A 221693-nucleotide genomic window follows, 5' to 3' on the forward strand; every position below is an offset into this window, starting at 1 on the left:
GGGCTAACTTTGCAGTGAGAACATACCCGTTAACAGCTCATAGAGTAGAATGCATTTCAGTGGTCAGGGCATTTAGGGTCTGCATCTACAAGTTATTGAGCAGTCTGGCCTGATCTCGGAAAGCACTTTAACATGTGAGTAGTCTCGGAGATGATGGGACTGACTTACGTGGATGAAGCATGTGCTTGAGTGCTTTGCTGGATTGAGCCAGAACGGTCAGCACTTTGCAGGATTGAGTCCACTCTTCCAAACATTTACTATAGAACATGTGATAGTTTGCAAAAATTTCTGTGTAAAACGTATGATTTTATGGAACTGCTGTACCATTGAATGCCTCAGTGTATAGTGAATTAGCTATTTGCTCACAGGGTTTATGTCATGTAGCTCCCAACCAAGTCTATACAGGTGAACAAGAAATCATTAACCTGAATGGTCTTCCATTCAGGTTGGAAGCAACCTAGAACAATGAGATGTATGCAAGTTGTCTGCAGGGTTTGGTGTTGGCACAATGGAAAACCCACAGCAGAAGCAAAGAAACAAGGTGTTAGAATAGCTTTTAAAAACACAGGCTCTGAGTGATTCAGGAACCACAAAGGGACATACGCTGAGTTGGGGAACCTTTTGAGCACCAGACCTGAACCAGCTAATGGGAGCTTGCTGCAGGAGTCAAAAGAGACTCCCTGATCAGGAAGACAAAACGGAGCTAGAGGAGTGGGATCCAGGAGACCTGGGACCCCTGAAAGCACTGATCAAAACCCAAAGAAGAATGCTCAGGAGTGGTGAGGACTCTGAGCCGGGAATTGCAAGCAGGTGTTTATTTTGCCTAGAATTTTGTATCTCTTCTGATTTGTCTTTGAGTAAAGTGGTTTAGGAATTCCTCTATAAAGTCTGTTTGTTACTTGTTTCAAACTATAAACCAGTGTACCTTTGAGGATGGAGCTTGGGAAGAATGCTCTTAAGTTATGCGGGAGGGTTCTGCATTGGTCTTGGGACCTAGGGCAGCTGGCCCATAGGATCATATTCCACAGAAGTGGCATAAGACAGAAAATCAGTGCCCTAGAGGCCAGGACCAGAGACTGGCTGGAGCCTGCCCAAATGCAAGAGAGTTTAGAAGCACACAGATCCAGCATGCAGGTCCAAACCCAGTAGGCTGGTGAGTGTCTGCACAGGGGAACTCAATCAGGACTCTGACAGAGAAAATAGGGTTACTCATGTTAATAAAAACCACTATGAAGACTGACTGTAAAGTGCTTTGGGGATTAAAGGTACTATATAAATTATCCACAAAGGGTCACACTTTTAATCGCAGGTGCCTAAAATGTGCTTATGGACACTTATGCATATGGTGTCCATATACGCTTAAGTTATATCTGCAAATTGTGTTCATGCCCTACTGCTGACATTTGAAAAGATGTCTTAATGCAGTTGCCTAAATAATGTCTGTTGAATATGTTCACACACACCATGCCAGCAAATTTGCATAAAGGTTCTGTAGGCACAGTGGATGTGTGAGAAAATTTGGTTGATACAGCAAAGGTGTCTGCATATGGAAATTTGGCCCAAAATACACTGAGAAACTAATCCTTACAGCTGGGTAACCTTAATGTAACTGCCTCTTGTCAAATGCTGCTGGCACACATCAATCAACAGAAAAGAAAAAGGAAGCTTGATTGGGCTGTGAGAATGGATGCAGTAAAGAAAAGGAACCCTTCTAATGAGGAAAGGGTAACCTTGCAGAATTTGAAGTGTTAGAGGTTTTGTGAATGTCTCAGACTATATTTTGATTCTTATTAGTACAAATTCAAAGCTTCTCCAGTAAATTTAAACCCATACCTTCCTCCAAGGGAAATATAATTTAAGACAATGTAGCTAAAAGGAGCCCACCCTATGGGGGGCACAGGGGGTAGAAACCAAATCTAGGTTGATATTAAAAAAAAAGGCATTTGCACTGCTTTGCACATCAGCGTGCTTTATCGAGAGTAATTAATTATCCCCCCACCATGGGAAAGGTGTATTATCCCCACTTCGTTCAAAGAGGGAAACTGAGGCAAAATTTGCATAACATGAACGAAGCCTCCACGGGGGCTTTGCAGAAGCCCATGGCCCTGCCCAGGCAGGCACTTGGTGAAATGCGGCCTCAGGGACGGACCGGTGACAGCCGCTACTCCTCGTTGTCACGACACCCTGTGTTTCTGCACGTGCTGGCAGGTAACACCTTGGACGGGTCAGGCGGGAGGCGAGCCCTAGGCGGCCTCTCTCAGTCCCCGGCCCCCAGGCCAGGTGTAGCGAGCAGATGGGGGACATCGATCGAGGAAGGGCCGGGCCCTCTGCGCCCACCCGTTCTAGTCTGTGGGCTGGACCCCCCCTTGCCCTGCGCTGGTGTAGGATACTGCCCCGCGTAGTAATGTGCTACTTCTGGTGTACTGAGCATGCTCAGTTCATCTGCTGAAGCCACTGCGCTTCATCCTGCCCTTATTACCTATAAGATTCTGCGGACTGCTTTTGACAGGGATTAAAAAGTGGCAAAGGGGACGAATCGGAGCAGGGGGTTGGCCAGGGTCTGAGCAGGGGGTGGAAATTTACTGGTCAGGGGGGTCAAGCAGCTGGAGGCAGCATTAGGAGAGGGGCTAAATGGCAAAATCAGGGATGAGGGGGGAGGAGGAGGAGTTAAGCCCAGGAGTGAGGCCCTGGCAGAGGGTTTCAGAGGGCAAAACCCAGCACAGGCAGGGGCAGAAGGGATAGCAGTTAGCCCAGTGGGATTGAGACACCAGTGTTTGCAAAAATGGTGGGGGGGAAAAGGGGCTTTTTTATTTTCCCCTCTCACAGACAGCACCTCTCAGCACGGGCTTACCAGGGCTGGGTTCTTAAAGGTACAGGCACCCCAATCCTAGTTAAAAGAAAAGGAGTACTTGTGGCACCTTAGAGACTAACCAATTTATTTGAGCATAAGCTTTCGTGAGCTACAGCTCACTTCATCGGATGCATACTGTGGAAAGTATAGAAGATCTTTTTATACACACAAAGCATGAAAAAATGGGTGTTTACCACTACAAAAGGTTTTCTCTCCCCCCACCCCATTCTCCTGCTGGTAATAGCTTATCTAAAGTGATCAATCTCCTTACATCCAATCCTACTTAATTCAGCTCCTCTTTTCTGATCTAATCTACTGAGGCTATGTCTACACTACAAAGTTCAAAGCGCTGCCGCGGGTGCCAGTGCTCCTGGTAATCCACCTTGACGAGGGGATTAACTCCGAGCACTGGGAGCCAAGCCTGTCTACACTAGCGCTTTAAAGTGCTCAAACTTGCTGCGCTCAGGTGTGTGTATGTGTGATTTTTCACACCCCTAAGCCAGCAAATTAGAGCGCTTTAACTTGCCAGTGTAGATAATCCCTAAGATTTAATTCAGTGAAACATTTTACATATATCCCCTCGGAAACAAAGAATCCCTTATCACTGTATCTGAATGTATAGAGCAGTGGTTCTCAAAGCCGGACCGCTACTTGTTCAGGGAAAGCCAGCACACCCATTGGCCTGGAGCGGCAAACCACGGCCAGTGGGGGCTGCAATCGGCTGAACCTGCGGATGCGGCAGGTAAACAAACCGGTCCGGCGTGCCAGAGGCTTTCCCTGAACAAGCGGCGGACCGGCTTTGAGAACCACTGGTATAGAGTCTCCGAGCAGTTTCCCAGGTTGTCTGATCTGCTGGGATTCCCTGAATTCCGTGAAATTTTAATTCTAATTTTTTCTTTTCATTTTTAGAGCAGATGTTTATTCTGTTGGATCATCTGACTTCCACTCTGACTGAACTTCTGGCCTATTGTCAAAACTTTGTTTTGAGTCAATCCACCAATGGGGATTGCATTTTTGTAACTGTTATTTTGCCTCTCAGTCTAGCCCTTAGTGTTTTTCCGTCTGCCATTGTGTACAACTTGATTCTTAAATATTCAATAAAGGCAGTATACTATCTCCTATAATGTCTTTCTCCCTGGAAAAAAAATCTATTGTAATTTTTGCAGAAAATTAGAACTGCTATCGTGGGTCAGACCAATAGTCCGCCTAATCTAGTATCCTGTCTTGTGACAGTGGCCAATGTCAGGTGCTTCTAAGGGAATGATCAGACCAGGTAATGACACATTGAACCATCCCATTGTCCACTCCCAGCATCTGACAGTCAAAGGACGGTTTAAGGACATGCAGAGCATGGGCCTGCATCCCTTGATTATCTTGGCTAATAGCCAATGTACTTATCCTGAGGGACTGATCTAATTCTTTGTTCAACCCATTCATAGTTTTGCCTTTCAAAATATAATGAACACACATCTACAACTCCAAGATACCTTTATAACCACAAGAATTCTAAAATCATGAGTTATACACCCTCGAGTCAAGAAATTTTAATAAATAAATATTTTTTTTATGTGTCTCTTTGTTCCTGAGCCTGTAGGGTGCAGTAAGGCCAGTTCCAATGCCTTGACCCTAAACACCTGAATGAATCTTAGTCTACCCTCATACTCCCAAACATTTAATATACCTAAGGCCATATCTACACTTTAAGTGTGGGTTAACTCAAGTTATGTCAGCACAGAGTCACTACGGTTACTATGTCACTTGTGTGCATGCCCCCTGGACTCCTTGTCTCAGCAGTCAGGGTACTCACCAAAAGCACTTGTATAGATTCAGAGTGAGGTGCACCACGAATAGATATCCTACTGTCCACCCACTGTATTTTGGGAAGCTTTGGTTTGGCAGCATATGCTGGGTACTAAACAGGTCAGACTGGGGTGGTTGTGGCCATGGGATCCAACTTCTTATAACGCATTGTTAACCATCCACTAATTTTATTTGTATCCCATACATAAACGTATACATAATGTTTACACCTTTTTTTCTAAACCTACTAACCTGCCTGGCCCTCCTCACTGTCTGCCATCTCACACAGAATCATGGAGCTTGCATGGCTCTGCACTACTGTCATGAGCATTTGCACCCAAAGGTGCATGCTCCTTTACTATTTGCAGATCAGCAAACATACATGTGGGGTGTGACATTATACTCTACATTCTTTATGCAAATATGCTTTTGATACAGATACGACATAGCTAATATATACTTTATGCAAGGTGGCTGATGTGGGGTAGTTTCATCACATTGCAGTGTTACAGGTAGCACATCCCTATAGTTTGCAGTTTTGTGTGTGTGTGAAAATGCTATCTGCAAGACTGTGCTACCTGCAGCTGCAACAGGTCCAACTTTGCTTAAAAAAGGCCATCTGATTTAGCTAATTCCTACAAATAGCAGTCTCCCATACCAGCAGTGTCAGAAACTGCTGTCTGTAGGAATTAACTTCATCACGTTGCAGTGTTACAGGTAGCACATCCCTATACTTTGCAGTTTCATACATGGGGGGGGGGGGGGAGAGGAAGTGGTGGTTGGTGTGTGTGTGAATGCTATCTGTAGGACCATGCTACCTGCAGCAGTGACAGGTCCTACTTTGCTAAGAAAGGTATTTCAAGCAGTCTCACATGTAAAACCAACCTGATAGCTTTCTTTAACAGTGTAACAAGCCTACAAGCGGTAGATGTGGTATATCTTGCCTTTAGTAAGGCCTTTGATACTGTCTCCCATGACCTTCTCATAAACAAACTATGGAAATGAAACCTAGATGGAACTAAAATAAAATGGGCATAAGGAGTGGGGCTCTCCAGGGGTCAGTTCTGGATACGTTTCTATTCAAAATCTTAATGATTGAGATAATGGCATAGAAGGTACACTTATAAAGTTTGTGAAAATTTAAGGTCTAGAAAACATGACCTATGAGGGAAGACTGAAACATGGTAACAGTTTTCAAGTATGTACAAATAAAGTAGCATCTTTTTACAAAAGCTGTTTCTTACAATCTACACGTACCCCTCACGGCTACAGGGAGCACGTTTCTACACATAGCAATTTCACATACACGACAGTGCAAGACACGGCCATCGATAGGCATTTGCGACATCGGGTAGCAGTTTACTACAACAGCAGTTTCTTACAATCCACACGGTTCGAGAAGCGGTATCCTGCACTGCACCTGCCAGCGAGCCCCGTGGCCTGTCGGCTGAACTGCTCACCTCAGCCCGCGCCCGCGCGGCTCAACGGCCCTTGCCGCTGAGGCGCGCTCCCCGCTCAGGGTCCCTGCGCCTCTCCGATCCCCCGCACCCGCTGCGGCTCCATCCCTGCCGCAGCCACCTCTACCCTGCCCCGCGCGCCCTTGGGCCGCTCAGAGCCTCGCCCATGTCCCCGCCCACTCCCTCTGCTCAGGTCTGACCTCACGCTCCGGTCTTTCACAGCCCCGCCCTCTGATGTCTCCCTCCCCTCAGGACTCTCGCGAGATTATGTTAAAGCGGCCGGCCTCCGCGCCCCTTCTCCGGCTCTTTCCCCCTAGGCGGGTGAGCGAGTGCGGCGCGGCGGCGGCCGGGTCGGCCGCGGTGCTCTATGGGATAGTGGTGGATAGAGGCTCTCCTCGGTTCGGAGCGCTAGGGCCAGCCAGGAGCGGGGCATGAAGATGGCGGACGCCAAACAGAAGCGGAACGAGCAGCTGAAGCGCTGGCTCGGCTCCGAGACCGACCTGGAGCCGCCCGTGGTCAAGCGCAAAAAGACCAAGGTGAAGTTCGATGACGGCGCCGTCTTCCTGGCTGCCTGCTCCAGCGGGGACACGGACGAGGTGCTGCGGCTGCTGGAGCGGGGCGCCGACATCAACTACGCCAATGTGGACGGGCTCACCGCACTGCACCAGGTCCGTGCGGGGCCTGGCTCGGCCTGGGCGGGGGGGAACTGGGGCTGGGCCTGGCCGCGCGGGGGCGGGAGGGGCCCGGTGGTCGGGGCCCGGTGGTCGGGGGCGTGGGGACGTGCTGCCAAGCCTGACTCCAGCTCTCTGCAGCGGGGTCTGTCCCGAGCCGATGGATCGGCCCTGCGGAGGCTGCTCTTCCTCGTTTTCCCTAGTCTCTGGGATCGGCCCTACTCCACTGTCTGGGGTGGCGGCTAAACCTTTTCCTCCCCTGACTGGGGTGATCCGGGGCCCTCTCTGCCTTCCTTCCCCCGGGGACGGTGTCGGTGGGACCCCCCGGCTATGGATAGCATGGAGGGTGTCGCTGAGAAAGCTGGGTCCGCCGGGGCCCTGCCCGCTGTGTGTCCAGGGAGGAGAGATGGCGCCCCGGAGTCGGGGGAGGTGAAGGGCAGATCCCGGAAAGGGGGTGGTGTTGGCAGGTAAGGATGGTGGGATGAGAAACAGGGTCACTCCCATGTTTGCTGTTATCGGGAGAGAGTTCCTGCCGCCCCGACCCCTCCAATTTTTCTGCACTTAAGGGGATTAAATCTGCTTTTTGTGAAGGCGGATCATTTATTTTTCTCTGGTTTCTAGGGGGAAACTAGTGTTTTGTTCTTAATATAGAAACGTTTGTCGATAGGAGACAGGCTTCTTTCTTTATTGATGGTTTCTGCCGCAGTGTGAAAGCCCTACTCTTAGGTTAGCAGTGTTTTTACAGGATATTTTTCCTGCGGTGGGAGGTTGTAAGAAGGGATTGCTTTGTCCATGGTTTTTGAACTGAGATCTAACTTTCCATTCCATTCCCCCCACCCTTAATGAAAGTGGCCGTGAACTTTCCTCAAAATGGATGCTTTGTGCATGTTAAAGTTTTATAGCAATCTGATTGGAATCTGAAAATGTTAGCCAAATAAGGAAAGGCAGTGGCAATCCAGAGATAATGTGGGTTTGCCTGAATAGTTTTCGTTTCTGCAACAGACCAAAAACCATAGCAGCATATTAAATTCACTAAACTAAATTCAGAAAAGAAAGAACAATCTCTTTGATAGATTAATGTTTTGTTTTGAAAATTGTACCTCAGTAGTTCCAGAAAGACTTAGTAATTATGAGCTCTAGTTCGATCAGGTAAAAAAATCTTTCCAAAATAGCGCAGTGAGGGAATTCAGAGCAGTGTTGTGACCGTGTTCTCTTTCTAAACAGAAACTGGTGACTTTAGTATGTGGTAAACCTCTTGATAGTGAAATAAGTATGAGGAATGCCCCATTATTTATTGTAATAGCTAACAATAAATGGATTGCTAAGAACTGGATTTTATACTTTTAACTCTTACTGTAATGTAAGGTGTATATAATAGCTTTACTGTTTCCTGTACAAAAGTTGTCACCTGCCCTTTCATTGTATTATTAGCCTTGACAGAATTGGTAATGTTGTTATTAGAATATTGATAAGATTGGTTATATTGTTAATATATAAACAAGTTCTTTCAGGTCCAGAATGTATAGAACTTTTAATGGTGGGAACAAAAGAAGTGTTGTTTTTTATAGTTATTGGTAGAACAACAAATTAAGACTAAGGTTTCCGTTTTTTGGCCATTCTGAGAAGCCTTTTTAAAAAGCAGGTGAGGAGGAGTCTCTCTGACAACTTTATGATATTGTAGTGCAACATTTTTAGCATTTATTAATGTCATCGTTGCCTCTGTGCTGCCAGACTTTCACCCCTCCTTAATTTGCAAGCTGACCACAGATAGTGGGAGATCAAGATAGCTGCAGGTTTTTGGTTTTTTGCTTAAACTTCTGTTGGAGTAGTTGATACTCTAGTGTTCCTACTATGGGATAACTAAAAATGGCTTTGGGAGGCTTCTGTCGACAAACATCTAGTTGAAAAGCAAATTGGGAGATTTAACTGTGACTTGATTGTATATTCTCCCAACCCCTCAGGGAATGTATTGGTTGCAGTGTCCCTTTAATTGACACACAGTCTTTAGTGTAGCCAAACTTCTTTGTTGTTCATGCATTTGAGACAAAATAGAAAATACTGTACATCTTATTTATCATAGATGGGTCTACTCTAAATGAGAGCTGTTGTGGTATGAAGTAAGGCCAGATGTACCGTAGGGAAACTTCTCAAAAGTTTAGCACTTTGCTAATGCCATTGTGACTTCACCAGTGTCGGTAATGTTGAAAGCCCTATTATAGACAGGATTTTCCATGGTTACCATCATTTTTAAGCACTATATCAATTTAGACCTGCTCATCCATGTGAAACAAGAATACCTGCATGATATCTAAAATGAAGTGATTTATCCCCATTTTTGGACCGCTTTCTTCCCCCGGTTCTCATCCATTTATTCCACATCACCTGCGTTCTCCTGTCTTGAGTCGCCCACCATGAGTTAGGTTTTAGTGCACTAGAGCAGGAGCATAAACTACATTTTTGTAATATTTTCTTGTAGACACAAGGCAGTATAGGAAAAAGGGATAAGCAGCACTTTCCTTCAAAACGTTGGTGGCAGTTCCTCAACACATTCAGCCGTGAACACATGGGGTAGCTTCAGTTTCAGGGTATATGTACAGTGCAGCTAGAGGTGTAATTTCCAGCTCAGGTGTATGCATGCTAGGTTTGATCAAACTATTGAGCTAAAAATAACAGTTTAGCTGTACAGCACAAGCTAGCTGCCTGAGAACAATCCTGTTGGAGTCTCTAAGTAAGTACTTGGGCAGGTAGATTGCTGCTACCACGGTGGCTAACCTGCTCTTATAGCATACTAGCTGGATCAAAGTTAATGCATATGTGTCTACCCATAGAATTCCAACTTCAGCATAGACGTAGCCTCAGTTTCCACTGTGGCAACAAGTTGTGCTACCAGCCAAACCACTGTGCCATTCATTAGGCAATCTGTTCCAATATTAAGGCTCAAAAGCTATTTGGGTGGAGTAATAAAATTTGTAGGATGAACTAGGCAGGGTTTTTGTCCCTCTTCCTGTATAACAAAACAAATTCTTACTGTGCTTCTTATTCAGTATGCATTCTAAAGGCCAATGTGTACTGCAGACATTTATTTCTGAGATGGAAAGTCTGAGTGCTTCTCTTCCCCCATACTGCCTACACATTTTAATTCTACAGTGATTTGACACTAATTGCTGATTTCATTTTATATTTTGCTGCGCAGAAGTAGGCATGGTGCATGTTAAGTGCACTTCTTTTTTAAAGGGATGCAACATATTAAACTACGTTTTGTCACATTTACCACCTATATTCCAAGTAGTATTTAAGCTTCCTATTTGCAAATCAGTACAGAAAAATATTTTTGTTTTGTAATCTAGGTTAGAATAGATTATCATAATGGTCCCTTCTGGTTTTAACATCTTTGAATTTGAATCTTATTTTCTGCCTTTGACAGGGCTGTGCATAGTTGGTTTCCATGTTTTTTGGGTTGGGGCTTCCTAATCCAAAATGTTCCATTAACTCAATGGAAGTTGTAAAAGACAGAGTCTCTGAATAATGCATTTTTTCTGTATAACTGTCATGTGCATAGATGTAACGCTGGGATTGTAGGGGTTAACTTTTTCTTGTGATGTGTCCTTCCAGGTAATTCAGCAGGACTTAAGAGAAGAATAGAATCAGGAGGCGAAATGTGATGTCATGTAATACTTGCTAGCATTTAGTCTCTGGGGTGGGGAAGAAATTGCCTGTGCATGACTGGTCTATAAGAGCCTCCATGTTGTCACTTATTTAAAAAAAAATTAGAAATTCTTAGTACAGGCTAACTCTGAGAACAGACTTACTGACATGAGCAACATACAAACATGGTTTTTGTTTATGTTGGGTATATGAGTCGTCTTGTGCACTGGGTTTTATGGAATGATTATTGTAAAAAAAGACTGTCAAATTATTTTAAAACTTGTTGACCAGCAGATCTAAATTGCATAGTATGTATATTCACATCTTGAAGTGAAGACTTCAGTTTTGTAGTTCTTATTAGTGGTGGGTTTTTTTAATCTATAATACGCTCTTCTATAGGCTCATCCCTAAGATATTGGAGTGCTTTGTGAACAGTCATTTGTCTTCCTACACCTGAGAGCTATGGGGAAGTATTGACACAATTTTGCTGCATAACTGGTGATCAAGCTGATGTGGGAATATAACACTAGCTATTTGAATTGAACCCTTGATATTTATCGTGCAGATTGACTTCATTGCCTTACTATCTATTAAACTCTTCTTCCTAACAAAATCTGCTGTGTAGTCTGAAGAAGAGTTCTGTGTAGCTCGAAAGCTTGTACGGTATCTCTCACCAACAGAAGTGGGTCCAATAAAGGTGTTGCGTCACCCACTCTGTAGCTAGAACATAGTTTTCATGTGGGGGAACTGATTTTAAGAATATCTTAATGCTGTTGTCTTGGTATCATATAGCACTGGCTCAGCAGTGGCTAACAACACTATAACCACAGATCATTCATTATAGAACTGTACAGTGGTCTGGTTTTGGCTGACAAAGGGCAAACTTGGAGATGACAGTACATGCCATGTATGCAAGTTATTGTTATCTTAATATTTACTAATCGCAGAGGTAGTTGCTTTGACATAAGTTAACTGCCTCCCTTTTCTTTCAAAGAGATCCAGTTATTGCTTATTTATCGCAAACGTATATACTTGATCACTCATGCTGACATGGGCTTTAGTACTGGTTGTCATTAAATATCTTGGGTAATAGCCTTATCCCCTTCTAGAGCCCTTACACCTGGTTAAAGGGCTAGAGTGGTGTAAAAGGATGATTAAAAACCAGTGATTGAGCTGTAGATGGAGCCCACTGGCATAAAAACAAGGAAAGACAACTGTAAGGCTGTCTTCTGAGGACCCCCTTGTAAGCCCTGGGATAGGAAGTTACCAGACACAACATATAGCATGGCAGCCCGGTAGCCAGGGGTAGATTGCTGTAATCTAAGCTCCTATGGCCATCTACACTACGATAGGAGCTGCAGAGCAATTTAGGATCAAGATGATGCAAAAATGGCTCAAAGCCACCTTAGCACCCAACCCCCACTCCCTGAGCTGCGACTTCAATGGTGTTGGTCTTACTGGAGGACAGAGTCTTGCCCCATTTGCAGAAACGAATTAGTTTTACATTAGATATAAAAATTTGCACAAAAATCTTGAAATCCATACGTCAGAATTTGTACTTGGTTTACTGTGAAACTGATACCTTCCATCTCATTGCATGGGGGGGAAATCATTCTTGTTTCTGATAACACTGTACGCTTAGAGGTAAGGATTTAAAAAAATCCTTTATTGGTCATTATTCTGCTTTTTTCCTTTTTGCATGTGTCTCAGTGTGGACAACAGAAGTGGGGAAATCAGTTTCACTTCTAGGTTCTTAATGTTGCACTGTCTGACTTCAGATGTTTGTTTTAAAAAATTACTATAACGTAAAGAAATGAGTGGAAACGCTTCTGCTGGCCATAGATTCTGTAAAACGTGTTCATTTCCAGGAAATGAGAATTGAATAGCATAATACTTCAGTGTGACTAAGCTAATAACTATTTTAAGGTAACTCTTAATTTCCTGATTTCTGTGCTTAATTTTGCAACCTTAATATTGCATTAATAAAGGCCTGTCTAATTTCCGTCCTCTCTAAAGAAATAGTGGTGGTGGAGGAAGAGATAAAGTATATGAAGTGTTGGGTACATCATGTGCCCCTTCATACTACATGATAACTGAGGACATCTTTAGTACTTAGCCTACATATAAGAAAAATTCTATTAAGCATATGACTGCATACAAATTTTTGTAGAGTGCAATAATTGTAAATGTTATACCTCTCCAAACTTGGCTTAACAGCCTTGTGCATACTGAGGATTAACTATATGCCAGGTTTGAACCCAACCTCTCTTTTTTGAGTTGTATGTAAAGGCATCACATTGTCTCTGCTAAGTGTCCTCTTTTAAATGCACAAATATAATAATTGAACTGAATTCTAGCATATAGGCTGAGACGAAGCTTGGGGAAACTCCCATCTTAATAATTACTGGCAATGACATGAGTAGAAACATCTCAAACTTATTTATAGTATCTGTAATGTAGCATTTGAAGAATACGTTTATAAGATAGTCACATAGGTTTCATAACAAATTCAAAATATTGGCAATAACTACAGCCAGTATAATTTTTTTATTTTGTAAAATAAGTTACTGTTTAATGACCATGTCTTCTAGTTGTAAACTTTACCCTGGAATTAAATATTCTTGAGTCAGTACACTGATGCATTTACAGACTTCATTGGCACAATGAAATGTGTAGATTAAATGCCATGCGTGTTCTGACATACGGTACGCTTGATTTTTTTAAAATTTTTTTCTTTTGTAACCTACTTTTGTGTAGTAAAAGGAATGTTACATAAACCACTCATCACGATAGGTCGTTTGGGAACCACTGCATGTGAACAGATTCAGGTTGAGGAAGTTAATTGCTGATCTAGGCAGATGTCTGTGCTACAGCTGCAGTACTGCAGTTAAACTGCTGTACTGTAGACCAGTGGTTCTCAACCTGTGGCCCGTGGGCCACTTACGGCCTAATCAGCACATGGCTGCAGCCATGTGACATCCTCAGAGCAATACACGTAGTGTGTATATATAGTGTGGATGCGGCTCCCATAACACTTGGGATCTGCATATGTGGCCAACAGTGGTAAATAGGTTGAGAACTACTGGTATAGACACTTGCTACACTGAGAGAAGGGTTTTTTCCCATCACTCCAGTAAATCCATACCCTTGAGGCAGGAGCTAGGTCAATGGAAGAATTCTTCTGTCAAACTAGCTGTGTCTACAATGGGGGTTAGGTCACCCTAACTATGTTGCACAGGGTGTGAAATTTTTCATAGCCCTGAGCAGTGTACCTAGGTTGACCTAATTTTTAGGTGGTGGAGTAGACTAAGCCTAGGTGTCACTGTAGCTTTTGAACATAAATTGTAACTATTTCACTTCTATTTATTGAAATGGTATAATTCAGATTGTATTGTGAGCTCCAGGGTGGGGCAGATCCTCGGATAATTGCTATTGGAACCATGACTTCAATAGATCATCCTTAAGTTGAGTATCTGTGCCGATGTCTTCTGTGTACACACTATGGGCATAACTGGAAATAATACAAGCTTTTGAATGGTTAGTTTTGTGTTGTTTTGGTGGCCTTATAATGTCTATTCCAGTTAATAGGAGATGCTTACTGATATAAGTAATTTGAGGACTACAAAAGAGAGAGACTACATGACATTCAGTAACATTTACCTGATTATATTTTATTGTTCTGACCAAATCCTTCAAAGGATGAATTACAAAAGAGCAAGCACTTGCCCCTTAATTGTCTCTTGTTCAGTTTAATTTCCCTTCTGAGATGAAAACTAAGATTTTTAGCCATTAAGTACATCACAATTAAGAATTCACCACTTGGCATGCATTGAGTAGTGCAAAATTTCATACTGCATGTAAAAGTCGTTATTCTTATTAGTTTTCTTTGTTGATCTAATTGGAATAGAGCTGCAAGTCTGTATGGCTAGCTGTAAGCAGTGCATGTTCAGATGCTATCAGATGGGTGGAGACATTCCAAGCTGTCATGCTTGCTGTGTGCATTCCTGAAATGAGTCAATGGAAACCTTGGCATAGGAGTGGAGGCATTCCTCAGCTGTCACCTTTCTAGTAGTCTGTTAAAGTGCATTGTGATATGTCAGTAAGAAAAAGATTATCATGTATTTACAACAAACAAAATGTTTAGTCATGCATTGTCTCTGGAGTTTTAAACCTAGATTTTAAATCAGGTATAGTAAGTTTTGTCAAACTGCCACCTACGAAAGTGGTGTGTTAATGGCTTTTGAGGCATCACTAACTACTGTACAAAACAGTTCATCTTGTCTTCCCCTTTAAATTTACTGATGCAGAATTTTAGAAATGTTTTCAAATATGAGTGGTGGCATTCATTTCTCCATTACTGTCATACACCTTCTTAGAGTGTATTAGGAATATAAGGCTAATGGGGGGCATTTAAAATAATAAAATGTAATTGATCTTCAATAAATACAGGGATTTTAATAAATAGGCTGAGGCACTACAGACAAAATAATCACACAAAGGCCCAGTTTGGCATTGCACCTGCTTATGGTGACTCTGGATTTTCTCCACAAGAATGCTAGTTATTGCTTTTGACATTTAATCACTAATAAGAACTGTGCAGCTCTATTTGTTGTCAGACAAAAACCTGTCACTCTTAATCAAAATTGGCTGGTTCCAAATTATTTTAATACTAATACTTACATTTGTAACATGTAGAATGTTCTAGGTAGTGCTTTCCAAATTCATAAGAGGAGACCATCTAAAAACACAAGCTTACCATAGGGGCAAACATGAAGGGTAGAGGGAAGGAATGCAGCATTCAAGCAAACTAATTAATTTGGCACATGACTTTTTTTATAAAAATGTCCATGCATAAACATAGAAACTCTTTGTATCCCTTATTCACTATTATATTTTTTCTGTAAAATATCATCTCATCTTTCTCCCCAAGACTACCCTAAGTAATAAATAAATAAAATTTCTAGCTTCCCTCTATCTAGGACCTATCTCATTAGTCACTGCAGATGGGGGAGCACTGCCAGTTAACAGCTAAATAATGTGCACAAAATTCTAGTAGTGTGGCTCTGCAAGATCTTGATTTATGGGAGAGGGGGGTCATGGTAGGAGCCCTTGAGGCCAACCTGTCAGCCACTCTCCCTTATTGTGTGGAATGGTTCTAATTTCTGGGTTTTGTGTTATGAAGTTCTAGACGTGTATACAATACAAAGTCTTTTTTGTTGTCCCCTCCTCTCTCTCTCGCCCCCCCCTCCCCCAATTTAGCTGGGCTACTGTAGCTTTGTTTCTTTTGATTGCCAGTTCACCATTCCTTTGCTTGATAGTGTGAACCAGGATGGATAAACATTTTTTTTTTTAAAAGAAGTGGTTTTAGTTTTGTTTTATGTTGCTAGTTCTTCCCACCTGATAGTTTTGAATTACTGTGTCATGTACTTGTTTTGTTAGTAGAACTTCAAATTTTGTTCTCAGTTTCACTCTGATAATGCACATCTGTGCTGAGAGACTAGCTCAGAGCCTGTGAGAACACAAGCTTGAACATAAAATTGATGGGCATATATTCCATTCTGTATTTGCAAGCAGCACCACCTTCTGATAAATTATTAATGGAGACTTTAAAGTGGCTTATATGGGACTCTATTTATAAAGAATTAAAGGAGGCTGATATAATTAATGCAAATCAGCGTGGGTTTACGGAAAATGGATCCTGTCAAACTAACTTTATTTTTTAGTGAGATTACAGGATTGATAATGGTAATGTACTTAGACTTCTGGTGTTTGACTTATTACCAGATAACATTTTCAATTAAAGAACTAGAACAATATAAAATTGATACGGTATGTTATATGGATTAAAACTGATAGGTCTCAGAATATAATTATAAATGGGGAATCATCATTGATTGGGTATGTTTCTAGTGGGGTCCTGCAGGGTTTGGTTCTTAGCCCTATGCTATTTAACATTTTTATTAATGACCTGCAAGAAAACATAAAATCATCACTGAAAGTTTGCAGAAGACCCATACGTTGGGGGAATGGTAAATAGTGAAGAGGATAGGTCACTGATTAAGAGCGATCTGGATCGCTTGGCAAGCTGGGCTCAAGAAAATAATACGCATTTTAATACACCTAAATGCATATACGTCTAGGAGTAATATTTCCAGGATGGTGGACACGATCCTTAGAAGTGGTGACTCTGAAAAAGATTTGGGAATCATGATGCTAAACGTGAGCTCCCAGCACAACGCTGTGGCCAGAAGGGTTAATATGACCCTTGGATGCATAAACAGTGGAGTCTTGAGTAAAATAGAGAGGTTATTTTATCACTGTATTTGGCACTGCTGTTGGAAGATTGTGTCCAGTTCTGATGTCCACAATTGAAGAAGCACATCAATAAATTGGAGAGGGATGGTTCAGAGAAGAGTTACAAGAATGATTAAAAGAATGGAAAATGTGCCTCGTAGAGGTAGATCCAAGGAGCTCAAGCTATTTAGCTTAACAAAGAAGTTTTAAAGGGGTAATTTGATCAGTCTATTAGGAGCTGCTTGGGGGAACAAATATTTGATAATGGGCTCTTCAGCGTAGTAGACAAAGCTATAACATGATCAAAGGACTGGAAGTTCAAGCTAGTTAAATTCAGACTGGAAATAAGGTGTACATTTTTAAGAGTAATTTACCATTGGAACAATTTACCAATTTAATCGTGTTGGATTCTTTATCTTTAGACACTTTAAAATCAAGATTGGATGTTTTTCTAAAAGATCGGTTCTGGGAATTATTTTGAGGGAAATTCTATGGCCTGTGTTGTACAGAAGGTCAGACTAGATGATCACAATTTTCCCTTCTGACCCTGGAGTTTGTGAACCTGTTGAATTTCTGAAAAGCTTCACGAAAGCTTATGCTCAAATAAATTTGTTAGTCTCTAAGGTGCCACAAGTATTCCTTTTCTTTTTGCAGATACAGACTAACACAGCTGCTACTCTGAAACCTGAAAGAAAGCTGAAATTCTTTGACTAGGCTATATTTCTCCATCAGTTTGTAGTTTTCATGGGCCATGTGCGTCTTGTAGTTTTTTAAAATCATACCCATAGGTGCTTAAAATGTAGACTTAGGATCCTTGTTTTGAAAACTTTGGCCTATGTATTTACAAAAAATAAGTTTGTGATAATTTTGTCAGTGTATCGAAAGTCTAAACTTTCAGTCTTGTTTTGAGATGAGATTTTTATGCCACGAAAGTTTTAATAAATACAACTTTACAGTGTTGTAAACATGCACATGCTTAGCTTTACTCACATGAATAGTCACTGAAATCATACTATTCTATTATTATGAACTACTTTACATAACTGCGTTAGTGTTTCCAGGACCAAGACCTTAACTTTATGTATCTTGTCTTTAGCATTTTTGTAAAATTTGAGACCTTACCAGAAGGGTCAGTTAAAAAGTCTCAGCATTTAATTAAACTTTAAGTTTACATTAACACATTTTCAAATGAGTGTTACTAACCTACAGTTGACTTTAAATGTAAATTGCTTTGGTCTAAAAATCACTCTGTACTGGTGCTTTATGACTTGATGGTGCCTAACCTTCATAAAAAGCTCAGCTGAGGATAAGTGGTAGACTCATGTCTTGTGCCATCCTCCTCTTGGGTTTTAGTCCAGGTAAAGAGTGAAGTTTGTAATTGTATTAATTATGGCTAGAGGCCTCCCCAGTCAATATCAGATGGAATTAAAAAAACAAGTTATATAAAACTGCAAATTATTAGAAATTTTACATTCTCACTTTGTCTAACCTGTGAAACTTTTTGTGCACTTTATTATAAGGGCCCTAAGTGATTAAAGCTACTTTGAATAGAGTGTAATTTGTCTCCAACTCCATGGAAAACAGTTTAACACTTTCTATTTTCTTGGCTCTCAAGAATAGCATAGGAGAGAGGGTGTGCTGCACTAATACTGTGGCTGTCAGTGAGTTTCTGTATGCAGTTCCCTTATTAGTGTGGACAAGGGGTGTTTAATACTGATACCGGCACGTCACTTTATATACTGGAGACCTAACTTACATATTAAGGGAAATTTATTTTTATTTGACTGCAGGAAGTTACAGTAAGATATTCTTACTGGTGTTTTGGTAACTTGACTAAGATGCAGGAGGCCTAGTATTACTATTTAGTTTCTACTGTTAGTTTGGGAAGAGACATTTAATTAATGTCTTAAAAAAGAGGTGCTGTATGACTATTTTCTCTCTACCACTAACCCTCCAATACTTAATTTCACTTAGTATATGAATTAAAACAGCAAATAATTGCTCCTTTTTTGCTACTTGTAGCATGCCATGTCATCCTCACCCCCAGTCTATTTCAAACTTTAGCACCTTTCTCAACTATGTGAACAATTCTGAAGTCCTGGTTTATGCACAAACAAGATCTAGCATTTAGCACTGAAGATTTAAAAACAACCTCTTTGGACAAAAGCAGTTTTTTTAAAAAAAACTCACCAGAACTGAACATATTTGAATCTTTATTAGGGTTGTGAACCTTCCCAGATTGGCCAGGAGTCTCCCGGAATCAGCCTCAATCTCTCGGTGACTATTAAAGACAATCCGGGAGATTTTAATAGGGCAAAGTCTGGTCAGTGGCACAGCAGGGTTAAGGCAGGCTCCCTACCTGCTCTGACTCTGCAGGATTCCCGGAAGTGACTGGCACGTCCCTCTGGCTCCTAGGCATAGGGACGGCCAGGTGGCCTCTGCGCGCCGCCCCTGCCCCGAGCGCTGACTCTGCAGCTCCAAATGGCCAGGAACCGTGGCCAGTGGGAGCTGTGGGGGTGGTGCCTGCAGGCAGGGGCAGCGCTCAGTCGCCTGGCTGCCCCTGAGCCTAGGAACTGGACATGCTGGTTGCTTCCGGGAGCCGCCCTAGGTAAGCGCTGCCTGGCCGGAGCCTGAACCCCTCGCCCCCTCCTGCACTCCAGCCCTGAACCCCCTGCTGCACCCAGACTCCCTCCCAGAGCCCGCATCCCGGACTTCCTCCTGCACAACTCCCTGCCCCAGACCCAGCCTGGAGCCCCCTCCCACACTCCGAACCCCTCCATCCTAGCCCAGAGCCTGCCTCCCCTCCCTCACCCCCACCCCCTGTCCCAGTCCAGTGAAAGTGAGTGAGGGTGTAGGAGAGCAAGCGATGGAGTGAGCGGGGGCATGGCCTTGGAGAAGGGGTGGGGCCTCATGGGCTCGGATGGGGCAGGGGTGTTTGGGTTTGTGTGATTAAACAGTTGGCCAATCCTAATTACTGGTACCTCCTAGCTGGAGGCCAGTACAAAAAATAGGCCAGGATGAATCTTGCTGTTAACCCCTATATGTCCCTCTGCTTGCTGGGTAATTGCAACACTGGACTCCTCACCAGAAAAGTTAATTTTGATCCTGCTATGGTATTTCAAAATATTTTGGTCTTGTAAGTGTTTAAAATGAAACACTTTCTCTGGCTGCAGTGCAGGGAGGGTGATAATCTTACAAATACTCCCCAAATTTCTATTAGTGTATAGTACTGTGCAATAAATACTTAACTTTTAACTTATTAGACTAGCTAGTGGGGGGAGGAGGTGGAAGGGGGGCAAATTTAGGTAAGAGGGAGCTTCAGTTGGGGTCCAGAAGCAGTGCCTTTCTGAGAAGCCAAGTCCTTGACAACTCCCAGCTTGCTTGTAAATAAAGTTGCAGGTACTGTAGTCAATGGCTCTTGCATGGGCTCTCAATTCTTTATATTATCCTCTTGCCAGTATCTCTTAAATTTCAAATTATATTTCCCCAATAACTGTTGCAAAGAAGGAGCTTTCTGTCTCTTTGCTGCTTGCAACCTTTTTTGGAGTATGCTTATTCCATGAATGACTCTAGTGATTGTCTTTGCTTATAGCTTTTTGTAACAGTATCGTGAAACTAACAATTCTTGACTATTTCTCTGCTACGGAGTTCTGAATGGCTAGTTTTACAACATCTTAATTTCAAGATGCTGCTGTTGGGGAATACCATTTGATGCAGCAGAACCATTGGACCTGCTTGCTGACTCAGAAAGATAACACAGCATTGGTTTGTATTCAGTTAATTTAGAAGTAGTAGAGGGACTAGAAAACTAGCCCATCTAAAGGTGCTTAAATTCTGCAGAAATCAATAGCTTTGGGCTCTCACAATTTGTCAGCTGACTCAGGCTCCTCGGGTTGCGGGGCTGTTCCATTGCTGTGTAGGCTTCTGGGCTCAGGTTGGAGCCTGGGCTCTAGGACCCTGTGAGGTGAGAGGGTCACAGAGCCATCTGTATAGCAATGAAACATGCATGCAGCTGGAGCCCTGTGAGCCCAAGTCCGCTAGCATGGGCCAGCCATGGATGTCAACCTGCTGTGAAGACACTCTTAGGTGCTCCCAATTCTCCTCCTCCTCCTTCCCTGCACATGTTCCAGAATAGTAGTACCTACGTGCCAAATAGAACTTTTTGTTCTCCGGTTTCCCCAGCTCTTCAGCTGCAGAGGAGAAATAGTTTTACCTTTTTTGACTGGGTGGTGGTGGGGGGGAGGGGGGGATTGCATGTGAGGCAGTGAGAAGTGACCAAGTTCCTCTTTGTTTTTCCCCTTTTCACTATCCCTTTCTTTCATCATCCAGCCCTCCACCCATGATCTAGCTTTACTACTGTTGCTCAGAATTTTTCTAGTAGGCCTATACTGCTGCTACTCATAGCTTTTTCTTTTGCAGTAAATGAGTAATTTGATCTACGTGTTTCATTATTTCCCCCCAGAGACCACACCTACTGTAAAGATACAGATACAATTCTTTCTCAGCACTCTGAGCAGCAAAAGTGAAACTTCCAACAACTTCTACCCATGCATCTTAGAGCTGTGAAACTAACGAGAATCTTTAAATTACTCTGCTGTTCTTCCGAAAGGGAGGTAACTGTTATCAAACTGAGATCATAATTTCCTGCAGTGCAATTGTAATGATCTTCTAATAAGGTGAGTTACAAACAGTGAAGTCTAGATTTGTGGCTAAACTGCAGTACTTGGCGTGAGAGAATCTGGGTTCTATTCCTCCTTCTGTAGATGTTATGTTAACTCTGCTTGTTCCCTATCTCTTAATGGTGAAAACACTTGCATGAAAGGTTTTCATGTATTTGCAGTAGAAGTTTGGCCTTAATTCATAAATGTGTGGAAGTCACTGTTTCTGTAATATCCTTAAGAGTTAAAAATGAAAGCCTCTTTAAAAGAAAAAAAACCCTTTTAATTAGCCAAGTTTATGAATAAATTTCAGACACTTGAGCTTGAGGTGTCACAAACTGTAATTATAATGACAAAAATTATTATTATGGCAGGGTAACCCAGGAATGGATCCTTAAATACAAGTCTTACAAAATCATTAAAATACTATCCTACATGCAGTTTGCCCACCTTTTTTTTAAATGAGGGGAAGTATGGACTACCAGTGAAACCCTGGCTCCCGGGAAGTCTGAAATCAATGGAAGTCTTGTCTGTTGACTTTAAGGGAGTCAGGGTTTCACTCTAAATCTTACCCCTCAAATTACTCTGGGTGGGTAAAACATTGCAAGGCCGAAGTACATCCTACAACGTTGTTCTTGATTTCTGAAATTGGACTTTGTATTTGAATAGCTTGAGAAGTCCTTACTTAAACAATAACATCTTCTAACTTTCAGCAAAGACTTGATTTCTAAAGCCCCATTAAATGAGTCTAAACTTTTGCTCCTGACCCCTTAAAGGGCAAAATTGTAAATTGTGCTAACGTAGTAATCCTCCACCTTGTGTTTCAGAGGTTCAGGGGAAAAAGATGCCTTATTGGCCTGCAAGTCAGATGTATTCTCTTCTCCTGCCTTTTCATTAGAGTGTCAAAAGGTCTCAACTGGCTGAATGGGAGTGTGGCTGATCCTTCAAATATCCACTGGATGATATCTTAACGTTGATTTTAAGCATCATTTGCAGCAGTCAATTTTGTGGCAGCACAGCACACTTTTCAGTCAGGACTGCATGCAGTAATAGCTTCTAGCAGAACAGTCCTATGAAATCTTTACTATTACGACCAAAAAAACCCCCAGCAAGAATCTTGTGAAGTTTCTATTTCTTCAGAAAAATGTACAACTTGGAACAACTTTACTAACCTGTACTAAAAAGTCAGTTTAGTTTGGAAGGACAAGCTGTAGTCTACTCCATGCATCAACAAAATGGCCATCAGAGTTCTGATCACTGAAGATTTGCTAATGAAGAGATGTGCTATGTAGAGAACAAGAATGCATTTTGTCTTTTGAGATAAGTTGATGGTTTGGTTTGGCAGCTAGTTTTCAAGTCCAAACAGTCTTTATGCAAAAGTGATATCTACATCACTGAGTAAATATGGAACATCAAGATAGCACTCCTCATCGTGATACATCAGCCTACATCCATCCTGTATCCAGATCTATATTTTTATTACTCATTAGTAAGGCTACTTTTATGTCACGGAGGTCATGGAAGTCACGGAATCTGTGACTTCCAGAGACCTCCGGGACATTCTCTGCTTCAGCCCCAGTGGCCGCGAGACTCTGGAGCTGGCAGCCAGCAGGGCCCTGGCGGGGTTCCAGCCACAGGCAACAGCCTCAGATGGAGGGGCTCCTTGGGCGAGCAGCTGGGGAGATATGGTCATCCTGCAGCTCCCAGCTACCACGGTGGCAGGTGAAACCATGGAGCTGCCGCAGCAAAAGTCAGACAGGTCACGGCTTCCTTCAGTTTTTGTTTATTGCCCATTACCTGCCCATGACTTTTACTAAAATTAGCCATGGCAAAATCTTAGCCTTACTCATTAGCCAGTTATTCCCACCCCACCCCCCCTGCTTTCTCAGAGCCTCCCACTTTCTACCCAGGATTATGGACTTTCTTTCTAGGGGAGAATACAATCCAGCTGTAGCCATTTGGTCACATGGAAACCTGTTGTTACAGCAGGCTGCTATATTCTCCAGCTTCAGATTTTCTTGCTTCACAGCAGGGCAGGAATGGTAGCAGTACTGATATAATACCTAGGTGCATGTAGAATTTTATGTCCTCATTTTCCTTACTGAACTGTAAGCAGGGCAGATTGTGGATCAAGATCTGCCCTTTAATGGGACAATATTGTGGCTCTTTGGACTGACTGGATAAGATCCCTATGGGTGACTAAAAGTCACTTTTGATTTTCTGTCTGGAGCTCTCCTCTGTCTTGCAGCAGAAAGGTGCAGCCACATATGAGCAAGTTACTATGTGAGCAGATTCTCTGGGATGAGAAAAACCACAGTTAGGGATTCTGTTTTGGAGGGGGGCATAGAATGGCAGCTGGGGAACATCAGTTAAATCTCAATTTCAGAAGTGAAAAAAGCTTTGCTGTACATTTAAATGACTGTTAATACAAAATACCGGAGTCATAAGGTACAATAACTGAAGTGTTTTAAAAATTGAATTGCTGCTATGAAGAATGGGGGCACCTTTCTTAAGAACAGGTGACTTGTCATTTCAGGGCTTGAAAATCTTATGAAATACCTAGTACTCATCAAAAATGTGGTGGCTAAGGCAAAAGCAAAAATGTGGTGGCTAAGGCAAAAGGTGGCTAAGGCAAAGGCTAAGGCAAAAGCTAAGGCAAAAGGAAGATTCTGGGGGACATCCTGATTAAGGTTCAGTTCTGCAGAAACTCTGTCTTCAGAACAAGATGTTATCTAGTTGTCTGGAGTTGTTTTTGTTGTAGCCATGCTAAGGATTTCAAAGACTTTCCTAAATAAGCCACCAAAAGCACTTCTGCAGAATGTGTTGCACAGCCTAACATTTTCAACATAAGTAAATTGGGCATGAGCGTGGATGGGAAATTAAATTCTGTAGGAACTAATGGTGTGGACTCCTCAGCCCCCAGAAGAACTTGTTCAAAATATTGTATTTCAATTTAAAATGTATGTAAATTTTGGTAGCTGATGTTAAAATCTTAACTCTTACAAAATTAAAACTTTTTTTGAGCCAAATTTAAGCTGAGTTTTTTTTATACTTTATGTAATGTCAGGAATAAACATGAGGCTTAAATTCTGCTGTTGGGTATATCCACTTGGTTCCTAGTAAACCTGGTGGAAGCCCCACATCCAAGTAGAAAGTATAGCTCTAAATCAGTGTGTGTTTATAACTGTTGTGACTTGTTTGTATTACAGTAGAAAATTAAGGCCCCATTGTACAATGTACACACATAGCAAGAGACTGTCCCTACCTTGAAGCACTACACTATAAATAGACAAGAGACAAGTAGTAGGGGGTGGAGGAAGGAAAGAGGCACATAGAAATGAAATGACTTTACTAAGGAGACACCACAGGTCAGTGGCAAAGCTGGTAGGAGAACCTAGACCTTGTGAGTCTAGTAAAGCACCATAACCAGTGAACCATGCTATACTTCTAACTACTAAAGAGAGATCTCTCTCTTAACTACTGTAGAAATTCAGTATTTTTTTTTTTGTGCTTTGTTTATGCCTCCATTCAGCCAATGACTCAAGAAAATCTGCCACCCCACACTGGAACCCATATGGGGGTATCATGAAACAATTACAAGGCATACTCAATGGGGACTTATCAGATGCAAGTTCTCCACAGACCAGGGCACACCAACTTCAAATGGCACAAGACTCTGCCATAACAACAGACACACATTCTGCAGACCTATCTACAGTGCTACGATGATCAGTGCTCCCCAACACACCTTCCTAGATCCATGGCTCCAACATATGCCTGTCACAATATGGGGTGTATCTCCTACAGTGCACCAAATGCCCCAATAACTATGTGGGTGAAACCAGACAATCACTGTGTTCTCAGATGAACTCTCACAGAAAAATAAGACAAAAACGCAATACTACCTGTGAGCAAACACTTATCACAAAATGATCACTCCATATCTGACCTCTCAGTCCTTGTCCTCAAAGGAAATCTGAACAACACCTTCCAAAGGTGAGCCTGGGATTTTAAATCATAACTTTGCTATATGCTAAAAATCATGATCTTAATAAAGACACTGGATTCATGGCTTATTACAACAGTCTGTAACCCACTAATCCTCTCTTTTGGCCTGACTCTTGGAGCTGTGGAGGTATTAATGGGCTACTTCACCTTGAATGGTCTCTTAGAATTTGTTAACTGCTTATGCTAAACCTTCCACCTTGTATTTAGCTGTGACACTGAGTACCTTTCCTGAACCTGAAAAAGAGCTCTGTGTAGCTCAAAAGCTGCTTTCACCATCAGAAATTGATAAACTAAAATATATTACATCACCTACCTTGTGTCTCAAGAAAATTTTGACAGCTGCTAGCTTTTCATGGCTCTTTAGTTCCTAGCAGAGAACTTAAAATGTGAAGGCATAAATTATGCCTTCAGAACTTCCACTTCTTCAACTTCCTACTTTAGACAGGTGATTGAGTGTGAAGAATAGAAGAATCTGTTCCTGTAAAGCCAAGCAAATGTTAATTTTTTAAAATTTAGTATAATTGTGGAATACAGATCATCCTTGCTGAACTCTGGAGATCCCAATTGAACTGTGTTCTCATCTGGTTTGGTATTGGAGTCATTCAGGTTTATTGGTCACAGACTATTAGGAGCTGGTTTCTAAAGACATTGAACCTAAAATTGTTCCAGGTCTTGAACCTATCAACTAAAGGTGCCAATGACCTGTGATTCAGATGACAGAACTTAAACTTGGGTCCAGTGTTACAAAACATTGTTTGAAAGTAGTTGAACTGAATATTGTGCTGTCTACTTCTTTAAATCACAAAAAGCAATAGTCTCAGGGAAGAAATTGTAACCATCTATAGCAAGTTTTTACATGATATTTCAATCCTCCAATAAACAAAGCCAAAGCCAGCTTAGAAGATGATACTGAGTGAGGGGTAAGCTGTTTTCTTCTAGCTTACATATGTCAGAGTAAGGTAATAATTATATGCTTAGCCCATTGGAAAGGAGTAATCTGAGAATAAATGGGATCAGAGAAAGATGTGCATCTCCCAGGTCTTCGGAGTGTGGGTGTGGGGGAAACAATAGTAAAAATGGGAAGGCAAACAAGATCAAAAGGCTTTCAGAATTGCTCTGTCAGTTCACTTAGGCCCAGTGCTAAAAATTTAATTTGCTGCCTAAAATAGATGTCATAATCACCAGTTTGGTAACTAATTCACTCATTCATAAGACAAGGTCCTGCCTGAATTACCCACCAGTTAGTGAGTGAAATGTATTGCAATGTGCTGAAATTGACACAATTGAAGACTTAAGAGTCCTCTGCCTACTTTTTCCTTTGCTGTTCTCTTTGGGCATATAATCTGAGGTGGTCTAATCAAAACTGAGGACCCCAAGTCATGCTTCACAAGTTTTTCTTAGTTGTCTTTGTCTCTGGTTTCTTTTGTGCCTTGACAAGTAATGCTATTGCAAGGGGCACTTACCATCAGGTTGTTCAGCTTGAACATGTTTTTCATGACGTGAGCCACATTGTGAGAGACTGTAGACTGTTCCAGGAGCTCCTGGATAGAGCAGTATTCAAGACAAAGGATGAGAAGAGGACATTGGTGTCCTCCATACAGTACAAATGACTTGCAACAAAGTGTCAGTAGCTTCTTTACTTCCTCATACTGCTCATCAACCAGTATCCACAGATGCTGGGTCGAAGAGCTAAATCTGTGATCTTTCACTTCTAACTCTGTAAAGAGTGCTCAACTCCTTTCACTGTATATCAGAGGAGCTGGAACCTTTTCAAGGAAAGGGGAAGTGGGGTGGAAGGAGAAAGGACACAGCAGCAGCCACTTTCAGCTTCCATCCCAATGGGCTGTTACTTCTTAAACAGCAGTGGCTATTCCATGGAGTTTTATAGCTAGTCCATTGACTTTATGCATGGAAGTACCCTTAGATAGATGGAGTATGATCTCTCTCAGATCATCTTTGCTTATGAAGAACTGTTTGAACTGAACCTGGAAGCCTGTGCAGGAAGAGGAAGTCACTGTAGTTGGAGACTTAGTAGAATATGCTCCTTGCTACCCATTAAGCAGAGCAGACCTATTTTTTGCAGATACAGCTTCTGAGTGGTCTTCAGGAATACCACCCCTTCACCCAAGTGAATCGGTAAGCTAGTCTGGCTTTTGAAGTACTCATTACCCAAGTATTTCTGCATTTATCCAGGCCTGTCATTAAGTTTGTCTCCTCTGCAGGTCCAAGAGGCAGGCCCAGCCCTGACAGCCACAGAGGGCTTAGCTCCTCTTTTGGGGAAAATATCCCAGTTATGTTCCAGCTTTAGGAGAATCTACATTCTGACCTTCAAAAGATTAAAAAAGGTGGTGTCACCTTTTGCTTCTCTGTGCTGTATGAAGACCTAGAAATTTAGTTTTTCCAAAAATATTCCCTTTGCTTGATAGTTTACATTAGACCTATGGTTTTCAACCTGTGGTCTGTGGACCCTTGGGGGTCCACAGACTGTGTTTTCCAAAGGGGTCTGCATCTCAATGTGAAATATTTTTAAGGGTCTGCAAATGAAAAAGGTTGAAAACCATTGTATTAGACATACCCAAGTCTTGTTTTGCTGGAAAACCTGCTAGACTAGGGGTGGGCCAACTTTTTCGCCTGAGCGCCGCATCTGGGTAGGGAAATTGCATGCAGGTAGGGCTGGGGTGGGGGATTGGGGTGCGGGAAGGAGTGCAGGGTGTGGGAGGGGGGTGCAGTGTGCAGGAAGGGGCTCAGGGCAAAGGGTTGGGGCAGGGGAGGGGTGCAGAGTGTACGAGGGGGCTCAGTGCAGGGGGTTGGGGTACAGGATGGGTGGGGGTGTGTGGTCGGGGGCTCAGGGCAGGGGGTTGGGGTGCAGGAGCGTTGCGGCAGGGGGCTCATGGCAGGGAGTTGGGGTGCAGGCAAGTTGTTGCAGGGGGTTGGCATGCAGGCAGGGAGTTGAGGTGTGGGCTGTGGCCTGGTGCCTCTTACCTGGAGCGGCTCCAGGGTGGCAGCGGCACGCACCAGGGCAGGCTCCCCGTTCCTGGCCAATGGGAGCTGTGGGGGGAGGTACCCACAGGTGAGGGTAGCGCATGGAGCCCTATACCACCTCCCCCAGGGGCCACAGGGATGTGGTGTCGGCTGCTTCAGGAGCAGTGCTGGCCCGCAGCACCACAGGAGTGCTAATCCCGCGGGCCATAGTTTGCCAACCCCTGTGGTAGACATCTCTCAGCACATTTAACATAGGCGCTTATACGTTAGTTGCAAGGCAATAACATTGCATTTTTAATATTCTGGTGAAAGTCTTTATTAAAGTTAAGTATTAGAATGAGACAAGCTTGACAGCTGACTTGAAGAAAAGTCTCTTCCCCTCCAATCACTCAGACTGATAGGAACTTGCAGTTCCAAATGCCTAAGGCCTTTGGATCAGAATGGTGAAGCCATTGGTCTCTTCTTGCATTTTTCACAGTGTTTTGGATATCATGGGAAAGGCATAGAGAAGAGCTATTGGCCAACAGTGGAACAGTATATTTATTAAGTTCTCCCACGCTGCATTGAATTCCATGGATGAAAAAAAAAAAGTGGTGGGTTCTCTCATCTATTTGCTAAAAGTTGTTCCACATCAGTAACTCAAGTTCTTGCATCACAATGGAGTATGAACTCAGAGATGCTATTCAGAAGTGTCTGCCAGTTGCCTGCTCAGCTAACCTATCTCTACTCGTTTGCTTTTACACATGACTTGAACCAAAGACAGATTTCTCTACCACCCCCCAAGACAAGTTTTGTTGTACAGCATCAGCCTCCTCACTAACCTGCTTTTCATAAGTAAGCTATTTTGTTGATCACCATTGTAGTCATAGGTTGAGTACAGAACAGGAAGAGAATGAAATATGGCTGATGGTACAATCTTGAGTTCCTTCTTCCTCTTCTAGCCGACAAACCTGATAATTCAGATATCTATCTCAAATCTGCTAGCTTGCAAAGAAAGTTGTGACAGTTGATTGCATCAAGTTGTGGAAAAATTGTGTAAGTAAAGTTATGAATACAGGACAACCAAATTCAGTTGTCAGTTTTAGGAGTCATGAACACTTGAGCATTAGCATGTTTTTAGCACAAACAGGTTTAGTCAAAGTTTTATACAAGACTAAGTACTGAAAAAACAAACAAGTAAAACAAAGTATTTCTTCACACAATGCACAGTCAACCTGTGGAACTCTTTACCAGAGGATGTTGTGAAGGCTGAGACTATAACAAGGTTCAAAAAAGAACTAGATAAATTCATGGGGAATAGGTCCATCAATGGCTATTAGCTAGTATGGGCCGGGATGGTGTCCCTAGCCTCTGTTTCCAGAAGCTGGGCATGGGAGACAGGATGGATCACCTGATGATTACCTGTTGTGTTCATTCCCTCTGGGGCACCTGGCATTGGCCACTGTTGGAAGACAGGATACTGGGCTAGATGGACCTTTGGTCTGACCCAGTATGGCCGTTCTTGTGTTCTTATGTTAATACTTAGCCATACCAGCAGGTCTTCACTGACACCAGCACTGCATGACTGCACTATCTGAGAAGTACTGTGAGACCCATGCTTTCCTATCAGTTCTGAATTAACTCTGTTAAGAACTCCCACACGGTTTGTCATCCCCATGAATTGGATGGTTTGAAGAGACAAGTTGACTTTTCTGGAGTCACTAGAGAAACATTTAATCATTTCAGCTGTAACTGCAGGATCTTTATGCCTTTGATCTTGAAGGGACATCAGGTGTGATGCTTCTATTAAGTCTGTTTCATAGGCTAGAGCAGGGGTGGGCAAACCTTTTGGCCTGAGGGCCACATCTGAGTGGGGAAATTGCATGCTGGGGTTGGGGTGGGGGAGGGAGTGTGGTGTGCAGGGAGGGGCTCAGGGCAAGGGGTTGGGGCAGAGGAGGGGTGCGGGGTGTACAAGAGAGCTCAGGGAAGGGAGTTGGGGTGCGGGAGGGGGCTCAGGGAGTGGTGCAGGGAGGGGTGCGGAGTACGGCAGGGGGCTCAGGACAGAGGGTTGGGGTGCAGGAGGGGTGTGGGGTGTGGCAGAGGGTTGGGATGCAAGCAGGGGGCTCAGGACAGGGAGTTGGAGTGCAGGAGGGGTGCGGGTTCGGGCCTGGCGCTGCTTACCTGGAGCAGCTCTGGGGTGACAGCGGCGTGCGCCAGGGCAGGCTCCCTGCCTGCCCTGTCCCCGCCCGCGCTCTGCTCTGCTCCACTCCAGGAAGTGGTTGGCACCATGTCCCTGTGGCCCCGGGGAGTTGGGGGCCAGAGGGCTGAGCGCACTGCCCTCTCCTGTGGGTACCTCCCCCAAAGCTCCCATTGGCTGAGGTTCCCCGTTCCCAGCCAATGGGAGCTTTGGGTGAGGTACCCATAGGCAAAAGCAGCGTGTGGAGCCCCCTGCCCTCCCAGGGGCTGCAGGGATGTGGTGCCGGCCGCTTCTCGGAGCGGAATAGGGCCCACAGCGCCACGGGGGTTGCAATCCTGCAGACCGCATCCAAAGCTCTGACCAGCTGGATCCAGGCTGTAGTTTGCCCACCCCTGGGCTAGAGTCAGCTGTGTGTTCTTAGAGTTCATAAAGTAACAGCTGGGGACTAGAGGCAATTGGTTCTCAGTGAAGGGCCTTTTGCTCAGACACCTGCTGGACCAGAGGAGAAGCAAAACTTCAGGGCTCAGTGTCAGCAAAATCTATGTTTTTTTTTTGCGTTTGCCTGAGAAACATTTGAGGGTTATGGTGATTGCAGGAAATGTATAAAGTTCTGTTGTAGTTGAGGCTGATGTAAAGTCTGTATGCTCCATGCTTTAAAAACTATGGACTTTTGGTTGTTTGTTTTCTTAAACAGAATTCTGCATTTTTGGCTATGGAAGCCACAATTTTTGCTGCAGAGAGGTGTCTGACACTGTTTTCCTTCTTCCTGTCCTGTCAGGACCTGGCTGAACTCTTTGTTCTCCAGGTTACAAAGGAGAGTTGATTGGATTTCAGAGTAACAGCCGTGTTAGTCTGTATTCGCAAAAAGAAAAGGAGTACTTGTGGCACCTTAGAGACTAACCAATTTATTTGAGCATGAACTTTCGTGAATTATAACATTCATAAACCAGTCGGAGAACACTTCAATCTCTCTGGTCACGCAATCACAGACATGAAGGTCGCTATCTTAAAACAAAAAAAACTTCAAATCCAGACTCCAGCGAGAAACTGCTGAATTGGAATTCATTTGCAAATTGGATACTATTAATTTAGGCTTAAATAGAGACTGGGAGTGGCTAAGTCATTATGCAAGGTAGCCTATTTCCCCTTGTTTTTTCTTACCCACCCACCCCCAGATGTTCTGGTTTAACTTGGATTTAAACTTGGAGAGTGGTCAGTTTAGATGAGCTATTACCAGCAGGAGAGTGAGTTTGTGTGTGTATGGGGGTGTGGGGGGTGTGAGAAAACCTGGATTTGTGCTGGAAATGGCCCACCTTGATTATCATGCACATTGTAGGGAGAGTGGTCACTTTGGATGAGCTATTACCAGCAGGATAGTGAGTTTGTGTGTGTGGTTTTTGGGAGAGGGGTGAGGGGGTGAGAGAACCTGGATTTGTGCAGGAAATGGCCCAACTGGATTATCATGCACATTGTGTAAAGAGTTGTCACTTTGGATGGGCTATCACCAGCAGGAGAGTGAATTTGTGTGTGTGGGGGGTGGAGGGTGAGAAAATCTGGATTTATGCTGGAAATGGCCCAACCTGATGATCACTTTAGATAAGCTATTACCAGCAGGACAGTGGGGTGGGAGGAGGTATTGTTTCATATTCTCTGTGTTTATATAAAGTCTGCTGCAGTTTCCACGGTATGCATCCGATGAAGTGAGCTGTAGCTCACGAAAGCTCATGCTCAAATAAATTGGTTAGTCTCTAAGGTGCCACAAGTACTCCTTTTCTTTTTGATTGGATTTGTATCTCATACTCCCCATCTGTCCATAAAAGGATAGAAGTGAACCGCAGAGGGACCTTTCTTTTTTCATCTTGCCCAGAGCACTCTCAGCATCTCTTGTTCATCAGTACTATCCTGGGTTTTCGAAAGCTTGTGATTTTTCATTGAGCTGCTACAAGCCCCATCTTTCCAGGCTGAACCTGAGCTGGTTTGGTTGGTTAAACGCTGACAAATTTTCACTAATAGTTGCTGACAAACATATGAGAATGGGCATATCTTTAAAAATCTATTTGGGAAGAACAGACTAGCCAGCTTCAGTAACTCATTTGCCTATCTGAGACCCATCCCTTTTCTGGGCAAAGCTAGACACAAGCCACCAGGGTCATTTCAAATTCTTTCCTTTCCAAGAAGCAGCATGTGGCAGACATTGGTTCCTGGATAGGGCAAATGAGGGAGAGTAGCAGTAGGAATGGAGGAGGAGGGAACCCATTCAAAATGGGCCTGTATAGGACTGGGAATCCCTACAATTAGAGAATTTGGTTTGCAGTTTCTCTGTTTCTTTGCAAAGAATCAATGTTATGTTTGCAACTCTTGTATTCTGGCTTTTTAAACAAACGATAAATTAAAATTGCTGCAGAATGTCCATTATGGCAGGGTGTTCAAAGGGCAGCTTCTGAGTCCCATGAGCGCTTGATATTAAGGCCCAGTGTGTTACGCAGAAAAGGCATTTGCTTCCAGTTGCCACAAGTCAGTTTAAGATCTTATTCTACACTGGGGGACATGCAGCCATGTCTGTGGGGGTGAGTAGGTGCCTCAGAAGGGGACTCAAACGGATTTTTTAAAACAATGTAAAGAATAGCTTGCAAGAATAGATGCATGCTCAGTGTAGGAACTTTCTGAAGGTAATGCATTTCCCTGGATGTGGAAATTCTAAGGGATTCTCTGAACAGTTCTTTCAGGAATTGTGCTCATGAGTGCAGGTGCTTAAAAAGGAAGGCTTCTTTCTTCAATCTTTTTTTTTCTCCCCTCTCTCCTCCTCGTCCCACCCCTTAAAGCCATTTTATCTCTGCTGTCCTGTGGCAGAGCTCTTTTAGATAGGAGGAAACCCTTTTCTGATGCACTTGAAGAGATTCGCAGCTGTGGGTGTCTGATGTCTTGGAGGGCTTATGTTCCATCAGAGCTTAGGATCCCTTTAGGGCAGGTGCCTCTTTCACAAGGCATTGCTTGCTTTTCTTCAATGTTTTTTCTTGTTCTCTGCTCCCTACCTTCTTCCTCCTCCCTCCCCTTTCAAAAATTTATATCCAGGTAAGCCACTTGAGTAGCAGGAGTTTCTATCCCTAGGCAAGAAAAGGGGAGGTGTGCAGTCATTTTTCTGCTTTATCCTATCATACACGAGGTCTGTCATCTATTACAATAGCACCAGATGCCCCAATATGATTGGCGCCCTGATTATGCTAGGCACTATACAAACCTGTGAGGATGTCGTTCCTATTCTGCAGAGTTTCCAAAAGAAGACCTTGCAGCAGTTGGAGAGAGACATAAAATTGCAATTATTTTCCTAACTATTTCTACTTTCCTCCGACTAGTAATTGGCTGACTTCTGATGGGATCATGTCATGTGAGTCATCTAAACTTCTGTGTACAGACCCCCAGAAATTGATAGGAACCTTATAAATATTAAAATCTATAAATTGTGGAGCACTGTGACATCTGCCAGCATTTCTGCTGTCCGGCAGTTGGATCAGTTGAATCTTTGCACAAAAAACTTGTCAGAACCTATGAAATGTAGAATTGTGCTGACAGACTTTTTATTTAACATTTTGAGCAAAATAATGGATGAAATATGCTAACAAACTAGCACATCTTTTCTGTTAACCACTGTAAACAGTGAATTGTTTCTGGAAGGTGAATTAACCCAATAACCCCTGCTTTAATGGATCTTACCTTTTTCTTTCTGAGGCACCGCAGTATGGTATGAAAACTCCAGGGTGGTGTGGGGGTGTCTGTGTGTGGCTCAGGGCTTCAGCTACAAGGCATTAAAGGAACAAAACGTGAAAAGTCTTACTGTTCAATTAAGTTTTATTTGTAACAGAGCACAGTAGAAAGGAAGCTATTTAAGATCTACACAGCCTCCCTATAAATCCAGTAGATAATGATCCCTATTTAAAGAACTGTGGCTACAATGCATTGATTATTATCCTCTGAATTAAAGTGTATAGGAATGTAAAGTTACTATCATTGCATATAGTTTTATGGAAAACAAAGCTACCATTTAAGTTGGGATCCTTATTCCTGTTTTGAAAAAATAGGTAGTATACTTTAATTATAGGATAAACAGATGGCCATAACTTTTTTGCTGAAACAAAAAATTGAAAAGTATTAAAAGAAAAGCAGTTTTTAATCTCCTTGTACCCATGGTCCTTTAAAACGTAGAAGTTCTAAACATACTTGGAGTGAAGGCATCCAATAAAAACAAACCTCTCTCTAGTAATGGAAAAAATTACTCAATACAAGGCAAGAGTAGAAGCTAGCAGAAAGGCAGTTAAACGATCTTATGCTTAACACAGTTATGAGAATTAAGCATTTTATGACTTGCTCTCATGCATGTTGGCTGAAGACAATTCCATTCTATTGGCTTCCTCTCCACACAAACACCTGAGCACGTTTTATCTTGGCATTGTATAATTTTACACAAACAATATAAAGTTCTGGTACTTGCCAATTTTGCAAAGTGATGGGTTTTAGCTTTTATAAGTACTTGGAGAATTTATCAGTTGGTTTTTATTTTCAAAACTCCTTACAAAATTTAAGTGGAAAATTGAATTATAAGAATCATAGAACTGGAAGGGATCTCGAGAGGCAGGACTAAGTGTTATCTAGACCACCCCGACAGGTGTTTGTCCAACCTGCTCTTAAAAATTCCCAATGATGGAGATTCCACAATCTCCATAGGCAATTTATTCCAGTGCTTAACCACTCTGACTGTGAAGTTTTTCCTAATGTCCAAAAGATTATCTAATGAACAACAAAATCACTTTTAGAATAGATGTCCTGTTGTGTTTTAGAACATTGCCACCTGCAAAAAAAAAAAGATTTATCTGACACTAACAAGCTCTCTAAATGGCATTATTTCTCTGGTTTCTGGCTATATTTTGGCATGGGGGAGAGGGTTCTGACAACATTAATACACACACAAGGGACTGTGACTAATAATCTTAGGGCTTGTCTACATGGCAGTTTAGTGCGTGCAAGCCAGGGTGTCAAAGTACAGTGCTCTAGCTTGCCATACACTGTCTCGCCATGTGGACCCTCCTACTACACACGAAAAATTCCATAGTGCACTTTGACATACTCCTATTTCAAAGTGCACTATGGAACTTTTAGTGTACGGTAGCAGGGTCCATGCGGCCAGCTAGTGCACTGTAGATTGACTGTGGCTTACATGCACTAAATTGCCATGTAGACAGTTCTTAGTCTTCAGATTTCAGTAGTTTAAGATATGCAGATGAGCTATATGTTTTAATCTAAATGAATGAATAAACAAAAGTTGGGATAGAATAAAGTTGGGATAGAATAAAACCGGTCCTGGGGCCGGTTTTGTTCAATATCTTCATAAATGATCTGGAGGATGGTGTGGATTGCACTCTCAGCAAATTTGCGGATGATACTAAACTGGGAGGAGTGGTAGATACGCTGGAGGGGAGGGATAGGATACAGAAGGACCTAGACAAATTGGAGGATTGGGCCAAAAGAAATCTGATGAGGTTCAATAAGGATAAGTGCAGGGTCCTGCACTTAGGACGGAAGAACCCAATGCACAGCTACAGACTAGGGACCGAATGGCTAGGCAGCAGTTCTGCGGAAAAGGACCTAGGGGTGACAGTGGACGAGAAGCTGGATATGAGTCAGCAGTGTGCCCTTGTTGCCAAGAAGGCCAATGGCATTTTGGGATGTATAAGTAGGGGCATAGCGAGCAGATCGAGGGACGTGATCGTTCCCCTCTATTCGACATTGGTGAGGCCTCATCTGGAGTACTGTGTCCAGTTTTGGGCCCCACACTTCAAGAAGGATGTGGATAAATTGGAGAGAGTCCAGCGAAGGGCAACAAAAATGATTAGGGGTCTGGAACACATGAGTTATGAGGAGAGGCTGAGGGAGCTGGGATTGTTTAGCCTGCAGAAGAGAAGAATGAGGGGGGATTTGATAGCTGCTTTCAACTACCTGAAAGGGGGTTCCAAAGAGGATGGCTCTAGACTGTTCTCAATGGTATCAGATGACAGAACGAGGAGTAATGGTCTCAAGCTGCAGTGGGGGAGGTTTAGATTGGATATTAGGAAAAACTTTTTCACTATGAGGGTGGTGAAACACTGGAATGCGTTACCTAGGGAGGTGGTAGAATCTCCTTCCTTAGAGGTTTTTAAGGTCAGGCTTGACAAAGCCCTGGCTGGGATGATTTAACTGGGAATTGGTCCTGCTTTGAGCAGGGGGTTGGACTAGATGACCTTCTGGGGTCCCTTCCAACCCTTATATTCTATGATTCTATGAAAGAATACACTAGTGTCTTGGTGTGTGACAGCAGGGTAGAACTGTGACTTGTTATAAAATTTGACTGTACATTCCAAATCTTCAGTTTAAGACTTCAGAATAAATTACCTTACTACATACAAAAGCTTGTGCAGTTTTTTTTTTGCATGGTACTCTGTTAAATATTCACGACAAACTTAGATGCGTAACACCTTGCATAAAACTATATTTAAAACATTTTTTTAGTTAGCTTAATGGAAAGCACTAACTTTGCTTCCACTTATGTTGAAAACAAAATAGTCAATTCCACTTGTAGACTTTTCTGCCTTTGATCAGGTGTCTCAGGTGTCGGGGGTGTGGGGGCGTGGTTGTTCCAAACAGGGGCCATGACTTCAGGAGAGCGTATATAGGGATGTTCCACTGAGTTGAGGCCAAGACTAGTGAACTATTTGTGAGGATTTTGTTTTTCTATAGGTTTCTCTTCTACATTTTAAAATATTTTATTTACTTGAATAATGAGGTTCTTTTTCCTTGACTGCCTATAAAATTCCAGCTGGTCTGTACTTTCTAGGTTGACCTTGTTTTGTGCTAGTGTGGACAAAAATGAACTGTAACTAAACAACTAAAATTTCTCATGGTTTAGCAAGTTAAACCATAGCCATAGATTATTCAACACTTTTCCGGCAGCCAATCCATGTGGCGATTGCAATGCCAGGAATTGTCTTGTGAGGTAGGATTACTGACCTCCATTGCAATGTGAGGAGCATCTTTAAAAGTATTAGGATAAAATTTTTAGAAACCCTTCATTTTGTTAGAACACACTAATCAGGATCTTAAACTGAGGATTGGGGACTCACTCTTTCCCCCTCCCCCTTTCCCATGTGCCTCAGCTTTCATTGCTCACATGTGCTTACTTACTCTCTGTGGGTAGTTGCTCTCTAAATATATTTGTTAAAGAACCATGCCATAACACTAATCTAGAATGGTAACCCCCATGCCTTAAATGGACTCTTTAAATAAACACACATTCTGGCTCACGTCTTCTCATCCAGGGTCTGACTGTTAGGCAGAGAAGCTTGAGGAATCCAACAGTGATCAGTATTTGTTCAGGAACTAGTCTAGGTGGGGATTAAAACTGACTGAAGCTTTTTTTGAGCTTCTGTTTAAGATGCCACTGATCACAAACTAACACAAGAACAAGTGGACCTCAGACCACCAGAAATAAAAAGCAAATAAAAAATTTGATAACATACATGTCTATGTAGAGCGTGTGTGTGGATATATATCTCTGAGGCCAAGAATTTGGATTGTGTATAGGTGTTTTTCCTGCTGGCCACAGTACAACAGGAAGCTCCGTGGTGGTAGAAGAGAGCCCTCCACACCAGAGATTCTCAACCTTTTTTCTTTCTGAGCTGTCCTGTGTCGGGGGGGTGTGTGTGTGTGTGTGTTTGTGTCCCGCCCTGGTGCTACAACAACTGTTTTTCTGCATATAATAGGGAAATTGCCTAGGGCCCCATGCCAAAGGTCACCCCACGAAGCTACATTGCTCAGGCTTCAGCACCATGCGGTGGTGATTCAGCTTTGCGCTCTGGGCCTCAGCAAGACTAATGCTGGCCCTGCTTGGACATCCCCCTGAAACCTGGTTGAGGCCCCCTAGGGGACCCTGGACCCCTGATTAAGAACTGCAGCTCTACACAAAGCACAATTGTCCATTTTGAGTACGGGCTGGGATCAATTTCAGAGTGTTAGGGAAAACTGTTAAAGTATATGTAGGCCACTGATGTCAAACCTGGGCCTTATGGTCTGGCTCTGGGCTGCTTTATGTACTTGTGACCTGCATGGCAAATTCAGATTCTGCAGAACCGTAATTCTCACTTAGTGTTTTAGTCCTCAAGGTTAGCCCTTCCAATTGTAAACAGTTTTAAACTAATTAAATGTTATCTTTAATTTGCACACAGCCTGAATCAATGACTGAGTCCTTGTCTAAGTACACAAGTTGAACCAGTTTTAACTAAAATCAGCTAGCTAAAGCAGTGCAAACCTCTGTGTATGCTTTAATCCTTTTATACCAGGCTTGCATCCAATTTAAAGTAAAGTAGATATAAGTTAATTTTATATTCAGTAGTATTTTGTTAATGCAGACATAAGGTTAACTGGTACTGTCTCATCTCCTTTCAAAAAAGTGGCTAAACTTAAGACTCTTAACAGCCAGGAAATGTAGAGGTAATGTTGTCTCCCACACAACCTTAATTCTGCCCATGTGGAGATGGCAGTAGGCATCTGAACATAGACGAGATCTGTGCTCAGCATGTTGCTCCTAATTTGACAGTTGCTCTATCCCTCAATATGTTGCAGCTAGTATTTATTTGGGAAGTGCTTGCAGTTGGTTAGTATGTTTTACTCTTGCCTTCTGAAGCTGATGTTCCATCAGGGCTGTCAGTAAGAAAAGAAAACAAGCATTTCACCGTTCAGAACAACCCCTTGCATATTCTTGGTATCCACCAGAATTCAACATCTGCACTGGCATTAACATAGTCACAATGGTATGGACATGATGCCTGTCCTCTGCTGTACTGTTGTACTGGTGAGTACTAGCAGTGTGATGTCACACACCACTTTGTGTAGTAAAGAGTAGCCAAAGACGATATCTCAGAGGGAGTCCTCAAAACAGGATGAAAGTGGTGAGAAACTATGGAGTTTCTTGACTAAAAATAATGGTTGGATTTAGCTAGTGGTATCAGCTAGGCCATACCGAAACGCCTTTCTTTACTAGTCAAGGTGAGACCTTAAAAGTTCCCATACACTGATCGTTGCTCTCCTAACCCTTGAAGGGCACAGTCCTATAATTTTGCACACATAGGTTGCACTCAGAATGTGGGGTGGGGAGATGTTCCCTTATGTGTGTATACTTCCTTGTCTTTAGAGGCTTAGGTTTAGCCTCTCTTTGTTGTGGAAGGACATGAAACAGTGGTGAACAGGCTTGTTTTTACCTAAAATGCAGTTAATTCCCTACCACCACCCTTTTGCGATGGTAATGAAGTGACATAAATGGCACAGCAGGACTTCTTGGTCACTCACTGCCATACTGCTACAGATCTGTCATTGTTGTGGCCTCTTCATGTCCCTGGTGGATCAGCCGGAGTTCTGGAAAAGAGGCAAAATGGTAGTCATGGAACTGTGAGGAGTTTGTGTACCAGCTGGAGGCAACAAAGGGAAGAGAGTCCCAGACTTGCTATGCTGCCATCAGAAGTGTCGAGCAAGGATGGGCAGCTTTAAGGTGGTAGAAGGCCACAAACTCCAAACTACCCCTTGGTGAGTCATACTTAATTAAGACAGAGCCAGGTCACTGAAGCGTGCCGTCTTTTAGTAAAGCTGCTGCTGCCTCATACTGCTCTTCTCAGTTTGGCTCTGCTTCCCCATTAACACAAGGTCCAAGTCTGTGCCATGCCACCCAGTTCCAGTTACTACCTGCCAACTGGCTTATTGTTTGGGAGCTGAGAGCCAATCTGATTCTGGCCATGTTCCCCCAGAACAGAGTGAGAGCAAGGCACAACTTCACCAATGGGGAGGAGGTAACCAGAGCTGGGTGGTGTGGGTTGGAGCTGGAGCCTCTATCAATGGGGAGGCTGGTGCATGGGCTCCCCATGTATCAGTCTGTGTCTATGGTGGAGCAGCAGAAACCCATGAATTGGGTTGCAGTGCCACTCAGATTTGGCCCAGCCTTCCCCTCCATCTTGCCGGTAAGGAAGGAGCTTTGCCATAACACCACCCATCTCTGGTTAGTGCCTGCCCATGGCCAAGATAGGTTGGGTTAGCTATAATCAGGTTGGCTGTGGGTGCTGGAAGCCAATGGGAAGGCAATAAGCAGAGCCAGGTAGCATAGGGCAAAGTCCCTCTGCTGTGTGAGTGATGGAGAGATGGTTGGACGTAGGGGTGCCAGGTGTCCGGTTTTCGACCTGAACGCCCGGTCGAAAAGGCATCCTGGTAGCTCTAGTCAGCACCGCTGACCGGGCTCTTAAAAGTCTGGTCAGCAGCGCAGCGGGGCTAAGGCTGACTCTCTTTCTGCAATCATAAAGTTGGCAACCCTAGTTGGACTGATGAGTGGCATTGCGATGCATGTAATCCTGTTCCAAGTTCCAGGTTCCATTCCTGTCTGTACCCCCCATGATTTCTCTCACTTTAAACACTGTGTGGTGCTCAAATTTTAACTGGGCCTGAGAGCTAATTGTGTGGGCTGTGGTCCACCCATGGCTACCCTCCTGTTCAGCTCCTGTCCCCAGAATATTTTCATCAGCTACCTATGGACAGGCTGAATAAAATACATCCGGCCTGCTAGATCATTTCCAGGTCACCAGTTGCCCATCCCTGGTTTCGGGGGTAGAAGCCCTGCACTCTCATGTATGACACAGGAAGTTCAGATGTAAAATGGCCTATTTATCACAATGGGCTGTTTTCAGCTGAATGAATGCTCCATGGAGATGACTCTAGACAGAAACAGTAGCTCTGACCAGTACAAACTTCCCTACTGATCTCATCTCAGTCCGTGTAGTCTGTGTTCCTCTTCTTCTCCCAGTCTCTCTGTACTGCGTGATTTATGTGTTGAACATGTCCTCACTCTAGTTTGTTTTGTGGGCCTGTGCCATGCACCAGTTATACCTGTTCTCATTCCTTAGGGTACTTCTGCTTGCCTGTGGCATGCAATACACATGCCTGTTCCTGGCACAGACCCGGTCAATCTTTGGACCTAGTCTAACCTCACAGGAGTTTGAGTCTTTCTGAATACAGAACCAAGTGTTCAAGTTAGGACTCTCTTGCTGGTACCTCTGCTGTCATTTTCAGTGTGTGATCAGGTGCCTCCCATACCAACATATAAGGGTTTATATCTCAGGCACAGTATTATTTGCTAACCTATCCCAGAGTCGGACTAAGATGAAATTGGAGTATGCTTCTGAGGTGCTGAACTTTGCTAAAATTTTGTACACCCCTTACACTTCCAAAATCAAGTCCATTGCAGGTCCAGACATCAAGCAGGAGACATGTTTAGAGTGCTGATGTTAATGGAGTGGGTACAGGACCCAAGTCTCCCCCAGAGTAGATTCAAACACATGGTATTAGTTCCTTCAAGTTACCAAGTGAGGGTGCTGCTCAGTTTGCTCAAAGGGGTTGCTAAAAAAAAAACCAATAGCTCACAGAGGTGCTAAAGTCCTTATAGTGTAATACCTTCTGAAACGTTGGGTTGCTGAACTGTTTCTTGGTGCTGTTAAATAGTTTAAACTCAGGGGTAGTCCAGTGAGATAACATTTGAAAATTGGAGACAGCTTCTGCTTTCCCCCAACTCTACAAAATTACCCACATCTAAACATTTTTAAAGCATGTCACTTTTTGGGGGTCATTTTGGTCAAAAAGTTCCTATTATGCAAAAAAGCCTATCCCAGTTCCTGATGTGGTGTACCAATTTTCAAGGGGATGTGGCTTTTTGAATTTTACTGCACTTTGAAATTTGCCTTTGTACAAAAATGTAGCTGTAGTCTTTCCCTTGCCCTAAGGCAACGGTTTTCAAATGGTGGGTCATGTCTCCCAAATGGGTCATGACTCTGTTTTAATGGGGTCACTAGGGCAGACAGCCCCAGCCAGGAGCCCTATGGGTGGCAGGGGGCTGAAGCCCGGAGCTCCCAGTTGGGCTGAAGCCCCGAACTCCTCACCTAGTGGGGATGAAGCTCATACCTTGAGCAGGCCTGAAGCCCTGAGCCCCACACCCAGTGGGGCTGAAGGTAAGAGGGTCTCAATTTTTTCTAAGGGCGGGGGGGAGAAAGTGTAATGATTTTTTTAAAGCCCAAATGGGATCAACAGCATAAAAAGTTTGTGCTAAGGGCTTGTCTACATACGAACTTGCACTCCAAATGCTGTTTGGAGACAATTATCTCTTTAAAACTGGTTATTATACCCAAAATAAACCAGTGTAAGGCAGGCTACCAGTTTAAAATCAAACTTGAGTTAAACTGGTGGAACATTGTATAGACCACGGGCTCAACGGATTTCCTGCATACATGCTAGTTTTTCTTGCTCAGATAAGCATATGATCTTCCCTGTTGATCCTGAATGAGTCTTAATTTTTGAATTATTAGGTTTTGAAGATGAATTTTGGTGCTGGAGACTGGATGAGCTCTGAGGTTGTCCATAGATATGGGTCATATGTTAATACTGCTTTACAGTGGGCAAAAAGATTGTAAGAACAGACACATTTTTTAAAAAGTCATGGGGGTGGGTGGGTGTCAGCTAGCTGGCCCAAAACTTGAACCACAAATTGTATTTTGTCACTCAACTAACTCAGCAGTTTTCAAGACTATCTGGGTATGATGTGGATTTCAGAGCACTTGGAAAAATTGGCTCTTAAACAGAAAGCTCTCTTCCAGTTTAACTACAGAAATTGCTACTGCTCCCCTGTAATGAGCCTGGTATGAAGAGCTTAAAGCAAACCCTTGTGAGGTTCTTCGGTTCACTAAATTGATTTTTTTAGACATGCCTGTGCAACTGCTGTGTAGAGAGGGCCTTATGTGTGTAAAAACACTACAGTCTAGTGTAGACAAGGTGATATACTACCTTTAATGTGTTAAACTGATAAAGCCTGGGGGAGCTAAGGAAGTCCCTTGCCTTACTGGCTGGCTATGGGTTTCAAACTCATGGGAGACAGCTCCTTTGAGGCCTAAAAGATCAACCAGCTTTTCTGGAAGCCTACTTCCCTCCCTTATCACTTGTTTTTTCCTAATTAATTAAATCTAGAGGACTATCCTTCCAAGATTTACAGTTTTGCCAGGTGTTGGAGTGGTGCTCATTTTGTTCGCTGTCCCCAGGACAGACTACTAAATCCCCAACCTGTCTTGTCAGTGTATGCGGTTTATAAAACCTATTACAGTTAAAATATATAATCAAATAGGGAAGAAAAAATCCCCCCTTCTATAAGAAAAAAAAATATAGAAGGGAGAATTAAATTTTCATGCTTCAGGACATGAGTTAGCCAGTATCAGCTGTTAAAGTTTGATGTAGGTATATTATTTAATTATGGAATTTCCTGTACCTTCTACTGAAGCATCTGGCAATGGTCACTATTGAAGGAAGGATTCTTGGTCTAAATCAATAGGCCAGTTACTTGGAACCCTATTGGATGTCCTTCTAATAGTATGCCCCTTTAAACAAATCCCGACTTTTTGCCACTTGATCATTACCTTAACTGTGGTTGATAGAGCTGTCAGATATACAAACAGTTTAGGCATTAGAATAACTTAAGTACCTCTCGTGCCTTGCATTTAGTTCCTTCCCTCAGTTTTTTATTAATTCACTAAAGTGAGAAATACCCAGACTTAACAAAACTTCAGTGTTTTGTCTCTGAGATTACTCTAACTTTCAGAACATTATCATCATCATGAAGATGTGGTGATGAAGCAATAAGTGTTGTCCAGGAATCTCATCTTAAGCATTGCAATATAGAATTCTCCAGGTCAGTAGTTAACAGTTAGTGGTTTTTGCATGTTAGAAATTTGATTTACATTTCATAGAAAATTAGTGAAGGAGGTGAAAGTACTCTGACTGGTGACAAGGATGCACTGTGTACTTGATGGTGTGGTGTAGTCACTACCTCAAATTTTTCAGTTGTCCTGAAATGGGTGAATGGATCAGCGACTAAGGAAACATTTTTATCTAACTCTAAAATACTTTAGCAAGCAACTTGGATGTACCTACATGTGTCTCAGAAACAGCGGCTGTTCAGGATGAATAGCTGAAGGCATTGGTAATTGGTTGGCGGTGGGGGTGGGGTTAATAGTTAAAATTCAGCCTGTGATAGTGTTAATTAAAGTATGTTTGCCCAGATGCAAAACAAATTGGTACCAGTCTGACTTCCACTGAACAGGTGCCCACAGATATCTCTAGTACTTCCTTTTCTCAGAAATGTAGTTCATTTAAATTGAAATCCACAAAGCCCTTGCACCACATCAGTTGTCAGCTTTTCTCTCCCAGCCCTCAGGAAGACCTGGGAGAATAAATAAACCTTGAAGAGTAAACTGAGGGCTTGTTTACATGGTGTGGCACCATGATCTAGTGGGGTGTGATTTATAAAGTGCTGTAATGAGTTGGGTTCTAACTGCCCCTTGTAGATCATGATGGAATGCTTCATAAATCGCAGTGTTCTAGAGCAGTGCTACTCAAAGTGGTGTTCCGCGGACTAGCGCCGGTCCGCGAGCCGTTGGCTGCCGGTCTGCGCACACATTGGAAAAAAGATTTGCTGGTCCCTCACATCAGATAGCTTGAGAAGCACCGCTCTAGAGGGCGCTTTGCTGCACCATGTAGATAAGCCTTCAGAGATATTTTGCACCAGTAGGGGGACTAGACCTCAAAGTAGAGAACTATTTCCTGAAAATGCCCTGCCTTTCATCCTCCTCATGTAGGAGGATATCTCAAGCACTCAACTGATCACAAATGCCTGAACATTACATTGGTTGCTTTAATGGGGAGAAGGGAAACCAGATATTAGCTTTAACTTTTTTACATTTCACCCAGAAACCAACTTGAAACTATTGCAGACTAGAGACTGCAGATGGTGGATGTTCTTTGTGTGAACTATTTAAGTGGACAGCCACCTTCAGTAACAGTGAGGTTTTTTATAGGGAGTAGCTCTGTATAGGTTGCATTACACTTTATTTTTTTAAAATCCCACTAGTAGTAGCAGCAGTGGTGAGAGTCTTACTATGGACTAACTTACTGGCATTTTAATAACTCTGTTTTCTAACCCTGGTCAAACATTGTTTAAGTGGTCCATTAATTTAAAACACTGGCCATATGGAGCCCTATATACACTAGCATTCTGATCCTTGAATGTCTTTTAGAAAAATAAGTCAAATATAGTCAGGGCTGCAGAATGTATTGCAATCATTGTCTTGATGTGATAAGGCATGGCTCACTGAGATACGCATCTAAAAGAGATGGTTGTGACCTCTGACAAGTGAGGAAAGGAAGGAAGGCTTGGGGGCGGGAGGAGAATCACAGATTAAACACAATTCCCAGATAGTGAATCCTGGTCGCATATGACAGGTGTACGCCTCCAGATGGAGTTCATGTCAGCTTCCTGTTCCTCCCTTCCCCATTTATTAGAAACCATTTTAATTTTCCTAGGGGACTGTAGAACTAAGGAGAGTCGCATGCATTTGTAGGCTGAGTGCATTGCATACACTGAGGCTTCTTGCATTTTTCCATTCCCTCCCTCCTCCCCACCCAAGCTCCCCATGTTTCCCTCTTTCAGAAAGACCCCTTTCTGCTCCCCCAACTCCTTCCCTCATTCCAGGGGTTCTGTGTGTCTCGCCCATACCACTGTGGCAGAGGCTGTGTGGCACACCCATACCCCCATTTTCCCATACCAGGGTCCAGCATTATCTCCACTCATGGCAGGATCTCTGTGATCCCTTCCTTCCAGGTCCCTGTTTCCATGCCCATCCACCCTTCCATTCAGTTTCCCCTCCTTGGTGGTCTCTGACATCATGGGTGCCTTCATCACCCAGTTCCCTCCACATCCCTGCTTTGCCCACCACCCTTTCATTTCTCTGGTCATGGCTGTTTCCCCCCCCTCCCTTTTTGGGTCTTAATTTCTCCCCATTACAATCCTCACCCTGTAATGCTCTTATTTGTTAGAGTCCAGGTTGTAGGCAGTCTCCCCACACAGCAAGATAAGCTGCTGCCCATGGTATGGGTGGGTAGGGCCCTAATTTTCCTGTGAATCAGGTTTTTCTAGTGTTCCAGTTTGCATCAAAATCAATAGGGTTGTGCCCCATTGATGCCCAACACATCCTCTGAAATTTCAGAATTGATTGGTTGTGGTGGTCAGAAGTTATCCATTAGACAAAAAAAATGCCATTGAGTGTTCATCATCACTTTGCCTATTACAGTACTGTTAGACCTATATCTTCTTCCTTCGCTTTCTTGTTTGTTTTATAAGTAGACTCTCCACACTTCTTGTGTTGTATTTGTATTTGAAAGGGTTGTTTTTTGTTAGATGGTATGAGCTCTGGAAGTGTGAGGACTTTGCATAAATAAAAATCACCTATATAATTTATAAAATTAGTTAAAGCCGGGCAGAGCTAACATTACTGTCCTTGAAAGTCTGAATTTCTAAATGGCTTCTGAAAATATTCTTCAAGTACCTCTGTATTGTACTAACTATGTAATATGTAAACTAAAGTCAATGCATGGATCTGATTTGTTTAAGCATTTTCTGTGGGAATCCCAGAGCCTTATATGGTCAACTTGCTTTGTAGCATTTCAGTGAAACCAAGGCAGCCATCCAAAAAAACAAAAAAAAACAAAACCAAAAAAAAAACAACCCCCCCCCCCCAAAAAAACCAAACCCAAAACCAACCCTGCTGGCTTTAGCTTTGTCTATATAATACCCTTTTTCTTGGCCTCTTCAGTAGCACAGTAGCTAAATTACTAAAACTTAAAATGCAGCAGAAGCCTATGTAGCTAGTGGAAGAAATTCCTTTTGTGGCAGTGGTTACATACCGGAGATTTAATGTTATTTTAATAAAGCATTGTAGCACATTGATTATATAACTTTGTTGCAGAATGGACTTAAGCTACAATATAGGCTGGCATGCCTTCAACCATGCATGGTATAAATTACTGGCTGATCCTGTAGGTATTTTAAACAAAGTTTAGGCTGCAGAAGTCAACATCTTTGAATTTCCATTACAGTACAAGACAGTACTTTCTCTGTGCATTTGACCTATTGTATTAAAACAGTTTAAATAGCTCTTATATGGAGGGTTATTTTAATAGGAAAACTCTAAAAGGGGCTAATATCGGGGTTGTTTTTCATTAACTGAATTTGTAAATGTTACTCAGAAAGAGAACATAAAATTACCTTACAGCTCTTGTTGTCCCCCACAAATCCTCCCTTCACACAAACCTGCTTCTTAAGAGATCAGTCGTAAATGGACAGTGCTGGAGCTTTGGTGCTTTGTTTAGAAAACTATCTAAAAGGTTAAGCATTGGCAGAAAACATGTTAGCTCATAATACTTCATAAGTCCTCTTATGCAGGAAGGATATGCACCACTATCTTTTTACAAGTGATTTGGATCTTATACCTATTTACTACTAGTATCTTCAGTTATAGTGAAGAAATTTTGCTGCTTGTAGGGGCTCTCAGATTCCAGAAACTTAATTGCTTCTCCTTTGCTTAATTAGGTAGCTCAAGCAGTTGACTGAGAAGAGTTTGACAGCTCTCCTCAGCTAGCATCCTTCCTCACTACCAGTCTCTTTTCTACCTTTGTAGGATCAGACATTTCAATTTGCCATTTGGTGGCTCAAGATGATTTCCTCAGAGGAGGCAAATAAGTCAGAACTCCTTGGGTAGAGAGGGCATGGTATGAAGTGTATAGGCCTTGCCATGCACTTCCTGCCATCTGGGCCTTTTTCCCCTTTAGAGCAGAGAGATCAACTGAAGTCTTTCTTTCATTGGGGGGAAGAGGGATGAGCCGTGGTCAGTAGTAAAACCTGCCAGGAGGCTGAGATCAGTCACCTGAGGTGAGGGGACCAGAAGTTGCTGTGCTTTCCCCAGCTGGACTTGTACACCCTGTGGCTCTTAAATTCGACCTTTTAAAAGACCAAGGAAAAAGGAGTAATTTTTTTTTAAACATTTAATGGGGTCTCCTTGGACAGGTCTGTGGACTTCCCAGGGAGAGAGGTGTCCTAGCAATTGCAGCTGCTCTTGCCTATCTGAGTTTGATTGGAAGGGAGCAGCAAGGAAATGTCTGGTTTGCTGGCTCTGCATTCTCCATGTTCCCACCTGGGGAGAGGATTTTAGGATTTATCTGAAGGCTCCTTTGCAGGGCTCAAGTCTTATGTGGCTCAAAGGAAGGGGAGTGCTCTATAAAGAGGAGCTTTGATCCAAGGGAATGGACCAAGACCTGGACGCCACCCGCTGCTGCTCAGGAATATATTGAGGCTTTTAAATCATTAGTGTGATGCAGCATAATCTAGCCTAATCCTGTCTGAGACAGATAAACAAGGTTTCTACCCTTCAGGTAAAAGAGAATTGTTTAACTCAATACAAGTCTGATGTGTGCTGCTTAGAGTACTTAGGGCTCCAACCTGCAATTTGTCACCGTCCCTCTGGGTCATAGGATTCAGTTGGCAGGTAAACACTTTTGAAATGTTTATAGATTATCAGTGAAGTATTTAGCTCACATCCCTACGAGAGAGATTCCTGGTGGAATTCTGTGCCCAAAAAAATAAAATTCTGCATATTTTATTTATCAAAATAACACAATATAATCACGCCTGTTTCAATTATTTTGGTAATTTTATTTCAAAATACCTGTCAGCAAGTATGACTGTACCAGTACAGAAAAAAAAGATTCAGGAAATGTTTTTTGACAAATAGATTCCTCACTAGGCATATTAATATGAAACTTTGAGTAATAATTTAAACTACAAAATAAAGCATATTTCCTGCACCCTTCTGAAGCTGTGCAAAGGCTTAGAGAAGTCAGAGGAGATGAGGAAGAGGGAGGTAATGGCTGGGAAGGAACCTGGGAGTGAACCTGGAGGATTGTTGGGTGTGGGTGGAAGATGTATAAAACAGGTTTTTTGTGTGGGGCAGGAGGGACTGTTTGGAAGTCGGGGAGCCTCCCACATGCTGACCCCTAACCTCTCCCATTCAGTCAGGCACATCTGCCTGCATCCCCATGTGGATCCCCTGCACCCCCTACTCCGTGCCCTATCCCCATGTGTCCCTGCATTCCCATTCAGCTCCTGCCCCAGTCTGTGTGCTCCCCGCTAGTCTTTCTGAACCCCAGTCTGTCTGCACCCATTTTCCATGCCTTCTAATTTGGCCCTGCAGGCAGGGCACTGTGAAAAATGCAGACAGCTCCTCTCTGTTCTGGTGCCACAGCAGCTCCAGGTGGACAAAAGGCGTAACTGCAGTGCCTCTCTGGCAGAATGTATTTTCTGCAGAGAAAAAAAAATTGCGTGGTACATGAATTCTCCATGTGCACAGTGGTGCAGAATTCCCCCAGGAGTAGACAGAGGGCAGGGTTCCAGCTTCTCTGAAATAGCCATTGCTTTAAAATAAAATAAAATCTAGCTGTTAGCATATTTAATCAGTAGAACTCAAATTGCTTTAAAAGGAAATCAGTATCACTATCCCCATTTCATAGATAGGAAAACTGAGACATGGGGGGAGGGAGAAAGGGAGTGACTTGCCTAAGGTCACCCAACAGGTCAGCTTTAGATGTTGTGTTTTGACATGGATGATTTTGCCCAGTTACCACCCTTCTATTTACCCTTTTTCTGGGGAGGATTGTGGTAAAACGACTTTTAGCATTTCTTGAGTCTGACAGATTTCTTGGACCCCATCTAGTTTGTCTTTAGACCTGTTTATGGTACAAATACAGCATTGGTCTAGTTGATCTAAGTGATCTCTGAGTGAGGAAAAAGGACAAATAGGAATTTCCCATGCTGTTTCAGCTGCCTTTGTTACTATTGACCACTAGGTTTTGTTGACACAGCTTGAAACTCCTTTCTTGTGTCTCTCAAGTCTTTCTAAATTGGAAAGGTTTTTTTAAATAACTTTAGTTTTTCTGGCACAAACTCCTTTGTGTCCACATAAAAGGATTTTTTAATTTATCTGTCATCTTATTGCACTTTAATCCACTTTGGAAGTGACACACATTGGTGTATGGTTTGTGTGGATGTATCCTGTCTTGAATTAATTGTACTGCTTCAGGCATTCCTACCACTGCTCTCATCTTGACAGAATGTCACATCTTCATTTTAAATACTGGCACACATCCAGATATGTCCCTTTGTGAATCCTGCAAGCTCACATATCCACATTGCAGCTGCCTGCAGAGGTGCACATGCAATTAATAACCTGCTTAAATGAATTACAAGTCTGTTTTTTTAAAAAAAATTATTGAGGAACAGCTCCCACTAATAAAATCCATTCCTAATAAAATCATTACACAAAGTGTATTTACTTCATTTATTTCCTTGGTTACCTTACCTTCATTTTTCTCCACTATATTCTGATCTCGGAGTAGGAGCACAACAATTCCCTAATCATTTGAGGCGTTTTGCAGAGACTGTTCATAAAGTTCCTCTAGTTTCTCTACCTCAGCCTCTGAGCCCACAGTGAGGCTCTCTCCCTTGCTCTCAGATGTTGTTCAAAACACAGCAAGCAACTATAACACAAGGCAGAGCTTTGTCAGAAGCATCCAGCCTCATCATGGTCCACCTTCCTTGTGGTGGGTGCAGTATCTTTTTATGTGGTGGAAATTACCTGTAATTTTTAGAAACTCTGATTTACTACTGGCTTCATGAGACCTTCAGCATCTTCAAAGAATCAAATCAGGGTAGTACATTGGATCCATATATATTCAAGATCCTGCACTACCAAACAGGTAAATGGTGTCTTTCATGTAGAGGCCACCTCTTCTGCCCTTCTGTCCTTCCTAAACAGGTTCCCAAACATGCATATTGTCCCACTAGATTTCCTTAATGTTAATCAATTTTTTTCCTCCTCAATGAGAATTTGTGTTGTGTAGAGAGAGCTCAATTTCATCCTCCTCTGTCACCACAATTACCATCTCCTCATAGCAGTATTTGTGCACCATTGTAGTGGCTGTGCTTGTAGCTGGCATCCAGCTCATCCAAAGCCATCTGGATGTGACTGCCAGTATATCTGGAGTGTCCTGTTTGTATTAATGATTCAGAGACACATCACTCAGTGTTCCCTCCATGCTGCCTGGCAGCAGTTTTGATGATTCAGTACCATTTTCAAACCTGATGAACTATTGAATACCTGGAAAGGAATCATGAGAGTTTATTATTTTGAGCCCAAGTCCCATAATTCCAATATATTCCATAGGTATCCCACAATGTGTTGTGAGAAGAAATCCCAGAATGCGTAGGGTCTAGTAGCAGGACGTTGCACGATGGAATGCTGTGCAGTTATTATGAAAAAGGGCAGAGCTTTGTGGATGAAGTGATTCACGTGGAAAGTAACTTAAGCCACCATAAACAAAGTGGTATGGCCACACTGTTTCAGTATAGTTCTATTGGTATAGTTATGGCAGAAAGGAAAACTTGCCTGTTTAGACAAGGCTTGAGGCACAACCCCGTCCTTCCCCCTTACCCCTAGCACCCAAAAAAAGATTCCAGTGTTCGTGCTTCTGCAGAGCTTTTGAAGTGGGGATTGGCAGATAGTCTCTCACAGAGTGCTTCAGGGTTCTATTGTAAGTGTGCATGGTTGGCTGGTGGATGCCAATAGGAATGGGTGAAGGTTCTGCTCTCTCTCTCATTTCAGACTTGTCTAGGAGACAGTCTTGACATTTTCCAGTGTCAACTAAAGACTGCAATCTAGATGAAAGTTGGCTGAAGGAGGGAAACAAATGATCCTGACTGGCTAGAAGAAAATATATAGAAGAGACTGCAGAGTTGATAATCTGTTCCCTCTAGTTGAGGTTGCTTAATAAATTGAACAATCTGGATATCTTGTTGAATGCAGCCAGGGATAAGGAGGATCAAGTTGCGTCTGTGGCCAAAAGTGGTTTTTCTAGGTTATATAAAACACATCTGTGTACATGGACTGCTAGAGACAGAGGTGGACTTCTGAGGGTAATCATATTTATGGGCTGGAAGGAAGTTTAATGTTGTATGGGAAATTAAGGGTGGTTTTTTTTTATAACTTATGACAAGACATCTAGAGCCTTGGGTAGGCACCTCTTCTATTTGTATAAGCATAAATAATAGCTACTGCTCCTTTCTGATTTTCTCTCCACCATTATTTATTCGCCTGTCACTGTTGGATAGCTGTAGCGTATTCTTTGGGAAGTTACTCTCAAAGGTAGTTTGTGTGCTAGCTGAAATTGCCAGTGTGGCTACTTCTTGGTTTAACATCTGAGTGACACCAACACTGCGTGGCCTGTGATGACTTCCATTTTATTTTTGGATGCAATTCAAAAGTTTTTGTCTTGACCTGTAAAGGTCTCTCTGATTTAAGTCATGGCAACCTTAGACTGTCTCTTCCTCATGTAGTACCATGTCCCTTGTAATTAGTTGAGGTTCTTTTGTTAACATTGTTTCCTCCTCTGAATTAAACAGGAGAGAGGGCTTCTCTCAGGGTGTCTAGAATGAGATGCTCTCTACAAACCTTGAAAGCATAGAAATAAGAATTGAAGGGGGAAAAGCCTCATTTGTTGCTGCCTTTTATACCTCCTTCAGTGTTGGCAGCAGCTCACTGTGCTGCTACATAAGGTATTCTCTTCCTCCTCCAACAGATGCTGATGTAATAGGCAGTCTACCTTCATCAAGTAGATATTGCTGCTGATACATTTATGATTTTAAGATATGATATTGCTACCCATCTGTGGATGACAACATAGTCAGATGTGCTGTTTTATTTGGTACAGGAATGTAAGTTAACCAGTTAAAGCTTTGTGTTGTAGAGCTGAATTTGAAGTTGGCAAACATTTTGCTTTTTGGTATCTGTTCAGATTGAAGTGAATGCCTTATGGAATCTTGCAGTGGTACTAAAAGTATGCAAGGCTATCAAGTGGCACTGAAAGCTGTAGACTTCCCCATAAGTTCTTATTTCCATGGCGTTAAGACTTGTGCTGGATTGGAGGTGTGTCTTGCTGCATCCATAACTGTCATTAAACTACATTTTTGTACTATATTACTGCGGCTTTTGCCTGAGGAGGTTGTGAAAGGAAGGAGGAAGATAGGAATCCTATAACTAATACCTGCTAGTATGTAAAATTTATGTAGCTGGTATATTGTAAAGCATTGATGTATTTGGATCAACTTGTGTTATAAATTTTGGGAGAAAATGTCTGATTCATGAAGATCATATTTCTATTAAAAATTGTGCTCTTTCCCCAAATGCTCTGATGTGCTTTTACTGAGAATTTCAATACTGATCATAACACAGCCAGATGCTGAGAAACAGTACTTAGTGTTCAGAGACAGTACATCTTGGCTTAGCCTATGATGAGTCACTAGAAAATCACCATGCACTTGGCAGCCTGTTCTTATAAGATGCTTAAACTAAATAAACAGTGTAAATAAAAATCAATGATTTTTAAAAAATAAAAATAATTTGATTTTAATTTTTTTGTTTAAAAAAATAAACATATATTAAAAGTTTAAACCATGGTAACCTATGTTAAGGCCAAAACTTATTATAAAGTATTAAAATTTAAATTAAAAAAAAACAAGTAATACTTGTTTGCTGCTGAAATTTTAGAGAGCTAAACCACCTTTCTTTGTTTAATAAGAGACACAAGATGGGTGACAGTCTCTTATTGGACCAACTTCTTTTGGCTAAATAGAGAAGTTTTCGAGTACACAGACCTCTTCTGCAGGTTCGTATTCATTTTTTAATAAATCCGTTTTTAAATGTAAAACACAGTATGGTACTTTCCCACTTACATATCCAGGACACTTAAGGTAATTTTATTTAACTAATGTAAAAACAAATTTTAAATTTTTGTACATTTTTAATCGAATTCCAACTTCCATCCAAAGGAAGCTTGACAGAAAATCACAAGTGCTTAAAAAAAGAGTAAGAAAATGAGTGAAGCATTTCTAACATATCAATATGTAAAAATTAAGAATCTGAATAAAAGTATGTTAGACTATATAATTGCTTACATTATTTCTATACAAATTAACTTATCCTTCTTCTTGAAAGAAAATACCAAATTTAGTTTAAAGGCTGTATTTAGTTTCAGATTTTAATGGCTGCCAATTAATGAGAATGAACCTTCCTTTAGGAAAATAACTTTAAAGTACAAATGCAAAACAAGGTTAAAATTGATTTAAATCAATGTTTCCTGCTTGCTGATTTAAATCATGATTAAAATTGGCAATTTTAAATCTTAAAATTTAAATCAATCCACCCTGTAAATTACTGATAGTACTGACTTGTATTTCCCATGAAGATAGGACTTTAGTTGAAAAAGTAACATCTAAGGAGAGAGGTGGCACAGACACAATTTCTCAACTACAAAATTAAAATATCTTTACCCTTTCCTTATCCCCTTCTTACCACAGTTCAGGTCTATGGAAACAATACACTTGAATGGACAGTTTCACGAACTGCAAATGATAGTTAATTTGATAATAAACAATATGTATTTGAGCAATGATAATGCTGGATTATTTTGGATAAACTCTACCATTTTATCGTTGGCTAGATTACTTCGGTTACTTCAGTATAAACAGAATAACTTCTGTTTTGTTTTTGTTTTTTTCACTTTGTTATTTCATACTAAAACATTACAGGGGTGATTAAAGGATGACTAAAATCACTTTGCTTTTTAGCCAAGTTCCTTACAATCTTATCCAAACTATTACATAAAAATTGCTTAAGTGATTAATAAACTTAACTCAAACTCAAGTTTTCTTTCATTGAAAGTCTCTGAAACTTGGTCTAAAAACATTTTATATAAAGATTTGTGTATTTATTAAAGATGTATACTATATTGAATTTGGAGCTCTGTTCTGAAAAGGGGCATTATATATTTAATTAGTGTTTTTAGTTTTTTTAGCCCTTTTCAAATGACCCATCTTAAGCTTTGCAGGAACTTGCTTCCTGTTGCACCTCTAGTTTAAGCAAGGAGCTATATCTAAATTAGAATTCAGATCAGCCTCTCCATAATCTCTTTCCCTTTCGTCTACAGCATAAGTAAAAAGCTATCGGTTTGTAGCTGTCAGAAACAATTCTCTAAATTGGTAGTAGATTGCATCTTGCACTTCTGCTTTTCAATAAGTTCCAAGGCCAGAAAGGACCATTGTGATCCTGTGTAACACAAGCCATAGAACATCCCCAAAATAATTCCTAGAGCACATCTTTTAGAAAAACATACAATCTAGATTTAAAAATTTCTAATGATGGATAGTCCTCTATGATCCTTGGTAAACTGTTCGAATGGTTGGTTACTTTCACTATCAAAAATATAAGCCTTATTTTCAGTATGAACTTGTCCAGCTTCAACTTTCAGCCATTGGATCACGTTATGCCTTTCCAACTAGTTTGAAGAGTCCATTATTAAATATTTCTTCCCCTAGTAGATAGACACTAATCAAGTCACCCCTTCTCCTTCTCTTTGTTAAATTAAGTTGATCGAGCTCTTTGTGTCTGTCACTTGTGACAAAGTTCCTCCTCTGTCTTGGTGGGTCCTGCACTTATTGGTGGATTTGCTCACCCCAGAGATTCATGGCAGCCCTCAGTTTGGCCACTTTTGCTAGTGGCTCAAACCTGCCACTTAGCTAGCCTCATCACTGGCCGGCATGGGGAAAGAGAGGAGAACAATCACCGCAGTCTCTGCTGACCCACCTAGTGGGTGGGGGAATAGCCCAGGGATCTTCCCCTCTGGGACCCACAGTCCAGGTTACCTCCTCTTGTATCAAATAGGAAGTTGAGGGGGAAGGGGGGAACCTGGGCTTGCCCTCTACTCCGGGTTCCAGCCCTGAGCCCTTTGGATCACAGCTGTCTACAGTGTTTCCTGTAACAATGGCGTGACAGCTACAACTCCCTGGTTTACTTCCCCATGGCCTCCTGCCAACGCCGCCTTTATCCTCGCCGCAGGACCTTCCTCCTGATGACACTTGTACTCCTCAGTCCTCCAGCAGTACGCCTTCTCACTCTTAGCTCCTTGTGCGCCTCTTGCGCCCAGCTCCTCGCATGCACCTCACCAACTGAAGTGAGGTCCTTTTTAAACCAGGTGCCCTGATTAGCCTGCCTGTCCTAACTGATTCTAGTAGCTTCTTAATTGGCTCCAGGTGTCCTAATTAGCCTGCCTCCCATAATTGGTTCGAGCAACTTCCTGATTGTTCTGGAACAGCCCATTATCTTACTCAGCGAAAAGGGGCCTGCTTAATCTGGGGCTAATGTATCTACCTTCTGTCACTCTCCTGTAGCTCTCTGGCCTGACTCTCACACACTATAATGCAGGTTTGCTATCCATTAATCATTCTCGTGGTTCTTCACTGAATCCTCTCCAGTTTATCAACATCCTTCTTGAATTGTGGACTCTAGAAGTCAACACGATATTCCAGCAGCAGTTGCACCCGTGCCAAATACAGAGGTAAAATAACCTCTGTATTCCTACTTGAGATTCCACAGTTTATGCAGCCAAGGATTATATTAACCCTTTTGGCTACAGTATTGCACAGGAGCTCATGTTTAGCTGATTATCCACCACAACCCAAAAATCTTTTTCAGAGTTACTGCTTCCTAAGATAGTCCATACATACAGGACAGGGGACTATATTAATTGTTCCTGATGTATATATTTACATTTAGCTTTATTAGAACGCACATTGTTTGCTTATGCCCAAGCAAGCCAGATCTTTCTGTATTAGTGTCCTGTCCTCTTCATTGTTTATCACTCCCTCAGTTTTTATCTGCAAATGTTACCAATAATTTTCTTTTCTTCTTCTGGATGATTTTTTTTTTTAAAAAAAAAAAGCTAGCCGGTAGGGCCAAGAACCGATCCCTGCAGGACCCCACTAGAAAACTACCTTCTTGATGGTGATTATCCTTTTACAATTACATTTTGAGACCTATCTGTAACCCATCTTTTAATCCATGTAATTTGTGCCATATTAATTTTATCATTCTAGCTTTTTTATCAGAATGTCATGCAGTACAAAGTCAGCACCTTACAGTAGTCCAAGTATGACACATCAGCACTGTTACCATTATCAACCAAACTTTTAATCACAATAAAAAAAATGTTGACAGGATCTGTTTTCCATAAACCCATGTCCAATGGCATTAATCATATCCTTTGAGTCCCATATCAGCCACACCATTATCTCACCCAGGTTCGTGTCATACCGTTAGGCCTATAATTACTGAATCTTCCCGTTTACCCTTTTTAATTTGTGGCACAATATCAGCTTATTTTCAGTCTTCTAAAATTTCCCCAATGTTCCAAGACTGGTTGAAAATCATCATTACTGATTTGACAAGCTCTTCAGCCAGTTTTTAAAATTCTTGGTTATGGATCTGCTGAGATCCTCCTGAGACGCTAGTGGAATGAAAAGAGTATTATCGACATTATCATGTGACTACATCTGTTTTTTCCCAAATACTGCATTATTATTGATAATTCTGTCACTTCCATGTAGTAACAATTCACTACTATTGTCTGGATTCTTTTTGTTCCTAATGTACTTAAAAACTCCTTATTGTCTTTTTCTCTGCTGGTCTTAGATCTTTTTTCCTTGTGTCCCTTTGCATCCCTTATCAGTTTTCTGCAATTCTTAGCCTCTATTTATATTCATTAATATAGTATTCCCCTTTCCATCTGTTATATATATATTTTAATTTTTTATAGTTGCCTTCACTTCCCCTGTGAACTAGATTTTTTTTTTTAAACCAATATGATCATCTTCCTCGATAGTGGACTACTTTATCTAAATAGTTCTTAAACAATTCCTAATTATCATTCACGTCTTTATTACATTCTTTTTCCCAGGTATGTGAAATTGGCCTTTTTAAATCACTGCACATATATATTACTTGTTTGCACATTGTTAATGTGATCCAGTCATGATCACTTGTACCTAAGCTACCAGTTCTGTGATCAATTCCTCTTTGTGTGTCAAGATCAGTCTAATACAGAATTTCCCACTGCTGGATTTTTGAGTTAGGAAATTTATCATCTAAAATTTGAAATTCCAAGGATGTTTTAGTATGGACTGCATGAGACCTACAGCATAGGTCACGCCAGTTGAAGTTTCACACGATGCAGCTTTTTTCCCTATATGTTGTAGAGAGATGCTTAAGTAGCTGTTCGTTATGCTGTTCCCTAGTGTGATTTTGGTGGTCTGTAACAGACGCTCACTAATACCCATCTTGTGCTTTAGCTGTTAAGACATTGGTACATAAGCGTTCCAGAAAATTTTCTTCCAAGTTATCAGTGACGTGGAATCTGCCATTTTTGACAGTGCCACTCTTCTACCCCTTTTGCCCCATCAATCCTTCCTAAATAGGTTATAACTGTTGATTTTGACTTTCCAGTCATGGGGATCATCCCACCAGGTTTCAGTAACACCAACTGGATTAAAGTTAAAATCATAATGAGCAATTCCAATTCCTCTTGTTTGTTATCCAGCCTCCTAGCATTGGCGGATAGCGGGGTTCCCAGACTTGGTTCACAGCTTGTTCAGGATAAGCTCGTGGTGGGCTGCGAGGCGCTTTGTTTACCTGAGCATCTGCAGGTACAGCCACTCCCAGCTCCCAGTGGCCACAGCGACAGGTAAGATAAGAGCCAATGGGAACCTCGGGAAGTGGTGGCCTGGCCCGTGCCGCCTCCCGCACCTCCCATGGGTCAGGAATGGCGAACCGCAGCCACTAGTTGCTGCAACTGGCCATGCCTGCAGACGCTCTGGTAAATGATGTCTTGCAGCCCGCCAGGGGCTTACACTGAACAAGCTGCAAACCAATTTTGGGACCCTCTGGCCTATAGGCAATTAAAGAACTTTTTCTCATGTCCTGTGGTTTCTTTATTAATTTTTGTTCTCAGTGTCTTGATTCTGTGCTAAATGAATGCTCCTATCTCTTTTTATTCTCCCCTTTTGTTATTAGTTTAAAGTGTTCCTGACTATTCTATCCAGTCTGTGCCCAGGACACATGCCAAACAAAAAGCATCAATTTGACTCTAGCCACTTCAACATTCTACTGTTGCTTCAAATTCCAGAATTAATTGTTGTGGTACAACTCTAGAGGAAAGTGATATTATGGCGAGGCACTGGCCTGAGATTGGGAGATATGGTTTCACTTCTTGGTTCCACAATCTATGGCAGGCTTTAGACAAGTCACTAGAACTCTGCCTTTACTTCTGTATCTCAATGGGGTGTTGAGGATAAATCTATTTGGTGGATACTTAGATGGTGTGGTAGTGATGGTGGAAATACCTAGTTATGCATTTTCCAAAAGCAGTGTGTGTTGATTTTCTTTAGCTCTAATGTTTTTTGTACACTTGATTCTGCTTTCTTCTTTTTGAATAAATTTCTATAGGTAAGAGCAGTGTGTTGACTTTCGGTGAGCACACTTTTCTATGTTGGGTATTTATGGGGGCTACTCAGTTGTTTCTAGGCCAGCGGTCGGCACCCTTTCAGAAGTGGTGTGCCGAGTCTTCATTTATTCACTTTAAGGTTTTGCGTGCCAGTAATACATTTTAATGTTTTTTAGAAGGTCTCTCTCTATAAGTCTACTTATTATATAACTAAACTATTGTCGTATGTGAAGTAAACAAGGTTTTCAAAATGTTTCAGAAGCTTCATTTAAAATTAAATTAAAATGCTGATTGTACGCCGCCAGCCCGCTGGCAGCCTGGGGTTCTGTTCACTGTTCCGGCAGCAGGCTGAGCGGGGCCTGCGGCCAGGACCATGGTTGGCAAGGGGCTGGCGGCCAGAACCACAGACAAGCAGCGGGCTGAGCAGGGCTGGCAGCTGGGACCCCAGACCAGCAGTGGGCTGAGCGGCTCAGCCCACTGCCGCTCTGGGGTTCCATCTGCCAGCTCCTGCCAGCCAGGGTCCCAGCTGCCGGCCCTGCTCAGCCTGCTGCCGGTCTGGGATCCCGGCCCTGCCCATATAAAGTGGGTACCTACCTTCTCCCTGGTTCTAGCTCATTCTCTTCCCCTCTCTCTCTCTCTCTCTCTCTCTCTCTCTCTCTCTCTCTCTCTCTCTGCACTGAGCTGAGGGTGGGAGTGCACTGAGCACAGGGCTGGGGGTGAAGGAGCAGGCTGGGGGTTGGGGTGTAGGGTCTGGCCACGAACTAGAATGGGGGGGGGGGGGCTCAGGGTTGGGGCAGGAGGTTTGGGTGTGGCGTGCTTACCTGGGCAGCTCCCATTTGGTGTGAGGGGTGCAAGTAGGCATGTGGGGGGGGGGTGCAGGAGCTCCTGTTCGGTGCGAGAGGTGGGGGTGAGAATGTGGGGGGTGCAAGAGTCAGGGCAGGGGGCGAGATGTGTGTGAGGAGGGTGCAGGAGTCAGGGCATGGGGTGTGGGGGGGTGCTGGAGTAAAGGCTGGGGTTGTGGTGGGGTGCAGGGATCAGGGCAGGAGGCTGGGGTGTGAGGGGGGTGCAGCAGTCAAGGCTGGGGGTGTGTGAAGGGGGTGCAGGAGTCAGGGCATGGGGGGCTGGGGGTGTGGGCTGGGGTCGTGGGGGTGCTCCCAGCCCCCTGCCCAGAGTGGTTCACGGCAGGGGCTGGAGGGGATATGCCCTGATTCCATCCCTCTTCTCCAAGGCCCCGTCCCTCTTCTCCGCCTCCTCCCTGAACAGCGCTGGGCTGCGTCCCTCTTCTCTGCCTCCTCCCTGAGCAGCGCTGCTCTGCTTCTCCCCCTCCCTTGCAAGGGCCATCAGATTGGTGGCAGCAGGGAGAGGAGGAGGGGCAGGAACCCAGCATGGCGGGGAAGGGTGGACCTTGCCTTCCTGGCAGCAACAACCAGCAGGACCAAGCTTCTTCACGCTGTCCCTGCGGTGGGGGGGCAGAGTGGAGAAGAGTGGGCTAGGGTGGGCAGGAGTTTTAGTGGCACACTGCTGCCTGCCGGGGTCCTGGCCTGGGTTCAGCAGTGGGCTGAGAGGGGGCTGGCGGCTGGGACCCGGCAGGCAGCAGTGTGCCATTAAATATATGCTTGCGTGCCGTCTTTGGCATATGTGCCATAGGTTGCCGACCCCTGATCTAGGCAATATGCATGTGGGGTGTCTTTTGGAATCGCACACTTTCCCCTACCTCCTGGTTTTACTTTATGGAGATACTTCTCCCATCAAGTGAAAGACTTGCTGCTTCTGTTGGCTAGGGAGAGTTGCTGGAGAGGAATGCAAATATCCCAGTAGGTAGTGACAAGAGATTCTCCTACCATTGACTAAGGACTACTAGTATGCTCCCTGCATGTTTATAAAATGATCTGACAATTCCAGTCAGTTTTGCCTTGTTTCTATCCTGTACTTCAAGGGAAGTGCAGGATTCCTTGCAGAAGAGCTTTCAGCCTGTTTGGAGATGACAGGCGGAGGGGCTGAGATGGGGAAAGAAGTGGCAAGAATCCTGACAAGTGTTAGAAAATTATACCCCTGATCTACACAGACACTTTTATTAATACTTGGTACTCTGTGGTGACTTTTCTGAAGCTATCTGTGTGTTCTGTAGATGAATGATTAATGTGGTTTAAGATTCATAAGTCAGCAGTCTGTATGCTTCAGGATACCAGCATCTGTGGTTTGTGACAGATGAGCACCTTTGGTTTGTGAACCTGTTTTCTTGACTGTAGCTCTCCCAACAGTGGGACTGTGTATGTATATGTGCCAAAAAATTGAATGAATTAAGTATGGCTAACTTCTGATGGAGTAGTTTACTTAGCCTGTCCTGAGGTTAGACCTAGGCCTGAGCACATTTTTGTGTCAACTCAAGCTTCCCACCTCAAAATATAAAACGTTGTGGGTTGGACATCCATATTTTATCATGAGAACTAATCCGTGCTTGTGGATACATTAATATAATAGCTGTGAGAGTCAAGACATGGTTCCTTATGTCACTAGATTGCACTGTTAAATCACTTTTGTAGTTTTTCAGTGAAATTAAATTTCTGTTGAACCAGTCACAATCTAGTAATCCATCCTGTATATCTATCATATCCCTACATATTTCAGGTGAAGTATGATGGGAGAGCACACTTTTGTACATTTGTACTGAGCTTAGTATATGACCCATCATTGCTGCTACTAGGACACAGGCCAGAATGACAGTGAAACTACCTCTGAGATGACCATGCCTAAATACTGGGATGTGGCTTAACACCGGTAGACTGGGTGCTAAAACAAGATAACAGTTTTCAGCAAAGTGTAAAACTAGAACCAAAACTTGTCATATCTAACATATACAGAAATGTCTTTGGGGAACAAAGCAATCCATGGATTTCAATTAGCCTTAGTATGCTGTCAGATTCGTACATTGATTCGGCCACAATCTCTGGTATGCATGTCTTACACTGAGCTCAAGTTCCTAGGCCACACTGGCATTGTGACCAGGCTATCCTGGAATGCCTTGTTTTAGATGATAAAACTGCTTACTTTACTCTCTCCGAATGAACAGGTCTTGCTTTAATATGAAATAATACTGAGGCTCCTGCAAAATCTATGAACACAATACTCCTAAGGGGTTTAATTTCACAGGTTTGAGGTTGAGCTGCTCTATTGAGAGCCCTGGTGAGGGCTGCTTGGTAGCATCCTTGCTTCCAACGTACTTGGCTTGAGTTACTGAGGAGTTGTCTACACAATGGGGGCTATAGCAGGGTAGTTTCGGCCCTGTATCTATGCTGGCATAACCCCATAGTGTAGATGCAACCTACAGTGATGGAAGGGGGATTTTTTTTGTTGTTACTAAAGGGAACATCACCTCCCCAAGAGGCAGTAGCAGTAGCTACCCGCATTTACACCAGGGCTTAGGTGAACAAAGCTACATTGCTCAGAGGTGGGGATTTTTCACACCCCTGAGCAAAGTAGTTATGTCAACCTACATTTTTAAGGGTAGATTCCAGGCTTGAGATAAGGGAGAACAGGTAATTTAATTGCTCTTGTACATCCTAGTCTAAAACCCCTTGCTTGTAATTGGGTGTTTTCCCCATATCTATTTTTCAATCTAAGAACGCTGATTTTTCTAAATTATTTATTTCCTTCTTTTCTATGGTGGATTAAATAATTTTGTGGGGGCTAACCCTTTTAACATATTTTTTAGATTTCTTCTGTTTTTTTGTTTTTGTCCAAAGTGAATGACTGTTACACTTTTTTATAATCTGAAAACATTTAATGTGATGGTTTCATCTAGTAAAAAATTTCTGTCAGACCTGCAGTTTACTTCAAAATGTTAAAGTGGGGAAGTCTAAATACTTTGTGGGAGGCTTTGAAACACACTTGGAAACTTCTTTCTTGTTTTACATATTTTGATTGGGCAGCTTTGGGTTGACTTATACATAATACACATCGTTTTTAATGATTTTTTTATTAGGGAAGAAGAAGCCAGATTGAGTCATACTAGGGACCTGATCCTGCTTTCCTTGCCCACTTAGTGACTTCACTGAGTGTTTTGATGTGCAAGGAACAAAGAATTGTACCTTATATAAGCTTGTAACAAGACTGAAACGTGCAGACTTCCAATTACACACATTTGTGGCAAAATATCTACCCCTCAGATTAAAATCCTGGCAAATCTACGTACTTAATTTACATATGAGATTACAGTAAAAAAAGAAACCTGACAAACGCTAAATCTAGTTCTAATATTCAAGTTACAGCTGTCATAACATCTTGTCACATTGTTCATATGTAGAAATTAAGTTGCAGTCTTAACTATAACATTACATACTGCAAATCTAAAACTTTAATACTTGAAAATTACTGCCTAATACTGCATGTCAATAGGGTAAAGTTATAGTTGCTCTGGGAACAATGATTTGGAATATCTTGACCTTTTAAGTTCGTTCTTGTTCTGTTTAGCTTTTTAACATCAAATATCTTTAATTTTGATTTTTTTTCCCCTGTAAACTACCTGTAGCATTGTACTCTTAACAGTTTAGTTCAGATATTGAGGTTGTAGCTTGAATTGCTTTTCAGACTACAAGACTTTGGATAGGTTGCCACGTTGATGGCATTGATTGTGCAGAAGTACTTGACGCTTTCAAACCATGGCACATCTAGTGAGTAGCTGACCTTCTCTGGAGGGACAGCCTTGATTCATTCCATGCCACCAAAAGCCATAGAGTACATGACAAATTGGCTGTCAACCTTTAATGTTGCTTTTCAAGTTGCTATACAAAAGAAATTCAGATATTTAATGTCAGTTTCCAAGGGCTGCAAGTTTACCTGTTGCTCTCCTTAGCTTTAGAAAAAGATTATGAATTAAATTGTACACGATGCATTTTTTTGTGATTACAGATATGGTACAAGAAGGGAAACCTCTTTAGAGAAGTTTGTGGGTGTTGTGTCTACCAATTTGTTAAAATAGGACTGTTAAACTATTTGCTGTATAACTAGTGATAATCAGTAAGTACTTTGTACTGATCAGCTCCGCATGCCTTCTCCATAAAACTTGAACAAACGTGAAAGATTACATCAGCTACAGGTACCACTCAGTAATACTGTGGAAAGGAAAGTGTGTACACCAGTTTTTTCTATTCTGTTTCTTAAATGCACTCTCATTTCAAATTTGGCCCAAAGTTTTTTTTAAAAGCTTGGGTTCTTTATTTACTTTTTAGACCTGAAGAAATGCTTCTCATGAATTTCAAGATTAGAAGGTAGCTGGCAATAGAGGCAAGGAGACATGTTTGAAAATGCTTATTAATTTGACATTTGTTCAATATGACACTTGTATTTCAACTGTGGAGTTAAAAAAAAAGTCTCCTGGAATTTTAAATAAACAGTTCATCTGGACAGAGAGATGGAGATCATAGCACCTGAAGTTTGTTTTAGAATTGGTTAAACTATATAATGTACATTCAGTCCTTATTGTTTTACAATGTGAGGCCCACTGTATATGGCACCATTTTGCAAACTAGCGCACATGCAAAAGCAAACAAGGCTACTGCATCAAAAATTAATGTAATATATTTAAAATAAAATATACTTAATTTATAGCATACTAGTTAATGTACTGTTTTATTGAAGTGATTATTTTTTATGTTGCGATCCTATGACACTGTTCTTAAATTTTTCTGGGGACTTTATTTATTCAAAAAAATTTTTATTTATGGATTGGCAAAATGAGCATTAGAAAGGGTGAGCTTTACTTTAAAATAGATTTAATTCCATTATTACAGAAGATATTTGCCCTATCTCACAGAAATCCACATCAGCAAAATAACTTATCCTGCTAATACTGTCTGGTAACAGTTTGAAAACTTACAGCAGTCACTCCCCATCCCAAAATACAGCTGTACACTATATTTGAAAAAGCTTCAGTGAAAATGAAGTGTATGTTGAGTATTTAAGGAACCATTGTAAAAGTAAATGCTGTAGACAGTGTGCCTATTTTTTATTACTCTTGGCCCACTAGAAGATTATGAATATATTTTGCAAATGTTTACTAAGTCATACTAGTTGATTAATGTGGATTATTTGTTTGACTTCCTTTTCAACCTGCTGGCTAGGTTTCATTTTAGAACTGCTCAGTCAGTTGTCTAAATTTTTAATACTTTGAGTTTTTGTAGAATTAAAACATCCTACTTTTCTATTTAAAAGTGTATCAAGATCAATGCTCTGAAATAAAGACTGTAGGCAAAAAATTGCTATTTAAACCAGCTTGTAACTTGTCACCAGAATAAGTTTACTTGGAGGTTGTACCTAGAGCTGTGGGCATATTTTTGTGGACTTGTTTTTCTGTCAAAAAATGCTTCTCTTCTTCGAGTGCTTGTTCATGTCAATTCCAATCAGGTTGTGCACGCTGCGTGCACAGTCATTGAAAAGTTTTTCCTTAGCAGCTCCCTTCGGTTTGGCTGGAGCGGCGCCTTCTGGAGTGGTGCCTTCATGGCACTGGATATAGGATCCCGCGCCTCCTCAGCTCCTTTTTGCCACCAGTGACTGGTCGTTGGAACTGTGATTGCTTGCTTAGCAAGTGCTTCCCTCGGCATTCTTTCACAGTTAGTTTAGTTAGTTGTAGTTATTGTTAGTAGATAGTGTGTATCTTTAGTAAGGTTTGGGAGCAGGGTTTCCCTAACCCCCAACCCCCTTGGGCTCCGGGGCATGCCATGAGCCCCAGGCTTTAAACCCTGCGGAACCTGCAGTAAGCCTAGGCCAGCGAGCGACACCCCCTGACGTGTGTCTGAGTGTCTGGGGTAGGCGCACCAGACAGAAAGGTGCAAGCTGCAGACAAAAAGGAGATTTCTGACTTAAGCAACTGCTCATGGAATTCGCTCTCTGTAACCAGTCTGCTGCGGACCACCAGGACCCAGCACCGAGTGTGTCAGTATGGAGTGCCCCGGCATCAGTACGCAACGCGGTGCTGAGGAAGGACTCAAGTATAAGAAACCCTCGGCACCACATGCTGAAGAGACAACCCAGTACAGCTCGCATTCACTGGTACCGCACAAACGGTATTGAAAAGCCAACAGGGGGCGCTCACCGGTGCTGAAAACAGCGGGACCGGCAGGTTTTGCATTAGTGCGTCCCTTGAAGGAGTACCCGGCACCCAAGCAGCAAGAGTTGGTGCCGTTGACTTCAGTTCCCCTGAGAGAACTCGAGTCCGGTGCCAAGAGACTCCCTGGATGGGCAATACCAGGTGGAGAAGTTAGAGCTACCCTTCACCCTGGACACTTTTGAAACTGCCAGAGATTTAATTGCCATGATAGCTCTTCAGCCCCCCGCAGTTAAAGATAAGCATCCTTCACCTGTCTAGAGGCAAGCCAACCATGATGCGGCACTCACCTTCTCCTGCCTGGCACCGTTCCCCTCGGCACAGCTCCAGATCGCTATCGCCAGGGCACCATGCTCCGGCTCCAGATTCCATGCAGGGTTCCCCAACAGCAGCAGGACGTCACTCCCCTTCCCCGACACAGAGGACGGAGCGGCACTGATCCCAGACACCGGATTCCTGGCACCGGCGCCTCAACACCAATCCCTGCATCATAAGTTCAGCACTAGTCCACGGCGCAGTACTCTTCAGCTCCACCATGGTCATCACGGTTGAGATCAGTCTCATCGGCCTCGGATGGTGATTCCTTCTATTCCAATCACAGCAGACACAAATCTGGCAGGCAATGAAGGGAAGCACAAATAGCATGGCACCCCTAGTGGCAGCCTCTGGCACAATGGCCCTTTTGGATTCCCTGGGCTTACCATTGGGCCTAGGGTTCTTTTTCCAGGGGCTCCTGCTTGGTGGCCTCTGAGCACCAACCACCCCAGCCAGCCAAGGACTGGCCTATGCTCCGGGGATCTGAAGTGACTTTGGCACAAGTCCTACTGCTGGCCCAGGTCGCAGCTGAGTTGACTCCAAGACCCTTTGCAAGGCCAGGCTACCACCACCACAGCTACGGTCACCACAGAGGCCCCAGACTCTGACCAGGGGGAGGTCAGGGAACGAAGGGCCAGGAGGACCCCATTCCACCTCTGGCCCCCTCATCTTTGCCCCAGAAGAGGCAGTTGCAGGAGTTTCAACCTTGGGCCCTCCTCCAATTGACCATAGGGCCCAGCAGGACCTTTTCTGGAGGATTGCCCGCAACATGCGGTTATAGGCAGAGGAAGTGGTTGAACCAGACGACCCCATGGTCGACATCCTTGCACCAGAAGGACCATCCCATGTAGCTCTGCCACTAATAACGATCCAGAGCAATATTAAGACCCTGTGGCAGAACCCTGCTACTGCCAGGGATGTTGAGTGCAAGTACTTGGTCCCCTCTAAGAGGTACGAGTATCTGTTCCTCACCTGCAACCATGCTCTCTGGTGTCGGCAGTTAATGAGAAAGAGAGATGGGCAGCAGGGGCGGGCCTGTAAATCCAAATAGTTGAAAAGGATGGACCTTTTCAGAAGGAAGGTTTAAACAACTGGTGGCCTGCAGCTGAGGATAGCTAACCAGCAAGCTATCCTCAATAGATATAACTTCAATTCATGGTACTCCGTGTTGAAGTTTAAGAAGCTACTTCCACCAGTCGATTTCTTGGCCATTATTGATGAAGGGAAGGCAGTGGCGTGGACCTCTTTGCAGGCTTCATTAGCCTCGGCTGCCAGCCTCAATCGCAGCAGCAGTGCCCATATCCTCCTTGCTGAAGCAGAATTTTTATAGTCACGGGCAGGAATGGCAGGGGGAAACCATCCAATCCCCCTTCTGGACAGGGCCAAGGCCTGACCAAACCTTGGTCGGGCTCTAAGCAGGCCTTTTGAAGGTGCGCTCGAGGATGGTGTACCTGCCGCAACAGCTGCCTTTGTTTTATGAATCATCTATCCCACTTCTACCATGCTTGGTCCCAAATAACATTGGACTGCTGGGTTTTTCGCTTGGTAGAAGTGGGATATGCTCTCCAATTCTGCTCCCCCTTCTCACGAGCAACTACTTATCCAGGAGGTTTAGGCTCTTCACCATAGGAGTTGTGGAGGAGGTTCCTTAGGAGCTAAGGGGCAAGGGATTCTATTCCTGCTATTTCCTAATCCCCAAAGCAAAGTGGGGTCTCAGACCCATTCTAGACCTGCAAGGACCCAACAAATTCATGGTGAAGTTGGAAGTTCCGCATGGTCTCCCTGAGCACAATTATTCCTTCCGTGGATCCAGGAGTCTGGTATGTCACCATTGACATGAAAGACGTATACTTTCACATAGCCATTCGGCTTGCACACAGAGGATTCCTGTGGTTTGTGGTTGACCACAAACCTTATCAGTTCATGGTCCTCCCATATGGTCTATCGACAGCCCCCCAAGTGTTCACCAAGTGCATGTCTGTCGTAGCAGCCTGCCTCCGGAGGAGGCAGGTGTATACCCTTACCTAGACAACTGGCTGCTCAGGGGGCGCACCAGGGAGCAGGTGGAATTTCAGGTCTGTTTAGTCAGGTCCACTTTCGAAAGACGAGGCCTCCTCCTCAACGTGAACAAGTCAACCTTATCACTGACCCAAAGAATAGAGTTCATTGGAGTGGTGCTGGACTCGGTACAGTCAAGGGTGTTTTTATCAGAAACCCAATTCCAAGTCATGTCAAATATTATTCAGGGCCTCAGGCGGTACCTGACCACTACTGCAAGGGGATGCCTGCGTCTCCTGGGCCACATGGCAGACTGCACTTGTGTGGTCTGGCATGCCAGACTGAGGCTCAGACCCTTGCAAGCATGGCTTGCATCTGCCTACTGCCTGGGGAGCAACAGCCTGGACCCAGTGATGAAGGTGCCAGAATGCATTCTCAACCCTCGGAGATGTGTGAAGGGATGTGCTGGCCGCCATTTCCTGCGGTTCCCATTGGCTGGGAACGGCAAACCGCAGCCACTGGGAGCTGCAGGGGGCTGTGCCTGCCGATGGTCAACGTAAACAAAATGTCTCATGGCCCGCCAGCGGATTACCCTGATGGGCCATGTACCGAAGGTTGCAGACTCCTGGTTTAAGGAATAGATGTTATGATGCAAAGTAAATTTGAGGGGTGTGTGTTTCATTTAAACAAACCTTTATGATATTTTTCCAGATGGGAGCGCATTTCAACCACTCTGGAAGGAATAAGTGTACAGGGTGAGACTACCCTGAAATGGTCTCTCTGTCCCTAAAGAGGTTTTTTATTTTTTTCCTTTTGTTTTTTTAAATAATTCAGTGTCACTTAACTTGAAATCTGCACTCAGGACTTCCTTCAATACCTCAAAGTACAATTCATCTCTGCAAAGTTACATTGTTTGAATATCATTGTGAGGCTACATATTTGTCTCTAAAATGATATGCTGCTTGTAAATAGTACTTTCAGTGTGCTGTGGAAGTTTGTAATAAAAATATATCTGCATTGTGGAAGTAGCTGGGGAAAGGGTGAAGGCTTTGACAAATAGAGGAGGAATTTGGGACTCTTGGTATGTGGAAAATAGTGGGAGACTCTGATTTTGAGAAAAGCATTTGGCTGTAGCAGAAGCATCCAGCTAATCAGCAGTGAAGTAGTTAATATTGAGGTTTAAAGTGTCGCTAGGTTGCAGCGTTACTACTGCATTAAAATGAATGGACATACTTCAGTTTAGTGTTATTTGCAGATTTAAGCAGACATCACTGCATCTGTATACATATGGTTCAGATTTATAAGGTTTTCATCACAGTCATGAGGTAAATACTTTGAGGGTCTTTTTAATGAAAGCTTAAATTCTGGAGCACAATGGTATGGAAAGAGTGGGATTCAGCTGCAAATACCAAGGAACTGTGGTACGCTATTTATTATAGGAGGCACAGGTTATGATGCCTATAGTTAGTGTCACCTGACACTTTCTATTAATAGACCCTGTTTTCAGTTACATATAACTCTGCCAAAACTTAACCATTTCAGCTGAAATTTTCCATGCTGGGTGGCTGTTACAGGCTGATTTTATTTATTTATTTTATTTATTTTCAAATTTCAGGAGAAAGTTCATTTGTTTTTTAGAATGAGGTTGGGGAAAAGTATGCATTTCTTAAAATGGGCAAAACAACGTGTAACTATTCTGTTGAGACTCTCTAGCGCTTTCATGCTTGGAAGCAGCGGGTTGCCTTTTTATCAGCTTTGTGCTTCTTGCCATCTCTGAAAATCTCTGCCCAAATTTGGTCAAATTAACAGCCTCTGAATATATTACATATGTTTAGAAGAGATTTACTGGCCAAGCCAAATGAAGCCTAACTCTCAACTTTGTGGCATTTCTGTTTGTGTGTAACGTAATACATTTTGAAGACCGTGGATCAATTGCAAAACTTCAGGGAACGTTCTAGGCATCAGTGGAAATAACTCTATTGAGTTTGGTAACCATTAGAAATCGGAACAGCCTGATATCTGCACATTGCCAATTTGGTGCTTCAGGTAGAGAAGCATTTTGACATCAGAGGTAATTCAGTCAGTTCTTTCTCTCTCTCTCTCCAGTTAATTTGCATACTTCAATTCAGTTGATTGAAATAAGTCAGCAAATGAAACTGCAGTTCATGACTAAGGTGGTTTGACAGAGTGAGAGGTGCTTGATTCAGGCAAGTTTTACCTTTGCCCAGTCAGAATTGTTTTTGTTAATCTAAACAGCACCCATATAGTGCTTTAGACAGTCCTCTGCTTGCAGCTCCAAATGGGCGCTGCCCTGAGGAGAGACGAGCAATGTTTAAGGTTACTGGAGGATTTGGCTGAATTACCTCTCATGTCATGATGCTACTACTCAGGCTTCTCAGCCTATGGCACCCAGTGGGCACTGACAAGGGGAAGTGGTTGTTGATGTGAAACTGCTAAAGCAACAAAGGGAGTGGGGAGCGATTTAGATGACTTAACAATACAATTTAGGTTTAGTGGCAATATCCTATACAATTGTTATAGGTTCAGGCGTAGACTGCATTCCTGTCCCTCCTACCATATGCTAGCTCAGCTCACATAAGCAATGAAGAACGTAACCCTCCAGTTAGAACTTGACGGCAGGGCGGATTTGATTTAAATCATGATTTAAATAGTCTTCTTGACTAATGATTTAATCATGGATTTCTACATAAAAGTACATTCTTGTTGGTTGTTATAACCTTAATACGTATTCTTCACAGCTCAGAGATAGATGTAGGCTTCATTTTTAGAAGGTACACACCATATATTTTTTAAGCGTTTTATTTTGAAAACTTTTCAGATTAATTTTACAGCCATATCAGAAAATGATTGTTTGGTTATTTCATTTACCAAGGTAACTGAAGCAGATATTTATGAAGTCATTGGGAGGTGATTAACTTATTGAAATGGAGACAGTTCATTAATATTTGGAGGATTTTCTTGCCATGCTGTATTGGGAGAATGTCACCAGACAGACATTTAGATTGTTTTGTTTAACTAAACCAACAACGTTATGTATTCTGGATTTTTTTCTTCAACAGCAAACATATAATATTATAACACAACAAGCATATGAATTTTTGAATTTAGTTAAACATTCACGTTTTTTAAAATCAGGTTTGTTTTCATTAAAATTGTTAACTAAAATAGTTTAAATGAAATATTTAAAAAAAAACAAAAATAAGACTGTCAGCCAGATCAACATGAGAAACTTAAAATATTGGCTTCTGCAGCTAGCTCAGTCGTCCTCACCTTCATTTTCCTGTTTGTTCATAATATGGAAAAGAAAAATGAGCTTTCCTGCTTTTTCAGGTCCCAACGATTTCTCAGTTTGGAATGAATTAGTCCAAAGAAAGAAAATATTTTTTCTACACTGGCAGAAGAAGCTACTGCTGTTAAAAGTGAGACTATCACTTCAACAGTCTCTGAATCCAAGTGCTTAAGTGACTTCCACCAGTTCACTGGTGTGACTTTCTTTAAAACATCAGAAGCAAACATATTTCTTGAATGGTTCACCCTTAGCTCTGAAGTTTATTATAGTTGGGATTATGGAGGGCTGATTGCTGGATGTCCATGTCATCGCCAACTCCTCTTCTTCAGCAGTTAAGGTTTGACCCTGGTACTGAGTATTGAGAATATGTGCAAGAAAATGAGCTGGAGATAGTGTTTGTCCCATTTGTTTTTTTTAATGCTTGTAATTTAACTCTGTCATTCCATATTTCTCTTTTTAAGATCTCACTCAGTTCCTTCCAAATTTCAACAGCAATAAAACGGCTATTTCCCTGCATTTTGTTCAAGGCTACAGAAATAGGCTTGAGGGTACTCAGCATGTGTTCAACATTTCTCTTAAGCCCAATGTTGAGAACTTTGGCTGTTTTTTCATGGTTTTGTTCACAAACTGTCATCAGATTAGGCCACTTCTTGATATAGTGCTCAAAATAGTCCACTACTGAGTTCCATCACATGTCTTGTGGGAGAGCTAGCTTGGTTCCTCCCACTTTTTTCAGAGCAGCTGCTGCAAAGTGGTTGTTCTGGAAGTATTTTGCAATTTCAACAACATTAGCCTTTATTTCTGGAACACTTAAGTCTTTGGCTAGGAGGTGCATCAAATGAATACTGCAACTGTATGTTAGCTTGGGACTCTCTTCTAATTTCTTCTCATCTTGGATACATTTGCAGCATTGTCTGTGACCAAGCTGCGTACTAGACATTTGAATTTTTTTTCAGTTGTTTGTTATAGCTTTTACTGCTGCTAACTTGTAAGTATTCTGCTGTGTGCATTTCCTGATGTATCAGTTGTTTCTGTAAGGAAGACACAAGCACATACAACAGGATCATTGTGGACCTTGCTCCACCCATCAAGACTCAGATTAACAATTTTATCCTCTCAACCTTTTGCACACTGCTCAATTTCTCTTTCATGCACTTTATCCAGCAATTTGCCTGAGACATCTGTTTTGTTGGGTGGACTGTATCCTGGTCTTAATGACTGAACCATGTTAATGAAGTGTGGGTTCTCAATCATATGGAAAGGAGAGTTTCTTGCATAAACAAAACAGGCAATTTTTTCAATTGTCTCTTTTTGTAATTTGCTGGTTCTTATCACAAACTTATCTATGGTTGTTTCTGGATGATTTTTTTTTTCTTTTTGCTACGGGTGATATACTGTAGCTGTGTGACATACATGATGTGACTGAAACACTATCATTGGCAGATAACTCTGAAACTATAGAAAATGATGATGATCTTGAAGGCGGATAGTCTTCAGAATCCTGTATGTTGAGGATGGATTCTGCTAAACAAAACAAGTCAGTGTAGTTATTTAATTATTATTACCATACTACTCATTTAGTATTATTCGTTGCATTCACTGACACTCAGTACTACTTTAAAGGTGAAATCGTAAAAGGAAGATCTGTCTATTTCAGCTAGTTATTTTTTATCACAACTGCATCTAAAATGATAGTACTGTAGAGTAACAACTATATTTTTTTGCTCAAACATGAGAATTCAAGAATAGTCCAGAAGAAAGACAGGCAGTCCTTAAGAAAGAAGTATGAAATAAAAAAGTTTACAATCCTGAAGATCCTGCATGTTCAGATATGTTCCTTTCATCATCTTCAACGCAGTTTCCTCCTGAGAAGGAAACTTCTCATGTTTCATTTGAACAACTAGGCCTTGCATTTCTTTGTTGCACTGTTTGCATTTTGCACGCATGCCTGTCTTACCCACAGATAGAGGAACTAAACTGGGTCTCTTTTATGGCCTGCTGCCATTATAGGTTTTCCCTTCTAGTGAGAGAATGGTATGATAGATCTGAAATCTGTGAAGGCTACACTCAGAAAGACCTCAAGACTTCTGGAATACGTTGGTCAAACAGTTTCACTTTTGTTTCTCCTGCTTGTCCCTCCCTCCTCACATTTATCTCCAGACTTCTTCTCCTTGTCCAGATCTATTCCGCCGCCAACAATCTTCTATTCATTGAACTTTTTCAGACTTTGCACTTTTAGAGAGAGGTAAGGGATTGACTCTGTATACACATTTGCAGAGGGACAATAGGGTTGACGCCTGTTATTTCTCACCTCTCTCTATTTATTAATTAATTATTTTAAAACATTTTTGCCGTTAACAAGCATGTTCTCTCTGGAGACACAAATCCACAGTTTGAGAACTGCAAAACTAAGCATCTCTGATTGTATCTTCTAGACTGAGCACTGAATCCTGTTGGGTAGATAGAAAGATTAACCTAAATAACCTATACAGAAGCCACTGGGACTCCATAAGATTGGGTCCCTAATCCATGAACTATTGGAACTCATTTACAAAACTTTACTTAAACATTACATGAATATATTGTCTCATACTATAGAATTAGAGTTTATAATCCCTATTCCATGATGAGATAGGTTTTTTCCTCAAAAATCTGTTTTTTTTAAATAAAATCATTGATTTTTATGCACCCTGCTTGACAGCTACATTCTCCAGAGATTCCATCTGCTTTGGGAATTCTCCAGCATAGGGCTGCAGGGACCGAGCAGGACTTTCCCTAGAATTGCTGCTTCTGGCAGCGAGGTGCTACTGTGGTGCTGGGCACTGAAACTGAAAGCAGAGAGAAAAGGAGTACTTGTGGCACCTTTAGAGACTAACACATTTATTTGAGCATAAGCTTTCGTGAGCTACAGCTCGCTTCATCGGATGCATGAAGAACAGAGAGACTGTCTTGTGCTTTCATTGCTCGCGCTACTGATTCTCAGGCAGTGGTGAGGAGGAAGGGGCCTCCTCTGGAATGGGGTTGTGGAGCTGGGCCCTGGGGATGACAGTAGAGGAGACCGGGACAAGAGGGAGAAGGTATAGGACTGGAACTTGGGCAGGAGGTATGGGAGGAACAGGACTAGGATGTGTGTCTGCAGAGTGGTAGGTTGGTACTGGGACAGCTTGGAGGGATCAGGATTGGGGGATAGGGCAAGAGGGTCAAATTTTTTTTAAACCATTAGAGTACACTTTCCATCAGAAATCTTGAATTTGATTATGGATTTTGAATCTAATCATTCCTCTGCTATCAGCAAATAGCTGTGAAACCTGTTGGCAAAGTGTCTCATCTCCCATTAGTGGCTGGATTAGAGAAGATGACAACCTACTACTCCTGTTAGTTACTCCGTTAGCTCAAATAGCAGAGGTTTGTTATGGATCTACAGGTTCTAACCCTGCTGATAGAACTTGTTTTCTTTAGTTTGCTTTTTTTTAAACCTAGAAAACTGCGTCCAAAAAAGTACACTAAAAGAATGTTAATGTTGTAAATGCAGGCACTCAGGTTAGGAAATAAGGTTGTCCTTGCAAACTAAATTTTCACCTTTGTGTGAATGCGTCTTAATACAGTTTTTAATTACACAGTGTCATTATGTTTTTTCCCTCAGGACTTCTGCGTGCACACTGCATGCTGGCTCTTACCTCTTCTTGCAGGTAGCATTTCTACTGCTTTCTAATATGCTACTTGCTGAATATTTTACACTGAAGATCATAGTGCCTGCAGTAGCATGAGACAGTAGGATGTATATATTTTATCATGCCTTCTAACTGATATATTTAATATAAACTAAGCTAATTTATAACATGAGGGTTGTAACATTACTCCTCATTTTATACATGGGAAAACTGAAGCATAGAAAGTGACTTGCCTTCGGTCATACCGATTGTGACCTAGCTGGAATAGAACCCAGGTCTTAAGACGTCCAGTCCAGTCCATTAGGCCTAAAACCAGATTTTTGGGTGCAATCCTGAGGGAACTAAAACAGAAAGAGCATGACAGATAATCTGTATCTTAGATATTTTATTGTAAAAGAAAATGTTGTCCCAGAGCGTACAATAAATCTTTCAGCCTTGTAACTTGTAATACGTTGCCCTATATCTACGTTATTGTATGTTACGTACATATCTCAGCATTGTACTGAGGGCAAATAAGGTAAAATAAAGTTTGGTCATAGTTGATGGTTTGACAAGTTACTATAAATAGGGTTTGTTTTCCTTATTCCTTTATAGGCAGAAATCTCAAATTAGTTTATAGCTCATATGGAAGTACTAATCAGATGACAGCTTAAGATGTATTCTTGTGCTACTTTCTCTAGAAAGTGTTAGTGAAATATTAGGCTGAGAAATCTAGTACTATTTAGAATATAAAAACTGAACAGAGTTCTATAGTGTACTTGATTGATGAAAAGTAAAAATAAAATGGGGAAATATTAAAGATTGTATACCAAGATAGGATGTATTCAGTAGTACTGCACAACTCTGCTCTGTGGTGCAGTATTTAAATAACTGCAACAAGCTTTTTTCTTACCAGCGTTCTGGATTTTTAAATTAATACCATTAAAATGTAAACGTATTTTTCTTTCACAGGAAGGAGCAATGTGTACTGAATTCTTGAAGCAATTATCTTTCGTGGAACTAAACTGTCTAGATTGCTTAACTCAGTGGCTCTCATCCTTTCCAAACTACTGTACCCCTTTCAGGAATCTGATTTGTCTTTTGTACCCTAAGTTTCACTCACTTAAAAACTACTTGCTTTATAAATCAGACCTAAAAATAAGTGTCACAGCATGATATTACTGAAAAAGTGCTTACTTTCTCATTTTTATCATATAATTGTAAAATAAATCAATTGGAATATAAATATTGTACTTACATTTCAGTGTATAGTTTATATAGAGTGGAATAAACAAGTCATTGTTTATATGAAATTTTAGTTTGTACTGACTTTGCTAGTGCTTGCTGTGTAGCCTTTTGTGAAACTAAGCAAATATCTAGATGAGTTGATGTACTCCCTGGGAAGACCTCTGCGTCCCCCCAGGGGTATGCGTACCCCTGGTTGAGAACTGGCTTCACGGTTTTGAGTTTATGTACTTTTAGGGGTGCTTATGAACAGAATCCCCCCCAACCCCCCCGAGGGCTTAGGTAATTCAGCATTAGTGACCTTTATAAACACCTGAGAGAGAGAACTTTACTGAGAAATAGGTTCATCATAGTCTGCAGTCAGTTCTTCCCAAATGACCTGGCCTCCTTTACAAGAGGCAGTTAGCTTACATGTACCTGTTACTGGAGTATGAAGCTATTTTGTATAACTTTTTAAGAATCTGGAATCTAGCAGGACTGTGTGCAGACTGGATCACATTCACTTAAGGATAGTCAGGGTGCTGTTCGAAATTTTGTAAACATTTCTTCACTATTTAGTGTAGACCTTTATTTTCCAAAACACAGGTCTGTCTTGGAATTTACATGGGAACAGGATTGCAGGTGCTATGTGCTGAACTCATCGGTCCTAGAGTTAAGATTAACGGTGGGGGTGGAACACAACTTTTTCCTGTCTTAAATACATTTCCCTTTATTGCTCTTCAGGATTCTATCCCTATGTCCATTATCAGAAAATGTAACCAGCCATTGTATTACCTGATTTTGCTCCGGTTCGCTTCTGCCTGGCATATTTATTTTGCACTATAGTAACGGTGCATGGTATTTTGTACTGTGCATCCTATAATCTTATATGTTGCATACGTTTCTTTCCTTTATTATAACTTTCAGGCTATTGCATGTTAAGGTCGAGAAGAGCAGTCTGTTCTGAAGCCACGTCTTTCAGTTCAGCTTACAACTATGCAAAGTTTCAGAGTAGCAGCCGTGTTAGTCTGTATCCGCAAAAAGAAAAGGAGTACTTGTGGCACCTTAGACTAACAAATTTATTTGAGCATAAGGTTTCATGAGCTCCATCCGATGAAGTGAGCTGTAGCTCACGAAAGCTTGTAGTCAAATAAATTTGTTAATCTCTAAAGTACCACAAGTACTCCTTTCCTTTTAACTATGCAAAGCTTTCCTTTTTGGGCTAAAACTTTGGTGGCTAACAATAGAGGCAATGCTGACATTCAATGATAAAAATCACTTTTAAAAGTGAATATGGTGATAAGAGGCCCTACAATAGAGGAAGGAGAAATAAAAAAGAGGAAAAGATAAAAATTAATTTTACTAAATTTGTCTCTTGATAGTCTGGACATTAAGCCCTTGCTAATACCCAAGTTTTCCTTTCTAGAGCAAGTGACAGGAATAGTATAGAGAAAATCCAACCAAATCACCTGAGGTGCTGCTGAAGTCAATAAATACTTATTTTTTTTAATTTAGGGAAAAACCTGTACAAACAGTCTCCAGTTTTCTTTGATGGAACTCATTCTAGCATGTTCAGATTTGACATGAATATGCAAACACATTATTTAGATTTTAATACATGTCCTTGTAGATTCTTACAATCTGTGTGCAGTGAGCATTTCTATGAAGCCTTTAAAATAATAAGATAGTTTAAAAAAAATCTCAAGTTGTCTTGCCTGATCAACTGCAGGTGCTTTTTCTTTTCCTATAGACTTATAGTAACTATAGCACACTTCTAATCCTGCTTTAGTATTCATAGTACAAAGGAGACTCCTATAAAGAACGCATCTTGTCTTTGAAAATCCCACCCCCACCAAAAAGAAGGCTGAAGTCCGTACAGTACTCAAACATAAAGCTATCTTCCCTCTTACAGCCTTCAGTTTCTTGATGTCTTCAGCTTGTCCTTTAAAATAAGTAACAAAACCAGCATAACTTTAACAGTTGCTCAATTTCTTCAAACTTAACCAGTTGTTTGTTTTGTGTTTTGAAGAACCAGTTTCTTGAATCCGTTTAGAACTATAATAGGCAGTAAAGTCATCTTAAACCCATCTGCACCTGGGAAGTAAATGACAAGTGTCTTCATCCAGTCTCTTATTATAGATAATCATGCTGGTTACACATTCCTGTGAAGCTAAGAAAAACAATCTCTGATAAGACTTTCAAAGTATATTTAAGCTATCCTGATTCTTGCCATATATGGCACAATAAACTGACCAAATTTGGTCAAATATTTTAAGCCAGTTAGTCATATGTCTTTAAATGTGCTCCATGTGTAAGCTTTTGATTCTCTTAGCAACAATATTTTTATGGGTATGTGGTGGCAGTTTCTCTTATGTATACTTTAAAAATGTGCAAGAGGATTGTTCTGTGTACAGTTAGTGTCACAAACAAAAGGACTGTTATTTTGCTGTGCAGAACGAATACACTTCAAATACTTTTTTTTCCAGATAATGCTTTTGAAAGAGAGGTTGCCACATCTATTAAGTGCAATACCCAATTATTGCAACATTGAAAGCTGCGTAGTTAAAATCAGTCAGGAAATGCAAAGGTTAAGTTCCAAAACAAATGTTAATTTAACCACGTTATTTATCCTGGGGCACGTTATTTAACCACGTTATTTATCCAGGGGCAGTCAGGTTTTTTTTTTTTTTTTTGGTCCAGGTCCAGATTTCTTGGGGAAGATCTAATCAAGGTCCAGACTCCAGAGAAGAAAATAATAAAAAAAGTAAATAAAAAGATTTCAGTGTCCGTTGAAAAGCATCTGGTGGTCCGGATTTGCCCCCAGTCCTCCTATTGACTACCCCTGCCATACGGTATACTCTTGAACTTGATGGTTGGCATTAGTCTATGAATTTTTAACCAGAAAAACAGGAATGGAAAATATCGCATATGTGCATTGTAGCCAAGTTAACTTTACTGTTTATACTCAATTTTTGTTTTTATTTTTCAGTGAAATATAACATAGTTGCATTAACAAATTATTGCATTTAATTTCCTTTTTCTTTGAATGATAATATCTGCCATGTACAAAGAAGGGGGAAGGGATTTTTGGAGTAATATTAAATCATTACGTTTCAGTATTATTATGGCAAATTTGTAGAAAAGTATATCAAATTGAAAGTATATGATAAATGTACACTTTATTTGCATTGTATCTGAAGAATAATACTTCTGAGGGGTTTAGGACCTCTTCAATAAAGGTGCTTCTTTCAATCTCGTAGCTTGTTGGAGTGGGAGAGAGGCATATTGTGGTATAATTTAGTAGTTAAACTCTGAGGAAAGGTCCTGTGCATCTGGCTGCTTGAGTCCTTGCTGTCCTGAATCAAAAAGGGCCTTCTCTCTGCATTCTGCTTCGCCCTTTTAAGGGCAGCAGTATGGAAGTTGGCAGGGAAACCTACTGTACACCCTCTTGTGAGAAAAAATACTCTAACAGGGAGGAGGAAAGCAGAACAGCAGGTGGTCAAGTTGAGGAACTAGAAAATGCCTGTTCTTGTGTATTTATGCAGCACCAACAAAGGTGAATGTGATAATTCATGCAGCTGTATAACATGCAGAATACACAGGGCTATGTCCCTAGGAAACACATGGATTATCTCTCGCAGTACACTGAAACTGCTACTCAGGCATGTGCCTTTTTAAAGGTACAAATTCGTAGATAGCCAAAGGGTATATAGTAGCTCAGGGGTGGGCAAACTACGCCCTGTGGGCCGGATTCGGGCCACTAGCCATTTTAATCTGGCCCTTGAGCTACCACTGGGGGGCAGGTTCTGGGGCTTACCCTGTTGCGGTGCTCCAGCCAGGGAGCAGGGTTGGGGGCTGCTCTGCATGGCTCCTGGAATCAGTGGCTTGTTCCCCCTCTGGCGCCTACACGTAGGGGCAGCCAGGGAGCTCTGCTCCACATGCTACCCCTGTCCCAAGGGCTGCTTCCGCAGCTCCCATTGGGTGGGAACCACTGCCAATGGGAGCTGCAGGGGCGATGCCTGTGGATGGGGCAGCACGCAGCAGAGCCAAGTGGCTGCGCCTTTGCGTAGAAGCCGGAGGGTGGACATGCCGCTGCTTCCAGGAGCCACCTGAGGTAAGCACTGTATCCCATATGCAATATTAAATGGAGCCATATTGTAACCAGGTTCCCCAGCATAGGTATAGTTGTAAACAAAGCTTTATAGGAAAGGCCTACTTAATTTTCAGTGTTGCGGATCCCACAATATTAGGTTTCCACCACAATTTTCATTTTTAATCAGCTTACTTTGTACAGTCCATAATTTTGCGTACATTTTGAGTATATCATTAGTACTGTACTGCACTAATATTCAGTGCCTGTAAAATGTAAAAGATAAATGTGACTGGACTTGATTTCTACAGCAGTTGGTTAAGACTTTTAGTCTTCTGAATTTTATATTGTACTGGTCACTTTTTTAATGAATGTAATATAGCTGCAGCAAAATATCTGGTCGTTTTAAAAAAAAAAAAATTAGACAGCATAACATAGAGGGTAGCCTCATAGTAGAGTGTTTATATTGTTGCAGCAAATTTTTCTTAAACAAAGTCTAGTCTGGCTTTTCCAAATTCCTGCTGTTAATAAAGGTCCATTACAATATTGCTTCTCCGCGATTTTCCACACCTTGTGCACAACTCTGCCACAATTATTTGAAGATCATCCCGTGATTCAAGTAGGGCCTTATTTATAATAAAAGATAGGCCTTAGGTAGAACAGGTCCATTTGAGGACTTGGTAGGTATTTGTTTTAGCTTTGTTGAGCAGTTTTTCCTGTTTTTTTAATTTTGTTTTGTTTGGTTATTTGTTTGGGAATTTTCTTTTTGATGATAAAGAACTAAAACTTAACTGTGTTTTTCTGAAGGTTTTTCCAAGAAAAAAAATTAATTTGAAGTGAGACTTTAATGTGAATTTTTTAATGTTTCTTTCTTTTTCTTTCTTTCTAGGCTTGCATAGATGATAACGTAGATATGGTGAAATTTCTGGTGGAAAATGGAGCAAACATTAATCAACCAGATAATGAAGGCTGGATACCTCTACATGCGGCTTCATCCTGTGGATATCTTGATATAGCAGAGTAAGGACTCTTTCTCCTATATTAAAAACATTTGTGTATATATATTACTGTTTTGCTGATAGTCTGTCAGGAGCAGATGGCATTCATAAACAAGTGTTTTTAACTTTAAGTTGTGGAGCTATCTGAGACATTTTGTATATTATACTTTGTAGCTGTCTATTCTTTTACGTATATGCCTATTGGACATCTTAAAGTTGCTTATTTTCCTTTTTAGGCTCCTTAACCAATCACAGTTTTCATAGGGCCCATCCACATAAGTCACAACAGTCAAGTGACAGTTTCAAAACTATTTTCCTTGTAGTACAGTTGGGACTTAATATTTTTTTATTTGTATCCCATAAGCAGGTTGAAGCCATGTCTAAGGTTAGAACCAGTTCATAATAGGTCCCATACTTTGGTTGTATTAGCAATTTTGATGCTTTAATTTTTCAGTCATGTGATTGTGTAACTTTCTCTCCTGGTTCTTCTGGTGGTGTAAATTAGAAATGGCATCATAGAACAGACTTTTAGCGTCAGAGTTAAAGGTCAGTTATGGACATAGTCAGACACCCACAGAGTCCAGGAAGAGCCTTTTTCTTCAAAAAGGCTGCTGAGTGCTTCTGAAGATGACAAGGTAGACAACCTTTTGACAGGACTTTTGAGAGCTTTAGTTTAGTCCACCTGCCACAGTTACATGTTCAGGGTTCTTATATTCCATTTGCTGACTGCCTAGATAATTTTTCTTAGGCTTAGTACCATATAACATAAGACAGATGGGTTCTGGAAACAATCACCACTGGTTACATCGGTGGTGGGCAACCTGTGGCCTGTGGACTGCATGCGGCCCATCAGAGTAAACTGATTGCACGCTGTGAGACATTTTGTGGATGTTGACTGTCCACAGGCACGGTCCCAGGGGCTGTGATTCGCCGTTCCCTGCCAGTGGGAGGCAGCGGCCCACAGCGACGTCTGCAAAATGTCTCATAGCCCACAATCACCTTACCCTGATGGGGCACATGCAGCCCACCACTGGGTTATCTGATAGAGTTGCCCTCTCTTCCTCTTCGCTTCTCTCTTCAGGGACCCCTCTCGTGAGCAGATGCTCAGACAAGAAGTAGACTCCCTGTTCTTTGTGGGAGCCATAGAACTGGTACCTCTTCAGCATAGAAGAGTATTTTACCCAAGATATTTCCTCATCCCCAAAAGGGAAGGAGGCCAGAGGCCCATGCTAGATCTCAACTGAACATCTTCATCTGTGGTTCAGACGGTAGATGTTTAGCGAGGACTTCAGTAATCTCCTCACTAAACAGGGGCCTCTGCTTTATAGCTCTCAATTTGAGACTTCTTTCCAAATAGATATATCCACCCTGCACGTAGGATATTCCAGAGATTTACCGTGGGCCCAAGCCATTACCAATACAGAATGCTCCCCTTCATTTCTCAACAGCACCAAAAGTATTTACAAAGGTGTTACTTGTAGTGGCAGCTCACCTGTGTTGTCAGGGTTCTTCTACTTAGATGACTGCCCACAGAGAAATCATATTAGGAAGTACAGAGCCTTATCGTAGGGTTATTTGCCCACCTCCATGAACATGTGGCACAGGGTACTTGGACCCACCAAGAATCCCACTTGCACATAAACCTTCTGAAGCTGTTTGCAGTGCACAAATCCTGCAAACAATTCCTCCTCTTTAGTTGGGCCCCTCAAATCTGGGTCATGTCAGACAATGTGACAGGCTTACTTTATCAACAAACAAGTAGGCGGGGAGCAAAGTCCACCTTCTTTGCATAGAAGCGGTCAATCTATGAAAGTGTTGCATTCACCATCATGTCGCCCCTATTGGCTGTGGACTTTCCAGGAATGCATAACATATTGGCAGAGAGCCTCTGCAGAAAGTTCTCCAAAGACCGCGAGTGGGAGCTATACAACTTGGTGCTATAGACAGCTGTTGGAAGTGGAGATTTCCATCGTGGGATCTCTTTGCGTGTCAGGAGAACAAGAAGTGGCTGACCACCTGCTCCAGAGCAGTTTAGCGCCACAACTCCAGAGCTGATGTGCATATTACCACCCATCTTTCTCTTACCTTGAGTCCTGAGGAAGATCAGACAAGCTGGAGCATTGGTTATCCTCATTGCTCCCCAGTACCCCAAGCACTTCTGATTCCCGAGTATTTTTTGGAACTCTTCACATCCAGGTATCTCTATTTCCCCACTTCCCAGACCTACTAACTTAGGACAAAAGCAAGATCAGATACCCCAGCCCAGCATCCCTCTATCAAAAAGTGTGGTTTGGATGGATGACAGACCTAGAAAAGTCATGTTCAGAGGTGATGCAATCCATCCTTAGCAAGAGTAGGAAAGATTCCATGAGAAAATGCTACACAGCAAAATGGAAAAAATTTCCATACCTGATGCCAGCATCATTAGATACCTCTGGAAATTTCTGACATCCCTACTATTGTGGGTTATCTCTAAAAATGACAGGGCTATCCATCTGCTCCTTGTGAGCCCACTTGGCAGCTGTTAGCACTTTTCACCCTCCAGTGGACTGTCTTTTCTAGTATTATAGTGAGATTTCTGAAAGGACTGATCCAAACCTTTCCTCCAGTGCTGAATCTACCCATATATGGGACCTCAGTCTCGTCCTATCAACACAGATGGATACCCCATTCTAACCTGTAGCCTCCTGTTGATTCATACATTTCTTTATGAAGGTTGCATTTCTGATTGCAGTCACCTATGCTAGGAGAGTGAGTTGGGTGTCCTTATGGCTGACCCTTTCTATATAGTCTTTCATAAGGATAAACTTTCCTTGAGATTATACCCTAAATTAACTCCTAAAATCATCTCAGAATTCCATCTGAACCAGAGCATCCAACTACTGTCTTTTGAGTGAAGTTCCAGCCATTAGAGAGGACAAGAAGCTTCACTCTCTCTTCTACCCACAAAGGATGAAATCCTTCAGAAATCCCCCAGACTGCTTGTTTCCTTTGCTGAATGCATGGGAGATAACTTCATCTCCTTACAGTCTGTTCAAATGGATTTCATGCTGCATAGTGCTTTGTTGTGAGCTTCTCAGGATGTGAGGGCCCACTCAACTAGAGCCCAGGCTACGTTAGAGGTCTTGCTTCAAGACCTCACTCTTTGAGGTCTGCAGAGCAGCTCTGTTCATACCTTTGTACTGGGAGTGTAATGTCTCACAAGCGTCTACAGCAGAAGCATCTCTCAGAAGAGTAGTCCTCCAGTCTGTGGTACAGCAAAGTTCCTTTCCTCCTCCTCCTCAATAAATACTGCTTGAGTCACCTCAAGTAGAATACACATAAGTACCATGACTTGAAAAAGAAAGGATGTTACTGTCCTTGTACAGTAACTGGAATTCTTTGAGATGTGTGATCCCTGTCTATATTCCACTACCCATCATCCTTCCTCTCTTCTGGAGAGCCTTATTGTAGGGTTATTTGCAGTGAAAGGTGACTGGAGAGACTATCTGTCTGCGCTGCAACATATGTCCTTGGTTCAAAGCATGAGGAGGAGAAGAGCGCAGGGACAGACCAACAGATGCTGCTGGCAAAAATCTTCCAGGCTCAGGCACATGCAGTGCATACACATCTACAGTGGAATACAGATAGGGACCACACATCCGGAAGAACTCCAGTTACTATACAAGGGGGTAAGTAACCATTCTTTTGTATCACGAAAGTTTTGGTTGCCGAAAAGAAACTTGAAGTGTTGGGAAAAGTTCATATAGTAGCATAAATTGTCATGGATTTACAAGACTTCAAAGAAAAGCCAATATATTTTTGTAAAGGTCGTGAAGACTTTTCCAAACATACATCAAGACAAGTATATGAATTCAAGCATTCATCTTCTTTCTAGCATTTCCTTTATGATGTGAAGATTGTGTTTTCGGTGTGAAGTGACTCCTACTCCTTCCTTGATTTCTTTTTGCATCAAAGGGCTGGGGGCAGTGTATTCTGATGACTGTCCTGCTCTCATTGGAAAAGAAAGACTGAGAAAGTGGAGTGTTGGATCTTTGTACTGCCCACCCTGCAGCTGCTGAAGTGCTTCTGCAGCCAAACAATCTGCTCTTGCATCCCCTGCTACTGTCGTAAGGGATCCCTAGGGGCTTCCTTTCAGACTTAGATGGGATTATAGTTTATCTATCTTGGGATAAGACCCTTTTTTAAAAAAAAACAAAACTTATTTTGTGTATAAATCTTAACTTATTGCAAAGTCAGGGTCACTGGAAAAAATGCTGTACTAAATTTTACTTTCAATTTTCTCAAATTTCTTACCTTTATAATCCAGAGCTTGAAGCAAGATAAAAAGGGGCACTTTCCCTCCAAGCATTGCTGCTCTGAGTTGTAGGGGGCATCTAATGCCAAATACATAATATATAAATTACACCCATAATAGTACATTAGACGTTAAGGTTGCCAAGTTGATTTTGCAGTCTTAACATATGGTTGGATATGTGTAATTTTCTAGGTTTTAAAAAAGCAAAATAAAGAAACAGATTCCATCAAGCGGCATCGTAGTGACATCCATATGGTCATCCAGGAGGGTTGGAACCTTCAGGTCTACTTCACAGACCACTGCAATTTGAGCTAAGGGTAATAACTGATAGAGGATGACAACCTCTACTACTGCTATGTGGAGCAGCATTAGAGGGGGATGAGAAATGTTGCCAGTGAGCTTCACATACATTCACTCATGGTAGTGGGATGGTGAGAGTTGTGAATCTTAGATTCCAATCCAGGGTCTGGCGGAGGGTGTGTTCTGGTGGTCACAGGCTCTTCTGTCCCTTCTCCTCCAATCTCTCTCTATCCCAGTCCTGTCTCTTTGCTACCCCAGCTCCTCTGTCCAGTCCCGTTGTTCTTGCCTAACTACTGTTTCCCAGTCCCAGTTTCTCTGTGTTAGTAGGGGTAATTTAGTTAAGTGGGATGCTGGAAGGCTGATATCTCTATAGGACAGAGTTAAAGCTTGCAATGGACAATAGTGCTACTGGTAAGTTGAGAGTCTGTGGCCGGAGGAATAGATAATTTATGACACTTCACAGTACAGAACTCTTCATTTCCCCTGCTTTTTGTACTGGGTATATTATGCGTATACAACAAAGCTTTAATACATGTATTTGTTTTAGGCTTTTTAACTGGCAGGGAAAATTCCCCTGCCAAGCAGAAGTCTGAGCTCCCTCACTGAGTCTCCATAATACAATACATTTTCAACCGATTGTTCAAACATTCACCAGTCCTTACAGTCTCGTGTTGTAGGAAAATTTGTCCCATTTAGACCTCTGGAGTAAAGTGGGAATAGTGCATGCTTCTCAAAGGTTAAACCTGCCTGCCTGTGTGCGGCACAGGAAATGTGTGACAGATGACCAGAATGAGGAACATGTGACAGTTTAAGTATAAAATCTGCTTTCTAAAAGCGTCTTCTCATTTTGTGAATCTAAATTTTTAAACCTTGTCGCCCTTCTTTTCTGCAAATTTAATCTTTAACAGATTAAAAACAGATTTTATACGTAACTATTATCTGTTGCTTAGGCTGTGATGCTCAGTAAAGCATGTGTATTCTACCTTTTGTTTATTTGGAGCCCAAGGGGATGGGGATTGTTGTGTGGGGACAGTGTCTGAAGAAAAGTCCTTGCTCAGCCTTCTTGTGTGGAAGGTGGTTTATGGAGAGAGAAGGATTCCTGTGTCCATGTTGCTCCAAAGTTCTGTTAATGTAGTCCCCTCATCGTTTAGCTAATCCTACTTTCGTCTTAGAATTCAAAATGATTACATCAAAGAACCCCAAAACAGAGACAGAGCAGGCTTCTCCTTAAAACCAAGAGGTACAGGTCACCCCACCTTACTGTAAGCTGGCTTTCTACAAACTGACTGCTCTCAGATTGCACACCTCACTACAGAGCCCCCTGCCCTGCAAGCAGGACTAGAACCCCTGCTGCTGCGCCACACCGCATGCCCCTTCCCCCCCCTTCCCCGCACAGCATTAAAATAATAGCTTGCCATTCCAACACAGTCCTCAGGACACCACACCTTCAATGAATGCAGTGCATCCTGCCAACGTTAATGCCCGCCTCCCACCCCATGCAGTGATTCAGGAAAATCTCACCCCTTTACACACACAAAATTAATGCAGGTTCTCTCTATTCTATACCCTCATTGGGGTGACTACCTCCATCCTATTGGCCCAGTTAATGTCTACCTTCCCTTTTAGAAGGATGGCAGTGGTGGCTACTGCTGCTCAGTAACTCCCAGGTGTTGCAGTTGAGAGCATAGAGGGACCTGGGAGGGAAAGAGGAAAGCTGCTCAGGAGCTGTTTTTGAATAGGGGCAAGGGAGGGGGAGAAACTCTGTTGGGCAACAAGAGGGAAGGAGGGAACAAAAATAACTCAACCACTCCATTCTCCCCATCTATGACTGGGCCAGCAACTTCCTACCTGAAAACTATTGTTGGTTCCTTCTGGTTTATTTCTTTCTTCACTTACATCTCTTTTGGGCTTTGGAGCAACAGAGAGGAGCATAAGGCCCCAGAGCTGCAGGAGGAGCATCTTCTCTTGCCTGCTTGCAATCCCGTCACAGAAAACACCACATGAGAATGCACTGAAGTATAAATTAGGTATTCATAGATTCCAAGGCCAGAATGGACCATTGTGACGATCTAGTCTGACCTCCTGTATAACAAAGGCCATTGAAATTCCCCAAAATAATTCATAGCTCATGTTTTAGAAAAACATCCAGTCTTGATTTAAAAATTCAGTAATGGGGGCTCCACCATGATCCTTGGTAAAATGTCACCCCATAACCTTCTCTTGGTTAAGTTAAATAGATTGAGCTTCTTGAGTCTGTCACTCTAAGTCAGGTTTTCTAATCCTTGAATAATTTATGTGGCTCTTCTCTGAATCTTCTCGAGTTTATCAACATCCTTCTTGAATTTTAGGCACCAGAACTAGGCACAGTATTCTAACAGCTGTCTCAGATGGGGTAAATACAGGGATAAAATAACCTCTCCACTCCTACTTGAGATACCTCTGTAGTATGCGTCCCAGGATCACAATAGAACTTTGGCCACAGTGTCACACTAGAGCTTATGTTCAGCTGATTATCCATTATGACCCCCAAACCTTTTTCAGAGCTAACTGCTTCACAGGTTAGCGTCCCTTATCCTATAAATATGGGCTACAATCTTTGTTCCTCAATGATGTATACATTTACATTTAGCCATATTAAAACACAAATTGATTTGCACCCAGTTTACCAAGTGATCCAGATTGCTCTGTATCAATGACTTGTCCTCTTCATTATTTAACACTCCCCCCATTTTTGTCTCATTTGCAAACTTTATTAGTAGTGGTTTTATGTTCTTTTCCTGGTCATTGAAAAAATGTTAAATAGTGTAGGGCCAACTGATACCTGCAGGACCAACAGGAAACACACCCGCTCAGTCATAATACCCCATTTACAGTTACATTTTGAGACCTATCCATTAGCCAGTTTTTAATCCATGTAATGTGTGCCAAGTTAATTTTATATCATTCTAGTTCTTTAATCAAAATGTCATGTGGTACCAAGTCAAACACCTTACAGAAGTCTGTCTATTTCAGCACTGTTGCCTTTTTCAATCAAACTTGTAATCTCATCAAATTAGATAGCAAGTTAATATGACACTCTTTTCTATAACCCATGTTGATCTGCATTTATATTATCCTCCTTTAATTCTTTGTTAATCACATCCCCTATCAACTGTTCCATTATATCATCAAGGATTGATGTCAGACTGACAGGCTTGTATTACCCGGGTCTTTCAGTTTACCTTTTTAAATAATGGCACAACATTAGCTTACTTCTGGAACTTCATCAGGTAAAAGCTGTACTGACTGCAATGGAGAGTGTAACATGCAATGCAGTATGGTTATGAGCTCTAACACAAAAGGCACTGCACTCCCTTCTTCCTCCTCCAAAAAGAGCTCCTGAGCTGTTCTCCTCTTTCCCTCCCAGGTCTCTCTATGCTCGGAACTGCAAGTCACTGAGCAGGAGTAGTCACCATTGCCATCCCCTAAAAGGGAAGGTAGACATTAACCAGGCTTTTAGGAGGGAGATGGTCACCCCAATGAGCATATAGAATAGAAGTGAAACAATATAATTAGGAAAGCCAAAAAGAATTTGAAGACCAGCTTGCCAAAGACTCAAAAAGTAATAGCAAAATATTTTTAAGTACATCAGAAGCAGGAAGCCTGCTAAACAACCACTGGGGCCAGTGGATGACCGAGATGCTAAAGGAGCAGTCAAGGATGATAAAGCTATTGAGGAGAAACTAAATAAATTCTTTGGGTCTGTCTTCATGGCTGAAGATTTGAGGGAGATTCCCAAACCTGAGCCATTCATTTTTAGGTGACAAATCTGAGAAACTGTCCCAGATTGAGGTGTCATTAGAGGAGGTTTTGGAACAAATTGATAAACTAAACAGTAATAAGTCACCAGGACCAGATGGTATTTTGCCAAGAGTTCTGAAGGAACTCAAATGTGAAATTGCAGAACCACTAACTTTAGTCTGTAACCTATCATTTAAATCCGCTTCTGTACCAAATGACTGGAGGATAGCTAATGTGATGCCAATTTTTAAAAAGGGCTCCAGAGGTGATCCAGGCAACTACAGACTGGTAAGCCTGACTTCAGTACCAGGCAACATGGTTTTTGTAAAGGGAAATCATGGCTCACCAATCTACTAGAATTCTTTCAGGAGGTCAACAAGCATGTGGCAAAGGGGGATCCAATGGATATAGTGTACTTAGATTTTCAGAAAGCCTTTGACAGGGTCCCTCACCAAATTCTCTTAGGCAACGTAAGCTGTCATGGGATAAGAGGGAAGGTCCTCTCGGTTGGTAACTGGTTAAAAGTTGGGAAACAAAGGTTAGGAATAAATCATCAATTTTCAGAATGGAGAGAGGTAAATAATGGTGTCCCCCAGGGGTCTGTACTGAGACCAGTCCTATTCAACATATTCATACATGATCTGGAAAAAGGGGTAAACAGTGTGATGGCAAAATTTGCAGATGATACAAAACTACTCAAGATAGTTAAGTTCCAGGCAGCTACAAAGGATCTCTCAAAACTAGGTGACTGAGCAACAGAATGGTAGAAGAAATTCAATGTTGATAAATGCAAAGTAATGCACATTGGGAAACATAATCCCAACTATACATATAAAATGATGGGGTCTAAGTTAGCTGTTACCACTCAAGAAAGAGATCTTGGAGTCATTGTGGATAGTTCTCTGAAAACATCCACTCACTGTGCAGGAGCAGTCAAAAAAGCACACAGAATTTTGGGTATCCTTAAGAAAGGGATAGATAATAAGGCAGCAAATATCCTATTGCCTCTATATAAATCCATGGTACGCCCACATCTTGAATACTGTGCGCAGATGTGGTCGCCCAATCTCCAAAAAGATATATTGGTCTTGGAAAAGGTTCAGAAAAGGGCAACAAAAATGATTAGGGGTATGGAACTGCTTCTGTATGATGAGAGATTAATAAGACTAGGACTTTTCAGCTTGGAAAAGAAACGATTAAGGGGGGATATGATTGAGGTCTATAAAATCATCACTGGTGTGAAGAAAGTAAATGACAGTGTTGTTTACTCCTTCTCATAACACAAGAACTAGGGGTCACCAAATGAAATTAATAGGCAGCAGATTTAAAACAAAAGGAAGTATTTCTTTACACAGAACACAGTCAACCTGTGGAATCCCTTGCCAGACAACGTTGTGAAGGCCAAGACTACAACAGGGTTCAGAAAAGAACTAGATAAACTCATGGAGGACAGGCCCATCAATGGCTTTTAGATGGGATGGGAATGGGTGACAGGGGGTGGGTCACTTGATTGCCTGTTTTGTTCATTCCCTCTGGGGCACCTGGCATTGGCCACTGTCGGAAGACCAGATACTGGGTTAGATGGACCTTTGGTCTGACCCAGTATGGCTGTTCCTACGTTCTTGCAGCTTTTGAAGCCCTTACATGTTTAGATAGGCTCAGATGACAGGGCATTTAATTACATAGCTATATGTTTTAAGATTGCTGCTTGCAAGTGGATGTATGGCTGCACCATGAATTAGGCTCAAAGGTTCATAGTATTTGTGTTTTAAATGAAAATTCTTCAAATTTGCCAAAGCAAATACTACTCATTATGGCTAATGAACACAAATCTTTGTTCAAATGTTTAGCTGCTTGAGTGCTGGTAGGTGTTTCTGATATTTAATTACTAGTACAGTACAGACCCGTTTACATGCAAATCCGCTCAATGTGCAGTAGTGCCATACCTCCCACTGCTACCTATTTAACACGCGAGACTTGTTAATACGCGGTACAGGAACTTGCTATGTAGTGCTACAGATTTGTTCACTAACTCACTGACCTAGAAATCGACAGGAAGTGTGGAGTGGAAAGGTGTTGTACATCTTTACCGATGTTGGTAAAGACTTATCACGCACGCTTAGTCATTGTCATGCTAGAGAGAGATAATATATAGTAGTTATATAGTAATATATATACTACATTAGAAAATTTTAACCATAGGCCTAATATAATGGGGCTAAACTGTAGAAGAAAAGCTAGCTGCAATAGATTGAGTAGATAGCGGAGAATCCCAAGCCAAAGTTTCAAAGATATTGGGATTGCCGAATCTATTCTCCGAGGATGGCTAAAATACTAATCTAAACTGAATTGCTTTGTACAAAATATCGAATCTGCCGTAGGGCTTAAGCGAAAACGTGTGCGCTATTCAGCAAAACCCACAATAGACAAAGCCATGCGCACGTAGTTTGTTCAGGAAAGGCTGAAAGGAATGCCGCTAAGTGGGCCAATTCTTCAAGCCCAAGCGACAAAATTTGGAAATTTAACGGGGGATGAATCATTCCAAGACAGCAAGGGGTTTATAAGTCGTTTTAAAAATCATCATAGCATAACGCAGGTATCGATTTCTGGAGAAAGGTGATCAGCCGATGAATTGGCTGCGAACGCGTTTCATCTGTGGCGAATGGCAGACTTCATAAGAAAGAAGGAAAAAAATGCGAGCCAGAAAGAGCAGAAAATAATGGCCTTTTTTTCCTAAGCGAATCAAACACTTTTGTCAGCATGGGCCTCTTAACCTGCGGTCCGTTAACAAGCTGTCGTGACGCCTTGACTCCCAACATCCGCACGTAAACGGATCTGTACTGTAAGTACTGTACAGCTCTAATTAGGTCTTCAAACAAGCATCTGTCAGACTCTAAGGCCATGTCTGCACTACAAACTTTGATGCAAGTTACATCAGCATAAAGCCACTGTAATTAGTAAATCTGTTGTGCGCTTTGCATACTTGGCATCTTGCACTGGCACTCAGCATACTCACTAGGAGTGCTTGTGTTGATGCACAGTGTGGTGTGCTGTGGGTAGATATCCTAGTATGCAACCTGCCACCACCCACCACACTGTCTTTTGGGAAGTTTTGGCAATACATAGTGGTTCAGAAACTAGTTGTTCAGGGTGACTGGGAGCAATGGGTCAACTTCCCAGCATGCAGCTGTCTCCATCTCATAATGTCATCAGTATACTATAATTTTCACGCCATTTTTAAAAAATCCCATGAACCCATGTGGCCCTTCTCCCTGTCCATCATCTGACCGAAGCCTGGAGCTGCACAGCCCTGCACTGTTGTCCTAAGTATTGCAAGTACGGGAAGTACAATCCTCTGGTATTTGCAGAGCCATAAGAAGAACTGAATCAGCAGGGAACATGATTTCTTGGAGGACAGATTCACTGTGGGACATAGTGAGAACCAGTTCAAGGTTGTTGGTGGCATTCATGGAGCACTGCTTCTGGGCCCAAGAAATGAGAAGTGACTAGTGGAATTGCATCATAATGCAGGCTTGGGATGATGAGCAGTTGCAGAAATGTTGGATGCGTAAGGGCACATTGCTAGGTCTGTGTGCTGAGCTCATTCCAGTGCAGGCACAACAAAATGAGAGCTGCATCGACAGTGGAGAAGTGAGTGGCATTCACACTGTTGAAACTTGCAATGTTGGATTGCCGCTGGTTAGTGGAAAACCCACCGGGGGTGGGGTGGGGGTGGGGGGCTGTTGTCATGCAGATGTGCAGAGCCATTAATAGTTTTCTGCTATGCAGGACTGTGGCTGTTGGCAATGTGTAGGTCCTAGTGGATGAATTTGCAGCAATGCAGTTCCCAAGCTGTGTTGGTGAGAGAGATGGCATGCAAATCCTATTTTGGCACCAGACCACCTTATCACAGAATATGTCAACAGAAAGGGCTACTTTTCTATGGTCATGCAAGCACTGATGGATCACCAGAGATGCTTTACCAACATCAGTGTTGACTGATCAGGGAAGGTGCATGGCGCTCATCTTTAAGAACACCAGACTTTCCAGAAAAGTACTGGCAGATTACCGCTGGCGATGTTGCAATGCCAGTAGTGATCCTGCGGGACACGGTAAGTAGGTGCTTTCAGAATTTAGGCATTCTGCTACATATGTTGTAAACTAATAAAGATGAATTCTTTTCCAAATAATAGAATTTTATTCAGTAACCAAACCAGTGCAATGAAAAATCTGTGCAATTTAATAGCAAATACATAAAAACTTAATGGAACAGAACTTAATGGGAAAGAACATTCATGAGTATTTTACCTACATATACACTGCTGTGAAAACCACAGTTGTTGTATGAGATGATGTAGTTGTCCTGAATATCCCCTGGATTGGAATGGTAGGAGTAGGAATATAGGCCCTGATAACATGTGGACTGTTGAGGGGGTAAGGAGGTGCTCTAATGGAGTTCTCCATGCCACTTTAAAATGAGGCAGGCCCATGATTGTTCAACTTTTCGGTCCACAAGAGTCTGCAGAATCTGTTTGCTCCTGGAGAAGCCCCATTATGTCCTGGGATGTTGCCCTCTCCTTTTCCTGCTGGGACTTGTAGGCTTTTCTGCAGTGTTCACCCTCCAGTCGCTGTGCTCACATTCTAATGAAGCACTGGCTTTTAAGATCTAACTGAATGTGTCATCCCCAAGCCCCTTCTTTCTCCTCCTCTTTCTGATCTGGAGATCTGTCAGTGGGGAGGGCGGAACCCCTCAAGGCTGCAATAGCTGCAGATAAAACGCAGAAGTACAATTATCCATATAGTCACAATGGAAAAAGTGAAAGTTAACATTCAGAAGTCCCTTCCCTTACTTTCCTAAAGTTTTAAACTAGTCATGCTTATTGACACTTCTGCTTCGGGCTGCATGAGCATGGCGCCACTCAGAGCGCTAGCCATGTTATGTAGGGCCTGCCAGGGATGAGGGAAATGAAGAGAGAATTGCTTGGTGTCAGGAAAGTATGAGTATGGGACAATGGCACTGAATACTGGCACCATTTTGCACAGGTGGTGGTGATTTTAGCTGATATCTCAGTCCTGAGGGTAACAAAGGCACAGAAATCACAGCTGCTTCTGGTGTCCTGAAGCTGCCCAGGCCTCTCTGCTGTTAGCCTGTGTACTGCAATGTTGTCTGCTGAAGTTTTTGCTGACTGGTGTGGGAAAGTGTCCTACTGCAGAGGAAGAAATAAGGCTGCCATCCCTAGAAGCCTTCGGGAGAGGATTGCAGAGTATCTCCATGAAAGTTTCATACAGATCTGTCAGGAGATTTCAAGGGACATCCCTGTGTATGTAAACAGCTGTGCATTGCTCCCCTTGCCTAACTGAACTGGGGACAAATTAAATAGTAGACACATGCACAACTAGGGTGACACAAGGAGGCTTATGTAAATCTAACTTTGTAGTGTAGACCAAATTGGCTGTCCTTAGATAATTTTAATACTATCACTTATGTTGTTGTAACACTGGAATGTCCTAAGTGGTGCTTTGTCTCCTCCTATGCATTTGGAATCTAAAAACAACACAAGCTTACGATAGGGATGAACATAAAGGGTAAAGAGAAGGGATGCAACATTCAAGCATTCTAACTGAGTTGGCACATGAGGGGTTTTTTTTAACAAAAAGTCCCTCCATAAATATACAAACTATCCTTGTATTCCCTACTCACTATTACAATTTTTTCTGTAAAATATCATCTCATCTTTCTCCCCAATGTTACCTTAAGTAAAAAAATAAAAATAAAAATTTGTTTTAAAAAATTCGAACATATTTCCTGATTGCCAAGCCGTACCTCATTAATCACTGGGGATGGGGAAGCACTAAACCATTCAAATGGGTGACTGCAAAATCTTGATGGGGAGGCCAGGTTAGAAGCCCTTGTGGCCACCTGCTTTAACAAAAGTCTGTTGGGGCTTTCAGCCAACCTCCCTCAGTGTGAAATGGTTCTCATTTGTGGGTTTTGTGTTATGAAATTTTAGACTTTTACACAGCTGTCTTTTTTGGGGGTGGGATGGGGATAGTGTGTATGATTTTTATTCCCCCTAAATTTTCCTAAGCCCATTGTAGCTTGGTTCCCTTGGATTGCTAGTTCACTGTTCCTTTGCTTGACAGTGTGTGAGCCAGGTTAGATTAAAAATGATCTTTTAAAAAACAAAAGCAAGTATTTTATTTACATGTTGCTAGTTCTTCCCCTTGATATTCTTGAATTCTTAAAGTGGGTGACATGTACTTGTTTGTTAGAACTGCAGATTTGAATTTGTCTTAAAATGCACATCTATACAGAGAGACTAGCCTAGAGTCTCTTTAACCTTCTTACTCTTCAAACTTCTTTTGTGTTCAAGAACACAAGCTTGAACACAAAATTGACAGGCATATATTCCATTCTTCTTTGCGTCTAGCACCACCTTCTGATATATTGATAATGGAGCAGCTGATCTGGGACTCAATTAATAAAAAATTAAAGGAGGGTGTTTAATATTAATGCCAGTCATCATGGGTTTATGGAAAGTAGATCCTGTCAAACTAATTTATTTGATTAAAGATAACATTGTTGATGTGATATACATAGATTTCTGTAAGGTGTTTTACTTCATAATGCTTGACATTTTGATTAAAGAACTAGAATGATATAAAATTAATGTGGCAATGTTAAATGGATTACAACCTGTCTGATAGGTGTCAATGTAAATATGAACAGGGAATCATCATTGAGCGGGATGTGTTTCTAGTAGGGTCCTGAAGGGATCGGTTCTTGAATTAAAGCTATTTGACATTTTTATCGATGACCTGTAAGAGAACCTAAAATCACCACTGATAAAGTTTGCAGGTGACACTAACGGGGAATGGTTGATAATGAAGAGGACAAGGCACTGATTTAGAGCGTTTGCCTGGTAAGCTGGGCACAAGCCAACAGTGTGTTTTAATTTGGCTCAATGTAAGTGTATAGTCTCTAGGCTGTACTTATAGGATCCTGGGAAGCAATGAATCTGTAAAAGATTTGGAGGTCATGGTTGGTAATCAACTGAACATGAGCTTCCAGTGCTACACTGAGGCCAAAAGTGCTAATGTGAACCTTGGATGCAGAAACAGTAGAATCTTGTGTAGGAGTAGAGAGGTTTTATCCCTTTGTTTACCCCTTCTGCAACCACTGCTGGAATACTGTGGCTAGTTGTGGTGTCCACAATTCAAAAATGATGATGATAAATTGGATGTGGTTCAGAGAAGAGCCACGAGGATGATTAAAGGATTAGAAAACCTATATTACAATGACAGATTGAAGGAGCTCTGGTTATGTAGTTTAACAAGGAGAAGGTTAAGGTCTGATCAGTCTGTATATACTGAGAATACATTTGATGATGGTCTCTTCAATCTCGCAGGCAAAGATATAACTTGATTCAGTTGCTGAAAGTTCAAGCTAGACAAATTCAGTCTGGAATTAAAAATGTATGCCTTAACAGTAGGAAGAGTTTAATCATTGAAACAATTTACCCAGGATAATGATGGATAGTCCAACACGTGCTGGTTTTAAATCAAGATTGGATATTTTTCTAAAAGATACACTCTAGGATCTATTTTGGGGAAATTCTAAGGCCTATGTTACACAGGTCAGATGAGATCACGATGGTCCCTTCTGGCCTGGAATCTGTGAATTATTTCCCCCATTTCTACATGCTTTCCAATTCTTTAAACTGGGAAGATTTTTCCCATCCTTTTCACTCATATTCACACTGAATTAAAAATGAGACATTAGAAATTTTAACCTCCATATGTTTTGGAAAGTTGCAGACCTGTGAAAATAGGAAGCTGTATTGCAGAGGGGAAAAGGGACATATAGCAGAAATGGGTTCACAGACATGGATGACAATGTATTAGAGGTATGGAAAGAGAATAAAAAAACATGAGGGCCCTCTGTTCTGCACTACTCCATTACCAAATTATTCTCCTACCTCACTGATGTGTCAATATTTGGTATGTTTGGATGGCATGCGTCAAATAAGGGGATGCTGGAAGGTTGGCATCCCTCTGGTTGCAGTTAAGTTTGAGGTGTGCATTCTGTGTCGTGTAGTATTCATGGTGGTGGTAAGGTATGTGGGTGCGGTGGGGTTAAGGAAGGGAGAGTATGGTTATGTCACTTAACTTTTTATTTCTTTAGTTTTGTCCAGGTACATTTTGTGGTAACTGTAACAAAGCTTTTTGTGCATAACTATATGTAGCCTTTATTTTAAAGGTGCATAATGGATAAAACTTTAAATTTACCTTCTACTAAAACAACAGTAACAAATCCAGCAAAACCAATTATGCAGATATCTACAAATTTTTGTGTGATAATGTGATAATTTTAAACTGTGATAATTTTAAACTGCTGAATACTTTTTAAAAGATCTAGTTTAGAAATCTAGGGCCTCTTTTTTTTTTTTTTTTTTTTTGCAACTAGCAAATTCTTCTTTCTTTATGGATGTTAAATTGCAGTCTAGCGAAGAGGAGGAGAAATAGCATGAGATGGCATTTAATAGTAGCAATTTTAAAATGTTTATAGTATGTGTTTTTCTGTGCTTTATATATAGTACTAAGACTGATGTTAAATAAACTTCATGAAATGGCAGTAACTTCTCTTGAGCTGCAAAAATTAGTGTTTGATAAAAATAGACTTTCTCATGGTCTGATCTGGTACCATGCATATTTGTCAGTGTGTAGTTGATTTGAATTTGAATTCTTGCAAACAAGCAGTTTGACTAGAACATTAATTTTAATAATGCTTCAGCATTCTCCTATACCCACCAAAGTAGAAGATATGCCGCCCTGAAAGCCATTTCCAAAAATAACATAAACACAATAAAACCATTCATCAGGTTAACATTCCGTTTAACAGTTACATTTGAAAGGGTTTGATGCACAAGAAAAAGAAGGAAGAATGACTAGGTGGAGAAAATAAAATATAGTGTGGATTCTACAAAATACCACCTAAAATTAACTTGTATTATAGCCGCACGCAAAGGACCTGTTAAGATTGGTGTCTCGTTGTATGTGAAGTTTTTAGTGTTTGGTCTGAGGAACATAGTTTAAGATGATATACAATAGGTGAAGCATGGAGGACAGGAATAATATCATATATTTGTAAATATATGCAAAGCTTTTAAAGTAAATGTCAGCTGTCCCTTAAGCTTTCTTAAGTACTGTCGGGCAGTGATTGTGGGTGAAGTGGACAAATAGGTAGCCGAGGCTGGCAATTTTGGTGGCGTGTGAAGGCAGGCATACTTAGACAAAATTTAAGAAGGAGAGTTAAAGTTATGAAAGTATTTTAAGGGGACAAGTAAATAAAAATAGCAGGAGCCAGTGGAGGTAATCAGAGATATGGTCAGAGTTACTAGGAAGGAAGATGATCTCAACAGCTATGCTTTTGTATGGATGGAAGGGTGTAGTGACCTGGGTACTGGGGAGACCAGAGAAGAGGAGGTTGCAGTAGTTAGGAAGGTACATGAGGACCTGGATGAATTTTAACAATCTGGACAGAAAGTCAATATTGCATCAGCCTAAATGCGTGGCACAAAAAAGAAGTGTTGGTTTACCTTTTCGATTACATCATGTTGCTGTCTGTTAGCAAGCCTACATATACATTTTTTTAGAAGAGCCAGCCAATCAAGATGCTCAACTTTCAATTAGTTCACGTTTTTCACAACAGGTGACATCAACATATATGTGCTTGTATATTTTTATTTGTATACCAACCCATCAATTGTACATGGCAGTTTAGAAAGCACATTAAACAAGTTAAGGCATGATCTCTGCCCTAAGAGCTTACAATCTAAACTGACTAGACAAATACATAGAAATTAACTGTGGGGGAAGGAGAGGCAGGTCCACAGTTATTAAACCTCCTTCCCCAACACAGAGAAAAGATGCATAGCCATGAAGCTTCTCCCTTAAAAGTACCACAACTATTAAATGCAACAAATCTGTATGGTGCATCCTCAACAAAGCAAACATCCCACATTAAATGCCTATGTAAATAAACCCCCCACTCCTTCCTTCTCAACAAAAATTCCCTTCATAACTTCCCCCCCCCCCATCTCTCTCCCTCTCTCTCTCAATTGTGTTGGCTATTTTTCCAAGTTAAAATAACTCCAGTAACTTATTTTTGGAATTAGGCATAAGCATCTATCTAAGGCTAAACCTCTTGGTGATCATAAAGTCTTACTCTTTTGTTTTCTAAAGAGTATATCAGCTTGCCTTAACTATGTTAAGTTCGGTTTTCAAGTTCAGATCAAAGCACTGATCTCTAAAGCAGGGTGTTTCTCAACCTTTCTTTTTCTGAGCCCCCCCCCCCCCCCCCAACATGCTATAAAAACTCCACGGCCCACCTGTGCCACAACAACTGTTTTTCTGCTTATAAAAGCCAGGGCAGACATTAGGGAGTAGCAAGCAGGGCAGTTACCTGCGGCCTGATGCCACAGGGCCCCCCTCAAAGCTACATTGCTCAGGTTTCAGCTTCAGTCTTGGATGGCGGGGCTCAGGGCCTGGGCTTCAATCCCGTGTAGCAGAGCTTCAGCTTTCTGCCCCATGCTCTAGCTGGCCCTGCTTGTTGACCTTCCTGAAACCTGCTTGCAGCCCCCTAGGGGGCCTCAAACCCCTAGTTGAGAACCTTTGATATTTTTCCTGTGCTTGTTGGATACTATCTTTCTCCTTTTGTGTTTACCTAATAATTGATAAGCTGATCGAGCTAAGTGCCTAGATGTTTGTCCAGGGACTGATATTTTCAGTGGAGAACTTCTGACTCCTTCCTTTTTGGCCTGAAAAAATGGGTTTGAACGTGAGTGTGTTGCAAAACTACCAGTTTACAGTATTTGTTTTGAGGTGTGAAGTGGTAGGGAGTACCTTTCTTGTTTTAGCAGGTAGAGAACTATTTTAATAGGTGTCATTGGCACAGACATCCAGTTTGCAGAGTTACCTAAATATTCGTCTATAGTAGAGAACCAACTGTAGCATGTGCGAGGCAAAAGATACACGGTCATATATCATCAACAGATTGAGGCCATTGTTAGCAAATGACTGCAGCAAGAAGCATATTTGGAAACACTGACAGTATTGGAGATGGGATAGATCCTTAAGGAACACCACACTTCAGATTCCTTGGTGATGACTCTCAACTGTCCATCGCCATCGATTGACTCCTATTTCCTAGGTATGACTGGAACCACAGGAGGGCAATTCCAGACACACCGGCAACCAGGGTTTGGATTAACCCAGTACTTGGTAAGTATGCCATACTTACCCACTTCTGAGGGCCCCATCAGTTCATTCAAAATTGAAGCTTTACTACTTTTATTAAAGGTCTAGTGCTGATCCTTGTGCCACTGTTTTCCACAGTTTAGAGCACTTACATTGTAGCAACTGCAGTGTGTACTAGGTGGTGCAGAGATGAGGACAATGACAAGGTCCCTTCTCTGAAAGGCTTTCAGTCTGTGTTTAGTTACAAACTCCATTAAAAATTGCAATGTAGATAGTGACATGGCTTGTTACAAACATGATAATTGTCCAAACCCAACATGGTTAATATTCAGTTGGAAGCACTGGATGTTAAGTGTCTCTCTCACTTTTCATCTCTCAAGTTGTCTTGTGGTTTTCTTCCTGTAATGGATTTGTCACAGTTTTGCAGTGTACACTGGACCTTCTTACCATGTCCATGTATTCTGTTCAGCCAGTCTTCTTTCTTGTCAGCTCTCAGTTCAGTAGGACACTCCAAAGTATATTTACTATTGTGTTTAGCCTTCCAGTTCCTTGCTGAAGTGGTAAAGAAAGCTGCTTAGATTCTCCCCAAACCCACTTAAATACAGCTAATGTGCTGTGTATAGACACCATAGGCTGACCCATGATAAGTTTTATGTGGATGTTACAAAAACATGGTTGTACTTGCTATGTGGATAGATCCTTAGAAAATATAGACGGAGTGGGAATGGGATGTTGGTTTGAGGATGACAAATTTGAATTTAAAAGGAATTGTTAGGCAGGCAATGTGATGGTTCCATATGTTGTTACTTAATAAATAACTGGTTGAGCGGAGGGCTAGGGTTTCTCTTGGGAGAAATGTATTTTCAGGAGAACTTGAAGGAGAAGACTTGAAGGGTGTATTAGATTGGCCAAATATGCCAAAGTAGTAGCTCCATAGTGTGAACTGCCGCATTCATCTAAATGATCATAAGTTTGATTATGTCCAGGGTAGTGCGAAAGTCTTATACTGTAATATGGAAACATCCTGCTAAATATAGAGACCTGTTGATTATATTACCGCATAGTGTTTCTTTAAACAAAAATATGTTCAATGTTGTAATAATTAATGTTTTATTTCTGATGTTTGTGGCAATGACTTGTAAACCTGTTTAAGTTCCTAAATAAATAGCTATAATTTTTTTTTAGTTTGATATTGATTATCGATGTCAACATTAGGTTTTGGGTTTAGAATTTGGGATTTGGTAGATGCAGTGTCTTCCATCTGAAACTTTTGCTGCTCGCTAGTCAGAGTTGGAGTTTGAATGTGGTGAGACACTTGTTTAGTTATGAGATTTTTTAAAAAATGAAGTTTCATTTCTTAGTTTTCTAGCACTTTTGGAGAATGTCCTACCTCAAAAATAGGCTGGTCTAGAAACTCCACATTTATCTTGCTCATCCATCCTCAGTGAGGATTAATACCTCCCTTTTTTGTAACTGTTTATTTGGGGGAGAGAAGCAGAACATTTTTATATGTCAGGAATTTAAAAACGTACAAGATACCAACCTAGACATGGTGAAAAGTACCTGTGCTGCCATGCCGTGTTAAGGTCAGAGCTAAGAACTTGACAGTGGTCTAGCCCAGTATCTTGTCTTCCAACAGTGGCCAGTGCCAGATGCTTCAGAGGGAATGAACAGAACAGGTCAAGTGTTGTGATCTGTCCCGTTGTCCAGTCCCAGCTTCTAGCAGCTGGAAGAGCACAGGGTTTTGTCCCTGACCAACTTGGCTAATAGCCATTGATGGAGCTATCCTCCATGAACTTACCTAATTCTTTTTTGAACCCAGTTATGCTTTTGGTCTTAACGTCCCCGGGCAATGAGTTCCACAGGTTGACTGTGCGTTGGGTGAAATGCTTCCTTGTTTGTTTTAAACCTGCTGCCTTTTAACTTCATTGGATGACCTCTGGCTCTAGGGCTATGTGAAAGGGTAAATGGCACTTCTTATTCACTCTCTCCATACCATTCATGATTTGATAGACCTCTATCATATCCTCCTTTAACTGTCTCTTTTCTAAGATGAACTGTCTCTTTTCTGCTATTCTACCTCCATTTCTCTATTCTACCTTTGCCATTCTCCATTAGATCTATTAATCACTTTCCTGATCCACATAGGTGAGGCTGATGGAAGCTGTGTTACTCTCTGAAACAATGTATTTACACTGCAGACAAGCTATACTGGAAGTAAGGTTTCATAGAGATTTTCCTCTGCATGAAAGATTTCTTTAAAAGACTAGGTATTCTTGAGCCACTTACTGCAAAATCCTCATTCATTTACCTGTATTGTGAAATGCAATTAAAGGGGGGAAAAAGAGCAAAACCCTCCCACATCAATACAACTGTTGAAACAAAATCAGTTTTTTTTAATATAGATCTGAAGACTATATTGTGACGTTCAGATATATGTTTAGAATGAAATAGATTTGAGATGTGTAGTGATTTCATTGTTGTGGAATATACCTGTTTCATTATTGGGCTGAATTAAAAATTAAGTTTCAAATTTATTGATTTAATATTATGAGTAAAAGTAATTGGATTGCTATTTTAAAACTGGCTTTTTCAGAGAAACCTTCTTAAAAGGAGCCTAAAAATCTGTGTCATGCGGGTTACATTTGTTTATCATTTAATTTTATAGCATTAAAAGCCAAGAAATAACCTTAAAGTAAAGGTTATTTACAAAAAAGAGCCTAGAGTACTTTGAGATTAGATTAATATGGTACAACTTTTTTGGCTTCATATTTTTTGGGGGGATGAGGTGAGGTTGTTTTTGGTTCTTTGCCTTAAACCCTTAAAAATATTGTGGATAAGTATGAAAATGCTAGTTCTTTTATTTAATACTTTAGTGCTTTGGGATTTGTGGATGAAAAGTATTACATAAGAGTACAAATATTAATTTTAATAAGTGTATGGTATGTTTCTTGATAGTTTTCACTTAGTTGCAGATTTGCCTGCCTTCCAGAATTCCTAATAGTTTTAAATTAAAGGGAAAATCTAAGGGTTTTTTGGGCTCAGTCCTATTTCCAGTGTAATCAATGGCAGAATTCCCATTGAATGTTAGTTTTATGTTAATTAAAATCCTGTTGTGGTGACTTCTATCTTCTTAAAGTATGAACCCCAGGAAAAGTGAACAGTAAAAGGGTCATTTGATAAGCTATTATAATGTTTTAGAATACTCTGACCTCTTAATATTAAGTACTCAAACCCAGTTTTTTAAATGTGATAAAAAGAAACTTAATTGTGTAGATAGATATTTTAACTGAATTCCCCTTGGTGTCCTGTGTTAATAAATGAAGGGATTTGCAAAGTATACTTTAAAGGTGAACCGCAGGGATTTTATTTAAACAAAATCATAAACTTGTAATATTCTAAAAGCTGTTTAAAAACATAGTGGTATATAAACAAAGATTTGAAACAATAATTTACTCTTTAATCCTGAAAACTAAGCAGCACACTACACTTCTTAGTTCCTCTGCCCGTAATTGACGTCACAGCTGTCATGAAGATAGTTTTTCCAGTCTTAACTTCATATAGACTGCCAGTAATAATTTTTTCCACAAAATTGATTTTGAGCTCAGATTTCTTGTGTAGTCTCTACCACAAAGAGAAATATGTAAGGAAGTGTTAAATTGGTGAATCTCTTCTTGGGTATGCTTAGAAAAGTATGTTACCCTTATTTAGAAAGACTTCCTGCACGAGAATAATATAGTTTTCAACATTAAGCTTGTCACATAGACTTGATAAGTTCTTAAAGAAACTTGGTTCAAAAATAACATTGCCTACAACTGACTGAAAATGACACATTGATCCTACACGCTACTTAAATAACCAAACAAAAGTGCATAGCCTAAATTTACATCCTGAGGGCTGCTCGTGGGTTTGTATATGAAGAAACCTTCCAGGAGGCATCCTCAACTTCACTGTAGTTACAGAACGCTGACTATTGCATATGGCAGTCCTCTTATTTTTCACTTGTTAAATCTCGGTCCAGACTTCTGGGAGAGGTCTTTTCTGAATTTAAGAACAATTTGTCCTGCCACTTCTCCCAGTTGGTGACACGTTTTCTCAGTCTCCATCCTAATAAATATCGGATTCAGCAGTATCAACCATCCAGTTATCTCCCTAATGACCTTGTAAACCTGGTTCCAAAACTAAGTATTCTAGCAGAACCACAATGAAGGTACATGCCCATCTTTCTACTGCCATCCTTTTAAGTAATATTGATAAAATCTTAAATCATGATGTCGAAGTTCTGTACAACAAAGTAATTGTTTATGCCTAAAGTAGATTAGAGCTTGGGCATTGTGCCAGATTCTGAAGCAGTCTCCCTCTAAGCCCTTAAATTCCCTATTTTAGTTATCTGTGTTTCAAAGGAAACCCCCTCCCTCTCTGGTCACAAACCATGTCCCAGTATATTGTAGAGATTAGCTTAATATTAATAGAGTTCTGCAATAGTTTTCGCTGCATCACATGAAGATCCTGAGGCAGAGCTTTTAAGCAAAGCCCTGAGATAAAATATTGGCCTTCAGACCTGTTGAAACTGGGACTTAGAGTAGACAAAATGTGGCATTTATCTTATAGGAGAATTAATCTGGACTCTGAATTATTAAAAATTTCATGTTTTTATCATATAAGGTTTTTTTTAAAGTATTTCCCATAAATGGGTGAAAGTGTGTCAGGGTTTCTAAATATAAGGGGAGAGTTGCTTTCTTATTTTTCAAGACAGGACCTGCAAACTTTAGTTTAAATTCTGCATGTAAGAGCTGTTGAAGGATATACACAGAGTAGGGTTCCTAAAATATGTGGGCCACAAACAAAGTTTTACCTCCCCAAAAGAATGGGATTTCAAGGCAAACTTCTTTCTGCAGTATCGGCCAAGCCATGCAGTGTAGCCCAGTAGGCTAGTTTGCTTTATTATGTTCACTGCTACTGGAGCCCAGTGGGCTAGCTTGCCTTCATTATATTTATTGCTTTCCATTATATTCAGCAGTAATGCCAGAAACCTACAGGCCTGTATCCTGTAAGACATTAGCTTCAGCAAGTTAGCATACATATGTCTGGGACCTCTCAACTGGATCAATGGAGCTAAAGCATAAGGTCCATGTATGACTGTGACTTCAACATAGAGGATGTGTTAAAGCAGGTTGGTATGGGGGCTTTCCTAAGTTATTCCTTTTAAACTTAACAGGTACACCACAACTTAGAACTTGGGAAGAACTGAAATAACCAGTTAGGACAAATAACAAATGTGATATCTAACCACAAAAGGGTAACGGAATGACTAATATAATAAATTGAGATAATTGATATACTAACTCAGGGGTCGGCAACTAAAGGCGGCACGCGAGCCAATTTTTACTGGCACGCTGCTGCCAGCCGGAGTCCCGGCTACCGTCCCCACTCAGCCTGCTGCCGGCCTGGGTGAATGGAACCCCATTTAGCCTGTCACCGGTCTGGGGTTCTGTCCGCTGGTGTAGTGTATTACATTTCCCTACATAGGAACGTGCTACTTGCAGAGCACCAGCAGCCGTAAGTAGTACACCATAAGTAGCACATTCCTACAGGGAGAAATTTAATATACTACACTAGGGTAGGGAAGGTTGTGCCTCCCCAAACAGCTGGCCCACTTCCTGCCTCTTGACTGCCCCCCCTCATAACTGCTGACCCATTCAACCCCGCCCCCCCCGCCCCAGCTCCTTGTCCCCTGACCACCCCCTCCCAGGACCCCCTACCTCCTGACTGCCCCCCCCAGAACCCTCCACCCATCCAAGCCCTCTGGTCCCCTGACTGCCCCGACCCCTATCCACACCTCCGACCCCTGACAGGCCCCCTGGGACTCCCACACCTATCCAACCACCCCTGTTCCCCGTCCCCTTACCATGCAACTCAGAGCATCAGGACTGGCAGCCATAAGTATTACACCGTAACTAGCACATTCCTATGGGGAGCAATTTAATATACTACACCTGGCCCCGCTCAGCCTGCTGATGGTCTGGAGTTCTCAAAATATGTTCTTACCCCTTATCAAAAATTACACTACAATTAGCTTGAAAACTTAAAACCTTTGTATATTACAGTAATTGTTAAATGTACAATGTTAATAAATACATAGGTTTGATGAAACAAAGTACTTGTACTTGTGTCTGTGCTTAATTTGTGTTTTCGATGATTTACCTTCTAAAAAAATATTGCATGTCTTGAACCCCCGAAAGGGCATCTCGCACCCCTACAGGGTGCGTACACCCCAGGTTAAGAACCACTCCACTAAACTGATAAGATCTGCATTTTAATTTAATTTTAAATGAAGCTTCTTAAACATTTTAAAAACTTTGTTTACTTTACATACAACAATAGTTTAGTTACATAATATAGACTTATAGAGAAAGACCTTCTAAAATGTATTACTGGCACGCAAAACCTTAAATTAGAGTGAATAAATGAAGACTTGGCACCCCACTTCTGAAAGGTTGCCGACCCCTGTACTAACCTATCGGGGGGGAAAAAAAACTCCAGTGTTAGTGAGGTGAGAAAATACAAATAAGGAGAAGGGAAACAATTCCCTACTGAATATGCATCAAACATAATGGCATCAGTATAACATATTATAAAAGTGGCATCCCAGCCTGGGGGCAGTAGGAGAGAGAGATGTAGCCCTTGGGAGCTGCCAGAATGATGGCCCCGGGTGGTGAAGGGGAAGCTGATAGTGATGAGGAAGATGATTAACATTTCAGTTTGTTCTGCAAGGGATGGTGTGAGAGTATATGGGTGTGTAGATGTACATTCTGTAGTATCTCTATCTATTTTACTAAATTGGGGTGTTTGTGACTCTGCTAAATCTATTAATAAACTATATTTTTAAATATAGCTATATTGTAAGTGTTGCAACTGTGCACATCAAGGTTCCCAACTATAGAATGATTTAAATACTGGGCCTGATCTTTGGGCAAGAACCTGTCAACCCTCAAAGTGATAACTGGGGATTCTTACGTAATCAGTATAACTGATGCATAATCTAAGGTTAGGTTACAGTAGTGTTTAGAAACATCTGGACAAGAGAGGGTCTGATCTTTTTGAGAGGGGGGAGGACATGGCTTTCCTTGTACCCTCAGTATTCCACCTGCAATTCTTTGCACTCACAATTTTGAGTCCACATAGTTGTGCATTTAAGAATGGATACTTCAGGTTTGAAAATCAAACTTGAAACCTCTTGGTCCAAAGATAGCCTTGGCAGTGACCAAACTGCTGTTTCGCTTTTGTTACTTTTTTTTAAACTTGTATCTCTAGAGAAATCTCTAATGGAATGTGCAGATCTCCGAAAATGTATCCTTTATCTCTGTAGAGGGTACTCTGTTTAATAACACTTTTAAAAAAATTAAATACAGTATGGTGCGTAGCCATTTTGTCCAATCCCATGATAAGTTTGGTGATTTAAAAAAATTAACTTGTTTTGAGTCCTTTGTGCAAAAGCTTTGAAAGAGTTTAAAAATCTGAAAAGACTTGCTTGTAATAGTTGGATTCCACTGTATATTGAATGTTTACTTTTCCACTGCCTCAGAGCTTGCCTGCTGAAAACAAACTGCTTGGACATGGTATCAAAGGTTCCTGTCATTTTATTGGAACTGTACAATGGTGTTTTCATTTCCCCAAATAGTTTCACGATGTTGGATTAACTAGATTTAAAAAGAATAAATAAGTTAAAATTTGTATACCCTCTTATGGGTAAATCTCTCTTCCCTTCCTTCCTTCCTTTCCAGCAACTTTTGAACTTTTGGAAGTAATATAACAAAGTGACTTGGCATGTGTCATCTTTTTTATAAGCTGCTAGACCCTACCCGGATGATTCCAGATGTCATTTCTGTCCCTATAAGAAAGATATATTGAAGTAACAAATGTTATCTATTTTTTCAATGTCAACAATTAAAATTTATCTAATCCTCGCAGCATTTTTTTTTTAAGCTTGGAAAATAAGTTGGAAGTGAGAACTTGTACATACTTATCGTGTGGTATAGATTTGTGGAGTACTTTCTAGAGCTTCGACTCCAGTAACTTTCACAAATGGAATGCACTTTTCAGCAAATACCATTGCACTTGTGACAAATAATTTGCATAGAAATGCAAACTTTAAATTGTGCCATTATTATTAAAGCAAGGTCTCACTGTTCTACACACATCATAATTTACAGAACAATAGTGATTTCCACACTTCTCAGCAAAGATATAGAGCAAAAATCCTTATAGGTGTTCTCACAGTAATATTTTATTTTTACAAAATGTATTTCTGTATATAGTATGTACTGAGACAAAGTAGATGAGATAATATCTTATTGGGCCAACTTCCCTTGATGCAAGGGACAAGCTTTCTAGTTTCACAGAGCTCTTCTTCAGGTCTGGAGAAGGTAACCAGAGTGTCTAAGCTAAATTTAAGGAGGGACAGATTAACTTTTAGGGTTTTTCACAAGCTGTAAGAGACCCCTTAAAATGAAATGGGCAATTAAGCATTAGCAGGCAGTAGGGTGTTACAACTTTTTGAAATAAGCCATAATACCAGTGTGTCTAAGTTCATGGTTCAGTGTCCAGCAGAGTTATGAATTTAAGTTCCTGGGCTCATCTTTTTAAGTGTTGTGCTAGCACTCTTGAGGATGAGGACTGAAAGATGAGATATGGAGTGATCACTTTGGGAAAATATCTGTGGACATAGCACCACTGCTACGATGATCAGTTTCTTCCACTCCCCCCACCCCAACTACACACACCCCTTTCAAGATCCATGTGTCTTACTGCCTTTCAACAACACGTGTGTGCATCAGATGTCCCAGCAACACCTATGTGGGTGAAACCAATCACTATGCTTTTGAATGAACTCTCCCATAAAATTGTTTAAAAATCACCGTATTACTTGTGGTTGAACATTTTTCACAAAGCAATCATTCCACACAGGATCTCGCAATCCTTGTCCTCCAAAAAAAACCTGCACAATACCTTAAAAGCCAACCTAAATTAATGGGAACTTAGTTATGACTCTGGACATGAAAAACCATGGGCTTAACAGACTCCCTGGTTTCATGGCTCATTACAACAATTTGTGATGCCCTACGACCTGTTAGCCTTAACGCCCACTTCATTTTAAGCGATGTCCTGCGAAGTGTGAACCCCCATGCTTAACGGTCCATTCCCACTGGCTTAGACACTGTGGTTATCTTTTTCAGACCTCAGGAAGAGCTCTGTGAAGCTCGATAGCTTGTCCCTTCCACCAACAGAAGTTGGTCCAATAAAAGACATTACCTCACCTACCTAGTCTTTCTCAGATCCTGGGACCAACACCGCTTCAGAAATACTGCAAACATATAGTATGTGCTATGAAGTATTTTCCTAAATCAAACTAAACTACAGTGGTCAATATGAAGTACATTTGTCACGTATTGTCTTGCAACAGATCTCCCATTCATGTGTGCAAACTGACAAGATTGGAACCACATTATTAAAATTCGTTAAATTCATATTTAGCTGGAAGTGCAACTAACCATGAAAGTCACTGTGAAAACTTCCCATTGCTTTCTGGAATATGACGGACAGGACTTGATGCTCCTTAATTTTCATTGAAGCCAGTCACATTTTTCTTCCTGTCAGTGCTGCAGAGCCAAAATACCTTCATACAGAGAAGTGATATTCTATTCTGCCTCAAGCATTAGCAGGTTATTCTGTGAGTAAATACATCTGTGTATTCCACTTGGGGGGGGGGGTGCACCAAGTGTACTGGGGTTGGAGGACTTTGCCTAGCAATATCTGTAGTGGGGTGCTGATTGCGCCTTGTGGCCCATAGCTTCTCCCCAGCTATATGAGGCAACAGTGCCCCAATCTCCCTCAGTTCCTTCTTACTTCCCATGGCTGGTGTCGGAGCTCTGTGGTTCTTACCTCGCTCCTCCATCTCTTCAGAGAGGCTCCTGCACCAGAGCATGAAATTGTAACACTCAGAACCTGAGGGCGACCTCCGATCTGATGAAGGCATCTGTGCTGAAGCAGGCCACGTGGCCTGTTTGAGCAAGTGCTACCTAAGACGAAGATCCCTCACTATCTGATTTGCAGATTGTTCACCAAATGGACGCAAACGCTGCTTCTTAACATCAGCTTCACCTGAGCACAGCAAGCACCACATGTGGGGATCACTTTTGGGGATTGCTCCCACACACAACGGACAATGTTTAAACCCCGGTGAGGGCATCACCAGGGAAATGTTTAAACTACAGCTAACACACACTAAATCTAACTAGCACTATACTAAGGGTACTAATTAACTATGCAGCTAGAAAAGTCACTAAAAATAGTCCTTCCATTGGCATCCACAAGGTGTTAACAGAATCCACAGCCAGACAGGCCAGTCCTGCTTTTTCTTGTCCGTGTATTCCCTAACTCCACCCCTTTTTGGAGGTGTGGTTAACAATTCCATCCTCCAGACATTTTAGCAAGGAAGACTGCTTTTTATTTAGGCAAGTGAACAGAGTCCTTTTTTACACTTCTTATGCAGAGAAATCATAAGAGTAATAGTAATCTTTATAGCCATGGATAAGAAGATGGTATGTTGCAAAAGGCAAAAATTAAGAAAAGTGGAAAAGAAATCATAGGATGCTAACATTTCAATCAGTGGGATTTTATTACTGGTGGATAGACTTCTCCACTGAAGAGCAGTCTTCAAAAACAGGAGAGGGATTGTTACATGTCCTTAGAGAGAAATGATGAAACCTTGAAGGCTATTTTTTTCTGTTGTGCATAAGACCTGCTTTCATTAGCCGTAATTTCAGTTGTTGCAGTGAGTGTATCTTATGTTGTCACAATCTGGATAAAATGGGAAAAAGAATAACGTACATGCATGTTTGGTAGTGATGTATGCTCTGGTAAGGAGCATGAGCCTTAAAGGATGGGTAGGACATTTCAGCCAAAAATAGTCAGGATGTAAATTCGCTAAGAGATTTCCTGAACAGGTTAGCAATTAGATCAGAGACCACCTCTGGAGGAGTACTGCCCAGTTTATATGCAGGTCTTGCTAATAGCCCATTTTTGAAAAAAAGTTGATCCCTAAAATTGTTTCACAAGCTGCATTCAGAACCCAAAATAAAAATTGCTGCGCATCTGCAGTTCCCACAGGTTGTATATTTCATATATGTAATATGGCAGGAAACAAGGTACTGCTTAATAAAGCACATTATATTTGTCTCTATCCATCACAAAAGGGAGTGTGTATGTGTAATATACGGAAGGCTTATGCTGAAGAGATTTGTGGCTCATTCTTAAATTGTAAGCTCTTTGAGGCAAGAACCATCTTTGTGTATAGTGCCTGGGATTTGGACCTCTGAGTACTACTGTAACAAAATAAATCCATAAGAGAGGTAGTAACTTCATGGTTAGAAATTTGTAAGGTTGCAATCTGGAGTGGTGCTGAAGCTTCAGTCACTATTGATTGGGTACTTTGACATCAGTAGAATATACATTGGGCTGCTAGGTTCCAAAAACTTCATAGACTTCTAGTTTAATAGAGATAAGGGAGTTAATCAAGTTCTAACTGTTAAAATGTCGGTCTTATGGCTCTTTGTTGGAACCTATCTATCTGATACTCCAAAACCAGAAATAAGTTCCTCCTGATTTGGATTGTTCATGCCAGGTCTCAGTGCCTACCCTAGTTTTAAAATAAAACATTTTACATATTGAATCGTATTAGACACCAAACCGCTGGAATGCTCAGCCTACCTAGACAAGGGTGTGTGGGCATGCATGCGCATATATAGCTAATGATGTAATGGGCCCTACTAGCAAGAACTGGGGTCAGCCCTCTGGTGGAATGCACAATAACTTCTTCACCTTGTGCTGCTGCACAGGAAGGTGCTCGGATTTTTGCCAGCATGTGAATCTGTACCTTGCTTGGGAGTGCCATGTCTAATATGCAACTTTGGCTAGTATGTCTCTAAATTTGAAGCCTCACTCCCTCTAGATGTTGCAATGGAAACCGAATATTTTACCACTGCCAGAGCCTTTATGATTGCTGCAAGGGGACAGGCCTTCAGTATGCTATTCCTGCTGCATCCTCTTGGCAGCTGAAAGGTGAAGGGAGTAAAAAAGAGGTCTTCAGTAGTTGTCTTCCCTCCCTTCTTCTGTTGTTCATAGTTTTTCCCCATCAGCACTTGCACTGTGAAATTGACATAAGTTTCATTGCTGCTTAAAGAACTATGAATAGCGAGAGTGAAACTAAGCAGTCTGGTTAACTTTTTCCGCTGCTTGGCTAAGATAGGAGCAGAATTGAAGGCACTGGAGACATTATTCTTCCCAAATCGGCAAAGAATAATGTATCAACCTTCCAAATGTTATCTTTGCAGTCATAAGTACTAGGAATGTCAACTTTCTTAATCTGAAAACTTAAATCCTGCAATTATTGATGTCTCAGGCTCCTATGTTCTTCAGGAAAACCTTTCATTTACCATTGGACACTTTGTGCACCCAAGCCCTGAAGAGATCTATCAGTATATGACTGTGAATTTTTTCAGTGGCTAACTACAGAGATTGGCACCATATACTAATAAGATACATCTTATCTGAAATGCTGCCCTAAATAGCTAACACTTGTAGGTAAACCTGTGGTCTTATTCTTACTGTATATGTATGTGTGTGTAATATAAAATATTTAGTTGCCGTGCGTGGTCCCAGGTTCTAACAGCTTTTGTTACTCCTTCACTGTACCCAACTTTATTAACCTGATGCTCACCTTATGTTTTCTTTAGCTTCCAACTCTTTTTTTCTTCTTCTTTTATAGGTATTTAATTAGTCAAGGAGCACATGTAGGAGCTGTTAATAGTGAAGGAGACACTCCATTAGATATTGCTGAGGAAGAGGCAATGGAAGAGCTGCTTCAAAATGAAGTAAATAGACAAGGTAATGTTGAATGTGGAAGTCTAGTATTATCTTTTAAACCTAAGTATGCTTTATGGGAAGTATTTTTAGAAAATAATGTTTGAAAGACATTTTTAGTGATTTTTATTTTTAAAAGAATTACAGTGAACCATATATACTGCTAAACATTACCTCCAAGGCATTGTTACAGCCCTGTCTAAGTTCACCCTTGTGGAACCAATACAGGCTGCTGTACTGGATCCAGTTTTTTTATCCCACATGCTTTTTAGTGTCCAAGTGGCTCTGAGCAGTGTCCAGACATTGTCGCTTGTTCTGACCTCTGACACAGTCCTGGGGCATAGACTTCCATTCTGATACCATTTTTTGGCATATGGGCCCTGTCACACAACTGCTGTAGGGTCCCAAGACCAGTGCTCAACCTCCCAAGTCTTCCCAGTACCTACGCATGTTCTCCCCAAAGGTCCACCAGCATGGGCATGCCAGTTTACCATTTAACTCTTTTGGGGACCATTATTATAGTTAACGTAAAGAATGCACAGGCTTTTTGGAAAGGATCTTCTTAAACACAAACATTTTATTCATAGAAAAGCGCCAGAGGTTTACTGATATATGAAAAACTAACACACACCTGAATGCAGACTCCTCCCTCCAGTGGTCTCACCACTGCTGAGAGTCTTCTGGATTTTGGGCAGTGTCCTTCAGCTGGTCAGTACCGTTTCTGCTCCCCCACGCCTCCTGCTTAGCTTTCTCATTTTGGAAGGTGTCTTTTTGCTAGAGAGCCTGTCCCTTTTAAAAGCAGGTTGTGACATCTTTTTCCTACTTCTCTTCTTATGCTAGGATTTTCTGTGTGCCAGCCCTGGAGTGGAATTGCTGGCAGAGGGTTGTTAAGTTAATGACTGTTGCTAACCTCCCTTGTCCCACTAGGGTAAGGCTATTCAACAGTCGATGACCTTCTAAGGATCAGATCCCTAGGTGCCAGTCCCACCTTTCCCTCCCAAACACAAGGAATGATGCAGTCTAACTTGACAGTTACAGTGAAGTACATAATCAAGGTGACACTCAAAATGGAGGCTGAAATAATGGTTTTTTCCACACAAAATCAGATAGGGGACACACACACGTGCGCACCCCCCCCCCACACACACACTCTCTCTCTCTCTCTCTGCCCACCCAAAGTCATGGGCAGTTTTTTCCTTTTTGTTTTTAAAGGGTACTTTCACTCATTCTAGTGTATGGTTCTCCATAACACTGAATTATACATGCCCACCTAGGGGATATTGTACACCTTTAGCTTCAAGATGTTATCTAAATAATCTCAAGTCACAATAAACTATGCAGTGACCCAAGTTCTGTCAGGATTAAATGGTTATGGTTGAATCTGCCTATTGTCCAAACCAGATACTGTTATTTACTGGTCAATAGGATGACATGATATGGAAGGGAAGAGGTCATCTAGGTACTAGTATGTAGTTATATTTCTAGAAACTTGGATCAAACATTTTGTAGTAACCAAATTTTAACTGTATGATTTGTACTCTGCTTCCCATGTAAAGGGACACCGAAGTAAATTGATAGTTTGCTGGCATATTGTACAAAAACCTCCTCTTTCACTTAATTTGGTAGAATACAATTTAAAAAAAAAAAAGTCTTGAAGGAGATATGAAGTGAGTTGTCTTCAGTTTGTGCCTCTTCATAATCTTCTGTGAAGCTGTTTTTTGATACATTTAACTTCACTAAAATGCCATCCTAATTGTCCTTAATACTACACTGAAATGTGAATAATCACACTCAATTTGGAAAATACCAAAATTAAAATCAAAAGATAAAATAAGAAACCATTTTGAGTTTCTTATACAAGCATTCTTATACATATGTATTACATATTTTCCAGTGACTCATAGATATTAAGGTCAGAAGGGACCATTATGATCATCTAGTCTGACCTCCTGCACAATGAAGGCCACAGAATCTCAGCCACCCAGTCCTGGAATAAACTTCTCATCTATGTCTGAGCTATTGAAGTCCTCAAATCATGGTTTAAAAACTTCAAGGTGCAGAGAATTCTCCAGCAAGTGACCTGTGCCCCATGCTACGGGGGAAGGTGAAAAACCTCCAAGGCCACTTCCAATCTGCCCTGGAGGAAAATTCCTTCCCAACCCCAGATATGGCGATCAGCTGAACCCTGAGCATGTGGGCAAGATTCACCAGTCAGATACCCAGGAAAGAATTCTCTGTAGTAACTCAGATCCCACCCCATCTAGCATTCCATCACAGACCATTGGGCCTATTTACCATGAATAGTTAAAGATCAATTAATTGCCAAAATCATGTTATCGCATCATACCATCTCCTCCATAAACTTATCGAGTTTAATCTTGAAGTCAGATAGGTCTTCTGCCCCCACTGCTTCCCTTGGAAGGCTATTCCAGAACTTCAGTCCTCTGATGGTGCTTAGCTTTGTGTCAGTAAATATTAGTTCCTGTTAACAATATAGTTTGAAACTAATTTTACAATTTAATAACTTAGATTAGTGATAATTTCAATATGCATACTGTATTCATAAACACAAAACATTTACACACTCTATCTCAGATATGAAATGTATTGAAAGCTTTCTGAGGCATCCAGCTTCACAAGGCAGGGAAGCATGTATATTTATTGATGCCTTAGGGAGCAAACAAATAATGGCTACTGGCAGGGGGATGGAACAATGAGGGTAGTTTGTTTATATTTTAACACAAAATATGCAATTGGACTGCTGTGGAGAGAGCCCAATTTCAGACTCTTCCTATTAAAAATGTATAGTCGATCCATTCACTAGCTCTGGGCAGCGGTAACAGATATTGGTAGCTATGGTGTACCTCAAATAAGCTCGGTCCATGAAGGTTGCCCTTCTGTGTAAACTTGCATTCCTGTTGGAAGAGAATCTCCCCATCCACATGCCTTAACTTTTTATGGTCCCTCACCCCCAGCTGAGCAAGGAAACATAATACATACCTAATTTAAAAAATATTAAGAAGTAATAATAGAAATACAGGGCTGGAAGGTACCTCTAGAGACATCTAGTCCTATTGTCTCTCCTCCCCCTGTGCTAAGGTAGGACCTAGTATACCTTATAATATTATTTATTAAAATCGTAGAATAAAACCAACCTTCTCTTGTCATTGACATAACCCCCAATGCTATTTGAGAAATCACCCCTCCACTAGCTTTTATATGATGGGACAAGGCTCTTTGTTCAAATGCATGAAGTTAGCTCTTGGAGACCCATGCTAGTAATAGCAAAACTGATGGCATGGCTCTGTCATGGTATAGTTAACATAACTTTTAAATATCTCTGTTTGTTGGAGACCAAGAACATTAGATCCTCATCTAGCTTGTGTATATTAAGATTACTAGTTACTAGATTACATAAGAAAGATGACTAGTTTCTGGTGAGGTCATTGCTTTTGAATGTTATGGTATAATTATTAATTTCTATCCTGAAGTGTTTAAAAAAATTTTCATACACAATTAAGGGACATTTTTATCCTGTGTTTCTGGGATTCCTGATTGGCACCTCTCTGATTAAATTCTGAAGAAAGTGATAAGGCAAACTTTAATATAAAACAACAACAAAGTTTCTAATCCTTATGGTGGTAAGGAAACTTCTGGATGTGAACTGATATACTGGTGTTTTTCCTGGATCTGCGACTGGCACACTTTAAGCACTGCATTGCAGACTTCAGTTTTCTCTGAGTCATTCCCTTGGATCCAGATTTGGTGGATATATGGGCTTCTTTCTAGCCAAGGTCTTGATTCTTGATTCCTGCCTTAACTGACTCTTGACTGTCTAGTACAGTTAACAGGTTGGCACATACTCCTTTTTTCCAGCTACTTGTGCAAGATTCCATGCTCCTATCTGCAGTGAACCACAGCAGAGCCAGCGGTAGACCAGGAAAGAGTTTGCGCCATGTAACTAGTCAGCTTTCCCCAACTACTATTTTTTGTGTCTGCATTTGCGTTCGATTCCTATAAGTATATTGAAACTTGTGCTGGGGACTTGGATCAAAATACAGCACACATCTTACGCAAAAAGGGACCTCACAGAGAGGCATTAAATTCACAAAGGTAAATAAATTGTGGGATGGAAGTATGTTTCATATATACATGACAGAGTATAGGCTGGTCGCACTACTATTACAGTATCAATCTGAGTTGATTTCAACTATGTTGAAATCCTATGTTAAATAGGAACCACCCAAGAAAAATCTGAGTAATTCTCAAATGCTATAGAACTTTTCTATTACTTAATCAACAAGACTAATCCCAAATAAAAAGCTAAAATTTGAGCCCAGAACAAAAAGAAGAATCTAAATGTGACTGAGGAAATGTATTCCTTCTAGCATTTAAAGCTAAAAATCCACATCTACCCCAAGTGTATGTTCACAAAGTGATCCAGATTAATTTTATTGATGTACAGATCCCATTGTGAGTGTCATAGGACATGAATTTGAAAAAGAATGGGATAATTGTGTTTCCTTAATTTTCTTTCCAAAGCAGGCCTGCTTTAGGCAGTCTTACTTTCTGGGGGAACTCTCCATCTAGTCAGGGAACTGTGCAGTCTAGAAAACCATGTTCAAGAGGGAGATAGGCATGATTCTCTGCCGAAGAGGGGTGACCACTTTGGAGCCAGAAACCTAAAAGTTTGGTACTCTGCTGGACCATGGAGGGGGAATACAGGTGAACTGTGACTGACATTCTCATACAGAAAAACTGTCACTGACCAGAACCAAATCTTGCCTGTTCCTGAGCCCTTGGGCAGGAGTAACTATGCAAGGCAAAATATCTATATTTTGTTGGAGAGAAGAAATACATAGCTTATATACATACCTATAATTATCATTTACATTGAAAGGTAAGTATACACCCCTCCGTCAAATAGAGATCGTCTCACTATTATATATTGCAGAATCATGGTGGTAATAGGGCATCTTTGACCACCTACCTCATCTGGCCTCTGCCCACCAGTTCATCTCCACAGCACTTACTCTAACATTCCAAAACTCATGAGCAGCTTCAAGCAGCATGATTCTTTTTATTTTAGCTGCAGCTGCTTGAAGCTGCTCATGATCATATATAATAGTGAGATCATAACTATATACCCCTCCGTCAAATAGAGATCTTTCAATGTAAATTATAATTATAGATGTGTATGTATTCTATTAGGGAGTATTTCAGTTAAATGCAATGTTTGACTCAACTTTGTTTATATGCATACGACTACTGTGTTTATATATAGAAACATTTATTATGTGAACGAAAAAGTGGGTTTATTTTTTGCATAGTGTACCCATAAAACATGTTTTTATATTGCTAGTGTGCTCTGAAACAGTGATTCAGCATTTCAATATTGTTTTCATAAAATGCTTGCCAAGCAGCATAATATTTTGTATCTACTTAAAAACTACTATATAAAACTTTTTTCTGAATAAAGTTTAAAGCATTTAGCCAATAATTTATGAATCTGTCCTTTGTATTAACAATTTTTGAATTGTTAGCCTACCTGAGGTAAAGTTTACAAGCATTTGTAAATTATCAAATGTTTTTGAGCAGAGAGGCACCACATCACCATCTATGGGCCATTTGGAGAAAGTATTTTACATGTCTGAGAAGCAGTGGGTTTGGTTTGGTTTATTTTACCTCCTCTGCACTCAGTATTGAGTTTTGAAAACAAAAGCAAAGAGGAAATTCCTTTTAAGGTAATCTAAAACATGTTTACAATTTACTTTCTGTACATATACTGGGGATATGGATTTGAAGTGTCTCTAAATCTTCTTCCTGTTCTAGGATGTGAAAAGTTCATCTCCCATTTTGGTGCCAGTTGTAACACAGGATGTTTTATATAAATTGGCACATTTTTCTGATTCTCACCCTTTTTCTTGTGTTTGACTGTGGAAATTTGATCATGTAAAGTTACTCTGTCCTGTTTGGTACACTTGTATCATAAATAATGTTCAAAGCTTTCAGTCTTCAGTCCTCTGTAGCCTGTACTCTCATGTGATTTACAGAAGTTTGTTAGGTGTACCAAGAAATGTCTAAAATTCTTTATCCTAATCGGCAAAAAACAGTTGTCAGTCCATGTTTAATCTGCAGTTGCTTTAATCTCCATGTATATAAGACTAACCTTGAGCAAGAAAAATATAGGCCTTTATGGGAAGTTTTTTCTTTTTTTAAATTATGTAGTTCCTCCCTCACTGTCACTGGGACCCTTCTGTTTTTGTTGTTGGGAAGAGTTCTTGGGCTCCTATCTAGCAAACATGAATGAGTAACTTTACACACCGGTGAACTCACTTTGCACACAGGGACTACTCAGTACAGAAAGTTTATCTTGTGCATCAGTGTTTGCAGGATAAGGGCTTTGGCATGTAGTTGTAAAAGGGGCAAGTGTGCAATGAATAATGAAACTTAAGTACCATGCCTGCAATAGTATTATCACCAGGAAAGAAAGTGTAATGTAAACAGAAGCTTAGTTAGACAAGTCTTTTCCAGATACCAGGATAAATTATTTGTATATCTATTCTTTGTAAACAAAACAAAGTAAAACTGACCAGATATTAGCACTGTTCTTTAAGATTTTAAAAATAATTCCTAGTGCCAAAATAAGAAATCAGACAAACATCATAGGCTGCCTACTATAGGTAATAGTAAAAGGATTACAACAGTTGCTGCCAAAAGAATATTAAGAACCAAATAGTCAAGAGTCAAATAAACAAAGGTGGAAAAACAAGCACATAGATTAAGAATGAAACAAAAATGGATGAACTGTGTCATACACTGAAAGAAAAGTGAATAAAAATTAATAATTTTAAAATTGTTTTTATTTAAATCAGTTTTATTTGAATTAAATACATTTATTTATTTTAAAACTGCTTTAAAATTAAATTTGAAATTATGACAAGCTGTGTTAAAGCCTAAATTAACAAGAATCTGTTTAAATAATTTAAATTAAATGAAGTGTGTTGCATCAGGGAGCACTTCTATTTTAATGAGGGTGCTACTATTTTATTTATTTTCAGAACCAATGGGAAAACATCTTTGACTTTTTTGAAGGCAACTCAAGTTTCATAAATGTTACAATGTCATGTAGTGCATTAAGCATCTACATTATTTTTGGTCTTTACAATGGAACTAATGGTGGTATTTACACTTTTCCAAATGTCATTACTTTCAGAGTCTGTCGTGAAATAGACTTTTGCCTTAACTACTTGCATTGGTCATTTTCTAAACAGTGGGTCCTGACCTCCAGTGGGTCATGGGAAGGTTCCAAATGGGCTGCCCCATCCAGGTCTGGATTAGCCCATCACTGGGCCCTGGCCAAGGCAAACATACATTTCCCCTGGCTGGGGAGAGGGCTGGGGGGACGGGTTGGTTTGGGGAGTGAGCCCGTAGAAGTGGTTCCTGTCCCACAGGACTAGTCATGTTAGTGTTCCCATGACTATAAATCTGTACAGAGATGAAATTTTACTAGTCTAATAATTATAAGGCAAGAACAGGAAGCTTAGATCAATAATATAATAATATTGTGCCTCTCCTCCAGAAGATTGCCAAGCACTTTACACACAGACTATTACAAACTACAAATTCTTTTTTTATGTTTTACTTTCTTTCAGACTTCGGGTTAATAGTGAACACTCAATAAAAACAAATAATTTTATAAACTCTTGCATATATATTTAATGGTTTAGTGAAGGAAGAATTGTGAAAGCGTCTTTCTTGCAGCTATTTTAAATCTGTATGTAAATTGTTACATTGATCTATCCCTGTAGTATCTGGTATCAGAGTGGTAGCCATGTTAGTCTGTATCAGCAAACAAAATGAGTTGCAGTGGAAGCACGAGTCTCCATGAGAGACAACATGGAGAAATTCGCTATCGAGACAAGCAGGAGAGCAGAGTGGCAGTGGAAATGGTGGTTCAATGACAACAGTTAGCAGTCCTATCTGCTTAAAGCAGTATGGTACCCACATGGAAAAAAGGCGCGAAACGATTGTCTGCAGTTGCTTTCACGGAGGGAGGAGCGAGCGACTGACAACTTGTACCCAAAACTACCCGCAACGATGTTTTTGCCCACCAGGCATTGGGAGCTTAACCCAGAATTCCAATGGGTGGCGGAGACTGCGGGAACTGTGGGATAGCTATCCACAGTGCAACACTCCGAAAGTCGACGCTAGCCTTGGTACTGAGGACGCACTCCACCAACTTAATGCGCTTAGTGGGGACACACAAAATTGCTTTCCAAAAGTTGACTTCTGTAAATTCGACCTAATTTCATAGTGTAGACATACTAATAGAGACTAACAAATTTATTTGGGCATAAGCTTCTGTGGGCTAAAACCCACTTCATTGGATGCATGCAGTGGAAAATATAGTAGGGAAGAGCTATATACACAGAGAACATGAAAAAATAGGTGTTGTCATACCAACTGTAATGATACTAATCAATTAAGGTGGGCATTATCAGCAGGAGAAAAATAAACTTTTGTAGTGATAATCAGGATGGCCCATTTCAAACAGTTGACAAGAAGGTGTGAGTAACAGTAGGGAAAAATTAGCATGGGGAAATAAATTTTACTTTGGGAAATGACCCATCTACTCCCAGTCTTTATTCAAGCCTAATTTAATGGTGTTCAGTTTGCAAATTAATTCCAATTCTGCAGTTTCTTGTTGAAGTCTGTTTTTGAAGGGTTTTTTGTTGGAGAATTGCGACTTTTAGGTCTGAAATTGACTGATCAGGGAGTTTAAGTGTTCTCTGATTGGTTTTTGAATGTTATAATTCTTGATGTCTGATATGTGTCTATTTATTCTTTTGCGTAGCAATTGTCCGGTTTGGCCAATGTACATGGCAGAGGGGCATTTCTGGCACATGATGGCATATATATATTTGATAACCCCTCAGATATCTTATTTACTTTGAATTATCCAGAATTTTACTGGATCCAGGACTGATGTTCATGAGCATGTTTCTTATCCACATAGGCTTGAGAGGTATTGTAGGAGCTCCAAGGGTGGAACCTGCTCTGGGAATATAGATACTTGGCCTAGTAGGAACTGGGTATTGCAGCACACCTTCAAACCCCTACACAGTCCAGTGATACCATCACGCTATGCATTTTACAACTTAAAACTCAGATATTTTAAATTTCTGCTGATTGTTGTTTTATACCATTGTCCCTACCCTTCTCTCCCATAATCCCTTTGTTTCTAGATTCACCAACTCCAGTCGTTGTCCCTCCTCTTTTCTTTTCCTTTCTGCATCTTTGCCCCCACACCCCAACCTTGGCATAAATTGAAGAGTAGTATTCAGAATTTTTCATTAAGCCCCCACCCCTGATCCAGGTACTCTGGAATTTACCTGCTTAGTGCACCTAACCGTGCCTCTGCCCCACCCATATATTGGAATTGATCAAGATAAGTCTGGGGCAAGACAAAATGGGAAACATACCAAAAGTGTTGAAGAAGCAAGAAAAATGGCAAGAAAGATGAAGTGCTGTCCTGGAAAAATGATTAGGATAACTTTTCAATGAAAGATGCTGTGAAGGCAAGGGAAGGAAACTTGAATGAAAACAATAGAGACAAATGTGGAAAGCAGAGGCAGCAAACAAATGGCTTAAACTAAGAAGAGTTAGGCAATGAGCAAAGCACCTATGTGTTTTGGGAGAGCAAGGAGCTGTGCAGGGATTATACCTCTCATGTTGGGAAAGAGGATAACTGACCAACTTCTGCTCCCCTTCCTACCCGGAAGAGAAGTGAATATGGGGGACCCCTTCATGGGGTTGGGGTGAGAGAGGAGAAGCTCAATGTTCATCAAGTGCTACCTAGATAAAGCTGCTGCTGCAGGTGGAGGAGAACAAGAAGATTTTTGACAGGGTTTGGGTGAGGTGGATAAAAATAAATGATTTACAAATAAATAAAAATGGATTTTTTATTTATATTGGGTTTGTTTATTTAAATACAGACTTTTATTTTTTTTAAAAAATCTTTTTACTTTCAATTTGGAATTGGCAAGCTATGTTAAGACCTAAACTTATTTATAGTCTATTTTTGTATATTTAATTTAAATGATTTTAATAACATTAAGAAGTACATGTTTGCTGCCCAGTTTTAATCAAGGTCTTAGAAGTCAGTTCTTAAGCACTTAGAACCAGAGTTGGTTGCAATACTAGATCAGCTTTTGAAAGCAGTAGTCTTTTCTGGTAGATGAACTATTTCTAAAATCTTGAAGGACAGGTGACCAGAAACAATCAGTTCAGTTCACTAACTATAGATACTACTTCCTTTGTTTAATAAATCTATTAGTTCTAAATGTAAAACATGTTTTGATAAACTTTTTTCTTAAGTATTCAACACATTAAAGTAGTTTTATTTAATAAAAAAGATTACAACGCTGTTTGTGCATTTGAAATTGAATTTGAATTTCCATCCAAATAGAGCTTGCCACAAATCACAAGTAAAAATTTAATTTAGTAAAAAGTTAAATTATATAATTGCTTAAATAAATGTATATAGATGTAGTGTAGACATAGCCTCTACATCGGCAGAATTTATGTCACTAAGAGGTGTGAATAAGCCACCCCCTGAGAAACATAAGTTACATCAACATAAGCGCCGGTGTGGCTAGCTTCTCCCAGTGACATAGCTTCTGTCGCTTGGGGAGGTGGTTTTATTATGACGACAGGAGGGCTCTCTCCCGCTGACGTAGAGCATCTTTACCAGGCGCGCTGCAGCAATGCAACTGTATTGATTACTCCTGAGGGCATTAAAAATTCTGCGCAAAGTATTTTAAAATTCTGCAAGTTTTATTTGTCAATAAATCAATGTAGAAGCTCCAGCATGGCAATGCGGAGCACAGGCAACTGACTGCACGAAGGTGGAAGATCACCCCGCAGCCCCCCCTCCCCCAGGACACGGACTCAGCGGAGAGGCTGCACCCGACCCTGACACAGCACAAGGCTTGGGCCTGCCCCAGAAACACCCTGGGGCCATCGGGGGGGGGGGTCCTGGATGCACAGAGGTTCATTGGGGGGTTCCAGGTACAGGGGCAATGGACTCTGCAGGGGCTTCCAGGTGAAGGTTGTTGGGGATCAGCAGAGAGGTCTAGGTCCTGGGGAAGTGGGGCTTGGTGTGTGTGGGGGGTCTGGGTGCAGCTAGTTGGTGCACAGCATGGGGGTCTGGATGTGGGGCTCAGGGTGGTGCAGGGGGTGGTGCATCAGGGTGGGGGGTTGAGTGCAGGTTGCTCGGGGGGGGCGTGGTCTGGGTGCAGGGGGCTCCAGATGCGGGGGGTGGGGTTTGGGTATGGAGGGCTAGGGGAGTTCTGGATTACCAGATGTGGCTTGGCAGGGGTGCCTTGGCATGGGAGGTCTGGATGTACAGGGGTTGGGTGGATGGGGAAGCAGCTCTCCATATAATCCCCCTCCCGCCACAGCTGAGGAGTGATGGGGGCAGGAAGCAGGGGAGAATGCTGAGTTTCCTGTAGCTTGGGGAGGTTTCTGGTGGCGGGTCTGACACAGCCCAGCCAGTCCTTGCAGGGGAAGAGGAAGGTCCCGTCCCTTCCTGCCTCCAGCCCAGCCAGGAGTTAGCAGCTGATCCTGGCTCATGGTAGGAGCCACTGGCTGAGGTATCTCCAGCCCCTTGGTGATTTACCTCTCCGCTGTCTGCTCTGGGTGCCTGAAATGTTGTACCTGCTCTGCTAGGGAGTGTTGCGTGACTGCTCTTGCAGCTTCCCTTTGCATCCCTATCAGAAAGTCACTTTTCTGCGGAGAAGCATAGAAATCTGCGGGGGACATGAATTCTGCACACATGCAGTGGTGTGGAATTCCCCAGGGCTAATTTGATGCTGTTGCAGTGCTGTACATGTAGACATGTCCATAGTGTATCCTCTTGATTAGCAAAAGGAAATACCATAAAAGGGCTATATTTAGTTGCAAATCAACATGTGTTAATGGTTCCCAACCAGTGGCAATCAGCCGTTCTTTAGGACAATAACTAAAAAGTACAAATGCAAAATATGATTAAAATTGATGATTTAAACCAGTGTTTCATGTTTGCTGATTTAAATCGTTTTGTTTTAAATCAGTCCACCCTGGGTCTGGTGGTATATACAGGATGTCCTTTATTTCCTTTTCCCCCCCGACTTCTTTCAGAAATGGAGGCATTCTAAACTTCCCACCACGGCACTGTCTCTTGTGTGTACACATAGCCTGTAAATTTTAGCTTCTTGGCTAAGTAGGTTTTCTGTGAACCTTTTGAGTTATGTATTATTGTGGTTTTGACCAGACTTTATGTTCAGCATTCTTTTATAAAGGATTAATAAATCTTTGGTGTTTTAGTCAATAATTAGTTATGTCCAAAAGTTCAGTAGGCTCCTTATAAATGATCTATAATACGTTCTACTGATGTGTTTATAATCATTTATAACACACACTATTCCTGTCAGCAACATCTGTAATTTGTTAGCCTTTTATAAAGTATTAATAAAAATACTCTTAATATTGGTGTCATCAAAGACTTCTCATTCAAACAAGAATCTTTTTCAACCCATTATCTCTTTCAACATGATTCTGCAATTAAGTTAAAACTTGATTTCTATATTAGTTGCCATGGAAATATCAAATTTAACGTAACTTCACTGCAGGATGAAAGCAAAGAGAAAACTGTGTTGCTGAAATGCTTTTTGAAACACATTGTAGATTGTTAGAGAAGGAGGTATAGAAAACAGCATGTTGCCATATATACTGTCATAAAACAAATTACCATGTTGTCCACTTGTGGTCATTAAAAGCCACATGGCGATTTTTGCAAAAACAGATGTTTAACTTTGGTGTCCTGTATTTGGGTAATTACATTCAATCCATCTAAAATCCCTGCGCAGTTTGGATTTAGACATGGAGTAGTATTCTTTTTCTGTTTTTTTCATTATTGTGTACTGTTGTAGCTCAAACAGCCCAAGTTCTCTGTTACAGGTCAACCAATTTTGATTTGAGCTTTTGATAACCACACTTCCTCGAGCTGTTTTTCCCTGTGTATTGCTCTCAGCTGTCCTCGAGTCCAGTTCTCCCATTCAGCATAAATAGCAGACTCTTGCTTAGCTACAGCCCCCATCTATTTCCTGTTCACTATTATAGTTTTCTATACTCCCCTTACTGTAGCTAGTCAATTAAAATGCTTGTGCTGTGTGCTTCCTACTTACATGGGGAGTATGATACTGGCCTCCTTTGTAAAGTGCTTTGACATCTATTTGTGAAAAATGCTGTAGAAGAGATTGGTAACATTCTCACGTTAACACTTCAGCATCATTTTATCAACTTTATACTCTTAAATTGCTTTGTTGAACTTTTATTGCTCTTTCTTGTCTGCCCTTCCTTATAAAGTACCACAAACTGTTTTCTATAAGAGATGCTACATACAGTCTTTGGTAAAACTTGTATTCTGAGAATTCTGAGGTAAAAGTTCATGATATACTCTTGCTGTTTATCCTGCAAGCTTTTTTCCAAGGCTAGATTACCAGGGTGAAAATCATTATTTCACAAAGAGACGCTAGAAACTACTTTTTACGAAAGGTTCTTTGGAAAACAGCAATAACTCTAAAAATGTCTTAATTGCGGGAAACACACTTTTCAGCAGCCATTGCTTATGTCTTTGCACACATAATTGGAACCCCTCAGCCACCCCCTCACCTTGTTTTTTCAACCTTTATCACAAGCTGCATGATTTAGGAAATAACGTTACATTATTTGAGATGTAGTAGTATGATAGCTTGACAAAATTAATCATTAATCTTTTTCTATTTAATAGTGACCACTGTAGTAGTCATTAAATTTTCATGGTCATTAATTTACACTCCCCATGTAAATTAATAATAAAGTTAAAAGGCCAGTTTTTAGTCAGTCTCTGAAAATCATCCTAGAGGATTTGCATGTAAAAAATACAAAATGGATGTGCCCACACTTTCTCAGGGCTTATTTCAAAAGATCCATTTAACATTTGCCCCCAATACATTAATGATATTGTTTAGCCAGTGTTTTTATTGCCACATGCAAGGAATGTGCAGGAATTATCAGTTAATGATGACCTTATGTTTGAAATGAAACGATTCTTTTTCTCAATTAGGGGTTGATATAGAGGCAGCTAGAAAAGAAGAAGAACGGATAATGCTTAGAGATGCAAGACAGTGGCTTAACAGTGGCCGTATAAACGATGTCAGGCATGCAAAATCTGGAGGTACAGCACTTCATGTAGCTGCTGCTAAAGGGTATACAGAAGTTTTAAAGTAAGTATTATTTCTAAATGGTAGATTTTTTTTTTCCATGTCTCCAAGCTTGTCCAGATGTTAGTGTAAAATAACTTGGCCTTAATATGATTGAAAGTTTTTGGATTGCATCCTGGAACCTTGTGATCTTTAGAATTACCTGTTTCTCACAGTTATGTTTCCTGTTTTCAACTAATGTGGAAACTTTACATAGTGTCATGAACTTTACTTGAGTTATTCAAAACTTAACAGTATTGTACATATTGAATTTGAATCCTCAATGTCACTATGGCAAAAATATCCATATTTCTGAAGTATATTTTGGCTTAATATATTAAGGAGAAAGGATACCTTTCTTTAATGCAGGTTATCTTTGGGATAATACACCTGGTTTAAAACCATCATTTACTGTGCTGTTTTTATGCAGTAAAAGTAGTCCAGACTAAAGCTATCCAGGTTTGAGAGAAGAAAATTAGTAATTTTATTCCGAAACTTGAAGGATTACTTAGGGAAAGGCTTTAAAAGATGTATCATTATCAACATCTCAATTTTTTTCCTACAAACATTCAGACTTCTCTTATCGTCTAATTCAGTGGTGCCCAACCTTATTATACAGGATGGCCACATAAACCTAAGCACAACATTTGTGTGGGCCAAACAGATTCTACATATTTTAATGGGTTTCAGAGTAACAGCCGTGTTAGTCTGTATTCGCAAAAAGAAAAGGAGTACTTGTGGCACCTTAGAGACTAACCAATTTATTTGAACATAAGCTTTCGTGAGCTACAGCTCACTTCATCGGATGCATACAGTTTATGCATCCGATGAAATGAGCTGTAGCTCACGAAAGCTTATGCTCAAATAAATTGGTTAGTCTCTAAGGTGCCACAAGTACTCCTTTTCTTTTTACATATTTTAATAAAATTTAAAGTCACCTGTATGGATTTATATTTTAAGCTCATCTTGTGTTCAGAAATATACAGATCTCATTTTGGGACCAATAGTTTTAGAAATCTTGAAGAAAATATATGGAATAAAATAAATATTGCATAGTCCTAGAGGATAAGGTAAAACAGATTCAGGTTAAAAAAAAAAAGATATCAATATTTTATCATAAGGAAAGCAGTTAGCTCACATGCCTTATCAATATTTTTTAAATAGAAATGTGAATGACAAAATGAATTTGAGATTTTGTATTCATTTAATTAAAACTTGACAGATAGTGAATCCCTAATGCAAGTCCCTGTTTTTAGGGTGTTTGAAATATCTGCTTTATGCACCAAGGTGAATTGTGTATTCACAGGGCTATGGAGTTCGTTTTTCTTAAAGTTACTAGTTGACTACTTTAAATTTAAAATTTCTGCTGTCCATTGAGACTACAATATATATTCTGTAAATTTATAGTTTTGAAATACATGAAGAGGACTCTCCAAGAACCTAGCTGCTTATATTTTGTACCATTGATCTGTCTACCTCTGACATACCTATTTTGACAGGAAGTGAAATCCCTTCTCTTTAATTGTAATGAAAATGCCTAGGCCCTGGTTTTCACTAAGGTGGCTTATGCACCACTCTGGCAATGTAAATTGGCCTTAAAGTGAATATAAATGTACTTTACTGCTCCTGCACTGGCAGAGCAGTAAGGTACCTTAAAGTGAACATAAATGAGTGTCCCTCAATGAATAAACTTCATTACTTCTGACACTGTAAAGCCTTGTCTACGTAGGGAAATTGACCTGCAGAACTATAGCAGTATAACTATATTGTGATATCTATGCTGTTATAACTCCCCATTGGGGACAGTCCATTCTGAAATAAAAGTGATTTTTTTCGTATAGCAGAACAATATAAACTATACTGAAAAAATCACTTTTCATTCCAGAACAGTGACATAATTACACTGTTGTAGTTGTGCCAGTTTCTCCATGTAGACATGCCCTTATATTAGACTTCTTTGCAGTAAGAAGATTCTGTGCTATGTGCATAATTTTGAAACCATGACTTATTAAGATATCTCTACACATGAACAGTTGATCTTCTGGTCGATAAAAATATATATTTAGTACGCAGACTCAAAGTGTATACCTGCCAAATATTCTTGTTTGTTAGCTTACTTAAATGCCATGTAATCTTAACTAAATTATTAACTCAGAGTACTTTACAACTAAATATTCTCCCCCATCCTACACTCCCAACATGGATTGTTAAATGTTGCTTTAGGAAAAAACCCTAATGTACTTTCAATAGGAAAAAAAAAAAAAAAGGGTTTTGTTCAGGTAATACCTTGATATCTGCAGCCAAATAGTGTTTGCCAGCCTTGTTTTTTAAGAGCCATTATTTATGGAAATTATGTTGGATAAATAATTATTTTTCTTTTTCTCCAAATATGCTAACTACCTTTTGCAGGTTTATGATACATTTATACCCTTCCTCTTGTGTGCAAACGAATGTTTCTTCAACAGCTAGACCGTGTCTCTGCATCAATCCTTTTAAAAGTTGAATCGTTGGAAGATGCCTGTGTTAGAACACTTGACACTTTCATTAATCTTGTGGTGTATATGATCTCTCTTGCACTTGCTCACACACAGACTCTCACACCCATATTCCTAAGGAATCATTCTGGGAAGTATTGGCTGATTGTTTTTGGTTCTTGAACTATGAAATCAGTAATGCTGAACTTCAGCTGAAGGAAGAAAAGGAGTATTTGTGGCACCTTAGAGACTAACAAATTTATTAGACCATAAGCTTTCGTGAGCTCCAGCTCACTTCATCGGATGGGACATTGTTGATTTGAGAGGTCCCGCACTCTCTGAGAAGAGCTTCACTGATTCATCTAAGCACTATTCTGCCACAGCACTAGCCATGTGTGATCTTAAAGGGATGACATCAGCTCAAAAAATTAATTCAAAAATAGTTTCAGGTAGTTTACCTGTAAGAAGGTGTGTCTGATAATTTTTGAGCTTTTACAGTCATATTGTCCTAATTAAAAAAACGCTTCTGTCCCCTGTTCCTGTGTAAAAGACTCTCGCCAAGAGGGAGAACTGTCTGATGATATATAAAATGTTAAATGCATGAGGACAAAACAGACTGGAAAAACAAACTTCTGAATTTCTTTGTTGTAGTAATCTTGGGAATAGTAATGATTGAAAATATTTCTTGGGAAGATATGGTTTATTTTTTTTAATTGAGTCTTACTTTTAACATAGACTTACCATTACCTCTGTGTATGAGAAGTGAATTGAAGGCAAGAAAAATTTAAAACTGTTTAAAATAATTTATCACTTAGTGGCAGTTTAATTATTACTGTCAGTGGTATTCTAGATCTAATTCTTCTAATTCCTTTAGGCTTTTAATACAGGCTGGCTATGATGTAAATATTAAAGATTATGATGGCTGGACACCACTTCATGCTGCTGCTCACTGGGGTAAAGAAGAAGCATGTCGAATTTTAGTGGAAAACCTGTGTGATACGGAGACTGTCAACAAAGTGGTAGGATTTTTATGTAATCCTTGTCAAGATGCAAAGTTCTGGTCTCTAAAGTGACTTTAGAAGCCAGGGTAAGAACAGTAGTAATAATGTGCCATTCCTGTACATGGCACTTTCTGTAATGCATGTTTTGCGAGAACCAGCATGTTTGTGTGTTAAGATTTTTTTTTTAATTTTTTGTTTTCTAAATTGACTTGTAGATGGCTGACTCAACTTTGTACTGAGTTTTCAACAATTGCCCCATATGCTCTGCTATTTTTCTTTGAAAATTAAATTTGAAATAAAACTAGTGAGAACCTATGCTGTGGTAGAATTTTTCTGAATGTTTAGGATTAAATAAAATAAGGCCTTTCAATTTTTGATATCTAATGTTACTCAGTTTCTTACTTCCTGGACATTTTCTTAACTTTTTTTGGTTCATCATAACTCAGCAGCTTTGCTTGAACCCCAGATTGGCTTTAATATGTTTCACCTAGGTGAATGCTGGTGTCTTTGACTAGCATTGGGCTGCGGGATGGCAAAATTAACTATTAAAAGCAATTTCTTCTTGTATTATGTGCACTGAAGTGTTAACACTGTGTGCTGCTTTTGTGTACTTGGGAAATATAGCAGACAGCTTTGGGCTTACTAAATGATGTATCAATCTGTAGCTTCATGCTTTCTTGCTGCAGGTTCTCAGCTCTTCTGTTGGGCAGAGCTTAGGAACTGTGGACTTCCTTAACTCTGCAGTGGACCTGCTTCCCCCAAAATCCAAACATTCCTATGAAGTTTATAAGCTTCGCAAGGACTGAAATTGTTGTTGCAGGTCCGTAGGGCCTGAGGCTATGGTTGCTTCCCTTGTTCTACCTGGACCCTGAACCACTTCTACTCTTCAGTGCCTGTAGTGCATGTGAATTTTCCTGCACATCTTTTAAGGTGTAGGGGGATTCATTCACCAAGCCCTTCCTTAATTTTTTAAAAAATCATTTAAGAAGTTTTTAGGCATAAAAACTTAAACTAGAACTAAGTTTGTAAATATCTATAATTTATATGAGGAGGAAACCACTTAAGGGTAAACATTGTAGTTTATCTCAAAAATCAGACATTATGCCCAGAAGTTTAGGTTAGACTTAGAGAGTCAAAACATTAAGAAGGATGAACTTGCCTTTTAAAAAACTTTCTGCTCCTGTATAAATACTCTCAGAACCACTGAAAACCAGAAGATAACACTGTACTCAGACAACGTATTTCAGTTGCATCAGAAAGTCAGAAATTGATTTAACTGAGCTCTATTAATGTATGTTCTTAAATCTGCCCCTGAAACTTAGTTCATTTACCAAGTGGGTCCTTAGACTTCTTTGTGGACTGGAGATGCATGTGGTGGTGGTGGTGGTATTCTGGAGAACTGTCGCAGAGAAAACTTAGATATCTTTAGTCAAACTGAGGCAAGAAAGGACGGAGGAGAAGCAGACAAGAGAAGCTAAGCGGTGGTGGCTGGAGACATGGGCTTACCTGTGCAGCTGAGAGATTCCATCTGTAACTTTGCAAAATACCCAATCAGTGGCTTGGCTTTCAGAGATGCTGAGTACCCACACCTCATTTGAAATTAATCCGAGTTGTGGGTGCTGAGCAGCTTCTGAGGACCAAGACACTTTTATTTAGGTGCCTAGCTTCAGATATTTGGCATGATGGACTGTGTGTGGGTTGAAGGCATTTCAACAAATACTTTTATTGCAAAGTCATTTTACCTGAGGAAAATAAGCCTATATCAATAGTTCTTGAAAATCAAACATTTACTTGGGTGTTTTACATTAGGCAGACAGGCTTGAAAACGTTGGCCTTACTTTGCATATAAATGTACAAAAAATATTTTAGTGATTATGGAAAACTTTCATTTGTAGAGTGCTGTAAGTGTAGAGCCCACAGATGATGGTTCCAGGTGAGGGAGTACATCAACAGAAAGTTATACAACTACTTCTCTGAAATCAACTCTGGCCTGCTTTTATCTTTGAAGTGGTCAAGCAAATTGTGACCCAGATCAACATGTTATCTCTTAACACACTCCTGATAGAATAGCTTTGTGTAAGGACTTCCATAGGGATTTTTTCAAATACTGTAGCCTTGTTATTTATGGGCACTTGTCAAGCTTTAAATTTCCATTTGGCAAGCTTTAAGTTTCCTTCACAAAACAGAGATGAGTCAATCAAATGTAGCTGAATTTGATCTAAGCTTTATCAGGATCCAGTGAAAAATGTGTTTGCAGACAGTATGAACAGTCCTCTCCTCCCCCATCCTCACCCCCCCCACCCCCCCCAAAGTCTTAAAGTTGTCTTGTTTCATTCAGTGAAGGTAGTCATCTAAGCCTTTTTTCCCTCTTGGACACTTCTTTTAAAAAGTTGGAGAAGGTCTTTTCATTGAAGTTTTCCATATAGAGGCTTGTGGCTGCAGGTTGAGACTGTACCCTACATTTCTTAAATCCTCCCACCCCTAAATCCATGTGGTATGCTGAATGCTTTTGAGAATCTGAAATTATTTGTCAGCTGCTGAAATGAGTAAGCTGCAGAATGAACTCCCACAAGCTTCCCTAGTCAGCCTCTACTGAATATACTATATATTCTGTTTAGATGCACTCCCCTTTCCCCTCTCATTGGAGCCACCCAGAATCCATTCTTGCCATTACAGAGCAGCTGGGGGACATGGATTATACACACAAACTAATAGGTCTTCTGCATCTTTAATGTTTGATATTTAGCTATGCTGGATATTTTTGTTAAAATGATCAGCAAGAAGTGTGTTTACAGTTCTAGTATATAAATGGTTCAGTTTCAGAGTTAATGTCATTGAGATAAATGGTGCAGTTTATACCTCTGAAAGTGACTATTTCAGGCTTTTTGTCTGTAAACTGACACTGCTTGGAGGCTGCAGGCACACACCCAAAAGATTCCACAGAAACTGAAAGATGACAACTGGGTTGTAGGAAGCATAGGGGACCACATGTTGCCTGGCTTACAGTTGTGCAGCACACATCTAAGCTGTATCGAAGAGAGAGAACCCTTTCCAGTCTTGGGTTTGCTTAAAATAGCCTTCACAATGTAAATGGGTGCATAGTTGTCTTTATTTGGCTACCAGTCTGATTGAAACAATAAAGACAAGTATGAACTCCTCTCCTTTATCTTAATGAGCTGTTAAATCTGAAGCTGTTATGATCATTTTTAAATGCCAACACTGCTGATTTTTCTATCAAAACATAATTTGGGTCATTTGTCCAATAGAAACAGGATGTGTTTACACCAAGCAAGGAGGAACAGTTGGTCACACGTTGTTTGCTTGAAAGGAGTTAGTCATTGTCCTTACCTTTGCCACACTTAAGTGCATCCGCAACTATACTGTTTTTGGCGTAGCTTTGCTGTATATGCCCAGCTTGCTGTGGTTTCTACCAGTGCATCTGGGACTTCATGTAGTTCCAGAGCACTGTTGTTGGAAACAGGGGCCTTTGGTTCCAAGTACAAATCAATGGATAATGGGACGACTTGAAGAGGACAGTGTGTATTGATGCCTTTCAGCTATTCCTGTGGGCTGGAGAAAGGGAATTGGTGAAGTCCGCACCAGTTTAGCCAGTCCTGAAGATGGAATCTCGTGTACTGTAACTCCCTGATGCAACCAATAGTTTCAATGACTGTTTTGTGTGGATGCAAGACATTGCAAGATGGTGGCATTCCAACCAACCAACAGATTTACTTAGTGAAGACAGGCTTAAATCTGCATATTTATCTATTTGTTTATTTGTTCATAATCTGTTTGCATGAATGCATATTTTATAGGAATCAGATTGTGAGTTTTAAAACTGAATATGTTTACATATTCTCTTGGTTGGGGTGGACAACCAAACAGTGTTTTATTTCTGATTTTTAAAAACTAATGTGAAAAAAGAATACAGGGCTATCAGCTAACAAGTGTTGGTTGCCTGTGGTGTGCTTTGTAGGGGATTTATAGGACATATGGGTTTGGTTTTTTTGTTTTTTAAATAAAACTTCTTCCAGCAAAATGGATAAATGTGCAACACAATAAAATCTGTAGACGAGTGGATGGGCAAAAGTAAACCTACTTCAGTTTCTGAATCCACTGTAATCCGTGACAGTAGTGGCCTGTTTTAGATCCTAGCAGTTAACTCTGGCTAGCTGAGCTTTGTTTATTTGATAGAGTAGTTTTCAACATAAAATTGCATACACCATTGCTATGAGGTACGTAAGTATTACTACCACTATTTTACAACGGGCAAAATTGAAGCAGAGTAGTTATGCCCTGCTAAAGCTACAGTAAGTAGGGAGAAACTTTAATAGTAATGAATGTTTTGGTTTTCGGTTAGAGGGGGGAAATGGGTTTTCATTTTGAAAAAATAGCTGTTGCAAAATCAGAATAATAGTTGAATCCAGTTTCCTCAGCTGCTACTATTCATATTGGAACAACTGTTTGTTTCACTACAGGATGGCAGGATCATGAACTGTTCACAATATTAAATAGTGAGCATTACATCTAAAAGACTATAGCTCTGCAGTTACATTGAGCATAAGCAGAGCTGGCTTTGATTGACTTGCAGCATGTTACTGTTACAGAGAATGTCTTCCTAAAGAATGAGCTTTTGGCATTCTGTAAATTTGTACCAGAGAGGCTCCTGGCAGAGCTGATCAGGGCATCATTACTATGTTTGGTCAATTTCTCTCTGAAAAATTCCTTTTCTGCAGTGAACAACAACAGACTGACAGGTGTTCATTTTAACTGGTTTTTTTAGACGAGATGAGTCAGAACACGCCTCAGATACAGATTATCTGGAGAGAAAAAATGCTTCATAGCTTTTATATTTTTATTAAAATTGCTTATTACCTAAAAATTTAAAAATGATTCACTTGATGTAAATATTACCTTGAGCTATGCCCTTTATAAAAAGAAGGTGCCCCTGCAAGGTTATATAAGTGACTACGGGTGTGTCTTACAATCTAATGACATGCCTTGATGGTTGTGAAGCATGAAACCAAAGGAGGATCATTAATCCATAATACCCCTAAAGTATATTACTGTAGTTTGAAAACCATTAATTCAAAAGGACAACATCAGATATGAGAGAACATTTGAGATTAAGAAATTTAGGTATAAGATTATTTTTACCAAAATACCCCTTATCAGTTAATATTAAGACTTACAGTAACTATTTTAAGAAAACATATTCATTTTAAAGTAAAAGGAGTGTTTTATATTATGAACAACAGAAAAAAAATTCCTTTCCCTCTCAGCATCTTTTCAGACAGCCTTGGGGAAGACTGGAGAAAGAGTATGAAGTGAGCTGTAGCTCACGAAAGCTTATGCTCAGATAAATTTGTTAGTCTCTAAGGTGCCACATGTACTCCTTTTCTTTTTGCAAATACAGACTAACACGGCTGCTACTCTGAAATAAAAAAATAACCTGATAATTCAGATAACATTGTTAATAGTATAACATAAAAAATACATGAAAGAATGTTATGGTTGCAAAGTCAAGCACTCAAAAGTTAGAAAACATCAGAATGAAGGCTAACAGAAGGAGCTACTGTAAGAAAATTCTCAGCCTCACGGCCCTGGACAGAAACCTGTTCATTAGACAGAATTTTCAGAGAATTTAGCTGCCAAATTCTAAAAATTGTCTACTGAGCATGTGTGAACTGAGTTTTTCAGAGGCTCAGAGCTTGGCCAAATTTGGGTGAATTTTTATGGGGACAGCAAACAGCACATCCTTGAAACCCAGGTGATCCCCCTGTCAAATGTCAAGTCCTTGCTCCAAAGCATTTATGCACTAGTTTCCCAATTAAACAGTTTGTAAGAAACTTTTTAACATGGCTAAACAACATTTCCCCCAATCTTGTTTGAAGAAATAGCTGAGCAGCTAAATGCTGAAATTCTCCAAAAGTTTTCAGCTTAAGGCAGACATTTAGAGTAAATTTCAGCCGAAATGGTTAAAGTTTGTAAACTCATAGGCAACTGAAAACTGGTTCTTATAAGGGAAAGTGTCAGGCAACCTTAACTATAGGCAGTGTTACCTGCACTGCTTTTATCTGTTTACATGGTGCAAGATAATTTTTTTTAACTTTATGATCCATGGACCTATGAGAATTAGAAAGTTGCAGGTTTCAGAGTAGCAGCCGTGTTAGTTTGTATCCGCAAAAAGAACAGGAGTACTTGTGGCACCTTAGAGACTAACCAATTTATTAGAGCATAAGCTTTCATGGGCTACAGCCCACTTTATTGGATGCATAGAATGGAACATATAATAAGAAGAGGGTTGTGTGTGTGTGTGTGTGTGTGTGTGTGTGTGTGTATATATGTATATATACACATACATACAGAGAAGGTGGAAAGTTGCAGATGTCTTCAGCTAAATGAAATTGGCATCCATTCCCCATATATCACTGAGCTGATCATCCTACTCACACCCAACCTTTCCTGGGCACCATGTAACAAGCAGCTATTAGGATGACTCTCTTAGCTGTTTAAAACCCATTGAGGCTCAGAGTAAGACAAGTGTCTTTCAAACACTTTTTTTTTTAACTGGGTTCATGGCATTACAGAATTTAAAATTCTACTACAATAAAATCTTTTTTCCCATGGAGAAATGCTTTTCTGAGCATGTATATTTTCCTGTTCATATCCACTTCAGGTAGAAGTGGATTTGCAAAAATCTGCTGAATCACTGCTAGACAGGTGGAATGCTACCAATTTTGTGATGAGATCTAGCTCATACTTACAGTTGTTCGTCTTATTACACGATCATGTGACGAGTTTAGATATCATCTGTTTTTTAAATCCTACTTTATATTTATGATGTATTACATTTTTCCCCTCCACACCAGGGTCAGACAGCATTTGATGTAGCAGATGAAGATATTCTAGGATATTTAGAAGAATTACAAAAGAAGCAAAATCTGGTAGGCTTTTTAGAGAGTGTGCGCTCTCTCTCTCTCTCTGTATTATGGTGCGTGTGTTTATATACAAGCTATAACTAATTCAGATTAGTATATGGAATTAACCTTCAGGTTTGACTTGAGGTGCTTAACTGCCCTTCTGTGCCATCTTCCTTGTTCTGTTTGGTCAGTGAAGTTGATCTGAAAATCTTGAAGGGAAAAGTGATGTGTTTTAGGCAAAGCTTTCACTGTATTTAACTACCCAAGGCAAATGCTGTATACAGTTATTTGGCAAATGCTTGTTTGGGGAGTGCTGTGTTGTAAAATAGAGGATTTCTTATATTCTGCAGAAGATGGTATCTTTTAATAACATGTTTATTAAATATGTGTAATTTATATCATTCTATCAATTTAATTGCATAATTTTATATCTCGTAAAGATTCATAGTGAAAAACAGGAAAAGAAATCTCCCTTAATTGAATCTACAGCCAACATGGATAATAATCAGTCACAAAAGCCATTTAAAAAGTAAGTAAATAATTAAGATGTTCCTGGTGAGGAAAATAACTTAATAAACTTTCACAAATACTAAGCACTTATTTGGGTGGTTGGTTTTACTGAAGTTAAGAATAGATATTCTATATTTTTTATTTAAAATTAATATTTTTGATTCCAGCAAAGAAACTTTGATTATTGAGCAAGAAAAGAATGCATCTAGTATTGAGTCTCTGGAGCAAGAGAAAGCAGATGAGGAAGAAGAGGGAAAGAAGGATGAATCCAGCTGCTCAAGTGAAGAGGATGAGGAAGAAGACTCAGAATCTGAAGCTGAAACAGGTAAATAATTTTGGAAATGTATCTTTGGTTTAGGATGTTGATTCAATTAAACTCACTATACTGGGCTTATATGATAACGGGAATTAATCATTGTAGCTTCTTGATTCCACTTTTCATTTCATTTCCTGATGGCCACTTTCTAGTTTCAATAAATTTTTAAGAGTTTTTAAACAAGTTTAAATCTAAATCCCCATTTATAAACACAAAATGTAATTCATATGAAATTTTTTGCAATGAGCTATATTCTTGTATTTATGGCAGTGATTGAAATTGAAACTCTTAATTCAGTAATTTGATTAAAAATACTGATTATAAATCGCTAATCAGAGAAGAATACAAGGAAGCAGAGATCTCAAATAACATACCTAAAAAGGATTTGGAATAGGGAGGAAACAAAGGAAAAGACAGAAATAAGACCTCTGTGAGTAGAGTTCTTTGCTCACTATCCTAATGCCTTACATTATGAAGTATTGGAAAAGAAAACATCCTCATGTGTTCTGTTACCTTGGAACAGACTCTGACAAATGCAGTGGATAATTCTGTCTCAGATACTGACAAATTAAAGAGACCTGTGTTTCGGATTGATTATTAGTATACTGGAATAAATGGGGTTTAAAAAAGTATTATTTTTGGTAGTAGCTCAACATCTGCTTCACATACAACTTCAGCTCAAGATTAATAGTACTCAAAAGAGCTTAGATTCATTTGTAGAGAAACTGGTGCTACAGCAGACTTGTTTAAAAATCTAAGTTGGATGCCATTGTTCAGACTTCTCTTTACACTCCTAGACTGGAGCAAATGTTCAGCATTTTGTGCACGTGTGTGTATGTGTACAAGTACACAGGGCTGTAACAATATTTAAAATAGTAACACAAATATAGTGTGTATCGGGGGTGGAGGGGAATTGGGAAGCACACAGCTTTCTAGCATCCTCTTCCTAAACTCAGCCCACCCCAAATGTCCATCAAAATTTGCCACCTCTTCTCATGCCACCACCAAATTGCATAGTAGCTCTGATCACCGTACAACCTTTCTCTCCTGTGTCTCTGTCTACGTATGTTGATATTTGGAAAAACAATGCTGTTGTTGCCTGTTTGGATAACTGCCTTCCCATCTGCATGTGGCTGCTCTCGGGACTGCCCCTTGAGTTGGGGAGAGGAGAAGGTGGTTAGTCTATGTGGGTGATCAAGCAATTTCAGAGGAGTTATCGGCTGCTTTCCCAACTGCCCCTTTCTCCCTGCAGGCAGATCAAATGGGGAGCTTTTCTCTGTCACCATACATAAGCAGTGGTACTTAAATCACCACCTGGGCCTCCACGTATATGCAGTGTTTTATGCCTGCATGTGGTGTTAGGTGAATGTGTAAATACATTGCTTAAACTTGTGTTCTGTATGATATAAAATATGCTAGACAGTCTTAGACAGCTATTACTAATACAGCAATGCTTTTAATATGTAAAACAACAGAGAAATGTTTGACACAACTGTAGTTGTAAGTGCATTATATTCTAAAGAACAAATGCCTAATGGAACAAGAAATCACACAGTATTTGGAAAGAAATCTGTAGAGGGTTAAATTATTTGTTACCTAATTTAAAGGCATGCATCAAACTATCTAGAGAAATGCTTAATATATAGTTGCACTACTTAATTTTCTATTTTTAGACTATTATCATTTTAATCCTATAAAACTATCTCTTGGGGTATGTCTGCACCACCCACCGGATCAGTGGGCAGCGATTGATCCAGCGGGGATCAATTTATCGTGTCTAGTCTAGACATGATAAAGCGATCCCCGAGCGGTCTCCCGTCGACTCCTGTACTCTAGCGCCGCGAGAGGCACAGGCAGAGTCGATGGGGGAGCAGCAGCAGTCGACTCACCGTGGTGAAGACACCACGATGAGTCGATCTAAATACGTAGCTGCAGTTGCATAACTTAGATCGATCTGCCCCCACCATTGTAGACCAGGGCTTGGACACAGTGACTTGAACGTTTTTAAATGATTAAAATATCCTTGTCAGCCATCTCTGCTCATTTTAAAATATTCTGCCTTCATATGGTTCATCCACCTGAGCTACATTTCAGCACTGGACCAATAAAAATGTTATAAATATTTGCCATAAATGAAATTGTGGGATGGGATAAGCTCCAGAACTAAATTCTTACTAGATTTTCATAGTTTTTAGATTTTAATTAGACCATCGTCTCCTATAAATGTTTAATGATATACTGGAAAACCACTCTCAAATTTAGAGAGTCAAACACCACTTTGGTGTTCCTGCATCCCTCATCTAGAACAGTTGAGGTTTGTTAAACTTAAGTCACCTTTGATCATGCAGTGATGCCTCAGTCACTGTGCTAGCTATAATGTTTCATGAACTCCATGACTTTTCTAACTGTGTTCTCTTGATTACTAGTAGACTGTTTTGTGCCAGGAAAATTTGACTGTGACACAAGAATTAATTTTCATGTAAACTTTGGACTTTCTTTAATATAAACAAGGCTTTTATCATACTTTATTTGGCAAGCAAGAGAAGTTAGGCTTTTCCCTGAAGAGCTGCATCTCGAAATTTCAACTGCACTGTCCCTTTTTTTCCCATTATTCCTCTTAATGTAGCTTTACAATGAAAATTCTCAGAAATTTAATGAAAATTCCAGCTGGATAATGTAAAGTGCTTTTCTACACAAATGTAGTGTTGCAAACTCCTGTGACTTATCACAAGTGATATGATAGTTGCTGTGTTTTCTTAAAACCTCAACTCCTGGAGGCTATCGATTTTGTGAGACTCTCTCTACTTTTTTTTAAAGATAAGTTTCTGTCCCTAAGGGTTGGGGGTATAAAAAACTTAAATCTGTGAATTCATGCTGTAAAGGCTAACCAGCCAGAAAATAAATAAAAACCTTACGTTTATTCATTTTTTAAGTTTCATGATTTTTGGGGTAGCTTGGCTCCTGATTTTTAAATTTAGTACGTATACTCACTCATATAATTAATGTATAGTTTTATTTGCTGGCCTGCCGTTCCCTCAGATAATTTCAAAAGTTGTCATGCTGCTCTATCTTTTCCTTCCCATCTCGCCCCTCCTCCCCCATACTTGAATTCCTATGCTGCTACTTCTCTTCTTCCACATTAGATTCAAGGCTGTACTCCTCACTTATAAATCTCTCTTTAACTACTGCACCTATATCTGTTTCCATACTTCTGTCAGTTCACATGGACAATCCACATTTCTTGTCTAATTGATCTTTTTGTCAAGTGAATACAGAGTTTGTGCCTTCTTTTATGTTTTCCCTATGTGTGCAAGGAGCTTTTCATGAAATACACACCATATCACATACACCAAGACCCCTCCAACCTGTAGATGTGCTCCCTTGACCAGTTAAAATATGTTTTTACTAAGTGCCAGGCTTGGAAATTTGACCTGAAGCCAAGCCAGGTACTTTGCCACATGAATCACCAGCAATAAAGATTCTGCAGTTGGAAGTTAATTAATTGATTAATTGCTCTCCAGGTCTGTGGTCACTCTTCGGTGCTTATAGAAGTTAAAAGCAGTTTAAACGTAGTGAATAACATATATCACTGAATTTGTATGGGGAGCAGATTGTTGGAGTCAGGAGGTACCAACTATTTAATTAGTTTCTTTTCATGGTAGAACCACACATTAATATCGTTCCATTGTGGTTTATGCTGTACTGTATTATACCTGTTTTGTCTTTAAACTATGACCTCTTTAAAGCAAGGACCTGTTTTACTGTAGTGCAATGTACACTCATTGTACTATGTAAATAGTCTTGTATTATCTTTGAAAACTCTGAATCAGTTTTCGATCAGAATCTGTTTGTTTGCTGAACTGCAGTATATTACTCAGTACAAGGTACTTAACCAAATGTGTAACTTTAGTCCCATTAGGACAACTTGTGCTTAATTAGAGGCGTAAAGTTACACATACATGAGTACATTGCTGAATTGAGGCCTTTAATAATAAAGATAAAGAAGAATGTTGTAGTCTAGGAATAAACCGTTACAATCCTTCTGAAGGCAAACAATCCAAACCTAACAAGGATTATGTTACTCACACTGTCCAAAACTAAGTAGGCTGATTTTTTTTTTTCCTTCATGCATCTGAGAGCTTAACTTTTTTGAGGGGCATCAGCAAATGACTAGGGCCTGAAGCTGCAATCCTTAAGAACACGTAATTCTGACTAATGTAAATGGCAGCGCTGTATATCTAATGACTATGGGAAAAGATCTTGTTATTTTTGACCAAGAGATACAGAAAATGGATGGGGACAGAAGTAAACACTGAAGAATAGAAAATGGGATGGTTAACGTATGTTAGTTGGAACGTTTAACTAGAGTTTTAACCTATTCTGAAGAAATGTGATTTCTATAAAATATGAAATCAATAAATTTACAAATGACCCATCTTAAATGTTTTATTTGCAGATAAAACCAAACCCTTGGCATCTGTAACTAATAATACAAATAACATCAGTGCACAGCCAGCTTCTGTAGCTGTGACAGCATCTTCGATAACCACTGGTCAAGTGACACCTACATCACCCATTAAGAAGGTAAAACAAAATAAAATTTCTTTATATCTGTGTTACTAGATAGTTCTATTGTCTAAGAATAAACTCTGTGTTGATTCTAGTGTAAAAATGTGAATTGGCTTGACTAAATGAGTTTTAGATAATACACCAAGAATAGTGGAATATTCTGTATTCTTTAGAATATTTGCTTTCAATTTTTATAAAACTTACAGCTTTAAGTATTTTCAAAATTGAGTTTCATCATGTTTTACTGAGACTTCTACATGTATGTTACATACCTGAAGGATTTTAGTTGTTTAACAAAAAAATATTGTCCAAGAAAAAGCACCCCTGTTAAACATCTTTTATTTATAAACCCACTCTACTTTTTATGGGGAGGAGGGGAACTTGTTCTATTTATATCTAAACCAAGGAGTCTGTAAACAAGAACCTCAAGTATGTAACTTACTGTGCCATATATGACAGGTTTCAGAGTAACAGCCGTGTTAGTCTGTATTCGCAAAAAGAAAAGGAGTACTTGTGGCACCTTAGAGACTAACCAAGTACTCCTTTTCTTTGTGCCATATATGTAGTTTTATAGAAAAGCAAGTATTTGTTTTCCTGAACACTTGGACTCTTCTGAAACACTGGAAATAACAAGTAGCAATTTTAATAAAAAATTAACACGCGATCACAAACCCCCCAATAAAGGACAGGAATTTTAACTGATGTTCCATATATGTAATCTAACTGAAAACACTTTTTCAAATAACCTAATTTATTGTTTAATGTATATACATATTGGGACCATGTGTGTTCATTGTTGATAGAACCAAGGTGGTGTGTGTTGGAATCAATTAAGCTACTCATAAACCTGGATAGATGGGTAGAATGGAAATCATGTTTGAAATTAACTTTTTGTTTTAGACATACAAGTTGCATTTTTAGACTTGTTGGAGGAGGGACTTGAGAGGAGAAATCTGCTCAGGTCCTCTGTCATGCAGCTTTCAGTCCCTTGTCAATACTGCTCCATAGTTGAGGGAGGACTCCCATGTAGTATTTTAAATCTTGACTATTCTGTGCTTGGTTCTTCAGCTTCTCCTGTGTTTTCTGTGCCAGTTCCACAAGGTTAATGGGTTCTAAAGTCATGCAGCTGAAGTGAAAACCTCAAAATATCTCTGCTGCTTCTGCCTCCATTTTGCAAATCTGAGGTTGCCAATATCAGACAAATAAAGAAGAATTTGAAATAAAATGGATATTTCTTTTTCTAGTCACAATGTTTTGAAATGGGGAAGCAGCTTTTAAAATAAATACATTTTCAATCTTGGCCAGTCTTGATTATGTTTATCACCAAACCCCATCAGTTACAAAAATAACAGATTTATAAAGCAGAAAGGATGTGTTTGAACATTTGAACTCTGGGAAGGAGTTCGGTAAAAATGGCTCAAGCGGTAGAGGAGACATCTCATAAACTTTTAAAATATAATGTGATGGCCCACAAAGGACCCAAACCTTTCCCTGCTGTCTCAGAACTTGTGTGAAATTATATTTGCAGCAATATGAGCTGGTCAGAACTTTGTCCTCCAATACATGTATATATGTGGTTCCCTCTCATTGGTCCTTTGGGAATGATAGACATGAGAAGTGAATGTTGTTTGTTCATTAATTTTAAAAACAAGTACAGGTAAGAACTCTGCATTGAAATGGAAGGGATACGACTTTCAACATTTTATTTTAAAAGTTTTTCTTAATTTTATTTTTTAAAGTGTTTGTTGAAACAAGGATAGAGGATCCCATCTCTCCCTGGGGCCCTGTCCTGGTAGGAGAATACACAGCAGCACTAACTTGGTGAATTTTCTGTTTTATATTCTTAAGTGAATTTTAAACAAAATAGAACATTCCAAGGTGTTCATTTGTCAGTCTAGAGTCATGTTTCTATATTATACATCAACAGGCTAACCTGGCCAGCTATTTGCTTAATTCGTTTTTCATATTTGGAAGTAATATGTAAGGCAGTGGTAACTTACCTCAGCAGGGACAATATGTTTCCTATGCAGAGTAAGGGGGAGTTGGTGGCCTCTGGGCTGATGGTCTTGGCCTCTGTTTTCCTTGAAATCCTGTCTTAGATTTACTACAGCAAGATGGTCTTAAACATCAATAGTTAGCATTTATGTTAAAATAACCTGTTTCTTGTGCAGCTGAGGATGGCATCTAATGTTACCATTAGTAGTTCATGAGAGCATGTTCAGTGTGCCAGATATTTTCCAGACAGAAAAGAATGTACTGCCCTTGCCACAAAGAGTTGACAATCTAAAAAGAGGCATATAATGAGATAGATGTTAGATGGGAAAGGGTAAAACATACTGGTAGATTGGCCATGACTTGGTCACAGCTAGCAAAAAGGTTAAATTTAACAATATACTTATTTTATTGTATGCATATTAGTATATGTCGGCTAGATTAACAGTAGGCATGATAGGGGAGAGCCTTGAAAAGGAACTTAAGTATGATCATTTGACATAATTATCTGAAGGATGATATTTTCAGTGTGACTGTATCAGGGGTTTTTGAGACATGTGGAATTGACTTCCTTTGGCTTATGTTCACCGTTTGTGTGGATGTCTGGACTAGTGTTTTGTCCACCATTTTTCTCACTAGCAAAACTAGAGAAGTTTCAGAGTAGCAGCTGTGTTAGTCTGTATTCGCAAAAAGAAAAGGAGTACTTGTGGCACCTTAGACTAACCAGTTTATTTGAGCATAAGCTTTTGTGAGCTACAGCTCACTTCATCATTTTCTTTTTGCGAAAACTAGAGAAGTTTATCTAAAGATAGTAATAGATTTCTGAAGAGTCTATCCCTGCATATGACTGGTATTTGAGTGTGTGAAACTCTAAAGATGTGTCTGTCAGTCTGTGTCTCTCTCTGTTGATCGATTGATCTATTTGACTCACTCACTCTTATTTTCAGGCTCTTTTCCCGTGTGTCTTGTGCTCTTCAAGGAAAGAGAAAAGCAGTCTTGATTGGATTAGAGTCTCAAGGGTCCAAGCACTCTTGGAAGGATTCCACTAACTTTAATCCATACGAGTTGGAAAGAGAAGCCTGAAACAGGAAGTATAAACTGCTGTGGCCCCAATCCTGACCCCAGTGTAGTTGGGTCATGTGTCGGAGAGCTTTTCCTAGACTTAAACGAAGGAAGATTTCTACCCTCAGGCTGCTATAGCTCTAGCATCTGCACTGTTTGTACACTGGCTGCATTGATGGGGAAGTTACTAGTGGATTCACCATTTCTGCCCCACTTTCAAATCCTTATTCTGCAGTGCTTCTCAGGAAGACACCATAGAATTGAGTGCCATGGCATGTGTGGGGTAGGCAACTTCTGCACATCAAACTCATCCTAGTTGCAAGAGGGCCCTCCACAGCATGGGAGGAGAAGCCAATCTCTGTGGGTTGTTAGCTCTCTTTCGGAGCCTCTGTGAGTTTGGTCTCTCAAAACTTAGTGGCCAGAACTTCTAGGAGGCTTCAACGATTGTATTAAGTTAGTGATACATCTTCAGACTAGTGTCTCAAAGCATATTAAGAATTGAGATACTCTGGACACTCCAAGAGAGTGCTCAGGATGGGGGAAGGCACAAGGACCCTTGAGCTCAGCACCTCTTTCAAGGACTGTGAGGAACTTGTGCTGCAGTAGCCTTTTCAAAGTGGATGAGTATAATGTTTGTATTACAGTATGGCCAAGAGGAGCTAATAAGGGGTTCCTTTGTTTTAGGCTGTACAAACACATAATGAAAGGCCTTTCCTACCCAAAGAACTTAAATTAGTTCTAGTTGTATTTCTTTTTTTAATAAGTGCATATGTCACACAATCTAAAGAATTAGGGGAGGGATTATGAGGCTAAAAAAAAAAAGTGGGAAACGTGTGATTATATAATATAGTATAACATGCAAGCCATGGCTATAAAGTTATATGCACAGTCAGAAGGTTTTGAATAAGTTATAATTAGGGGCTATGAATAAACAAACTAGATATCAAGGATCCCTATGAGCTGTCTACCTAGTCAGTATCAGTTAGTATTTTCTTGTAAGTGTAATGATAGAAGTGGGTCGTTAGAGAGCATTTGAAGAAGAGGTTAGGCTTTATGAGCAGGCACTGACCCTTCTTGAAGGGAGCATGATGTTTGAGGGCTGTGCTTTAGGTACAACAGATCCAATTTTGTGCAATAATTCAACTTGCAACATATATTCTAGCCTCAAACCTGCTCAAATAGAGAATCCTACAAATTGCCACAGTTCCTCATGCAATGTTATCTTTTGGTAGGTAAAAGAAATTAGCTTAGCCTTTGAGATTCCATCAGTGCTTTGATAAAAGTAAATTTGAACTGGTGGATGACCAAACTGATAGTACTATGTATTGCAATGTAGTAGAGTTAAACTTCCAACGTTTGGAGGGGAATGGTTCTGCTTCTAAAGTGGAGTGGTTATGTGAAAGGTGCTGGTCTAGTTTCGTTTCTGAAGACCCCCATCAACTTCTTGTGTCATCTTCCTTCATAGCAATATGTGCAGTATAGTACATTCTTCTGTTATGAGAGGGGGAAAAAGGAAATAAAAAATACACTAGAGTTAAAAATAGTTGTAGGTCGTTAATCATAATGGCCAATATATTGTGTGGAATTGAGAGCATCTTTGAATGTATATATATGTCCTGACCAAAGGTATTAATAAAAGGTCACACTCAGATGCCAAGTCACTCTTGCTTAATCCTCTTTCTTGTGCTGCAATCAGGGACCCATGATCATTAACTGCCTTTGATATCTTATTCCTTTAGTTGATGAAGGCTGGATTCAGTGAGATGATGACATATTTGCAAAGTGTGTGCTGCTGGCTGATGAATAGAGTTGCACATCATTTGTGTGCCCTGTAGGGCTAGAAAGACATGGCCCTTTTGATCTCTGAAATGTAGAGAGATGCAAAGAGCAAAAAATGGATCAGGATTGACTGGTGGAAAGATAAGGCACAGTGAAATGTAGGCTTTTCAGTAGGTGAAGAGGATACCTCCCACTGACCAACAATAATTGCTAGTTTCATAGCTGTGCTCAACTGCATTTTACCAACCAGTTGATTGGATAGGCTACTGTTAGGTGGATTTTCAGTCATCATAGTGATGTGTGCATTGTTCACAATGTGGCCATTTGATTGATTTGCTCTTTGTCCTGCCTTCATACCCCATCCCAACACCTCTGCACTCTGCCTGCTCCAAACTTTTCCATCATTCCAAGCTGCCTTCTCCTTAGACATATTCAGTCTTTCTTTTTCTGGCAACCATTCCAGCTTCTCTGACTTTTAGTTTCTGTTAAAATTGTCCCTCGTGATTACACAACTGTCTGAGCTGTATGACCTCCATTTTTCACAGACTGCTTGGATTTCAGGTATCTGAAGTATTTTTGTAACATAAAGGGGAGAACATTTTAAATATAACTTCAAGTTGACAGTGTATATTGAACAAATGATTAAAAACTGGAATACATTGGTCATTTTAGCTTATTATGTGCCATTGGTCTACCGTGTGAAAAGTACAACAGATATACTTTCTCAAAATGTGGAATATCAGAATGTTGTAATTATTTTTGTTATATATGAAAGCTTCATTGCCTTTTGTATGTGGAAACTAAATGCATTTTTGTATCAAAATTTATCATTTCACAACATGGTCTAGTGTATTTAATAGGAACTTTTTACCAAAGTATTAGATATGTCTTGTTGCTTTTTGATATTTTGTGCCTCAAAGAAGAGTAGTGTACATGAATGAGGAATCAAGTATGTGGATTTAAAACAAAAAGCTCCTTTTTCTCTATTTTCATTCTTTCACTCTTCATCTTTGTGTCTTGTCTTAATTGGCTTTAGTATGATTTCATTCCTCCTATCATGCCTGTGGCGGAGTCAGTACATCCTGCATCATGGAGGCAGGGCTTGCGCAAAACTGGCATTGTTCTTGTGCCCAATAAGGGTGAAAAGTCTATGGTGAGGCTTTGGTGTGCACAGGATTTGTTTCAGGTTGCAACGTAACATATTTAATCAAAATGTTGATACCAGAGTTGCATGGTTTTCAATTGTGTGTAAATGTTTGTTTGCATCTCTTTATCACAGTGTGTATTATGAAGTGTGGAGGGTTTTCACGCTAACTTTTAGAAAAGTTGTTTTTCTTTTTGAGCCATTTGTTTCTTATGTCATTAACCTACCCAGGAAATGAATATGTATTGGTTGCCCCTTCCTCCACCAAAAAGTATGTATGATAACTGGACATAGCGAAGTATTTTGAAATATCCCTAAGAAGCATGAAATACCAGCGTTAGTGTAAGTTAATGACTTTAACATAATGATGTCTTTTTGTTTACAGTTTCCAACTTCAACAACCAAGGTTTCTCCCAAAGAGGAAGAGAGAAAAGATGAATCTCCTGCCTCTTGGAGGTTAGGTCTTCGAAAGACTGGCAGCTATGGGGCACTTGCAGAGATTACAGCTTCCAAAGAAGCTCTGAAAGAAAAGGACTCTACAGGTGTTATGCGTTCAGCTTCAAGTCCCAGACTCTCTTCTTCATTAGACAACAAAGAAAAGGTAACCATTTTCAGAATATAAAACACACTTCTGAGTTCTGGCCGGTTAACTTAGTATAAATATTAGTTATGATATAAAGTGAATGTAATATGTACTCCTGTAGATAGCTACATTGCAGTGGAGTTTATAATGCTCTTACAAAGTTTTACTAAAAGTCAGCTGTTAAATTGTGGCATTAAGCTGTTGCTCTTGATAGGCAGTAGAGCTGCCCTAGAAGAAATGCAGCTGTTGTGCCGTCTTTTGAAAAACATAGCAGGCCTCTCCCTCCACACAGAGCAGCTTCATTAGCTGTTGCAAGAGTGTATGTGCAGGGTCTTACGACTGTTGTGAAGGCTTGCACAACTAGTCGTGCAAAGTCTTGTGCAGTGAAGGGAGTGCAAGGATTGTGATAGTTTCTGTCCCTTGCTGCAGAGTGCTGGGGATGAGGACAGAAAAAGGCTCCTTATACCCCTTCATTCACATATTCTGGGGACAAAGATTAATCTTTTATCTTTTTTAATTAAGCATTTATTAAAACTGTTACTAATTTGCCATAGATATTTGAACAAAAATAACTTCATGGTTTTGCTTGTTACAAAGTAACGTAATTCCTTTTTTCAAGTTCTAATGTCTTTGTGCATGTAGTCCTGAGTAAATACATTTGCAGATTCTAGGAAAACACTAGAACACTTTAAACGGTAGTTACAATTTGCTGTTGTTTTAAACCAAACCTTTGGAGACCCATTAACAGAAAAACGAAGAGATGTAAAATTAAGACAGTTGGGTCCTTTGAACAGTTTGCTGTTCCCAGTATGTTGCTTGTTGTTCTTAACTTCTGCCTGATGCTAATTGTGCAATTTAACCTGGAATATAAATAGAGTTGGAATTGGCATAGATAATTTTGCAACTTTGACAGCAGTGCAACTAGGGACATTTGAATAGCTTTTATTATAAGTCATGACTATCTCATACAAAGCTATTCTTAACTTCTAAAAAATTTTCTGTCTTAAAGGAGAAGGATAATAAAGGAACTAGACTTGCATATGTTGCACCTACAATACCAAGACGGCTGGCCAGTACATCTGACGTTGACGAGAAAGAAAACAGGTGACTCTTGAAACTGTAACTTGCTTTTTAACAATGCACACAGTTATTTGATATCAGAATCTCTTGGAAACTAGCCTCCGGACCTCCAAAAGAGTGAGTTGAAACTAATGGTAAAAGCTATTTTGGATGGTGCACATGTATATTACAGTATCCCTTCTTCAATCCAAACTATTTCTGTCACTTTGATTCTTGTAACCAGGCAATATATTGCAGTCAGAAGACAACTGCTGTCTTGTTGCAGAACAGAACAGAATATTTATACATTTGCAATATGTTGCCTTCTTACAGGAACAGTGGGCAGGGATATGTGGGAAAAGCACTAAATGGTTGTAATCCCTAGGTCTTGTCTACTCAGGCAAAATTAATACCTGTGTTTTAGCAACCAACACACTCTCTGCACTGGTAAAAAGAATTAAGTAATTTGTTATTTTAGATAAGTCTTTAGCTGTGTGTTTTAGCCATCAATTTACAGTAGGTTTTCATGACATCATAAAACTGGCTGATCCCTATCCACACTAGCAGCTTAACATGCTGTAGCTGCGTGTTACTGACAGCTGCTGAAATATGATTGCTGATTTTGCTGGTATAGATATTCTGGTAGTCACTTTAAAATGAATAGCATCAGGTTCTTGAAGAATAGAGTTCTGTTGGTTTTATGTGACGTTACATGGGGGCTTTGTCTGCATGGTTGGATATTGCATACTAACCGGGGGTGATTTCTAAAGTGCACTAACGTGGCATATTAATCGGTCCATGTAGAACCTGCTGGTGTTCACTAAAGGTTCCCTAGTGGACTTTAATATAGTACTGTTTCAAACAGTACTGTGTTATCTTTAAATTATAATGCAAGTCTAGTTTTGTGGTGAAAGTTTCAGATTTACCCAGCAAATTCACTATTAGGTTTTTTCCTCCTTAGTGAAAAACTTTCAAGTGCCAAATTACATTACATCTAGAAGTTCATCATGTAGACATTGTCTGTAATGATGTCTGGCCTCTAGAATATTTTAGTAGGTTGTTAAATGTTTTCATGTACTGAGATAGTAGTAGTAGCTACTTAAGGCCCTTCATATAAAAGAATAAGCATTTTCTATATATTTACATTGCTGTTACAAGTGCATCCTCTTTCTCTTTTGATTGAATCACATGTCTCTAACATTTTTCTTCCAATATAAAAGTTGTGGTATGTTGTAGGCTTTCTTTATTTTGTAGAGGCAAATATATTTTCCAAGGATGACTTGTGGCAACATATTTTTGTGAGTACTGTACTTGTGTTAGCCATTTTATATGTGGTTGTAGGAGTTGTAGAATTCTATCTAGCTAGACACTGGCAGGAAAAGCTCTTACTGACATTATAAAAGAAAGTTTATTGGATTTCCTTGCCTGTAGTTAGACCCATGAGAGCAGACTGATCTGACACTATAGCTGTTTAAAGCCTTTGAGGACTCTTTCCACTTCTCCCTCTCTCTGAGCTCTGCTCTTGTCTAAGAAATCATACATGAGGTGAGAAAAGCAAAAGTTCTGGTGTAAACCTGTTGGAATGGAGGATTGAAGTGGGAAGGCTGATTGCTCATCTAGTCTCTGTAGATCAGTAGATTAACTAGAGATCCTTCTAAACTGCCCTGCAAAAGTCTGAACAGTTTTGAGAATATAGCAGTTCAGAAGGGTCTCTGATTGGTCATCTTTTCTTTTTGGAGAGAGAATGCTGAAATTACACTGTACAAAGTGATAAATCATAGTTTTCAAACCCCCTACCTCCCGCCAATTCTTTTTATTTTGTTCATGATATCATAGTCCACACATGCATCACTACCTTGTTTCCATCAAAATGGAAAAACGTTATTTAAAGAAACTTCTGCACAGGATTTTCACTCTTTAGGCTTCCAGTAGAAGAGAGGGCTGAACTCCTTGAATTCAAGAGCTTTCAACTCTGAGGAAGTGAAGGCTCGCTAGTACATGAGACCCCTACTGACAGGGGCAGCGAGTTATAACTCGTGGTGCCCAGGCTCCAGCAATATTCAGGGGCCTAGCTCCACCAATGTTTGGGGCCAGGTCTCTCCTCTGACCCCACCTGCCGACCCCCCGCAGCTTCCCCAAGTGTCCCCCGGTCCCCACTTGCTGCCCGCGCTCACCTCCCCTGGCCCCAAAGCCTGCAGCTCATGCTGACTCTGCTCTGTCAGTCAGCCGGCTCCCGGCATCAACTGCTGCCGCAGGGTCCTAGTGCCCCCCATTCACTAATGGCAGGGCAGGCTGCCCTTACCGTGTCCTTCCACCCTAGCCCTGACCCTCTCCAAGGCCCCAAACCCCTCTACCCCAAACAGAGCCCTCATCCCCCCGCACCCTAATCCTCTGTCCCAGCCCTGAGCCCCTCCCACACCCCAGACTTCTCATCCTCAGCCCTCACCCCTGCACCCCCTCGTATCTCCAAATTCCTTCCCAGAGCCTACACCCCCTCCCTCTGCACCCCCTCCCATCCCAAACTCCCTCCCAGAGCCTGCACCCCTCACCCCCCCGACACTCCCACCCTCAGTCCAGAGCCTGCACCCCAACTCCCTCCCAGAGCCTGCACCCCCTCCCATCCCCAACTCCCTCCCAGAGCCTGCACCCCTCCTAAACCCCCACCCCCAGCCCAGAGCTTGCACCCAAACGCCATCTTAGAGCCTGCACCCCTCACCCCCTCCTGCACCCCCCACCCCCTGCCCCAGCCTGGAGCCTACATCCACACTCTGTACCAGAGCCTGCAGCACTCACTCCCTCCTGCACCCAAACTCCATCCCAGAGCCTGGACCCCAGACCCCCTCCCATAGCCTGCACCCTGCACCCCTCCTGCACCCTAATCCCCAGTCCATGGCCTGCACCCCAGACCACCTCCCCCCATCCAAACTCCCTCCAAGAGCCTTAGGCAGGTGAGGGGCAGAGGTTTTTTTTGGGGGTGGGGCGGGTTCTGGGCACTACCAAAATTTCTACAAACCTGCCACCCCTGCCTACTGATGCCCTTTTACCAGTCAGTTAGATGCCCTAACTGCCACTATGTCTGCTCCACTTCTTCCTTGACTGCAATCAGGAAATGCGTCTAAATCTGGATTTGGGCTGTTTTCTTCTTGGATCCATTTTTGTCTAATTTTTGAGGTGAAGTTTAGTACTTGAGCCCTTGCCTTCATTTTGATTTGCACTTTCCTGGAACTTTGTCCTGAAAATGCTTTCCTCAAACTCTCTTGTTGAGGTTCTACTCAATACCTTTGATGGTCAAAGGTCCTTGACTTAATACTTGGAGCACACTAAAGGCCTTAGAAACTCCACCAAACTTGTTTCAATAAGACCATGAAAAAGGCCATCTTTAAATAGCTTTCTAATTGAATATCTTACTGCTGTGAGCTGGAATTTGGAAGGTCATGTCACCCCTCTTAATATGCAGTGGTGTTCTGCTAAAAACCAGCAATTTTGGTTGCTGGTCTCAAGAATGTTTGAGTTCAAAACATACACAAGGCAGCCACATGGTTTTCCTTTGCATACGTTTACAAAACAATATTGCTTAAATTCAGTCTCTGTATGGCAGAATCTCTCTTGCGCTCCTTTGTTCTCCAAGAGTGAACCTCCTGCATTGATGTCTTTTTTTTTTAAGATGAAGTATTTGCTTGTAATTGTGGTTATTCAAAGTTATCAACAGGACCCAATTTACTTCATAGCTCTGTGGGTCCAAATTCTGCAGTAGGATCCCTACATGTTGTTGCCATGTTAATTTATTCTGTCTCAACGAAATACACATCATTCCCGTCCTTGCCATTATTGCACACACAACTGTAGCTCATAGTTGAAAATATTAATTGATGCAAAATTAGTTGCTGTTTGTTTTCAGCAATGATAATTTCAACAACTTTTGCTTGTTGTCCAGGTAGTCTGTCTCCATGGTTCACAAAAGTTGCAATCTTGTCCAGGGGACCAACTTCAGAGCCGCCTCCTCTCCCTGCCCCAGGTGTGCCAGGGAAAGGAGCAGCTTGTAACAATCTCAGTAGCTCATCTGCTTGGCTACCCATATTCAGTTTTCCATACAGCCCAGCCTACACTTAATGATCCATTGTGGCTTTAAATTTATGATCATCTAGTCTGACCTCACAAATACCCCAAGCTATAGAATTTAACCTGGTGATTCCTGTATTCAGCCCAACAACTTGTTGTTGAAGTAAAGTTGTGGTTTCTGGTCTTCCCCACTCCCAGCCTCCATTGTTATTCTTTGGCTGCAAGCTGCACTCCAGATCTGCCTCCCTGACCACCTGCTGCCTGGCTCCATAGAACAGTTTATAGCTGATGGACTTGAATCCAAGTAACTCCCTGTTGTTGGGAAAGCTGAAGCACAAGAGCCAACTACAAGGCAGGTCCCAGTAGAGCATGAAGATAGTGTACAAAAAAAAAAATGTTAGGGACCTGGCTGCAGCAGAATGACACATTCTACAGCAAAAAATCAGAATTCTCTGGCATTTTGCAAAATGCCACATTCTGCAATTGCAAAATCATGGAGTCAACAGGACCTTCATTGAGATGAATGAGACAGTTAATACATCTCAGAGCTATTGTTACAGGCATTCTGCAATGACAAGGAGATAACACGCCATTGATTTATGTTTTCAAGGTTATATCTGCAGCCACTTAAGGGCTACATTTTTTTTTAAAGGTGACAGGTGAGATTCTGAAGCTCATTTCTGCAGCAAAGGGTAAATTTGTGGAATAAAGGAGTACTTGGCGCCCTGGACATAATTTCACAGGTCTTTTTCCCACTCTTTTACTTTGTCTATGGGGTAGACTTTTCTTTTCTTTTCTTTTCCCTGGACTTTTATTCAATTACATTTTTAAATACAAAAACAAACTGATTTGTTTATTAATTTTCATGGTAAAGTTTCAAATTGATTTGTTTTGGGGGAGCCTGTGCTTCCTATGCACTGCAAGATTTGGTTGGAAATTCCTAGGGACTTAGGTAGTGATAGGTGATAGATAATGTCACATGGCAGTCCACTGGATGGTGGACCTTGTAGGCCACAGTGCCTGCTAGCCCACATTACCAGTGGCTCAAAGGGCAAAATATCTTTTGAACTAGGGGAGATACTCCCAAGAATGAGAAATCCTTGGAGACTGGCTTTGGAGAAGCAAAATTAAAGGTAAGTAGTTTTCCCTTGACTGCATTATGGTGTCCCAGTAGCATTGTGGGAGATTCTTGCCCCTGTCATGAGAAGAAAAAGGTAATGATATCAACATGTAAAAGATGACTATTAATTTGCTATTTCTGGTTTCCCTTCTCTTCCATAGTCTCCTTTCATCCATGTGTTTCTTTTATATAATATATATATATATATATCAGTATTAACATAATTAGATATAGTAATTTATCGATAGGAGCTTTGGAATTTGCTAACTAAAAGGTAATTTTATTGCTGTCTGCACAGGTACACTTACTGTCTCAAGTCCCAATCATCTATTTTTCCTCTCTTCTGCAACCCCCTTTAAAGAAACAAACAAAACTATCACTAATACAAGCCTTACACAAATACAATCCTTTTACAGGGATTCATCTGCTAGCTCAATACGTAGTAGTGGTTCTTACACAAGAAGAAAATGGGAGGAAGATGTCAAGAAAAACAACTTGAATGAAGGACCTACATCACTAAATACAAGTTATCAAAAAAGGTAAGGGCTGTGACCATGTGTATTGCTTTCAGCAGAATAAGTGAACAAATTGTTAGCTTGTGTTTAAGAAAAACTATTAAATGATTAATGCATTTTTTTACCCTACAAGGACAGTTTTCAAGTAAACATTGCCACCATAAAGATGTCAGTTTCTCTTTTATGATAAAAAAAGAGTAATTCCAAAGTAATGCCAAGAGAGACTCCTAAAGGAAGAGAAGTTAAAATCCTTGCAGCATAAGTTCATTCTTAAAAAACACCCCCTCCCCCAATTACTTGTTTCACAAACCATTATTTTTTCTAAACATGATTTTACAAACCAGCTTAGAATTGTGCATGTGAAGTAGGAGTAGCAGTAACTACTATAGTTAAAGTTGCATAAATATTTCCATTCTGCCATCCTGTTTTTTCAGTCTTTCCTAGGTACCTGGAATTAGGTTGAAATTTCCCACATTTGGGAAATTATCCAAATACTATGTGACTATTTTTTAAATATTAAAATAAAATGGTTCAGCCTCTTCTTGTAAGTTTGAAGATGGTAGGGTAGAAAAATTGTGATTTTTTTTTTTTGGACAAAGTTCTTATGCCAATATTCCTAGGGATGGAACTATTTTAAAATTAGGCCTGGCCACTTTGCAGCCTTCATAGAATATAGACATGCCTGCTCTTAATTCTTTTTTTTAAAAAGAAGGTTCTTGATATGAATAAGATTTGACTCCATTGAAAATAACTCTCCATGCATGCACAGTATACATTGTACAGAGTTTTCTCACAAAGGGCCAAGTCCTGCAAACATACACGTGAATAACTTTACTCAGCTGCGTAATTCCACTGATGGGACTACTCATGTGAGTAAATTTACTCATGTCAGTAAGTGTTCGTATGATTGGGCCATAAGCATATAAAGTTTATAGTTCTACCCATGGATGTATGGGTAACTAACTTCACGCTGAAACATGCTAATGGTGCAAAAGCTGGTGAGGTGTACTCCTTCAGAGCCTTTTTCTTTGTCACTAAGCCCTGGTCTACACTCGGGGAGGGGATCGATCTAAGTTACGCAACTCAACGTACTTAGATCGACTTACCGTGGTGTCTTCACCGCTGTGAGTCAACTGCTGCTGCTCCCCCGTCAACTCCGCCTGCACCTCTCGCAGCAGTGGATTACAGGAATCGACGGAAGAGTGCTCGGGGATCGATTTATTGCGTCTAGACTAGATGCAATAAATCGACCCCCACTGGATCGATCACTGTCTGGCGGGTAGTGTAGACATATCCTAAGATGCAAATCAGTGATTCCAATAGTGTGTAGCTGAATAGTTCCATATTATAGAGTATATCTTCGATGTTTTTCTTTAAAAGAAAAGAAGAAAAATCTTAAATTCCATTTAAAAAAAAATTAAAGACAAAGGTTGCATAATCTTAGCAGTTGGGAAATGTCAGAGTTAGGGTTGTAGGAGCAACCTTTGTGCATCTGCATTATTATATAGTTTTAATGCTATTTCTCATATGCAATCAGCTTTTTCTATATCTGACCTATTCATGTAACGCTTTCTAATATCTTTTAATTCTTTTTTACTTGCACTGTTTTTATGATCATAGATGCTTTTGAAAATGTTATCCAGAGTCCTGTTTTCAACAGTGGTTTAAGCACCATTGGAGCCTACGCCTCACTGAAAGTCAAAGAGCCTAACTCACTTTTGAAAACCAAACTTGACCTTCTAAATCATTTATGACAGGTTTCAAAGTAGCAGCCATGTATTCACAAAAAGAAAAGGAGTACTTGTGGCACCTTAGAGACTAACAAATTTATTTGAGCATAAGCTTTCGTGAGCTACAGCTCACTTATTTTCCACTGAATGCATCCGATGAAGTGAGCTGTAGCTCACGAAAGCTTATGCTCAAATAAATTTGTTGGTCTCTAAGGTGCCACAAGTACTCCTTTTCTTTTTGCTAAAACATTTAGGCATTCTTGAAAATTTTACCCAGTCTGGTGTATCATTGAATACTTAAATGTTTAGTCATCTCTTTTAGGCATACTTTATTAATGGAGCAGCTCATCCTTCCTCAGGTGCAATTCAGTGGTAAGACAGCTAACTGTGAATCTTATTTAACTTCAGACTTAGGTGTCTTATTACATCTACACCAACAAATTTTCAATTTGTTCACTATTACAGTTATCTGTAGTATGGTTAAAAGTGGTTAATTATATACTAGTAGTAATAGTATTTATTAATCTGTCCAGTGCCTAAAGTATAGTAAACTCTTTAGAGAATAAGTAAGACATAGTTCCTCACCCAAGAACACTTACAATTTAATGCTAAACATAGTACAGCTAGTTGGGGTAGCAAACAGTTGGGGGATAGGGGCGGTGAATGAGGGTTACAGTAATATGTGCTTGCTTAAATTCATTATGTGCATGTTTTGATACTGTTGCTGGCTTAAAAAAAATAAAGCTGGAGTGAGTGTTACAGTGGGAGAAGGACTGAAGGGAGGGGCTAGAAATAATGGACTTTGGTTCTCTGGCAAACATAGAATACAGCATGATGCTGCACATGTATATTTTAAGTTGTTGAAAAAGCCTCTGTATTGTGGCTTAAATTCTCTGTTGCACAGAGCTGCAGTGGGGTCTCTCAAGGAGCTGGTTTGATTACAGCTCACTGAATCTCAGGGAGGATCTGCTTGCTTTAAGCCTCAGCGTAATTTAAAGCAGCCTGGTTGCTGCTCCAGCTTCTGCCTTCCTGCTGTGATCCCACAGGGTTCCCACACCAGGGCTGAGTGGGGCCTCAGTGTGCCAGCTCGGTGCCATTTGAGAGCTCCCCACACTAGCAGCATTCTAAGATGGGCAGCTCTGGCTGCTTTCTGGCCCCTTTTGTGAAATTCAGGCACCCCAAAGGGGCCAGTAAACAAATCAGAATGTGACACCTATATTGCTATTGCTTGAGAAATTGCATGAGATCATGCAGCTGAAGACTGTATTATAATCCATCTGCACAAGAGGTAGAGTTAAGATTCTGTGTGCAACGTTAAGTTGGTAATTCCTGCATTCTTAATGTACAACTTCTATGTTCTTTTATCATAGGTTTCTCTGTATGCAAATTTAACAGCAGTAGAAGAATAAAAAATCCAGAGTAGTGATGGCAAACTGACAGCACTCATGCTACTGTTTTGCAATAGTGTGACAGTCTGTAGAGCCCATGAGGCTATGGAGCTACTAAGTTCAGTTACAGAAAAAGCATATCCAATCACAGTGCTTTCAACTCTGCTATGCAGAATGAGAAGTTCAGGGCCAGTTGTGTGGGAACCTTTGTGTTCTTTTCTTCCTCTTGACCTCCTTTTCCTCTCTACACCTTGAAAAATGGAGATGGAAGAGGGAGTGTTCGTAAGAGTTAGAAATAGAATGGCATAATGTTTCTGAGCTAAGACGGAGCAAATCCACAGAGAGCTTGAAAATTTGAATAACTGAGAATGTTGCTGGCATCTGTGTGTATGGATATTGGAGAATCCATTGAGATGAGTGATGCAATAGTCGAAGAATGAGGCAGTGAAGATAATGATGAGGACTTCGGCAGAGGCAATTGAAACATAACTACGTATATGTAAGCCTATGGGGTGGTGATACTCTGTCTCCAAATCTGCCTGAGTAGCAGAAGAAAAGTCCAGGATTAAGGATGACTCTCAGGTTACAGCATTCGAGGCTGAAAGAGGGGCTGAGTCAAGGGAAATAAGAACGCATTTCCAATTTGAAAATGTTCCTTTTGCCCAAAAAATTTGTCTGAGATGAGCTCGTGTTTTAATTAGTCACTTCGTAGCTTTGACATCTTTATGTACACATATAAATGGTACAAACACATCCTATGTAAATACCTCTCGCCCTCAGTGGCTCCTTTGGAAGAAGACAAGATGACTTGATTAGTTCTCATGTTCCAAGTACTACGTCAGCACCAACAGTTACCTCTTCAGCTGGTCTTCAGAAAAGCCTGCTTTCCAGCACAAACACTACTACAAAGATTACAACGGGTTCTACTTCAGCAGGTGTACAAAGCAGGTAAGGGCATCAACGCACTTCTTGTCAGATGGACTCTGTGCTTATGTATGTGCATGCTTGTTTTGTTCAGTAGGTCATGGGGCTCTGGATTTTTTCATTTTCCTGTTAAATTTGTTGAAACATACAATTTGGCTCAAAAATAATTGTGTTGGCTTTCGCTTTAAAGTGGCAGCTATGCATGTCTGTGAAAGAATAAATTGAATGCTAGAAGGGTAAAGAATAATGAAGTTCAAGCAGTGTGAACTGTTTAACTTTGAATTTATCTAATTTAATGGCTCCAGGTGAGCTTCATATTTCATAGCAGAGACATTTCTCCATTTGTTGTTTTAAAAAAATCCATCCCTCAACTTACATGTTATCAGCTGTTTAGTAAAGTGCTTTCATTGTTTAGCGTTTCCTTTTCTCTTTTTTGTGTTGCTGCTTGTGATGCGATAGTACCTCAAATCGTTTGTGGGCTGAGGATAGTACTGAGAAAGAAAAGGACAATGTTCCTACAGCAGTGACCGTTCCTGTTGCGCCATCTGTTGTAAATGCTACAGCTACTACCACAACCATGACTACAACTACTTCTGGCACTGTGTCCTCAACGTCAGAGGTCAGGGAGAGACGGAGGTGTGTAAAGGTCCTGCGAGTAATGGTGCTGTTACCCAAAATGATCATTTTCTTCTTTATGAAAAGTGCAGTAGTTAATTGTACCTCAACTAGTACGTACAGTAAGTGAATCAATACTTGTCTGTTTACTAACTGTACTGAAACAGCTATCAACATGCTACAGATTTCATTAACCTTCCAAAAACTGTCTTGAGAGAAACTTCCAAAGAATCAAATCTCACAAAATATCTTACAACTAATGATAACATTGTGAGTTATGCTCTTTCATGTTACTTCTGTTTTGTTTTGCCCTTGAATTATAATGTAGATTTTTGGCATAGGTTACTTGCAGGTTTATGTTTCTGTTCTTTGCTTAAATGGTTCACATAAAAAAAAAAATCCCAAATAAATACCTATAGTAACACCGTGGAAAGATTTCTAAATGGGGTGCGGTGGAGAGGGAAGAAACTGGTTGACAACTGAAATGGTTAAAATAGCACAGTGAACTTTGTAGCAAGTAATTACCCTTTCTAATATAAATATAGAAGTATCTCAATAACCATACACTGAAATAAGAAGGCATTGTGTAGTATTTATTTCAGTTATTAATGTGTATGTCTGATCACATAGAGATACAGAACATTGAACCAAACATTCTTTGTGATGTCTTTATACCTCCCACAGAATCAAGCCTACCAGCCCAGATCAACAAAGTTTGTGCTAAAAATAGCTGCGTTAGACAGTGCTTTGAAGTTGCAGCTTGGGCTCTGAAGTCCACACCCCTCTCTAGGTTTTAGAGTCCAAGCTTCATTGTCTACATTTGTACCTTTAGCATGGTAGCACGAGCTTGCGAGCCCAAGTCTGTTGACCTGGGCTGGGAGGCTTGCTGCTGAAGGCTGCATGGAAATACCTTGAGTGCTAGTCTACACTAGAAGCGCTACAGCTGCACTGGTGCCGTTGCATTGCTGTAGCGCATCTGGTGAAGATGCTGTCTGCTGACAGGAGAGAGTTCTCCCGTTGGCATAATAAAACTACCTCCTCAAGAAGCAGTAGCTATGTTGGCAGGAGAAGCTCTCCCACCGACATAGCATTGTCTACACTGGCGCTTAGGTTAGTGTAACTTAGGGCTTGGCTACACTCGCTAGTTACAGCGCAATAAAGGAGCTCCAGACACACTAGCTCACTACCCGTCCACGCTGGCAAGGCACAGAGAGTGCTCTGACTCCGTGGCTACAGCTCTGCTGGTACTCCACCTCAGCGAGTGGAATAACATTTGCTGCTCCCCCTGCTGGAGTGCCGCGGCGTCAGTATGCATGAAGGTGTTGCATTACTGCGCTCTGATCAGCCTCCGGAAACGTCACATAATCCCCTTAAGTTCAAGTGGCCACTCTTGTCATTGTTTTTGAATCGCTGCAGGAATGCAGAGATGCCCTTTGAAAGCTCCGTTTCTGACAGCCGGCTGCTTATCTGCTCCAAGACAAAGCAACCATTAGTGTGGAACGCTGGGGGGGGGGGGTCTGCTGCTGTCTGAACTTACAAGACAGCGTGCTGACGTGCTCTCAGCCCCCCAAAAACCCACTCTCTCTCCCCCCACATACACACAACACACTCCACCCCACCCCCATTTGAAAAGCACGTTGCAATCACTTGCATGCTGGGATAGCTGCCCACAATGCACTGCTCCCAATGCCGCTGCAAATGCCGCAAATGTAGCCACGCCAGTGCACTTGAAGCTGTCAGTGTGGACAGACTGCAGCGGTTTCCCTACTGCGCTCTCCGAAGGCTGGTTTAACTCAAAGCGCTCTACATTACATTGCTCGGGAGATGGCTTATTCACACCTGTGAGCAACATAAATTATACTGACATAACCTGAAGTGTAGACAAGCCCTAAGTGTTTATTTCAATACGTAATCACATAGTACTTTCTCTTTGGAAAATAAAAAGCCTAGGAAAATTCAGAAATCAAGCTCTAAAGTTGCAAATGTAATGTAATCGATGTTTAGCATTCACAAGAGGTGGGAAACTGGCTCGAGAAACCTAGATCCTTCTGGTTTACTGTACCAGAGGATACCACATGGCAGACATGCTAATTTGGTGATCTAAACTTAGGACAATTTTTAATCTGTCTTCCCCACTTTGACATTGGAGGCATCTGCGGGAATGATGTGGCTCACAAGCCATTTTGGTAGTAACCACTACTTTGCATATGTATTTTTCATAAAGTAGCGTGGTTGCAGCAGGCGAAGTGTCTGTTACATAAAATTGATAAAAATAAATGCAAGCAATGTAAAAAGAGTGGAAGTATTGCTCCCAGTAAAGAAAACCTTCTATTAGAACAGTTTTAATTTTAAACTGTTACTGTAACCACTGAAAGTATGTTACGGACTGAAAAAAATCAAGGAAATTCAGAGTTAAGGCTGTCACTCTGTCATTCACTCTCACTAGTGTGTCTAGGTATTGCACGTATATTATGTAAGATCACAATATCCACTGTTAGATTTCTGCAAGTGGACTGAATTTCCTTGATTTTTAATTATATTCTGGCCAAAAGGTTTGGTGCAATGTAAAACTGTTTTAAATGAAAGTGTTGATTGTGTATGTAGTGCATAGTTTGCTGAATATTAAAAAAATATATAGTGACTTAGTCCATATTAATACACACTACTGCAAAATCTTACTTGAAAAGTAAACCCATTCAAAGCTATTCTAGTGCCTAAACAAACGGTGCATTTTGGGTCAAGTTGAAGTTGTGAAAGTGTTCATCTCGTAACTAATTTTTTAAAAAGATTGGGAACAAAGTAGGGAAGAGTGGGACAAAAATACTCACAAAGAAATCTTTTTGCAATTTTAATCTGTCACACATTTTTGCACACAGAATTATAAGCCTCTAAAACGGATTCTAGTGGTATGGGAGCTTTTCCATTATAGGTATATTAGCAGTAACAAATACTAGTATAGTAATTGCAGGCTCTAGGGCTTTGTCTAGACTAGAGGTTTATCTACCTGGGAAGTTACATTAGTATAATTATACCAGTGTAGTTGCCTGTCTGAACACTCCTGATCAGGTGTAAGAGTGGCTTTTTTCTGATTTAGTTAAAACTACATTCAAGGTGGTATAAACGAAGGTGCAAAATGATGATGATTTGATTGTTTGTGATGTGCAAAGAGATTCAGGTCCAAATGAATAATATATATGTACGTGGTGCCTTAAAAGAGAAATTTCACAAGGCTAAAAACAATTGAGCCAGAACAGCTAGGAGATAATTTAAACAAAAAAAAGTCAATGATAACTGGCAATTGTTTGAGAACATTTTACTAGATGACCAAAAATCCACAATTGTGAAAGAAGGCTACGCTTTTTTAAAAACAACCAACCACAACAGAACACGAACCTGACTTGGAAATGAGGTCTGAAAGAAGATTGTGTGTGAGAGGGAGAGAAAGAGAGAGAATGGAAGGAAGGAAAAGCTGAGAGCAATTAATGTGACCAGGAAAGTAGGAATTTTCGAAAATAGATAAGGAAACCAAAAGGACACAAATCTATGACTAGCAGAGTTAAGGACAATAGGGAGTTATTTAATTATATTAGGAACAAAAAGAATCCTAACAGTAGTACTTTACTAGATGGAAATGGTAGAATTGTCAGTAATAAAAGTCAGAAATGTTCAACAGATGTTTTTGATCTGTATTTAGGAAAAAGCCAGATGAGGTATTTTATATCATGATGAAATACTTCCCATTCCAACAGTAACTCAGGAAGATCTTAAACAGCAGCTAGCAAAGTTTAGATATTTTTAAATCAGCAGGTGCGATGACTTGCTTCCAAGTGTTCTAAAAGAGTTGTCCAACGAGCTCTCTGGACTGTTAATATTGACTTTCAGTAACTGTTGCAACACTGGGGAAGTTCCAGAGGACCAGAAGAAAGCTGCTAATGTTGTACTGATATTGTGACAGAGTAAACAGGATAACCTGAGTAATTTAGGCCAGCCAGTCTGACATCTCTTCCGGGCAACATAATGGACAGCTGATATGGAACTTAATGAACTTGAGGAAGGTTATGTAATTAATGCCTGTCTGCTTGGGTTTGTGGAAATATATGTTGTCAAACTTCATATCTCTTTTTTTGTGAGAATACAAATTTGGTTAATATAGAACACTTAGACTTCTGTCGGGCATTTTACTTGGAACCGCATGACGTTTTGATTTAAGAAATTAGAAAGATGCAAAATCGACATGGCGCATATTAAATGAATTAAAAATAGGCTAACTGTTAGGTCTAAAAATATGATTGTAAAAGGGGAATCAAATGGTGTGTTTCTAGAGGGATGCCACAGGAATCTGTTCATAGCCCAACGCTATTTAACATTTTCATCAATAAAACGTAATATCATAACTGATAACGTTTGCAGATGACACACAGATTGGGGAAGTGGCAAATAATGAAGAGGACAGGTCACTGATACAGAGGTATCTGGATTGCTTGGTAAGCTGGGCATAGGCAAACAAGATGCATTTCAGTAAAGTCATACATCTAAGGATAAAGAGTGTAGGCCATACTTGCAGGATGGAGTACTCTGTCTTGGGAATTAGTGACTGAAAAAGACTTTGAGGGTCCTGGTGGGTAATCCAATGAACATTAGCACTCGTGCATTGCTAACATGGGGCTTGTCTATAATTGAAATGCTAGAGAGACACAACTGTAGCTGCGCCACTCTACACTTCAGGGTAGACACTACCTATGCTTATGGGAAGGGTTTTTCTGTTGGCATAGGCAGTCCACCTTCCCATGAGACAGTATGGGGGTCGAAGAAAGAATTCGTCCATCGACCTAGCACTGTCTACACAGAGGCTTAGGTTGGCTTAAGTATGTTGCTCAAGGTTGTGGATTTTTCACACCCCAGAGCAATGTTGCTGGGTCAATCTAATTTTCTAGTGTAAACCAGTCCACAGTTTGAAACACTACTTAGCATCTAGAGTAGAAGCAGTTTAACACCTTTAAAATCTTGTTAGCTCATTGGTCTAACCAGAGGGAAGCCCAGAGTAGAGCATGGCAGCTAACACAATTTTTAAGGTGATAAAACACATGTATACTTGCTTGTGTGTTTGTGTGTGTTAAAAATGTTAACTAACACATGTTAAAATCCTAGTGTAGACATGGCAGTTTGTGTTTTAGCATGCGTTAGCCAGCCAAGGTAAACCCTAGGAGTCAGCATTTCTCAAGGGACTTTTCATGCTGCCACAGCTTCCTGGGGCCGGGTGGCAAAGAAGTGGCCCCACCCCGAGGGCTGCCAGCAGGGGTGGGGCCCTGTCCCCCTCTGGAGCCACAAACGCTAGAGGAGCAGGCAGGTGGTGGGGTGTGGGCTTCAGACCTGGGGGTGTGGGTGGCAGGCTCCAGCTGTGTGGCGGCAGCTCCATCCTCTAGCCATGGACTTTGAGCCCTGACCCCTGCCCTGGTCCCAGGCTCACCCCCCACCCGTTGCCTCCTCTGGCTCTGAGCTCCGGCAGTGAGCTCTGACTCCTAGCCACAAGGTTTCGTACTCCACCCATGGGGCCACGCAATTCAGTTCTGGCCCTCAGCCATGCGGCAGTGACTGATGGCCCCAAGCTCACCACCCCCCACATTACCGCTGGCCTCCATTGCGTCGTCTGTCCCCAGACTCCTCCTCCCATCACCCTTGGCCCCGAGCTACCTCCCTACCCACCACCTCATCCAGGGCTTAATTTGTCCTGGCTTGCCAGTGACTTTGTCTGTTGTGAAAAGTGATATTTGTATGTTTTATATCACTTTTCACTGCCTTCCTGCTAGCTAGCGAGTCGGCTGCTGTGAAAAGTTTTATATTAACAAAATACAAATATCACTTTTCACAGAAAGAGACTTACTAGCTAGCAAGACTTTAAAAAAGCAACCGAAAAAAGCAAAAGAAACCAGCCCGAAGAACATGCAAAGCATGTTCTTTTTTTCTATTCTGTTTAGGTCCAGTAAAGAACAGAGAAAACTGTACATTATTTTTATTATTGAGTCTGTGAAAAAACCTTCCATAAATAAATTATAGTGATTTGGACATGTATATGTGCATATTTATTTGTTTTTCCTGAAGTTAATTGAGTATTTTAGGAAAAATTGTCAGAGCGGCCACCAAAAAATTGCTTGTGAGAACCCCTGCTTAGGTTCCTTGTAGGTTCTACAGTTGACCCCTACCAGCCAACATGTTAAAATAGAAGCCTCCCTTCTACATTAGGATTTTATCATGTTTGTTACCGAATAGGATAAAAATGTATGGTTTTCCTGCTGAAGGCAAGGTCTAGGTGGTAAGTGGTATTTCCAAACACATTAGCTAGCTCAGTTTAAAAAAACAAAAAACAAAAACACACACCTTTTTTCCTAATCTAAACTAGCCCTTGCTATCTAGCAAAAGAGAAGAGCTACCAAAAATACTACATGGTGAGAGGAGGATGGGAAATGAACATTCTTATGAATTGTATTTTATAGATGTTACATAGCAGGACAAAGGGCACTTGTAGAAATAGCTATATTTGTATCTATTAGGGCAAATTTGTGTTTTCATTTTTAATCTGTCTGTAGTTAAAATAGAGGTAGAACATGGGTGATAATCCAATATTAGTTTGTGCAATTTATTTATTTTTTTAAAAGATAGTAGTATTTTTAAAGTGACAGTCATCTCATTAATTTAAAGAGCTGTTCTTAATGATGGTTCTAGTGAGTGGTCTCTCAAAAGTAAAGGAGTGTTTCCAACATTAACAAATATGTTCTTTACAAAAAAGCTAATAAAACATAACCAACCGTTTTGTATACAACATCAGAAAATGTGATGATCACGAAGTCACTATTGTGAAAGATGGATAAACTGGCCAGTTTTGGGACCCAGAATGGTTCAAGGCTGCACAGTTTGTTGTCCTCAGACTTGGAATGCAAGATATATAATTTGTAAATAGAACTTTGTTTCGAGGCCTTAATTTTTGGCTTGTTTTCAGCTTTTTTTACCAACTTTGTTACTCTAAAGATGCTAAAATATACTTAATACTTTTAAATAACTATCAGTATTACACAGCAAAGAACTGATTATGAATAGGTCTAGCACTGATTTATTATCCTGTAATAGAAAATCAGCAGTTCCATTAAGAATCTTCATGTATCATTATAGATGTATAGATAATTCAGTAAGGGGCAAATCCTGTGTCCACAGCTGAGGCAGCCTCACTTGTAGTTGAACCGATGCTGTTCCGCTGCACAAAGGAGAGCGGGATGAAGGGAGCATAAACCATGTGCCCAGCTGATCCATGTGTCAGTACATAGCTCAGCAAGAGGACCCAGAAGGTTCAGGGAGGAAAAGGCTTCACACATTTTGGCACCTCCCCTGTGCTGTGACTGTGGAGGTTTTGGCCAGCCCCTACCACAAGTGAGAGCAGCTTTGAGGGCTAGATTAATTTGTGTTGAGCTGCCTGGACTAGTTTGTGCTGAACAGCCAACAGACTCTGTGGGCTATTAAAGCAGCTGGAATAGCAGGGTTGTGAGAGCACCCAGGCAAGCCACCTGCCCCAGGAGTGATGGAAGCGGCCAAGGGTTGGCGTAGGGCACTCCTGCAGAGAAGTCTCCCTGTACATAGGAGATATTCTTTTGGGGCCCTCGTGATGGCTTTAGAACTCTTCTATACAATCAAAGCTAGTGTAAAGGAGCAGTGGAGCATCCATAAATTGGGTCCCCCCTATGTGCAGGGGTCCCTGTATTGTAATGCACACTGGGCTGTATATGTACAGGCTAAGGGAAAGGAAGGGGTGGGATTTGAGGATCTGCTTCTATACAGATTGTCCTGTCCTGTCCTTTGCAGGGCATGAAAGCCACATAAAAGCCTGGTCACACAGACACATTGTACACTGGGCTCAAGATTTGCCCTTTAAATCTGAGAGAGTTGAAGCCTCAAAAGCAGAAATTCATTGAATGGCTTTAGGATCGAGCACTCAAATTTACATGTGAAACAGAATCTCTCATGAAAATAATCCAGAAAACTTTGTTCTCTTTTCCCCCAGAGTTAGAGAGGAGTGCTAGTTTTAGATCTTGTGTTTTGTAAGACTACTTGGGAGTTTTAATTGTCATGGATTTTTGGGAGGTTGATTAGTCATGAGGCCAAGTGTTACATTTTAATGTTTTGTTTTGCTTGGCAACATGGCTAAAAGTCTATTACTTAGAGGCCATTGTTCTAGATGTTTGTATGATTTTTGCTTTTATAAAATGACTACAAACCTGTAATACTGGAAAAAATGAGCAGTCGCTTTGCATTTTTAATACTCTGAGACAATAGATGGCATAGTAGGGCTTTCCTGTAATAGCCATATTCTTTACGTTAGACATATAAAATTCATGTTAAAGCTTCATAGTCATTCATATATACCTACACACTATATATCTGAGATACTCCACCTTTTTAGCAGACTGGAAGAGCACCAAAATAGTTTAAGTGGTATTGAGAGAAAATGCCAAAATGAGTTTATTGTAAATAAGAAAATTTACTGTCTAGATCAGTAGTGTATTCTGGTGATATGATTCTGATATAACACTTAAAGATTAACTGCTATAAATATGCTAAAATTTATTCAAAATACAAGTTCTGTATTTCTTGCATTTTCAAAGACAGATTTATGTATCTAGTTACATTATGTAGAATTTAGTTTTGAGTTTTCTTATAATTGCGTTGATTTTCAATCATAAAAATGTTGCAAATGTTCATTTCTTTAATCATTTAATGCAAAAATTAGTGGTTATTAAATATTATTTTAATTTTACTCTTTAGATCATACCTCACTCCTGTTCGGGATGAAGAGTCTGAGTCCCAAAGAAAAGCTAGATCCAGGCAAGCAAGACAGTCCAGAAGATCCACACAGGTACAGTTTTTTGTTCTTTTTTCATTTATAAATACATAAATTGGTGGCAAACTCTGCAATAACCTCATAATTTTTACAGTAAAACGTCAAATACAATGACGGTTCTCACCAGTGTAAACTCAGTACATACCAGCAGATAAAATAATCCACACTACAAACAACAACAACGCTCCAAATTTAAAACCTCTTCCTCTCAAAATGTTTGGGAGAAAAGAGGGGCCTTCCAGTGTTCCTTTAAGGTTAACAGATCCATACTGGAGGGAAGAAAGCAGAGGTTCCAGCACAGAGTGTCTTCCGGAAAGCCTCTTCCTGTTGTATAGCAAGGTGGCTTTAGTTGAATGTCTTCATTGATTTCAGCTGTGACAATATGACATGCCTGGGTAATTGGGTCCCAAGCTATTTAGACCTTTAAAACCAACACTTTGAATTCCACAAGCAAACTTACTGGTAGCCATTACATTGTCTGAAACACCATGCAATGTGCTCCAGGCTTGAAACTGTTTGAGAAGCAGGCCTGGCATATTATATTTGCTTCCGTTCCTGAATGGTCCCTTGATGAGGTGACAGACCTGGACCTGCGTGGTCCACATCAAAGAGAAAAGTTCAAGCTAGTCTCCCTAGATGTAGATTGGGGGGGAGGGAGGATGTGTGGAGTGCTCTTTGAACATCTAGGACTAACCCAAGATCTAAGAATACTCTGAAGTTTTGTGTATGACTTTTACAAATAATAGTTGTACACTGATTTCAGGCACTGATACAATATTTCAGCTATTTCTCCCAAGCCAACAACAAACAGTATCCTCATCTTATCTGGATTGAGTGGTAGCCAGTTACAACTCCTCTAATCCCTAAAAATCATATAGCCCCTAGTATACGTGTTCCAATGCACTAGCCCATACCAAATGTGAAAGAGAGACAGATCTGGGAGTCCTCTGTATATTGAATATGTTGCAGTCCACATCCTCTCGCTAACTCCTCGGTATCCTCAAATAATAACCAAATAATCATTGCACTTTCTAATCTAAAACCAAACCTATCATCAGATTGACTAATGTCAAGAGAATTTGTAAATTGAAGAAACTATCAGAGCTACCCTCCACAAGTCTGTCCATGCCCTTCCCTGGAAAAAAAAGATTGACAGCAAGATCTTTTTCAAGGGCTGGCTTCATGAAAAGAGGCCACACAACAGTTTCTTTAAGAACAGCTGACACAATGACTTCCGTAGGCAAATGTTGACAGTCTCCACCAATGCTGGACACAATAGGTCCAGCTCACATATGCTAGTCCTTAGTCCCACCTTGCAGGTGGCATCATCAGAATTTCAGTAAGTCACACTGGCTGAAACTCTGAAAGAGAAGACCTGGCATTTTCTTGAGATGTTTTTTCCATAGCAGTAGACAGCTTACTCTGGCTCAGATAATTTTATCTTCAAAGTAACATGAAAATTCTTGTCTTCCAAGTAACATGAAAATTCTTAAGGATTAGTTTCAGCCTTTTCAGGTAAGCAGAAACCACTGTGAGGAAATGTAAGGGTATTAAGTGCTGCAGGCATGATTTTTTCAGATGTGCTGAGGACCCACAACTCCAGTTGTAGTGGAATGTCTGAAGGCTCAACACCTGTTAAATTCAGCAGTCTAAGACAATGAATACTACTGTATTTTCATAAACATTCTCTCTAAAATATTAATAGTGCTTATAATATAGTGGAAAAGATCTAGGGTGGAATTTTCAAAAGTGGCTACATGATTTAGGAGTGTAATGTCCCATTGAAAATCAGATCACAGAAGCAGACATTGTTTATCTGCATTTTAGCAGGCACATGCTGAGGGTACAGAATGAAGAGTAAGTTTTGTTAATTGCAAAATGCAAAAAAAACACTCCAGAGTTAAAAACTTTAAATCTGTTTTAGGAGTTTATAGACTGGCCATCAATAACAGTAAAAACTGAAAGTGAAATGTTGCTTTTTGCTTCTGTTTTTTTCCCACAGGGTGTAACACTGACTGATCTTCAAGAAGCTGAAAAAACTATAGGAAGAAGTCGTCCTACACGAACCAGAGAACAAGAGAATGAAGAAAAGGAGAAGGAGGAGAAGGAAAAACAAGACAAAGAAAAACAGGAGGACAAGAAGGAATCAGAAACTAAAGAGGATGACTTTAGACAAAGATATTCCAGAACTCTTGAGGAGGTATCTCATACTATTCCTTTTAAGTGGTATATCTGGAATAAAGTGGTATAAATCTTAATTTTTGTTTGGTGGTGCTAAGATTATAATAGACTTAAGTTTTCTTTAGTTATTTAAATGTCTTATGTTAATATTCTTTATTTTTATCTGTGTCCTTTTAATCTTTGGAAATTAATATTTACTTTTTCTCTGCTGAACAGCCCTATCATCGCTATAGGCCAGTTTCAACTCCAACTACTTCATCATCCTCTTCGCTTTCCACCTCCACTAGTTCTCTTTCTACTTCAAGTCAACTAAACAGACCAAACAGCCTTATAGGTATAACTTCTGTTTATCCCAGAAGTGGAACAAAAGAAAATGAGAGAGGTAGGACTATATGTTTTGACTTTTTTCTTTCCTTATTTATTAGAGGCTCTTTTGTCTCTATAGAGGATCTTAAACTGCATGTGTTATGAGGTAAGGGATTTCTTAAGGCCACTTTAGGAGTCGCTGCCTCCCAAGGATAATTATCTTCTGAAGCAACCATCTTCAAGTGGTGCCTCCCAATATATAATACTTTATTTTCCTCTATCGTGAAGTGATTCTGAATTTGGGTCAGATTTCCATAATACTGTGTTGCAATTCTGTGAGTTTGCTGAGAGGAAAAGAGTGCTGTTCAAGGAAGCCAAAATCAAAGCAAAGGGGTGCTTTCACCTTGAATGTTCTATTTCTTTTTTTTCTATCTCATCCTTGGTTCACCTTTTAACAGTTTCATTTAAAACCGTGAAGACTGGAAGCACTGAAATAAATAAGTTAGGATAGTGATTACTACAGTACCTGCTGGCTGTGTATGATTTGTTGTATTAACAGAAGGGTAAACAAATAGTTAAAAATACATTAGAGGAAGTAAATGTTTTGTTTGTGCAACCGTGAATAATACTTATTTTTGTACAAGTTATTGAAAGCATGTGAGAGGTGAAAAATCAGAACTCAAAAGTGAGAGAGTTTGTCAGTAAGGCCCATGCTGAACTCAAACTAAATTTCCATTAAGGAAGAAGGAAGCCCTTAGCACAATCTTAATGAAATCCAGGAAATTTCAGTACATTGTCCTAAAAGAGAGAGATATATTTTTTGGGTAAAGAAAGCTTAAATGAACGTAAGTCAATTGCACAGAATTCTTGATGCTATAACTAAAGAAATATTTATGTGAGGAAATGTAGCCTGATGTTCTTTTATGCTTGTTTCTCTTGAGTCAGATGCCCTCATAATAAAGTAGACAGAAGTTTTAAAGCTTGAATCTTAGAACCAACCTCTAGATTGTTGTCAGAAGTATTCCTATTATATTGAAATATTTTGGTTAGGTGACTGAGGTAGAATGTTACAGAAAGCAATTGGGAAATACAAAAATACTTGCCAGACCACTTTAATGGTGTTTACAACAATATTTCACAACTGTGTTCTGAGCAGGTGTGTGTTACCACGTAATTTATAAAACTGGCTACTGAGCTGCTTGTTCCAGCAGCTCTAAGATTACCATGTAAGTTGTATATTACAGAAGATCACATGATTTCTGTGTCATATTTTTAAAATGTTATTCTTAACAGAAGGCCGGAAAAAAGAAGAAGAAAAGGAAGAAGATAAATCACAGTCAAAATCAATAAGAGAAAGACGGCGACCAAGAGAAAAACGAAGATCTACAGGAGTTTCCTTTTGGACGCAAGATGTGAGAAACTGCTAAAACAACTAAACATACGTCTATTTCATAGCATTTAGAATTTATATAAAATTATCACATTAAAATAATAGGAAATAGCTTAGAGTTTTATCAGCATTTCTCAAACTGGGGTCTGCAGATCCCCAGGTACTCTAGGGAATCCGTGGGCCCTTCTGATCAACTCCTCCCCCTCCCTCAACTGCTCCCCTCCCTCCCAGCGCTTCACACCGGGGAACAGCTGTTCAGCAGCGTGCAGTAGGCGCTGGGAGGAGCAGGGATGGGAAATGCTTTGGGGAGGGGGCAAGAAGAGGAGGGGCAGGGGTTGACCGGGAACAAGAAGAGGTGGGGCGAGGGTGGGGCCTTGGGGGGAAGGGTGGAGTGGGGGCAGGGTCTTGGGGCTGAGTGGCGAACTTGGGGGTCTGTGAAAATTTTTAAATAAAAATGGGGGTTGCCAAAGTTTGAGAACCACTGAGTTATATGATTTAATATGATTCTTTCTGGAAAACCCAGGAAATAAAACATCATGAGATGGATTCAACTATGCCCATACTAGTGGGTGCTTCCAAAAATAGTTGCAGTCTTGCTTGTAACATGTTTTTCTCTATATAAAATGTGTTAGCATGTTGGAGTAGCATGGATTGTTGAGGTCTGTATTGTCTGGGATTTCTTCCCAGGCCATTTAGATTAGTAATACATAGAATGAGATGACCAATACATAGGACATTGTTCCTTATAGAATGAGATGACCACTGTATAGGTCATCATGCCTTTTGCATAAGTGTGGCCACAGCAGTTGTTAAACCCATAGGCCTAGCATGCTTGAAATGACTTTTGCTGATGTACTCAGATATAGTTGTTCTGTATAGGTCTACAAGCTAATGGAGCCCACTTGTAGAGTGCAAGTAAACAATGAAAGCAGCAGTATCTTGGGTTCAGATTTAAACGCATCTAAATTGGGGTGTATTGATCATTCCTTTAGAAAACACCTTATTTTGAAGGGATAACATTTCCACGCAGTAAGCATATCAAATTATAATAATGAAAAAAGAAAAGGAGTACTTGTGGCACCTTAGAGACTAATTAATTTATTTGAGCATGAGCTTTCGTGAGCTACAGCTCACTTCATCGAATGAATTCTAAAACACGTACATGATCATGATGCAATAGGGACAAACCAGAAGAGCTTTTATAAACCAAAATCATTCATCTTCAATCTACTAGAATTCTTTGAGCAAATAGTAGATTAAAGAAAACCAGTTGATATAACACATTTGTACTTTTTTGAAGCCTTTGACAAAGTCTGTCTGTCACAAGAGGCATTTAAGAAAACTAAGTCATAGTATAAGAGGTAAAGTATTGACATAATTTAGAAACTGGCTCAGAAACAAAGTGTTGGAATAAATGGTCGATATTCAACATGTCAAAAGATTAACATAAAGTTCTCCTAGGAATCTGGGTAGGATCAATAGGTAAACAAATAATTACTATCACTTACTCTATTTGTACAGTGTCTAGCACAATGAGTTGAGGCACCAAGTGTTACTGTAATACAAATAATAATAATAATAATAATATGCCTTTTGGATTGCATACATGGCATGGGTTTTGAGAATGAGAGAAAAGAAATTGAGGATAAAATTCAGAAGAGCCTGATAGGCCCATTCTCTTCTGGATTTCCAGCCTTGATTTCAAAAAAAGGCCCCTCACTCCTCTGAAGAAGCTTGTAGAACTGGTATATAAAACAAATACCTTCCTTGTCCAGTCTATTAAGATAGTGCAGAGAAGAGAGTCCTGACCTCAGCCACTGTCCCAAAGTTGTTTGTGATGTTTTTAACACTTTTCTGATCTAGAAAGTATTCTAATTTTAGAATGATACTTACACCATAAAAATAATAAAGTTCAGAATCCTTCAAGTGCAGTTGAACCAGTGTCTAGTGGGCAAGAGTAGATATATTTTTATATCAAGCTCTTTTGCTGCCAGATAATATTAATGGGGGTAGTTTCACAGTTGAGAAACATAAGCAATGGTGATCAATTTAGAACAAAATTCCCTCCCTCTTCTTAATCTACAAATTTAATTTGTGAGAAGTAGATCCGTTATCCTGTGCTCTGCAAATTGCTGTGTATGTATAATTGAAAGTAATTAAGAAAAGTCAATTCTGATCAAATTAACAAGGCCTATACTCCCAATGGTTTCTAAAAATAAGAGTTCAAATGTCTCTTGTAAAAGCAAGTGTTTCCTTATGCCAACTATATAATCCCACTTTCTTCCATTATATATCAGTCTAGTACTGAAAACATCTACTTGTTCAATGTTTCTGCCATTTTGTTTTGTTAAATAGAACAAAGCCATCTAGGAATGTTATGGGATACTTTTGGACAAATTCTTGTCCTTTTGTGTTTGCTTCTGTTGCTTTTATACAACATATAAACTACAGTTCAAATAGATTTAATTCAAATAAACTCTGGGCAAGTCTACCCTACTGAGCTACATTGGCATAGCTGTACTGATGCAGCTGCACCATTGTAGCACATCTAGGGAAGACATTGTATGCTGACAGGAGCGTGCTCTCCCATTGGCATAATTACTCCGCCTCCTGCTGACATAGCGCTGGTGTGGACAGTGCTTAGGTTGCTGTAATGTGTTGCTCAGAGGGGTGTCTTGTTCACCCCTTTGAGCAATGTAAGTTATATCGACTTAAGCAGCAATGTAGATCAGCCCTCTGTCTTGAATGTTGACCTTAGAAATATAAAATGTTTAAAAACTCTAAATAGCATTTCAAAAGTTTACTATTTTTATTACTACTATTTTCTCCAGAGTGATGAAAATGAGCAGGAACACCAGTCTGATTCAGAAGAAGGAACAAATAAGAAAGAAACTCAGGTAATTGTTGGGTATTTTTAATTCAATTGTGATCTCTTAAGACAGATTTTGTTTTAATTTTCTTTCATTGCAGTTAGATTTGGTTATAAGAACACATCTAGTGGGGTATCTGTTGAATCATGTCTTGTTGTTATGTTTCAGTACCAATTCCTTCGCAGTTTTTTGTGTGAAAGATGATGTCTTCTAGCCTATAAATGAACTACAGGCTTTAATGATAGGTTTTAATATATTTTAATAGTGGTTGTTTGCTGCGTATTACCTTCCCCTTTCTTACATTTTAGGTATAGGTAAGTTGAATTTGTTGTAAATGTTGATATTATTTCTAACTGATGCTTAGGCCATAGTTGAGGGAGTACTTAGTTCTCCTTTGAGTGCTTGCTTGTGTCCATTCCATGTTAAGGGTGTGTGGTCACCACATGCACCGGTGCGGGAAGTTTTTCCCTCAGCAATATCCATAGTGGACTGGCTCTGGCACCCTCTGGAGTGGCGCCCTCATGGCGTGGTATAAGGGGCGCCGCCGGCTCCCCGCACCCTCAGTTCTTTCTTGCCGCCAGTGACGGTTCTGGAATGTCTGCTGCTTCGGCTAGCATTGATTCCTTCTCTGTTCTTGTGAATTTTAAAATCCTGTAAAATAGTTCTTCATAGTAGTTTTCTTAGTTCTCAAACTCTTTGTTAGTCCCGAGTGGCTTTAAGCCCTGCGATTGCTGCAGATGGCCTATGCCTGTCAGCAACCCACATACTAGCTGCCTAAGGTGCTTAGGCGAGGGGCACATAAGTGACAAGTGCCGTATCTGCAAGTCCTTCAAACCTAGGATGAGGAAGGAGCATGATATCCATTTGAAAGCGCTCCTAATGGAGTCGGCACTCACTCCAGCACCGGAGCTGTGGTCAGACTCCACACCGTGGCATCCGTGCACAGTACTCCCCTGGTGCCGTCCACAAGCCAGCTCCAGTCTCCCTCCACGGCTCCGGTCAAGAAACTGAAAAAGACTGTGAGGGGAAGATCTCCTACCTTATGCAAGGGAAAGGAGAGGGCAGGGGGCGAGCCAAGAGTCATGTTGGGCAGCTCAACATCCCCCTCGGGAAGTCTCAGGTAGAGCGGTGCAGCCCATCCTATGCCTTACCTATGACTCCAGATAGTGGTGTAGGCCTCAGACAGCTTCAGGTGTCATCGATGCCCAAAGCCGTTCAGGCAGCTCAGGAGATCCTGACGCTCCTGGTGCTGCCCTCACCAGCTCCTGTGGTACTCCGGTCTTGGGGAAAACCCCCATTGGGACCTATGCGTGTGTCCCCAGCTCAGCGGTACTGTTCCCATCAAGAGGGACGTCCCGCCAGCGTTCACCTGGCGCAGCCATCACACCTCAGGACGGGAGAGGCAGGCTCAGCAGAGCCCTCTTCAGTCCCTGCACTGAGGGCACCAATCGAGGGACTCAAGGCTTACCTCGCTGATAGATTGGTGCAGACCCTTTGAGGCACGTGCCACCGGGCAAGAACTCCTGGATCGGCCCAGACCATCTTCAGGGGCCCGGGCCCGGGACCAATCGGGCACCAGAGACCACCAATCGCCGGGCCCTCTTCGCCAGTCTCCAAAAAGGTGGTCTCCCTTCTCAGGACGATCCTCCCAGCAACGGCTCAAAGTAGCTCCCGGTCCAGTTGGATGTCCCGGTACCGGTTGAGTAGTGTGAGGCGTGGATGGCCCGGTATACCCAACGCAGATCCCCTGCAACAATGGCTGGGGACAGTCTAGTCCCAGTCCAGAGACCCCCCCTGGAAAAGATAGTTATCATTCCCCAGACAATGGTGGACTGACCACAGGACAGTCCTGGAGGGAGTTCCATTCGACAACCCCCCTCACTCCATTGAATTGGTGTCGGACGCCTCTGATCTCAGCTGGGGTGTGCATCTCGGTGATCTCCAGACACGGGGGATATGGTCCCCAGAGGAAGCGCAGTTACACATAAACATCAAAGAGTTCCGAGCAGTCCAGCTGGCGTGCAGAGTCTTCCTGCCCCAGCTGTCGGGCAAGGTGGTACGAGTCCTGACGGACCACACAGCCTCGATATTCTACATCAACAGGCAAGGGGGGGAGCTCACTCGTCAGCTCTGTCAGAAGGCGCTCTGTCTATGGGACTTCTGCATCAGCCACAAAATCCACCTGGAAGCTTGTCAACAGGCTGTCCAGACTACTTCCTCCACTTGAGGAACCAGGGTCTGGCACACTCTCCTATTAGAAAAAGGAAAAGGCGGACTTGTGGCACCTTAGAGACTAACAAATTTATTTGAACATAAGCTTTTGTGAGCTACAGCTCACTTCATCGGATGCATTCCGATGAAGTAAGCTGTAGCTCACGAAAGTTTATGCTCAAATAAATTTGTTAGTCTCTAAGGTGCCACAAGTCCTCCTTTTCTTTTTGCAGATACAGACTAACACAGCTGCTACTCTGAAATCTTCCATTAGAGCGCATCTAGCGGAAATCTCTGCTTTTCACCCGCCGATCCAGGAATGGATGGTGTTTTCCCATGACATGATGGTCAGATTCTTGAGAGGGCTCAAGAGACTCTTCCCGCAGGTAGAGTCCTGTACTGTCTTGCAGTGGGATCTTAACTTGGTCCTCTCTAGGCTCACTGGCCCACCCTTTGAGCTGCTGAGTTCCTTCTCCCTTTCCCACCTGTCATGGAAGGTTGTGTTCCTGGTGGTGGTGATGCTGGCAAGACGGGTCCCTGAAATTAAAGTCTTGACCTCAGAACCTCCATACATGGTCTTCTACAAAGATAAGGTTCAGTTGTGGCTTCACCCAGCCTTCCATATGAACCAGGATATCTTCCTTCTGGTGTTCTGTCTCAAACCACACAAGACCAGTGAGGAGAGGGTCTTCATGCCCAGGACGTCCAGAGGCTTTTTACTTGGAACCTACCAAGCATTTCCAAAAATCAACTCAACTCACCCAGTGTCTTCGCAGAGGTTTCCAGTTGGATTATGTAGTGCATAAGGATCTGTTACAACCTGGCTGGGGTTCTGCCGCCATCGATTGTCAGAACCCCCTTGATGAGTCACCTAATATGAAATGGACATGAGCAAGCACTTGAAGAGAAGACCATTACCTTTTCCATAACTGGTTTTCTTTGAGATGTGTTGCTCATGTCCATTTCCTAACCCACCCTCCTTCCCCACTGTCGGAATTTCTGGCAAGAAGGAATTGAGGGTGGGGGGAGCCAGTGGCATCCTTTATACTGCGCCATGCGGGCACCACTCCAGAGGGCGTCAGAGCCGGTCCCCTGCGGATACTGCTGAGGGGAAAAACTTCCAGCACCGGTGCATGGGGCGAGCGCACACACCTAATATGGAATGAACATGAAAAACACATCTCGAACACCAGTTACAGAAAAGCTAACTGTCTTTTTCTGCCTTGTCAACATCCTTAGTTTCATCTGTTCTGTTTTTCTGGCAAAATTCTTTGCTGTGACTAATGGTGCACAAACTTTGAGTCTTCTACATTTTTCTTGAAGAATACATAAATGAGTGGGTACTAATAACAGTTGGTAATATCACAGGGAAGCTGAAGTGGAGAGCACAATCTACTTGAATTCTTCATGCTAGAAATGGGTTTCTAGAAAAATACCAGCACAAGGTTACTAGTCTTCAAGAAAGTATATTATGGGGAATTGACGTAATCTTGTTGCTGTCATAAATATAAAGGGAAGGGTAACCACCTTTCTGTATACAGTGCTATAAAATCTCTCCTGGCCAGAGGCAACATCCTGTTACCTGTAAAGGCTTAAGAAGCTCAGCTAACCTGGCTGGCACGTGACCCAAAGGACCAATAAGGGGACAAGATACTTTCAAATCTTGGGGGTGGAGAAGGCTTTTGTTTGTGCTCTTTATTTACTGGGTTGTTCTCTCTTGGGACTGAGAGAGGCCAGACAGAAATCCATCTTCTCAAACCCATCCTAATCCAAGTCTCCAGTATTGCAACCAGTATAGGTAAGCCAGGCAAGGCAGATTAGTTATCTTTTGTTTTATGTGAATTTTCCCTGTGTTAAGAGGGAGGTTTATTCCTGTTTTCTGTAACTTTAAGGTTTTGCCCAGAGGGGGGTCCTCTGTGTTTTGAATCTGAATACCCTGTAAAGTATTTTCCATCCTGATTTTACAGAGATGATTTTTACCTTTCTTTTTTTTAATAAAATCCTTCTTTTAAGAACCTGACTTATTTTTCCATTGTTCCAAGATCCAGGGGTTTGGGTCTTTGATGATTTTATAACCAATTGGTTAGGATATTATTCTCAAGCCTCCCTAGGAAAGGGGGTGTATAGGGCTTGGGGGGATATTTTGGGGGAAGATGTCTCCAAGCGGTTTCTTTCCCAGTTCTTTGTTTAAAACGCTAGATGGTGGCAGCATACTGGTCAAGGACAAGGCAAAGTTTGTACCTTGGGGAAGTTTTTAACCTAAGCTGGTAAGAATAAGCTTAGGTGGTCTTTCATGTGGGTCCCCACATCTGTACCCTAGAGTTCAGAGTGGGGAAGGAACCCTGACAGTTGCAAAGGAAGAAAGCTTTGAAATCTGTGAGTATGGGTGAAAAAAACTATTATATCTTAATCTATACCATAATATGGCATAAGAGAATACATTTCTGTTGACCGAAACATAGAAGTAACACACTAGTGAATCAGTTGTTGTGTTTGTATAAGTGTCATTACACATTCCTCAGCCACTTTGGTTAAATGATTCATTCTGTCCTCTTTTTTGCTGCTTTTGTATCTTTTCTACAAGCCTAATGGATTGTGTGTTCATATTTCCTTTCTTCTTCATCAGTCTTCAGTGCAGATTCTTTGTTGCTCTCAGTAATACACAAGTTTAGGCTTGATTTACTATTGTAAGTGCTTTTTAATACACTGTGTGTGTGGGCAACTGAATATATTTTTTTAATCTCTTGATGAAAGCATGTAGGTTAGATTCAGAGAGGTGGGGGCAGAGTGATGCAAGCAAAACTGTGTGGATGCTAACTTGCGGGATTTCATTAATGAACTTCTCAAATAAAGCTACACACTGTACCACTACTAAATGTTGTCCAGAACCTAATTTTTACATAGGATTGGACTGGCTGAACACCATGCTCCTTGTTCATCAAAGAAGAAGTGGTGGGCTAAGTTCTTGCTTTTCCAAATGATGCTACCTCCAGCTGAACCATTTCAGCATGGTGCACAATACAGTAGCCAGGTAGTGTAAGCAAGTTGAGAAACAGATAACTGCGTAAAGAGAATCCCGACAAGGGGTGGGAATAATAATTTTTAAGAAAGTAAAAGGAATATTTGATACAATGAGCCAGGGGAAAAAACAACAAAAAAAACCTGCTAATCGGGCTAGAAACTATATTACTTGTCAGATGCAGGCAAGAAGTGCTTCTTCCAGAAAAGCAGATTCCAGCATCAGAGTTGCAGGAGAACTAGTTGGAAATTGAGCCCCCTTGCTGAAGGGAGGAAAACGTTCACCATAGCATAAACTATCATATAGAATGCCAATATGCTTCATTACTTTCTTTTAGATTTGTTGATAGCTTAACCACTTTAGTGCCTTGTAGGCTGGGAATTTCCCTGCAGCTTCTTAACTAGGAACTGAATTGTTCTGGAAAACTTAAGCACAACTGGTGTGGGTGAATGAAAAAGCTTTTTGCGTTCTATTCAGAAAGTTTATACTTGCATCTTTGGGGGGGAAAAATGAATGAATGAGTTTTGTTCATACTTATTCTGCAGATAACACTGAGATTTGAGGCAGAGGTGAAATTTGAGAAATCACTTCAGTAATTGTAAAGCTTTAACCGTATGAATCTATCACACTGAGGCTTATCATTTGCCATTAGAACTACTTAGAAAGCTGAACTGTCTCTAGTTATGGGTCATTTAACTTTGAATGTTCATAACTTAAGTTATTTAAACTCTTTTCTTCAAACATGAATCGTGTGACTGTTGTGTACTGAGTTGTAGGTAGGGTTGTATAACAAATTCTAGCTGGTATTACTACAAACTATATTTTGATTAATTTTGATATTTTAAGGCATACGTATGAGAGTTGGAGGCAGAGTTAAGGTTGATTTTGAAGCTTACCTCTCATTTCCTGGCATATGAGTGCTTAATTTCTCAACCTTACCATTAACATGCATTTTTTGTATGAATAGAGTAGAAGCCAAAGGAGTAAGTGGGGCTCCATTCATGTATTCTGTAATTCTGCAGCCATAGAATTTGCTGCATATTCCATGTCCTGTCACAGAAATGGGCTGCAATGTCCAATCTTTCATTTTTTAAAAATTGTTTGTTGCTTATGGTTGTGGAGAGCACCTTAAAAATATTAACCAGTTCTAAATTTTTGCAGTGTCCTATTACTGAGTCTGCAGACCACTTCAAATAATAGCTCTGAAAATGTGAGAGTTCTCTTCTCCAACAACTGTACCTTCAGTTTAGAGTTATGCTTTGTTTATACAAACATCTGGTATATCATCAGAAAATATGGGGACAGCATGAAAATTGGTTTAATATTAAAATAAATAATACAGGGCTATTAAAAACTGTTTTCAAATATAATTGAAGTTGATGTCTGATGCAGCCAGAGTTCTGCAGAATTCAGGTCCATTTTACCAGAGAATACATTGGGTTTGGGGTGTAATTGCTTTAAACTTGTGAAAGTGCTTTTAGTTTGCATCTTGTTCAAAACATTAACCCCACATCTTATATTTGTGTTTCAAAATATTGTGCAAATTCTGCTGCTTCTTTCTTACCTCTGTTCCCAGCGTTTCCAATGCTGGTATGGGCCTAGAGTTCTGACAGTCTTTTACAATTCAGTCCCATTCTAAGGCTAAGCAGACTTCAAGTCTCTTGTTCCTCCAGTTAAATAGCAACCATTCTATTAATAATAATTTGAATCTGAAATCTTAAACTAGTAACTAAATATTTTGTGACAATTTTGGCCATCTCTAAAGAAATTAGATAAGAAAATGTTTTGAATACTGACTTTCGATTGATATGCAGTCTCCTTCCTAAATTCCATGACAAAAAGTGAAATCTCTGCTTCTTTTCAAGTGGTTCTAAATACTGCACATTCTATGAAATAATCATAAACCCTCTGCTGTGAGTGGTGCTTAGAGAGAAGCTGAAAAACTCCTACCTCCAAGGCACCTGTGCACAATTGTTGTGTAAACTTACTGTCCCAAGCACAAAATTTACTTGCCCACCTTTACTATGATGATTAATATTGGAAAAACTGATGTTTTTCTCACTTCTGCATACCCAAACCACCAGTCCCAATAATCCGTACAGGTTATGAGGGAAATAAAAATTCATAACATGTTTTTGAAAATATTTAAATACAGTTTGAAATAATTTGATTTTGCTGCTTATTTTACATATTGGTCAGAAAATAAAAATCATTTGAGATAATGAAGTTCTCTGTTACTCCCTTAAGTGGTGCTGCTGATGCTTTCATTGCCTAGTGAAGTTACAAGCCAGAGATAGAAGATGGCAGTTATAAAGTTCTGACAGCCTTGGCGGTAACTCAAGAATTTAAACTGAAGGGAAGAGGTCAAGAACAAGTCTTGCAGATGCTACAAAGAAAGTTGAAATAGACTTTAAACAGAATGGTTTCTGGCATGAACTCTGTAAGGAACCTGACAAATGAGTTAAATATTTTTCAACATCAGAGGTCTTTGAAAAGTTGTTTATAATAAGTCCTCAGTCTACGCTTTGATGTTCCCTGTACAGAACTGCATTTTCACTAGTTAGCTGATCATTCATCCCTATTTTTTTTTAAAGAAAAAAAGACAAACAGCAAGAGTTTATAACTTGAAGGTCATCATAATATAATTTTACTTCAGCTCTTCTGTGCCAGGAGCAAGGATTTCCCAATACAGCACATAAATTCAAAATACCTTGCTACTTATAGGAAATCTGTGCTCTCACAAGGAAGATAAACTTAGACCCACACAAGAAATAAGGAGAAATTGCTGAGTAAACTGGAAAAAAAACAACCCAAAAAACCCTTGTCTGCAAATGGTTCTGCAATACCTCAGTCTAAAATATTAAAGGTCTTTCTTTGAAGCCCTATATTTAATTACAGTATACCAGTACTGTTCACTGCTCTCTATGCTCATTTTCTGAATTGGTATCCCTTTGTAGTCTCAATTTCAAGAGGAATTGTATTCCAGACCAATGCATTCCATCAGTGTAGCATTGTGCTAGAGAAATGCTACAGGTTGATTACCAATAACGTCTGTTATTCTAAGTGTCAAGTTCTAGAAACCCTTATCTTAAATTGGTTTGAATGCTGAGTAGGGACAGAGAGGGGGTTAGGAAGCAGTGCTGCCTGTAAGCCAGGACTCACTGAAAATAAGCACATCCATTTTCTGCACTGGTGAATCAGATCTGTTTTTTGTGAATACAAGCCAAGGAAAGACTGAAAAGTTTTGTCCAAATTGATCATTTGTCATATCACTAGCAATGAAATCTTTTCAGAACTAGGATGGATTTCAAGGAGGAAGGTGACAAAATAATGTAACTAGTAGAAGTTACTTCAGTAGTTAAGTTGTCATAAACACTGATTTTTATAATGTGAATTCCAGAGCAATATCACTGAACAGTTCACACTGTTGCCGCCAGACATGCCTGAATGACATGGTTTATTGCTGGTTTGCTGTAGGGGAGGTATTTACTTTAGCGATGTGTTGTTTTATTGTGCTCAGGTAGTCTTCAGCAATTAGTCTGTTCTGTATCTTTTTACTAATTAGAATGTACTTCAGAATTTAATTTGGTCTTGTAAATTGCAATCCATGATTTATTTTGGATATTATTTTGGGATAGCTATTTGGCCTTTTAGCAAAAATAATGCTCAAAAATTGGAATGTTAGAACCTGATTTGCTAGAACTGGAATGTTGGCCAGGACACTTGACAAAGATTAAAGCCCTCACGGAACTGCCAACTCTCATGATAATATTGCAAGTCTGATGTTAGGTGTTATTTTAAAAGTTTTCATTTCACAAACTGTTGCCACTCTTTCATTACTTTCAATAGCGTTTAAGCCAGGTTGCCCTCATCAAGATTACCAGTGTTTCCCTAAGCTTTTGCACATAGAAATGAGGCTACTGTTATCTCAATTGACAAGCCTTCCTTTTCATTATGCATGGCACAGGAAGGAGATAGTGAGGGAACAGGAGATATAAGGATGGTGGTGGTGGGAATAATTAAGAGGGATCGAGGGAATGCTGGAGGACAGACTGAGAGGAAGGGTAACAGGAACAAAGTAATATTGGAGGGCGGGCATTGATTATGTGAGGGGCAGACGTCAATGTGGAGGACAGAAGATGGCAAGAGCAGGCATGGAGAATGGGAGAGTGGTGAAAGCTTTGATGAGAGGGAGATATGGAAGACAGATAGAGAAGGAAGGAAAGACAGATCTCCCACCTCAGAGGTTATGAGAGAGGCTAACATTTTGTTATGGAATCCTGCTTCAGCTTCAGGGTGGTGGGGCAGAATTTGTCAGCTGGCGGGGGAGGTGGCCCAGAGCTCCTGGGCAGCAGGGACACCCCCATAGCTCCTAGTTGGTGCAGGCAGACCCCATGGCTCCAAGATGCTCCTGGCAGCAGTGGGGACTCCGCGCTCTCAGCCACCATGGGTGTGAGGAACCCTGGAGCCCCTAGCAGCAGTGGATGCTGGACCCTCCTCCCTCCCCATTTTCTCATAGTTATTTTTAATAAAAGTCAGGGACGGATCAGGGGCTTCTGTGAATTTTTGGTTCTTGCCAGTTACCTGTCTGTGACATTTGATAAAAATAACATAGACAAAATCTTAGCCTTAATTGTGAGGGAATGACAGATTGATCACCACCCAGCAGTCCGAGGAGGCTTCCCTTTCTGTTTTTGCCTTTTCACATGCAAATTGGATATAAGGGTATTCATAGACTTTAAGGTCAGAAGGAACCATCATGATCATCTTCTGACCTCCTCCACATTTCAGGCCACAGAACCTTACCCACTCCTCAAATAGACCTCCTAACCTCTGGCTGAGTTACTGAAGTCTTCAAACAATGGCTTAAAGACACCAAGTTACAGAGAATCCACCATTTACAGTTCAAACCTGCAAGTGACCTGTGCCCCATGCAGCAGAGGAAAGTGAAAAAACCCCAGGGTTTCAGCCAATCTGACTTGGGGGAAAATTCCTTCCCATCCCCCAATATGATGATCAGTTAGACCCTGAGCATGTGGGGCAAGACCCACCAGCTGGACACCTGGGAAAGAATTCTCTGTCATAACTTAGAGCCTTCCCCATCTAGTGTCCTATCTTCAGCTTAAGGATTTTTGCTATGGGTAGTTGCTGATGCGCCACATGCCATCATAGGCTCAAAAATCTCCAGTCAGGCAAAATGCAGATATAATTTATTTTTAAAGTCTTGTGATGATTAATCCAACACCACAGTAATGGATAAAGTATAAGAATCAAAATAGAATAGAAAGTCATTTTTTGAGTACTGAGTCGTAACTTATGGAAGTTTGAGGTTGCCAATATTAGGATAACAAATGTCACTGGATGTTTAAATTCCACCTAGGCAGCCACCAAAGATTGACACAAATGACTTTGATTTAATACTGCACTCCAGTCTTGTTTTTTAGCTTTCAAATCATCTGTTTGTGGCAGTTTTATAAAAACTGCTCAGTTACAACAGTGACTCAGGGTACGATTAGTGTACATATGTCCCCATTTTATTTTCTTTACTGATAATTGTCCTAAGGGTCAACAAGACTTCTATGGTGAACTCAATACCTGTTTTCATGAGATTCTGCAATTTTTCTTGTGTTATTTATATGGCCCCAGTAGTGTGAATGGTGTTTAGAGATGCGGAAAAAATGAAGCAGTGTGATTGACAATGCACAAACAATAATGGAAAATTGATGGATAAAATTAGGCACCAGACTCTGTTCAGTTTTGTGACTGCATTAGGAACACAGACTGACAACTGAAAATTTGCTACAGCGTTCAAATAGTCTCATGTGTGATGTGAATGTTCACAGATATCTGTGTTGGAAACGTCTCACCAAAACTCACTTTCTGCAGAACTCTTTGAAAAACCTTCTGAATGCTGCAGATATGTCTTCCTGAGCTCCCACGTCACTGTCAGTCCAAAAATGCCAGTGTTCAAAGGGTTAATGTAATCTTCTAGCAGTATTTATTAAATGCGGAATATTTTTGGTTGAGACAGAAAAACTTTGAAAGGGAGCAAGAGGGGAAAATAATAAGCAACGTTAATATAAAGGCGGCAACAACAACAACAATCCTTTCCTGGTCGGGGGGGGTGGAGGGCAATGTTTGGTCAGACTGCACAGGGAATGCACTGTCCCAGAAGTGAGGAGGAGGGAGAAGAGGCCATGCCTGAGAAATGCTCCCTCCTCTGTGGCTGAGTGGGTGGGATGTTAGTTGGATCAGAAAAAAGGATGTTCTGCCCCCGGGGGTGATGGTAGAATGTGCATTTCCAAAGATGCCAGATGCCCCTCCTTTTCCTTGGGTTCTTGCATCCTGTTGTTAGGCTGGGGAGAAAAAGTAGGAGCTGATTTTTCCTCCCCCACTGCTCTCCAAACTATTGAAACTTTTCCCCCAGGCTTCAAGACTCCCTGCCTCTTCAACTGCCCCTCTTCCTCCCTGTAGTTCTAGATAGGGGATTGTTTCCAGGATGCAGGTCTTACTGATCACCTGGGTTTTGGGATCAGGAAGGAAATTTTTCTTATTGGGCCAAATTAGACACGGGTCAGATGAGGGTTTTTTGCTTTCCTTACAGCACTGTGGAGGTGCAGTTGGGATAACAAATAGAATTTGGAACTCCAATATTAAGAGATAATATGGGTCTGGGTAGTTTGTTGTAACTTGGGCCAATGCAGATAAAATCTAAAAGGACCAGCTCCCAGACCTTGTGCTTGTAAGGAGAAGGGAAAGCCAGCACTCTTTTCAGACTGAGCTTTTTCTCTTACCCCACCCCCACCCGGCCACACACACACACACACACCCTTGGTACGCTTTATAGCAGGAGTTCTCAGACTTTTGTACTGGTGACCCCTGTCACACAGCAAGCCTCTTGAGTGCGACCCCCTCCCCCCTATACATTAAAAACAATTAAATATATTTAACACCATTATAAATTCTGGAGGCAAAGCGGGGTTTGGGGTGGAGGCTGACAGCTCGTGACCTCCTGAGGGGTCCTGATCCCCAGTTTGAGAACCCCTGCTTTATAGCTCCCTGAGTCCTGGCACTAGGCTGCGGGGTCTGCCCTGGGTTATTGGTTATGTAGGGAGCTCTGTAACTCCACACTGGACCCAGTTAAATGCCTGGTATTTGAAAAGAGTGGTCACGTTCCGCCTCCAACCAATGTTAATAAAATTGCAGCCTGTTGCTTAAAATCCATTCCAGTGTCTCTCTCATGCAGCAGGGTTTAAAATCTCTGACTCAGAAATAGAGTGGAACCTTCAAAAGAGCGCAGCGTTAGCCTAACTTCACTCCCACCGAAACTAAGGGGGGGGGGGAGTATTGCTATTGAATTTAGTGGGAGTAGAGTTAAGTCAATGCTAGCACTGTTGAATATCTCAGAGGGGAAGAGGAAAAATGAGGTATTTGGATTTTTTTGTTTTGCTCCTTACAGGACAACAAACAATCCAGCCCTTTCAGAAATTCTCCCATACATCATAAAGATGTAAAAAAGGAAACAAAACCAAATCTTAAGCCAGCCTAGCAGATGAACATTGCTGGGAATGTGCAGGTGGCATTATAGTCACTGGAAAGAACCTGCATTCATAAAACAATACAATTATATTGATCATTCAAAGGAAAAATAACAGAGAACTACACATTCTATAGTGTTAAAGTGCATTCCCGCACATACAATTTGATTAAATTTGGTTCTTGACCCAACATGTGAGACTTTCCTGTGTCTGCAAACTCCTCTGTAATTTGGGAACCTGTTAAATTACTCTTTTGTATATGATCTTAAATTGAGTAGCTGTGTACAAATGGTTTCATTTTGCTACATATTGTTGGGGCAGCAGTTCAGATTCCCCACCCAGTTTACTCCTGTTTAAATAACAGTAATGCCAATATTTTTCCACTGAATGTTGTTCAGGATGATATGTAGTGACTCAGACAATTGAGCTCTTAAACTACTGTTCTCCAATGAAAAAATAAAGGGTAGGAGGAAGAGGATTGGAAGTGGACAAAATCCTTATGTCTTATTTAATACATTTGCCAAATGGCAGGGAAACTGCGGAATTTACATACTTCTCAAACAATTCTAACGTTTCTGATCATGCTTAAATCTAAGCCTTCTAATCAGTCTGTACTAACTTCTTTGCAAAACATTTTTCTGGCAAATATATTTTAGCACATTTCCTTTTTTTCTATAGCCATAACAAAAAGAAGCTGTACATGGTGTTCAGATAATACATGGTTGAATAACATTCAGCTTCTCCTGTGCTTTAACACAAGTCGGCCATGCTACATTTGTTCATGGATATGTTGAATATGATATTTAATGAATGTACCAATACCAGTTTGTCCAAATGTTTTTTTTCTTCTTTTTTCCAGAGTGATAGTCTTTCAAGGTATGTGTTTGATTTAAACAAATCATTTATTTATAAAACAGAAATCTTTTTGACTCATATTCTGTTTTTTAAGTTCTTAATTTACAAATCCTACTTGGCTATCAATAGTTGGTTAGGTTAAGCTCGGAAAAAAATGTTAATGCTGTAAAGATTCAGTATGTTTTATATAAAATATAGTAATAAAGCCATAGAATTGACTTTTTACACATTCAGGCAGGTGGGAGATTAGAGGGGACCTGAAGATACGTTCAAAATGTTGTTTAGGTTATGTGCTGAATTATTTAATTATACTGCTCCTAAAATATGCTTGGTACTTTGCAGAACATAATCGATCCAGTCTGTGTCTGATGCAATTTATAATGCAAAGCTAAGATTTTCATAAACGTCAAGTGCTTTTGACTCTCAATTCTTGGATACCCAGTTTGAGACACTGTAAGGGGCTTCATGCTCAGAAAGTGCTGCCACCTCTGAAAATCAGGCTTCTTGAAGGTTTCTCAAGATGAAAACCCAAATCTTCAGTCACTTCAGAAAATCTTGGCCTAAATTTTTAAGACATAAGGTGTAGAGTATACGTTAGATAAGATGGTGTGTGTTTTCTGTCAAATCTTGCTTCTGTTGCCCTAAATGTTGGTTGAGTAGAAGGCTCCCAGGAAAAATCTCTGCTGGAAGTATTGAAGTGTGGTACATAGCACCCAAATAAGCAGTGAATTAATATTTACTAGCTTTTTAAAATTTTGGTCTGACTAGTCCAGGCTCTCCTTCTCTGCCTTAAACTGTGTGTCTGGCTTCCACGTAGCTGGTATCGTGTTTTCCAGCTGGAAATTGGAGTTTACTTGTCAGAGAGAAACAAATCATGCATTCCTCACCCCTAATAATGTGCATTTCTAGATGTTACTTACGTACAAAAATATTTCTTAAATAACCATGAATGTATGCGAATATGACTTGGCTTTTGGTAAGCTAGTGCCATTGCTCTGATCGGTGGATTGATACTGAATATGGAGCATTCTGGGGTGATACACTCAATGGGAAGCAAAGCAGGCTGCATTCAGTAGACATGAAATGCAAAGTCAGTGAACATTAGAAATAGTCTGAAAATGCCACTTAACTCATCCATTTGGAGGAGTTAATCTTAAGGAAGTAATATTGCAAAAATCCTGAACTATGAAGTATTTTATTTATAGTCGACTCTTTTAAACGAAACCTGCAAAAGGAAAAAATGGGTGTATACTCATTGTAACTGCTTTATGATAAATGGCCTGAAAAACTTCTTTAAAAATAGACAAAAATACAATCTGCTTTTGAAAAAAAACATTAAGAAGTCAGGTCCTGTCTGTGCTAGAAACCTCTGTGTTAAATGAGGACAACAGCTGAACCATGCAAGCTTAGCAATGGGAAGGGGAACAGATTTTTGATCAGATTGTTTAAAGCCATTTGGTGGGTTTTTTTAAATATCTATTTTACTTCAATGACTAATATTGAATAAAAGAAGCCTTTGTTAAAGGAACCGCACTGCTTCTGTTAAGGTAGTTGAACTCTCAATTAATATCCTTGAAAATTCCCTGAGGTCCTCCAGTAAAACTGGAAAGACCAGACATGACTTGGCTGATCTTTTTGAGGTTAATAATAATTCAGTCCTTATAAAAGATGAACAAGCAAAGAAAAGTTTGAAGCCCTCTTTTAAATAATCTTGACAAGGTCATCTTCAGAATCATGCAAAAATGTCTTGAAGGAATGTATTTTAATTCAAAAGAAATTCTGACATAGAAGGCTAATTTTGCACTCCCTAAGCCATCGTTGGCAGTCAGAAAACCTGTTTTCATATGAAATAGATCTTAATGCTGAATGGAAGAAAGAAAACTTTAAAAATGCTTTCCACCAGTTAGAGAGAGGATAGGAGATAATGTTATGAATAAACTACGTATGCGTGATACACTGCACCACGTTAGCAATGTCATGGAAATAATGACCTTTACTTCTTTGAAAGATATGATGCAGGATCAATCAGCACATCATCAGGAGACCGTTATGATTCGCTGCTGGGGCGGTCTGGGTCACACAGTTACTTCGAAGAACGAAAACCATATTGCAGTAGGCTAGAAAAAGAAGATGCAACTGACTTTAAAAAGGTATCTGGGCCAGTAGTTCTGATATTAAAATAAACCTTTATTTGTGGTCTTTCCCCCCCCCCCCCCCATAAATTCTGTCCTGAAGTAATCAGATTACTCACATTAAGTCCCAAATCCTGCCTCAGCCTAAGGTCTGGTCTATACTGCGGGGGTAAGTCGACCTAAGTTATGCAACTCCAGCTATATAGCTTAAGTCGATTTACTGCGGTGTCTGCACGGCACTGGGTTGATGGGAGACACTCTCCTGTCAACTTCCTTATGCTTCTCGTTCCGGTGGAGTACCGGAGTTGACGGGAGAGTGATCAGCAGGCAATTTAGTGGGTCTTCACTAGACCCGCTAAATCAACCCCTGGTGCATCAATTGCTGCAGCGTTGATCCTTGGTAAGTGTAGAAGTACCCTAAGTAACTCAAGTCGGAAATCCTCAGAGGCAAAGGAAGAATCGTATCCTTCTCCCTGGCTATATAGGAGCTTCTGGCCCTTGCATTCACCTCTGCAAGAGAAGGGGACGGTCCAGAGGAGCCAAATGACACCACATATCACTACCTTGGTCCTTGTGGCTAAAGGTGATGGTAGAATTGCTTGACATCTATAATGGAGCCTTTTGTTTGGTGCACTTGCTAGTACAATGTAAAATCTAGTCTTGTTGGTTGAAAACTAGAAGATACTTGTGAAGAAATGAGCAACTGTTCAACTTATTGTCAAGATGAGATTTTTTTTTAGGAGGAAAATGTTTCAGACTGTTTTCTGTATTATGGAAATATAAGGTAAAATTATCATACATTTCTTCTTGTCTGTAATATAAAAGACAAAAGTTTCTCCTTTGAGGGAATTTAAACATTTTATGTATGGAAGCATTTTATGTATGGAAGCTAGAATTTTCTTGTGATACTACTTACAATACTTTTGTCACCCTTATGAAATTTTACAGCATAATTTAATAAGGGGATAAGCTAGTAATGTTGTTTAGAAAATGTTCTAAAAATTAGTTGAAATGATATTGTTTCTGCGGGTGTTTTAGAGCCATTTAGTAGTGGGAATATAGTTCTCTATTAAGTTGGTTCAAAACATACACAGAAAAGTACTGTTCTGTTCTATAGAACCTCTTGAGTATAAATTTGTTTGTTCTTTTCATACAATTAAATCAAGTTTTAGAAGAATGTAGCCCCTTATACATTAAATAATGCAGCCAAAAGAGATGCACATTTCTTAAACCTGTCCAAATTTTCTCTTAGCTTTACGAACAGATTCTAACTGAAAATGAAAAGCTGAAAGCACAGTTACATGATACCAACATGGAGCTGACGGATCTTAAACTACAGTTGGAAAAGGCCACTCAGGTTTGTATTCACACACACACAGGAAAGTCTCTAGCTGGTAAAATGGGTAACAAACCAGAAAATCCTGGAAATGGAATTGGCATTTTTCTCAGATGTTGGCTTTATCTTCCCTTTTTCTAAAAGAAAGGGGCTAAGTACTGCAACTGCCATTGTTGCTGGAGATGAGGGAAGGCTAGATGGGTCTGGTCTGAAACCTAATGCAAGTGGTAATTGTTAAGGTATCAATGATTCTTGCCGGCATATATCTAAGTAATTTCTCTGCAGGGAGGAAGGTGTAAAAACAGAAAATGATTCTACATTGTTGAATTATGTTTATGTTCAAAGTATAAATGTTTAACTTATGAACTGATTAATTTATGAACCTGATGGCAGGTTGTTACAAATTTGCCATGCTGTCACTGGCTGATTAGGCATCCTGTCTTGCAGTTGAACAGCAAATAATGTAACTCTAAATCGGTGCAGATAACTGCTCTTAAATAACTGCGGCATATGATGATATCACATCGTAGATTAATAGGTTTTTTGTTTAAAACTATTGTAGAAAGAATTTACAAATAAATATCTGTACCCAGTATACATCACTGTAGTATCTAAGGGCTTGTCTACACTACTGCTTAAGTCGATGTAACTTACATCGCTCAAGAGTGTGAAAAGGTCCCGCCCTTTCCCCCGAGCGATATAAGTTGCATCAACTTAAAGTGGTGTCCATTCAGCTTTATGTTGACAGGAGACGCTCTCCTGCCAACATAGCTTCCGCCTCTGAGTGAGGTGGAGTAATTAAGCAAATGGGAGAGCGCTCTCCCATAAGCATAGCGTGTCTTCTGCACTACAGCAGCTGCGTCAGTGTAGCTCAATAGCATAGACTAGCCCTAAGTATCTCAAATACATCAATGAAATCATTGATGTAATACCTTTAATGGTAAGGCTCTATTAACTTATTTTGCCAGAGGTTGCAGAAAGATTAAATTACCGAGGTCACACAGGACATCTGTGACTGAGCCAGGAACAAACTCCATTCACTTTTATACCATTCCAGAACCTTAACTACAACACTGTCTCTCAGAATATAGGTATTAAAGAGTTTTCTGGGCATGAGATTAAATACTATGTAAAATTGTATGTTTTGATTTCAGGAATACAAAAAAGCTTTGATTTGTTTAATTCTTTGTCTTTTGTCTTGTCTTTGACAGTTAAGACCATGAAGAGCCAAAATATTGATTGATTTTTTTACTGTTTGCCTCCTATATTTTGTTTTTTCACCATAAATCCCACATATAATTATTAATATTGTATTTCAGAGACAAGAGAGATTTGCTGACAGGTCACTCTTGGAAATGGAAAAAAGGGTAAGTTTCTGCCAAAGATCTAGTGGATATTTTAGGTTGGTTCTTTTTGTTTTCCAATCCCAGGGTGGATATATTTTAGCGAACTGATTCTTACGATTTAGATGTCGGGTTTGTAGGATGCAAAGTGGCAATAAATGTAAGGTAGCATTATAGGCAGTAATACTTCTTTTAATAAGTTATCCTCAAACTGTCAGTTATATTAGAGAGATAAAGTCAGTGAGCTCTGTGTGTGTCACAGCTCTGTTCTACCTTGCATTTAACTCCGAGTGATGCTCCGAGTATCTTTCCTAGACCTGAAGAAGGGCTCTGTGTGGCTGTCTCTCAGCAACAAAAGTTGGTCCATTAAAAGATATTACCCCACCCACCTTGTCTCTCTAATATTCTGAAACCAACATGGCTGCAGTGTAACACTGCATACAATACTGTAATTTGTTAAACAATTTTCCCCAGAATTATGTCTAACATTCCATATCTCTAAGCAACTTCAAACAGCTTCATTTAAAAAAAAAAAAACCTCCGCTTGCCACAAAACTTTCTCCTCGTTTACTTAAAATCTGATGTCTTGGAACTTTCCAGGGTGAAAAGCAAGTAGTAGGTGTCTCGTTGGAATCTCCTTTTACCATCAGTAATAAAGTTCCTATTTCTGCTTCATAAGATACCAGTAACAAGGTTAAGGTCTGATATAGGGCAAAATACTATTTTTCTTTTCTTGGCATATGTACATTTTTTTAGGGGTGATACCACTTCGGGGGAGGGGAGAGGAGGAAAATTGATGTGGGTATTGTTTTGTTTTGTTTTTTTAACTGGCGGAGAGGATCTGTTTGAAGCTATGCAAAGGCTGGGAATTTTAGTACTCTTAAAGGAGATGGATTTGTGGGCTGAGTGAAGATCAGGTTGTTGAAAATACAGATCACTCACATTCTGTGAGAGATAATATGTATATTTGTACACAAATGTATGTGTAGGCAATAAGACACAGGGTTTAAAATTATGGTCGTACTGACACAAACTTTTAATTTTGTGTCTGCATTTCCATTATAGACTTATTTTTTTCCAAGCTAATAGCTTAGCTGTAAAAATTTCCTTTGGACAAAAGTTTGGCTCTTCTCAAGAGCAACTTTTTTAAAAAAAAAGCCAAATTCATTTAAATGGTTTAAGCTGTTTTTAAGGTATACAAAAGAAGAGTAGTGAGAGGAGGATTTTTTGTAGTGTTAGTTTCGTTATTCTTAAAGTAAATTATTTATATTGGAACATTATATGAATCCCTTAAGCTTCCCTTTTGCCCTCTGCCACCTAAACAAAAACCAGACCAAAAAAATCTCAAGCCAATCCTGCAGCTATATATAGTTTTAATAGTATACAGGAGTACTAGATCTAGAAATTTAACGGGAAGGATTGCAGATTGAGAAGCCACTTTTAGTTCTACAAATCTTACCAATGATAAAATAAAAATTTACTTGTTAGTTATGGTAGGGAAGCAGGGAGGTGTAGAAATGCTCAGCTGCACTAACTGACTGAAATTCCACTATGGTAACTTAGTGAATGAACAATGCATAAGGAAAATAAGGCTCCTGATATGCAGAGATGAAGCTGTCTTTCCTTACTGTGACTTTCATTCATTACGGCTTCCTTTCCAGATAGCTCTAACAGTTTCTCTGCACCTTCTGTCTCTCAATTCTTTTGACCCCTAAGGTAGCTCTCATCTTTTTCACTGGGCAGTGATAACCACCTGATTTAACGGGCATTTCCTTTGCCACTATGGTCACACAAGTGGAATTTATTACTTTTAATTCTGTACATCATAGGTGTAATGGCACCCATTTTTTAATATGCATTACAATTTATTTAAATGTGTAGTACATGATACTCTTGTATTTCAGTAGCAAAATTCCTGCTTTGTTCTCAGTTCCTAAAATAGGCCATTGTATTAAGAGACTTAGCGTCACTATGAAACTATTTGTTTTCCATGGAGTAGACTTTTTATCCAATCAGTTTCACTGTAGAAACTTTACTCTTGTACCAAATTTATTATATAGAACACATAACAGGTAAAGGGAGGAATAAAGGTTGGGATAGCATTACTGAGTAGTTGAAATCTAGTTGGCTCAAGGAATGGAATTATGTTTTTCTTTATTTTATCAACTCAAACTTAACTCTGATATATGAGGAACATTTTTTTAAAAGAGAATTTATATTTGATTATACATTTTCTCCTCCTTCATTTCTCTGCTTTCTTTTACTTCAAATATTAGTTATTTCATCTGGTGCTCAGATACCATGCTGAGAGCAGTTTAAAAAAAAATCCACTTTTACTACTTATTCCTCAGTCGAAGTAGTAATTATGTGTGACATCAATTCTTTCCTAACAGCAGTGTCACAGAGGAATGAGTTCCGCAGCTGAATCAACAGCAATAGCCAATGAAATACTAAAGATTCTTTTTTTCATTCAAATATTCTTAGTAATACGAAAGTGGTGTAAGGATAGAATTATCTCTAATTAGCTTCCCTTTCAAAAAATAACATTGTTATACTCTAGAATTCAGTTTATTAATAAAAATCCCACTTCAATTACTTTTTAACTGTTAGCAGTAAATAAAGATTGGCTATCCAGAAATATACTAGACACCTTTACTTAGTAGAATTTTTTTTCATTTTTAGAATTTTTAAAGGTACTATTTTTCACATGCAGTACAAGCATATACATAAATGAAGCAGTAAGCTAAAACACATGTTCTGTTTTGCCAAGTATAAGACACATGCTTTACATAAAATCAAAACTTGGGGCTATATACGTATAAAAACAGAACAGGGAAAAAGTGAAATAGTGGGAGGGACTGGAAGAGATGCAGGGTTGAGAGGAGGTAGGTGTTACCATAGGGAAAAGCTAATAGAATTGATTGGGCTATGACCCATTTTCAAGATGAGATGTACCTTTCTTCACTAATGATAAATAAACTTCTTAAAACTGTTTTACATTACTAGCCTAACAGTTATTCTAGAGGTTGATTCCGACAAATACCCTTGCCAGCCCTAAAAAAAAATAGGTTTCTATGCCATAAACTGCTGATTCATTGCCAACATAATTATTTGAGATTAGTTACAATGTTGTAGGAACTGGGCCAGTCTTATGAAGATTGGGATGGGTGGCACACATCTCATCACTGCTAGGAGATCCCAGCAATATTTAGGCAGAACAGGGTTCCGGGTTCCATTTATAGCCCTTAACTTGGAAATGTCGGTTAGCCATGCTTTTGGGCATTCCAAGTAGTACAGTGATAGTTGTTTACAGTCACAGAATAGATGAGCCAAAACTGCAAAATTTGGATCTGGATCAGGACTTCAAACATCACCCTGAAGCCTCCCCAAAGTGTGGGGCTGCTCAGATCTGAGGATTTGGATTGGGGACATCTCTATCTTAGTTACTGGCCATAATTCATATAACCTGAGGATGCTGCTTGTTTGGAGGCAATAACTGTATACTGGGGTAAACCAACTCTTTGAGGTCAAAGGTTGAGGTGTTTATAAGCCCAGAATATGATTACTACTGATGTAATAGAGAATATCCTCAGGAGGTTGTTCATTTTTTACCGAAGTACACTTTCTCACACTTGCATTCTGATTACTGTTAATTCCTCAATACAGCTTGGCTACAGCCTATCACCTTACCAAACCCCAGACATCTCATTATTTTGGCAAACCCTTTTGGCCCTCTCCTGCTAAAAGTAATTCTTTTTTAAATTTAATTGTATTTAATCTTTGAAGCTGTTTGGGAAGAGGGTCAGAATGGTGCCTGTGTTTGTTAGCCTGCGGATAGAGAGTAGCCAGGAGAAGTATCTAGGGCCCTTATTCAGAATACAGGATTTGCATATTGCAGTTAGGTGAATCAGAAACTTCATAATTGACAAACAAGCGTATAGTGAGGGATTAGTAAAACTAATTCTTATGCTCTGATTGACTGAGATTTCTTTTAGGTAGGATTAGAGAATTAGATAAAAGCAAAACTCTAATTGAAATGCTTGAGAGCTGATATGTTACATGATCCAAACATTACTATGTAAATAGATATATAGTTCACTTAGAGGAAGGGGAAAATGCATGCAGTGTTGATGTTGATAGATGGTTCTGGCTTTTTCTGAACAATAGTATGGCTTTGTTTTATTATAACAGCTATTTTCTAAGTCAGACCTTTTGTTTCCCAGAGAAACTTACTTTTTCAGTGGCATCTGGGGAGGACACTTCATAAATAAAACTATTAGATTAAATAGAGTAGAACAGCACTAATGCACTGTAATTAACAGAAGATTATTGCAATTGGCAAGCAAACAGGGTTAAAAATCAAGTATAAAGCAGAGAATGAAGTCTTAGCATTATGAGACTTCAGTACATCTTTGAACTAAATCTTCACGGAGAAGTGAGGAAAGGTTTTTGTTGTTTTTAATGGGATGCACGAATAGTGATTTGACTGTAATCCTGTAATTTAAAATTAGTCCAACAGACATGTACATTTTAAAAAGAACAACTTCCTGAAAAATATGGCTAATAACTAGTGCTGTCGATTAATCGCAGTTAACTCATGTGATTAAAAAAAATTAATCGTGATTAAACAAATTAATCACGATTAATCGCACTGTTACTAGAATACCAATTGAAATGTATTAAATATACATACAGTTTTCAAATATACTGATTCCTATTACAACACAGAATACAACGTGTTAAGTGCTCACTTTATATTATTTTTTACTACAAATATTTGCACTGTAAAAATAACGAATGGTACTTTTCAATTTACCTCAGACAAGTACTGTAGTGCAGTCTTTTTTGTGAAAGTGTAACTTACAAATGTAGGGTTTTTTTGTTACAAAAGAATGTAAAACTTCAGAGCCTACAAGTCTGCTCAGTCCTACTTCTTGTTCAGCTAATTGCTAAGACAAACAAGTTTGTTTACATTTACAGGAGATAAATGCTGCGTGCTTCTTATTTACAATATCACCTGAAAGTGAGACCAGGCATTTGCATGACACTTTTATAGCGGTGTTGCAAGGTATTTATGTGCCAGATATGCTAAACTTTCATATGCCTCTTCATGCTTCGGCCACCATTCCAGAGGACATGCTTCCATGCTGCTGTTGCTCTTTAAAAAAAAAAAATAATGCATTAATTCAATTTGTGACTGAACTCCTGTTCTATTTTACCTGCACTCTGCCATATATTTCATGTTATAGCAGTCTTGGATGATGACTCAGCACATGTTCGTTTTAAGAACATTTTCACAGCAGATTCAACAAAACGCAAAGAAGGTACCAATGTGAGATTTCTATGGATAGATACAGCACTTAACCCAAGGTTTAAGAATCTGAAGTGCCTTCCAAAATTTGAGAGGGATGAGGTGCTTTCAGATGTCTTAAAAGAACAAGACTCCAATGCAGAAACTACAGAACCCGAACAACCAAAAAAGAAAATGAACCTTCTGCTTGTGGCATCTGATTCAGATGATGAAAATGAACATGCGTCAGTCCGCTCTGCTTTGGATCATTATCGAGCAGAACCTGTCATCAGCATGGATGTATGTCTTCTGGAATGGTGGTTGAAGCATAAAGGGAAATATGAATCTTTAGCACATCTGGCACATAAGTATCTTGCGATGCCGGCTAGAACAGTGCCGTGCAAACGCCTGTTCTCACTTTCAGGTGATGTAAAGAAGATGTGGGCAGCTTTCTCTCCTGCAAATTGTAAATGAACTTGTTTGTGTGAGCAATTGGCTGAAGTAGGATTGATTAGACTTGTAGGTTCTTCTTTGAGTGATTGCTCATGTATATTCCACAATAAGTGTGCGTGCTCGCCACGTGCACCGGTGATGGAAGTTTTTCCCCAAGCAGTACCCGTGGGCGGGGAGTGCCCCCGCAACCCCTGGAGTGGTGCCTTCCTGGCGCGGTATAAGGGGAGCTACGCGCTCCCCCCCACCCTCAGTTCCTTCTTGTCTCCAGTGAAGGTACATCAGAACTGCTCTGCTCCGGCTTTGCTGTAGCTCATCCCCAGAACTCTTCATTCAGTGTTAGTACCTGTAGTTAGTTAGCTGTTCAGTTAGTCAGTGAGCCCGGGCCGGGGCATGCCCTGTGCCCTGGGTTTTAAGTCGTGCGGCTCTTGTAGGTGTTCCATGCCAAGAAGTGACTTGCATGCAGACTGTTTGGGAGAAACCCATATCAGCAAAAGGTGCAAAATTTGCAAGTTGTTTAAGTCTTGGACCAAAAGAGAAAGGGACGTTAGGCTCCGGGCCATCCTGATGGAGTCAGCACTGACCCCGACTCTGGTACCCAAACCGGTACCTGGCACCGTGACGTCGGTACACAGCAACCCTCTGGTGCCATCGACCAGTCGGCACCACTCCCCTTTCATGGGGCATGCCAAGAGGGCCAGGAAGACTCACTCTTCGAAGCGGCACTCAGGAAAGTCTGGGACAGAGGCTAGGCCCATGTCGGGCAGTCCTCGATCCCCCCCAGGCCTCTGACTCACGTTGAGCGGAGTAGCCCGGCCCCTTCGGAACAGGCCTGTCCGGATGCCATCCACACCTGAAGCTCTCCAGGCGGCCCGGGACATTATGTCCATGCCCGTGCCTGGAGCACCGCCGATGTTGGCCCTACACTCCAAAGGCAAGCCGCTGCTGGGATCTCCACAGTCGCCTCTGGCCTGGTACCAGTCTCAGTCGAGGGAACATTCCCACTGCTGTTCACCGCCCAGTGACTGCTTGGGGCAGAGTCCATGTGGTTCACCCTCAACGCCAACCAGACTGTCTGGCTGGGTTCCCTCCAGCCGGGACTCTTGGCACCGCTCATCCTCAAGGAGTGAATATTGACGGGACCGCAGCGGGCGTCGCCTATGGACCTCGTCTCACAGAAGGTACCGCAGTCAGTCACAGCACAGTCGTTGACACCGTTCCCGCTCAGACTTCTGCTCCAAGTCTCCGCCAAGACATAGCAGCCCCGGGCATCTATCGCCGGTGTCTCACCATCGTGGGTCTGCCTGTTGGCCGTTCGCGGAGCAGCTGTTTCTGTCGGTACCAGTCCTCCATGTCGAGATCGCAGTCCCATGGCCGTCGTAGATCCCGGCACCGCCATTCCTCCCGGTCCAGAGACAGCAGCAGACTTTATGCCAGCCCGGTCTCCATTCATAGCCGTCCTTCGATGGGCAAGGCCAGCCAACCCGAACAGCCAGCCCCACCGGTGCCACAGCAGGTGCAGTGGCACCGAGCATCGTGGCTGGCCCAATGGTACCAGTGGGCACCATGGCCTCCGACGCAGCCCCCAGTGGGAGCTCACTCGGTGGCTGGAGCTTTGGAAGAACCGTTGGCCTCCCTCTCCAGACCCCTGAGAAAGGAGTCAGTGAGACGTACGTCCTCGGCACCGTGACCGGAGTCCGACCAAGTGGTGAACCCTCCAGTGCCAGCCAACACCCAGAGCACCGCACCGGGCTCTTCGCCCCACCCAGAGGAAGCAATTGCGGCCCCCTCTGTCCCGCAGGAAGACTTCAGGGCCCACCAAGAACTCTTAAAGAGGGTGGCAGCAAGCCTCCACCTCCAAGCAGAGGAATCATAGAATCATAGAATCATAGAATATCAGGGTTGGAAGGGACCTCAGGAGATGGAGGAGCCCTCAGACTCTCTAACGTGTTGTCCCCATTGGCACCAGGTACCGTGGCCTTGCCTCTCCATGAAGGGGTGGCTAAGATTTCAAATGCCTTGTGGCAAACACTGGCCTCATTGGCCCCCGTCTCTAAAAAGGTGGAACACAAGTACCCACTAAAGGGCATGAGTACTTGTATACCCACCCGGCGCCCAACTCCCTGGTGCTCAAGTCAGTCAACCACAGGGAATGGCAGGATCAGCCAGCCCCGACCCCGAAGAACAAAGACTCTCGGAGACTGGACTCTTTCGGAAGGAAAATTTATTCATCTTCAAGCTTCCAGTTACAAGTGACAAACCATCAGGCTCTCCTGCGCTGGCATGAATTCAGTCTGTGGGGCTCACTGCCCAAGTTTGAGGACTCGCTTCAGGAGCGCGATAGTGGAGGAAGGGGCAGTGGCCACTAGGGCGTCCCTGCAGGCAGCCTCAGATGCTGCAGACATGGCCACACGATCAATGGCCTCCACGGTGTTCATGAGACGGGCGTCATGGCTCCTGGTCTCTGGGCTGTCCAGCGAGGCACAGTCTTCCATGCAGGATCTCCTGTTTGACGGGAAAGCTCTGTTTGCGGAGGAAACAGACACAAGACTGCATGGCATGAAAGACTCCCGCATGACCCTCCAGACTCTGGGCCTCTGTGTCCTAGCTCTGGCAAAACCTAAGTTCAAGCCGCAGCAGACTCCCGCCCAGGCCGCCCTCCCGAAGTATGAGGCCACCCATAAGAAGCAGAGGGACTATAAGAGATACCCTCAGAGGCAGTCTCGGCCTGCCCCCCCAGCCTGGGTCCTCCAAGGGCAAGCAGGCAGGGAAAAGGTGTTTTTTGATGGGACACTCGGGGCACCCCGCCAGTCCTCACCAGGGATCCATCCCCAATAAAGCTCCCCTTCTCCAACTGGTTGTGTGCTTTCTTCCCGGAATGGTCACGGCTAACCTCAGACCGATGGGTCCTCAACTCCATCTCCCGAGGTTACACCCTCCGGTTTACTTCCTCCCCGCCCAACCACCCCCTTACCCTGTCCCTCTTGGGGACCCCTTGCACAAATCTCTGCTCGATGGGGCGGCGCCTAGGATTAGGAGTGATAGAGGCAGTGCCCAAGGAGTTCATGGGCAAGGGGTATTGCTCTCGTTATTTTCTTATCCTGGAGGCCAAAGGGGGGCTCAAGCCCATCCTGGACCTGCGAAGTCTGAACCAGTACATGGTGAAACTCAAGTTCCGCATGGTCGCCCTGGCCTCCGTCATCCCCTCCCTGGATTCCGGGGACTGGTATGCTGCCCTTGATCTACAGGACGCATACTTCCGCATCCACATATCCCAGGGGCACAGGTGCTTCCTCCATTTCATGGTCCTCCCGTTTGGTCTGTCCACTTCCCCCAGGGGGTTTACAAAATACATGTCGGTGATAGCGACCTACCTCAGAGGGCAGGGGGTCCAGATATTTCCCTATCTGGACAATTGGCTTGGCAAGGGCATCTCCCAGTCACAGGTGAGGGATCATGTGGCGCTCCTGTCCACGTGCACCGCCTTGGTCCTGTTGGTAAAAAACACCAAGTCCACTTTAGTCCTGGTCCAATGCATAGAGTTTATCAGGGCGCTCCTGGACGCAGTGTCGGCCAGGGCCTCTCTCCCGCCAGACAGATTCAAGACCCTGAAAGGTCTCATGGACTCGGTCACAAGGTTCCTGGTGACACAACAGCCAGGGTTTGCCTGCAACTCTTGGGTCACATGTCGGTGTGCACGTGCGTGGTCTGTCACGCCAGACTCAGGATGAGGTCCCTCCAGCTCTGGTTGGCCTCGAAATTCTCCCAGGCCACGGAGAGGACGGACAAGGTCCTCACCTTGCCGGACTCTGTGATCACCTCCCTACGGTTGTGGTTCTCCCCAAACAACATGCTCGGAACGAGAGGGCAGATCGCTTGAGCAGGGACTTTTCCTCGCAACACGAGTGGTCCCTCCACCCAGAAGTGGCCCACCAGCTCTTCCAAAGGTGGGGAACTCCCCGGGTGGACCTATTTGCGATTCAGCAGAAATGGCGATGCCCCCAGTTCTGCTCCGGGGGCGGGGCCTGGGGAGGAGCGCTATCTCCGATGCCTTTCTCCTGTCCTCTGAGGCCAGCTTCTCTATGCCTTTCTCCCATTCCCTCTAATCAGCAGGGTCCTGGAGAAGATAAAGACAGACAAGGCCCGGGTCCTCCTGATTGCACCGGCGTGGCCCAGGCAGCATTAGTACGGGACCCTCACGGGCCTGGCGGTAGCTCCGCCGTGGCCGTTGCTGCTCTGCCTGGACCTGCTCTCTCAGGACCAGGGCCGCCACCTCCATTCCAACCTAGTGGCGCTTCATCTCGCGGCATGGCTGCTCAGTGGTTAGGTGGAGAGGAAAGCACATGCACAGAACAGGTCCAGCGCGTCCTCCTTGAAAGTAGATGGCCTTCCACTCGCCATACTTATTTAGCAAAGTGGTCCCAGCTTTCTAGGTGGGCGGTAGACCAGGGTGTGTTCCCGATGGCCGCCCCAATCCAGCTTATCCTTGATTACCTCTTCCACCTGAGGGCCCAGGGCCTGGCGCCCTCGTCCATCAAGGTGCACCTGGCAGCCATGTCGGCCTTCCATCCGCCAGTGCAAGGGCACATGGTATTTTTCCCATGCTGTGACTGGCCGGTTCCTTGAGGGTTTGGACCATCTTTTTTCGTATTCTAGACCCCCTGTCCCGCTGTGGGACCTAAATCCGGTGTTGGCTCGTCTCACGGGGGCCCTGTTTGAACCACTGGCCACGTGCTCCTGGTCTCACCTCTCATGGAAGGTGGCCTTCCTGGTTGCAATCACTTTGGCCAGGCGAGTCTCGGAGCTCAGGATCCTGACCTCTGAGCCGTCGTATGTGGCCTTTCATAAGGACAAGGTCCAGCTCTGCCTGCACTCCGCATTCAAGGTGGTCTCTGCCTACCACATGGGTCAGGACATTTTTCTACCAGTCCTCTGCCCCAGGCCTCACACACCCAGTGAGGAGTGCCATCTCCACATTCTCAGTGTGCAGCAGGCTCTGGCTTTCTACCTCGAGCAAACCAAGCCATTCAGAAAGTCCTCGCAACTGTTCATCGCCTCGGCTGAGCGCGCGAGGGGCCAGCAGCTTTCCAATTGGATCGCTTCGTGCATCTGCTCCTGTTATGAGCTGGTGGATGTCCCCCCGCCACCCATTGTGAGGGCACACTTGACTCGGGCGCAGGCGTCGTTGGCTGCCTGCGTCGTCGGCTGCCTTCGTGGCCCACGTCCCCATCCAGGACATTTGTACGGCCGCCACATGGTCTTTGATTCATACGTTCACCTCGCACTATGCGATCATCCCCCAAACCAGGGATGACACCGGGTTCGGCAGGGCTGTCCTCCTTCCTGGGAACTTGTGAACTCCTACCCACCTCCAACAGATATAGCTTGGAATCACCTATTGTGGAATACACATGAGCAATCACTTGAAGAAGAAAAGACTGTTACCTTTTCCGTAACTGGTGTTCTTCAAGATGTGTTGCTCTTGTCTATTCCACATCCCACCCTCCTTCCCCTCTGTCAGAGTTGTCTGGCAAGAAGAAACTGAGGGTGGGGGAGCACACAGCTCCCCTTATACCGTGCCAGGCAGACACCACTCCAGGGGTCGCGGGGGGCACTCTCTCCCTCCCACGGGTACTGCTATGGAAAAAACTTCAGGCACCAGTGCACGTGGCAAGCACACACACCTATTGTGGAATAGACATGAGCAACACATCTCAAAGAACACCAGTTACAGAAAAAGTAATAGTCTTTTCTTAAGTTTTACATTGATTTATTTTTGAAAGCAGTTATTTTTTGTACATAATTCTACATTTATAAGTTCAACTTTCATTATAAAGAGATTGCACTACAGTACTTGTATTAGGTGAATTGAAATATACTATTTCTTTTGTTTTTTACAGTGCAAATATTTGTAATGAAAATAAATATAAAGTGATCACTGTAAACTTTGTACTCTGTTGTAATTGAAATCAATATATTTGAAAATGTAGAAAATATACATTCAAAAATATTTAATTAAATGGCATTCTATTGTTTAACAGTGCGATTAATCGTGATTAATTTTTTTTAATCGCTTGACAGCCTTACTAATAACTGTTGTCAGTATTTCTATTAACTAGTGAAAGCTGCTAAAATTGCTGTTTAAGTGTTACTTCTGTAAATTGTGGTACAGGGAATCCAGGGTTTTTTTTTTCTCCATGAGAAAATAGTAACGTAGCTGTAACTGTATTTTGTTTTTGTTTTCTAAAATGTGCTCCCGCTACAGTAAGAAGCTTGTTGTTAGGGACACGTCTGTATCATAGAAACAACTTTCATTTTCTGGACACTTTTTATTCATCAGAATTTTGCTATTTGCATAACAGACAATTTACTAGGTCAGCCCAATTAAGAGCCCCTCTTGTGTAGTTTGGACCAGCATAGATAAAAAGCAATTATATATTTTTAAAAAAAACATACTTTATTTAAATTGAATTGTTTTATTCAAATAAAAAAACCTATTTAAAACTAAATTTGAAATAGACATTCTTTTTTAAGGCCTAAACTTACTATAATCTATTAAAATCATTTAAATACAAAATAGTATTAAGTAGTACATGTTTGCCAAATTTTAAAGAAAGACATACCACTGAACTCTTGGAAGTCACTGGCAAAACACCTCAAACTAGAGTTCCTTGAAGAGCTAAACTAGCTTTCACAGGAGTAGCCTCTTCTGTAGGTGCAGAGAGAATATTTTCTTCATTTCAGTTTATTCAACTAATTCAGTTCAATGACTAGTTCATTCCAAGTTGAGACACCAATAGGAAGCTAAAAAAGTAGGAAGGCTTGATTTCCTCTTCTAGCTATGAATACAAATTAGGTGAGAAAGCATGAGATCTACTAGTTCTAAACTTTTGAAGGACATGGTGACCGTGGACACTGGGGAGGGCCAGTGTTCTGATGTGGCACCAAGCATTCTTTCATGCCAGTGTTTGTTTGGCTGGTTCTTGTTCACATGCTCAGGGTCTAACTAATCACCATATGTGGGATCAGGCAGGAATTTTCCCCCAGGTCCCCTGTGACCTTGAGGGGTTCGCCTTCCACTACATGTGCATGTGGGTCATTTGCCAGGATTATCTGGGTATCCACTACATAATTTTACCCGCAATTGCGGGACCTCGGGCGCTGGTGCACCTCGCTCCCGCCTATTCTCTGCCTGTGACACACAATAGTCTAGTCTCCTGTGGGCTGTGATGTTTTGGTTGTTGGGTTTAGTATGCGGGTGCTCGGTAGAGGTAGATATACAAGAGGTCAGACTACATTATCTGGTAGTCCCTTTTGTCGTTAAACTCTGATTATGGCCAGAAACAATCAGTTCAATTCATTAATTAGGCATAATGCTTCCTTTGTTTAATAAATTAGTTTTAAATGCAAAACATGTTTTTATAAACTTTTAGATAATCATCATTTTTAACATAAACATAAAAATGAAGAATGTGATTAAGCATCAATAAGCTGTTTTTAAGTAAATCTTAAATAAACATATAGATATAGCATATTCCCCTGGTTTCCAACCAATGAAAATCAGCCTGTCTTTTGAAAACATAATGAAGTACAACTGCGAAACACAATTAAAATTATTTTAAATCAGTGTTTCCTGCTTGCCGATTTAAATCATGATTGAAATTGGTTATTTAAATTGCTTTGATTTGAATCAATCCATCCTGGCTTGAACTGTAAAAACTTCATGAAGTCTGAACTGTACTTAATTGACCGCTAGTTTCTAAGAGCTCTGGTAATAAATGCTACCCTTAAAAACTAATAATGGGTAACTTGGGTTTGCTATTTTCTTGGAATTGTTTTATTTGGCTTTGTTATTTTGCTTTTGTTGTTCACGTGCTTACTGCAGTTAACTCACTGGTACAGATAACTATGCCCATTATTATCTGTCAATATCATCTTAGAAAAATACAATTCTCAACTCAGAAGAATTAAGTAGAATAAACTAAAGATACTAACAACTGCAGTAAATGATTACTTTGCTAAACCTTTAAAGTTATTTGCTAAAATGGGGAAATATGTCTGGGGAAATAACTACACTATGATTAAACTAAATTCAAATGGTTTGTATCTGAAAGGTGACCGGCAAGAGTCAGTGTCTACTGGGCGGTATGATCTAACCAAAGTTTTACACACCTCAGTTAATGCTGCTTGCTGTTTTGCATAACACCATTGTATGCAGATATAAATGTACACTTTGCAGTAATCTGTTGCTTTTGCCTTTCACTCTTTGAAAAATTGGAATGTAAAATATTCAATATGGCAACTGCTTTTAAATAAGACCCACTGCATTGTCTTACACAAGGAAAGGAATCATGATATCAAGTCTGTTGCCTGCATTGTTAATCTAGAATATATTATGGGAATGAACTTTAAAAAAAAAAAAGTGTCTTAGGAAGATTCTGAGAGGAGACAAACATTTCAGCTATATTTGCTTGTCTATGAAAGCCTATGCTTTTGTGTTTTTTGTTTCTTTTAATATACTTGTTTGTTTCTGATCATTTTCTGCATTTCTTGTATGTTGAACGATCACAGAAGTCTACCTTAGGGAATAAATCTGAACAAAGGCATACTTATACCCTGTCCAAATTAATGTACAGGAAGAGATGGGATGTATTTTGAAAAATTTAATGAATATCTTATTCTCTCTTCCGTCTAAATTTTTAAATTGTAATGTGAAAGAATTTTCTACACATCACTGGCATCACAAGTCTCCTGTACACTCTGTGCTTCAAGTTGTTTGGTCTTTGAAACTTGACATGTATCACTATTTTCACCATATTTACAAGAAGTATTAAAAATGCAATTTGCATTGCTTACCATTAACTCCACTCCTTTGATCTAGGAACGAAGAGCTCTAGAAAGACGGATATCTGAAATGGAAGAGGAACTCAAAGTAAGTGCGTCACACCATTTGTGACTAATTCTATTAAAAAAAAAAAAAAAGTGTGTTGGTGGTTCACATTATTTGTAAGGTGGAAGTTTTCCAGCTGTTGGCAATCTCATTGGAGAATAGGCAAATTCATCATTTCCCCGATGCAACCACAACAGAATCTCTTGTGCAGTAATCTGCAATTCAGTTACTGCTCTGTTTCCAAAGGATATAATAGCAAAGGGTGATTATTTTTTTTTAATTTATTTTTTTAAGAAGGTGGCTGAAATTTACAAGTTTAGGATGGGAGAAAAGTCAAAGGTTTCTAGGGTAGTTTTTTTAACTGAAACCAAGGGGAAAAGTGAATCACTTTTCGAGGCTGAGATGGTATTGTATGGTTTTCATTCACTCTTACAGTAGTGCAAAACAGAGGATTGGCCTGTGAAATTTTTTTTTTAAAAACAAGACTTTAACCTTGTAGTTCTAGAGTTAATCTCTGTGATTGGTTTTCTTTTCTTAAGTCGTGATATGATTTGAGCTAAATAAGGTTAATCCAGGGAGTTGACCATATATACATTTTTCATTATATCCATGGACAAAACTCCAGAAGCGAGCCAACCAAACTGCTGATAAAATTAAATCATACCAAGGAAGCAGCTGGAATGTGGTGAACTAGAAAACGTCTTTGGACGCTATAATTTTAGAGGCACCCCCCCAGTCTATTAACAGCCAGTATTCGCTATTCTGTTGCTAAAGGGTTTCTTCTAAAACACATTTTTGAGCTCTCCCTGCTGCTCTGCAACAGCTCTCTCCAGAAACTTTTTTTTTAAATGCATACATGGAGTTCTTGTTGACATAATGGATGATGACAAGCAGAGAAGTATACAAAAGACAACCATGTTGTTTTATCTGCATTAGATTCAGAGCCAAGTACGTGTGCCTTAATGGAGAACAAAATAATATTTGGGACAGAAAGCAAACTACAGCAAGGGAAAAATTTTCATTCTTCTAATGATGGGGAATTCCAGAATAGAAAATATCATGTTGTGTTATACTTGTAGGTTATCCTTAAGGATGGCTAGAGGGATAAGAGAAATAGAGAATACAAATATATTACCAGTTTTGCAAAGTTGTTGGGGTTTTTTTTTGCAGCTACACATTAACGTTTTTAATTGTAAGATTAACTCTCATCCTATTTGTTTGCTGTATTGTCACATAAAAGTATATGTTAAGCACATGATTATTTGCAGATTGCTGAATGGGAAATTTAGTCCATGTAATTAGAATTTTAAGTAAAGAATTCCAGAAATAACTCTCATTGTTAATGCATCCTGAATTGTTCTGGAAAGCTGTGACTAATCACTGGCTGTTCTTAGATTACATTTCAAGAATGTGCCACTTTTTGATCCTTTCCTTTCACAGTTAGTTATCTGCTTTTAACATGATTGTCTCTTTTGATTTGTTCTCTTTCAGTTCTCCTTGTCATACTATACTTGCTTTTCTCTTGTTTTCACTCCTGTTTTTTATGATTCCTGCAGATTCAATCTTTGAGACATTTAAATGAGCGACTGCTGGCTGAGAATAGGGCCTTGACCAGAGTGGTTACAAAGCTCTCAGGGTCCTGTAGGCAACTACGTTCTGTGGACTTGTAATTTCTTCTTTCTTCTTTTTTTCTCCTTTGAGTAGCCTGGCAGGTGTTGAATTTTAGCTAGTGCTTTGGCAGCACTTTTCTATTAATGCTTGTGTGTCTGAAGATTTACTTATTGCTTGATTACAGAAGTATGGCTTATGCATGATGTCCAGTGTCCCAGCTCCTGTTCCTTATTACAGACACATTGGTAGGGTTTGGTATTATCCTTACTAGCATAATATCTTATCATTTTGCATTCAAAGATGAATCAGAGGACAGTTCAAGAAATAGGTATTTCTTGTCTTGTACAAGATTTTTGATTGTAGTTTATTTATACTTTATGTAAAGATGTGGTGCCCCAAAAGGCATGGTTGTTCACGCAGGACTTGAACTAGCATTAGGTTTCCTTTGTTTTGATCTTTATACAAAATGCAGAGTTTGACAATTGACCTCAAAATTTCCAACATATTAAAATTAACAGTAGAGATCTTCCTCTCTCTGCAGTTAACTTTTTATAAGATTGACCCAAATCAAAATTGTCCTAGTGAATATCTGAGTAATGATTTCAGGATTGTGGACTTGATTATTTGCATCAGCTATTCTAGTTTTTACATTCCAATATGTAGAGTTTTGGTATGCAAAAAAGTAATCTTTTCTTCAAAAATGTATTTGAATTTCAAGCCTTATTATGTATTTGTTCAAATACTTTGTTTAGTTCAGGTATGGCTCGGTTGTGCTAATACTCTTTTTATCAAACTAGGTTTAAAATAAGCTTGAAAATCTGTAACTGTAAACCAAAGGAAATCTGATTGTTGATTTGAAGATTACAGGTGTTATACCTGTGTGAAATCCAGTTACAGGGGACATCTGTGAAAAATCCATTTGGTGGCTACCTTTTGAGAAAACAAAATTTGACCCATTCCCCTGCTTCTTATCCACATGCCAAATCTTTCAGCCCACTAACCCTTTGTCCTTCATAGAAAAACTATGCATGGCTGAAGCTCTGAGCCCTGTGGATCTGGGCCAGATGAAAATATATTTAAAAATAGAATTTTTTTTATGGCTAATGGCCCTTCCACCTTCCTCATTTTTACACACACGCACGCACACACCTTCTCTCTCTGTCCCAGAAGAGAGAGGAGGGACGTATGTGTTTTTTTTGGTTCTGCCTCAGGCCTCAGAATTTTCCATTGGGGGGTTGGGGTAGGAGGCTGCACATGCTCATGAGCACGGTCTGTTGCAACCTTTGTTTATGCAAAACTGTTAATCATTTATGGGTTTGGTTTTGTAAAAATCTGGGTTTGGCTTCTAAAAGATGTGCTTAGTGACTACTGAATGACATTTTGCATCAACTAGACCTATGCAAAACTACCCACAATAATATAACAAGATAAAAATAGTGCATGTTATGGTCTTGCTTATTTAAGAGACCACAGAAAGATGCTCTTGTTTTTCAGAGAGAAGTAAACTAGAATTTAAGCTTTATATATATAGCGAAGGGTTAACTAAAGGCTCAGCTACACTAGAGAATTTTGGAATTTACACCACCTGTTCAAGCACCTGAAATGCTAGTGAAGTGTTTTAGGGCAGATCCTCAGCTGGTGTAACTTGTCAGAGCTTCATTAGTTATACCAGCCGAGGATGTGCCCCCTTGTGTTAAAGTGGTACGTGGACATGTCGCTGGAATTTCTAAATCCAGTAAGATTGCACTAGCCCCAAGAAAATGTTGTGAGTTGTTCTGCTTTTGCTGGTTCACGTTAAACCATTTTAGCATTCATATACACAAGGAGCACAGAGTTGCAGCTAATCTATTTCAGATTGTCCTCCCAGATCAATCCCATAATACTCCTATCTATTACTGCCATAATACAGAACACTGGTGCTGTCACCTCTCCCATTCAGTATTTGGCTGATATATTCTCTACCCATTACTCCTGCCTGTCTTGGGTAGTAATGCACGAATAGCTTCATCAGAAGAAAAACTATTAAGGACAGTTTTTGCCAACTATGTAACTGCATAATAAATAGATTGTATTTAGACAAAGCCCTGTGTTTGAATAGTGTTTTTTCATCTGGATGGAAATTCACTAAGGGGGAAAAAAGCTAAAGCTTGTGTGTGCTCACATACATTAATGCTGGTAATAACTGTAGCTCCCTCATTAAGGAGTGAGTTGGCACAGGACTGTGGAGCTGGAGCCCCATCTCCCACACACCAGAGATTTGTACAGAAAATAAAAAAATAACCATTTGTGAAAACAGACCAAGCTCCATACGCACACCAGTAACTCTCAGCTCTCTACGGTACTTATCTCCTTCAGGTGCACTGGTGCCTTCTGGTCAGCCTGCCATACCACACTCCCCCAAATTTGCCTTGAGGACTGACTAGTACATTTGGGGACATGGAGGAATTGACTAAGCCTCATGGATAGGTCAGAGAGACGTTCTTACTCCACACCTGAGCTTGCATTTTTCTGCTTTCTAGACCTAAAGAGAAAACTATTTAGTTTCAAAATAAGAAGCAGCAAAACCATGTAAAACAAACTTTTCTTTTTACAAATATACGAAGAATAAAACCAAGTGTCTTACTTCCTCAAGCACAGACACTGAGGTTCCATAGGATTCTGGGCCTAGAAGCCCAGAGCAAACTGAGCAGCAGAAAAGGTAGGAGCGTGGTAGTCTTTGGCCATTTCATCTATATTTCACTGTACACTGGTCCCCAGATAGGACAGAAACACTGGAACAAACCATGTTACAGTGGTACAGAGATATGTCCATACACATAATACATACACCACAGTATACTAGAGATAATATTGCATTTAAAAAAGGCACATTAAGAGTTAACGTTGCAAAGTCAAGTGCTCAAAAGTCCTAAGGCTCCTGCCTCATTCCATGAAAGTTTTTTAAATATTTCCTTTTATCTTCTCCTTTGTTCAGTGTTCAGCCCCAGCCCTGATTTAACACATACCATTCAAACCCTGATCTGAAGATAGAATTATTAACATCCTCATGGGTGTTTCTGGGGTTCTCTGACCATAGCATGAGAGTGCTTCACAAACATTAATCATACCCCTGTGAGATGAGGGGTTTTCATCCCCATTTTACAGCTGGGGAACTGAAGCTCAGAGAGATTAAGGCCAAAATAGTAAAGTGCCTGCTAATTTTGGGTGCCCAAGTGGAGACACATGGGGCTTGATTTTTCAAAGCCCAGAGCATTTTATAGTTGTTTATATGATAGAAGCTCAGCTCCCATTGACTTCAGTTGCAGCTGAGAGTGCTGAGTACTTCTGCACATCAGACCCCAGGGTCAAAAATGCGGACACCCAGAAAATGATGAACACACAACTAGTGGCCAGCTGTGAAAAGTCTGGTTTTAAAGTGTGCGTAGCCTCACACAGGAACACTGGCAGAGGCAAGGATAGACTGTAGTTGGCATTCGAGTTCCTTAATCATGATGAAACCATCTTTCCTCTTCCTGCAACGTCCTGCTGCACACACCAAGCACCTTCACATTTCTGCAAATGAGGCAGGGATCCTATGGATACTGTAACTCATTACACAACCGTGATTCATTCCCTGGACAGGCTTATCCTGTGCACTGGAGAGGCAGGGGTATTATGGGGGCAGGGAAATGTGATCATTCTGTGCAGATTGTAATACATACGCATTGGGGTAGAGGGGAGAATTACACTGTGTGGGCAGCCTAACTTTTGAATGCTTGATTTTGCAGGCTTAATGTTCTTTTAACATATGGGTTGGTTGTGTGCACAACTTGCTAACTTTTTTTAAACAAAAAAATCATGTCGGAACTGTATTGATTGGGTCATCAGCAGGGTTTGGACATTTAGATCCAAAACACAGAGCTCTGATGCTTGAGGTAGCTGTTAGCAGAAATAGGCTGTTATCTTCTATGTCGGGTGAGGACACGCAGTTTGCCAAGAGTCTTCACAGATATTTTCTGACCACAGGTGAATGTGGAGACTGAGAACTCCTGGGATCAATTTCTAGTTTCTGTAGGGGAGTGTTCTCTGTAGTGGTTATAGATCCTTGTGATCCTAGCGCATCCTTCCCCTCTGATCCTGTCCCCCTGTCATCCCAGCTCCTGCCCTGCTCCCTCTCTGTGCCTGTCCACCCTCCCTCCCTCATCCATTGGTTCCTAACCCCCTCTGTGCCTGTGCATCTCCCAGCCTTCCAGGTAACCTTTAATTCTGGCATTTTCTAACTTTTGAGTTTTTGACTTTGCAACCATAATATTTTTTTAATGTTGTTTTCCTGGGTGTATGTACACTCTGCTACTTGGAAAGCTGAGTGTGGAACCATGGGATGGGTGCTCCGAAGCATAGGTACAGCAGCGATTGAAGGTAGTGCTACAAGACATGCTGAAGCAGTCTTGCCCACTTGCTCAGAGTTCAGCTGATCGCCATATTTGGGGTCGGGAAGGAATTTTTCTCCAGGGCAGATTGGCAGAGGCCCTGGGGGGTTTTTGCCTTTCTCTGCAGCGTGGGGCACGGGTCACTTGCTGAAGGATTCTCTGCACCTTGAAATCTTTGCAGTCTTTAAATCACAATTTGAGGACTTCAGTAGCTCAGACATAGGTCAGGGGTTTGTTACCGGAGTGGGAGGGTGAGATTCTGTGGCTTGCGTTGTGCAGGAAGTCAGACTAGACGATCATAATGTCCCTTCTGACCTTAAATTCTATGATTTTATATTGCTCAGGCTGGGTATTATGGAAAGCTGGAACCAATGCAGGAATGAACAGTAACAGAAATGCTTAGCTTTAATATTAAATCTTGATGAAATAATGCAGACTGCTAGTGTAGATGGGCCTCTTGAATAGTAAGAATCGATAACCATCATATTGGTTGTGCACTTGGAAGTAATTAAAACCTTTATAACAATTCAATCAACATTTCTTTTGCACAAAAGCACCTTGAGCAGGATGAGGCCATTTTTTCTGGCTTCTGAATTTTAGTGCATCTAGTGCTAGCAAAGGAGAACTTATATACCATAGCCTAATTGTTTCATGCCAGAAGGCCGAGTGCTCTAAACCAGTTTATTACTGAAGGAATTAAAACAACTTCTGTGACTAAAGGTTCTATTTCTGATGACTGCCTTGTCTAGTTTTGTTGCCTTTGTTTTAGGTTATACCAGCAAAATAACCATTGTGCTTCCATTTTTTGATAGATGCTACCAGACTTGAAGGCAGACAACCAGAGGCTAAAAGATGAAAATGGGGCCTTGATCAGAGTTATAAGCAAACTTTCCAAATAAAAAGGTTTACTACAGCAGCAAAATGGTATTGCACATATCTAGTAACTCCAGTGGACCATGGTGTGGCAGTCACTGGAAGCTTGGGAAGATACCTTGGAGACTGTCATTTTCAGATATCCTGCCAAATGCCCTCTTACCTGTGTTCTTTTTATCAGGATCATTGTTTCATGTTAAAGCGCAGCTGCTGAGAAGATAAAATGACTGAGAAATCTTGTTTACAGCTACAGCATATGAGGAAAGTGTTCAAGGCCAGATATGCCTCAGATATTTAACCAGTAAGCCTTAGTTGTACATAAACACTTTTGCATCAACGAAAGCTTTCAGCTCTCACAGAAGACAGTTACTCATGTTGTGCCACAGTTCATAGTTTTTCTATACTCGGTTTTTTCTTTACATCTAAGTTTGGATTTGTGTGTTTGCTTTTAATTATTCATGTACCAGTTTTTTCTTGTACAGTGTTTTCACAGCTTTATCATTTGCAGAGACCACACAACCCTTTAAAATACATCTTTGTGTTGCTAACTAGAGCTGTATTGTCCAACCACCTGGAACATGTCTGGTGGAACGTTTGCTTTCACTGTTTGTGCAATATGCATTTATTTCCTATACAAGATGCTTTAAAGTCCGTTGAAACTAGAGTTATTTTACAAGTCCTGTTTTCTGCCTTTATTGGTCACTTTAATAAAAAAAAAAAGTTTGTAATGAAACATGTTAGATCCTGTAATCTTCACATTCATTTTAGCAGGTACTGAGTGATGCTGTATATATAAATGTGTACTGTTTTGATTTTCAGACCACCACGTGGCATGCTTGAATATACTTCCCTATTGCAAATGTCTGTTACTGCAAATTAGGCTACTCCAGAATAGTGTGTTTAACAAAGTTCATTAGTTTTTATGGTAAAATGAATTTACACATTGTACGGAGCCCTATTGTGACAAAAGGTTTGAACTATAAAATACTTTTATTACCTTGTTCCTCCCATTTTTTCAGTTGATAGTGTTCACCATAATAAAAGTTGCATAAATATAACTGCTTCACTACATTTCACACACCTGTATTTATCTGAGTGCTGTCCAAAACTGTTGTGCTAGCCAAAGTAACGTTACTAAATCATTTGAAAAACCTAACCCATTACACTCACCATGTTTATATGCACTGTTATTGCCATGTGAAAAGGCATCTGAGTTGATACCACCATCCTGTTCAGACCATTTTATACATTTCAGTGGCCTTTTTTAAAAAAAAGTACTTAAGTGAAGATTGCTTTTGTTAGAAACAAACAGCTTTTATATTTTCACTAAACTATACATGACATCTTATTGGCACATAGACTATTGCCTAATACCACTGAACAGTTCAGCCATTAAAATAAATTGTACATTGTAAAGCTTGTAGTAGCTATTGTATTATTGGTTATTGTATACTATATTAAATGTGAATTTGTACCCCTTCATTTAAAAAGGTCATTGTGTTCTACTGCCTACTTCTTGGGGAGGGGTTTTGTTTTTTTGGGGTGGGGAGGTTTTTTGTGTGGTTTTGTTTTGTTTTGTTTTGTTTTTTGGTCAGGGGAACATGTTCTTTCAGTTGATTGGTTTTTTGAAGATGTGAGGTTATGCTCTTACTACCAAGCTCAGGATTCTTGATTTTAAAGGTACAAGGATAGTTTTTGAGATAGCTTGTTGTAATTGATCTGTATGAGAGATGGGTCTGAATATAGGGAACTACCATTGTCTTACGCTAACATAAAAGGCAGAGAATTGATCAGTTTGAATGGATGCAACATGTTCAGTTCTGTTATGAGACACTTAGGCATATTCTGGATTATATTTGGTAAAGTTTGGGTGCCTGTGAATGAGTAAATACGTGTTTCTAATATTTTAGTGTTTTATATTTAGGTTATTTATTCTTTATCTAAAAAACGAACAGCTACTGTGCTATATTGATTTTATTGGTAGTACTGAGCAGACCTTGTATCTGCATGAAACTAGTTGCAAAACCCACTCTTTTGGAAAAATTGTATTTTGACATATACAAATAAAATGAATAAAAGCTATTTTAAATGTGTGAAAGTTTTACTGAGAATATTTTAAATGATGTTATGAGTTTGGTATTTAAATTCTTCAGTGGGCATTTTTTCATTCATTGCTTTACTTGGATGCAAAGTTCAAGTGCTTTTCAAAGATTGTAATCTAATTGTGATTATTTGCACATCATTGTACATGCACATCTGTAAATGCACCAGTAAAAATGCCATATTTATGCAATCTGTAACAACTTGGACAAATGTTTATATATTTTACATAAACCTGTCTGTATGCAGAACTTAACTGAGAACCAGTTTTTTGTGCTATTACCACAGTAAAATACAACCCTGACTCTAATAGAGTAGGTGATGAATTTAATTGATTATTCTGTAGCACCAATTCATTTCTCCATAAATGTTTTCCTAACTAAACTTTGCTGTAGATAGACAAACCCCCAAAAGTGAACTTTAAACAAAACACCACACCCCAACCTGCAAATGACAGAACTTAAAGCACAGTTCTGCTTTGGAGGTCTGCTTGCTCATTTGGTGCTACTGGAATGGGAAAAGCACTTCATTGCTTGTTGTACCTGACTGACTAAACTTACTATAGATTTTGATGGTGCAGTGAATGACATGGAGGAGAAAGGAATTCAAAACAGTAACTCGTATTTTCAGTGGACCTGTTCCAGGGTAGGGAGAGAGCTGTGCCAGAGTTAATATTGAACATACATGGAAACAGCTGGTGCTTGAGATTTAGAGCAGCACAGGAATAGGATAGCACGTACAATCCACGGCACCAATTAATGTGGCCTGAACACCCAGCAAGGATGGAACCAGAGTTTTAGA

General features: G+C 40.7%; 1 protein-coding gene and 1 long non-coding RNA gene across 4 annotated transcripts; one reads left to right on the plus strand and one right to left on the minus strand.

Moving 5' to 3' along the window:
• Nucleotides 1–6383: 6383 nt before the first annotated feature.
• Nucleotides 6384–221202, plus strand: PPP1R12A (protein phosphatase 1 regulatory subunit 12A). Of its 3 annotated transcripts, XM_075124334.1 has the most exons (26): nt 6387–6776; nt 82491–82621; nt 115062–115180; nt 129306–129465; nt 132790–132934; nt 139789–139863; nt 140280–140368; nt 140517–140674; nt 145122–145249; nt 151104–151220; nt 151597–151812; nt 152804–152898; nt 158449–158571; nt 162446–162613; nt 163049–163225; nt 172013–172103; nt 174091–174288; nt 174486–174651; nt 175869–175987; nt 178797–178862; nt 192463–192479; nt 194467–194608; nt 195843–195947; nt 197246–197293; nt 211891–211941; nt 218732–221202. In XM_075124334.1, exons 1-26 carry the CDS (start codon nt 6540–6542, stop codon nt 218816–218818), a joined length of 3228 nt encoding a protein of 1075 aa, XP_074980435.1. In that variant the 5' UTR covers nt 6387–6539; the 3' UTR covers nt 218819–221202. The 3 variants fall into 3 exon arrangements, with proteins under 3 accessions (XP_074980437.1, XP_074980435.1, XP_074980436.1); XM_075124336.1 differs by lacking the exon at nt 163049–163225 and having other exon boundaries at nt 6384–6776; XM_075124335.1 differs by lacking the exon at nt 151104–151220 and having other exon boundaries at nt 6389–6776.
• On the minus strand, nt 205364–211921 carry LOC142070586 (uncharacterized). The gene is made up of 3 exons (XR_012666456.1): nt 211866–211921; nt 206384–206500; nt 205364–205532 (listed from the first exon to the last, which is right to left on the minus strand). It is a non-coding gene; the product is annotated as an uncharacterized LOC142070586 (long non-coding RNA).
• Nucleotides 221203–221693: the final 491 nt, after the last annotated feature.

Source organism: Caretta caretta, chromosome 1, assembly GCF_965140235.1.
Source record: "Caretta caretta isolate rCarCar2 chromosome 1, rCarCar1.hap1, whole genome shotgun sequence".
NCBI lineage: Eukaryota > Metazoa > Chordata > Testudines > Cheloniidae > Caretta > Caretta caretta.

Coding starts and splice junctions, on each gene's coding strand:
- PPP1R12A (XM_075124334.1), top strand. CDS start 6,540: ATGAAGATGGCGGACGCCAAACAGAAGCGGAACGAGCAGCTGAAGCGC. Junction 175,988..178,796: donor TTTCCTTTTGGACGCAAGAT/GTGAGAAACTGC, acceptor TATTTTCTCCAG/AGTGATGAAAATGAGCAGGA. Junction 211,942..218,731: donor AAATGGAAGAGGAACTCAAA/GTAAGTGCGTCA, acceptor ATTTTTTGATAG/ATGCTACCAGACTTGAAGGC.